At 44.2% G+C, this 266,155-nt stretch overlaps 1 protein-coding gene across 1 annotated transcript; it reads left to right on the forward strand.

Moving 5' to 3' along the window:
• The first annotated feature begins 54,508 nt into the window (after positions 1 to 54,508).
• Positions 54,509 to 230,928, forward strand: LOC131572866 (glutamate receptor ionotropic, NMDA 2B). Its single transcript, XM_058826274.1, has 13 exons — positions 54,509 to 54,545; positions 61,292 to 61,720; positions 111,328 to 111,926; positions 154,048 to 154,162; positions 199,064 to 199,272; positions 199,589 to 199,760; positions 200,440 to 200,593; positions 202,712 to 202,837; positions 205,744 to 205,973; positions 221,907 to 222,067; positions 224,984 to 225,171; positions 226,936 to 227,174; positions 229,012 to 230,928. The coding sequence occupies exons 2-13, from the start codon at positions 61,310 to 61,312 to the stop codon at positions 230,917 to 230,919; spliced, it is 4,512 nt and encodes a 1,503-aa protein (XP_058682257.1). The 5' UTR covers positions 54,509 to 54,545; positions 61,292 to 61,309; the 3' UTR covers positions 230,920 to 230,928.
• The last annotated feature ends 35,227 nt before the right edge of the window (positions 230,929 to 266,155 follow it).

Below are 266,155 nucleotides of genomic sequence, written 5' to 3' on the forward strand. Positions count from 1 at the left end.
AAAAAAAAGGGCATTAAGATCTACTAAACTCATTGACAGAGATGTGATCTTTGGCTCAGGAAACTCTTAGCCACAGATACCTGGCTGCTGGGAGAATACAGTAGGAGAAGGATCACTGTATATTTGCTGTCTTTTCCTAAGACTTTGCTGGTTCTTGCTGTATTCAGGGCACTGGGCTGGGTGGTCCTTTGGGTCCAGTACCACACGTATGCTGTGACAGTCTTAGCAATATTTCTTTAAGAACATTAAAATGACTTGTTTGGAGCCAAGTTAAACATTGGTATTTAACTTCACCAGCAAAGAGGTTTTTTAACTAGCTTGTTAGGAGTTGTTCCTAGATGTGATCAAGGGACAACAACAGCATCTCTAAAGTTAGGACAGTCAATAATCATTTGGAAGAAATGTTAACATAGCTTGATTAAACATTAATGTTGTGAGTCATAGGGAGTTTTTGGAGATTGAGGAGTATGGATAGAAGCCTTAACTCTCAGTGGAACTTAATGAAGGAGCTATGTATTTAAGGTAAGTAACATATCCAGTATGTGTCTGAGAAATACCCAGGACAAGGGTCTTACCTGAGAATCCTTAGTACAAGGACTACATCCTAGCATCTTTAAGCTGGGTGATGCAGAGAGTGAACTTCTGTCAGCTTAACTATAGCAAAAGCCTGTTTTTCTGTCTTTGAGCTTAGCAATTTTATTTTTAATATATAGATAGTAGCAAATACACTAATCTTTAATTTTGTCTTAACCTCTTTGTCTGCTATTAGATGTGCCTTCAGGGAAGGTTGAACTCCAGAATCTCTATTCTGAAGGGAATGTTGAACCATAAACCACTCTCAGGGTTTTCTGGGATGAATTCAAGCTCCCTCATTAAGCTTTCTGGGCTTGTAGGAGATCTGGCAACACAAGATGTCAATTTGAGAAAGATTTTTTTTTCCATCAGAAAGTTTACACAGACTACCATTAGCATGAAATAAAACAGTCAGATGAATTTCTGAACTTTAAGGCTCTTCCATGAGTTTACAAAAGCAGGCCAAGCAGATTTTGAAATGGTTGGAAGCTGCATTGGAGGCAAATCTTGGAGAAAATTAATGCAGCTGGAAGGAAAAAAATGCACTTTTTTGATGCTTTTTAGTTCAGCAAAACCTTATTCTTCCTTACATTTAGCAAAGGCATTTGTTTTGAAGAAATGGTACCAGTACTGGTGTGGAGGAAGGTAGAGGCCTGGTGTAAGTTAAGGCAGATGTTTAACCACTTACGATGTTCCCAATGGCTGTTTAACTTGAGACCTGGAATATGTCATTAAAGAAATGAACATTTCACAGCTTCCAGTGACCTGAGTTTTGATTCATGCTCACAGATGTGCCATGGGAATTCCGAGAACCACGCATACCTTGTGCCCCAGCTTATTGCTTCCCTCTCTGAATTCCTTTCAGCTCTGATCTCTTTTGCCTTTCTCTATGTTTCCCGCCAAAGGGGCTAACCTACCTGACAAGTGGTTGTGTCTGACATGATACCCATCTGCCCTCTCCCTTCCCTTCATTATGCAATATATTCTAAGCAGATTCTCATTATTGTTCTCTGGTAACTAGGCAACCATGAAATGTCAGCTTGGCCTAAATAAATAAAGCATACATACCTTTGTGATATATTTGAACCTACATGCAAGTCGTTATCAATATATGAGGTCATATATTGAGCATGTCTGTACATGTGTGAAATCTGACTAAGCGTGACAATACTTTGCAGTTTCACCCATGATCTTGAAGCTTTTTGCTTAAGCATACTCATGCTGTTGTGATTGAAATATTATCACTACCTCTAAATGACAGGTAAGTAAGTGAATGTTTAAAGAAATAAAGTGACATTTCAAGGTCACAGAAATACCCAGCTGAAAATGCAGGAATAGCTTCTTGAAAAACGTGTGCCTGAATATCCTGTAGCAGGTCCAAATCCTTCACTCCATCACTATTTCCAGAATTGCAAACAGCAGACTGGCATTTCCCTGTCATTTCTCCATGCATCTGCTCCTCTTTTCGTCTCTCATTTTGCTAACTCATTGCATTGGTATTGTTGTTCCCCAGATTTTTCCTGTTGTTCCCCAGTGACTGTTCCCCTTCATCAGACCTTTTACTTCATGTAGACACCCTTTACTTAGACCCTCTCTGGCTTATTGTTCCTCTTTCTGCCACATCTCCTTTCTGCTCTCCAGCTCACTCCAGCCTGCTGTTCTTCCACCCTTCACCCACATATACAGAACTTGGCAAGATGCAGAAAATAGTCATTCCAAGAGAAACTGGTGGCATGTCCTTGGAGCTGGGAGTGGCCATAGGCTGCAAAGAAAAACATTCCCAAATTGGAAGTGGAGAATTTCATTCAATGGGAATGAGCACAAGGATTACCTGGGGAAGAAGAAAGAAAAACCAACGAATTTTGTAGTTCCTCTCCTTTTCAGAAGAGAAGGATTTCAGGAAATTTGTCCCATGTGAAATGCATCTATGCAAATATTTGTTACAAGCCAGACATGAGTTTTTGCCCAGGCAGTGCAGGACTAGCACCTTGGTATTTCAGCACCCACCAAGGAATTTAATGATGTTTACAAAGCCCTTTAAAGAGTTGTGGGTAGTTCTCAACACCCTGCCTACAGGTTAAGGCCGGAGCATCTTTGTGCGCTGACAGTCCTTTGTCGTCATCACAGACCTTTCCCAATATCAGTTCAAAAATAAAGCTCACCTCCCCTGTGAGCGCCTGGGAATTCCCCAGGATCTGTCTGTGTCCTGCTAGTGTGTGTTTCCTAGAGGCTTAACCCATATATGATTTGGATGCTGTTCAAGACCCAGGGCAGAACATAAGGTCTCAGTGGATCTCTTGAGCTCTTCCTTGATTATCTAGAGAAGAATGCAGGTTTCTTAGGCTAAGGATCACTGCACTAAGTTGTTCAGCACTGAGAGAAACCAGAACCGTAGTTAAAAATAAGGAGCAAGGGCTAGAGAGTGAGGTTTTTTTGTCCACGTAATGTGTACCTGCCAAACAATAGCAAGGGGGTACATGTACAGTTGTTTGCTGAATTTTGCTTAGGAATGTGTTTATGCAAGCAAGAGGTTTGCTCTAACATAACTGCAGCTTACCCTGTGCAAATTGAGTGGGCTTAAAAGACAAGTGGGAGGAAAAGAACTGCAGCAGAGCTGGAGGCAAAAAGGGCAGGAACAGCTACCTTAAAGCATGACTACTTAAAATTTCCTGACCCATGTGGGCACGACTGCTCTCCCTTAGCTGAAAACACACATTCAAGGCTGTGCATCTGCACAGATCTTCCGTCACCCACATTCAGCCATGACAATCTTCAGCAGACCCACTGTAAGCCAGAATATAAACCAGGACAGATCCTCAGCTGGCTGCAGACACCAAAGCTGTCCTAGTCCTTTCATGGCTGCAGACAGAGTCCATTGGGCATGGCAGGGCAGCAGCAGGTAGATGGGACTCTGTGGGTGAACACATAAGAGATGCAGTCTTTCCAGGAAGGCAAAATCTCACTGCCTCCAGGTCCCTGCTTCCCCTGAGGTGTGGTGGCTTCTTTCCCATGCACAGTGAATGCTGAGGGAATGGCCTGCCCTCCCATCCCACCCCATTGTTGGTGAACAACAGCAAATGCTGATCTTGGGAGTCTCTGTGAGAACACCGGGCAGAGTCAGGGCATTGGATGTCCTCTGATGATCCCGACCGTCACGCTCTTAGTGCAACACTCAAAACATACTTAGGCTGTGCTGACTTGCAGACAATGCCTGGCTCCTGCTCCTGGACGGCTTCGTCAAGAGAGGTGGTTCCAGGAGATGTGAAGAGGTAGAAGAGGAGGGTAGCTCTAGGGACATGAACCACACTGTGCCACTTGCCTTGAAAATGGGCCCTGGCCCATTTTAGCCTTAGGATTGACTGAGCCCCTTAATTGCTAGTGACAGAGGGCCAGGATATGTATTGAAATATCAGTAGAAAGATCACAAGGGAAGGCAAATGAGCCTCATCCCTGACTCGGCCAGCCAGGCTAGGTCACCCAATGACGTTAAATTGCTAAAAAAGAGAAGTAATGGCTTTTAAACGATGCTTCCAACAGTAATTCCTCTTTTGCCTTCTACAGGGAAATATTAGGGGCAGCTGGTGGTGTAGCTCCATCTACCAGGAAGCAACAAGTCAGGCTCCACTGTCAGTCACAGATGGTGTAATTAATTCTTCTAGGTGGTGTAATTAGTCCATCCTATCAGCTACGTATTTTCTCAGTCAAAATTATGCTAAAGCTAATAACACATAAAACACAGAAAACAAAAAGAAACCCCAGAAAAAGGGGAAGTGATAATGGGAGGAGAAGGGATTAGCACAAAATTTACCAGTGTATAATTTTTTCTTGTTGTACATTTCCTCTTCCCTTCAGCTTCAAACACAATTCAGAACAACTGGTGAATGTAGCGAGCAGAATGAATACAAATTGGCTTGCTTTAAATAGCAGCATGTAGGACTTAGCCAAAGTCTGCTTTCAGATGCTGAGGCGAGATAAGGCACAGATCCTGCAACAAACTCTGGGCGGGCATTGTGTCAGGGCTGGGCTCCTGCGCTGTGCTCTGCAAAAAGTCTGGGGGGTAGGAAGGCAGTGTGTCCACTGCCCATGTGTGCTCCTCTTTGACTGGCATCCCAGCAGGGCAGATCTGATGTCAGGGCTATGTGGAAACCTGGCTTTTTAACTCTCCTGCAACATAATGCGGGGTGCATTGGCTGTCTCTGCTTCTGAGCATAGAAGCAGATTTAGATTTGATTTTAGATCATAGATTTGGAAATTTGTCCCCAAAGCAGAGAAGGGGAGTTACCTGGGACAGAACTCATAGGAGAGGTATCATGTCTGTGCATGGGTGGGGGAACTGTAGCTGAGAAGACCCTTGTAGACTTGTTTCCCTTCTATCTCAGGTGCTAGTGCAGAACATTTATCTTAGATCCCCAAAATGTAAATGCTGGGGTAATTTCCTTGGGTCTCAGATTCAAGGGTTGATCCTAGGGACAGGAATGCCAAAAACTGCTAGATGAAACCTTCCTCCATCATGACATGAATTGTTTGCCCAGAGATTGGGCAGGCATGGGGAGGAGGTGATCACTGGGAGGTTTGCTTACTGGAAAAGGGGCCTGTGGGGCTCTGCAATGAGCTCTGCTCTTGTCATGTCACCCTGACTCCTTCTGAGCTGTTTTGGCTCCCCAGCTTGCCCAAAGCATCCCATGGACTTGCAGTACCCAGAAGGGGAGAGGATGGAGGGTCATTGTAAGGGGGGTCCTGAGATGGTGTAGTGCAGCTGGGGAGGACTTCTTGGTGAGCAGGACATGTATGGCTCTCTTTGGTGGGAAGGAGGGCAGTGAATGATTTTGCAAAGAAAACTGGTGCTGAGAACATGAAGCTATTTTGGGCAAATAAGAAGATTCAAAGCAGACTGCACGAGTCACTCTCAGTAATGAGAGACTTCTGAGCATGGTCAATCTCTGTAATCACTTTTGTGTGAGCTCTCCAGAGCTGGGCAAGCTCACAAAGGTGCTGTGTGGCTCCAGCACAGAGCCCAGCACATGTTGCCTTGGAGCATCCTGTGCTCACAGAGCTCCACACCTGGGGTGGCCCTATGAGCTCGATGCCCCATGGTGCCTGGGTGCTGAGTGACCCCATAGCAAAAGGAGAGGGGGAGCTGGCTGAGTCCCTGTGAGCGCAGAGAGCCTGTTTCCCTGGAGATAGAGCTATCTCTTTCTAAGAGTGGATTTAGCCCAGATGGGAAAAAATTGCTGAGCGGGAACAAAGTCCTTTTTTTAGAGCTTGAGGAGGCACAGCCTTCCCTAGTGCTGACCCTCAAGTCTCTGAAAGCACCCTCTTCTCTGGGAAGAGGTGGTGAAGCAGCCTGGCTATTCTCCCTGATCCTAAGCCTGTCACCAGCAGGAAAGACCGCAGCATGGTGTGTCCTGGGGGAGGGTATGGGGCTCTGGCACTGGATAGGGTCCATGCCCTGGGCAGCTCTTGGTGTCATGCCTTCCAAACCTCCCAGTGGGTTCAGTTCAACCAGCTGAAAGTCAGCTGTGGTAGCGCTCACTTGTCATTCCTCAGTGGGCATGGTGAGAACTGCCTCGTGGCTACCCCTTGACAGAGCACTTTGTGTTGGCTGGTGAGAAGCAGAATCAGGGTAAGCTCATGCACTGCAAATGACAAAGCCTTTGGTCATAGATGAGCTGGTGCAGAGCTTTTGACATGCAGATGAAAGCACAGGAACCCACAGACCTGCAGTGTGGCTCAAGAGAGAGCTGGATGTGTCTCTCACCCCATGAGAGGTGTTCATGCTTTCTCAGGAAGGGAAAGTGCAGAAGGGACTCTGCTACCCATGAACTTTGTCCTTTAGAAGCTCAAGTAGCTTCAGGCACCGCATCTTTCTCTTAATCTCCCTGACAATTTAGTTTCTGTCTTTCTTGTCTCATTTTGCTTCAACATCTCTCCTAACACCCCCCCATCCATCCGTCTGTCTTGTTGCTAGGTGAAAAACTTGGAGCAGCAGCCATGGAAGCTGACTCATGGCCCTGACATGGGGTATGAGTATTGCACGCTGCTGCCAAGCCCCACTGCTCTGGTGGGCTGCAATTGCCCTGAGCACCTCACGTGGAACCCCCACCCATTCACCCTCGCTGCTCCTTGGCCTGGGGATGCCCTCTAGCCTCAGCCTTGCTCTGAGCCTGAGCTGTGCAGTGAGCAGCACTGCTTTGATGGATCTTGTTGTGTTTCCTGGAGTGACCTTGGACTTGATTTGTGGTTGTAAGGTGACTTGCTGTACTGGCTTGTCTCAGGTGCTGTGCCTGTGTTGGTGATGGCGTGGTCCTGCAGTGCCCAGCTTTTCTCTCTTTTGCTTGTGGAACAGCCTGCCCTTTCTGCTCCCTGAGAACCTAAAGGGTCCCGTATCAGGAACCACCCCCAAATGTGGCACTTTTCTCCATCACAAATACTTTTCAAGGCATTATTGAAAAGGGCATTGGTACATTTTTGCTTTCCTTATGCCACTGCAACAGCATTCAAAGTGTGGCTGTAATGAAATGACTGCTTAGCTTCTTCCTAGAGACCAAAAACTCAGTATAGCTGTGAGCCTCATGCTAATTTTCTGGCAATCTATATGTTCTTGCTAATTCTGGGTTGCCATTCTCTGCTAGTGGCCTGGAAACCTTCTGCAGCAACAGGGATGATATTTCACCTTCGACCATGTTTCTCCTACAACAGGCTGGTGCAAGACAGTGAATACAAGGGACCAGGAGGAGTTGGGGCTTGGGAACTGTGATGCTACTGTTTTCTGGGAGAAATATACAAGGTGGAGTGTGTGTGTGGGGGGGTCATAGCCAGTAAAAATGGTATTTAAAACTCTTAGGATTTTTCTTCAGAGTTGAAATTATGCCGCAATTTATCATGTCCATGATGATCTTTGGTCACATTGTTAAAGAAGACCTGATCATCTATTAGCTTTGTATGGCAATGTTTCTTTTTGGTACATAATGACAAGCATTTAGGGTGCTGTGTCTGTTCAGCTTTCACAGATCTCTGGAAGGCTGGTGTGACAACCACCAGCTCTGGAGCTGTCTGCGTAGCTTACACAGGGGCAGGGGAGGAGCACAGAGCTCTCCATTATAGCTTTCCACTCCTACTTCTGATCTCAGCTGAGTACTAAGGGTGCTTCAGCCTCATACTCTTAAGTCTTCCTAGAGTCAAGACCAAAGGCTTGATTCGGAGGCAGGTTAATTTGGCAGAATCATTACTATTCTCAGTATCATGAGAGGAGACAATGATTTATCTGTGTAATTTTTGGGTTTTGTCATAGGTACTCATTGCACAGGATAGGAGCTCATTACATGCCGTTGAAGCAGCCTGGGCAGAGCTTGGGGAAATTTGCATGAAGATCAAAGAATCGCCTGTTTTAGGGTTTTGCCCCATTCTGGGATGAGCAGTGCTAAAGTGACGAGAGTGTATTGGCTCACACTGCGTGGTGACTAGGACAGAGCACCGAGAGTAAGACCAAAGAGGAGGTTGATGAAGGGAGGAAGGGCAGTCCACTGTCAGCATAGCTAGAGATCTCCACTTGGGTGTGTTGCACTGTATGCTCTCTTCTTTCCCTTGTGCAGTTCTCCTATTGGGATCTGTGGTGTGTCCTCACACGTTGACTGTGGCTTTGAAAATGGACCAGACCTTAACTGTTGGTCAGCTCTGTAAATGAGAACAGGATTTGTTCTTTGCTCTGAAAAGGACTTTAATTTGGCTCTTCCATGAGGTGCAGTATCGGGCTGTATTACATTTTACATAATAAAATGAAATCTGTTTCTTCTCTTACTTATGTGTATAGTATGCTGCTTGAACTAGTAGATATTTTTAATGTTTCAATAGCTTTTTATTAAAGGAAAATGGAAATGGAAACCACATTTCTTAAATGAATTTTATCTCCATAGCAGTTCCAGCGATTCAGATCTGTGTCAGTGCCAGTTTATTGCAGTCTATTTTCTCCTCAGTGAGCATCTGCTTAACAGTTCAGTGCAGATACAGACAGATAGGAATATTCTAGCACGCACCTAACTCCACCCTGGGGCATGGTAGAAGTTACTTAGGGTACTAATTCGTCTTTTTAAAGCAAAATCATTCTGGTCAAGCAAGATGTTTTGTCCACTGAACGGGTTCAAATTTTCTTGGAATAACAGAAAATGAGGATTCTGTGCTCTCCCTCCCACTGTTTCCTTAACTTATTTTTCCCTAGAAGCATTATTTAAGCAAGCTGTTGCATAAAATTTATATTAATCTTTGTATGCTTTACCCTGATCTACATATCATTCATTGGTCTTGTCTTGTAATGTAACCTAACTGCTATGACCTATTATGACAAGTTGCAGAGCAGAAAGCCTTGAAGGTCCCCCAACTCATGTTTTTGCCCTTCTTCCTTCTCTCCATTGACTATAGGATTGTGTATTTTTTTTAAGGTTTATGCACTCTCAGGTCAAAAAATGGATCTTATTATCAGGTGGAAAATAAGTACAAGATTGAAAGCAAAGTGCTCTTATCTGTGTTTACGGAATTGTTTAAGAAATAGCATTTTGGTTAAGCAGAGCATAGAAACAGATATAATTATCCATGCTATCTAGACTGGAAAGAGTGCTGCGAGGGAGGAGGAGGAGGAGGAGGAGGAGGAGGAGGAGGAGGAGGAGGAGGAGGAGGAGGATGGCTTCCTGCTCCAGTAAAGGCAGGGCAGTTTCTCACAATGGAAGAACTGTCCTTGCTGTTTAGCAGTGCCCAGTCAGACACAGACTCGTGGAGCAAAATGAGGGTGAGGTTCTTTAAACAGTAAAGCATGAAACAAGAGTCTTCTGTTCTTACCTTTACGCTCCCTAAAGAGATATACTTCTTTTTGAAATGTTTCTCTATCAACAGGCTTTGTTGGAGCAGTGATCATGGAAAGGAAGGATCTGATTTTAAGGGTCCTGCTGCAGGGTTGGGACATTGCTGAAGGGCCCTCCTTGGTCACTGGGCTCAGTCCCACCACTCTGTGGGGTCCTACTTCACACAGGCACACAGGCAGGTACTTGCTGGTGGTGATGATGTTTTTGGCATGCCCATGCATGACTACACTACCTATAGGGGTACTTGCAGAGCTGGAGCCTGTGTATTTAGTGGGGGAACAGGGATGTGTCCAGAGCAAATGGACCCCTTTGCTATCAAACAGACAAGGATTGTTTTGTCAAATAAATAGTTCATACTTCCAACTGGAAAAATGCACGATGAATTATATGTGCTTCAGATAGAAGATTTCAAAGTAATTTTCTGGATTCCTACTGCTATGTCATGATCTCATCTAAGTGAGAGGAGCTGGCTGTTGTCTCTCATGAATGGCCGTTGCAGGGACACAGCATTATACCTGCCAGCAGAAGGTCTGGCTATGGGAGCTGCATGATGGGGCAGGGGAAAATCACATGGGTGGCCTTGGGGCAGTACTTGGCAGCACTAAGAGCAGCCAGATCAAGGTTTTCTGCTGTGCCTTGGTTTTGCTTTTTTACCCCTAAGCCTCATCTTACTTGGTAATTTTTGCTCCTTATACTTGTCACAGCAGGGGGAAGCAACAGGGACTTCATTCAGCTGTGTCTCTTCCTGTCAGACAAGAGAGATACCTATGCCACTGCAGCCCTGACCTTGTGGGGTTCCTTTGAAGTCACGATTCTTTGGCTTCTGATGGAGTATAGCCTTAGCATTGCCCACACTACTGGCTGCAGCTCTAGGCACACAAGAGACCTGGAAAGGCTGCCATAGGTGTGGTACAACTGTCTGCAAGAGCAATTAAGCTGGAAATCCCTCTGGATAGGAGAAGCACTGGTGAAGATAGAGTAGGGTCCCCATGGATGAGGAGGGACCCTTAGGGCATGTGTTTTGAGCATCATGATCCCTCTGGGAACTGGTGGCTGGTTCTCCTCTGTGTGCTACATAAATCTTTGAGGAGAAAAAATAATTTCATCTGCAGAGGCTTTAGATAGCACTCACCCCACACTGACTTGTAGTGGGAGACTGATGTAGGGAGAGGCTCCCATGGGAGGTATGTGGAAACTCAGCCTCCAAGCATCTCCGGCTGCAACTCCCACAACAAGAAGAGTATTTTAGCTCCTCGTGTCCCTGTGACCTTGGTTTGGCACAGAGTGAATACGAAGCAAGGAGCAGCTTAGTGTTCAGAAGTGTAGCTAGCTAACTACAGCTGTCTTAGATCACCCTTCTGCGAGATCTACAGATTGCAAGGCAGGAATGGGGGTGGGGGGAGAGGATTTAGTCAGCCGATGAGCCTGGCTTCTATGTCTCTTTTAAGAAAGCGGATTTATTGGTATTAAACATGTCTCTCTTAATGTGGGTGATTTAAAATGGAAATTGCCTTTGAAAGGGGATTTCCTATTAACTAGCTGAGAAAGAAAAATAGGATAATACCATCATCCCTATACAGGGTCCATAGATGAGATGCTGGAACAGAATTATTTGGTTAACTGCTGCTTCTTCAGAAATTTTAGGGTCTCTGTAAGAGCAAGACTTGCTCAAATTCCTCCATGAGGAATGGTTGTATAGATGCTTCCATAAAGTTATTTTTATGGAAAAAGCAGCAATTTTAATGAGTCCTGTGGGCTTCAGGTAAGAACACAATAAATACCGATTCTGAGGGCATGTTCAGAAGTGTGTCCAGCTCTTGCAAGTGTTATATTTGGGGCCAGATAGAGACAGAGACATTAGAAGACTTACTGAGTATTCACTTTTGTTACCATGCAGTTAATGCCAATCAAAGCTTGGATTAGTTAATGATTTTAGTAAGAAAAATAAAGCCTTGTCTATACCCAAATTTGCACTCATTTAGTTCAGGTTGGCCCAGTTATCAATTTAATTAAGTCTATGCAGCCTCTTTATGTGGGAGGATTGATTTAGTTAATCTGAACCCTTTCAGTTAGCTTTGGATAAAATACATCTTTACAAGGGCATGGCTGTAGAGCCAATGGAGATGGAGTGGATATAGGTAACCTAGGTCTGGACAGACCAAATCCAGAATTCCTCTCAGCCAACTAGTGCACATGGGCTGATTAATGGCATCATTATATGCCACAATTAGGATTTTCTAATGTCAGTGTACTGTATCATGGAGCAGTGTAGACATGCCCTGTCAAATCTAACAATCAATTTGGAAACCAACATCCTTCTCCAAGTCTCTCAGGACAAAAGGCAACATGCATTGCAAAGAAGTGGCTGCTAAGTCTTCTGTCTCTAGATGGTGAACTTGGAGCAAACCATGGAGGTGATCCCAGCCCCTACTGGTGATACACCTGGTAAAAACAGTGTACCCTTTACCTATTGAGGCTGCCCTCATATGGCCACACGTCCCAGGCTGATGGTGTCAGTTCTGCTGAGTGAAGACAGCAGTTGGCTCATCCTGAAATCTCCACCCCCTCTAAACTCAGCTGATTGCAGGCAACAAGGCCAAGCCTTCAGTTTCTCCTGAGTGCCCTGCGTGCCTTCTAAGAGTTTACTGCCTCTCGTTTGCTCACAGTATCTCCTTAAAAACTCCAGGAAAGTGAAGCACAGAAATTATCTTCTGCCTCCATCTCCCTTGTACAGGAAGTTATGTGATTGTGAGATATGGGATTTGGTGTTTGGGAGCCACTAGTGCTGGTCCCAGGAGGTGCTGTAACTGGCGCCTGAAGAATAGCAGAAGAGACAGAATAAAGACCAGCAAATAGTCACTTGTGAATCTTGCTGCTGTGTGTCTCCTGCCATTGTGGTTTACAGCCCCTGAGGAGTTTGTTCCAAAAACAGCCACTGGGGTCTGCCTGCCCCGTGGCTCTGGTGGCTGGTGGAACCACCATCCTCCCCAGGATGATCATGTCATTGCATATGCTGGAGGTTTGCAAGGACAAGGTGCGTTTTCAAAGGCAAATAAAAACATTTTGCTTAGTTTGAAAGATTGGAGTGAGGCTGGAGGAAATACTCTGTGTGTTGCAACAGTCCTGTGGAGCAGAAGGACGACTTAAAAAGCAGGTCGTGGGCACTTGAATCATTTGTCTTGGTCTGATGAGAGGGAGCTGACCTTTATGTTGCACAGAATTATAATTCAGGTTGGAAATGGCAGGAGTGCCTGGGGTGGTGCTCTTGGTTGATGAGGGAAGAGAAGAGGATGGATCTGAGTGGAACTGAGCTATGGCTGGATGGAGGAGATGCTGAAAGACAAAATGGTGTCAGGCCCATAAGCTTTGGAATGGGTTTGCAGCGGGTTGCTGCGATCTGCCATGGTTGGTTGCTTGGAGGATTCATGTTGCTTGGCAACCCTGTTGTCACCATTCAGATGCAATATCCAAGGAGGGGACACTGGTGAATACTCACTGGAAGGAGAAGGGGGAATTGGGGGACAAGGGTGGGTACAATAACCACGGTACAGGTAGGGAGCTGGTGACCATCTTGATGCTGTACAGGGATGTGGGCAGAGCAGGTGATGAGGAGGATGGACACCCTGTCTTGGTACCGATCAGGGTTTTGAAGAGATGCATGGAATGTGAGTGTGTGGGGATTCTGGAGCAGGCCTCCTCATGCCCTTCTGAAGGCGTGCTGGTAAACAAGGGGGCTGTCTGTCCAGCCAACATGGTCTTTCTCAGAATCCTGGGCTCAGAGACCCTGTGGAGCATACTTCTGTGCTTCTGCAGGAATTGACTGAGGACAGGAAGGCAGTGGGACAGACTGCCCACAGAAGCTGTGCAGTCTTCATCCCTGGATATTTTCAAGACTCATCTGGTTAAAGACCTAAGCAACCTGTTCTGGTCTTGCAACTGACCCTGTTTTGAGCAGGAGATTGGACTAGAGCTTCCCGAGGCCCCTTCCAGCCTGAACTATCCTGTGATCCTTTGACAGTCCTGTGGTGAGGACCAGCTGCTGTTACTTTGTCTCTGTGCTGTAAGATACCCACAGATTTCAGGCCAATACAGCACCTCTGCAGTTCCCAACCTTTGCAGCCATCAAGAGAAACTTGAAAACAAAAATGTCACAGATGCAATGGCAATCAGATACGTAGTTAAAACCAGTTGTTCCTATTCACTCCTTGAAGGAGATTATACTTCTTTCATTGCAGCACCCAGAGTCACCAAGCAGAACTCTATCAGATTTTGGAAGAAAGAGCAGATTTTTGAAGAGACAGTCCTTTCTGATGAAAACTCTGAAAGTGGTCTTTTGAGCAGTAACTCCAGGGGACATTTATCATCTGTACATATGCAAGATTCTTGCTATCGTGCAGCTTGGGGCCTATCATTACAACCTGAGATTGTGTAATCAGTTATTTCAGTTCTGTGCAGTAGAGCTACTGGTAGAGAAGAATAATGCAGATACTAGTGACAGTTTGGGAGGATGGGGCTGTCATCAGCCTAGTATTGTTCTTCTTTGTCCCAGGAAGTTAGCCATTATCAGTGATCTCATCATGCTGTTTCCATTAAGCAAAGAAACCATACAACTGGGTTTATTTTTTTGTGAGCTGGTTTATTTACAACTAGTGTGCCCAAGGACTTGTTTCCTGGATTACTGTAGAAGCAGATGATCATAACCAGTTTCCTTGGTCACTGCCTTACCAGTCAGGAGATACCTAACTCTGCTCCATGTCAGCACCGTGTTCAGGTGCACCAGAGCCTCTCAGGTAAGCTGTCCTTTCAGATGACTGGGTTTTGAAACAGTGGTATCCTGTGTGGTGGAGATCTACTCAATACTATCCTGCCTCCAGCATCAGGTGACCAAAATCATCTGCTTGGGTCTAGTGCCCTCTACCAAGTATGGCCATTTCATGGGGATTCCTGCAGCCACTTGCACAGTCCTCCTCACTTCTTCCGGGAAGATTTACATGTTTGGAATAATGACAGTTGAAGTCAGACTTCTCTGCAGCTGTTTGGTCCCCTAGTCTATTTTTAGCAGGCTCAGAAAGGAAAAATTCTCGGTTTACATTTTTGGGAGATAAAATCTGAGGGAGACAGTGGGAATGGCCTGAGGAACATAGAATAGGTTGAACTCAACTGCTAACTTTACGTTACCTGGATGCCTGCACCCAGCCCAAATCCTCTTATCCTACTGTGTGTTTTTTGTCAGGCATCCTATGATGTGGGCTGCTGGCTTTTCTTCTGGTGGGGACTTGGTCTGGGACTAAGGCCTTTTCCAGAATCCTCTCTATTCTCAACTCTGGGACCCAGTATATCTGGGCAGAGACAAAAAACAATTCTGCCCCCCTTGAGGCACTATTTATAGATATTTTTTTCCCCCCAGCTGCAAGTGACTGACCCTGATTCTTACATCTGTGCTGTAGACCATCAGTTATGGGAGACACAGACCAACACTCCACAGGTTCATGATGTTCTCTGCATCTGGTGATGCCAGCAGCCACAGGTACGAGTGCATGCATACATGTGAAGGTCTTCTGAGTTGCTGTGCCATGAATTTTCACACATCCAAGACTGTCAGCATGGAGCCTTTAAGGCCAAGGGTGCAGAGGGATGGCTGTCAGCTTCTGTCGATGGGTAGCAGCCTCAGCTCATCACTGAGGCTCTCACAGGAGAGGTATGCACTGTCATGGTGCTCACCTTTTATCCCTTCTTGATATGCCTCATGTCACCACACATCTTGTAATGTCCCAAAGGGAGTACTAACAGTACTAGTCAAATACATTCTCCAGTTGCTGGGCCCACAGCTCTACAAATTGTCAGCCTGAGGTGATAGCTCACCAAATGCAGAAAAAGGAGTCCTGTGTCATTATAACACAGGGACTAATGGATGGTTGAATAGGATGTTCGACCTTCTTCATTAAGAGAAGGCATTAATGCAGGCAGTGTTGGGCATATGTTGGATGCCTACACAGCCAGAAGTCCTCCTTGTCGTCATGGCCACGTCAGGCTTTTTTCTGCCTGTGGACAGTAACTTCTCTAGCACATAGCCACCAACCTGCATTCTAAATGATGCAGCCTTTCCTAATTCTTGCATTTCTTTCTGGCTATTTCTGGCCTTCATGGATATTGCACTAGGCCTTCAGGTCCTGTTGACTTGTCATAATATGCATGTTCAGTCAGTCACCTGTAACAGCATCCTAGGGTTTCCTGACGTTTGTGTAGCCTGCTCTGGACAGCTCAAGAAAGTGAGGGCAACAAGGAGCCAAATCAACACTGGATTTGCTGAAGTAAAACCTATCTTTGCTCAGCCCAACTCCATCACTAGTATTGGGTGACTCCTGGTAGGTAAAGGTCTCTTTTGGTAATATAAATGTCCATGGCAGAAAGGAAGTGAATGTAATTCACAGTTATAATTGGCCAGTCATAAAATCACAGAACAAGCTGAGTTGGAAGGGACCATCAAATCCAACTGCTGGTCCTGCACAGGACCCAGCAAGAGTCACACCATCTGCTTGAGAGTTTTGTCCATACCCTTCTTGAACTCTGCCAGCTTTGGTGCTGTGACCACTCCCACGGGGAACCTGTTCTAGTGCCCAGACACCCTCTGGATGAAAAATCTTTTCCTAATATGACACCTAAACGACCCCTGACATAAAGTCATAGTTTTGCCAAATACTGATCTCTTCATTACCCTTTCCCAGCATCTCTGTTCTCTCTGCATCCCCTGAGCTGCCACAAGGAACAATACAACTGAGACACAGACCTTCTCTAATGCTTTTGAAGACAAAAATATCTGGGAAAAGTGGCATTAGTGATACCCTCTTCCCTGTGCTTTTACTTCATTAGGTTGTAGACTGTTCCTTTGTTGTCTGTGCCACTGACACAGTGTTCTCTGCAGAGGCTGTGCTACAACAACAAAGCTGTTAGGCAAAGGATGGGGGCCTAAGAAAGTTGAGTCATGGAAGAGACACCAGTCAGTTTATGACAAAAAATGTACAATTCTGTCAGGCAGCATGAAAACACATGGCTGTCCTTGGCCTAGGATAATAACATGACCAACAAGGGCACAATAGCCTGCAGGCACCCTTGTTGTCAGTGTGAGAAAGCCTGGTAGCACATCAAGCCCAGGGCTCTGATTCCTGACTGACATAGGGGCTGGAGTAGAGATGTCCAGCTGCTCTTTTGCCAGGGGAACAAGCCATAACTCCACAGGAGTTTTATGTACTTGCACTTAAAGGGCACAACAAATGACAAATGGCCTTGTAAACCCACAAAAGACAGTCACAGATTTCCCTCTACTCAGGCAAACCTAACTACAAGGGCCAGAGGAAGCCAAGATTTTCACTGTGAGCTGCTTTAAGCTGTCCTTACAATAAATGTTGCCTTGCTATAATGCCCAGCCTCTGTCCTTGGACTGGGAAAGTTGCCAGAGTGTGGCCAAAGCTCTAGGTGGACATTTTCTCAGGATGATGAGGGAAGAGGGACAGAACGTCATGTGCTTTTCTGAATTTGGTGCTTAATAAGGAGTGAGGAAAAGGCCTACCCCATGCACAGGAAGGCTTTGTATTTTACATTTTCCCACTGCCAGGGCATAGAAACACAATCAACATTTGAATCCTGGAAGTAAGATGGCAGGGAGAGGACATACTTAAAGACTTGCTGGAGGATGGAGGCTGGTCAGAAGCTAGCCCTGGCTCTGAGTTCATAATCACCATGAAGGTGAAAGAGAACTTACATTTGAGTAAGGTCTGGTCTTGGGGTCAGGTTTACAGCTGACATATGGAAAAAACAACCAAACAAAAAAAGTCAGTGCATGAGACATTTTGTGGCTAGTGCATGCCATTAAAATGCTGAGGTTTGAGTTTGGATCAGACCTAGCATGAGAGCAAAAATGGGTTGCTGGGATTCAAAGCTGCTGAGACAAATGCCTCCATTTCAATTTGATGGTAGATTAAAAGATGCAGCTGAAGTGTACTAGAGGTGTTTTGCTTATTGCCTCTTCCTAGATATCTAAGTAAAGGAGAAAAGAAGGTGGCAGTTTTCTTTAGAATATAGAGTAATCTGACAGAAATCTTAATGTTTCTTCCAGCCAGAGGGCTGAGTTATTGAGTCAGCTGGCTCACTTGGAAACAGCTCAAGCAAAAGAAATCTATCTCCATTTGCATAAAGTAATTTGCCAAGGGTAGGTCTCATTTTTTTCAGGAAGGTGTGGTGGTGATGGAGCAGCAGGATAACCTCAGCTGCTGTAGGTAGATATTCTCTCCCAGGACTGTGAATATTCAGGCTTATCACATGCTTTTTCATTTTGAATTAATGAGACTACTAAATTAATGGGCAGAAGAGCAGGTGACCCTGGTGCTGCTGGCTCTCAACTGACCATGGACAGTGATTTTCAGAGCTACTTCTAAGCTCCATCTCTTCTCTGTTTGCCCCTGGGCAAAGAGCTATCTTGGGGACCACAGATGCATGCTAACAGAGATAATTTTTCACTTTAAAATTAAAGAAAAAGTTTCACTAAAGAAAACATTTGTCTTCAATTAGATGGTCAATGCAAACGTACAATAAATGCTGTAGTGAGCACCTAACTCAAACCCAGTAAGAACATTTCCAGCTCACAGGCCCTTGGCTTGCTGGGTGAAATAATTCGTACTTCTGTTTCAAGGAAGGCTTTCAGGCCCATATTTCTGTGTTAGAGAAGTGATCCATTTTTCTAACGTCACGCTGCTCCTTTTTCAGAATCCTTGTCAGTATGAATATTATTTTCCTTCTCTACCATTTCTTCCCCTGCACTCTCTTGGTGAGTTATTTGTAATACCATCTGCTTCACCTGAAGGAGTAATGAGATGAACAGAAAGAGGCTTGGTGCTGTTATCAACCCTGAACTTTTCCGAACAAAAGCAGGGGCTGTAAGGATGTTATGAACTAAGGGATTTTCAGAACTGTGCTGACAGGGAGCCCAGCTGGTGACACTAACCAGTGCCTCCTCTTTGCCACATGGACATTAAAGTGAATCCCTTTGCTGGGTATACCCTTTCCATATGTACTTGTGTGTAATAAATGGTGTCAAAAGTTCTGACAGAACTTGCAGGTGTCGGAGGACATAGGATGTGGGTGGGATTTTGTCTTTGCTTTGCGTACATTGTTTCCCTGTGCTAAGGACTGGAAGGAATCCGTAGAGAAAAGATAGGAACTATGTGTTTGGGAAGAAAATAGTAGTGAGGCTTTGGTGACAGTATTTTTATGTCATAAGGTGTTTAAACAAAAAATACATTGTTTAGGAGAAAACCAAATATTTGTGTACACTGCTGCTGTTAGATTTGGCCTCAGTGGCGACATGTGTATTTTTAAGAGCGAAGGATTTTTTTTTTACCCACAGTAACTTAATGTTCCAAGTGAGTTTATAATAGCACTGATTAACTGGTAGCATTTAGTTTGAGTGAAATATCAGCTCTAATGTCTCTCTGTACTCTTTTTTGCTCCAGACACTTTTATCAGTCTTAGAGGTATTTAACTTATTCTTTTCATAGGAGGTGGTTCATGTTTTAGCAATGTCTCATTGAACAAGCATTAAGGATTTGAAGCTCCATAAGTGAAGTTGAGGTATTCTGGGTAGCCTTAAGAAATCTGTGGAATAGCAAGGAAGAACCTAGAAATGTCCCACTGTTTTGTCTAGGAGCCTTTGAAATGGAGTAGGGCTTACCAGCCACCTCAGTAGCATGTAGGCCTTCTGTGTAAGAAAAATAAATGTGCTTATTTATGATAGCACCAATACTGTAGAACTTTGACCCAACTGTAACACACGGAGCAAAGAAGTGGCATGTTATTAACTATTCTATTATCTACAACAAAGCAAGTTAAAAGGTGAAAGCCAAGGAACGTAAGTGACTGAAACTTTTTGCCCTGTATATTTGTAGTAGACAATTTGCCTTTTAATAGTGGGGGCTGGGAAGTTTCTTGGCATGTGACTAGTTGAGCTTTTGCCTTTATATGGATATTGTGTTAAAGATGAGACCATCTAGGTAAAGCGGATCCCTGAGGGTGTTTGCAGCAGCTCTCAGTAGCATGAGCAGTAAACTAGATAATTGGTGTGTTGGTTCTCATCCAATAATAATTTATTTCCTGGGAGCAACTTCAAAGCTTAATCCTAGAATTAAATCCCCTATTCCTCCTTGGGATTTTAATTTAGTTTTGAATGCTCTGATGGATCGTCTGCTAGAACATTAAAGACAGCTTTCAGACATAAGGGTGATTTTTCTGGCTGCTGTATGCCCTGTATGGAGAATAGGTGAATGCAGGTACTTTCCTGAAGAAACTCTTCTTTAGCTTTTCATCACGATAAGCTGGCAAAAGCCACACTTTATCTTTTACTGAAAGCGGTTTTTCAGTTTCCTTTAAACCATGAAGGCAATCTGCCTAATCCATTTTGCAGCTCTTCCAGTGAAGAGAGTAATCACTTGAATCTGGAGAGAACCAATAAGATTTTCATCAACCAGAAAGTTGATTTTAGAAAAAAACAAACCCAGATAATCTGTTTGTCCTGTTAGGGTTGGAACAGGATGGAGATGACTGCCGGGAGGGTTGTGGTTTCCCATTCATTCAAGTGTGTCAGGAAACTGTATCTTGTTAAGTGCAGTGAGATGGGACAAAATCTCCAGCCACTGGAATGATCTTTGCACCCCAGAGGTGGAGAAGAAAGACATCTTCCTCAGAGTGATGCAAGGCAGTGAGTGCTTCAGCCTTTTCCTTTCTGCTTCTGAATGGCAGGGTAAAAGGGGTGGCATCTATGGCTAATGTTTGTGCCATGCTTTGATGAAATACAATACAGCATTTGATGATAATTACTATTTATTATTAGATAGATGTGGTGCTTTTTGACAGATAGGTTCTTCACTCTGGGTGTGCTATAGGTAGAAGAGCTATATATCATCTTAGAAAAGTGACAGTGTCATTTTCAAATCCTGTCTGTACTTCTGTAGTTCAAAAAGAACACATTTCCATTTGAAAGAACAAACTCCACAGTTTCTTAGTTTAATGTGCCTGTATTTCATACATAAATGACCATCCAGGAAAACCAATTTCAGTGAGCCTGATATTCCATACTCAAAAGAATAAAACAAGTCTATAAAGACACAGAGAAAGCTCTTTCTCCTTTAGTCTACTTCACATTGTTTTTGATTCTGCATGACAAAAAACCAGTCTGCTAGTTGTTAGGATTTCTGGGGGCAGGCTGACCATGGCAGAGACAGTAGGGGATGCTGCAATTATTGCAATGTAAAATGATGAGAGCTCAGCTAAGTGTCCTGGTATGACAGCCGAGACAACATGTGTAACACTTCAAAGCAACCGCAACAGTGTTCACAAATCCCGTCTGCTGGGCTGCTGGCAGGATGAGTGTCCTGCGAGTAGCAAACAAAATGATCATTCTCCTTGTGCCCAGGTGTCCTTGCAAAAGACTGATGAGATCTCACCACCCAGTGGCATCTGGCTCTAGCATCTCTTGGTCCTGAACCATGTGCAAAAGAAAGGAAGACAGGTTTCATGCCAAAATTTAGCTGAGTCCTTCAGCCAGGTGGTGGTGCCACTGTCAGGTTTGCATGCTTGTTTCTCCGTTTGCTTTCCCTTTAATTAGCTGATAAAATTTCTTCCATGCTGTTTGTTATGCAACATGACATGGTATCCTTGTTTGTGGACCTTTGTGGCCAATGTTATGGTGTTCTTCTGAAACTGACACAGGCCTGGTATCTGAACACCAGGACATGGGCATAGATGTATTCAGCCACTTTATAATCAGGCTGGCTGAGTAGAGCAGGGCACAGAGCACTGTATAAAAGCAGCTGGAGTCTTGGTTACCATGCTCTGCAGCCCATGTGCAAACACCCAAAGGAACGCTACAATGAAAAACGTTTTTATGGTGTGAATTACCCAGAACAATTGATCCATTTCATTGATTATAAGAAACTGTTTTCCACAGACTTGGCTTTTCTTCTACTAATGCAGGTGTGTCTGTGTTTGAATGGAGGACCTATGAGGTGGCAGTCTTTTCCTTTAGCTGCAGACACCCCATTTATCTAGAGCCCTGGAAATAGGCTCTGATTTGATGAAGTCAACGGGACATTTACTAAGGGTCAAAGCTACTGCAGGGCCTTTGGTCCCTGTCAGTGCTGGCAGAGGCTGCTCTGTTGTGACAGAATGGCTCTGCTGGATTGCATCCTCCCCAACATCATCACCACTGCCACATCCAGCCCTGGTTGCTTTTGATATAAGAACTTCCATTTTCATTATTTTATCTTAGGCAGGACAAAAATAATATAGCCCTTAATTTATAGTAAACATGACCTGTTTAAGATAAATCCCTCAATTTGTCTTACAAATAACATTTAAGTGTTTTTGAATTGAAGAGATGTTTGAGAAACCGTTTCCTATCAGAGATGCTATTTGTTTCATTTTATGCAGTTCATTCATCTTAGTTGATTGGAGAAAAAATAAAAGCCTACCCCAGCTAGTGAGAGCAAACCCTGCCCCAGTACTGTGCTGCTGCAGATTTTGCAACATTTTTTATTTGGAGCCAACCTCTACACACATTATTTACAATAACTATTACATCTTAATATAAAAAAAAAAAATAAAAATTGGGAGTTAGATTGCTGTACAAAATCTTGAGAAGATAATTCTGAAGCAACTGGCATTTTTATGTGCCTGATTTCAAACTTGTAATTGAGCCTGCTTTCTTTGGTCAAGGGGAACGCACCCATTTTGTCTGAAAAAAAGTGTTGAATTGGACACTCATGCCCCTAATCACTGTAGGGAATTTAGCCCTTATGATTTATTTAAGAAAAAATTATAAATATACATATGTATTATGTTTATGTAAGATGTGCATAGACATCTATCAAGTAGAAAGGCAACTAGTCTCTTCCTTAAAAGTAAACAAGGCTTTCATGTAACTGTGGAGTTGTGTAGTTTTATAAAGAAAAATAGCTGATGAATTCCTTCATCTTAAGATCACAGAGAATTATAACCTTAAATATTGCTGACTTGCTTAAAGTTATTGCAGCCTCTTGTCAGAAATTGTTCCTAGAGATACTTCTTAACCCTCCATTTTGTGTTTCTAAGTAATATGCTGGATGAAAACCACTCCCTCTCTTTTTGTCAAGCTCCTTGTCCGCTTGTTTCATCCAGAAGAATGCAGGAGGACTTGCACAGTCATAGTTTATCCCTTCTTGCCATACAGACAGGAAAAAACATCCCTTGGCCAAATCATATCTGCTATTCCTGTATCACTATTATCAGTGAAAGGAATGGCAAAGTCAAATGACTAATCTCTTCAGCTATTAGCAGCTTCTGTATGTAAGTATCACTCTACAGTTCTTTCCTCCAACTGTTCTGAGATAATTTCAGATTACTTTAGGCTTTGGCTAATATGTCTTCCATTTTTACTGAAATTAGAATGAAAAATATCACAGTCATTTTTTTTAAGCATGCCTAAAAATGTTAGGAAAATCTTTCTAACAGAACAGCCCTTACCAGCACCCTTGAGAAGATCCAGGCTGTCAAAATGAAAATACTGGTGTCTGGTTTTGTCAAAGAGCTCAAGCACAGATTGATATTTCTTGTGGTCACTGCAGCTACATGAAAAATATCATTGTACACACACTACACATGGAAACAGAAATTATTTCAAGCTCCAGATGGCATGTTGACATTAATGCATGCAGTGCTACAGTCACATTGCTGTCCATAACCTTCCCTACAGACCAGCACACTCTATTTGGACCATGTGGATCAATTCTGAGATACAAACTGAGACAGGAGGTTAAGAGGTTACAGACTAACAGGGTTAAGAGAGAGTCCACAGCTGCTGTGGTTCTTTTAGGAGGATTTCCTCCCTCAGAAACCTTGGGCATATGCATGTTTTGCCCTGTAAAATACATACCTGCAACAAAGGTCCAGCACTGAGTGCTCGTCTGCTCACTGGAACACAATTCTTTGGCATATGGGATCCAGCTCTCCTTGCCTATCTTTTGAGCAGCATGTTCCTCACTGCTCCTGGACAGAGAGCATGCTAGGAAGGTCCAAGCAACTGTGTATTCCTTGGAGGGTGCTTTCAGTGAGAGGCGTGGAAAGGCTGGACAATGCAGTCTGCAGCGGCACTAAAGCAGAGCATGTGATGTTCGGCCTGGGGTCTGATTTCCTACAGGACAAGTGTAGCTGGCAGGGAAGCATTGGGGAGGGCTTTCCTCAGTGCTCTTGTTTCTAGAGGGTCACCAAGGACCATCTGAGCTCTTCCAAATCTTCTACCAAGACTCATACATTGGCGGGGTGGGTGTTTCAAACCCTAGAGTGGCTGCACGTCCTGAAGGCTGCACTTGACACTTCCACCTGGAAGGGGTCTGCTTTGTTACGCACTCCGGCTTTTCCTGGTAGGGGGCAAGACTTACCCAAGGGCTGTTCTCCGGTGCTGAGGAGGGTAGGTGGGCACACTCTGCTCGGGCCACCCATGGCACAGGAGGGGACAGGGACAGATCTGTGACCACAGAGTGGATCGCAGTGGGGCTGAGAGCACCATGAGCAGCAACGGTGCAGGCATCCATGGGCAGGGCAGGATGAGGATGAAGACACGTGTTCCTTTCTGTTCAGGCTGATTTCACGTTGCTTAGCTTCCAAGGGACTCTGAGAATACCAATTAAAGCACGGGGCTTAATTGTGGAGTATCCAATTTGGATATTAGCGTTATCTCTGCTCTCACTGCTTTCTTTTCGTTCGGATCCAATTCTGCTGCCTGCCTGCTGGCTGGGTGCCTGTTCCTTTCTTCTCATTATTACTATTTTATGGTTATTGTTAATATATGTATTTATTTTAAGCATTCCTTCTCTCGGTTGCTTCCAGACGTGCGGGTCGCAGTCCGAGAGGGCGCTGGATGCGGGGAGCCCGGGTGGTCCCCGCGGGGCTGCGGTGGCGGCGGCGGCTCGGCCCCGGCCCCGGCTCGGCCGGAGGCACAGGTGCCGCCCGGGCACGGGCTCCCCCTTCGCCCCCGCCGGAGGCTGAGACCTGCTTCCTCCGGCAGCGGGCAGGGGGTAGTCTCCCGATGCCCGTACTGTCCTTCCTCCTCGTCTTCTTCCCCCCGTTCCCCTCACTGCTCACTAGCACAGCTTCCCCTCCCCGCCCCTTGATATTTCCCCCTCCCCACCATTTTCCGCGGGTATATTTAATTATTATTAATTATTAAGCTGCTTTATTAATTCACCTTCCCATGCTTTCCCCACCTCCGGGAAGCATTCTCGGAGCTTTTATACTGCAGCGAATTTTTATTTTTTTTTAAATGTATTTTTAGGGTGATGCTCTGAGCACTTCCCCCTCCCATCTCCCACCCGGGCAGTACCAGAGAAGAGAATGAAGAAGTTGAGCATGTCTGAGGCGGATCAGCCTTGCAGGCAGAGAGGGGGGCAGTAGCTACTCAGAGCAGCCCGAGTGCTTGAAGCAGGATTTGCTGGTATGTATGTGGGTCTGGATTTTATGACAGCTCTAAGTGTGAATCTTCTACTGAGTGAGAAAGGAGGGGAAAAGAAATATCTACGGCTTCATTAAATAAATGCCTGCATAGCCTGTAAGCCCTGTCCGGTTGTGCTGGAGGAGGTGGTGGTGGTGGTGGTGGGGACACTCCCAGCCATCCACCCACCCCTAGAAAAAAAAAAAAAAAAAAAGAAAAAAAAAAAAAAAAAAAAAAAAAAGAGCCCAAGCGGAGCCCGGCGAGCCGAGGGTTGTGTTTTGGGGGGGGCGCAGTGCAAGCCGTCCCCGTGGCAGGTGAAGCAGCCCCCCCGCGCCCCCGTGGCGGTGCGTGTGTGTGCGCCCAGCGCGCCCCGCGCTGCCCGTGGAGCCGAGCGCGGCGGGCAGCGGTGCCGGCAGCACTGCAGAGGGGTGGGCACGGCCCTCGCCAGCCCTCGGGGGCTGGGCCCGGGGGTGGGCGAAATGCTGTGCGTGCATGGGGAGGGGGCCGCGGGCGGGGGGGGAGTCGCTTTCTCTCCGCGATTCACATCGCGCCCGCTTTACCGTCTCGTATGCATGCCTATCCCGGGAATGGTGTAGTCAGCCCGTATCTGAATTATTTATAGACTCGTGCCAGCTGTTTTTTTTTTTTTAATTTTTTTTTTTTTTTAAATTCCGCTTGTGTGCACTATTGGGAAATGCGTTTTGCCTTCCTTTTTTCTCAATATATTAATGTCTTTGTTGGGGAGCGTTTTATATCCCCTTCAGATCCCTCTAATACAAAATTGATGCTTATTTTTCCCTTCAGGAAGGGGACGCTTTGAGGATAATCATGCTTCACAGAAGAACGGCACCGACCTCCAGTTGCATTAAACACAACCTCCTCCACTAGGGCTCCAGGAAAAAAAAAAAAAAAAAAAAAAAAAAGAGAGAATAATTATAAGAATAATCATTAAAAAGGCGAAAGGAATGCTTACTCTGGAACCTGCATTTGCCGATCCTCACCACTCGCGCTGAATATCCTCTGAAGTGATTCTCTCCAGCTTTTGAATTTGCACCGCTTCAAGACGCAAGATTGCCACAAAGAAGCCTCTATTTTTTTTACAGCCAAATAGGATTGTTTTTTAACTCATTCCCCCACGTTTGCCCCCGACCCTTATTCTTCTTATGTGGATATGCAAGCAAGAAGAGGAGACTGGACATCCCCAACATGCTCTCTCCCTTGATCTGTCCGTCTAGAGGTTCTGCTTCTACAAACCAAGGTAGGGAAATTCCTGTTTCTGTGGTTTTGCTTGCAGCTCATTTTGGTACACGGGTTTGCTCAGGGAAGATCACTCACGGTAGAACAAAAGGTTTAGAGATGCTGCTTTTAGAAGCAGATAGAGGGGAAAAATCCCCAAGATTCACCAGACATGTTGATTCCCTCTTGGCTCATCAAATAGGACATAAAGAGAAGGCAAAAGGGTTTGAGTTAGGTACCACGTTGTGAACTGGGGGAAAGTCCCTTGTGATTTTTTTTTGGGGGGGGGTGGGGGTGGGCAGGTGGGGTCGGGGGAGACATGGGAGGAGGAACACGGCTTTGGAAAGGGGTGAATATGAAAATAATTTTCATCCATCCACCCGCAAACTGCCTCCTCCTTTTCACTGGTCCAGCGGCTCCTTGCCATGCTTTGATGTGAAAGCAGGGCTCGTCAGGAACAACAGGACGTAGAAACCCGCTTGTTGCCGAGGAGGGTGGTGCATTACTGAAAACCCACGCCGACCTCTCGATCGTGAGCGGCCTAACGCGGGGGCCGGGGCCGGGGCCCGGGGAGTGGCCGGGGCCGCCCCTGGCACCGCGGCAGGAGCCCGCCCAGCACCGGGGCTAGTGCGCCTGCTTGCGTGGAGGTGGAGGGCTATTTTAAGTCCAAGCACGTCAAGCGAGTTAGCCTGAACCTACGAGGCGCTGTATTCAGGCAACTTCACGTGTTTTAATTGATCCCCGTCCCCCTGGTGCTACCGGCGGGCATCGTGGCCCCTCTCCGCCTCGCCCCTTCCCTCCTCCTCCCCATCCACCGCGCCTGGCACCCCGCGGCCCCGCGCCGGCAGCCCCTTCCCCAGCCCGCTCGGGAGGGATGCAAAATGGCTATCGTGCCGCTGGGCTGTAGATACGCGAGAGATAGCGGTGCATCCCGACCGTAATGTGACATGTGAGTCTTTCCGTAAGATGGTGGCAAGACAAAGGCAGCGGAGCCGCCGGGGGGTGCGGGAGCGCCGGGCACAAGGTGTTGAAAGTCTCGGGGTTATTTTAAGCCTCAGCCCGTGCCCGCCGCGCCGCTTCGCCCGTCACGCGTGGGTCTGCGGGAGAGGCGGGGGCAGGGGTGAGCTGCTGCACAGCCCCCCCGGGGGCGGACCCCCAGCACCCTTACCCGCATCGCCAGCCCCCCGCCCAGGCTCCCCCCGAGCCGCCTCTCCCTTCCAGACCCGAAGCCTGGCAGTGGGCGGGGGGCGGCAAGAGGAGCGGGAGGCGCACCCCACAGCAGAGGGAGGAGGACGGCGGGGGTCACCCTCCAGCCCTGCTGCGGGGTGAGGCAGCTTGGAGGCACTCTCAGCCCTTGATGCACCCGGAGCGTGCCGAGGCGGGGGCGCGCCTTTCCTACCACCTCCTTTGCCTGCATCCTTCCAGTAGCTCCTCGCCACATTTCTGAGCGGGTTTTGTCGGCCTATTGTTAAAAACCAGGAGCGGTTCCGCGTGAAGGGGTTGAGAGCCACCTTTCCTGACATATTCTGGCTGTGCTTCTATAAATATCTAAGGCTTCCCAGGGTATCCGCGCCTGGATCCTCCCCGCCTGAGCTCTCCCTCCCTCGCCGCAAGTGGGAGTAGAAAGTTTACCTGTGCGGAGAGGAGGGCGTGTGGGAGCCTTTCCCCCGTTTTCCGAAGGAATTTCTCAGGCCTCGGATCCCCCCGATCTTCCCAGGACCCCAGCCCCGAATCGGTGGGGAATTGTAGCCCTCTTCGTCGACCATCGCTTACCTCTGAGAGCCCCTGAAATGCACAAACCCCGGGGGCGGGGGATGCACGCAAAGGAGAGGGTGGGCTCAGTCCCTGCCCCTGTGCCCCTACTCTGGGTTTTGCAGGCACATCGGACGGCAGTGGGGAAGGTTTTCTCGGGCGCCTGGCCAGGGTGGCAGCCGTGGGTAGCGGGGCCAGGCTGCCTGCTCCCCTAGAGAGCTGCGCCCAGCCCTGTCTGCCCGCTGCCTGCCACAGCCGCCAGCCCCGCCAGCAGGGCACCCGGCCCGAGTGGGTGCCGCATCCCTGCCATAGCCCTGCCACAGCCCTGTCACAGCCCTGCCACAGCCCTGCCACAGCCCTGCCGAGCCATCACCAGGGCCAGGCTCACGCAGAGGTGGAGCAGGGCAGGTGCGACTTGGGGAGGGGTCTTAAAGCTTTGATGCTCAGCCGTGGGAGTCAGGAGCACCGGCCCACATCCTCACTCCTCTTTACTGCCCAGTGTCTCTGGCTGCTTTTACCTGTGATTTTTTTCTCATCTTCTCCGCAAGCTCCAGTATGGGCAAAAGGGGATGCCCAGTAACACTGCCTTCCCCACCATCAAGCACAGCCATCTCAGGCTTTGCAAGCAGTGTATGGTGACAGTTGATCCCTCCTGAGCTGCCCCTTGGGCAGGCAGGAAGGGCTGGGTATGCAACACCCTCAGCTCATGGGGTGCTAGTGCTGTCCCACACCCCAAGGCCTTGGGGAGCAGAGCAGGGACACAGCACCCTGCTCTGTCGGGTGACCTGGTGTGCCCCAGCTGCAGCTCTGTAGAGAGCAGCAGTTTGTTCGTGGGTGCAGGGTGCTCTGCAAGAGGGGAGGTGTGGGCATGGGCAATTTTCAACTGCTCACCCACGCCACTCCAAAGCAGCAGCTCTTGTTGCCTCCATATATCCTGCTTTTCTTAGGTCCCTCACCACACCAGCTTGCCTCCCAGTCCTGGGTGGAGGTCTCAGAGGGGCACGATGGAACAGGTTGAGGGCAGAGTCAGGAAACAGACCAGGGACGGTGAGATCTGCTTCACCTTCCTCTTGGCTCAGCCATTTTTACACAGGGGCATATTTCAGCAGAGAAAAGGAAGGAAGCATGGTCAAAGCCACAGCCCCTCTTCCCAGGGACCCTGGACTCTGACCTGTTGGCACACACCTGCTGCACCAGCCAGTTCAGCCTGTCCTAGTGCCTCTTGTAATCCCTGTGCCAGTGCGACCATTGCTGAGCAAAGGAAGGTGTCAGCAGCAGCACCCAGACATCGTGTTCTGGGCAAGGGTCTCAGGATACCAGCATTGTTGGCTGAGTTCTACATTGCACCTGTGAATGCCAGAACATCATGCAAGAGGTCATGGAGGGGTGGAAAGTACAGAACGGGCAAAATCCCAAGCTGCTGTCCCTATCTAATAGCTGACACTTTGACTTATCCTTGTTTCGGATTACCAACTGTACCTGTAGAAAAAGTCTATCAACCTATGAACCAGCACCTGATCCCCAAACCCTTACCTACAGGGAGAAAAGGTGATAGAATTAATTTATATTTCATGTTGTTGGGGCTGTTTCTTGTGCTTGGTTTGGAAGAGGGCAGGTGGACCTCGCTTCTGGTGTCAGAGCTGTGGAACTGTGCTTGGATTCCCACACTGGACTCACGTTGCCTGGGTTGGCACTAGGAATTGGTCTCTCTTCAGTACCATGTGGGAGGTCTGGATTTGATTCCTGGTGCTGTTTTTTCATTCCCCCAAGCTGGCACAGGGTGGGAGCACTGTACAGATAGCACTGCTTGTATCTGCAATGGGCTCCATTCCACATTCCCATCCTTAGGATGCACAAAAGCTGCCTATGAGGTAGTCCAGACTGAGGACTGGTCTCTAGAGGTTTAATCTACTTGGCCTTTAGAGGGGCCGCAGCTCTACCCTGTCTGTACTCACTCTACTTAGCAGTGTGGTTTGGTGGGCAGTGGCGAAAGACAGCTACCTTGCAGCTGGAGAACATGCAGAGGGTTTTTTTAATTTTTAAAATTTTATTTGTGTATGCTGCAATTAATCACCAAAAAAAAATTGATTAGTTAATAGGAAAGATGGACTAGATGATCTTTCTGAGCAAGATGGCTCAGTGTATTGTGATTGCCTAATCCACCATGGAATGCTCGTGGTACCCACTCTGCCTGACATCAGGGCTCTAGGCCTGCCTGACTCTTCTGCAACCGTGATTAGCTTTCTTTGATATTTATTTATATGTGAGAGAAAAACACAAAGTTCTTGGGGGAGGAAGGCTGATTATTTGCATGCTTAGATCTACCCTGATCTGTCCTCTGTCCACCCGTCCACAAGAACTCTACACCAAAGTGAGTCAACTTATTAATTGTCACTTTGCTGCAGTCAGACAGACTCACTGCTGCCTTGGGTACCTCCCTGCGTAAAATGAAATGGCAGTTTGAAGATCACAACACTGAAATATGTAGAAGGGGAATCAGAGGAAAATAAGCTATTTGAAGCTAAGCATGGCCCACCTGCTAATACTGCCTTGTCCCTTCTGTAGAGTTTTGTGTTTCTGCTTCTGCAAAGTGCCTTGTAATGGGAACTAAAAAATCCATTTCTCCAACCACAAAGGGGGCTCCAGCATCCCTGCCACCTACCTCTCATGCTTGTCTGTTTATCTAAAGATAAGAAAGAAGGGTCCTGGCAGGTATGGACTGGTGCTCACTCTGGCAAAATTAGTGCCATGGTGCTAAGTGCCTGGGAGCTAGGAGATTGACCGGATCAGGTTAGATGTTAAAGCTACCTTTCATGTTGGGGGAAAAAAAAAATCCAAGCAAACCCATCCTTTATTGTTCAGGAGCTCGTTGCTTCCTTAAGCTGCAAACCACAAGCTCCCAGCTAGAATTGTACATCGGAGTGTGAGCTGGTGTGTGTACAAGTTGACCAGGTGCAGGGTGGTGGTCTGTGCAAACCAAGCAGTGTATCTCCCTGTGCCTGAGGTCACTGCAGAGAAAAAAATCCCCTCTCTATGCACTCAGAAACAAATGTGTGGCACAAGGCGGTGTGCAAACTGTGCAAATTCAAATTCAATTCAAACCGTGGCTAATTTGGACCTCTCGAGACAAGGCTGCCTTTTATTCAGTGTTTTCTTGGAAACAGAACAGAACACTGACTCTGGGCAGGAGAAGGGGCAGACTTCCCTTTATAAAATTTTTATGTATACATTGAATATGCTTCATGTGAGAAGAATAAAAATAGTTATTTTTCCATACCCAGGGTCTTCAATAAAGTGAAAAGTGAAAGGGTATGTGTCCTGAGACTCACTGCCAGCTCATTCTTCCCAGTACAGCTGGTATTTTTAGACTGCAAAGTATGCTGGGTGGCTCTCTTCCCTTTCTAACACAAGCAATCGAAGACCATGCTTTATATCAATATATATAATTGGGATATATCAATATAGATGAATTGATTAAACATCAGGAGGCTAAGAAATTTGGAATTAGAGTGGTTACTGGCTTATAATGAAAGGGATACTAGCCTGAGACCTCTGCAGCATTCACTCCCTTTGCTTCAAGCGCTATCCACAAGGAAGGTTTAGAACTGAAGAGTCACCGAAAGTGGCTCAGGTAAAAGATTAGGTCGCTAGCTATGAATATTGAAGATGTTTCTGTATTCCCAAAGCATGTACTTTGTGTTAGTATTACTAACATTGGTGTGCAAAGCTGTGCTGAAACATTTATAGGAAAGAAACACTCTTAAGGGGAAAAATGTGAATTTGATCTTCCTGTTTGGTGGCTTCTCTGTACTGATTGTTCCTCCACTAAAACAGGTGCAGGGCCACCAGGTTATCTGGCCTGAATAATCCATGGGATATTATTCTGTCACTACTGCACATCCCTGGCATGTTGGGGTTGTAGGAGCTCACCTCCAATTAACTGTCTATGTGACAAACTCTTTTAAGTTGTTTCTCAAGGTATCAGTCATCCTACACTACTTTGTCTGTGTGTAGCTATTTAGTTATGGGAACAGTTCTTGCTTACTGTACTTCCAGTCTGGATTTTCAACCACAGATCAAGAAATGAAGCAGTGTAGCTACCACCATCCTCCTCCAAACCCACTGTCCAGCCCACGTGTGAGCTCTGTATACAATCCTCGTTTGTTCAAATAGTGAAATGATTTGTCTAGAACCTATTTACAGATGTGATTTAGCTCTGCTTAGGTAACTATGTTCTGTTTGAGGGCAGCACTTCTAAGAGAGGGAAGAACTGGGGGCAGTGTGCGGGAGTGAACTAAGACAATGATCACAGAGCAGAGAAAACATGACCTGTAAAGAAAGAATGAGAGAGACCCAGGGAAGCTCAGTGTGGAGAAAAGACAACTGTGGGTGGATCCTTAGCTGTCTGCAAATACATGAAAGACTGTTACAGAAAGAGGACAGGGGCCAATTATTCTCATTAGTCACAGAGGACAGATCAGGAAATAAATGACTTTAAGATGAAGCAGAGAGAATACAGATTAAACATCAAATTAAATGTTTACTGCACTAATGTTTTAGTGACAGTAGAAGAGCTGATAAATTTGGCAGATTAGCTGCAACTGATGATATTTAAAGCTAGATGTAGGTGCTGAACTATCAGGATTTTGTATCTAATAAAGTCTGTCTCCAGTGAACCTCAGATCATGATATTTGCATGACTAACTAAACAACTTTGAAATAAAGATAATGAGGTTGATTTGTCCTGTGCACAGGAAGGAGAGGCTGTCCCATTGGAGGAACCTGATTTGGTTTGGCTCTGTGCAGCAAATTTCATATGGTACCTGTAGGAGTCAAAATGATGGTATCGACTGGTGGCACAGCTTGCATGTATCAGGAGCTCCCCAAAGATGCCTGGTTTACAAAACCTCTGGTACGTTGTGACAGCTCATACTGTTCAGGGGACTGGCAAGAGCTGCAGTATAGAAATTGGGCAGAGGAGGTTTACAAACATGTCCTGTGTGAATGATGCTTTAGCATTTGCAAGCACAGTTCTTGAACCCTGGGATAATTTGGGCTGTTTAGATTGGGGCCATGTCTCTTTCATTCAGAATCCTCACCTGTCTGTAGCCACTGCTTTCAAGGCTTTACACTGTCACAGCAGCTGAATAGCTACTGTGCCAAAACCTGATACTGCAAGGGGAGGGAGGTTTACCATCACACACTGAACGATGTGAAAATTCACACCTTGCTATTGCATGATGTCATTCTTTTGTCTTGCAAGATGAGATACAGCTTAAAAATACCTTCTGTTTACTCCTCTTTGCTGCCTCCAGAAGATAAAATGGGATGTGGGCAGCCATGAGCATTGTGGTTTCTGAGGAGCATCGCTTCACTAGCCAGCCTAGTCACATCTCTTTGTGCTCTGAGTTGGAGGAGCTTCCTGTGCCTGCTTGGGATTTGGATAAGCAGCTCTCGCAGTGGGTTCTCTGAGGGATCTTCCTACTTTGGATCAGTAGAGATTCTGCTGCCAGTAGCTGAGATGGCTGAAAGGGCTGTTTTGAAACTGTGAGTTTGACCAGCATCAAGAACATGCTATGTGGCCTAAGGCCTGTGCCAGTGTAAATCCTCCTGTGCATCAGCAGAAATGGTGACTATGGTGAAGCCCTGCTGGGGGATTACACTGTTTTAAAAAAGAGTAACAAGCATGTAATCCTAACCTCTGGTGTTTTTTTGTGGGAACCAGGAATTTTCTATACAGGTGTCCAGGACGCACTCAGACTCAAACGGAGGAAATGACACAATACACTGTCTTAGGATTTCACATTTTTATTTAGCTTCTTCACTTAATATCTTAGTTAGGGTTGCCAGGCACTGTTGGGAGATAATATATACAACTCTCTCATATGGATGTAGTTTCTTGCATGCATGACCTTTGAATAATTTGGAGCTTTTTTCAAAAGGAAACAAATGTAAGACTACTAAACTCACTACTTCAAAACAGACTAGGAGTTGAGACGGCTACTTGAAGCCAGCTGAGGCAGATAAAATCCGGTGTCACCAACCTGATGATAATTTGCTAGTGCAAATACCATGCCCTACATCACAGATGATTGCCTAATGAACAGAAAATTTTTCAGGTGATAGGCATAATAGCCTCATGGTTAGCTTAAGATTGCAGTGGTCCCGTGTTGTTACCTCTGCTTGTGGACCATGAACAGGATACAGTGGGGCACGAGTAGGTTAGAGATCAAAGTCTGTTGTAACAAGGGACCATGATTTCCTTGTGTCACATGAGACTTCTGCTACTCACAGCTGGAAATGAGGTACTGGAGATATATTCCAAACAGTGGCTGTTTGGAATGTGAAAGGTGAACGTATCCTAAACCAATACCACCTGGAAATGAATTGCAGAAGAACTGTTAGGATCCTAAAACCAAGGGCAGTCCCAGCCCTTCACAGCAGTGGTTTTGAAGCCTGTGCAGTGAGAGGAACGGCTCCACTGCTGTATGGAAAGGTATCAGGATGCTTCTACCTGCTCCAGGAGGAGGATGGAGAAAGGGTTGCTGTAAATCTCTTTGTTCCAGGTAAAGCAGGATGTTGTTTAATTTCACACAGCTGGATTGCTGGGGAATTTCTGTCACAAGGCTTTGCTTAGAAATGCATTTGAAGTGCATTGTGGCTGAGGAAATGCACTAGAACGCACTAACTCGCGGCTACTTGCACGTAAGCATACGCTTCCATGGAAAGCACATGGGAAGGATCTGCATATCCCTGCACCCCTCTCTCTCCTCCTCTATAATTCTCTATTATTGCTGGCTGCTGTAGTCAGTGGCCTAAGTATCTCAGGAGAGATTCCCTCCTGTCAGACGTGTGTGTTTCAGCAGAGGCAAGCTGAAACATCAGAGGCTGACAATCCTCAAGGGAAAGTCTAATGAAAGCGACAGAATGACATAATCTGTTCTCACAGTCTCTCCCTTTCAGCTTTCCACGTTTTTTGGTGCAACTTGAAATTACCCTCTAATTTATTACTGAAAAGGTGACTATCATATATAATTGAAATTTTACACAGTGTCCTGAAATGTTGAAAGTCAAAATATAAAATCAGTGTGTATGCGGTCTGCAGTACTGTCTTTCTGGAAGGAAGCTTTTAAGACTCAATCTGAAAGTAACAATGGTAAATGCCATGAAAGTATAAATAGAATCTCAGAAAAGACATTGCAATAATTTCATTAAGTGATGGGGCACCGGTACCCTAAACAGGAGGAGAGAAAAATTAAGTAGCTTAGAAAAATATGATAGCTGTGGGATGGCTGCCTTGAAAGATACGGTGGCTCTTGCAGAAAGCTCTTTGAATCTCTGGTTGGAAAGTTTGTGAACTTTTGAACTAGGGATTCCGAGAGAGAGAGACAAGGATCATGTGTTAACCATTTTTAATTTCCACCGTTTTTGTGTAAAGGGACTCCAAGGTTTTCTGAACTTCAGGACTTAGAAAACTTTGCAGGAACTGAGTGCCTGTACCTTGCAGCTCTCTGAAGCAGCAGCTGGATGTCACAGAGGGTATCATACATGAGGAACCCTTTCTATGCAATGGCCTTTTTTCTTATTGGAGGGCATAATAGCTTTCAGAAACCAGGAGATGCATAGGAGAGGAGTGTTGTTTAAAGACATGCCTTGCTTTAGTAATCTTTTATGTGTTTTTTGTTATGACAGTTTGATTCCCGACTTCAGCTTTTGACATTAGAGAAGATGATTAATGTTTTTGACAGAAGACATTTGGAAATGTGTTAACTGCCCCACAAAAAAAAAAAAAAAAAAAAAAAAAGTAATTCCAGAGGTTTTGCTAGTTCTGCACTGAGCTTAATCAGTGCTGGATGTGTTTTCATGAAAAAGCAGAGAAAAGAATAGCTAGCAGCCTGGTGGGCAGAAAACTAACAGGGTTTTGTGTGACACATCCTTACTCTGCATACTTCGAAGCGGGCACTTGTCCCTGAAGTTGTCCTAGCCAAGATGAGGGCTCAGACTACTGGGTCCTCTGCAGTAATGCTTTCTCTGTTGGAACTTTTCCAGTTGGAATGGTTCTACTTTATGTAAATGCCTATTCATTGTGCTGGAGAGGGAGTGCTCTAACGACTGGGCTGTGGAGGTAGTTTGTTTCTTTGGCCCAATGCAAAATAATTACTTATAAAAAGAGAAATTATTTCAGCATGAAAGAAATGGAGGCACAGGCTCTGTAGCCCAGAGGCAGTGGAGTCCTCTGAGACATGGGAGACACGGGAGCTAATTCTTCCTCCAAATTAGTCAGTGCAGGTTTGTTCTTGTTCTGCTTTGGGTGCATTTGTTTTTTCCCAGTGACATGACAACAAAATGTTTCATTTAGCATTGAGCTCCAGTGCTGATTCCAGGTGGGGAATAAAGTGACAGGAGGAGGTGAATTCCCAGGAAAAAAAAGACCTGATCCTCAAGCAAGTGCTCTTAAACGAAGGATGAGGGATGAGAAGTATGGACTCTGTGACAGGAAACCAGAGTTACTGCTCCAATGAAAATTTTTATCTTTTCCTATAATGTGCAGGTAGCTCTTTACAATTGTCTCCAGATCTTTAAAATCACTTGGGATTTTCATTCCTGCAGTTCATATCCCTCAGTATATCCCCTCTCATCATTCATTATACCTTTGCTTTTATAAGCTTGGTGAGATGTTTGACTTTTATATGGAAAGTGGAGTTTTCCCAGAAGTGAACACTGGCAGTGGGACACTTGTTTCCAGAACTCCAGGGAGTCATTGGAGAAAGACCAGGTTCTTTGAAGGGCAGTGTAGAGCAGGAGCCCCATGGATGTGCTCCAGCTTTCCCTCTAGAAAAGCTAATCCCTCTTGACTGGTAGCCTACATAGATGAGCTTTCTAAAAGCTTTTCATTATCTCTTTTGTTCTGCGTGTATGCATTTTAAGGATGTACTGGTTTGGGAGCTAAAAAAGACAAGAGATGTATTAAATTATTACTCTTTCACCTCCCAGTTTGGAAAACAGGAATGTTCCATGAGGAATCCAAAATCTCCTAATGCCTGGTCTTTTGTCTTCTATTTTTCTTCTGTAAAAAACTGGGTACCTGATAGTCCATCTCTTTTTTGAACATGAAGGCATGGAGATTTCTTAGTCTGTGTCCAATGTAAACCATTTTCAGATGTGATTTGAATTTGCAAATAACACCAATGTCCCATTAAGTGAACTGAGCCACAACTTAGGGATTTCTCAGACCTTGCTTTCAAACCAGAGCGTGGCAAGTTGATGCGTGAGGTCTGTAGACATGAGGAGGTATATGGTTGGTCTGTGGCACCCCACAGAGACCTGTTTCTCTGGATGTTACAGGTGAGATGGACTCTGGATGTTAAGGAGACATGATCAGGGCTTGCTGCTTCTATCACCACTGTGTCCTAGGAGGGAGCTAGTTTAAGAATAACATTTTATCATATGTCTTTGTACATTTTTTCCTGCATTCATTTAGAAGCATTGCCATCTTTATCAAGGCAATAATTTTCTTTCCTAAGAAAATGCTGCTTGCATGATGAAGCATAAAAATCAAATAAAACAGAAAATTAGAGAGGAGGTTTGCCCCAACAGTCCCCTGTGTCCTTTTAAGTGCACAGAGTAATACAGATATTTGTGTGCCCACTGAAGTGACAGTCTTTTGTGATAGTGCAGTTTGGCAACTGTGGCAGGACAAATTGTGATGTGTACCTGTACAAGGGTGCAGCTGCAGCCCAGAGGCTAGCTCCACTGTCCCTTTGAAATGGGGAATCTTGGCATTGGTTGTGGATTCAACATCAGTTGGATGTCTGCTCTGTGGTATGAGATGCAAGCGCTTCCAATATTTATTTGAATCAAATTAATTTTGAAGTATTTTTGTTTATAAACTTGCTTACTTTTGTCACTGGAGGAACATTATAAAGAGCTGTTTAGGTATTGTCAAGGCTGCTCTTTCAGTGCCTGCAATGAGTGCTGCATTAATGCTTCATGTTAATACAAAAGGTGCTATTTTTTTGTCCTTGGGTTTGATGATTTCTTTGTTTCTCGAATGTTAAATAACATGATTATAAGGTTCCAACAGATTCTTAAATGCTTCTTTTCCATGTAAGTTTTCAGGTGTTTTCTTGATCAAGTAATGTATTGCTTTTCCTGCAGTGTGAAACTGGAGTAGGTATAGAATCTAGCTGACATTCAGGTTTGGGATCAGATTAAGTGGTATTGGGTTTACTCCCCCAAATCCTCATGGACTGTGCCTAGGGGAGAAAGCATCCATGCTCTCTGGTAGAACTGCTTAAAATGACTGTATTTGGCATAGCTGAAATTTCCATTTGAACGAAATTTGAGACTTTTAAAGCAAATTAATTGTCTTTTCTCATAATCTGAACTGTATTGAAAGAGTAATATAAAATGGTTTTAAAGTTGGACAAAACTTGATGGAAAAATCATAGGACTTGATTTTACTGTCAGAGATCCAGAGGGAGAGGGGAAAAAAAGCATTCAAGACTTAAATTCCCTTTAAAATTTCTGATTTCCTTATAGGAATGTCTAAATATTTAGTGGCAGAAGACAATATTTGGTCCAATGCTCTTCCTGCATAGGACAGATCTATGTGTGTTATTTAGTTAAAGCCTTGAGGTTTGTAGAATTTGTGTGCAAAAGACTCAGCTTGAGCATTGGCTTTACTGAAATGCCACATTTATTACACCAGCCAAAGAAATACAGAAGTTGGATAAAATCATCTGGAGATTGTATGTTCCGTGAAAGATTAGAATAGCAATGTGGAGAGAAGGTAAGCTTCACTTGGGAGGAGAATGTTAAGCTGTGCCTCTTGTAACTGGCAACAGGATGTGAAACATTCATAGCAGTGAACAGAAGAACATAGTGGGGAATAGCTGTAAAACTTTGACCAGAACTTGTGGTGCTTTGGATGGATGGAGTTCCTGAGTGCAAAACTGAAGGGCTTGGAGAAGATTTAGTTGGGAATCATCTTGTCATGTGCTAGACTGGGGAGGTAAGAGCCACACTAAGCTTTCTCTTGGCCGTAGTCAGCTCCCAGTTAGATGAAGCCAAGCTGATCACCTCCATCCTGCTTGAGCTGGTCTAGTCTATGCTGATCAGCATGTGGTAGAAAGCGGCCATCCTTGGTCTGTGCCTGGAGATACGGTCAGGTGGTCTGGATGGAGCTCCTCTGCTTTAGATATATACATAGCTCTGGTCTTTCTTTTCAGCTAGAAGCACACTGGTCTCCTGCAGGAGGACTCTTGGGCTTTAAGTCAGTGCAGTGTGGGAAAGGTGTATGTGTTCATCTGTGCTGTCTCATGTTTTCTGAACATAGAAAGGACAGACACAGTTTTGTATTTTTATGCAACCCATTGTGTTTTCTCTCTCTGCTGAGATGGATTCTGTTATAAAGGTCTTTGTTGTGTAGCTAAAAACTGTCGTGAATCCAGCCAATTCACGCATGTTATGGCTTTTCAAGTGACTTGAGTTGTGCTAAGCTTCCTTTGTCCCTTCTGGGTCTGGAAAGTTTATCATAAAAACTTCTCTTGATGCTGGTGAGGAGGAAGTGGGCTGGCAGGGGTTATTTGAATAGGTTGTGGCCTGAAGACAGATTTATACACCTTGTTGGACTTTCATTGGCTGTAAATTGCATTCTGGTCCTGCTAAAACCTGGACCGTGAAGGACTGAGAGAGCTGACACGTTTACCCACACTGGCGGTACATACTCAAGAGAGAGGGTGGGAGGGAGTAGCCCTTTATTTTATTTGCTTTAAATTTTATTTGCTTTATTTTTATTTTGCCCTTTGCTTTATTTTGGACTTATTTTCTTTGAAGAGGGAAGGTGATGGTGCAACCCACTTGGTGTGGTAGATATACCCCTTTTATCTGGGTCCTAGAGCAGAAGGCGAGCAGGCACAGTCAGAGGTGCAGTGTCAAGGACCTCCCCCCCCCCCCCCCCCCCAGCTTCATTTAGGCAATGCTGAGCCACAGATAGCCTTGTGGCTATCAGAAGCTGAGCTGGGCTGAGCAGCATCTCCTCCATGGAGCTGAGTAGCCATGGAGGCAATGAATCAGTGCTGCCCAGGGCAGCCTCCTCACTCACTCCCACCTTTCCCTTGTTCTTCCATCTTCTTTTCTCCTCCTACAGTCTGGAAAAGCCCAACTGGACTTCATTCTGTAGGGCACAGCTTTGGGCCAGGGCAGTCCTGCAGGCAGTTAGTGTGGCTGGGGAGGCAAAGCCACTGTGTCTCAGAGCCTTTGAACTACCTTGGGAGCTGTTGGAAGCTCTGGCAACTAGGAGCTGGAGGGGCAGGGGAAGAGTTTTGAAGGAGATTTCAAAAGGAGAAGTTTTGGAGAAGGGAAAGGGTTTTTTTCCTTTTGCATCCTAAAAAATACTGTTTGCATGCAGGTCCTGCTTCTATGACTACTCACTGCTCAGGCAGGATCTGGTGTGCTTTGCACAAATGTGATGTCTTAGAGAAAGGCTTTGAAATAGCCTCCCACCTCCCCCCTCTTTGGAATAAATGCGGAGGGAAGGCTTAGGCACCACTGTTTGAGGAAGCTGATGTTCAGACTATTGGGAAGATGCCATGCCCACTTTGAGGGTGTTCACAGGGAAAGGCAGCACACAGAAATGTACCTTGCAGTACCTTTCTGTATGTCTAAGCAGCACCTGCTTAGTGCTCCCAATTGTCGTCACAGGGCCTTGCCTGGCTCACCAGGGCCCACTGCTTTTTCTGAAAGCAGCAAAGCTGTCACACAGCAGCCCAGCACTGGTCATCACCAAAGCAAACTGAAGCTCTTGAAAACCTTCTGGCAGTTTTTGGTGAGGGGCTGGTGATGGGGACCTGTCTGTGAAGCATCCATATTGTCTTGTGAATTTAGGGATACACCTTGACTTCACTCTGATGACAAACCCCATGCCTTTGCTTTGTGAAAGTATTTCCACTGGAAATCAAAGAGATTTGAGATACATAGCAAGCTAAGCAGTCATACCTCAGAATAGGATTTGGGGATTAACAGAGTGGATAGTAAATTGAATAGCAGGAGTTAAAATCAGACTGTGCTTAGAAAGAAAGCAGAGATGAGAGGTACACCCCTGGAAAGCAGTAATGCTAGAAATGACAGTGAGGTTACACCGGTTAGCAAATGAGACATGCACTCACAGTACAATGCGGCAGCAAAGAGGCTGATGTGATTTCTGGATTGCATAAACAGAACTGTTGTGTCTTGAAGCAAGGAAATATTTTCTGCATGTTTCTAGTCGTGTTTTCTTCATGTGCCTGATCTGAGTGTACCTAGTCTAATTTCTGGAGAACTTAGTGCCCCAAAGATGGCAGCAAATTAGAACAAATTCAGTGGAGCAACAAAAATGATTAAGATGCTGGAGGGATTGATCTAAGAGGGAAGATTAAAGTAACTAATTACATTTAGCTTGGCCAAATGACAATTAAAAGTGATGTGATGACTGCCTTAAAGTGTGTGCTTAAGAATGTAAACAGAGAGGAGAGAGAAATAGAATGAGGGATTGTTTGGTGCTGTCGGAGTGGCTGTTGGTCAGATGCCTGCTCTGCGCTGCTACTGGAGTTGTGTAGGAGCCTAACCAGAGACTGAGAAGTAGCTGTAGCCAAACAATAGCAGCAAATGAACAAAAGAAAGCACTGAATAGACAGCACAGTTCCTGCTGTGAAATGTGGCAGAGGCTAAAGTACTGTTTCCAGGGAAGTGATGGTAGACTCTTGAAGCTTTGCCTGAAGTAGTGCCCACGATTATCTTAGGGAGGAGGAGGAAGAGGGTATGGTAGTCCCACGGAAGTCCTCCCCTTCTGATTTGCAGGACCCATAGATAATTTCCTACCATCCTTTTGTCTGTGTAGTGTTGCATCCATGTCAGGGCATAGTGTTTTAAAAAAGACAGTTTGCAGGATGGAGCAGGAGCAAGCATGGAGATGGGGTAGATGACAGTAGACACTAAACCTTGTAAGAAATGCTGAGAGAGCCAGTGTTGGTTGATGTTCAGTCTAGAGGAAAGATAACTGTGGGTGGAAACCAAACAGCAATTTGGCAAAGGTCTGTTATAAAGAGAGGACAGGGACCAATCATTCCCTGTAGTCACTAAGGGCAGATCTAGAAGAAAGTGGGCCTTTGGCTGAAGCAGGGAAAAGCAGGACCTGTATAAAGAGGAAGCCTGAGTGTTGGGTGACAAGGAGGCCAGGAGGGGTGGGGGAATTGTTATTAATGTAGATGGCCAGGGGTGACATGAGACACTTGTTTATCACACAATGCAGGCATTGGGAAACTGATCTTGATTCAGTAAATTTTCATGTGCTTTTGGAACCTCTAAAATCTTCTTGAGCTTCTGAAAAAGATAGAGCTGTGGTGCTTTTTCTTGCAGGTTTTAAAATCATATTATGTGTACTAACATGTTTACTAATGTTTCTGTTTATCTTTTTTTTGATTATAGATCTGTTTGAATGCTGTCTTTTGCAATGGAGTGACTATGGAGGAAATGTACACTTTGTACAAAAAAATGCAATGAGGATTTAGTTCCAACAAAGTGGGGATTAGCTCGGTTTTTTCCCCCCTTTGGTATGAATGTTTTTTTGAGGAATAAAATAGCCTAATTAGCTGAAAAAAAAAAAAGAAGTGTGCAGTTCTGTATCTCCTCATTTTGACAGGCATGGAAAAATTTGAAGCAAGAACTCTTATCACAGTATTTCTCATCCAGTTGTGCTTAAAAAATTCTGCACTTTTTTCATATAAAGCCCATTTTCACATGCTAGGCTATTTCATACATGGAAGTATTTTATGCCTGAAAATGTTAATTTCCTGATCTGCTTTTAAGACTGAGTGCATTTCCAAGTGAAAGGAAGAGGTGAGGATAAGAAGCAGAGCCATTAGCTGGTGCAGTATCTTACCTGGTGGCTCCAGTCTCTCTGGGTGAATAGCTGTGTCAACTGTGAGGTGAAGAGCATCCTAAACATACTCTTTTGTGGTACCTGTTTGGAGCGCCATTTGTAAAATAAGTGCTTCAGCACAGTTCCCTATAGGACAGTGACTGTGTCCTGGTGTCACAGCTAATTTTAAGAGGATTTTAAGAGAGTGACAGGAGCCCAGCATCAGAGAAATGGGTTCTGGCTGCAAATTTGTAAGGGCACTTTTTAAGGCAAAGGTTGAAGCACTGTGTGCAAGTGTGGGGCTGTGCTGTCCTGGAAGGACAGGGAAGACTCAACATGTGGTAAAGATAGGAGGTAGGTCATCAGGGTCCTCCTATCTGACTTTTCCAGTAATTGGCTTTCATTTAGTTAATCAAGAGCTGTAGTCAGTAGAATCATTTTGTTTCTTTGCCCCAGCAGTTTTTTCCTGCAGCAGTTCGGTGGTCTGGCGAGTCCACTTTCCTTGCTGGTTGAGGACAGCAGGCTGTCAGCCTGGAGTGGCTGAAATGTAGGCACAGGTCTCCTTCTGCCTTGCCAGCTGCCCACAGTACCTTCTCACAAGCCTGGCAAGCTGGGCTTGGACAAGTCTTAAGCAGTAGCAGGATTTGTCAGAGCCCATGAGCAAGTCACTCAGCCTGCTTGTTCTGCTGTGAGCTGGGATGGTGAACACCGTATAGCTGTGTTCAAAAGTCACACTTTCTTTTGTGCTTGTGAGGTGCCACTTTTCAGCTGATGATGCCACAGAATCATACTTACTCTTTACTTGGTCTTAGCTTTCAGAACTCTAGCCTTGGCATTCTTCAGTGGTTTTGGCACTTACTGAAAGAAAGAAAGAAAGCAAAAGCACCATACAGAGCAGAAAAGCACTTCACAAAGCATATTCTGATGAAGTCAGCTCCTTGAACAGCTGCAACAGGGACAGCAAAGCAGCCAGAAATACAGAAAGGGGAATAGGATGAGAGATTTATGCTGGTGAATCTATCAGAAGATCTGCAAGATCTGTGGCTAGAGAAAATCTCAGTGGTTCTCATATGTGAAGCCCTCATCCCAGACATCCAGTGCTCTGCAGCCAGTGTTAGATTTGCAGATGTTTTATGTGATGTGGGGTTTTGGATACAGTAAAATCCCATGACCTCTGAAACTAGTATGGAGCATAATGATTTTTCCCTATCATGGCTTTCCACTTCTTATGTATTTATTTATCTGTTTATTCTTTTTTTTTTTTTGGAAGGTAGCTACTTTGCTCATGGAGTTTATGAGTTGTCAGTGCCAGTGCACTGAATCAACCACATATCTTGTACCTGTACAATTCTTAGGAAGAGCTGTACTCCTGTTGCTGGAGTATTGGATGGTGGTGGGGAACTTGGTCTGAAACTCACTATAGCAGAGCAGAATATTTTTACCTTTGTAAGTTTTGGAAAATCTGAAATGTTATATTATACCTAAATAAACAACCCTCTAAATGCCTTCATTCTAGAAATGAGTGGATTTGAACAATACAAAATGATTGAAAAGGAAGTGTTTTTCTTTCCCCAGACTACCTCTGAGTGGCCAGGTTTGACTCTAAATCAGAATGAAGTTGTACTTTTAAGCTGCAAAAGCTTTGTCTAAACACAGTCCTCCTCCTTTGCAAACCTCCAAGAAGCCACTGTTTGGGAACGTAGACTCAGCTCAGCTGCTGGCTCAGGGACCCCAGGGCCAATATGGACAGCAGTGGCTCTGGGAGTTTTATGGGTAGAGTCAGCAAAGTGGGAGACTGCACTGGGTGTGTAAACATACATGTATGCAAGCCCCTGTGAGCAGGGGGCTGCCCTGTGTCCCCTCCCGACGCTGCTGTGGCAGCTACTCAGGTTTCCTACCCCAAAGGGCTGTATACCTGCCTGTGCCCCAGCTGCCCTGCTGCATTCTTGGTGCTGGCATTAGGACACACGTGTGCAGGACGTTCTGACCTGCTTCATGCTCGACAGACGGTGGAAGCTGATTGCTGGAGGCAGCCTTTGGTCTGCTCACAGATTGGCTTCAGGAATTACATGCAGGGAAGTGTGAGCCAGCAGAACTGCAGCATCAATGTACCGCACTTCTGCGTGACTTTCTAGTGCTTGAGGGACATGAGCTGCATTGTGTGAGATCTTTGCAGCAGCATGTGTGTTCTAATTTCTGAAGAAGACAATTGGCATATCCACCTTCCCCTTTCTCTAGGTTTCAGTGGGAGCCAAAGTCCATGAACAGCACCTTTCCTGTAGCCTGTTTCTAATGTTGCTAATATCCATCGACAACAGTTTTCCCTGCTCAGTACTGCAGGTTGGAAAGACTGGTGGCACTCCCAGTGAATCACTACATGTTGATGTATTTACTGTACCTGTTGCTCTGTAGAAGCTTGAGATCCAGACACTGAGGTTTTAACGGCTCCCTGCCAATCAGATTAAATATTTAGCAGCAATAGGTTCTGGGCATCACGTTTCTGACAGTGTATTTCATGCATCATTTGCTGCTGTAAACACTGGGAGATTTTTAGCTACTGCTTGCAAAGTAACTCCCTCTCCACTTTCTATCCCATTATTATTTCTTCTTTTCACCATCCCTCTCACTTCTTACTTTTCTTCTTGTCCTCCCTTTCTCTGCTCTGCTATTTCCTGTCCCTTAGCTTTTCTTTGTTTTCTCTGATCACTGTTCATGGGTATGTGGGTGTGTGCATTTCACACATCATGGATGTCAGCCTGTGATGGAGTGGAGGAACTGCCTGCACCTTCCTGTGGATGGCCACCTCCTTGGAAAAGCATACATTGCTAGAGGAAGGGTGAGAGCTGATGGGCTTTTTGGGGAGTGGGAAGCACCCAAGGACAAGAAAAAGGCAAAGCCTCTTTGTCATCCCTCTCTCTATGATGCAGCTCTATCTGTAAGAAATATCTGCTTTACTCTTAGCACATCTGCTGGTTTCTCTGAGACTGTGACTATGGAGCAGTCCTTTTCCTTTTAGTCATCTGACATCCTGGTGCTGGGATGAGGCCCATCAAAACCAAAAATTCAGTGAAGGTTATAAAGAAAAGAAAGGGGTATCTCATCTCTAGGTGAGGTTTCAGCATCAGATGGTATTTTCTGTAATGGCAGAGGCTTGTCTCCTGGAACACAGCAAACAACAGGGGAAAGACAAGGACCTTCCTTTATTTCCTTCAGGTGCTGGACAGCACGTATGGGTTTCACAGGTAGAAAGATTTCATATGTACAAAGTACAGTTGTCTGATGATAATTTGAGTTTTCAGGCATGATGTCTAAGGAGATGGACCTTTAGGGGGGCTCTGTGAAACAAAGATTAGAACTGCCACTAGTGGTCATTCTGGGCTGACGCTGGGTTGGGGAGGGTAAAGTCTTCTGGGAAAGTGAGTTCTGTAGGCAGGCTCCTGCCCTGCATGTTTTATGCTGCAGAACCTTCCCTAGCCCTAGACCTTCTTCCATTAAGATTGCTCGTCTTGCTTTGATGCTGCTCATTGTAAGATGTGGTCGGGTGGTTTGACTCGTCATTACCCTGCTCCCTTGACTCTTTGGTACGTGCATCTTTTCCACTGCTCTTGCTCTAAATGTGTTGTCTGCTGAACATGTCAGCAGTCCCAGAGGGAGCCTGTGGTTCTTACTGCCTCCATGTTTACCCTGTGTGACTGCTGCTCCACATTTCCTGTCATCTCACATCTGGTATTCAGCCCCGGCTGCTCCAGCTGTCCTGCACCAGTCCAGGAGATGATGGTTAGTGCCAGGGCTGGGTTTTTCAAGCATGTTTCTCTCCCTGCTGTGACAAGTCTGAAGCCATCTGGTGAAACATCAACCTCTTTTCACATTTCTGTTGGCATGGGACATAGCCTCTCTTCACACCAATGGGCTTGAAGGTGTGAGGAAGACAGGACTAACGTTACCAAAGTGATGCTTGGGAAGATGCCTTGCTTTGAAAGCTGGAATGTGTATGAGATTATTTTTCTTTATGAGAGGACTGGGGGCCTTCTAGGTAGAGGGAAGAAGTGAGGGAACCTGTAGATGACAGTACTTAGAGGAAATGGCTTTTCTTCTCTGATCCAATGGGCAGTAAAGCCTTTCTGGCTGAGAATCTGCTGTGCTGGGGTATGGCAAGCCAGATGGTTTGAAGTAGGTACTGGGACATTTGAGAAACTGCTTCATCAGAGATAGGGAGTTGAAAACACCTGGAAATTTTGTAAAGCAGAATAGTTAGTGATGAACAAACCATACTGCTTAATTTCTTGATTTATTTCTCTCTCTCTCTTTTTTCTCCCTCCCTCCCTCCCCATTGCTCTGGGCCCCTGTAGTCCATTCCCTGCATCTGGTGGCTTATTTCCCTACAGATGTCATCTTGGCAGTAACTCAAACCTGAGTACCTCCCTTAGGGACTTGATGCACTGCCTGAGTGCTTTTTCTTTCCCTAGTGTCTGGGTATCTGATATTTTGGGTCTGAGGTGGTTTTTTTTTTTTCCCCCTCTTTTTTTTTTTTTCTTTTTAAATATGTGCTTTTAGGCAATTTCATTTTATATATAAATAAAAAATTTAGCAGTGAAGGGAAGCTGGAAGGTAGATGGATCTGGAGAGGATGGTTCCTTAGCTGCATGCCAGGCCAGCCTGGGTAGATGAATTACCTGGAAGGGCTGCACAATTTGCCCACCGACTCACCTCAGCTCCAGGGCTGGGAGCTCAGCTGTGGTTTGTTGAGTCCTCTGATCTCTTTAATTAGGAAAGAAGGAATGATAAATGGGTATTGTTTTTTATGTTTTGCTGAAGTAGCCCAGGACTCTGGATGAAAGTGGTGACAGGGCTGAGCTAGGAATGTAGTCAGGGAGGTGGAGACTCCCTAAAGCTTTGCAGGCTCTGAAGAGAAAGTATAAACAAGAGGAAGGGGATCCCAGAGCAACACCAACAGTGTAGTCAGTTGGTAATGCATAAGTGTCTTACTTGTTCCAGCTTTTCCCCTTCTCCCCTGAGACAAATATCACTAGGAGTGTGGCAAGAGGCTTCTCTCTGGATGTATGCTTTGTATGTAGATCATGAACCCTCTCCTGTGGCACACAAGGCCTCACAAAGGTGCTAACACCTGTGCAAAGAAGGTTTAAGATGCTGCTACATCAGATCAAAGGGGCTTTACACCCCTCTGGCACAGTGGTAGTGGAAATGAGTAGTGCAAAGGCCTCTGAGAATTTTAATATTCTTTGGCATCTTCATAAATATAACAACTGACATGGCTGTACGCAGAAATGCCTTCTGGCTTGGAAACAAGGTCCTGCCACAATGTCATCCTGAGCAGGACACCAAGGCAGGGCTGTGTCAGAGAGGTTTTGCAGGAAGCAAGGGTGGTGTCTAAGGGCTGATATTTAAAATCTTTTTTTTATTTGAAACTGGGGACCCCATGGGACTGAAGTTCACTTCACTGTGGCCTGGACCTGGCCTGGAGAAGAATCAAAACTATATTGAGTAGAAGAAATAAGAAAACCCCAAAGTGAGCATAGCCCCAGGAGGTTAGAGGGGATGAGTGCTGTGCTCAAGGCACTTGGAGAGACATTTCATATAGACTACTGGGTTTGCTTTATCTACATCATTTTGGGGATGGGTAATATTTGCAGCATATAATCTTTGGCTGTTCAGGATGTCAATATTGATACTGCTGTATACAAACAAGGGTGAGACCTAGGTAAAGGCTGTTGCTAACTGCTTTCTTGGTGGTCATTTGTCACTGTAACCTCAGAGTTGTATAGAAGTCCTTCAGAAGGCAGAACTGGTACCTCAGTGCTGTTTCAGCAGTGGATGGGCAGTGTTAAGACAGCCCTGACACTATATCCACTGAACCCCCACCCACTGTCTGAGTGGTGCCTCTTCTTCCACCCCAGAAACATCTTTTGGGAGTGAGAACTGGTGCTTTGTGCTGGGTTCTGGCCCCTGGTATAGCAGTAACATTTGGGTTTCTAACTTAGAAGCTGGTTTCCTTCAAGGGCCATCCTAGATGTGAAAGTGATGCAACTTGAATATTGTCTCCACCTTTTATTTTTCTGTCCCAGGACGGTTTTTGAGTTTTCCCTTTTTCAGGAATACATGGATTTAGTGTGTTTGGGAGCTGGTGCCATTTCAGGTCAGACAGCAAAGTGGTAAAGAGCTGCTTCTCTCACCTGTGTTCCACCTTCAGAGAAATGCAGACCTGTCTCCTGGTTCAAGATGAGATGGAGTGCATATGTACCCTCCAAATTTATATAAAAATAAACAATAATAACAAACCTTTTATGATAATATATATACAAATATATACTGTATGTGTGTACATGTAAAAAATACGTACACACCCTTATTTTACCTTGTAATTAATTCTGCAGTGGGAATGCACTAATCCTTTCAACATTGCTCTATGGCAGTGTAACCCAGGAAATGGTGGGAACTGAAAGAAGAAATTGAGTAAGGGTGGACATCTCTTGACTCCAGGACTACTCCAGCTGTCATCATTTGTCCCTGCTCAACAGAAAAATCCCCCAAAGCAGAGCAGTTTCTCTCTGTAAATCTGTCAATGACAACAACTACCCTGTGGATTCCAGAACCCCTCAAAACCCTTTGTGTTCTCCCCAGGTGTCACTCAGGTGCTCAGGCACAGTGCAGTGCAGTTTGTGAAGTCTGACAGAATCACAAGCCTCCAGGGTGCAAGAAGCTCTTCCAGGCGGGGAGAGGCAGAAACATTTTTGTCCAAACTTAATGTCAAAATTCCTTCCCTTTCCCTGTAAATATTGGGATACTGCAAGTTCAGAGGTACCTTTAAGAGTCACTAATTAACTGTACTGAACTTGTCACAGCTGTATTTCTTCCCCTGGCTTCCAGGGCTTCTGGCTGTGGGCTGCTGTAGCTAATGATCTGGTCTAAGGGCATGGGGCCTCAAAATTACACGTGAGAACTTCTCTATGAATCCCAGATTTCTGGCACCTCTGACACTGAAGGCCCAGACAGGACTCTTGGGGTCTCCAGGCTCCTGGATTTTGTCTGGGAATGAACTAGAGCTCCCAAGACTTTTTGTCCATACTGTAGTGCCTGGTGACTCTGGCCTGCGCACCTTCCCCTAGATCAGTTTCAATCCAGGCTCTCCATTTTGGGGACCCATGCCCAGGAGATCTCCTTTTTGAGTTTCTGCAAGTGAATTGAAATGGAGCTGGGCTTTACATTTCCACTGTCCAAGAGCTGCTGGAACCAGACCTCCTGGACCTGTGACAGACCCTCAGGGCAGATCTCTTGATGAAATAGAAGTTTTCTAGGTCTGGCTTGAAGTTGCCTGGAGGATGGGCCCTGGTGCTGAGAAGAGCTACAGCTCCACCCCAAGCACTAAAGGCTGGCTGCCCATTGCAGCTCTGCCTCCCTCGCCAAAGCTCCACATTGCTCTTGCTCTTCCTTGCCAGCAAGGAAGCTGCTTGGGACTAGGTGAAATATGTCATGAGTTTAGATATTTTTGGGAGCATAAGCTTAATAAACCTGCAGTTGCTCACATATTTCATCAAAAACTACAGATAAGCCATGTTTTGCAATTTGAGTCAATGTGGCAAAGTCGATATTGAGTATCAGGAATTAGCTTGGCAGTTACCAAGTATTTGTGGTATTACAGGATTTCCTTTCTCTCTGCTTCTGGCTAAACTAGGATTTATTGTCCTCAAGATCTTGGACATACAGGTTTTAATACGCTCTCTTGGGATCCTGTGAGTAATGTTGGGTATGATCTCACAAGAAGACATTGCTGCCTTCGGGTAAGTGCAATGGAAAGCAATAATAATAATCTCAGCTGTAGCTTCTGTTGCTTGAGAGTCAAAAGTACTTTAAATACTATAAATAATTAAACATTCCAACTCTATGAAGCAGAGAAGATGCATCTCCACCTGTCTGATGAGAGGAATAAGGCAAAGGATGAGAAAGAAAACAATGGCATTTATGCTTTCAAAAAATGCTTATTGGTTTTAGATGGTGATATGAAGTATTAGAACAAGACTTCACTTGTGGTTTGTTTCCTCCATGCTTTTTAGATTTAAACCCAGACAATGAATGGTGTGGATACAAGTGACCTAAGAGGTAACAAGGATGGGCCAAAAATATGACAGAGCATAAAGTGAGAAATGTAGCCATGAAGAACAAAAAATGGATTGGAGAGAAATGATGGATGGAGAAAGCTGAGAAGGGTGTAGGACATACATTGTAGCTTGAAGGAAGTTGATGGGGAATATTGAAATACTGGATTTTATTTTTTTTTTACTAAGCCCTCATACTATTTTAAAACTAAATGATCTTAAAGCATAAGTGAGACAGGGCTACACTTTGTCAATAGTATTGCTTTTTATTTACTTGTATTTAATATTGTGACAGTTGTGTTCTGGTCATGTTATCTCTTACTCTTGCTACTAATGCTTCTTTTTCCTGCTGCAAATGTAAGCTATAGTGACTTTTGTGTAAAGGAGATGTGGTCCAAGGGAGCTGAACTGCACCATGATGAAGTCAGTGGTGGAGCTGGGCTGGGAGTTGACATGGGCTGGTACCTCCTCGCATGCATTCACTGGCATGAATGGGAGTGAACTGTTGAATGAGCTACTGGGAAAGGTGCCTGAAGAAGCCAGCATCAATGAATTTGTGAGGCTGGAGAAAACTAGTAACAGAGAAAAAGAAATGCATGGAAATGGCATTCAGCTGAGCCAAATCTGGTTTGTTTGCACTGGATTGGGTCTTCCCATCCCTGTCCCTGAAGCGTCAACAGCCAGCCATGAGCTGTGGTCCAGACATGGCTTTGCCTGCGTATCTTTCCGTCACTGCATGTCTGTAAATATGACGGAGTGCTGAGCAGAGGGAGAGGTCAGTGGCTGCTGGGCTGGGTCCCCCTCCAAGCGGGAGAGCTTTCTGGACACTGTTGATTGAAGGTCTCGGTAAGATGAATCGGCCCTGACCTGTCATACAGTTGCAGGCACAGCATGGTCTGGTGCACAGCACTAATGTACTGTGAAAGCATATTGTATCCAGCTGCTCGATGGCTGGTCCCTTACTAGTCATTGAGCTCAGAAAGTTAGGGAAAGGAAAGAGAGTTGGGTTGGAAGAAGAAAGAGGGAAAGGAGAACTAAAATGAGACTACCAAAAATTTTTCTGATTTGCAGTTATAAATTCTCCAGTTATCCTGGCTTTAAAGTTTATTATAAGGATAAAAATTAAAAATATAAAAATTATTATAATTTTTTCTAAAGGGATAAGTGTTTTTTGGGATGCTTCTGGATAGGGAGTGTACAGCTCCAAATATCTTGAACGGCACTCTTTTAGATGTCACACATTTGTCTTCCCTTATTATTTCTCCTGGGTAGACTTAGTTTTATTTTTCAATAAATAATGAATGATAACAGAAACATAAAAGTCCTTTACCAAGGATCAGAGTGAGGAGAAGGGAGGGATCAACAGACAAGGCAATTACAAGGAAGGAGACTTAAACCAAAGTTTTCTGGGTACTCACCTGTCATTTCTAGTGGTCTGACCAGGACCTGCCTTTGACTCTTGGCTTCAGTGGCCGTGTCATGACTCTTTCCACATGTTAAACCCATTATCTTGGTCCCTTTCACTTCCAGATAAATTCCCAGTCTTATTTCACAAACAAGGCTGGCACTGTCACAGGGTCCCTTGGTGACCAAACCTCACTTTCCAAAATGCTGCACTGGAGGACAAGAGGCATGAGGCTCCTGAGGGATGCTGGCGGGTTGTGAAATGTGGCCCGTCCACGTCCACGTCCGTAGCACTGTAGCTTTGTCCTGGACCAGCTCACAGGATGCATCTCTCTCTCCACCCCACTATCTCCACTTAGCAGCTCTTTTGTCTTCATCACGTCTTAGTGCTTCAGGCATCAAGTCACCTCCTCTGCCATTTCCGCTGCCTGTAACACCTTCATAAGAGTCTGATCAGGCCTGGTGAGCCGTGGCACTCTGCTTTAGGGCTGCTTCAGGTTTGCTGTAGAGTGCCATCATGAGCAGTGGCGGTACATATTTCCTCCTACTTTGTCCCTGCTGTGTGGGTTCCAAAACTGAAATGTGCACCCACAAAGATCTCTCTTAAGGGATGAGCAGCTTTTTGTTTTAAAACTGTATCCTGTGTCATACATTATATGTGAAAAGATAGACAGCAAACAGGATGACTGTGTCCAAAGTGCAAGTGTAGTTTGAGGCTATCTCCCTCTGGCTCAGGTGCCCTTTCTAGAATTCTCAGACTTGTAGAAGAGGGCATCACTCAATTTTGGCCTAAAAAATGAAATATGTTCTTTCCTGCTTATGGTATTTTTTAAAAAATTATTCTGAATCGGCTTTTGCACTGTTTACATCTGGCATCCAAATAATTTAACACTGTCTTTTGATGTGAGACTTTGAGTAATCAATGGGGATCTTGGCACTGGTGTGGAATTTGGCAGCTGCCTTCAAGAGCCACTGCAGACTCTGTTTACCTGCCCTGTGTTTTCCCTTTAAGGAGATGATACAGGGAATGAGCAGGTACTGAGTGAGGTGCATGAGAGAGTCTGGAAAATGGGAATGTCCTTCCACCCTTAGAAATTAAAATTATCTTTGTTTTTTTCAATTTTGAAATTAATTTTATCAATCTGTCAATGGACAAAATGCATAGCTGATTTAAGGTGAGTAGAAAACGTCAAATTTATACATCAAATAATGTAGGATGTGCTTTTCCAAACTATCCAAGTGAAGTTAAATGTGCATTTCCCATGGTTATGAATGGATTGGAGGTATTTAAATCCCTAGCTTTTGGAAATTGTGGTCTTTAATATCCTCATGTTACTAATGTGCTGTCAATTCCTGCTTGGAAATGAAAACTGGAAGTGGAGAATTAAGAAAGGAAGGAAGGGATTGTCCAATAGATTTTCAAAGGGCTTCAGTTCTATTTAAGAGGCAAACCTGGTGTTGCTCTGCACAGCATTCTGCTGCTTGTTTAAACTGAGTCTTGTGCTTCAGGAGGCAAAGCTGCTTTCAACCATACTGAAATCCTGTGGAGGGGCCCTGCATGTAGCAGCATGTCCCTTGATTTGGATGGTCTCGCTCTGAGCTGAGATTCATTTCTGAGGTGAGGCAGACAACAGTTGCAAGTGGGAAATGGTGTATGCCTCGTAAGCTTTGAAATCCCTTGTTTCAAGTGGAGCATACACATGCATGGAATGACAGCTGTGGCAACTGAACCCTCCAGGTGGTGAGGATATTTCAGTCTCTGGCAGAGAGGACCTGTCTCAACCCTCTAAACTTCTCTAAGTGGGATGCTGGGGGAAGGGTGAGATCCTGGCAGGGGAATAGAGGCTCTTGCCTGGCTCTGCAAGCCAGGCTTGCAGAGAGCGGTGGCTGTGCCAAGCCTCTCTGCTCTGGCATTTAGAAGTTGGCAGTGGGCAATGCCAGACTGACCTGCTGTCTCTCTTAATGGCTTTTGTGACGCTGAGTCCCGCAGCTCTGCACGTGTGTGCCAGTCTGGGTAAGCAGGTCAGACCTGCTCCTTTGCTCCCTCTCCCAGCCATTTACTTCATTCTCCCTCGCTCATCCTGATGAGGATCCAAGGGGACTCGAATTATGAGGAGCAATAAACACAGCTGAACTTTTGCTGCAGCAGAGACAAGTCTCAAGGGGTGATCAGATAACCACCTACAAGCACTTTCACGGTGGAAGTGGTGAGTTGAGAGGGAGAAATTGTTTAGGCTAAATGAAGGAGGTAATATTAAAGTTACAGGATAGCTGAGCAAAGGGAAAATTTAGGCTGAGTTTAGGGATAAGTTTCAAAATGTGAGCCATCTCCTAGTAGTGGTAATCTTGTTGTTTGCGTTGTTTCAGAACAGGTAGTGTGCTGTAGACAGTAATCCTAAAGTGACTGGGTGAAGGGCAAGACTATAAGGAGAGGATTTTAATTTTTGATTTCTATGAATCATTTGGTGTTGGTCTCAACAGAAGGTTGCAGACTGTGGCTGTATAAGCTATCACCCGTGATATGTAAAATATGTGGGTGGGAGGAAGTGGGAAGGACACTGGGAACTTACCCTTGGGCAAACTTAAAATAATGAGACATAGTTCTTCATCTATTGGGAATGATATGGGTCTAATTGATGATCAAAGCATTTTTTTGTACTGCCTTAAGTGCAGGGAGAGAATTTCTCTTTTTCTTTGCATGGGGTAGAGAAGGGGAAGCATTTTTTCACCTTATTCTTGCATACACCTGTTGGGTAGACAGAGGCAAACTACCCTCTGATGTATCTGACACTGACCAAGTCAGGGAGGAGTTTGTACCTGGCTTAATAAAGAAAAAACAGCTCTGAAGAAAATAAATAGAGAATAGAAGTAAACGTATGTGCTATTTTCCACACAGTGTCTATGGAAAGAGAGCTAACAGTGAGATAATGAGGGAACTCCAAGGGCTTTGAATGCTTTGGCTGGAGGTATGTGATACATTCCCCAAAAGAACAAGATAGACTTGGGAGAAATAAGGGAAAATTGGAAACATTTTGTAGATTAGATAGAAATAGATCTGTGGGATGTTACAGGCATGGACAAAGGCACATATTGGAGAGGGAGTGATTGTGAAGAATAGAAAGAGGACCTGTCCAAAAGACCTTGGAGGAATATTTCTACCACTGTTGTAGGAGCATTTATAGCTCAGAATCATAAGTGATGTCCAAAGCTAGTTAAAATAAACTAAACCATATCAGTTTTTATCTGAAATTACTGAAATGCTCTTGGAGGGCTGTTTACTCAGGGTCACCATAATAAACCCTTTTGGGCCGGGCACTGGATTGTTGCATTCACATTTTTCCATTCACTGTGTATGGCACTTTCAATTGTCTCTAGTCTCTTCCATCTTTCTTCTCTGAATATGGAGTTTTTCCTGCAGCATCATTCATTCTCTTTATCAGCACCTGAAGCATGCAGGTGCTTTCAAGATGCATCTATCGTGCCCTAGATCCATCCTCCTCTTCTTTGTGTCTGTTGACAAAATTCCTGGAACAACAGGGCTGTGAGCCAGAAGAAGATTTATGAGCACTTTTGTCACCTACGTGGTAAGCAGTAATACGGGAAACAGCAGCACAAGAGCTGTCAATGTACAAATAGCCTGGACTGAAGGTTATTAGCCTAGGCTAATAGTTACAGCAATGTTAGAAGAAGAGGAATGCCTCTTCAGTGGTATACAAGATGCAGCATGTCTACATTGCAGAGTAACCATGAGATTGGGAGGATGTCCTAAGCTGAAACTGTGTCTCCAAAAATCAGAGAGATGGAAAAACTTGTAGGTGTAAATTGTGGTGTAATTTATAGCTTTAAACCCCAACTCTTAGGAGTAACAGCTGATGAGGTTCCAGTCTGTCCTGCCTCCCATAAGGCAGGTAGTAGACAAAAAGATCAAAATGTCAGTCTCCTGTCATTGGTAAATACAGGAATAGTTTTATCCTTTGATCTGGACATACTTGTGTTTCAAGTGTGACAGCCCAGTAGCCATCAAGTGCAATGCTGACTTCCCTACAGCTTCTTCTACTGTACTTGTTCTCTGGTGGTGTGTTGAATATTAGGCCCAAAGCACCTTTGAGGTTTGTAAAGTATTTCACAGGTGGGATGGATTTCTTCCTACCTCCAACTAGGTCCTGAAATGTAAGGATTGCTTTTGGGTTCATTGTCTGGTACTGCTCAAACTGTCAGAGGAATGAAAGCAGTGTGAATTAAGATGCAGTCCAAGGTGAGCAAATGCCAAAGGATAATGCTGATGTCTCACACTGGGTCTGGCAGGACATCTGTGTTTAGGTAGTAATGGGACTGAGGGTGGTGATAGTGATGAGGCCTGGAACTGTGCTGGTGATGAGAGTAGGGTTGGGAATTAGCACTGCAGTTGGTACAGATAAAAAATTAGCTGTTGGATTCAGATTCTGTGCCTTGAAGTCTAGGCAGTGCTTAGAGCATCAGAGCTCTCAGTGTGCAGAGCCCAAAAACTACTGGGATAGGAACTTCCTTGTGGCCTTTCAGTGAAGCATAGGATGGGGAGGCTGGAGGTAGGCTTTTCATCCCTGTGAAGTTCCCTTTGATGGTGGCTAGGGGCATTGTTCAGCCTCCTGTCCCAAGCATTGTCTTCCTCTTAATTAGGAAATCTGCCTTCAAGACACCTTTTTGTCTGGAACTGCAGCATTACATGACTTCCTTTCCTCATGCAGTCTTGAGCTTACAGATTGGGTTTGGGGAGCCTGCAGACACCCTTCCTAGAAGGTATTTGCAAGGCTGCCTAGAAAGCACCTCCTCAGCAGGAGGAGGTGTGCAGCACACAACAGAATTACCCCTGAAAACCTGTGACCAGCCCTTGTTCTGCCTCAGTTTCTTTACCTGATCTGAAGATGGCCTGGCTTTGCTGTACACTGCTGGAGTAGTAGTCTGTTTACAGTTAGCCTGGTTGAATGCACAGTGACCTATTTGTGTACTTTCTGTATTTTGAAATATCATCCAGAAATATCTCTTAATGCTGAGCTGTATTTTGCCTGTGCAGCCTAATAATTTTCTATTAATACTTATTTTAGGTCTGATCCACGTAAAAGTGCAGTGTCAAGTAAGGTTCTCATGATATTTTTAAGCAATCTAACCTTTGGTCCTGGCTAAATTCCAATTGGAATAATTAGTGTCTGACTACCTACATTCCTCTTGCATTTTCAGTTGGAGAAGTTAGCTTTCACTTCCCATTTTGAAAGTGATTGTGTAACATTGCTCTGCAGTAAGTACACGCTGCATTCCTCTACAATGGTGGATATATTTTATTGGTAGGTAAAATAAGATTATAGAGGTATAATGATTTTACTGGCATGTTTATACCTAAATATAGATATGTCTATAAAACCACTGCATCTAGTGGCCCTACCATATATTATTTTCTAGGGAGTCAGAGACAATATAGTGTGCAGTAACGTGTAAAGGATTTTACGTACCAGTTTGGAGTTTGGGATTTACTAAATTGTTTTGGAGTGCCGTAATCACAGAAAATACTTCAAACACTGTGTTACCCCACACCAGCTCTAAAGGAAAATCCTTCTCATGTAAAATATTTGGTAATAAAATATACTTGCATTTTTTTTATAATCATTCTTGACTGGTAAAATTATACTGTAAAATTATTAAAATTCCTTAAATTTACAAAGGGTAAATGCCCTGTTTTACAGCTGTAGCCTTGTCAGGTGCTTATGAATTTCTTAGTGTGTGAATTTCTTCATCCCCCTTTTTCACTGGAAACAGGAACAAACTTAGAAGGAGGTCCGTGTGCTGCTTCCAGTGCTTTCTTGATTGAGTACCTTTAATATTTGCACTTGAGCACTGTAGAAATTATGGACAAAACTTGTTCTGTACGCAGAAGCACATTTTCACAGTAGTTCTGGGGTCCCCTTAATCTGATAGTAAGTCTGTGGTGGTTCACGCCTGTTTTGTCTCTATTAGCACACATTGAAAAGGGGCCTGCAGTGAGCCAGACCAGAGGAGGAACGTGAGGTGAGGTTGGTGTTGGGATGTCTGCCCCTTTCTCTAACAGCCAGCACACGCATGTGAGCCAATGTGTGAAGAGTGGCTACTGATGTGAGCACAAGTCAGCCCCAAGGAGGGAAGGGATTGTAACACCAGGAGCATCCCTGATGTAGTCTTTGAGCGGCTGACCCCTATGGTACCTTGTGGGAGCTGAATGGTGAGAACCACACTCAGCCCTGGGTTGGTTGTGATTTATTGACGTTCTCCTGCCTTATCACATGCCCAGCTCCCATCCTATGAGGGAGCCCAGCCTGGACCTGGTACCTGCTATTCCCTGCCTGGCACACAGACTGCCCATGGAGCACCTGGAAGACATTGTGAGCATGACAGATGTGTTACATGTGAGACAGAGATGTCTTGGCTGGTGCGACACAGGCTACCTAAGCATTGCTCTGCCTGATCGAGAGAGGGCTTATGGCTGAGGATCCAAACTGGAGATGGCAGGTTGGCTAGTGAGCCACAGACAACATCCTCTTTGAATTAACTTCTTCCTAGCCCTGGCTGCTCCCTGCATATCTGGCGAAAGCCTGAGGATCTGGCACTGTGCAGATAACTCCATCTTGTATTGAATGGAAAAATCTGCACAAGTGGGGCACAGACACCCAGCAGATTGGCACCTATGTGGTCTTCAGGATCTGGGCTCTCTTCTGCTTGGGAGTAGCTGCTAGAGATTTATTTGCTTTGATGCAGGTGAGGAGTAGAGAATGGGTTTCTTGGCTGCCATTTTTCCCACTGGGAGAAGCATGTGCTTGGGCGTGAAGGCTGACAGCTGCCATAATTGCCTGTATAGCTCCTGCTTGAATGCTATCTGAGCCCTGGGTTGGAAGGCCCTGTAAATTACTCCTGGTAGGAAAGGGGCTGGGAAAAACCTACACTCTCCTCCCTGGGCATCACAACTAGCCATTGCCTAACCAAGCGTAATATACTGTATGAGCCGATGCGGAGGGACCGCAGGAGACACATTTTAAGAGAACAAATATAGCATTTAAGTGAGTGAGCAAGAGAGTGAGAGACAGAGAGTGTATAGAGTGCATTAAAGTTAATAAAGCATTGCAGAAATGGGGACTACATTTCACTGTGAAGGAATCTAATTTAGTGACTCGTAATTGGAGGATAACAGTCATACTGGAATGAAGTTAACTGTTCATTTTGCCAAACTCTCAAAGTCTCTTGGTTCTCCTTGTGAGCATCTCTCAGAAAGTGAATCCTTCAGAGAGTTTAGAATCGATTGGTGCTTCACACCCGCAGTCCCTTTCAGCTTCTTAAGTGGATTTGGTATCTCCGGTGCATATTTATTATCTATTTTATTATCTGCTTATTTATCTAGTAATCTCAATGCAGGATACATCCTCTCTGCTTAGCATGGCAATGAGGGAGCAGGTATTGAGCCTGTGTGTTCTCCTGGGCAGGGCAAGATGGGGCCTCTTGAGCCTTTTCCCTGCGGGTGGCTGGTGTCAGCTAGGGTTGTTTTTGGATTTCCTGCTTCCACAGAGTTTTGCCAGCATTGTCCCTGCTGCTGTGGCTTTCTGATAATTTGATAGAGGCATGTGTAGCAATGAACAGTATGGAAGGGTTCCGTTCTTGGACACCCAAGACCAGAGGTGTAGCACGAAGAAGTGCAGGGCTGGTGTATTTATTTCAAGTGTGCCTGGTTGCTGAAGAACAGAATTATGGGTGTGAATAGCTGTGCAGGACCTCTTGTGTTCAGGGAAAGTCGTCTTTAGTTTGAAATGCCTGAAATCTCCTTGGGACATCAGTGTGGCCCTGGGTGGGCACTCCAAGCAGTGTGGTGGGCAGATGTGGGGGATGCTGCTCTGTTGTCTGATATTTACACTGCATGGGTACTGTAAGAATTAGTTCATTAGTGTTTGTAGAGTGCCTTGAGGACGAAAAGCGCTGTGGAAATGTGAACTATTATTAAAGCCCAACTGAAAAAAGAATGAGCGAGGAACAGTCCCGCAGGGAACTGTCCCACTCAGGCAGGGGCTAGAGAGATGACCTCATCAGGTTTTTTCATTTCTACTGTTGTGACTACAAAATAAAATGGACGTGCTCAGGGAGAAGATTGATGTAACATGCCTGACTGTAGTAGCTGAGAGTGGACCATTGTAAGAATAGTTGCCATTTCTACTTCTGTGCAAACACAGTTGTCATGTGGACTTGGGGGATCCTGATCCAGTTTTGGCCATGACCACTGGGAAATTTTGTATTCCTGGCTTTAAAAAAAAAAATTTTAAAAAAATAGAATTCTGTATTGGTGGGAAACATATGGCTGACTGTACTACAAACTGGAGCTGTGTATGTCCTGGTGGTATATGCAGTGGATACACAGATGTATACAACCAGTGACCTTGCTCATTTGTCCTCACTTTCTTCTGGAGGGACTACGCTGAGAAAGGAAAAGGGAGTCCTTATCTGCCTGGTCTCCTCAGTCTCCCTGCCTCTACCTCCAGCACAAGTCCAAACTGATCACAAGCACCAGTTATTCCTTTGTGTTGAGGGTGAACACTCAGACATGGGCTTGACATATGTGATTAATTTCACAAAGACGGCTGATCAGCTGTCAAAGGACAATTCTCTATCACTTTTGACTTGAGTTTCAGAGTGACACAGGACCTGAGAGATGACATGATCCAATCTTCTGCTGACAGCTGTTCTCATAAGTGATGCCAGACTCTGAAGTAGGGGCTGGACTGGTCTGACCCCCCAACTGTAACAGAGCCCTGAATGTAGCCAAAGAGTTAGGCATCAGACTAGAAGGATTGTTGGTAGGAGAGCTAGTGGCTGAGCAAGATCAATGGATCTACATTGAAGTCTGAGTGCATGACTGACTTGCCAATTAATCACTTTGTTTTACTTTCCCCTTTTTCTCTTCCTCTCTCAGGGAGTGTAAGAGCCGAAGATGAGGCCCAGGGTGGAGTGCTACTCTCCAAGGTTTTGGCTGGTGCTGGCAGTCCTCGCAACAACAGGGAGCGGGGCCCATGCCCAGAAAAGCCACCCGAGCATTGGCATTGCGGTCATCCTGGTGGGGACCTCAGACGAAGTGGCCATCAAAGATGCCCACGAGAAAGATGACTTCCACCACCTCTCAGTGGTGCCTCGGGTGGAGCTGGTGGCCATGAATGAGACAGATCCCAAGAGTATCATCACCCGCATCTGTGACCTCATGTCTGACCGGAAAATTCAGGGGGTGGTATTTGCTGATGACACAGACCAGGAAGCCATTGCCCAGATCCTGGACTTCATCTCTGCCCAGACCCTCACTCCCATCCTGGGCATCCATGGAGGCTCCTCTATGATCATGGCAGATAAGGTAAATTTAAATGAGCTTCCTTCTATTGCAGACCTGTGGATCGAAACTTAAAACAAAGAGACGTATCTTACTCTGTGATCCTCAGGTGGTGTCTCCTGGGCCCGAAGGCTTGGGGGATTAGACAGCTTCAGATTCAAAGACAGATTAAAAGAGCTAACTGTGTGTAGCACTACTGGCAAGAGCCTATTAATCATGTGGAATTACCTGCAACAGAGGAAAACTGAGGGAAAGAAGCAGGTAGAAGAGACCCACAAAAGAATCAGCCCTTTTCTTCTTCCTTAAGAAGGGTAAAGAGCCCCTGACAATTGTAGTTTTTTTTTTTAAGGTTTTGTTTTTGCCTGTGTTTTACCTTAGCAGAGCCAAGCTGGGATCATAGCCTGGGTTTTTTTCCTGCGTGTAGCTGGAGGACATTGTGGTATTTTCAGGGATGCTTAATACAGCTCTTACATCTTAATTGGAATATAATTGAATCTTTAATAAAGGCATCCTCTCTATAAAGTGTTCATTAGCTCCTGAAGTTAAATAGGTGTTAGCTAAAGTGACTAACCAGTCTGAACCAGTCCAGCTAAATCTTTCTTTTTTCCACTGCACTATTTTATTCCTTCATGTCACAGACATTTTGTTGTTTTCCTAGGCCCTAGCCAGTCTTTCAAAGAATTACTACACAAACAAGCCATCCTGCTACTGCTTTTGAACAGTGCAAGATGCAGGGAGGGAGTAGCATCTTTGGCCAGCTAATAACTCTTAGTAGAGCCTCCATGGGGTACAGGTGGACCTGATACAAGTCTTCCACCTTTCAGGAGCAGGACATGCAGCAATTCACAGCTGAATGATAGTGTGGCTAACAGTGGCCTCTGTAGATGGGCTACTCTTGGCCGGTGGGAACATGTGAGAGAAGCTGGCTGTCCCTTTCCCTGCAGGCTTGAAGCCAGACAGTCAAAGCCAAGGCTTTTATTGAGAAGACCCTCTTGACTATTCTTTGTGCATCCTAAAGAAGTAAATGAGGACACAAGCTGACAGCCTTTTTCTTTTACAGATGGCTTTTAAGTGAGTCTGAGATATTTAACTAGGCAGAATCAGGCCTAACTGAATGAAGGGTGAGAATTGACCTGGCCACTATGGCAGCTTTTCCTCAGGAAGAGATCTAGTGAGATGAGAAATCCAGACACATTCTGTTTTATTTACCTTGCAAGTAAATAATCCAGTGCAGGCTATTGAAGGTGCTAACAAATTATTTTCTCACTCTTTGACCAACTGTTCAGTTGCCAAATAACACACAGTTAGTATGCGGTGTTATTTTCTTGTATTGGCCTTTGAACTGAAATTGTCACTGAATAATCACTGGCTTTTTTTCTCTCACTCCTTGAATGGTTGCACATGTGCTGAAGTTGCACTGCCCCTTCCACCCACGGTGAAGCTTCTCTGTCTTGGAGGCCAGGCAGGCAGCAGTGCTGCATCCTGATGCTCTCCTGCCTGCTGTGTTGCATGGTTATCTATGTCTGGCCATAAAAAGGTTGGAAGCAATGCTCAAGTGCTGCATTTCACACTTGGGGCAACATCTTACATCTTTGAACAAGTGTAAGAGTTACTGAGAGAAGACCTCCTAAGCACTGGGAAAAGGTCCTTGTGACTTTGAACATGGCAGGCCAAATTCTGATTTCAGATTCCCACAGTGTAAATCCAGCACAACCCCATTGACTTTGGCAGGATTAGATCAGATTTACGCTGCTGTAATTCAAAGAGAAATTTGGCCTATTGAACTTTGAAAAGGTTTTTCTTTCTACATGTCCCTAGTCTCTCCTTGGGAAGGCAGCATCTCCTGCCACTGCCCTGTGTACCCCACTGGCTTGCTTCTAAAGAGTGTTCTGCCAGGCAGGCAGCCCACAGGGAGCTCAAAGGTGGAAGCTTTATGAATGGAGACTTCTTTCTCCATTTTTTTTTTTTTTCTAGTAGTTTTGCAGACAGGAGGTTTGCAGGTTATGCACAAAGATCTGCAGTTTTAAGAAAGGCCTAGGTTTCTTTGACAAGTAATTTGAAAAAGCTGACCTTTACAACTTCTGATCCACGGGTGTGTAATCTTTAATGGATAATATTTATCTGATGAATTGAATTAAAATATGGTAATGCGCTGAAATTCTACTAAAATTACTGAAGTTAGCCTGGTAAATCCTTAAGAAATGTATTTTCCATAGAGGGCCTTGACAGAGGTTTTGCTTTCAGTGACTCTTAGTCATATTCTTTGCAGATGAGTTGTGTGGCTGAGGTTTGATCCTGCAAGCATGGATTGCTTCTTTCAGCATCCCCTCAACGCCCACAGCAGTCAGCTGTGATTGAACTTGCTCAGAATTTCACAGGTTCAGATATGCACTTACAGCTTCATTATGCTGCCCATGTATTTGTGATCAGTAGTGCCAATGAAAACCTAAGGAATGCTAGAAACCACTAATGCCTTGGTGTGACAGATAAGCCCCTCTTCACTGCAGTTTAATGTAAAAAACTCCTGTCAAACCACCTTTTCTGGAGTAGCATGCGAAATTCTGTTTCACCTTCAGTGAGGGTTTAGTAAGTGTTCTGTTAGGAAATGTGGGTCATGTGTAAAAAGGGCTTTCTAATGTACCATGCAACTGGTAAATTGAGACACAAAAGGGCAGGCAAAAAGAAAAAAAAAATTAGATTTCAAGCCCTATTTTTTTTTTCCTGTGTATAAAGACAGAAATATTGTATAATGTGCACTATAAGCTGGCTTTATCTCAGTTAATATTCATCTAGAAGTTTGCTACCCACCAGCTGGAGGTCTAGGCATAAGTGGTAATGGAGGCACCACCTGAGGACAATTCACCCCACCCAATTCAGGGTACTCATGGGACAGTCCTGTGTCTCCCCACTGTTTACTGAAGAAGGCTGTACCTCAATGTGTTCATGATGCCTCAAGTTAAATGCCATGAATCCTGCCCTAGGTGTGACATAGCAGGTGGAGGTATGTTGCTGAAAGTAATAACATCTGTTTTTCCTGATTTTGTTCAAATTCATAGTTTTTAATATTGTATTTGATTAGATTTTGTAAATAATGTTTATATAGTTTGTTTTCCATGTGTTTTGCCTTTTTCCTCTGAAAAATAAGTATACAGGAATTTGTACATTTTTGCTGGTTTTACTCCTTGGCGATCGTGTCTCTAATTCCACCTGTTTACCTGTTACAGAGTGTTACATTTAATTTCTGACTAATCTGGCATAAGAAGAATGTGACCAGATGATCTGTGTGCACACTGTGATCTGGGTTTAGTTCCAGGAAAACGGTGAAGCGGAGACACGTGATGTGCCTCACTCGAGCTCTGGAGAGGCCACTTTGCCAAGTGAGAGTTCTGTCACAGCCAGTTCAGTCCCTTGAGTTTGATAAGCATGCCAGTCCTTTTGTGCAGCAGTCCTTTTGTTGGGGCTGGGTGGCCTGGGAGTGATGGCTAAGGGGGTCCAACAGAGCCCATATTAGTTCCTCCCAGAGGAGCAAGGCCGTAGCTCTGGGACAGGGTAGAACAGTGCTCACACTGTTTCAGCCCTCTAACAAAGCACCTTATTTTGGTGCTGATTCCTTGAAAAGGACTGGGGCAATAGCATCATCTCACCACGACCTGTGGTTAGAAAGGAAATAGCATTGAACACTGGTGATCTGTGTTTAACCCAAAATAGATGAAATGTAGAGAAGAGGAATGTGCACCACCACCAGTGTTAGGTTCCTGTGGTCCAAAACCTTTGCTTGTGGAAGCTTGCTGGTCCCTTTGGTTTGCCTGATGTTGCTGCAATGACCTGACTTTGAACAGCTTTGTGTTTCCTGATTTTAAGCATTAGTTTGTATTGTCTAGAGGAGTGCAATGCACTTTTGACCAGAGAGCATATCTGCTGGATTTCCAGCATTTAAAATAACTTCTTGTTTCTCCCCAGTTGTTTTGAAAGCAGAAATTAAATTGTATGAGGATGCCCTGTGTTAGGAGACTGATGGTGAAAGTAAAGACTTGTCAGGACTTTGTCAAGACTTCAAACCAAGCTTCAGTTCAGATAACCACACCAGACAATATCTAGGGTTGCAGACCTGAAAATGGAAATCTGGGCTAGGCTTTTATTTGTTAGTTTCCTGTATTACCTAAAATCAGTTCTGCCCAGAGCTAGGAGGTAAAGGAGCAGCCACAAAAAAAACCAAAAACATTTACGAATGCATAGATGTATAGGTATCTCAATGAAAGGGTGAATTGTTATTCTTTTTTACAAAACTTATTGTGTTGGAAAAGATTTAGCTTCTTGCCTAAAAAACAACCACACTATTTGGCTGATTGATCCATTTTGTAATGATAGACTATTTATTTGTTTTAACAAAACAGAAAAAGACAACTTGGTGATAATGAATGCAGAAAAGGTAAGAACACGTTATTTTGCCAGAGCTTCTTGTCCTGAGCAGCTTTATAGTAACACAATGGTGCACAGGCAGAAGAGGAAAAAAGTAGTGGAAGAAGAGGATGGTTATGTTTTCCCAGGTGAAAATCAGTCTTCTGTCTCTGCATCCCTTGCTGTTTTCTCCAGGGCTTGCCCACAAAGGGATACACGCAGTATGTATCAGCATGCTGATGGAAATAAAACGGTAGGAAAGAGCGATCTATTACTTGGCTGTGCCTGTAATACAATTTGTATAAAAGCTGCATAAAACTAACCTGAAATTTAAAATTTGTTCTAGTCCAGATTCTCCTTCCTTTTTTCCACACAGCGTGGAGCTGGCTTTTCTCTTACTCCCTCCACTACCTTGTTCTTTTTTTCCATTTATATCAAAGCCACAATGTTTTCTCTGCCTTTTTATCCCCACTTCATAAATCTATTTCCCCTTTATTTTTATTTTCTGTAAAATTTCCAAGATACGTTGTCTCTCTCCTTCAATGCCAAAGGTTGCTGTGGTCACTCTGTGTTTGGGCCATGCTGCTGCAGCAGTAATTTCTTTGGTATTTTGGTGGAAAGCAAGTCTGAAGTTGGACAGTGGGGGGGTAAACACCAGGGAAGGAGAGTAGGTGTTGGCCAGAGTGCAGCAAAGTGATGCTGCAGGTACAGGGAAGCCAAAACTAGTTGGATAAGCTGAGCACCTAGATACACACTGAAACCAGGACAAAGTCAAAGACACTGGGACAGTGCTGCTAAAAGCAGAACATCTGTAATTAAAAGGAAAGCACTTTCACTCTCAGGTTTTCAAAGGTTAAGTAATAGGGATGCACGGGGAATGAAAACCTCATTTTTTGGGTGTAAATCTGTTTCATTTCCATGAGGGATGGCATCTGAAATTTTTCAAGCCCTTGTGTGAAGGAAATTCAGTTAAAAAAAAATTTAAAAAGAGTTAAAGTTCCTTTTGAATGGATTATATGAATTGAAGTAAAATAAATTCCAAACAAAATGCTGGTTAGAAGGGGGGAAAGGGGCACATTTTGATCTGCACACATTGAAAGATTTCTATCCCTTTTTTCCTCCAAAACAAATTTACATGCAGTTCATGTAATTTCACAAAGTGCTTTCATTTCCCTAAAACTGCATTTGATGATATTAATAGTTTAAATGTTTCTTAAACTAATCTAGTGATTAGCAAAGATGAGTTTGGTTTTAAAAAATAAAAAGAAATCAACAGTTTTCCTCCAAGCTCTTAATAATTTTATTAAGGACATGATTAATACACTTCTTTTGCTTTTGGTACTCTGTTTCCTTTCACTATCAAAATAAAGCTCTCTGTAGCTTACAAATAACAAACTGAATATCATGTGTCCTCAAATTACAAGTCTGCTGCAAATGTTGGGGAACGAGAATAAAAGGTAAGTCACAGAGACATAAACAATAAAAGCCAGTATTGTATGCCAGTGTTGTTTTTCCCTTGTATACACACATAATAAAAAGCCAGGTGGGTCTGTAATTTATGTTTACATCTGTGTCTAATCAACCCATACAAAATAACATTTTCTTTTATTCATGTAAAGAAAATGAATATGGGCAGCATATTTTTGGTAGTTTAACACCTGAGAATTTCCCTAGAACTATTTTTATTCCTTTATAAATAAATTACAGCACTTAAAAACCCTCAGATATTAGGAGACCTGGAAATGAACTTTTAAGAGGTTTAAACTCTCCCCAGGGCCATTAAATTCTTAGATGTGAACTCTGATTTTGTAAACAAGAGCTCAAGTACTCTCATTAGTATTATTCCAATGAAAATATGACTTTTCAAAGAAATGTATACTTTCTTTTATTAATTATCCTATTGAAATAGTACTTTTTGTGGTTTTTTATTGTTGGGTTTTAAATTTTTATTTTTGTTTATTTATTTTTATAATATTTTTTCTTTTTATGTCTTTCCTCTAATTCATCTCCAAATTTCTTGGGAGGAACTTCATTTCAAGGCCTTCACTTTTTCTGGGGTATTGTTTTCAAGAATCACAGGAAAAAAATGTGGAGTTGATTCCTTTCTTTTTGGTTTATCACTTAAAAGCAACAAGAAAGCCTCTTTAAAAAAAACAAGGAAAACAAAATTGTTACAGAAGTGTAACTTTCCATGAAATATCCCTATCGCTTTTTCCCTCCTAATAATTTATACTGGATGCACTTTATATTATACTCCCTGAGCCTTGGACACCTGATGCTTGAAGGTGTTACCTGAGTTTGGGTATCACAGAATTGGGAAGGAGAAAACCTGGTACCCTGGTGAGACTTATACCCTGCTAAGGTGCCCTGGGATGCTTTTCTGGGCAGGGGCAGTGCTGAGGGAGAGGATGGTCACACAGAGGTGTGGGTGCCTTCCTTTAGCACAGGTTGTCTCAGGCAACAAATGTCAAGCAAAAGTGAAGCTGATTCCTTTACATCAGCCTTCTGCAGCTATTTATAAACTGTTTTGTTTTGGGTCATAGGATTTTTCCTCCAGGAGTACAGAGTGTTAGTTTTCTTCTGTTGTTATAGTGATGTTTTCTTTTGAGGGACAGAAGACCTTTCCTTCCCTAGCTCTGCACGCAACTTCTGCAACCCACCTGAGGTAAAGAAAAGGTGAATTAACCTTGTCACTACTGTTGCTTAAATGTGATGTTGCCACTGTCTACCTGGAAATAGAACTGTTGAAGTCTCTGTGAGGAAAATGTTGATTTCCACCCAGCTGAGACCTGGGCGTCTGTGAAAAATTCTCTCTTGATTGATTTCTAACTTTGATTTTCACACTATCCATCTCCAAATCTCTACACACTTACCTAAAGAAAATCTGGAAGCTTGATGAGCTCTGACCAATAGTTATGTATAATCTTTATCACAACCCCCTTCTTCAAAACAAAAAACCCAACAAAAAGGTCTTAAATCAATTTGTGCCATCCTCAGCCGGACAAGGAGATTAGTTTCTTCAATCTGGACAGGCAGTCCTTTATTACAACCCCAAGCAGTAACTTGTCTCACAAAATCTAAATTAATTACACTCAAATTTGTCCCTACCCTAAACTGGCCTCAAAATGAAATTGGAAACACAGAGTGTGAAATTGCCCGATGCCGCTGCTTTAGATCCGCATGTCATTCCCCAGTAACCGCAGGACAGAGAGAAACAATTCTTTCCAGGGAATCTCTTAGTCTCTTTGCCTTTTATTTGCCTCATTAGCCAAGTTTGGAGGGGATGGATTATGAAGGAAGCTAAGAGAATTACATCTACAGAGGCTGGAAAAAGCAGGGTAAAGAAGAAGACATAATTGTAGTCTGTGACTTTGTTAATGGTCTGGAAGAGCTGATATACGAAGAAAGAATGAAACTGCTGTATGTGTGTACTGTAGATTGGTTGAACAATGAGTCAGGGTGTGATTTATATACTCAATGAATAGAGGTAGACTAAGATTAGAGAAAAGGAATGCTTAGTGTAGCCAGCAGAAGCAGAAGTAGGAATGACAGGATAAAGTTAGGGAAATATATTAAATGATGTGTTATAACACATTAAATTATAATTTTAATTGATGTGTGCATGTATCAAGAAAAATATTCAGACACTGACTTTTCTTAGGAAGTACTCCAGACTTCTTAGGGAAGAATATGGAAACCATGTTTCTTCTAAGCTGTTTTCAAGCAGGGCTGAACTAAGTTGCTGGAGAGTATATTGTACAGATGAGGCAGAGGAGAAAGAGGATAAAGAAGATGAAAGACAGATAGAAAAACTTCTCCTGAGCCTAGGATCATGGGGAGAAAATTAAGGGAAAAAAGAAGTAAGTTATGAGAGTGAGAAAAAAATACCTTAAAGGCTCTGCTGAAGCAATTTTTCTCTGTGCTCGGCAATAGCTTTTAGTTGTGTATCTGTGAGGTTCCTGATAATAACAATAAATGTAGGTTTCAGAGGAAGGGCTAAGACAGGAATGAAGGATGTGGAGAGTTTAAGGGTGAGCAGGCAAAAAAGTAAAGGAAGCAGGTACATGCAGTGAGGAGAGTTGATCTAAAAGGTGCCAACAGAATCCAGCAGTTCTAATAGACCCGAGTTCTCACTGCAGCTCTGCTATAAAACATGACTTTAAAACACTTGCTTGACTGCTGTCTACAGCAATTTGCCCTTTACAAGAAGACCGTAACAATGTTTTTGTAAAGTTTGAGCTCTACAAAAGGCAAAGGTGACCTAATTACTAGGAAACAATTACTGGATTTTTCTAACTGAAGTAAATACAATGCTTGAGATGAAAATCTGGACTCCAGGAGGAGAAGCTTTAACACCCATTAGAGGTGGTGGCTGAATAGCTGCATCATGCTGGAGAACTCATTTTATGCAGGGCTGATAGTACCATCTCTTGTAAGCTTGGTCAGCATTCCCCATTAAAAAATCGTCTTGGGGGTTTCCTGTAATTTTGCCAGACTATGACTATTTGAACAAAGTTCCCTATGCCAGGTGTATGCCTCAAGCTCGTTGATTTATTTTGCTGTCTGTTTGGAAAGTAAAACATTTCTCTGTGAAAATGTGGCACAGAATGGTTTGTGAATTATCCGTATTGCAAGTGCTGACACGTTTTCCTCCAAGGGTTCTGCCTGACCACCACATGTTCTCAGAGCAAGGACACAGGTCTGAGGCCAGGGGTGTCTTGCAGGGAAGGACTTGTAACCAGAGATGTGCTTTTGCTACCACTTCATAGGATGCTCAAAGTTTGGCCTTGTTACATGTGTAAGAAACTGCAGATGTGCCTGGAGTCTTTTTAGATGTTTGTCACATCTCTTGGAGTGAATTTGTCCTTGCAGACTGTGCTTCAAATCTGCACCTGGCCCTGGGGGCTGCACAGGCTGTGCTGGAGCTGGAGGTCTCCTGTGGGATGCTGGTGGGATCCAGCCAGCAGGAATGAGCTGTGCAGAAGGGAATCTGGGCAGAAATGTGGGTGGGGTGGGGGGCATTCAGGCTATTCTGAGGAGCCAGTACAGAGGGTGAGTATAGGGAAGGCATCCTGATACAAGGAGATGTGCAGGAGGACTGGAGAAAGGTAGGAAGCAGGAGACGGTGGATAGGAAAATGCAGATAGGGAAAGAGAAACCTGCCCAGGTTATGCTTCCTTGCTGGTGGCCGGAGCAAGAGCCAGGGAGCACAGCAGGACTGCTGAGCAAATGGGATGAGGAATGTGAAATGGGAGTGGAAAACCTGTCAGGTGGAAACTGTGTAGTTTAGAAGACCAGACTGGGGCCAGGGCAGGGCACAGGACAGTGGGATTGGGCAGCAATGTTTTCCTAGAGTGCTGCTTCCCTGCAATTTGGCACAAATATTCCCTTCCCATTCTGCCCCGAGCCACAAAGGAAGTCAGAAATGACTGGGTGACTGGGATGCTGGCATTGGGGTTCCCTCCTGGGGCAAGGCCATTGGGTCTTCCAAGGTGTGCCTGGGGCTGGCTCGGCTGTGCACTCCTTGAGCCAGCACGCCCTGTTCCAGGGCCCCAGGCCCCATGAGCAGGGGAAAAAGCTCCTGTGAGGAGGGGGCAAGGCTGTCACAGCCTCCACCAGCTGCCTGGCTTGGGGCCAGCACAATCACCGTCAGGCCTCTGTGCTGGAGGGGATCAGCTCCATGATGGAGCTGCCAGCTCCTCCATGTGTGAGCTCCTGCAGCGCAGCGCTTTGTCCTCGCTCCCGCTTCGGCTCACTGGCTTTCTGCAGAGGCAGAGCTGTGTCCTTGCCCCCCCGGCTTCTGCAGCAGTACCGAGGTGTGCAGTGAAGAGCCAATGGCCCTGCCACGGGACTGGGCTGAGCATACACCAAATCACCAGCCCTGCTGAGTCCCAAATCCTGCTCCATACCTATCCCCATTCCTATCTTCTCGCTTCTGCTTCCCTTCCTTCATGCTCTCCTGTCTGTCACTCTAACCATTTCTTAATTCTTGTTTGCACTGCGCTTTGAAAATGCAGTGTGCTGTATAAATTATTATTATTGTTATTGTTATTATTTCTTCTTTTTAACTTACTTCCCTCACTGTCTCTTCTCTTGCTATTGTGGCTTCCAGAGAGAACGTGTGGGCTTACATTATTTATAGCTGTGTGAGAGTAATTACAGAAATGATTTAATTACTCAGTTAATACCGTTTTCCACATCACCAGCTTGACAAGCTGCTGATCCTCTCACCACAGCCGAACATGCAGACTAGCGTCCATGTCATGGATGAGCGGGTAAGGGGAGGCAATGGGGAATGATTTGTTACAGCCCTGCATGTTGCTGGTTACTCCCCCTGGGCTAAGGGATGAGGCTGCTGATCTCTAAGGGGCTTGGCCAGGGGCAGTGTGTGGTGTCACCTCAGCTGGGACGTAGCTGCCCCCAAGGAAGTGACATGCAGTGATGGTTCATGGCTCCCAGCTGACAGAGGCTACCTCCAACACAAACCTACTCAAGCTGAAGATTCAATATTTGGTGTGCTGCATTAACCAGCTCTTCACATTTATCAAAGGTCAGAGATCTGGCATGGTTTTGTTTTCTTAACTTCTATTTAAGCCTGCCAGATCAGAAGGTAGGGTTCACACACCCTGCATGGGATCAGAGTGTGATATAAAATCACCGTTGCCAGAAGTGTTCTTTCTTGCAGGTGTAGGTCTGACCCTCTTTAAGTAAATGAGCTTCCCTCTGAAGGGGATGGCTTCCTCTTGCTGAGACTCCTGCCATTGGAAATGAAGTGTTTCCATCACTTCTAGTTCACAAAGACTTGTGAAGAGCATGGAATGTCCTCTTTCTGGTGCAGTATGGAAGGAGTTTCAGCAAGGAGAGTACATGCTTTCCTTCAGGGCATGCACTGAGCAGATGGTTACCAATACCTTTTAGTTATCTACCAGAGACAGTTGAAAAAAGCCCCACAAACCACCTCGTGAGCTCAGGAGAAATGTAATGAAAAGGATTCTTTTCTGACAGCACTGTAGATAAAAAGGAGAGGTCAGTGAATTCTTAACAAAGGAGACAGCTGGTTGGGAAGTGGAGAAAGAGGCTTTTGCTGGAAAACGGGGTATTTGTCAGATAACTATGTATGGGGAGAGCATCTCTCAGAAGTGCCTGCTTTCCATGTCTCCAAATTGCCTGGCTCCATTTGGGCTCCTTCATGGCCCGGGCTGTGGGCCAGGTTCAGACTGTTCCTCGACATGGCAGGGCTGGGTGGGCGGCAGGAGGGCTGGGAACAGGTGGCACCGAGGCTGGTGGAGTGGAGTGCCTTTTCCACGCGGCGCTGCCTGCCAAGCTGCAAGGCGCAGGACACCTGGTATCTGAATGGGCTCTGCCCACCTCCCAGGAAGCGATGGCAATCAAAGAAGTAGGCTAGAGTGTTTTAAGTGTGAACAGTGAATATAGGTCTTTTTTTTTTTTTTCAGTATTCAACATGAGACAGGTTAAGGCAGCCTACATTTGAGAAAATGCTGGGCATCTCCATCTTCTGAAACTTGAGTCTTTCATGTTGTATCTCTGAATGGACGCTCAGAGTCCCTCACTCATTGCTTTTGCAATGCACACTAGATGCTTTTATTTATTTCTTTCCCTTATTTGACACATTTGAAAATGAATTTTATGACCTAACATTGGAACAGCTTGTTAAGAAGACAGTGAGTGGAAGGGCAATGGAACAAGTAGTTTTGTCAGCTCCCAAATGAATGAATCCTGTTTTCACCGGATTCACAACTCACAGTTAATTGACTCTTTAACTGAATCATATAATAAGGCTGTAATGTGAACTTAGTCCATGGTAGACACTTGAATGTCCACAGAGGTGAGAACTTAAGCTGGGTGAAGATATTTCAGAAAGGCAGGACTCACCCTTCCCCCAGTGGTAAAGACCAGGGGCATTGAAAGGGTCTCATTTCTTCACCCACTGCCTTGTATCAACTAGAAGATGACCAGTCCAAGTAAGTGTGTGTCTACCCACAGCAGCTTCAATTCTTCAGGACATAGCTACACCTCCTCCCTACAAAAACACCATTCTCCCCAGATCTCCTATTGTTTTTCTCCCAGTTTCCACTGTGCCTTTTATAGTCACTGGCTGGCACAGTATATGAGAGAGCTGTACTGTGGTGGCCCGAGGCTTCTGTGTATAGGGGCTGTCCACTACAGGCATGCTGCCAGGTCAGGATGAAGTCTATTTGATTGCCTAGTGAGCCTGTGATTGTGAGTGGGTGAATCATACACACTGCTGTGGGGTCAGACAAAGGCTTTGGGACTACATGCAGTTGCAGGCTGTATTTTGTACAGCACTGTAAGAATTTAATTCTCCTTGAATCCTCTGCCCCTTTGTCAAATCAGGTGGAAATTGGCCAGCAGGTTCAAGAGTTACTGGGAAGCCTGACTCACGTATGCACAAACACACCCCCCCAGGTTTGCAAGAGCCTTGTTTCCTAAAGGAAACAAGCTAAAAACGCACACAGAAGGTGGGCACAGCCGGAGCATCTCGGGAGCTGTGATTTTGGCACCAGTGACCTGTACGCACACACACAGCACTCACAGCTCGCTGTCCCCGCTGCCGGGCGCTCCCATGGTGTTTCCCTGTCATTCACCCCCGTGCTGTCCCCATCACTGGGCAGTGCTGGCTCTCGGGGCTGGACATTTGTCCACACTCGGCCAGCATACACGTGTGTGCTCTCAGACGTGCGCTGGGTGCTGCAGCAGCAAAGGAGGCATGGTCATGAACACGCACTTGCTCAGCATCTCATGCTCCTATTTGAAGGGGAATATGGCATGAGGCTTGGAGGTTTTAATATTTCTGTCCCACGACAGACCTCCGAGGAAAGAAATTAGCTCGATGACAGCAGCAGTAATTGGATTATTCCGTTAGTATCCTCTGTGGAAGAGAAAGACATGTGCCTTTAACTGTATTCTCAATACAGACTTAAAACTTGCACTTAAATTATGAACTGTGCCTTTTTTTTCTTCATAACTGTCAAGCAGACATCTGTTTTCTGCCCCACTTTTTTTCTGCCTTTTGACTGGCTGAACTTTCTGTCTGGCTTTATTCTTAGCCTTGTGGCAAGCCTAGAGCAAACTGTGGTGGCTTGAGTTCCTCACCTGGCAGCAAAGATCAAGGCGTACTCTAATCACTGGGTGCCTTGGGTGGGCTGAGGAGGGGCCAGCCTGGTGATGAAAATAAGGGAGGATGGATGCCTTGATCTAAATGAGGGAGTGTGCTGAATGGGCTGAAATCCTGGGAAGGGGAAAGTTGGGGAGATCTGAAAGGTATAATGAGAAGAAATGCAGGGCAGGGAAGTGCCCAGCAAACTTTGGCTGTACCTCTGAACAGTCCTACATGGCTCTCTGGGCTAATCTCTGCATCTGCAGTCTGGCCATTGAAATGATCTGTAATCGGACTGATGAAGTTTTGGAATATGTGCATGTCTGCAGGGGACAGCACTGCTGAAGTGGAGGGAGAGAAGGTGGAACTGGACAGAGGATGAACCAGTCAGCCACCTCCTTCTGTTAGTTTTGGTCATCTGAGAGACTCCCCAAACCTATGTGGCCTGCTTCTATTTTATTGTATAACGGTGAGGTTAGTTTTGATGTGTTTTGGGCACATCCAAATGTTTGACACAGCCATTACCTACCCAGAGATTTAATTTTTTTTTGATAGTCAATTGGTTCTTTAATTTGGATTTAATAAGTCACTTAGTGCTCCATTAAATAGGCCTTCATGCAAAATGTTTAATGCCAAAGTGTGCTCGCCTGCAGATGGTGGAACAGCTTCATTTAGGGAATAGCTGGAAACCTCACCAGGCTGTGCTGGTGCCCAAGGTCCATTTTCCCCCAATGAGCCATGCTGCCATTAACCTTTGCTGTCTCCATGTCCTGCTGTGAGACCACAGGGCTCATCTTCACCAGAGCTTGTCCCAACCATTCTTTCTGTTTGATGCCTCTGCCCTTGTCTGGGCACCCTTGGAAGATTTTATGTGCACATGTGGTTTTGAAGTTTCAACTTCTTAATTATTATAAACTGAAGCTGTGGCTGGGAGCTTTCACACCAGAGGCTGGCAAAAAACGTGCTGTGATACTGACAACTGGGAGGAGAAAAAGAGGTTGTGAAGGATATTTGTCTCTTGCTGTGCTTAGGACCATATTTTTGTCTGACAATGTCAGTCACTGGTCACTGTACTGGTCCAGTGGTCTGTTGCGCTATGTCTTGAGGTGTGCCTACAATAACACTCAGTAATACACAGTACAAGCTGTGGGGAAGCATTTTGTGCTGCCAGAGAGCCAGAAGCCAGCCAGCAGCTCATGCTGTTCTGCTGCTACACAATGCACAAATCTCTTGAATCATGCACTGAAGACTTTCTTTGGTAAAGTGAGTTTAGTGGTATAGTGAGTTTAGTTTTTCCATTTTTCCCTCTTCTGGTCTAGTCTAGACTAAAATACTAGGGAGAAGATTATCTTGCTTGGCTTGTTTAGGTTTCTGTGGCCAGGAATGGTTTAGTGTAGAAATGGGTAGCAGCATGTAGAAGACATGCAGCTGTGTCTCTGTGTAACCATGCTTGTGCATGTCATGTCCTCCACACTGCATCACTCTCAGCACTCAAGGAATCCTTTTTTCCAAATTTTTTGTTGCATTTGATGAATAAATTTGACAGGGGAATGAGGTGACATGAGTAGGTTAGACATGAGTGATGAAAGATCTTGCCTTGACAATCAATTTATTGCTTTGCACTTAGGAACCTGTAGGGGATGGTCCTCTGAGAACTTATCCACTGGGATTAGTACCTTCAGTTACAAGGAGGTAGCTTCCAGAAGATAAAATATTTTCCTTGCTGCCCACCTGGTCTTACTATTCTTCATACTGGTCCACCTCCATGTACTAGTAGCCTGTGAGGTGTAGGCCCTGCAGACTTGGTGGGACCTCTCATGAAGACTGAGAAAATGTAACAGAACTGTGCCAGGGGTAAGATAAAAGATCTGCTGAGTAGGGGTGTTTGACAAAAGGCAGCAGTGCAGAGGAAGGATATCCCAAGTGTGAGGGTGAAAGGAGGTGAGGGTATGGGATGAGGAAATTTGATATGATATTCAAAGTAATTCATAAACTAAAGCAGATAGAAAGGACTCAGGGTGAGGTCAGATAATTAATTAACAACTGCAGGGATTCATCTTTCTCTCTCAGCCAGCAGTATGTGCATTGTGTGACTTAGAGTGAGCATATCACTCCTGCTGCTTCTCTCACAGCCCATGGCCAGATGTGCTCAGCAACCCCAGCTCTCTTACAGACATCCCATATGTGCTTTCTCAAGGCTGTACACCAGAGGCTGGAGCTCTTGTATCATGTTGCTGCTTCCTTGGTGACATGTGCTACCACCCTGCAGTGCCGCCATGTGATTTGCCATGTGTTGCCAATTTCTGCCTTGTCCTGGGAGGTCTTGGTAGGTAACTGATGAAAGGAACAGAGGTTCCAGTTGCTTTTCCTCCCTCTCTTGCCCAGTAGGCAGGATCTGACCCCGCTGCTGATGAGCACCAGGCTGGGGAGGGAAGGCAGTAAGGAGTGACTCATTCTCCCCAAACAAGCGAATGCACAAAAATGTGTCTGCACCTAAGGATGGGGGAAAAAATACAACTTAAGACTCAAAAGGTTCACTTCTGTTTCCAGAGTACCCCCAGAGGAAAGCTCTTTGTTGCCAAATACTTTCCCTTCCACAGCCCCATTATTTTTTTCCCCTTAGTATCTTCTCTTAATGGTTGAATCGTTTAACACCACATATAAAGTCGTATCTGGCCGCTCTGGGGCGATTCTGGGTTGCCATGGCAATGAGCCCTGTCTCTCCAAATTAGGACATTTTTCCTGCTGCATTTTCTATGTGAGGCTTTCTCTCATCTCTTTTACTCTCCCTTGATGTCTAAAGTGCTGAGCGCTGCCTCCTCTTTCGCACGCTCCCTGAAAGGGATCAGACTTTACCCGTCTAAATTAATTCCTCTGAAGCCTGTGCCAGCTTGGCGTGGACCAACTTTGTGCTTCACAATGAACCTGCTGCAGGATCAGGATCAGGGCCAGGAGGGGGTAGGAAGGTGTAAAGGTGGTGAGGTTAGCAGGGGACAGCAGTGTGTGTGACCGTGGGGTGCTCATTCCGTGCTTAGTACACCATTGCCTCATCTCTGCCTGGCTGCTGCCAGGGCTGTCTGGAGCTGGGTGCTGAGGTGAGGGCTGCTTAGCTTAAAATATATTTTAGGACTAGAAAAGCTAGTGTAATAAACCTGGGGTGAATGTAAATGTGCTAGCATGCACAAATCTGTCGGGCAGCCTTGGCTCCCCGAAGTCCCATCCTCCATGGGGCAGACACCTGCAGCTGGAGGACCATAGGAGTCATTTGTCTCATTGGGGAATTGTGAGTGCTGGCTCTTGTCCCCTGGATACACTGACCTGTCCCTGGTACATGTCAGTGTGCTGAAGCAGGCAATTGGCTTTATACCACTTCTGTACCTGTATATTCCCCTTACTGGCTTTGAATTTGGCATGAGTCAGACCCACCTCAATTAATTCTGGCTGCTGACAGGCTCCCAGGGCCCCTGTGGCAGCTGGGATTAGTCTGACACATGGATGCCCGCAGCCAAACTCTCTTCCCTGGGCTATGCATCTGACCCAAGGGAGTAGGAAAAGAGTTGGCACAGGCAGCACTAGAAACTTGCAGAAATTGAGGCATGCCCATATTGGGCAGGTCCAGGTGGCTGAGTACTGTCAGGAACTGGGAGCAGATCCACTGTCCCAGAGGAGTGTCATCCTGACAGTGTGAGGTGATATGTGGCAGAGCAATACAATCCAGCATTTTCTACCCATCAGGGCAGAAATGAAAAGGTGATGAGATGAGGCTTCCTTGCTCATTCTTCCGCTGGCCAAATGGACTACTATCCCAAGACCCTGTGGATTATTTTGGGAGTTTTATGTATAGCAGAGGGTAGAAAATCAGGGCAAGATAAAAATGATTCTGAGTATTTGGAGCGGACATGAAGGTATAAATTTTGGTTGAGAAAATGATTGGCCTCAGAGCATGTTCTGTCCTAGCCATGGTACAGCATTGCTGTTTTTCATAAAAGATGCTTGGAAGCTGGGGGCAGTTGGCTGTGAAGTGAAGAGCAAAGCAGAGTGATGTTCCATGGCTGAAATCCTTGGGCTCAAACCCAGGTGCTCTGCATGTTTGGCTGCTGTTGGACAACTGTGATGTTCTGCCTTTTCTCCAGGAAGCCAAAGGCCTTATTTCTGTTTAATGATGCAGTGTTTAAATAAAAAAGTGGGTGAACTTGTGTATTGGTTTGACTGATAGTGGTAGGAACTTTGCTACACTGTCCCAATGGACTTAAAAGTTGTCCAGTAATGTTAAATGTTCTTTTAGAAACTTTTTTGTAATGATGTGTGAACTTGGTTATATAAAAAGGTAATTTAGTCCAGGATTTTGGATCCAACAGCAATTGGATCTGATCCAATTGATAGAGGATCAATTAGAGATACTTCCTCAGAATATTCTCCAAACGTCCCATGAGTTATGACTTGGATGTCTCCAAGATAGTCAGCATGTCTTGGCATTTAGTAGTACTTGATGGGTTTTCTTCCATACCCTTACCAACATGCAAATTCTTGGCATTTGTGGACTCAGGCACATTTTTAGCACCCAGGAGACAAAGGAGTTTCATCACTTAACTGCTCATAGGGTGAAGAAGTTCTTTGTTGGAAACTTGCTCCTTGGTATTCTCATTTTGATATCCCCTCATTCTCTGACAGGAAAAAAAATTAGCCTAACAGTTAGTCCCCTCTTCACCTTCTGTACCCAGCCCCTGACCATAGAAGTCCTTACTGTCACTTTTCTTCAGGAGAATAGTAATTTATTTAGTTGAATATAGGAGGACTTTTCCAGTTGTGTCATCCATCCTCATACCTTTTTTGCCTCTTCTGCATCTCTGTCTGGGAAGGCATTTCATAGAGACTCTCCACTGGAAATGAGAGGATCTACAGGCTGTGGGAATTACTTGCAGTGTCTGAGCTGGCCCTAACACAGACACAGCATGCCCTGTCCTGTGGGACTGTCTGTAGCTCTGCCCTCTGAAATGTGGGTAAGAAGTACAGGTATCCATCCCTGATTGATGGGTAGTTACGAAGATGATGGAGCTAATCTGTGCTTGGTAGTGCCATATAGTGTCATGGAAGGCCATGGGAGGTCGTTGGGCAACAGGAAAAAAAATTTCAGCAGTAAGGTAGTACAGTGTTGGAACAAGGGCCTTGAGGTCACTACAGCTAAGCAGATCCACTGCTGGTGATGGCCTTGTTGTGAGGGGATCCTTCAAGCCCTGTCCTGCCAATGTTTCACTGAGATGCCGTGAAGTGACATTAAGATGTCCCAGAGAGGGGATCCTTCAAGCCCTGTCCTGCCAATGTTTCAGTGGGATGCTGTGAAGTGACATTAAGATGTCCCAGAGATGATACATGAGTGTAAGACACAGAAAATTTCTAGGATTGCCTATATGGTACAAAAAAACCTCTTTGTGACTCTTTTTTTCCCCTCTGATTTCAGTTTACATTGGCATTGATCTATTTGGTATTTGTCCCTTTCCTGCATTCCTCTAGGAAGCACATAGCAAGATTTTGGGCTGCACTGCTGAGCAGGTGTGTTTTTAGCACCCGGGAGCAGTTACCATATCCCTGGGAAGCTGCAGCATGCGGAGTAACTGCTGTGGGAGTGCCCTGGGGTTTCCATCAGCCCGCCTGCCCAGCTGCACAGGGATGCTCAAACAGGCCCTAGCAGCAGAGAACAAAGTGTGGGACAGGGCTTGGACTGAGTTTGGCTTGCTGAGCAGGGCAGCAGCTGGGTCATAGGGATGGATGCAGAAGAGGTCTTGTAGAAACAACTGATGCCTGAATCATTGCATGCCTGGGAGATGGGAAGGCCCAGTAAAACAATTAAAAAAAAAAAAAAAGAACAAAGCTCCTAAGAGTTCCTGTAATTGCAACAGATCTGTCTGAAGCTTCCTCAAATGATGTGCAGGTTTTGGTGGTGTAAGCTGGCAGAAAACAGAAGATGTGTTGAGATGGGAGGCAGGATGCTTCCCAAACAACAATTCTGCTTCCTAAACTTTCGGTACTCTCTTCTAGTTGTTCTAAGATATCCTGAAACTTTTCTTTCTCGTAATGCTATTCTATTATTTCAGGTGCTGGTACTGTCTGATAAATACTTTTGGATTTAAAGGTTGAATCTCTAGTCACTTTTCTTTGTCTGCCCTGACCATACTGTTTCTGGTCACAGCACCTTCACTCTTGTGCTGCTTTTATATAATATTAGGATTGAAAATGAAAAAAAGGAAAAAGAATCCAAAATTAATAAAATAGCAGCAGGGCGTGTATGTGTGTGTGTATCTGGAAGTGGTTACTGTGAAAATAATTTGTTCTGAAATGGAATGGGGCTTGCAGAATGGAGGAGACTTCAAAGGCTTTGTTTAACATTAATAATGCTACATTATACATGTAAATGCCATTATTAAAGGCTTCTGGGTATTTTAGTGAAAAAATAGAAGGAAAACTTTGGGGCAACTGGTGTAAATCAAACCAAATGAATGAGCTGATGGCAAGAATGAATAATTATTCCCTTGCCTCCTAATGCACCCTTGCCTTGATTTCTATGGCATCCTTTCCCCTATTCTAGAATGAACAAATAGCCCCAGAACAAAATAAGAACAAAACAAGAGCACTTGGTGCTCTGAGCATCATCTGGAAAGAGGGAACTGAAGTTCTTTGAGTGTCTGGGAGAAGTATGGGAGGACTAAGCAAAAAAACACACATGAAGAAAGTCTCAGGCCTTCCTAGAAGTGGAAAATAATTTAAATTAGTGCTTGTAAAATACAACAGTGAATAAGACAGGTAGGTAAAATTCTCACATGTAATACTGAAGTACTTGAAGTTTTTGCCAGAGGGGAACATTTTCACCCTCTTGCTTTCCTTGAGAAACAATTCCCTTTAAATTGGATTGAAAAATGCAAGATGACTCTTTATGTGTGGATTACTGCTACAGGATGACTGCCAAAACAGTCAACTACAGTGAACAAAGTAGGAAATACAATTATTGCTGCAATTTCAGATCACAGAGAAAGAATTGTAGCTGCCTCTAGGAAATGTAGCATTTGAAGGAAACAAATTTTTAATTTTTCCTGCCATGGAGTCCTGCAGGAGAGAGCTCATGGGGTTGAGGAGAGCTTTCAAAAAAAGATGAAGTTGTGACTGCAATCCAGTATACACGTGCAATATCTCTGTGTGACAGAAAATGTACAGGGATGGCACACTTTGGTTCTGTGTGCTGATACCATGCCTGTGTCTACAGCTTGTCAGCAGATCCTTATGGGCTCCAGTGAGGCTCTTCACAAGCATGGCAGAAGCTGCTTTGCAGTCAGCCATATGATGAGAGCAAGAATGAAAATTAGAGTCTACCTGTGAGCTTCTCCTGCAAAAGCTTGTGCTGATCATTTGTCGTTTTAACTGTGATCGGCATTTTAAGGGGCATATTCTACCTTTTCTTTAGAGATAGGCACTTAAAGTATCTGGAGATTATAAAATGTGAATAGCATATTAATATATGCCCAACATACTGGTATATAGGAAATGTTTCTAGATATGTAGTAGAACTACCTGGAAAGTTTTCCAGTGGAACAATTTTCTGCTGGAAATTGTTGATTCTGTGGTATGAAAAGTCCGCTGTGAATGTGTCAGGCCTGTCACAACTGTGGATGGAAATGAGGCAGGTTGGTTGGTCTGCAGAGAGTCTGTGCAGCTCTTCCAGATCCCTCGCCTGCCAGCTGAGTAGGTGACAAGCTAAAAATGCTATCTCCCAAACTGGAGTTTTTCAAGTATTTATCTTCTGTAAGTTTTCTCAAATATTTGATTTTTCATACATGTCAGTGGGAGAACTTTCTGCTCTCTGACTCCAAACAGAACAGCAGTTCTGTGTTCTTGCCAGCTCAAGATACGCAGCACAATTATCAGCACCCTTCCAGCTACCAATGCAAGGCACAGCACTGTGAGGGCTGCTAAGGCAAAAATGGACTGTCTCGTTCAGTCAGTCCAGTATTCCCCCTTCAGAAAAAATCCACTTCCGGAATGCCCCTCAAGCTGCTCCGGTGTCTTTCTTACCAGCAAAAGCTCAAAGCATGCAGGTCCTATTGCTATCAAATCTCTCTTTCAGTCCTTCTAGGCTGCAGCCTTATTGGCTGCACCCCCGCATCACCACCCACTGCACAGATGCTTCCCCATCCTGAAGACATATTTAGGTGCAGGGTATAGGGTGGGATGGGGCAAATGAGAAGAGCTACCTCCCTACAGAAAGCATAAAGGATGGAGGAGAGACAAGAAAATTTTATATATGATTCCTCTGCTGCTTCTTTCTCCTCTGGGAGTCCCCTCTGTGGTGTGGGACTCATCCGAGTCATCTCTATCTCCATTGCACCCACTTGCGGAGGACACATGTCCCTTCTGAGTGGCAGTGGTGGCCTGTGGGGTTTGTAGGGGGAGAGGAGGGAGTTGTGACAGTGGGGACTTGTAAGAGCAGCGTGATGCAGTCTGTAACAGCAATACTGAGGAGAGGAAAGGCTGTGTTTATTAGGAACAGTGAGGGGACATCGAGCTGAAGCTGTCAGTAATCTGGGGAAGGCAGATGGGATGGGGGGGCAGGACAGGCTGAGAAGCAAGAGGTTTCCATTCTGAGGACACGCACATGTTATGTGGAGAGGGGCTGTGCTTGGTGCTCAGCGCTGGCTTCTTGAGTAACATCCTATTCTGTTGCGTTAGGTGGGAGCTTGTGCGGGTCCAAGATGTCGTGTCTGCACACTTATACCTGCAAATATATGTCCAGGAAGCTCTAGATAAAAAAAAAAAGAGCTTTTTAACTTTTCTACAACATGCTGCTGTTCAGGGCCTAGTATATCTAAACCACACCTACAAAAGAGTCAGAGCCTTTCCCCATATAGGTCTGTGTTCTCTCCAAGCCCTGGTGGGCAGCACAGTGGGTAGGAGAGGTGCATTGCTCAGACTCTGTACGATGATTGTCCAGGATGCTAATAATTTGCCTTCTGCAATTGGACTAATCTGCAGTTCGTGAGCAGGGTGACCTCTGCAGATCTTCTTGGTTGCCCTGCAAAGCAAAATACACTGCTGTGGATAATATCCATGGATTATTGGAGAAGTGAAAACTCTTTGAGGAGCATGGTTGATAAAATAACTGGGCCAGATATGTCTGTTAGAGCAAGTCCACCCTGGAGCTGGGGCAGACAAAATCTGCCTCCAGTTTGTAATAAGGATGGCCAGTCACTCCCCAATAGCATCCCCTTTTGTTTCTGCATGATCAGAAGTCCTTGAAAAAGAGAGTGATCACCAGACCGTTCCAAGAAAGGTTTGTCCCTCACCAGAAATGTATTCTAAACCAGACTGTATATGGTCAGATCCCACACATAAGGATAATGTTGATTTGCAATGCTGGTTCCTTTTAGTAGGCTTTTTCCTGGTCATTTCTGAGCTGCCTGAGCAAACCCTTGCACAGAGGACACATTCTCCAGTATGCTTTGGCATGATCCAGCTGTAGCCAGCTGTTGTGGTATAGGGATGCTTCCCTAACTCCTGTGAAGCAACCTGTGAATGGATACTGAATGAAGCTGGCTCCTTGACTCTGAGTGAATACTGGAAAATACATAGCACCAGGAGTAAAATGAGATAAGAAAACATGTTCAGTTTTCTGAACAGAGAAGACAAAAGCCTTGCCATAGCTGAGTCTCTTTGGAAGTGGGGGTGATGCAAGGGAACACATGCATGCTAACTGACCCTAAACCTGCAAGCAAAATGAAAGGTGTGGGTAGCTGGAAGCATGGGTTTTTTTGATTGAAAAATTCCATTCATTTGCAATGGGAGTGCATAAATTCAGTGATCCTGAAATCAGTGTAAATTCATCCTGTGGTTTTCAACCAGAGTAAAAGAAAAGAAGACAAAAAACTCAGGAGAGCTTGTGAAAGTGGAAAGGATGAAGTCCTCCCTATCTCACAATTCTGAGATGTTAATCCAGTCCCTGATGGGATGGTGCTAGGAGGCAACATAACTCAGTAAGTGTGACTAGAGAAAGAACCTGAGCACAAGATTTTCTATGGTACCCCTTGGAAAAGTATTCTGAATTTCCTGATGGGAGAAACCACAGAGTCCAGTGAAAGCCTGGGTTTGGTAAGAAACCTGATATGCTGCAAAAGAAGAAATCTGCAAAAAGCTATTTGGCCACCTTCCCTTTTCAAAGTCAGTGTCCACCAAAAATGACACAGAGAACTACTGATGTTGCAGCAAACAGCAATAACCAAGACAGTGCCGACATTTGAGAAAAGGGAATAAGAACTGCAGTGCTGTGCTTTCTTTGCAAAGGCAGTCCCAATATAGTAATGAAGATGCCCTCATCATCATTAAAACTGGGCATCTCTTTGTAGCTGCAAAGAACAGTTTTGCAATAGCAGATGATTTTGTTGTCGGCATCAAAGTGATACTTCTTGAAGTGAACTTGCACAGGAATGTTAGTCTGATGCCAGAAAAATGACATTAGCCTTAAAAGTAAAAATAATGGAAGGAAGTGATAAAGCAGGGAAGTTTAAGATGTATGGGAATGGTTGGTTTTTCAAAGAGAAGTGGCTGAATTGAAAGTATGGTTAAAAGCCCAACAAACTTAAGGAATGGTCTGTAATAGTAAGGATCAAAACCAGCTTGCCCTTCTCTTCAAGGAAGCATTTGAGGATACTTTCCTGGGGTGAGGGAAGCTGCCTAGATATAGGGTAGAGTGGTGGGAGTCAAGTCAGCCCATGGTTCATAACCCTAGAAAATTCCCTTTTGGTTGTAAGTGGAGAGTAAATAAAAGATTTTATTCCTCTGGAAATCATCAGGTGATGAAGTGAAGTGTGTAAAGCTGGACACATACAATCTTAAAGAGTAAATAAATGTTTAAGAATAGATCAGTTCCTGCTACTGTGAGGGGAAGAATTCTGAGACAGTGGGCATGAACATTTAGGTAGTGGAAATTTTGAGCTGCATTTAAACTCCATAAAGCCATTATCAGATCTTTGTGAGGAACTAGTACCAATGAAGTGTAAATTACATACTGTGAAGATTTGTTAATGCAGGTAGATCACAGTGTTGCCAATACTGCCCCAGAGACAAGGGAAAAGTACCACAACTTTGTAAGAAATTTCAGTGCCTCGTTTAGTTCCAACAGCCCAGGTATTGAGAGCACTTCTGTGCAAGATGTCCAGTGAATACAAGATGAGAAACTGAAGATTATATGAAAGTAATTTAGGGATTTAAAAGGAACTTGAGAGGGGCCAGAGAGGTTTTATCCTGAACTCAGAAGAGCAGTGATATTGAAGCGGCTGTCAAAGCTTTTCACACACATACCAAAAATGTAAAATGTAGGCCATGTCAAGTCAAAGTGAAAGAGTTAGTGGTACAAGGAAAAGTGTCCCCTTGCTGCCTGGAAAAAGCAGCAAAACAACCAACACAAAAATAAAACAATTCAGTATGTACTTGTCCTAAGCTATTATTCTCACTTCCTCAAGTTAACCTTAATAGAAGACACTCCAGCTAAGTAGGTGATCATGCATACCAAATTTGTTTTTCCAGACACCATACACCTGACTTACTTAGGAACATCTGACTATAGGCCAGCTTAGTAGGCATGAATTTTAAGTAGTTTGCATGGATTTTGACATGTAACTGCTAGTTTTCTTCATCCATGATTTAACAGATGGGTTGAAAACCTCATTAAAATAATAAAGAGCAGAGTGAAAGGGATGTGGGTTATAGTTTGATCTGTATTAAGCTCTTTTAAATCACAGCATGGCATCAGCAGGGTGAGACACCTCCTGCAGGCTTTTTGTTCAGCAGAAAACTGGAGTCAAAAACTGGGGTCAAAGTGACTTGAGATTTGTGGTTAGTTATATGAAGGGACAAGTAAGGCAAACCAAAAATCTCAAAGCATTTGCTTCATGAAATGATTTTATTCACAAATGTGGGAGAAGAAGAGCTAGAGGTGGGCTTGGCAACACAGGAGAATACTCTGTTGTAGGAGACTGTCAGGTCAGGTCGACACATATGATGGAAGACAGACATTCTGCATGGGAATGCAGGAAATCAGTCATTTTGCTCAGCAAGGCTTCAGATGAGTTATAGCCACAGCAGGTGAGAGATGTGACCCTGGTCACAATGTGACTGATAGACTCAACACTGCCCTGCACATGGAGAAGAGCTGATTCATGTGATAGCACAGGTTGCCTCAGAGAGTAGCTCAATGTACTCATTTGAGTAGGCAGTGGACAGGTTATAAATACGCAAAATCTGGTATTATGTTGATATTTGTTGATACCTGCCATTCTGATACTTGCTTGGGAAAGGAAGAGGTGGGGGTCTGTGCTCTTGATGGTCTCTGACCTAAGCCAGTTAGAACTGATCCTTTTCCTGTCTGGGGGCTTACTTTGCTCCAGGCATGTCAGATGACAACTGCCATTTTTTTACAGTATATAAAGCATCTCTGTATCATTGGTTGTGGGTGATTTCCAACCCACGTGGAACAAATTTTTCTGGCCTATCATGGTAACGCAGTATCTTTTTCCGTAGCTGTACTACAGACCAGGGTGTTGGTAGAGCAGAGAAACTATTTCTCTCTTGCTCTGGCTATGATCCTTCCCTCAGGACCCATGATGGAGGTTAGTAAGAAGAAGTTTTTGCATTTTGCTGCCTGTCAGTTAGATCCTGACTCTCCCTTGCTTCTCTGGTAGTGTCCCTCTGAAATTTAGACTGTTTTCCTGTTCCATTCCTGGGATAGAGGTTCTAAGCACTACAACTCAAACTCATGATTACCAAGCCTGTTAAGGACTGACTTAACAAGGTGCAAGGTGAACCTGTGGTCTTCCAGCCAGTGGAGATGGCTTCTAGCACTGATAGGCTGTATCTCTTTGAGATGCTCAAATACCAGCAGCATGTGTGTTGTAGTGTGCACTTCCTCAGGCACTCGGTGGATGCAGGGAGGAAATAACATGTCTTGCATACATCCATTGTTTGGCTTATCCTCCATTTTATGAAGCCCTTGCCATGAGTATTTTTTAGTATGAACCATGGGATGGGAAGCAAAAAGAAACCCCAAACCAGAGGAGAAGATTAATGGGAGCCTGTTTAACATTCTAATGGTTAATTAAATCCTTCACTTTTGGAAGCTGGTGTTCCTGGCAGACAAAGGAAGATAAAAGAACCCATTGCATGAGATTACAGTGTTTTCACCTTAATATATTACCGAGTGAAATTTTACTGGTGCGATTCAACTTGAATTTTAACTGTAGCTTTTTTTACTTTTATGCATGGAAGAGGGGGAAAGTAGCATGCTTTTAGTATTTTTCTTCAAAGGATACTTTTACACATTAGGAGTCAGTAAGAGGCCAAACACAGGGTCCTGCTTTTCTTGTGTACCACACCCTTTAATCTACCAGAGGCACACAAGGAGGTCTGGGGGCTTGTAGTGTGAAGGTGGGTGCTGGGGAGGAGCAGTGAGATGCTTCAGCCTCAGAGGGGCCTGAAGGCACAGATTCGCAGAGTGCTGTTTCCATGGCAGTGCTATGGAAACCAGGTTCTGCTGCTCACTGCTGCTCAGGGTGGAATTTCAATGCTTCACACAGCCCTGGTACCCAGGAAACTGCAAACCCACAAACAAAACCCCACCAAACCTGTAGATGCCTCATTAGATCATGGTTTCTCATTCAGTCTGTACACCCTACCCGCTGCCCTGGGGGAGGAAAGGACGAGCAAGCACAAATAACCTAAAATTAGAGCTTGTTACACACTTGTACTCCCCACCTTCATCTGGGCCCCTCAGAATAGTTTTGGAGGTTCAAATAAATTTGACCACCTCTAGAATCTTTGATCTGCTGTTATATGTAGGCTGCTGAATGCAGTTTGGAAGCCCCAGACAATGCTACAGTCTGAAAGCAGAATGGCTGGAAAGCAGCCCAGCAGAAAAGGACCTGGGGGTGTTGGTCAACAGCAGGTTGAACATGAGCCAGCATGTGCTCAGGTGGCCAAGAAGGCCAATGGCATGCTGGCTTGTATCAGGATTAGTGTGGCCAGCAGGACAAGGGAAGTGATTGTTCCCCTGTACTTGGCAGTGGTGAGGCTGCATCTCAAGTTCTGTGTTCAGTTCTAGGGCCCTCAATTCAGGAATGACTTTTGACAGAGAAGGGCGGCAAAGCTGGTAAAGGGAGAGAGGGTAAGTCCTATGCAGCATGGCTGAGGGAATTTGGGTTATTTAGCCTGGAGAAAAAGAGGCTCAGGGAGGACCTTATCACTCTCTAAAACTGCCTGAAAGGAAGCTGTAGCCAACTGGGGGTTGGCCTCTTCTCCCAAGCATCCAGTGACAGGATGAGAGGATATAGTCTCCAGTTGTGCTGGGGAGGTTGAGGTTGGACATTGGGAGGAATTTTATTGGGCATTGGAATGGGCTGCCCAGGGAGATGGTGGAGTCACTGTCCCTGGAGATGTTTAAGGAAAGACTGGATGTGCCACTCAGTGCCATGGTCTGGTTCACACGGTGGTGTTTCATAGATTGAACTTGATGATATCAGAGGACTTTTCCAACCTAATTGATTCCGTGATTCTGAGTGTATTGCAAAGCGTGGAGATGCAGAGGGCTGAGGAAGACCCAAACGAAGGAAAGCTCTCTTCCACTCTTGGCTTATCTTCATGACCTTCTCTGAATCACTTTGGTTCTCATGCCTCAGTAGAACAGAGAAGATAATGATACCTCCCCATAGGCTGGGCAAGTTTGACTTCACTGGTCAGTGCAAGCAAGTCCCTGCCAGATTTGGGCTATTGTGAAAGTTGTTTAGCTAATGTTTGGAAAGTAGTTTGAGGCCCCCTGATGAAAGTGGTTAGATAACTGCCAGATTCCTTTCCCCTTCAGATCAATGGCCTGTGAAAAAAAATTATGTAAAGCTTATACAGGCCTCACCCTCTTGTTCCCTCTGATCTGTGTTTCTGCTGCAGGATGGAGCACTGGCACTGTGATTCAGTACATGGAGGCTGCAATACAGCAATTTTAATAGTAATACTGGGATCATTAGGTCTGCAATACCAGAAACATCCCTTGCACAGAAAGGGAAAGAAAGCATAAAGGTTGATCTTTGATTTTACAACCTTTCAGTACTGGCTGACTTTGACCAGTGTAGCTTGAAACCCAGCAATCAGTTTAGCCTACTTAAAATTTGCCAGTAATTTTCCTGGAATGCTGCTGAGTATATTCCTATGCCAGTAACAATGTCCAAAAACCTTTGGTTGCTGGAGGCAGAGTCAGAACAAGCCACGAGAGGCAAACTTCTACCATTTCTCATCCCACTTCTGCACCAGCAGTGCCAGTTTTGGACCCTGGAGCTCCTGGATGTCACCTCCTAGGAGCCTGTATCAATCTTAAATTCCCAGGGAGCTGCAAGAGCATCCATGGGTCACCCCACTGGTCTCTCTGAGCTCTCCCTTCTGCCATCCCAGTCAGTACAGCACACTGGATCAGGTCAGCAAGAGCAGCCCACGCCTACAGTGAGGCACTGGCTTCTGAGCATATGCCCTATGGAGTGGAAAAGCACAAAGCTGCCTGTGACAGCATGGTCATGCAAAGTCACAGCTGTGTGGTTGGCGACACTGCGTGGAGGCGGAGAGGAAGCAGAGATGGAAGTGTGGGTGTTGAAGGTCCCATGTGCAGGTCCACTGCTCCATTGGTTGCCTTGGGGAATGCTCCCCAATGCTCCTTCTGTGTTTCCTTAGCACACTGAGGGAGCCAGACAGGGCGACACAGCACCTCACAACTTTTGGGGGCTCTCAGGATGATGGTAATAACAAGCGATAACTTGCTGCAAGAGCTGTCAGCCTTATAAATACCAAGCCTGTGACAGTAATAACAGGATGGTCCTTAGTCATATGTTGGGGAGAGGATATTGGGGGCCCTGCCTGTGTTGTCATAGCAGCATCCCCTCACTTGTCAGGGATGCAGGCAAAGCTGTGGGCATCTCTTATCCAGAGAGCAGCCTTCCCTTTGGAATCAGCTGCCCCTCTCCCCCTGCAGAGGAATTGCCTTCTGCTTAATAAACGTCTGCTTGTAATATTCTGAAACAAGGAGGCTAATCAAAGGCCCCATTCTGTGGAACAGGGATGCTAAGTGACAAGATTAATTTCAGTAATCAAGCAGCTTAATTTGGACATTTTTTTCCCTTCTTCTGTGTTGCTTATGGAAATTGAGGCAAACCTCATTCTGGAGAGACACTCTTTCCTTGCCTGATACCATCAACCTCCAGTACTGAAAACGCATGTGTAGGGATGGGAGGATGAGGAAGAAAGAAGAGTAGGAAAAGGTCACTTCGGATAGTGCCAGTGAATGTGTGCGGACTGGTATGAGTGATGTTTCTTGAGCATCTTTCCTCTGGAAAGCTCCCAAAGTGTTTTATAGACTGCATCGCAAAGGCTCCAGTCAGTGCTGAAATGCAGTCATCTTGGCTGGATTGCAGCAAGTCTTTGAAAGGACATAGAAATTCAGCTGGCTAGGAGAAGGCAGGCAGGCAGGAGGCTGTGATACCACCAAAGGGAAATCATTAGACGTGAAACTGTGTGATGGTGTGGAACTTGCCTGAAACACACCTGTGGCTCAAAGGTCTCATCCCTGCAATGAAGAATGAATTCGTCTTCATCCTTCAGTGATATGGGGCACTGAGGGCCCCTTTCCTCAGCTTCAGGGCTGGTGCCACCAGCACAGCCTCTTACAGTGCTGTGCATGGGTCTCACTCATCTGCCTGGCCACTGCTGCTGCCATCTCATCTGCCTCATGTCCTCCTTTGGAACCTCACCAGACATGATATCACTCAGCTCTGGTGTCACTGCAATCTGAGAACGTGTGTCAGTGATCACCTGGGGGCCTCAGCCCATTTTGTCCAGTCCCTGATCACAGAAGACAGTGGAGTCACCTGGTGAAAGGGTTGGGGAATAAATCCCAGAAAATGTGATTTATGGTGAGGCAGGAAGAGCTGAGTCCCTGCTCTGGTGTAATGAGGAAGCACTCCTCCTTTATTTGCAAGTTTGGCAGGGGAACACATTTCCAAGTGATGTAGCAGAACTCAGGACTGGGTAAAGCCCTTCGGAGTAGGTAAAAGTGGTGTTTTTCGTGGGGGTAGTTTTATGCTGGCCTAAGGCCGAGGTGTGTGCGTGGGCAGGCAGGCAGAAGTCTAATAATAGCTATTTACTCATTCAAACGCCTGTGATCTGAGGAAGCCTGGACAGGCACCCAGTGGCGTGTGACAGAGCCCTCCAGAGCCAGTGGAGTGGGTTTAAGGGAATGACGTCCTTGCCCGAGGCAGTGAGGTTTCAGGTCTGGCAGCTTTCCATGCCAGTCTTTGCAATCCCCCTGCCGCTGTCAGCGCGCTCCTCCGCTGCTGCCACCTCTCTCGCGTGTCCCCCTCTCCCTTTCACTGCCCGTGGGGGGCATCTTTAACTTGGCTGCACCCCCTGCCATCTTCTGGCAATCAATTTTTCAGGGACAATCCGTGATGTTTTCCTGACCCCCCCCCCCCCCCCCCCCCCCCTTCCCTCTTCTCCTTCCACTCTCTCCCTCCCTCCCGCTGACTTGTTATTATGTACTGCAGCTGCCCGGAGGATTTTAAATAGACCCATAATCGCACAGCAGCTCCTCTTGGAAGTTTAAATATAACCTCCTTGTTAATCTCGCGGGTGGCAGCAGCACAGCACCTGGGGAAGGGAGGAATGGACAAGCACTAACCCATGGTTTTACATCAGAACTGGAAGGGCTTAGTGAAGTTATCAGGAAATTGCCTTGTTCATTTTAACCAGAGTAGTTCTGAGGCTGGTGCAAAGCACCAAACTGATGATTTTTGCAGCACAAAATTATTTTCTTAGTTACTATCCCAAGAGAAGGCTGCCCTGCAGCTGTCCTCCCACTTTCCCTGGCTTGGGCCAGCGTCTTACCTGTGCTCCAGGAAAGTCCCCCAGGAAGCAGTGGGCAGCTGAGACTTCAAACCCTTTGCCTTCCTGCAAGAGCATTTGCTGTTTTTCCTGCAAGAGTTGTGTGTGTGGTACTGAAGGAGGTGTTTCAGTGGGAGACCCTGCATCTTAATTCCCAAATTATTTCGTGGTAAAAGACTGATTTCAGTATCACTTCTGGTTGATGAATTAACTAATTTACCCCTCAGACTGGAGCAGTGTTTGCTTAGCATCATAGTTCGGGGACACTACAGAAGAGATCACAATTAATAATGGATTTTCCCAAAGGACCTGTTCTAAAAGAGCAAATCTAGTGCTCACTAGTCCATTAAATGTAGTGAGACACTTTCAAATAGGAACTGTTGCCTGTTGCTTTAACCTAATAGGATCCCTACTCTTCCTGCATCTCAAATGCAGCCATCGTCTCATACAGAGGGATGAGTGATGTGTGAGGGATCATGTCCCAACTAGTTCTTCTGTTTTAGCTGGAAGGAGGATCTAGCTGGCTAGGTCAGGGATGTGGGTTGTATTTCCTCCAGTCTACTGAGCAGGTGCACAGTGGGAACTGTGACACACACTGACACCAGAAAGTTGTTTCTTTATTTTTCCTCCTTTGTAAAATATATAAATAAACCAAACCAAATCCTGGCCATACCAAACAACACCCCCCTAAATCGACCGAAAAAAACTCAAAAAAAGAAAATTAAACAAAAAAAAATTCTTTTAATTGATGTTGAGCAGTACCCAGAAAATAAAGTAGTACTATTGATGCTAAATTATCCATCAGTTCTAGTAATCCAGCCATAGTAATTGCTGAGCTGGGGGACTAATTCACAACACATAATTTATTCAGTGAATTTAGCTGCTTTTTTCTGCTCATGGAATATCAATTGTGCAGATCATAATTTCCTCAAATTTATTTGAATTTATTTAGTGAACTTCTTGGAAAATATTTACTCTATGGATTGATACAGGCTGCTTTACTTAATTATGGTTGGTCAGAGAGATCTATTTGGTATTGTTTCTATTCCCTTGTTGAATGAGCACACAAGCACTTCTGTCTTGAATACTTGCATATGAACGTGGTAGATGTACACTTCTGCAAGTTTTTGCAAATTTCCATACATGAATATGCAGATAAAACTCCTATATGGGAGCACTGACAGCAAACAAACAGACAAGCTAGGCTTAAGTAATTTTGCATTAAAAAAGTGAATTAATATTTTTAAAGGGCCTAAATTACCAGGACAAAAGTAGTATTTTACTGCAAAGTAACCTAGTCCTCAGTAAACATCATCTTGAATGGCAATAATGGAATGTTGAATCAGAACCTAATAATTTTCCTCTTTGCCTCTTTCTGCTGATCAGTGCAATGATTTTCTGTAGTAAAAGGAAAGCTTGGACATTTATTTTATGAAGACTGTTCCTTTTTTAGCTGGCTGTATTCATGTGACCCTTGCTGTAAAAGTGCTTGTGTCCTTCAGTGGGTAGTGCTTGTCTGAATGGGAGACCTGATTTTCTCACTTCTATTAATTACCTGCTTCTAAACTGTCTCCCTAGCTCCCTCTTTCATCTCAGAAAGGAGATGTAGTGCGGCTAAACTGAAACTTTCTAAAGGACAGAACTGTAAATGTTTCCAAATGTTTGGCTCTGGTTCGTGGTGTAGAAGTGTGAGAGATCATGTTCATAAGGACATTTGTGCACACGTGGGAGTAAGTAGTGTAGTGTGATCAACACGGAGTGTAACAGGGAACAAACAGGAAGAACTGGACATTCTTGAGGACTACAATGTAGAAGTAGGCTGAAATGCACCAGTGTGAAGTCTTGGACCATGTGGATAGTCGTGTAACTACAGTGCATGTTTTGGAGCCCTGGTTTGGGTAGAACCCACACTAGATCTTAAGGACTTGAACAGCTGAAATTGTTTGGAGACTGCAACACTAACATATTTCTGTTTCTTCTAACTGGTCTGGATGACTTTGAACTGTCTACTAGTCTGTGTGGAAAGACTCTTTGTTACTCCTACTAATTGATCCTAGAAACAATAGGATTATCAGTTATAAGCTAATGAAAAAGAGAAAAAGTGGGAGTATTATTTACTGATGTGATAACTGAGTCTTCAATATGAGACATCAGCATAAAAGGCAATTATATTCCTAGGTGCCAGGCAGGATACTCCCTGCCAAGGCAGAGAAGTGTCAGTATCATTGTAAAAGTCTCTACTGTAATTTCCTCTGTGTATAATTCTGTGTGTAATTCCAGTTATTCCAATTAAAGCAAAATGGAGCCAGAAAAGTATCTGGTTGGTAGAGAGAGGGAAGAACACATTTTACAAGATGAGAGTAAGACAGTGTAGCTTACCTAACCTGGCAAAATGCAGTCTGAGAAAACAGAAAAGGCTGCCCTCCACTAAAACAAGAGTGAGGTGAAAATACCCTGGCAGCAGTAGTGCTCTTTAAGGTAAAGAGCTGCTGGTAGAGGTATTGACTGGCTAGGAAAGGGCTTCAGCAGAAAGTCATCAGTATAGCAACTTTCAAATCACATGGGAAAGTGAGAAACCTAACTTTCCTCCAGAGAGAGCATTATTGGTTCCTGAAAAGAGTAATATGGAAAGACTCATTGTGAAACCGGGGCTTGGACATCTCTCCCACACTGCTGTTTCTTAATTATATCAAACCCCATGCAGGCACTCTGTTCTTCAGATTTAAAAGGACCTTAATTCAGTTTAGTTCAATTTTCTTCTAAGGGTTGCTTTAATTTGGAAGAACTGTGTCCATTCAAGGCTAATGTGATTTAATGAATTCATGCTAAACTCACAACTTAAGTTAATTTGGTTTAATTTTCCCAACCATTTCTCTGCAGACTACCCTTAAGACGTAGTACAAAAGGCTAAGAAATCCTGAGCAGTCCTGATTGTGATTCAGTTCTAAACTGGAAAGCAGATTTTCTGTCTGCAGAAGGCCTGAAGAAACATCTGGCCATGTCTAACATGCCTCTCCCTGGAGAGGTGCTGGGAAGGGTGCAAGCTCCCAGGCCCAGTGTCTTGACTGTTTCTGGTGTTTTCCCTCCCTACCATGGGGGCCAAGCAGAGCAGCCTGCTGATATCCGTGTTTGCAAAGAGTGTCAGTGCTGTCCCACGGGAAGGTGGGCTCTGTGGGACGGCCTGTTCCGAAAGGTGGAGCTGAGTGTGCTTTGGGAGTAGCATTTGGGAGTAGATCAAGGGGAGTGTGGGCTGTTTGGCTGTGTGCTACCTGCAGGTAGAAAAAAAGTACCTTATTTTAATTCCCCAAACTGCACTCTGTTGCTTATGCTTGCCAGCTTCTAGGAAAGAAAACACATTTCCCTGTAATGCTGTTCTAAGGGGTTTACAGCTCAGCTGCGATGGGAGGTGTTATTTCTGTCACTGCTATTAGTTGGCGCATCTTTATTTGCCTCTTTCTGGCTGGCACATCGTGGGTGGGAAATCTGTGAGCCCTAATCTTTTGGGCTTTGGAAGGTGCACAAAGGGTCACTGCTGCCAGCCCCGGCTGTGGAGGGCACTCAGGAGGATTTAGTGGTGTCGAGCCCGGAGCACGGCTGCTGCGGGAAGGGACCGTGCTGCCGTGGCTCTGCAAGTTGCCATGGAAACAAAGCTGGATGCTTAATCGGGATGCGTGTGGATGTGAACCCACCGTCTGCTGTCCTTTTGGCCTCACCTCCTGCTGCCCCAGTCCCAGCGTGGTTGTGACTGTCCTGTGCCAAGAGGGTGGGAGGGGAGCTGGTGGTGGAGGGACCCTGTGGAGCTGAGGGTGCAGAAGGCTCCAAGGAGAAAATGTTGAAGTTGTTCCCTGGGTCCTGGGAGTGGCAAACACCTTTGCTGAGGTGGTGGCGGCAAAGGGACCCTGAGGAGCAGGCAGCAAGGGTAAGTCTCCCATGGCAGCTGTGGTGAGAAGCACTCTGAGATTTTGGGGTGCCTAGACACTGCAGGGAGGGAGTGAGTCTTGACATCATGTGTGGACCCTTAGGTAGCACCCAACAGGCTTGCTCGAAAAATGGTACTATTGTATCATCATAAATTTAGCTCAGGGACTATACTGAAACTGCTTTGCAGCTTCAAGGACCCAAGGTAATACTTCTGCAAGGTGTTGCTGTGCCTTATGGTCTTTCTAGGTTGTTTCAGGTTAGCTCTGGCACTTCTGAGGTAAGGATGTAGCATTATACAATATAAGACATGGTTTTGAGAGGTCTGAAAATGTGAGGAGGCTGTTGCTGGGGAATTAAAGCAATTGCATAGTGCACTTAAAACAAGCTTATGCAAAAATGGGTGAGCAAAGAGATCTCACTTAATGTATTCCCTCTGCGCTGTGAGCAGCAGTTGAGAAGAAAAATTTGCTAAGTGAAAATCTTTTCATTTGTAATACCTAGCTCAATCAATATCTAGAGGGGAGCATTTGAGGGAAACCTAGAAGCTGTAGCAAAAGCTCTTGACACCTCAAGAGGCAATAATCTGCCTTCTGAGTTCATAAAGACTGCATGATAACTGATAAACTCTGAGGAGGTGGTTTGGTGCAAGCTGTAGGATGAAAGGTGTTGCCCACTTGCAGTCCTGAAAAATCTCCTACCAAGATTCACCATCAACTGTGGTATGTCCATATCCCAGCAGGAAAGATTATGACCAGCCTGCTTAAAGTCCTCCTGACGCTTCTGTCTGAAATGCTCTTCATATTAAGTTTAGACTGTAAATGTGCACGGCATCACTGTACCCAGTTAAAATGCTGCTGTCAGGGTTCCCAGAGAAGTGAGGACTTCCTTTGTCCAAGTCCAAGATACACAACCGACCTTGTGTGAAGAAGCAAACTGCCCTGAGAAGGACTGAGTCCAAGACTGGGAGGGCTTTAGGATTAATCTCTGTTGGAACAGACATACTGGTGCTTATGGAGTGAAATGAAAATCTTCTGGGAATTCAACAACTGATGCATAGCAATGAAACACACAAATTACCAATGGGCTGTGCAAACCTGCCCTCCCTCCCCCAGGGCCCTGGAATGCAGCTAAAGGGGAATGCACGGTCCTTGATTCAGTGTCCTCAGCTCTTTCTATAGGAATGGCATATGTATATTGTAAGCATACAAATATGTAAAAGTATTGCTTACTTTTTCTTCCTTGGATATTCTAGTTACAGTATAAAGAGAGATTCAGTAGGAAGGCCAGTGAGGGATACTTGGAAAGGCCATGTTTTTCCACTGATGAATAGAGAGGTTTGTCCATAGCCTAGTGCAGAATGCACAGGGAGCCTGACCATATTTTCACTTCCATTTAGAGAGTATGGTAACACTATGAAGTTAGTGGGATTAGCCTGAGGGGCAAAAGCACAGAGATCTACTGTCAGCCTTTAGAAACTGCTGGGTGACATAACAAGAGCAGTTGGACACCAAATGAGCTGTAGAACACAGGCTTGATGTTTTCCATGCAGTGTGCTTCATTCACCGAACTTGCCCAGTCTGCAAGGCTGCATGCCTTGAAGAGCACCGACGCCAAAATAATAAACGTACATTGTTCTTCAACTCTGCTCCTTCTACTCCTAGCACACAGAAGAGGAGAAAGTCCTCTGAGATAAAGGGGGCACAGCTACTGCTGCAGGCTCCTACGCAGTGCAGACAAATGCCTGGTGTGGGAATGTACACACCCTGAAGGCACTGAGATAATGAAAAGGTTGAACTCCTTGCGCTAGCCACCACTCTTGAAAGAAAATTTTTTCATCTCAGTGCCTCTCAGGAGGAGATATTCAGAAGTTTTATATGAAAAAGAGAAAAAACGCTTCCTACTAGGAAAAAAAAATTATCTTGAAGGCAGATGACCAGAGTGATGTCTTTGTATCAGCTTTCAGAATTGCTTAGCTGTACCCTGAAATAAACCTTCTTGTGGCTAAACACTTCCCATAAATATTCCCTCTTATGACACACCTAAAGAAAAGACAATTTTGATTTTGTTTCATTTTTGGTTCTGCTTATTTTTTTTTTTTTAACCCAGATCTTCTTGATGTATATTAATTACATGACTATTTGCCTCCGTGGAAGGTGAGTCCTGAAGGACTGTATTTTGTGAGAAAGAATAAAGTCTGTTAAAACTATGTCTGGAGTGTTTTCACCCATGGTTTGAAGGCATTTATCTTCCTCTGGTCTGTGGCCAGGGCTATATAGTGAAGCAGCCTGTGTAAATCCTGGCTTCTCCCTGAGAACACTAACCAGAGGCTTAACTAGCTCTGAATGTATGTGTGGTGATGCAGACACTGCTCTTCAGTAAGTCTGGGCTGCACCATCACCTGATTTCATAGGGATCATTGTCAGATGCTAATCCACTTCAGGTGCCACCAGCCTGCATCAGGGTGTAGCTGGCATACTGGAAATGAGACACTTTGCCTATCTTTAGACATCCTGCATGTAATTGTCTTTGTGCACATGAACATGTGTATGTCTGCACACACACACACACACACACCTGTGTGCACTGAGAAACCAGGAGCGCAGGAAGACAGAAAATTACTTGGAGTGGTACAAAGTGGAAGGAAAGACAAAACACCACCACAGCCTATGGTTCTTCCCTTGCAGACAGTGCAGTGCTGGACTCAACTTTTTGTTTTCTCCCCTCAAATGGTCATTTGTTCATCCTTTGTCACAGGGCCTGGCCAGGCAGTGTTGAGACTGAATAGCTCATTTCTCCCCTGCTTGCTGTAGCCCCTGCTGATCCTTCAGTCTACTTCCCACTCCCCTATTGTGCCAGAGTGTGTGGTTAAGAAAGAGGACAGGCAGGAGATGCAGGAAAACAAGATGCATCAGCTTTTCCTTTGAGTCAGTCAAAGAGCTATTTCTATACCTAACACATCTCACTCTGGCTTTTATTCTCTTAGATGCTTTTGTTACTCTTATTATTAATGACCAGCAGAGGCAAATTCTTTTGCTGCTCTATCATTCCCTTTCTCTGCTGTGTCGATCCTCGACAGAAATCTCAGTGTCTCATGTGCATGTGTGATTTTGAAAAAGATATGGCAGTTCAGTCAGCCTCGGGTTTTGTTTAAAAAAGTACAAAGCCTAATATAGATAGAAAAATCTGAATTCAAGTACAAAAAGTATCTTATTTATTACGCTGCCACTTTCAAGTTATGTCAAGGGCATATTGAATATATAGATATATATTAATATGCAGGTAAGTATAGAAAGAGCCCAAATTCAATTTTGCGTGCTTCAGAACAGAGTTAAGCTGACTGGAAATGGGCTTCTTGACTTTCACCGTCCAAGCAAAAAATATGCAAAACTGAAACTTGTATCACCTTTATTGCAAAGTCAGAGGGACCAATTCTCACTTCCAGATCCTCTTCATCAAATCCTGAGCAGTATAAATGTTCATGTTCTTAGATCATGGAAGTGGGTAGAATGGTCCTTACAGCACCAATCACTGTTGCAGCCATAAATATTAAGTACTTCAGGAACTGTGGGGAAGATTTCAGACTCTAGCTCTACAAGTCTCCTGTGGTGTCCAGTCTTTTACAAAGAACAACTTCCAATTCCTTGGAGTTCAGAAATGTCTGTTCCATCAGTAGGGAGTTTGCCACAATTTCTGCCTCAGTCTCATAACAACGAGAGCTGTGAAAAACAGCTATTAATCATCAGGGCAAAGAAAAGGAATGGAAGAGCTATGATCCCAAACAAAAATAATAGAAAAAAGATAATGCAGCAGCTGTGGATTTGGCAGAAGATGCTGCATATGTTTGGATGGGCATGTGTGCATGCAGGAGACTTCATGTATTTGTGAGTGTTTTTATCTGTAAAGCTGTAGAAAACCTCCTATTGAGTTTTTGAGACTTAATAGATGGGAGCTCAAGAAGATTTGAGAAGGGAGCTTCTTTCCTGTGTAGGATCTGTGTAAATAACTCCATTGGTCTCAGAGTTTCCAGTGGGGATGAGGAGAATCAATAATCGTTTAAAACTTTGTGAATCAATTCAATAAGCAAGACAGACATGACAGCAGCTTCCCAACAGGGGCACTCCTCACTGGTTGATTAGGAAGGAGAGCTGGGTAGAGAGAATGTAGGTGCAGTTTTCATTCATCCTAGAACGCAAGAGGAAAATAATTATGGGTAAAGCAAGCTTTAATGGGGATTGAGTCTCCAAGCATATTGAAATCCTTGTTGTTTCAGCCACGGACTCTCACAACAGTGTGATATTCAGTGTGATACAGTAGCTTCCAAAGCAGGGACTTAATCCAGAGGCCTGGTCCAATGGGTCAGGAATCCATTTCTCCTCAGATTTGGAGAGCCCCCAGCTAGATAATAAGGTTACCTTAAGGTAACACCAGGATGGTGCAGGCTGGTATTTGAACTAGTTAGCTCTCCTGATTTGGCAACTCTACTGGACACGAGCTGGAGCTTCCACACAGTGCTGATGAACAGATGCCTTAGGGCCAGTGCATGGTTTCTGTGCCTCCTGTTGCCTGGTGCAGACATACATTTCCTGTGCTAATGAGGCAGCTGCTTGCCAGCAGCATGTCCAAACAAAAATGGACCAGGGTACTCTTTCTTCATTTTATGCCCAGATTATTTCATCCTGTTCTGAAAGTATAAGGCAGGGGGTAAAATCCCTCTTAAAATAAAACCACACAGAGCTGCCTTCTTGCCTGGCATACAGAACAACGATTTGACATTCCTCCTGTCCCAGCCCTTGCTGTGAAACACAGGTTGAAGTGAGCTGAGGTGAGTCAGGTTTGGGAAAGTTCAAGGCAAGAAGGAATTGCACTCTGAGCAAGCAGCACCTTCTTTCCAAAGTGATGGAGTCTGATCTGGAGGGTGTGGTGGAGGGAATTGTGGATACTCATAGTCTCAGAAAGCTGTGAGTATGAAATGGCTGAATGCTTCAGGTTCAGGAGGGGAAAAGGTTGGCTCCCTTCTTTCCAAGTGGCCCCTCAGTCCCTCTCCCCTACCCGAGCATCTCTGTGGTCCCAGCAGGCTGTCAGGACATGAGCCCTGCACTGGATTTAGGTAGTGATGTCCAGTGCCAGTCTTTGGAGCTCCTACACTGACAGCCATGCTGTGCTGTGCTGTGCTGTGCCAGGCCTGGCTCTGCTGTGCTGTGCCGGGCCTGGCTGTGCTGTGCCGTGCTGGGCTGTGCCGTGCTGTGCTGTGCCGTGCTGTGCTGTGCTGGGCTGTGCCGTGCTGGGCTGTGCTGTGCTGTGCTGTGCTGTGCCGTGCTGTGCTGGGCTGTGCCGTGCTGTGCTGTGCTGGGCTGTGCCGTGCTGTGCTGTGCTGGGCTGTGCCGTGCTGTGCTGTGCTGGGCTGTGCCGTGCTGTGCTGTGCTGGGCTGGGCTGTGCTGGGCTGTGCCGTGCTGGGCTGGGCTGTGCCGTGCTGTGCTGGGCTGTGCTGTGCCGTGCTGGGCTGGGCTGTGCTGGGCTGTGCCGTGCTGGGCCTGGCTGTGCTGTGCCATGCCATGCTGGGCTGTGCCATGCTGTGCCAGGCCTGGCTGTGCTGTACCATGCTGTACTGTGCCATACCATGCCGGGCAGTGCCGAGCCATGCCGTGCTGTGCCAGGCAGTGCGGTGCAGTGCCGTGTGGTGCCGTGCTGTGCCAGGCTGTGCCATGCCGTGCCGTGCCATGCCATACCGAGCTGTGCTGTGCCAAGCTTTGCCGTGCTGTGCCGTCCTGTGCCAAGCCGTGCCAAGCTGTCAGGATGCTGGTAATCGGGAGCTTGCGGCCTTGGCGGCTTTTCGTGTGCACTGTTGCCAAGGAAACTTCGCTGCTGAACTGGGACCAGGGCGATGGGGCCGAACAAGCTTCCACCTCTCTCTCTCTCTCTCTCTCTTTTCTTTTTTTCTTTTTTTTTTTCCTCCTTTGGGATATATTCAGAATATCAATTATGACTCTCTTAGAGAAGAGGCAGTCAGGTATGAGGTAATGGGAAATCTGGCATCTGTGCAATCTAGTTAGACCTCAGCTCTTGGTTTTGTCCACTTGATAGAGAGCTCTCCTGTTTTAAGTGAGTGTTTTGTTTCTCCTTTGAGTAAGAGAATTGCCCATTTACGCCTGTCCAGGATGGATGAGGCTGAAGCCTTTTATTGCTCCTGCCTTAAGGAAAGAGAGGGCACATCTACACAGACTGTGTGCAGCTGCTCGTTCATTTGTACTCTAAGGCAAGCCAACTCTGATCCAAAAGGTATAAAAATTATATCAACGTGTTAAATATTATCTAAACTGGTTGATAATACCAGCCTGTGAGAAAAGATTAAATCCTGGCACAATATTACTTTAAACTGACTGCCTTACCTCAGATGTAGTCTGTCCATCTCAGAACAGAGACACAGCCAACTTCACTCGGCTCAGAAAGGCTGACTAGAGCTTGGCATCATCAGGACTGCAGGTGCCATCTGTTAGGACAGAGAAAACATCTAACAGCTTAGCCAGCAGAAGGTTAATGATTAAATAAGCAAGGCAGAATTTGAGAGAAAGGGGGTATCACTGTTTTATGAGAGAAGAGGAAGAGAAGCTCTTAACAGACACATTCTGACCTGTCCGCACATGGACCATAGTGAGAAGAGATCTTGAGCTCCTGAGAGGCTCAGGGGAAATTGGATGCAATGCTGAACTTCCAGGACTTACCTAAATTGACTCTGTGAACCTTTGGAGGTTCAGCTTATATGAAGGTTTGCTCTTATTAAGAGACCAAAGGTATACTTGATGAAATGGGCGAGTGGTTAATTTAGAAATAATAAAAAGAAATAGTATTTCACCCAGAATAGTTGACTGGCAAAATTTATTCAATGACATCTTGCCAAATACTGTGACTGGACTTTTTTGAAAGTGCTGGATAGTTTTATGGCTGCTATTGATTAATAAGGCTATACCAATGACATCCCATTCAGCTTACAGTCAAAATTCAGTCCTTAGTCTGGAGGGTAAGACAGCCAGAAAAGAAGAGCCAGGCAAACACCATGATGTAATCAGATGGATGAGTAATGGGGCAGTCTGACTTTCATTTGCTTTGGACTGGCAATGTCAAGATACCGAGCCAACCTAATGGGCTCCTCTGAGTTGGGACAGGGAAACTGGTCCTGGGCTGTCAAAATTGTCCGCATGGTATAACATCACCTGGTGAATCTACTCAGCGTGGCCAGTGGTCTAATCCATCCATGTACTTTCATCAGACAAGGAAATACACACCTACAGAGGTGAAAATGGAAATGTAACAATCCTGGTGGGAAAACTGTTTATCCTGGCAGCTTGCTAACTGCTATTTCTCCTCTGTGGGAAAATGCTGGCATCCATGCCTGGTGCTCTAAGAAGCTGGTACAACATACCATCATATATTAATCTGCTTTTACCAGTCATTGTTTATAAAATTCACAAACTCTACACCCTCTCTTCAGCCAAAAAACTGAATTTCTCTGAATTGTATGTGTCAGACAATGGCCCTGATATGTTTGACTCTTCCATCTTTTTTATTAACTGCATGTGGTATAGAGTAAAACAATACCAAGATCTAGATTACAGAATCTAGGTTATCTTGTGTTTCCTCTGTTGCAAAGTCTTTTGAACAAATTATTTCTGCAGACCCTTAACTGAAAAGTGGAAATCACCTCTTTTCAGCCCTTGAGTCATCTTTAATTGGAGACCTTTTTGTTGCAGCTCTCAGGAGCTCCTTGGTTCTGAAGCACTTGGACTGTTGCCCCTGGGTTAGGGCTCTGCAGTAGATCTGTTTCCACTGCTTCAGAGAGATTAATGTCCAATCCATGACTGAGATCTGTGTATATGATGAAACTTATATGTGTAGGCAATGTCATTATACATGTGAATTTGGTATATTTGTTATATTTGTTATCATTTACCAGAGTAATAATTGAACTGTGCTAACAATTCTAGATTCTTCACTGAAATTAGGAGCCTTCAGAGATTGTGGCTTCCAGAGAAGACCTAGAGAGTCGACAATCATTCTCCTAATTAATTTATCACAGTGTATCCTGTCTGTCTTTCTATCAGTGATGACGTTGAACTGTGTCTCTTGTTATCACTCATCCACAATTTCTGTAACCATCACCTCTGAGCTGTGTACCCTTCTGTCAAATAAGTCTAGTGTGTTCAGTACTTGCAAGAACAAGGGAGGGAACTGATAAATGATATGGTTATATAAACCACATTTTTTCATCTTACAAATTTGAACTTCCCACTGATAGCACGTTCCCAGGGCAGCTTGGAGGATTTTCACTAAGAATGAGCCACTCATCAGTGAATTAGAACATGGGGAAAGGATTGCAAGAGGTCATCTGCTATGCAAGTCAAAATAATTAGTAACACAGGGAACCTATTTCAGTAAAACAAGAAAGTTTTGAAATCCTATTAAATAGTATAAACTAGGCAGAGTCATTAGGAAATGACACAATCCAACGTGCTCCAACTTTTTGTTGAGTAGGTTTTAATGTGAATGTATTTGTGGAAATGTGAGTGTGTAGAAGTGTGTGAGATGCAGAGATTCTGTTTTAGATGCCAATTCCACCAGGAGGACATAATATCAGGTCTGTAGTGTCACCATGTTCTCATAGTCTACTGCAAGCATTCAAGAAAGGACTCACACAGCATGATACAGCATGTAATATAAAAGCCAGAGTTTTATTGTATTGAGTTGTTGAAAACTAAATAAAAAATTAAATTTGGAGAGAAAAAAACAAACAGACAGAGGATCCTGACTGTAGGCTAGCCTGAGGCAGTAATGGATTTGTGGTAAGATAAACAGAAGTAAATGAACACTTAAGCAACAAAGATCCTGATTTCCTGTCAGATATGTTATAACAAACGGGACTCAGATGTATAGGAAACTTAATTATACGATGCTGAAGTGTTGTGGCATTTTCCATCATGAGCAGTAAAACTCCCAGTGAATCAAGGATCCCACCAGGACTGTGACAAATAGGTGCACAGTGGTGTCTCAGTTTTGAAGAAAAAAAATACATAGGAAGGGAAATGGAAGCCTGTGTTTTCCCAGAAGTTATTTGGTGCTTGCTCACTCCTTTTTGCACCTCCCCGCCCCTCCTCCCCCCCAGCCCTCCAAACTGTGTGGTAGACAGGACTTAAATCTAAGCAAGAGGCACCCCTGTGTGATTTGGCTGTTGGTCATAGAGTAATTTTGCAAATCAAGACTGTACTAAAGACACATGAACAGCTTTTCTTCTAAATCAGGAAAATGAGAAGAGGGCTTTGGAAAGTGGCCTGGGTCATTAGGATCTGATAGGATTCCCCCTGTGAGCTGGAAAGGAAGGGCAGACCCCAGTTGTTAAATTATGGTTGTGCAGGAAGCCTAATGAAGCAGCAAATGGGGTTAAATATACAGATGCTCCCAAAAGCCTAATAAAAAGGGGCTACTAGCCTAGCCACACAAACTCTATGTGTCCTGCATCTATGTGGAGGCAGCAGAGTAGGGTATTTTGCAATGACATGGTATATTTCTCAAAATCCTAGAAGCAAACAAGTGCTCTGGACTTGCTCCTTACTCGAATTCCTTGACACAACTTGCCTTCGTGGGGTCTGGCACTTCGACTGAAGCAAAAGGAGCTTGCCACCCCTAGCAAAAATGTGCTCATGGACCAGCCACTAGGGCATGGAGCACAGAACCAGATTACATTCAGGTAGGCTGTGCAGAGGAAACAGAGCATGCTGATCTCCTCACTCACCAAGTCAGCAGTCAATACCATGGCTCTGTGGAAGGCTGGCCAGTTCCTCAGCATAAGTGGTTCACTGCAACGGTTTTTGGGATCTTGCATTCCCCTGCTTTGTGGATGTTCCCCAGCCTGCCCTATGCTGACAAGCAGTTTTGCTCGGGATTGTAAAATACTGTTTGTAAGGCAGTAATTGCATTTGCTTGCCTGGGGAATCTAGAGTGCCTGTTAGGAAGGAACTTGTGAGAAAAGCTCTCTGGGGACCTCTCCTGCCACATCTGAGGTAAATGGCTCATTAAATGGCAGTGATTGGTTTCAAATGGTGCAGCTGGAGGAGGGCTCCTGGGAGAGTCACCTGCAGCCTTGCTAAGGATTCACATCTTCAGTGAGGTGTGGGTCAGACCTGGCCTCTCTGCAAGTCTGAAGAACTTTGAAGCATTGGTGATAGTTCTTGGCTGTTCTGTAAACTTTGTCCTACCTCTGCAAACCCTCTTCCATCCACCTAGGAATTCCCTAGCCACCAGTCTCCAAGAGGAGACTTCATGGCAAGTGTGTTTGTACCTTCACTGTGTGCAATGCAGCCTCCTTATTTGAAGGGTTAAACGTGCAGGAGGAGGAGGAGGAGGCAATACTTGTCCCAGCATTGGTAAACTCCGAGCAGATTTTCTGTGGGAAGCCTTCTGTCAGCTGGGGAGCGGTGCTGTGTCAATTGATCAGCTCCACCTCCAGCTCAGCTCTACAAACTACAGATCCCTCACCTTGTAGGGGGGCAATGGGGGAGTACTGGGATCTCTGGAAGCTTTGAGATCCTGTAATGGAGCCTCTGCTCTTTCAGACTGTGTGGGGGACATCCTGCAGCATCTTGCTGTCGCTTGCAGCAGGTAGCGATGGAAAGCCTGAGCTTGCAGGTGAAAGGGCTGTAGGAGAAAAACAAGCTTTTTTTCTGTAGCCAAGGGATTGTATTTCACCTGGATGATGTGCAGTGTAAGGGACTTTTCATTAAAACTTGACCTATCCCTATCCCAAACTTGATCTGTCTCTCAGTAGCAATGCTGAACCCTGTTTTGGCTGTTTCAAGGTAAAAAAGGAAGATGAAAAGTGGAATGATATTTCTTCAGGAGAAAAACAGAAACTTATAATGTTCTGTAAAAACCTGTAATGTGTGGAAGGGTAAAATACTCCTTTTTGGTTTTAGACTGTAATAAAACAATAATTCTGTAGGGTATATGTGTGTAAAAATGGTAAAACTGCCTTAGATCTATCTCCTAATTTAAAAACTGTCACTGTAACACTACAGTGAGGTCACGTTCGTACTCTGATAGCCCCACTGTTTTGTATCAGTCCAGATCCTTCTCTTTTTTCTTGACTTTTCATCAGTCATGTGCAAAAACAAGGTTAGGAAGAAAATTGTGACTTTTGGACATTTTTCTTAGCTTGCTTTTTGTCCCCCAAAAAGGCTGTGACTGAGATTTCTATCCAACTCTATCAGCAATTCTCCTGATTTATTATGAGAGGGACATTTTCTTCTCTACTATTGTCTGTCCTTCCTTCTTCACCCCTCTCTGACTGCTGAGTTGGTTAGGGAATGAAGAGCATTTGGCTAGCCCAACTATTGGGATGATTAAGTGCCAAGAGACATCTTGGCAAACCAAAATCTGGACTGGCTTGCACCTCCTTAATGCTCTCATTTTGAATATAAGTTGCATCTTCTTGCTGCTTCTGTAATACAAATGCCAACAGTTGCTCAAGAGCAATTATTGCATGCACAGCCAAGTGGCCTGTGATGTTTGATTTAAAGTGGGGTGCTTCCATTTCTCAGTGGAGTGGAATTGTTTTGCTGGGTTGTGATAAAGCTATCTATTTGGTGTATTGATTTTTGATGTTCTGGTACACTCTTGTTAGTGAGGACCTCTGAATTTTCTCCTCAGGTCTTTTGGGGCTGAATTCCGTTCAACAGTTAGGCAGTGCACTCATGTGGAACGAACTGTCAGCAGGCAGTTTAGCTTGACCCTGTTTAAATCACTGGGAGGGCATTACCTCCTGCATCTTACTATTGTGCCTACTAACTCCTGAGAGTGTGTGTATGTAGCCTTGAAATAGTAGTGGATTTACCATCAAGTGTTCCCTATTTGTCACTGAGGAAGCAACCAGGCAAGACTTCCAGACAAAGTCAAATTTGTGTCAAATGTTCCTGTAATTCAATAATCAGGCCCTTCAGATCCTGGACTCTCTGCTAGAAATGGTGAAAAATTGCAGTCAGTTCAGAGGCTCTTATGCATAAGTGTAGAAAGGCTCTTGTTGAACTTAATATAAAAATAAATACTAGTCATCGGTGTAGCTGTCTTGCCTTTTCATGTTGCAGTAAGGCTGAGTCTTCACACTCTAGCATTCGGTTTGCTACAAGTGGCTTTCAAAGGCACTGTGCAATGAAGGGTGTTGGAGATGCTTGTTCAGGATTTTTTCTAATTCTGGCAGATGCTGTGACAATAGTTTATTTCCTCTGTCTTTTCTAATTTTCTGCATAAACTTTAAAGATATAAAATATCTTTTTATTAGAAGAGTAGTTTAGGAGCACAATTCTGAGAGAAGGGGGTGAATTCCAGTGATAAAAAATATGAGATGTTTTCAATGTATTAATGGCTCCAGTTGCTGCTCCTGTTTTTTTGTGGTTTTTTTTAACTTGTCTTCAATTTGTTGTTGAAATTGTGTTGTGTTTGTCTTTTCCTTTTTATTTTTGCATACATTTATTTTTCCACTAAGCAAAGAGCAGCCCTAAGAGAACTTTCACATGTGGGTGGTGAGCTGTACAGAGGAAGTGAACAGAGTTTAATCACCAAACCTCATAAGAGAGGCATGGGGATCTGGGAGCAAGGACTCTTTCATGTGGGATGTGACCCCTAGGGAGCTCAGGAAAGAGAAGCAAGTTTCTTAAGGCTAGGTATGGGATCAGGCCTTTATTTTTTACTTTTTTTTTTCTGGAGTTGCTGAGCTATAGCATATTTTGTCAATATAGAAAATGGCTATAGGTAATCAAAACCATGACTAAAGGATGAATGGGTGATTGATTAACTGCATCCCTGCTGAAAAACAGCTTTACCTGCCAGGAGGTAGGAGACTTAATTTGGTAGAGAGCTGTTCTAAAAGTGACTATCTTGGGCTAATGTCTTGAGGCACAATGAGTTTTCCCAGGTCTCAAACTCCTGAGTACGTCCTTTTGTATCTCTGGTCCAGTTTTCCGGGCTTATTAAAAGAAGGTGGGGCTGTTCTCATTCCTTAAAGTGGTATTTGGATTTGGAGAACTTTCTTATTATAATGTGAATCTCTTCACAGAGAAATATAATTTAATTCTGTGGGGGTTTTTTATTTTTTTTTATGTTATTGGTGTTTTTTGGGATTTTTTTAAAATAATCTAATGCTACTCTACAGAATTCTGCAGGAGTTTGCAATTGATTTTAAAAGACAGAAGATAAATCCCTAAGAGACCATATTGGCAAATACTTTTTTCCATTCCTTTCTTTCATGAATAGAGCAAAAGCAGGGATTTACATTTTTTTGGATCTGTCATAAACTGAAAGCCTGGTATCTGGTGAAATCCAGGGACGAAAAAGATTTACACTGTGCCATAGGAGAACTGAGATCTGTATAAAACTCCCTTGGAGTCTTTGAGCTTGTAAAGTGGTACAAGTTCTGATTTTTGCAAAAATGAACTTAGCATAGTAGAAGGATATGAGAGCAATGCCAAGAGAAATACTGAGCTGACATTTCTCTAAAACAGTGTCAACAAACGTCATCATAGTTTACAAATCTCTATTTTATTTTAATGTATTTTATGTTATTCTGAGACTGAGCCTTCATAGTTGTACTGAGAACTGTACAGAACCCTGCTGCTGCTTTCTTTGAGAGGAGCTAGCAGTAGAGGTTGTCAGAGCTCTTTGTATCCAATGATTTTGCCTACTCTATTTGTACTTTGGTCTGGATACTCAAACCAGACTATCCCAAACTCAGTATCAAAGTGACTGTCCCAAAAATCAGTATCAAAACTGCTGTGTATCCTGTTTATCCTACATATAAGATTATGATAATCCTGTGATTAAAGCTCTTAATTTCATGGAAATATTTTGTACCTATTCTATTTTTCTGTCCTCACTTGTGTACCACTTGTTCTCTGTCTGTTAGAATCAGTCCTAACCATTGAAACCTTTAAGTAATTTTGGCAACCTGCCTTTAAAAATAAAGTAAGGACAGCTGGTCATAAAAAGGATTTTACTTCCTTCTCACTTGCTTCACTTAAATTTTAAAAAGATAAAAATCTTTAAGCTCTGGCCAAAATATGAAATAAGATTCTGACAGTGTGCCTACCCCTTTATGCTCAATGGATTGACCATGAATGATGTTTATTTCCTTTGACCTATTCTTGTTTTCTTTTTTTCTCTCTTCCTCTCTTTGACTTCCTATTCTAGGATGAGTCATCCATGTTCTTCCAGTTTGGCCCATCAATAGAACAGCAAGCTTCTGTCATGCTCAACATCATGGAAGAATACGACTGGTACATCTTCTCCATTGTCACTACTTACTTCCCTGGTTACCAAGACTTTGTGAACAAGATCCGCAGTACCATTGAGCACAGCTTTGTGGGTTGGGAACTGGAGGAAGTCCTTCTGTTGGACATGTCCCTGGATGATGGGGACTCAAAGATCCAGAACCAGCTCAAGAAGCTCCAAAGCCCTGTTATCCTCCTGTACTGCACAAAGGAAGAGGCCACCTACATTTTTGAGGTGGCCAACTCAGTGGGTCTGACAGGCTATGGTTACACGTGGATCGTGCCCAGCCTGGTGGCAGGGGATACAGACACAGTGCCATCTGAGTTCCCCACCGGGCTCATCTCTGTCTCATATGATGAATGGGACTACGGTCTTCCTGCCAGAGTAAGGGATGGAATAGCCATAATCACCACGGCTGCTTCTGATATGCTGTCTGAACACAGCTTCATCCCTGAGCCCAAGAGCAGCTGTTACAACACCCAGGAGAAAAGGATTTACCAGTCCAACATGCTCAACAGGTAAGGGAAAGAGCTAGGCCAGCTGTACAAAAGGGTGGTCAAAGACAACCTCTGATACCAGAATATTTCTGCCAGGGCTTGTGGTGCTTTCAGGCAGCAGATGGTGTTGGCCAGAACCTGGGCAAGGGGAGGGGAGCTGAGGGTGGAACCTATGTTGCTGTGCATTGTGAGTGCCAACATTGTCACCTGCTTAGAAAGCCTTCATACGACACAGAGGGCAAGTCAGCATGAGGAAGAGGAATAATGAAGGCATAGTGCAACAATTTGAATGTGCCCGTCAATGCACAAATTTTTGCCTTTATAACAGCATTGAACTTCTTGGGGTGTCTTTGCATGGCTGGGTCTGCACTCTCCGGTGGGTTCATGCTGCAAGTAATGGGAATGTCTGTGTTGAAATCTAGAAGGCACCAGTTCTGTTCCAGGCACTAGAACTATGTGAACAGGTGTCCCTTATGGGTAATGGTTGTGCAACCTACCTGGAATAGTTTAATGGTAACTGTTGTCTGAACACCAAGTATCCTTCAACTGTTCATTAGCCCTGAAATACTAGATAGAAGGAAGTGCAAAGAGATGTGGAGAACTAGAACTGCAAAAAGAGTTTAGAACTATCAGCTCTGCTCAGCTCCTGCTTCATACTCAAAGCCTTTAAAGACCTTGGATGTCTTAAGAATCTGGTTTACCTCAGAGGAGGGCTTGTGCTGTTCACTCAGCTCTTTGGCACTTCATTGGCCGTTGTCTGCTGGGTGTTTTGGGTACCCTTCTCTCTTGTGTACTTTATGCAGAAAGCCTTGTACCTCAATTAGAACAGTAAGTTTTTCCAGATTGAAAAGACTATTTAAACATATGGAAAACCTGTTTGAATAAACATCTTTTTATCCAGATTCAATTTTTCCTAAGAAACAGTGCTAAGACATCAGTTTATGGGAATAGAGGAAGCTTGTGGTGGAACAGCACTCTGATAACTAAATGTTCCTTTTTGTCCCAGATGGAGTTTTAGCATGTAGCAAAGCAACCCAGATAATTAGACATGGAATCCAGATGTCCCCTGACCTGCTCAGCTGTCATTGTCCAGTGTTTTACATATAAAATCCTTGGACATGTTAGCTCCTTTCTAGTAAGAAAAGGAGAACCCAGGCAGCAGCTGTCAGGCCACACAGAGCTCAGTGTCTTTGTTCATTTGTCATGTTTAATCACTGAGCAGTGCAAATGTGATGGATTGATCTGCATGCTGTGACCCCTCACTGTTAGCTTTACTAGGCAGATAGAGGGACTAAGGGACAAGGGAGCAGATTTTTGCTTTGCCTGAACGTTGGGGACTTTAAGAAAAGGAGAGCTTTATTCTTTGGCCCAATATCTTACCCATATTGCTATTTGTTTTTTGTCTCTATGATCCATTGGCATATTACCAGGTATTATTACTTTTACTTCCTCCTCCCCATGCAGGCCTTGAAACTACCAAAGGTGCCTGAAGCTTTTATCTCTTTCGTTCCCAGCTAGGCTTAGGAGTAAGGGTTTTTTCTGCTGCTCTTTTGAGTCATCACTGAAATGATTAAGCAGGGAAAATATATTTAGTGTATACAAGTGACATCAAGGCAGGCTTTTGTTCTACCTTTCCAAATTAAGAGGGATTTTGGGGGGAGCTCTATTGTGTATTTTCAGCAGTTATCTAGAAAACAAAACGTTCCCTGCTATATGATGCAGTGTTCTGCAGAGACCTTCTGCCAATGAGTTCTGTTGACTCTCTGTTAGCCTATGCATAACATCACACCCATATAGCTATGCTGCTTCAAGGACCCAACATAATCTCTCTGCATAGCACCTTTTTGCATTGTTTAGAAGTCTCCAGCTCAGAGACTCCTGAGTGTAGATGTGACAGCACTGTTGTGCCACATAGATATGCCCTGAAGCCTGAGCACCCCACATGAAAGCAGTTCTTGTCACTTTTGAAGATCCTAGCTTTCTTTTCACCTTTGTGGCCCAAATCATGCTGCTTCTGCTCCCTTGTCTGCTTTAGGTACAGTGCTTGTCGGAATGAGTGCCAATACATGTAGATACACCCAGCTTAGTTTGGGTACTGACATCTCACTGAGAAGCACAGTCAGATTAGTCCTGTTCTGGACTATTCCACGCTCTATTCTGCCACTGTGTAGTCTGCTGCAGGCACCTGAGCTAACTCAGAAATAATTATAATTATTATAATACTTGTGAGTGGAGTGCAAATATTTGCTTTGCCTCACATAGTGCTGGCCTGGGAGGGGGTTCTGACCTTGCCTTCTTTCCCTCCTACCTGCCCATGTTTCCACCCTCTCTGTATTTCCAAGTGAGATGGTTAAAAAGTTTGACTTCAGTGGGTTGGGTACTTAGTTTTAGTCAAATTACTTTCAGTCACCTTTTGAAGTTTAAAAGCTAGTGGTGTCTGAAATAAGCCATTGTTATTACAAATCCAAGGGTTCAATAAAAATTGGAAGCCTCACACCTGAAGACTGTGGAGGAGGAGAGGTAGAGAAGCACAAGGTGTGGAAGGAGGCGATCATGAAGATGTGAGTTCATCTCACTGGACCAAAACCCAGAGATTAATAGCTGTAATCTGTGTTCATACCTTCAAGTTCCATCGAATTTGCTGGAATTTACTATGTGCTAAGCTTTAAACCTCTCATGATATGCTTTGTCTGTCTGGGATAGTACAGATTCTGCAGACCTGGCTACTTCATACTTTCCCTAACCCCTTCCACCTGTTCGGATCCCACAGTACTTGTGCACTGTGCACACCAGGTAGCAGCAATACCTGCGTGTCTGGAACATGGTTTGGCTCATTTTGGACTGGACTGCAGGTTCTGGAAAGCTAATTTTAGCCCTGCTCTGGACCCAGCAATACTATATTCAGCCATCTGCAACTTACAGTTCCCCCTCCACATGCCTACACAGAGTAGGGAAATGCATGTACGTGGGCTTGATGTCTGGGGAGACAAAGTGTATGTGTATGTGACCTCAGATAAAGCATCACCATGTAGCTACTCTTTCAAAAACTCTTGAAGCTGATCCAAAGTGGTCCAATCTACTTCAAATCCATAGCTGGGGAGGCAATGCAATAAAGGAATTCTCCCATTTTATTCTTTGGAGAGTGACACATCCAACTAAAAAAATGTGTAATTTAGTTCAGCTGGGGCACACTATACACTGACTGTGAATTAGTCATTTCCCAAGATCTTCCTTTGAACTCCGAGCATTTCTTACTTTTTTTCCTCTTCTTTCTAAAAGATAAATTCATTTTTCTGAATGCAGCTAAAATCAAATGGTCTTGCTCAACATAGAGTCAGTGGTTGATCTGGGTGTATAATGGAGAAAGGAGAAAATGAACTGAATGTTGTTCAGATTCTCCATGTCTTTCCTCCTTTTTACACTGACACTTGTTCATTTTTGCAAGAACTTGTGCAAACAAAGTTTTATTTGAAGTATGGCTGCAAGCACAAAAAGAAACAAGACAGACTGTTATCTAAATGCCATTTCTTGACAATGTAGGTGTTTGGTCTGAATCTTCTTGTATCACTAATGGTCTCATAGCAACTGTTTCTGTCTGCTTTCAAACTGGTTCGCTTTTGTGTTAGACTGGAAGTGCAGAAGTATGATCACGACCATTGAACATTTTGGATTTTGTCCAGTAAGTGAACCTGCTGATGAGATAACTCCACTAAAGAGTAGTAAAATGATACTTTAAGAGAGTTTTGTTCTACAAGGTTTGTTAGTTATCTTTTTGAATGATTTTTGAGGAATTTTTTCTCTAGTGAGGGATTTATCTCAATTTATGCTGATAATAGGCTTGGGTGGTAATTTGGAGTCTAAATATCCAAATGCTGTTTCCCAGTTCAATTACAGTCTTTAATTCTTTGTTCAGTTTGTAATAATTACCTATTCATTTATTCCTTCATTGTCCCAGAAAAAAATCTGATCTGAATATTTTAGTCTTCCAAGTTTATAGTTATCCCAATATCTGGTCTTCTGGGCACCCAGCAAAAGCACTGTGTGCTCTGCTCTTTTCTACTGGATGAGAAGATCTCAAAGGTTGGGAAGGAAATGCTCAGATGAGGAGTTCTTACCTCTTGGCCCTTCCTAGGAGAGTTGCTAGGCTTCCAGGCATCCTGCAAAGCTCATCTTTTTTCCCTTCACCATGGTTGCTGAGGAGTGAGTGGGCAGAGGTGGATGTGTTTATAGGCAGCCTTCTGCTTATTTCGTTATTTTAATTGATGGGACAGATTTCCTTGAGCTCTGGATTGGTGCTTCTCATTACATTTTAGAAATGGGAAGAAATAACTAAATGACAGGAGTATTCTTAGGAGTGGAATTCAGAGATGAGTCATGAGGAAAAGAATATAATTTCTGGCACATATTTTAGGAATGGAAGCTCAGCTGGTTTGTATGGATATTCACAGTCTTTGGGCTACATAAGCTGTGGTTTTATTGTAGCCTTCAATGAGACCTGGGTTCTTTCTCCTTGTTGTCATGGCTGCTTGTGAATGCTGGGCCATAACTACTAGTTTGTTGTTGTAGGATTTCTAATGAGTTCTCCACTGATTGGCTTTAATAGTCTCTCATTTAACACCAGGCTGCACACAGCAGATTTCATTTTAATAAAAAGTGCAGTGGAGCATTTGCTTTGGAATTAAAATACAAATGTGGAATTATACCACCTTTGCAAAGAAATACTTTTAGAGGGAAACAAAGTTAGGTTCAATTCTGTGCCTCAGATTCTTCCATTAGGGAAACATCTGGCAAGCTTTCTTAGTGCATTGTTTGGACATGACACTTCCACTCTGGAGGAAGTAACATTCATATGTAGTTTTACCTTGCCAAACAGATAAGAAATGCAAAAGAACCTTTGATGAGTGCTTGGAGACTGTTTTCCCTGGAATAACCATGGCAAGCTCTGTTCTCACATGATGTTTCCCTAATAGGAACTAGGAATTGCTGGGGCTCAGATACATGAGCAGTGAGTAGGTGACCAGAGAAAGTTCTTGCAATTGGGTTGTACAAACAAATTGCTTCCCTGGAAACTCAAGAACATATTGGCTATACATATCCCTAAAAAAGTGCAGTACCCCTTCTGGGTATTGTGATACCTGTGAACACCCTGGACCTGTTTTCCCTGGGGAAAACCCTGGACCTGTTTGCTCTTTCTCCATTCACAGGTTTGTTACCCTCATACTAAGAGACAGGAGCCCTGTCTCACTCGTTTGGCAGGGCTACATCTACCTGCTTGGCAGCTGCTGGGAAGCCCTGCTCCAGCTCTTGAATCCAATGGTGCTCCAGCTGTAGGAGGCACAGTGCTGGGACTTGCTTCTTAATGCTGGGGAGATGGTGAGGGAAGGTATAAGTGGCATGTTCCCAAGGATGCAGAAATTGCCCTTTTCAGAAATGTGGAGGGTGAGGGAGCATATGTAACTTTTGACCTTTTGGAGCCTTTAGGCCCATGTCTTGTTAGCAGCTCATTATATTCCCACTGGTTGGTGTGTCCCGCTGCCATCAGGCTGGTGCAGAGTGGCAGCACGTGGCGTGAGTGCTGCTGACAGATTAGACATCTCTGCTGCTGAAATCTGCTTGTTCCTGTCACTGCTCCAGCAGCAGCTGGAGGCTGGGGCTGGCCTGCACCTCCTGCCTCTGTCAGGGTCTCTCTGCCTCCCTACATCCCTTGTTGTACGTCGTCTCACTCTCTGTGTGCACTGCCATCGCTTTCTTCTGTTCCTGTCTTGCATCTCCTATTGCATTTCATTTACCCTGTGTGCATTGCAGTGATGCAGTGCTGGTGAAAGGTGCTGGGTTTCTTGGCTTGGGGCTACTGGTTATTCATGTTGCCTGGTCAGGAAGTGAACAGTTGTGTGCTGCTGCACCTTGGAGGAAGTGTTGGCTTCCTCTAACTCCGTTTTTTTCTGTCACTGGAGTGGAATGCTGAGGGCAGTGTGTAACATGCTCTTGATCCAAACCTCCCCCCATACAGGTGGGCTGCTAAGGGTGCCTAATGCAGAAGAGCAGTCTGTATCTGGCTGTCCTTCTTGCTCTGCCCAGCCCTTAAGCACTGCTTGGGCAGTGGGAAGCACACCTGTCCTGCAGTGGAAGGTCAAACATCAAACTGACTTGTATGCTGGTAGGATGCTGGAGATCCTGGCTTCTCAGTGGGAGTATATGATGGCACAGCAAAAAAGTTTGTTCCTCAGCAGGCAACACAGGATGCCTTTGTCCTGCATAGCTGAGATTTAACAGAGTGGGAGAGGAGGTACTTGCTCTGTATGGAAAGTTTGGTGTTTCAGCCTCTTTGCAATTAAAATAGGATCACAGAATCACAAAATATTCTGAATTGGAAGGGACCCACGAGGATCATCAAGTCTAATTCTTAAGTGAATGGCTTGTACATGGATTGAACCTGCAACCTTGCTGATATTAGCACCTTGCTTCAACCAACTGAGCAAATAGAAGGGTTCAAGTGAAATGATGGGTTTTTGGCAAGGGTTATCTTTTGATTAAAGGACATATCTTTTCATAAACGCCTCCAAAATCCACCAGCTGGGAATGAATTTTGGTATGCACCATCAGTTTCCAGATGGGAAAATGTCCGTGTTCTGCTTCCAGCCCTCTGAGACATCTTCTGCTCTGCAGCCAAGTCCAATTAGTGCTAGTACTGTGGCAACTTCACTTGCTGGTGACAATATGTTTTAATGTGTGCCTCTCCACTCCTCATGGAAAGTGAGTCAAAATCCTCCCTCTGTGGTGGGGCTTTGAAACCACAAACCCAGTCTGGGCTACAGTTCAGCATCAGCTGTGCCATTGCTGATCCTGCTCTGATCACAAAATACATTTAGGGTGCTGTGGGCTTGGAAGCGCCTCAGGGAATTTGAAAAACTACTTTAGCAGAGCAGTGGAGGGAAGGTGAGAAGTACCCTTTTTCTTTCAAGAACTGGCTTGATGGGGCAATGGATAATTTCTGGCTTGCAGACCTGCACACTGATGGCTAGCCATATGTGGTTTCATCACTGGCGCCTATCAGAAACATGTGCATTATTTTCCCTTTCTGGTAAAAACGTAGTTTCTTTCTTTTTTTTTTTCCCCCTCTCTCCTCCCCTCAGAATTAATGTTCTTACTATCTTTCAAGTTTTTAAAAATAGGAACTGCTGTGTTGCTATGGCTCCCTGTGCAACTCTGGAGCAGCTTTTTCTTCTCTTTGATGCAATTTGGGTTCATGATTTGGTTTGACAAGACACCAGTGCTGTTTGCACCTAGTGCTCCCTCCTGGAAGGCGGGATGCGTGTGGGGGGGACACCATGACAGCCTCTGTGTTGTCAGAAATTCACTAAAAAAGGGAAAAAGATTAAGTCAGGTGACCTTTCCTGGAAAAGAGTGGAGGTATTAACCCTGGTGTGTCTGAGATGAGATTTTTTTTTATGTTACGCAGTTCTAACACTGTTCCTGTGGTTTAACTTTCAATGGGGTGTTCTCTTCCCCTTTCTGTCCTAAATGCTTGTGTGATGGAGCTGAGCCCTGTCAAACAGCTGCCTGCTCCCCTGCAGAAGCACCTGCTGCTGTTCAGTGGCTTTTGCCATCTATGCTTTGCCCAAGAGATTGTGCGTGGTTAAGTGCTTTTCCGAATTGAGGCTTAGAGCACTCCTGACTAGATGCTGCTGATGAAATTCCTCTCAAAATCATTGCTTTAAGGGTCACTCGAGTCTTGCATCCACATTTTGGGAAAATGTGGATCTGCATATCTGTGGGGCAGCTGAATACTTATCTGAAAGGGACCCTACCAAATTCTGCACATGTAACAGGTTTTGAGTACCTGTTACCTGTGCAGAATCCAGACCTCCTCCCTCTGCAGTGTACAGACCTCTCCACTGGCCTATTTTCAAGTAGCAATAATTTTTAAAGTACATTTTGTTTTACTTTGCAAATTTTATTTTCATTCACAGTCCAAAGGTGAACATTTTTTGAAAAATCTGAGCAAAAAAAAAAAAAAATCCCTGTTCATCCAATTTTGAGTTAAGAGAGTGTGAAATGAATGAATTTGTTCTGCTTTCAAATAATTAGCCAGCAGTGGGGTTTCTGTTGGTGTAGACAAATAACTCAAAGGTAGCTTCACTTCAAACTTCAGAAGTTGGTTTGCAGTGTTAGACAAGGGATTCCTACTTTGCTGAGGTCAGAAAATGTGATTTTGAATTGAATATAAACATTTGAAGGTTATGTATGTTACCTTAGTGTAACTTTTGTATTGTACCTTCACTGTGCACTATATTTCTTGAAGTATTTGGATGGAATATAATCTAGAAATGAGGTGTTTAAAATGCTTGAATGTGTGTGAAATAATAACAAAGAAAATAGAAATAGCAGAGACCTGTCAGCTTGTTCAGTACACCCTGCTCAATCATTTCTGCAGCATGTTCTCTCCTGATTTAAGTAATAAAAATGTCCCTATTCAAGCCTGCAAGCACCTTAATATAAAAAGAATATTAAAATCTAACCATAGTTGCCCTTGAAATGATCAATCAGACTGAATGCTGCCAGCCATCTTCATACAAAGAAAGCTCTTTTCCACCCCTGTGGAGAGATTTCTGATCTTGTTATATCACACCAAACAGGTGTCTTGATTGAATGAAGATGGTAAGGTGATTTGGCCTCCCCTTTGCAGGAATGTACCATGAGAAATGCTGGAAAAACAGCTTTGGTGTACTCAGTGTTGGCCTTTGTTAAGGATCTGGAGAGACAGCAGATAATCAGATGAAGACTTCACCCTCTTGATGGTATGGTCGTGGTGGAAGAGAGCTGCCACAATGGACTGAAAACTTGTGAATCTCTGTAGCCTGACAGTGGTAAAAAATGCACAAATGCTGACTCGATGCTGACTTTTTTCCTTGATTTTTGAAGCTGTATTAAAATGAGATGGAAATGAGTTTTCAGTGTCTTGCCCAGTGTATTCTTCCCTGTATTATTAGTGTCACAAATGAAATCATTTTTCAGCAAGATGGCTACCTCCAGTAGCAGTGTCAGCATCTTACATTTATTTTATGACAGGCTGTAGCATCTTTTATCTGCAGTTCCAAAGCACTTTACAAAGTAGAAGGACATGGCTTAATTCACCAAAAAACTTCAGCCATCTCTGGGATGAAATAGAACAACTGTTTAACAGAATATAGTACGAAGTGGAGATGAATACTGCACCTCACTGGAGCTGCACCAGGAATTTCAGCTGGCAGAATGAATTTACTAGAGGTGGATTTTCGCCAAGACATTGGGGGTGTTTAATGAGTGCAAGATATTAGCGGCAGTGCCACACATGCCTCTCTTGTGCCTCTGTGAAGCAGGCAGTCAGAAGCGGTTTCACAAAGGAGGTTAGCAGCTTTTCCAGTGTGCAGACTTCAAGAGTGAATTATACCTAATTTCGGTGACCTCCTTCATCCCAAGAGAATGGCATGTTTTGAGCTGATGTATCTAAATTTTACATTGATTATGTGCTTATTTCCCCAGGAGACAGCCCTGGGCTGAGGGAAATGTCCAACAAGGCTGCTGTGGTTACAGACTGGTTACAGACAAGTGATAACCAGAACTGGATGACCAAAGGGGTTGACTGCAATGAAGCTCTGAGAGGATTTAGCCACATGGGTAATAGATGTCATATATAACAGATGGTCCTCCCAAAAGGATACTTTCCTTTGCTTTCTTCCCCCTGAAAATAATGTGTCACTGACAGATTAGGCCCTGTGAGTGACATGAGGTACCTCAAACAGATTGCTGCAAGCAATGCTTTCCACCTTCTTCACAAAGATGCTGATGTTGTCCTTCTGCATCTGAGTGGTGACGTTTGGCATGGTGAGAGCATTCAAGAGCTGGTACTTAAGCCATGACAAAATGCTCTTGAGCATCACCAAGAGACTGTGAGGTGCAAAATACAGATCCTTACAGCCTCTGAATATATCTGAACATCTAGCAACTGCTCTTCAGTATGCCTAGTATGTATTCGTGACAAAAATCTGTCCTACAGGGCAGCATGGGATATTGGGCTTACCAGCATTTGACTTGCCCAGATTCAGGAAGTGCAGCAGAACCATGATTTCAGAGTTCTGCATGCTTTGCTGCCCTTGTCTCAGTTTCCTTTTCCTTTCCTTGCAGGCATGTAGCTGAGATAGTGGGGGGCTTTACTTGCAGACCTATTTTGGTTTTAATGTTGCTTTGAGATGGAGAAGGTCTTGTTTTTTTACAGATGTGAGACTACAGGTCAGATGAATCACAATGGTTTGAGTTGGAAGGGGACCTTGAAGACCATCTAGTTCCAAGCCCCCTGCCACGGGAGAGGACATTTTCAACTAGACCAGATTGTTCAGAGTCCCAGTTGACCTGGCTTTGAACACCCCCCAGGGGTAAGGCATCCACAGCTTCTCTGGACAACCTGTTCCAGTGCCTCACCACCCTCACAGTAAAGAATTTTTTCCTAATACATAATCTAAACTCTCTTTTTGTTTGAACCCATTCCCCTTAGTCCTGTCAGTACATGCTCTTGTAAATAGTCTTGCCTCATCTTTCCTGTAAGTTCCCTTCAGGTACTGGAAGGCCAAAATTAGGTCACCCCAAAGACTTGTCTTTTCCAGATGGAACAATCCCAATTCTCTCTGCCTTTCCTCATAGGCAAGGTACTCCAACAAGTGCCTTGGAGGTGGCACCAAGCCATAGTTTCTCTGGTGGCTGTGGAAAGATGATAGTTCTGGAAAATGCTTCAGTTTGATTGTCTAGAGTGAGAAGTTTACTTATTTTACTGATTTGTATTTTTTTTTTTCTCCAAGCAATTTTTCATGGAAGGCTCAAGTTTGAATTGATGAAGGCACAAGCTTAGCAATGCTGTGAAATTGATTTGGAATAGTTTATTATAGTTCCATGAAATTGCTTAACAAGGAAGTTTGGCAGAGTGAGGGAGCCAGATGAGAAAAGCATGGTGCTCCTAACAGTGGATGGCACTGGAAGTACTGTGTAAGCCAGTATGGAGGGAATGTAGGCATTCAGGGGTAGGATTAGCCACAGGGGAGAGGAGAGCTGCCCAAGTGAGAGGCATCCACAAACCTGCATTGCAGATCAGGCTGGTTTGCATTGCTGCTGGTTTCCTCCCTTTTTGTCACGTTCTTGGTCCTCCCAAAGCCTGCAGAAGGGGTTCTGCCTCTTGGTGCTCAGCTGTGGCAGCACAGAAACATTTGTTGTAGCCATTGGTTGTCAGTGTGGAAGCAGGACCCCAGAGAAGGGCAGTGACAGAAAAGGGAGTGTGGGGAGGTGGTGCAGATGGAGGACCTCTTGGGGAAATATAAAGCATCACTGGGCTTGATTTTAGAGCACTCACTGTGAAGGACATGCAGCTGGTTCTCTAAGTGGGAGGGCTATGGGTGACAGTCATTCCTCTGTGTGGTTTGGAGCTTGGTTTGCTGTTTCAGATGCCACAGGTCATAGCAGCAGTAGTACCCAAAACCAGGCTGTTGTATGAATGCTGTGACTTTGGCTGCGGCCATTCTGCTGAAGCTGAATAGTGGGAACTCCTATGCCAGGAAATCCCTGAACCTGCTCTTGTTGCCTTGAGAAGTCAAGTGAAAGCAGCCATATAAACTTATCACATTTGTGACAGAGGTTCATGCTGAAAGTTCCTTTAAGTATCAAAGAAAGCTGTGTGGTAGCACCTAGTGGTCTCATCTGAAGATGGCTGAGTGACAAACAGTCCTTGGTCCACTCCCCTCACCATTATAGAGGAAAGGAGGTGTTGGGCTGGTCAAGGAGACAAACAAGGTTGTGCCTGTGGCTATTTACTTAATTACTACACCTCTAGGAGGCTGCTGCATAAGACCAAGGGCCTCAGCCAACATTCGGGGTATTGAGGGTGTTCTCAGTATTGCAGTAGTCTGGTGAGGTGCCAAGGAGCTGGCTCGGTACCACCTGGGAGCTGTGGAACAAGTTTTTGTGTAGTGGCACATGCTGGTGGGACTGTGAAAGATGTGGACAAACTGAGAGGTCTGTTTTACAAGAATGGCTCTCTGGTCACACCTCTACTGATGTAGACCTATGTCAAAAACTTGTTTTCCTAATCAAGTCTTTATGCCTTGGTTTTGCAATGTCTGCTATGTATTTCATCACTAAGAATGCTATTTCTTTATCCTTCTTCAGGCCAGGAATCCCTTTTTTCCCCTCCTTTTGTCTTGTCAGCAGGCCTGGGAATGGTGGGCTTGTTCTGGCCAGTGGGTGCAAGAGGAAATTTAGAATGTATTCTTCTGTATTATTCAGAATCTGTTCTTCTGCAGTGCTTCTAAAGAAGGATGTAAATGGTGGGTAGTCAAATAGAGGAACAAGAGAGGATGGAACAAGTACTTAGATGTTTGAACTAACAATTTTTTTACTTCCTCCTCAACCCACTGATCCTAATGGGTTTCCCACTGTTTGCCTGAGAGAGCGCTGAGAGGGGTTGGGAGTGGGACGTTTGTGATCTTGCCAGATCAACAGTAGTCCTTGTTAACTGACATTTTATTAATCTTTTTCAGCAAAATTTTGGGGCAGGCTTGCAGGTTTACATTGTGGAAGGAGAGAACAGGAGGTTGCAGGGGAGGCAATAGCCCACAGTCAAAGACTGTTGTACTGGTGTTTACATGATTCCATGCTCATGATGTTTTGCAAATGCCAAACAGCCAGGGATGAGCCCACTGCTCTTGTTATCAGTCATGCCCCCTTTGTGTCTCTGTGTCCTTCCATCACTCCCATCTTCCACCTTCTTATCCTTCTCTCAATAGGTGATTCTTTTCTATAGAGATATAAAATCTTAGCTTAAAACAGAAGAATCACCCCATTTTTCCTACCCCCTTTCTTTCCTCTCTTTCATCTTTTCTTCCCATGGAAGTGTTTGAAGTAGCACAAGTTCCTGAGAAAGGCGCTTTTTTTTTTTCTCCCTTTGTGCTTTGGCTCTGTGTCCCTTCTTCATTATATCTTCCCTTTGTTATTTTGTTCTGCCTGCCTCCTCTCTCTGTTTTCTCCCCATCCCTCAACCCTTCTTCAAGGCTCTTTCTTCATTAATATGTTAATTTCTAGCCCAGGAATGCTTCTTGCAGCTCACTGTTCACCAGGGAGAGCCGGAGGAGAGAGCCAGGAGAGAGGGAGAAAAGGGAGAGTGAGAGTAAGAAAAAGGAGTGAGTCAGTAACTTACAACAGGACAGGGCAAGGGATGTTAGCAAAGGAGAGTCTTCCACTGACAGGTGTCATGATGACAGGGAGAAGATGATTATCCACAGTTTGGACTGGATTGGTCTTTGTCTATGGTTTTGACACTGTCAACTTCTGAAGCTTAATATTAGTAGGAAAAAAAAACCAACAAACAAACCCTTGGAAGCTAAAGAAGCTCTGAACTCTTTTTTTCAAGTAGATCCTTTTTTGACAATTTCTAAGTTATCTTTCCCTCTGCACAGTTTTGGTTTTTTTTTAACATCAAGTCCTACTCCCACCCTGATATGGTCACTTTGTTTCATTTGATGCAAACTTGTTGTCTGTATGGCTTTGGGCATATTTTGCAGGATGAACAAAACCATACCAGAAATTCCCTGAAAGGGAGTTTTACTCCAGAAGAAGTTTTCAGGTGAGAAGTAGGGAATGTTTAAGCTGCTGTTCAGGTAAAGAGGTACGAATAAAGAGTATAATACTCCAGAAGTTATATAGCAGTGAAAATGTTAGGGAACCTGGGGTTATAAGGAGCATGACAACTGCCATTAGAGACAGGTGTGATGAGTCAAAGTTTTCCTTTCTGCCGCCCACCAGTACAGTTACTGGGTGGAAGGTTGCAGAGAACAAAGAGATGGAGGCAGGCACCTCTGCATCATGGACCAAATCTGGGAAGGATGCAGAATGCCAACACTATTGCAATTTTTGCCCTGAAATTAGGAAACCTCTAGCTATTGTATTTGCTGTTTTATACCTAATGAAGCGAGACCTCTGTCTGTGCTCGTAGTCCTAGGATCGTGATTGCCCAAGCAAATAATTAACAATGCAGCAATGAAAGCTGGTGCCGGGGAGCTGGCAGGGTGGGTGGCTGGAGGTGAGGAAGCAGTTCTGAGGAAGGGCATGTGGTAAAGGAGAGAGACAGGAAAAGACAAGCTCTGATACAGTGCTGCAAAACCGGTATGAGCTGGAAGCAAAATAACTGGGGAGGAAAACTCAGGGGGACTGCTGCAATGTTCTGTGAAGTCCAAGGCCCCCGAGCCAAGAGCCTTTCATATATTACGTACACACAACTGTGTCAGAAGAATATTATTTAGGTTGCAAAGGCAAGCACTTCAAACAGAAGAAAATGCCAGAATTAAGGCTGCAATCTTAATTTGGCGTTCTTGTGTCTGTGCATTATAGAGCAGTGGTTTCAGTACTATCTTTCAAGACAGGACCCCTGCTGCCTTCTGTATGCAGAATGGGTGACATTTCCTGACTGAGCAGTGATTCAGTATTTTGTTTCCTTCTCCTTGTTCAACACATATCTTTAAGCTTTGTATTGTGTCTGCTTTCACAGGCTGCTGAGAATTGAGGATTCTTTGTCTCAAGGTGTTATCTGTGGCATATTAGGCCGGTACTCAGTACATCATGATGAAGTTCATGGATTTTCACCCTGCTCTGATGAGATGAGAGGACACAAGCTACTTTATGTAAATCCATTGTATATGTGGGGAACTGAGGTGCAGCAAGATTAAGGTCAAAAATGTCTATTAATTTTTCATGGCCCATCTGAGACACCTAGAATCTCATTATTCAAAGTACTGATCATTACAGAATCCTTTCAGTGTTCAAAGCAAATTTCTCTTTGTCTTTAACTCAGCAATTCTTCAATTGCCCCCTGCCAAGTCTTACCTAGGACTGAGCACCATTTTTCATTGATTTTTTTATTAACATAGAAATGGAAATCTGGTGACATACAAGTTATATGGGCTGTTTGTTTATATGCCATATAATTGTTTGTTTTGCAGAAATCATCTTGAACCTGGGAGAAAAGCAAAATGGTCTCCAAACCATTTCCCTTTTTTAATTTTAATTTTAATTTGAATTATTTCTTTCAATATATTTGAGATTAAACACTGGATTTTGAATTCAAATTAGTTTATAACTTCAATATGTATCTTCCTTTCCTTTGGAAAAAAAAAAAAAGATGTTTGAAAATGTTCAGATTCAAAAGAAGACAGGCTGAATATATATATATTTTCTTCCAACAAAGTCGAAACTTTATACGTACTGATTTACCAAAATTAGGCTCTCAACGCAGTAGTTATTTTTGTTTGGAGTTGCCACCAGACCAAAAAAGGGGGCCAGAGGATTTGTCCAGCTTTTGTTAAGCATCCAGAAAAATGGGGTGCACAGATTTAGAGATTGCTTGTAAAAAATCTGGTTTAAAAGAGATTTTACTGATCTCTTCTCCCTTGTGTCCAGTAATAGGATGCATGTTAATGGTTTGAAGCTGTGCCATGTGAGGCTTAGACTGGATGTTAGGAAGGTTTTCTTCACTGAGAGGGTGGCCAAACACTGGAACGGGCTTCTTGGAGAGGTGGTCAATGCTCCAAACCTGTTGATGTTTAGGAGACATTTGGACTAGAATATTGTTGTAAGTCCCTTTCAACTGAAATATAGTATTCTGTTCTACCTGTACCACCATAGCCTTGTGCAGAGGTTGGGGCAAATCCAGCCTTGCAGTACACCTTTCAGCTGGCTTAGCAATATCATTTTCCTGTTTGTTCTAGTCATTCTCAACCTCTCACTTGATTACTGCCCACTTTCCAAACAGCTAAGTTTGATTCCCAAATTAATCTACCTAGTGCATTCAATGAGATCAGGGTCCTGCAAGAAAAATTGTTGATTCAGGACTGATTCTTAGTCATTGTGCAAAATGGGATGCATTCAAATTGGTTGAAAAACTATAATGCTGATGTTCTCCCTCTTTTGCAGTGTTTGACTTCGTGTAATGAATAAGTCAACACTTTGCAAAACTGCATGGTTTAGTGGTTACAAACTCGTTAGCTTTTCTTTCCCACCACTGACCTCTTTTAGAGACCTCTGTCTCTACCAGCTTGCCTTGTCTGTTCTGCCCTTTTGGCTTCTTCTCCCAGTCTGGTTCTCACCTAGCAAAGTTAGATTCTACCTTACAGACAAATAATCTAAGCTCCAGAACCTGGATCTACAAAAACACAGCCTCCACTGCTGGACTGTGTCACTTATTTTCATCCATTTCCACTTGTCTCACATTCTGACTTCTTGTCCAGTTTGTCTTCCCCTCCCCTCAGCTCCAAGTCACAGTCTCCTTGTCCAAATAGCCCAGGTGTCACACCTCCCAGTTCTCTTCTCCCATGTAGTGTTTTAGCCCCTTACTTCTTGCAATGTCCCAAGTCAGTGTATCCTGATTACCTTCCTGGCTCTTACTTAATTCCTGCTTTGGAATTAGCCAGCCTCCTTTTCCAGTGATCCCTATGTACAGGGAGCAGGCACAGTCATGGAAAATACAAACCCAAGAGATGTACTTCCCCTTCTTCTGCTTCCCCAGTCCACTGATAGGCCTTATTTGAGCCTTACACTGCAGAAGGTCCAGTGAGGAGAGGAGTTTAAAAAGGATGGGGGTTTTTTTGAAAGCTCTAATAATTTTCCTTGAACAACTGTAAATTGCAGTCTTTCCAAAGGCTTATGACCTGTCTAGGTTTTCACAAGTGTGGGAAAAATCAGCATGAAATGAATGTTTGCTTTCCCCTCTCATCAAAATTCATGTCCCTTGAAAGCAGAGAACTACAGGAGTTTTTTATAAAGGTCACTATCTTTTTCTTAACATTGGTAAAATGACTTTTCCCCCTCTTTCCTGTTTTTGAAAAAGAACGGGCCATTTTAACTTCAATCTTCATCAAATATCAGACATGACATGAACATCTGATATGGAAAATGTCACTCTTAAAGATAAAATTTGGCATAGCTAGAGGAATCTATAAGGAAGGTTTTACCTTGGGAAGACGAGGACATCTTGAAGAGATTGTGATACCAGCTCCAGCAAGCTCTGTCTGTGTTCCTGGAACATTTTTAGGAGGTTAAGGTAGATCTGCTTACTGGTTGAATATGTTCTTGTAGGGTCTTAAATCTGAGTCTCAATCAGTAGCAGAGAAATTTGTTGTTTTATTTCAGTTTGAATTGAAAAGGATGTTTCTTTAAAAATAGAAAAAATGTCTATCTCAGTCTTTTATCACCTTTAATGTTCATTTAAAAACATATGTCATGCAATGAAAGAAAATCGGTGCCAGTCCCCAGCATGGAACCAGAACCAACCATCCAAACAGTTGGGAAAAACAAGTGCAAGAGTGGAAAAAAAATCCAGTCATCCACAGGCTGTCCTTTTCTTTCTTCTCCTCTCCCTCCCTCCTTGCTTCAGCCATGGGTATTCAGCTACAGGGCTGTATTTTGCAGTCCTACCTTCACCAAAACAGATTAACTCATGCAGCTCATGAATCATCCCCAAACATGGGAAGCCTTAGTGGGAAGAAAGCAGTGCCAGAGATACTGTTTTTTCTCAATTTTTTGTAAAATGTTTCTAGGAGCCAAGTGGCATGTTGAGGTTACAAGCTCCAGATGAGAGCGCTGGCTGAGAGCTACAGAGTGTGGCAGGCTGGAAGAGGCAAATTTGGGGTTAGGATGCTGGGAGAGATTTGGCAAAGATTTGGTCAAGCATCTTCTGACACTTGATGTGTCCTCCCTTGGTCTCTTCTTGGAGAAAACGCAGTGAAAAATACTACTTCTTTGGACTCCATGACAGGCATTCTGTGTTCTGGGAAGAGATTTCAGAGAAGGTGGTGCAGCCTTGAACCTCACCACTAGCCTTATCTAAACATTCATAGAATCAAAGTACCATTTAGATTGGAAAAGACCTCAGAGATCATTTAGTCAAGTCATTAACCCAGCACTGCCAAGTCCACCAGTAAACCATGTCCTTAGTGCCTCATCTACACATCTTTTAAATACTTCCAGGGAGAATGGCCATGCCATTTCTCTGGGCAGCCTGTTCCAGTGCTTGACAACCCTCTCAGTGAAAAAATTTTTCATTATGTCCAATCTAAACCTTCCATGGCACAACCTGAAGCTATTTCCTCTCATCCTGTCATGGCCACTTAAGAGCAATGGTGTGGGACTTGTGAGATGAACAAGGTATCTCAGTCTGGTTCAATGCTGATATTATCCCTCTCCTGGGGCTGTCCTCAGATAGTTCTTGTGAACTGTCCACAGCAGAAGGGCTGGGGGTTTGAGTGCTGAATTATGAACTGCCTTCTCATGGCAGGTAAGTAATCCTTCCTGGCTGACATTCAGTAGACAGTGGAGGTAACTTGCCTGGCTGACGCCCACTTTATAACTTTCTTAGGGATAAATAAAAATCTCCAGGGTTATTATGATTCTTTCTCATATGAGCCTGAAAAGTGCTGAGTATAAATTGAAGAAAAAGAAGAAACAGGAAAAAACACCAGCATCGCAAATGATGTGCAAGAGGGCTGGTGCCTGTGGCACTGCATGTATTCAATTTCAGTGTGCTGTATTTACTTCTGTTTCCCTTCTGAAAAGACAACCTCCAGGCACTTCACTAAATGGATTGAAAGGTTTGTCTGGTTTTAATGATGCTTCTGAAAGAGCTTGTGTGTTATTCCTCCACTCAAATACTTCAGAGAGACTTTGCAATGCCTCTTGGTAAATCAGAACATTATGAATACCTTGGCATTTAGGGGGTAGGCAATTATCTGTTCTGGGATTACTTTAGAAGGAGTGACTGGGGTTAATAAGCTAATGTTTTCTAGGAGAGTGTATCCTAATCTGACAGAGTATGGGAACAATCAGTGGATTAATTAAGATGCGTGTAATGGCATGGTATGAGCATTTAACTTTAGCAATCACAGGAATTGGAAGCACAGTTTCAGCCTCAGGTGGGAAGCTGTGCCAGCGCTGCTCAGCAGTAGCCAAAACTAAAACAAAAGGTGTGTTACCAACTCCTTTCTAGATACCAATGCAAAGCACAGCACGGTGAGGGCTGCTGTGGGAAAATGAGCTCCATCTCAGCCAGACCCAATACAAAGCTCTACCCTTAACTATCATGGCAGAAATCTGTAATCTCAGTGTGTTGAAGTGTGCTGCAGAAGAACTGGGCAGCAGAGGAAAACTAAATGGAGTCACAGGGATTTACCTCCATAGCTGAGATAAGGTCCTGCTCTATGGCTTTGGCAGCAGAGGGGAACTCAGTGATCTGGGTGTGGAAGGATGTAGTTCTGGTTCCTTAGCATGATAGTCATGAGGTAGCATCCATGGGGAAAAAATTTGGAGCAGGTTTTTTTTTCTGTTCATGTTCCCAAGTAGCCTTAGCTACATATCAGTGGTGAAGGATGGAAGAGCTTGGGGGAGAAAAAATTAATTTGGTCCCAGTGACCGGTATTATCTGTGCCCACAAGATGTTTGTATTAGGGAAGAAGTCCTACTTGGTACTTCTGTGACCTCAAGAAACAACTGGTCTAGGGGTAGCAGCTGTATTTCATTACCAGTACAGTTAAATCTATCCTTGGCCAAGCTAGGGTTGGCACTATAGCCTGCTGTGATGACACCGTTAGATGCCATAGATTCAGGCTTCAAAGACTCATGGAATCATGGCATCACTAAGATCGGAAAAGACCTCTAAAATCATTGAGTCCAATCATTAGCCTAAACTGTCAGGTCACTGAACCCTGAGGAAGTGTCACACCTCCATCTACCTCCAGGGATGGTGACACCACCACCTCTTTGGGCAGCCTGTTTGCTGGCTCAACTTGAAGCCATTTCATCTTGTTCTATCTCTTGTTACCTGGCAGAAGAGACTGACACCCACCTGTCTGTGACCTCATTCCAGAGTAGTAAGATCCCCCTGAGCCTCCTTTTCTCTAGGCTAGGCACCCTCAGCTCCCTGGGGAGGGTCTAGCCTGGAGGCACCGTGGGGAAGGGGCTCCTCTGCCCAGGATCCTGGGGGTGCTGCCTGGGCCTGGTGGAGGAATCTTTTCATAGATAGGTTTCCCTGCCCTGAAGACAGGTTTCTCACTTTCTGTGCAAGTTGGCTATCATGCAAAGGTCATTTTTTGCACCTTTTTGGAAATGGGTTGAAGAGCTTTGGAAAGCTTGGGTGGTCTTGATCCCCCTCCTACAATCCATATCTGCTTTGTGGCCTCATTCCTGCCCTTACTCTGTACTGTGTTGTGGTATCTCCAGGAAGTACAACAAGGATGTTTGTCTTGGAAAAGTGCCACCCTACTTCCTCATGGCCCCCTCTCCAGCCACTCTTGTTCTTTCCCACGCCATGTTATTGCCAACAATCCTTGATTAGCTCCACAGCCAGGGGCTACAGGGATGCTGTGCAGGTTCAGGGCCAGCTGCTGTCCTGGGGACCCACCTGGTGCAGGCAGTGGAGCGCAGTGCAGGGGCACTAGAATGTCCTGCACAGAGCCCTAAGCCACCTCCTGAAGAGGGAGGGCCATTGCATGAGGACAGCTGTAGGTGAGGGCTTGCATTGCAAACACTCAAACAACTGCTTGTCCTATGCCAGCAAGCTGTCCTCCCAGCAAGTGGCCCCTCTGATAGAATCTGTTTCCCCTAAATCCCTCTTCACATCTTCTCCAATTTGGTAAAAACATTCTTCCTCTCACTCCGTGCCTGTGCCCCTGGCAGATCCAGATCATTGGCTGGGGGTATGTGTAGTTGAAGGTCTGAATGTTCTGCCCATGCAGAGTATTTTTTTACAATATAAAATTACTTCAGAAAAAGGGATTTAGATAACTTCTTCTATCTCAGTATATATGACATCTTCAAATTTAGGGCACCATTCCAGGGAGATTTTGCTTGACGTCCTTATCTGAAGTCAGGCATTTAAGATTTGAGGACCCAGTGTTTAACTACTGGGCTTAGCTAGTGGGCTTTTCTGGAGAGGAAAGGAAGGTCTTGGTGACTGACTAGAGGAGGGCAGTGAAGAGAACAGAGGATATATGCATCCAAAAGATTGAATAATGATGTAGAATAATGGACATGGATTGTAAAAGGCTGTTTCTCTGAAGAGCATCACCTTGTCTTGAGCCCTGAAAAGTATCTGAAAACACTTGCCATCTCACACCTTTGAATTTGAGCCTCGTGTGTGAGCACTAACTTTAAGAATTGATGGGTCAGCAGCTGAGCCTAAATTCCTAGTGTGTCTTACAGTACCATGTGGACATAGAAAAACAGCCAGCAGTAGAGTCCATTGCTTGATTTTCACTCAAGTGAAAGATAGCGATGCAGATAGCAGTGGTTACTCTATTTCTAGGAGGTATCATGTTAAAGAGCTTGTTAATACCCTCCTACCTCCTTCCCATCCCTTAGGCAACCAGCACGGGCAGCAAGTATAAATAAGTAAAGATATGCAAAGGGCGAAATTTCATTCCAGCTCAGGGCATGTTCCGTGATGCAACAAATAAGCACTTAGAGGGAAGGCTGGGATGGAAATCTGCAGTGCTCCTTCCCAGAGCTGGAGATAATTGTTAAAGGCAGACAGAGCTGGGGTGTGGATGGAGCTGAGTGGGACTGCATGAGTGGGAGAAAAACATGCCTGACTGACTCTGGCAATGGTGGGGGGTGCCTATTCTGGCAGCAGGTGGGCGAGTGTGTGGGCTGCAGTGAAAGTGTGGTGAAGATGCATGATTGAATTATTAGTTTGTTATGCACGTGGCTGAGGCAGTTGGGGGAAGGATGGTGGTCAGTGGAGCAGACTTCTCCTGTCTGTCTGGTCATGGTGTGAAGAAAATACTGAGGCCAGCATTTTGATTGGGCTGTGAATCTAGGAGGACTTCCAGTTAGCAACAACTCAGCACTGGATCCACCTTTTCAGCTCCCTGGGACATGACAGCATCCTAATTCTCTCTTGGGCTTTGTGGACCAGTTTTCAGCTGTTGTAAATTGCTGCAGGGCAACAAATCCGTTTACATCTGGGTAATAGAAAATATAAATTTTGTGCCATCTTTCTTGTCTGTCCATCTGTCTTACTTTGCCACCCTTTCTGCTTTGTCTTCATTAGCTCTCCCTGGCTGTCACCTGAAGCTAAAATGAACGTTCTGGTTTCTCCCATTGGTTCTTCCTTTCAGATATGGTTAGCAGTGATCCTGGATTCTGGGCCATGTACAACTATGCAAAGAGCCTGCACCATGCCTTGGGGAGAGGGGAAGGTGGGGCTAGCCAACTTATGATGAGAAGCACCTAGAAACCAGGGTATAAGCCAGCCTGAAAGCAGCGGGGTTAGCTCCAAGCATGCATGCTGGAGCCACAGGACTGTCGGTGACTAGACCTAGAGTACACAGAGGAGACTCTGGGGATTAGGGTCCTCTCCTCACCTGGAGAGGATTCTCCTTTTGGCCCTTGCTGTGGGTGGGGCTGCTGTGCTGGACCATGGGAGCTAAAGGCTGTGCCACCTCAGTCTCTTAAATCACAGAGGTTGTAGTGGGAGAGCCTCTAGCACCAAGAGTGGGAAAGCTGGAAGCTTAGACAGGGAGATGAAGAGAGATAGATGTGGGGAAGATGTGGGTGTTTCCACCCTGTATGTGCATCCTACAGGAATCGTGGCTCCTCTTCAGTTTGCAGTGAGCAGCTGTGTGCTTGCTCAGGGGCTGGAAATGGCTGGCATCAAAAAAGCTGCCCTCATCCCTGGACTTGGAGAGGTTGATGATTTCTGGGCTAAGATCAGTTTTGTTCTCAATTAAGCATTTCTCCCTGCAGAGTTCTTCCCTTTAGTCTATGGTTTGGATATCTACTCCTCTTTCAAACCATGAGAGGATGATGGGGTGTGTGTTTCTGCTGTATGTGATGAAAACACCCCACCCAAATTAGCTTCTGAGCATCAAAAGGCTCTAGGGCAGGAAAAGCGATTTATATTAACCTTGTGCATTCTTTAGCTGTTGGTTTTCTTTTACTGAATGAATATCACATGTCCTTCCTTCCTGCATCATCCCCCCCTCCCCCTGCTCTGGGCTTTACATCAGCCTCCTTAATAAGAAGTGCTCTGTTTTTAGGCTTAAGTGAGCGCCGAGCCTTTGCTGCAAGGCTTACTGTTGCCTAAAGCTCTCATCTGAAATATCAGACTGGTTCTTCAGGCATGCTGCACACCCCTGAAGAGCCAGCCCTACCTGAGCTACCCTGCATTGTGCATGGGGGCTCACAGCCCTCTCCCACCCTACTTCCATTCCTTTTATTCCATATCATCTGCAATGACTGGGAGATAGGAGTAAAAAGCAAACTCACCTGGTTTATGGCTTATAATAAATTTCTTCAGGTAGTCAGCTGCCATACTGACAACGCTAGAAAAACCTCACAAAAAATCATGGCTAAGAGGACCCTGTTATTAAAGGAAATTAGCAAGGATACACCTCTGCTAAGCTTCACTCAGGACTGCCATGAGCCCAGTGGGAAAATGTGTTCCTGTCAGGTGGCACTGACCTGAGCACACACCAAGAGGTGCATCCTTTCTCTCACCTGTGTGCCCTCCACTCCATGGCAATGCCTTTGCAGGGTGGTCTCAGGGCAGTGTTTCTTTCACATGTATTTTCCAGTCTGTCAGCTGCCTCCACCTTTATATTTGAAAATTTGTTGGTATTTCTTCCATCTCAGTACTAATTTCTTGAGACTTCCTCCCTTGACCCTACCATACCTCCTTTGACATTCCAAGAACAAATAGTATTTCCTGAGGTAAAATATGGGAAAGGCAAAAGACTAGAAGGAGGAGACTTAAAAATACAGTATCTAATTAAAATATGGAAATAGCTGGAATATTATGGCAAATAGCTTAAAAAGAAACCATAATGGATTAGCCAGTTTTCTGAATAGGACTAACCCCAGTTATTACACAGGGCTTGATACAAGCAATAAAAGCTCCTGCAATGTATCAATCCTGCAGAGACAGGAAGTTCATTTGGGCAGTGATAGGAGGGAATTGCAGATGTTCTCATATGTCTGTTCCAGGTTGGGAATCCTCAGTCATCACTGTCATTGCTAATGATGAAACCAATGCACAGGGCAGGGCTCTGAGGCGGAGAAAGGTTCATCTTCAGGCAACTCAACCTGGCCCTGTGCTTACCACTCACTCTGAGCCCTTCATCCCTCTGTTTTCTACCGCCTGTCCTGGTGCAAGGAAAGCAACATCAGCTCCCCCTTCAATGTCATCAGCTTTCCTTCACTCTTACAGCTGTGCACTTGAGCCGCTTCTGATACGGGTCCCTCTGCCTGCATGTAGGGCTGCCTCTTGGCTGGAGTGGTCAGAGAGAAATACAGCAGTCAGGGACCCCAGCAGGGAGGTGGCGCCCATTGAGGCTCTGTGGAAAGGAGACTCCAAAAGCAAGGGAAGTTCCCTTCAGTATCTAACACATGGCTGCTTGACTCAATTGCCCATGCACATTGGCTCTGAAGTGCTGAGCTAGAAAACTCAGAAAAGCTAATCCTTGTTCATGAAGTTTTTTATATTTTGCTGTACTTCTATCACAGATCCAAAGTTTCCCCGTGCTGCAACACTCCCCCTCTCCATCCAGCCATTCTACACTCACATTTTTTGCCCTTCACTCTTTCCTCTCTTGCTTGAACCTTCTTCCCACTCTTTACCTGTCATACCTAACTGCAGGATGCTTTAGTGTTTTTGTTCAGTTGTTCTTTATTATGCTATTTGTTAGAGTAACTGAAAAGACCTATTGTTTGTTTTTTGAAGATGGAACTAAGAAACTCTTTGTATATGTGCCATTTGGATGTGTAAGAGTGGGTGACTGTGACACAAAACAATAGGTGACAAGTAAGCTAATGATCATAGTTTGGTGTTTGGTTGCTTCATTGAAAAATGGATGGGGAAAGATTACATAAGCTGGCCCTCTTTTGAGTGGAGGGGTGTGTCAGGTCACCTTGCAGAGGCCATTTCTAACTTTAATTTCTCTGTGACTCTTAAAATCCTGTTTGCTGTAGTGATATTTTCATCCTGAGGTGTGTTTTTATTTGCTTGTCTCAGCGAGTGGCATGGTGGGACTGGACAGTATTGTTGTCTAGGCGCAGAAATCCAATCAAATGTCTCTTCTTTCATGGCCTAAACAAATCTTACTTTGCAGGAGAGCAAAAAATGGCAATTTGAAGAGCTCATCTATAGAAGTGTTTTGCCAATCAAGGACTGCAATAACAAATGGGGTCAAAGCCTTTACAATTTCAGAGAGCTAAATGAGGGCTTGCAGCTGGAAATGGAATTGCAAAGCTGAAACTGGACCTATATGTGAATTTTGCAGTACAGTTCCCCATTTTTTTTCTGTTAAAATGGCTCCCTTTGCAAATCTCTGTGGGCTGCACTGGGTCTTCTTAGTCTCTGGACTGCCCATCATAGCACAGCTATGCCATCATACTGTCAGCTTCTTCCTAGAAACTCATATTTCTCACATGACTTTTCCCATGTCAAAATAAAGTGAATTGAAAGGGGCATGATGGCAGCTTTGGTGTTCCTACTGATTTCATGTTCTCATTCCAAGACACTGTGTTTAGTCACAAGAGCCTTGATTCTGGCTTTCTGTAAAGACTTCGAGAAGGATTTTCAGATATATCAAACAGTTTGATTTTTTTAGGCATTAAGAAAGTGGGGTTAAGAAACTCTGCTTTGAATGACTGGCTACTTGATGTACCATGGCAATTGACCCTCTGGAGGCTCTGCAAGCCTAGCTTGCCTCTGATGTCCCTTCTCAGCTACCCCTGTCAGAACTTCTCCAGAAGGACTGAGTCTAGGATTGACAGATGACATTTGCAAGTTGAGAGGCCAGGGATGCTCAGAACATTATTCCAGGGCCCACTCCACTGAGCTGCGTCCCTGCACAACCTCAGCTGTGTAAACTTCCTCTTTTTCAGTCACTGACGTCTTGGTGGCAATGTTTGTGCACGGGATTCAGGAGTCACGAGGGCCCTACCCCAGCTCTCAGTGTTCTCCTTGACCTGCCCATCAGACCTCAAAGAAACCTGTAGCTTTGCCACCCTCTCTCAAGCTGTTTTCTATCACCATTATCATATGTGGCTGTTTGGATGCCAGCTGAGGCAGCATGTTTTGGAGTGGGTCAGCCTCCCCTCTTTCGCAGGAGCTATTGGAAGAGCTGACTGCAAACAGATTTTCACTGCCCCAATGTGGACTGATGTCAAACAGTGCCCAATGAGAGCTGACAAGCTGACAGACCAAATCCATCAGTGGAGGATGACGGAGGGGGGAGAGAACATCTCTTGCGCACGCCTTCAAGAGACACAGAGCAATTTCACAGATGGGCCAGCAAAGCTCCTGTAAGTGATACAAGTCCATGCTTAATAGCCTATCCATTTCTCTGGAGGCAGGCGCAGGTGCAAGGGATACAGGGATAAAAAATTCAGTGGCAGGCACAAAGTAGCCAATAGGAGTCTGGCTTCCTGGGGCAGGCTCCTGTTTGGTACTGCCACGGAGTTATTTTACTGGTTAATAACTGGGAGTGAGTTGGCTGGGAGCCCCAGCTGAGCTCAGAAGCAGAAGGTCTCTGAAACCAGACTTTGGGCCACAAGAAATAAATCTGTCCCACTTTTGACTTGTGCATCCAGTGTTGCAGAGTATTCCTGAAGAGTAATTGCAATGGTGAGTTCAGAAGAAAACATTCAATATTGGTTCCTTTTATTGGTGCACAGTTAGTTGCTGTATGCACGGTGGGCTCTGGGCTGTGCAGTGTCCTCTCTTCACCTTTGTCTGAGGCTAAGATGCAGCTTTGCTGCCCTTTGGGTAGTGATCACAGTGTTTTCTCATCTAGTGGGACATCATGCCTTTCTCCTGCTTTTAGGGCATGGTACTTTGTCCAGGCTCCAAATCAGACCACATCTCACAAAAATGACCCAAATTTGAACTCATCTGGGCCTACTACCTTTTCCCAATAGCATCTCTTATCTTAGCCCACAGAATGACTCCCAACACCTTATTTCAATGTTTCAGAGGGGCCCAGCCTGAAAAGAAATTCCCCTTCTGAGGTCACCTGCTTGAAATTGGTCCCAAAAGAGCAGACTTTCCAGGGACTTCTCAGTACAGACCGTAGAATCATAGAATGGTTTGTATTGAAAGGGATCTTAAAAATTATATAGTTCTAACCCACCTGCTATGACCAGGGACACCTTCCATTAGACCAGGTTCTCAAAGCCCCATCTAGCCTGGCCTTGAACACTTCCAGGGATGGGGCATCTTACAACTTCTCTGGACAGCCCATGACAGTATCTCACCTCCCTCACAGTGAAGCATTTATTTCTTATATCTAATCTAAACTTACTCTCTTTCCATTTGAAGCCATTTCCCCTTGTACTATCACTCCATGCCCTTGTAAAAATTCCCTCTCCAGCTCCCTTGTAGCACCTTTAGGTACTGGAAGGTGCTATAATGCCTCACTGGAGCCTTCTCTTCCCCAGTCTGAACAACCCCAGCTCAGACTGTCTTCACAAAAGTGGTGCTCTTCCCCTCTGATCACTTTGTGGCTCTCCCCTGGACTTGCTCCAATGGATCTATGCCCTCCTTGTGCTAGGAACCCCAGAGCTGGATGCAGCACTGCAGTTGGGGTCTCACCAGAGCAAAGCAGAGCAGACGGGGAGAATCAACTCCTGCACCCTTCTGGCCACACTGCTTTTGATGCAGCCCAGGATATGGCTGGCTTTCTGTGCTGGAAATGCACATTGCCAGGTCATGTTGAGCTTCTTGTCAGATCTTGTCAGATCTGGAAATCAGCACTGAATTGGATTTGATTTATTGGTTGTTTCACAACCGAAGTCCATGTGAAAAAAACTAATGCCATGCTGACTCCTTTCTGCATTGACTTGTTTACTGCTTAAGCCTGTAGCAGGTCATTTTTATAATTCCCTTTTTCTTCCTCCAAGCTGTTGACTGGTTTTAGGTCCCCTCAAAAGCTGAAGTAAGAGTCTGACCTGTCAGTGATTTTTCACTAATTTTCAGCCTGATGCTGAGATTATGAAGGCATTATTGTAGTATATTTGTATTAGGCACATAAGAAATGATGAAGCTCAGAAGAGTCAGCTGTTCTTCCCTCATCAGAAAAGTTGGGAAAAATTCTGCTGCTGTCTGTGCTCATTTTCTTTATCCCATATAATGTGAGTAGATAATCTTAGAAGTGGTCTGGAGGCCTGGGCTTGGGCTCCAATCTCAGTAGTAAGCAGGGCAGTGCAGATGAATAACTTGGTGGTCTAGCAGAGCTGTGATTGGACTCGGAGCACAGGGGCAAGGATTTTTAGTTCTGTTCCAGCATTATCTGCAGGCTGGTTGCTTTATTTCATCAGTGCAGATCATTTAGAAAGATGAATGATCAGAGCACTTTGGGATCCCCAGCTCTGGAATATATTTGGGAAAACCAAGCTGCTGTTGCAATAGAAGTTAAGCTACTTCATTGGTGTTATACTATCAGAACTAATCCAAACACATAACTTAAAAGCACACAAACCAGGCCCTTTCTCTTTGGTCCGTGTCCTTTTCTGTGATGAGGTGGAAACTGGCATCTCCTTGCTTTATAACTGCCTGATTTGCAATCTCTTTTTCCCTCTCCCCCCACCCTCACAGCAGCCTGTCCTCATACTACTGATTCATTGTGCAATCAGATGGGTGATAACAGATGCTTCAGGAGAAGGGAATCTTCCTCCACAATTTGCTTAGCCAGTTGTGTGGTTGGAGTAGGAGTCAATTCCTTCCTGCCGTCTGCAGCCGTCTGCAGCCTGAAACGACTCATCCATCCCTTACCATGCTAGGGGTACAACTATAAATACTAGCAAGGGTTCATAGAATTTCCCAGCCCTTTTAAAGTTCTTTCTTCAAACTCTGACCATTTCTTACAGCACCAAAAGGCTTCTGACAAAATACAGTGTGCAAAAGGGTGTGAATGGTTGTTCATTTCACTGAGTTGTCTGCCCTCCAAGTGTTGCAGATGAGGGTTAGAAGGCAGAATAAACTCATTTTCACTGTGTATTTCACTTCCATTAACAGAATCTTGTCTAATTTTTGCTTGGCCACAATATTGTGGCATCTGTCATGTTTAGAGGTAGGTTGGGACATGGGACATGGGCTATACTGGGTGGAACAGGCACAGTTGAAGGGGACCTGGCCTTGTACAAATGTGAGCCAAACAACAGCCCTTCTTTCCTCAGTAGCTAAGTTTGCAGGGAAGTAACATTTCCATCTCGATTTCAGTGATTAGGAGTGACATCCTCTTTCTACAGCCATCTGGGGTGTGAAAACAAATACATCTGCGTGGTCCAAATCGATCCAGAAAGGTGGAAAGAAAACCAAGGGCTATCAGAAAAATTATCCCTCTTTGCCTCGCTGCTTTCCGCCCGCTCTGGTTGTTTCATTTGCTGATTTGTATTTCCTCCCACTCTTCAGCTGGGCCAAATTTGGCTCTGTCTGCTGGAGGCAAGGGCAGAAGCAGTGTCAAGGCTGTTGGAAAGGGGGAGAGGAGTGGGACTGGGGTTCTTGGGGTTGAGGTAGCCTCAGGGCTGGCAAGGTGACTCCCCCAGCACCTCCCAGGCCCCACTCCAAGTCCATTTCTAGGATCCTGACTGACTTTGGCAGTTGGCTGCCGATGGAAGAGGGTTTCCATGGCAATGTACCAGTGCTGCTTGCTCCCTCCTCAGCACTCTGCCTCCCATTCTCTCCCTCCCCTCTCCTCACCCCCCTCCCCAGCCCTCCTGTTTCTCAATCCTGTTGCCATGGAAAAGTCATAATCCACAAAGAATTTCAGATCCCCCCACACCCATTGGGGTTTGGGTTTTTGGTTTAGTGTTTTTTCATGTTAAAAGTTTGCTTTTCAGTTTAATGTGTGGGTAGGGAAGGCTGTGTCTGCCTCTTTGAAACCTCGTGCCTGGGCAAGAGGGAGGTCTTTATCTTGGAACTGGAGTTCCTCCTGGAGGGTGGGTGGTATGAAGCTATGGAAGGGAGCTCCAGCTAATGGGCACCCCATCAGGGTTATGGCTTTGAGAAGTGCTTATGTGACATCGGAGTTTATGACCAGCTTTTTGAAAGGACTGTGTCGTTTCGCAATCTGGAGTCTGAATCAATGATGTATAAGCATCCAAGACACGTTGGAAAAAAAGGAGGAGTGAGAGATTTCTGAAAGGTGCCTCCTCTTGAGGCTGCTTTTTCTGAAGTGATTTTAGTGACTGCTGCCAACAGAAGAGGGTGCAGACAACTCATAAGCTGCAACAATATGTGCGTAGCAAGAGCTGTGGGAATGATGCAGCTGAAGGTTCTGAATGAGACCAGAACTAGAGCCCACATTATTCCACCTGGTGCTCATGCTAATTCACAAGCTTTCAGGGTATGTCCACATCTATCAGGACTTGTGTATGAGATTTGTGGGTTATGTTTTAGTTTGTTAGCTTATTACCAATTAAAGGTGAAATTAGTTAAATTTCCAAGAGCTGGTTGAACTGGAGAGAGCTGTGGTATGGCAGCAGATATGGAGCTTGACCCCCTGATGCACTTGCTGTGGAAATGTTCTGGTCTCAGTCCCAGGACACTTGTTTCCATCCATTCTGTGTTCAGATTTCGCACTGTGGACACTGTGGCCTGGAATGCTCAGATGCTTGCTGGAAAAGTGTTTTCACAGTATTTCTAGGACCAAGGAGTCTTGTAAGTCTCCTGAGCAAAGAAATATTCTTGTCAGATTTCTCACTCTGACTTTCAGGAGGGAGAAGGAATAAGGTTCAGATAATATATCCCAAATTTGGACCTTGTACTTATTTCAGACCTCCTGAGAGTCTTTTATTGGATGCAATGTTAGTATCATGCCTGAGGCTTCCTTAAAGTGACCTTTTCTCAGAGAAGAAGCAGAGAAGTAATTCAAGATCAAATACAACTCTAGAATAAAATGGCACATTTATTTCACTGGAGATGAAGCAACATGGGCTGAAGTTGACTCTTTTCTTGCTTCAGGAAACACTGAAGATGCTGTCTCAGTTTCATTTTTATATAAATGACTATGTTCAGGTGGCCTACTGCAGTCTTCTTATCTATTCATCATGGTTACCTCTCTCCACTGTCTGTGTGTACCAGGCATCTGAGTCACTTGCTGCTGACCTGACCCCAGATGCTGTAATAGTCATGGAGTCTAGCCTGGACATGTGGAGTAGGGCATGGAGTGTAACATTAAGTCTTTTCAGACTGTTAGAAAAACTATTGACTTACAAAACCATAAAGTCATAGCGCTAGGTCATTTTAGAGCCTCTTCTTTTGGATTAAACCCTGGAAGGTGATGGATTTCCAACTGCCACAGAATGTGGTCTGCCGCACAGAAAGCAAAAAGCCTGATCTCTCAGCAATGCTTGCAAAAAGCCTGATCTGTCAGCAGAACTCTACCTTTTTCCTTGGCACAATGCCTTTACTCTGTTCTAGACAAACATAATTTCTTCAGTTCCGTGTCCTAGGTTGTTTGTCTATTTTCATCTTCAACCTCTTTTCCAACACTGCTGAGGAAGAAGCCTGAGAAGTTGAAGCAGTGTGTTGGGCAACTATCAAGTGGCCCCCATCTCTGTGTTTCACAGAGGCTCCTGAACACTTAGAAGCAATTGGAAAAGTTATTCAATCACTACCAATCTAGTCTAGGAGTTGAATTATTGACCAGAATGCAAACATTGCCCCCTTTTTGCACCTGTCAGGCCTCAGGGATTGATCCCAAGAGATTTTCCAGAACACTATGTGAGAATGTAGGAGTGCACTGATCGTATCAGCAAACCAGTCACCCTCCTTGTGCTTAGCAAGACCTTGTGTAGCCTCAGTTCTCTCTCTCTCTTTCAGCAAAAGGAAGAGAGAGAGGCATGTAAGTTGATTTAACAGAGCCTGGACTACAAGCTACATCACAAAACACTCCACAAAGTTAATAATACAAGGCACAAGTCGGATATGATATACATGATGTAAATGTGTGAACTCTGAGTAGGACTTTGGCAGTGTTCCCAGCCGTGTTCAAAATGTACCCATGATATTTCTATCTCCCATACTGGGAACCCACAAGAGACAGGCATAAAAGACTTAGGTTGGGTTTATTATCCATATTTATCATTCATTTCAGAATAGCATCTTCCTCCCACACTGATCCATCCTCACGGCACTACATATGCACCCAGCTCAAAGCAGGATTCTTCACACCCTGGCTTTTGGGGCAAGAGTTGAGAATGGTGAGATAGGCTTGAAGTGTGTGTTGGGAAACCCAAAATAGATGGTGCAAGGGAATATGGACTCTGTAGCTATACAGGTGGAATTAGCAGAAACAGTTTGCAGGCTGTCAGGACATGGGACTTTGGGGCAGAAAGGAGGCATGCCTGAGTGTAGAAACCCAGGTGAAAAACTGGAAGGAACTTCTTGGTATTTATCTCTCTTTTATATTTTCCCAGGGTTTGAAAAAGGGGTGATGTTAGTGAAAGAAGAGCACAGAGGTGTTATTGCTGTGACTGGGGTGGGTATAAGCAAAGACTGGAGGCTGAGGAGTTGCAGGGTAATTTCTGACCTGGGACTTGGGGTCCAGGGAGCACCCAAATGGGGACATTTTGACTTTCAGAGCCTTGTTGTCGCAGTCAGAGCAGAGAAAGTACCAGTTGTGCAGCTGAGCCAGATGCAGTGAAGGTGGCAGTGTAACAGCAGTGGCTGTGCTGGAAGTGCTGATCGAAGTGGCGGATGCCAGCAGAGACCCCAAGGGAAGCATGACAGTCATGGCAGATTGTGTGGAGAAGCAGCCACAGAGGGAAGGTGCTGATGGTGAGGAGGCTACTAATTGCACCGAGTGTTGTTGGAGTGCTAACTACAAGTGAGGACAAAGATGACTAATTACAGACAGGATTGTGAAGAGGAAGAGGAGGCAGACTCGAGGAGGAGTGGTGAGGTCTGTGATTATGGCACTTTGTAATGAAGAAGATGCTGATCAGTGTGTGACTACAAGGGTTTGAGCTCTGGTATTAACCAAAGCTGTGTTCTTCACATGTGCCAGCTTGTGGCTTTCTTGCTTGTCCTTCTATTTTACTCTTAATTTTATTTGCTACTGCAGCATTTTCCCTCTTTGCATGTAGTGTGGAGAGAAATTCATTAAGGGTTTCATGTTAGGGAAAAATCTTACTTTAGACACTACCCCACTGGTGATGCATCCTGTGCCCCTTGTCAGACAAATGCAAGCTGGGAGGCCTTCTTGGAAAGAAGGAGGTTTTCCTAATGCTACAGGGAAAAAAAAATCACAAGAAAGCTTAAAGGGAAGGGGGAAAATAATAAAAAAAATGAACCCTAATAGTTCTGAGACTTTCCTCAACCCAAGGAAGGGTTAATGCTTTAAATGCAGTGTAATTTCAGCGGCACTAAAGAACATGTTTCCATGGAAACATCAACCCACAGAGGGAGAGAAAGAGGGAGAAAGGAGAGGGAACAGCAGCAGAGGGAGAGTGGCTCTACTGATGAAGGAAGAACAACCTCCCTTCCCAGTTACAGACAGGAGTGATTATTTGTTTATTTTTTTAATCGATTCCCCCTTGGAGATGTTATAGGGAAGAAAGTGATAGGGTGCTAGCTTGGCCAAACTGCTACAGACACAAGAAAATCCAGTCACTTTTTGGAGTGAGTCTCCTTGCAGGCGTGACTCTGCTCCTGCCAGCACTGTGAATTCATTGCCCCTTACAAATGTGTGAATGCCTTCAACACTTGATAAACTTGAATAACCCCAAAATCACTAATGATTTCTCCTCGAGTCAAAAAAGTTGAGCTAGTTTGCTCTTTCTGAGAATATAATAGAAGGATTTATTTCAGTCTCCAACTGGTTTAGCCTTGCCTGGCTTCTTTCAGTGAGATGGACCTTTCCGGCAGATTTGAGAGGTTTTCCACAAGCAAAATTGTTCTGAAAGCTCTGTAGGAAAACTTCCATGTTCACCTGTTTGCTGGTTTTGACTCCCAGGAGAGAAACTGGAATGAGCTCCTGGTAAATAGTGAGATGTCCTGATGGCTGACTCCACACCAGCATGCTAGCCACCTTCAGAAGACCAAAGAGGTCATTGACATGCACATCTGCTTGGCCAGTTTTGTAAGCCATGGTCCACAGCCATGTGAGAGATTTCAAGGGGATGTACAAAAATTATTAAGAAAAATAAAGCTGCTGTCAGCGGGATTAAATCCACTGCATAGGGACAGTAGTTCAACTGGAATATTTTTTTACAGCTCTTCAAATTGACAGAGCTTGAAAGACATCATCCTGGGTGAAAAATCACTGAAGAGCCTCATTTGACTTCTGTTCTGTGACTGCTTCTCCTATCAATGATTGTATGACTATGCCTTAAGACAGATAAACAGATCTGAAGGACAACTCCTAACCTTTCAGTATTTGCCTTATTCTAGTGGTATGGCTTTCATCAGTGACCTGTTAGTTGGTGCCAAGACATAATTATGACCCATTGTCGGTTGTTCTGACAAATGCAATTTTCCATGCTTTTATTGCCCCATGTATGCTGATTTTTAGTCCTTTCATATGGAAGAAATAACTTGAAAACTATTTTTGCTTTGGAGAAAAGTGATATGTTATCTGTACCTAATGAATAAGGAAGGATGTAAAGGTGTAGCAATAAAAGAATAATACTTTTAAAAAGTAATTGACAGGAATTTAATAACTCTTTAAAGCTTTCTAGCTTGATACAATTTTGGACTGAACATTTAGTTTTTATTTTATCCAGTGACTGTAACAATTTTGACCTTAAAGCTAATTTTCTATTAGCTATTTTCTGTTACTTAAAGGTTTGGTGAGTCAGTTCAGAAGTATATTTGTTTTTATCAAAGCTTTTCTGGCTAAAAAAACCTTTCTGAGAATAGACTGATTTCCTTTGACATTTATAGATATTTCCAGCTTTAACAGACTATGCTCTTAGAACACGCTTCCTTATTTCTGTTTTATTTCCAGTGGGGCCAGAAGATGTAGAGGTATAATCCCTAGCTACTTAGGACTGTGTCATTTTCCCAGAAAAAAAAAAAAAAAATGTCTCCTTCACAAAACTTGAACTAAATCTGCGGTGATATTCCTTCCTCTGTTGAGGTGATGCTGTTCCTTGTAGGATTCTTTCCATGTGGCACGTCACAGATGTGTTTTAATTGGAACTCTTGTCCACAGAAGAAAAGGCGGAAGGTGTCACGCAACAGACCAGACTGTGTGGGAGTGTGATGGTACCAGAAGCTTCATCTTCTGTTCAAATTTACCAGTTTTAAGATCTTATGTTTCTTTTTATTTCTAACAAAATGTTGGCCTCTTCGTGAGAAAATGTTGTGGCCACATTCTTATCCCATTTAAGAAGTAATTTTGCCAGATATTTTTTCATGGCTCTGGCATTTGTGAAAATACATTAGTCAGGATGTCTGTGAGAAAACATTGTCTTTGGTTGAAATTTCAAGATATCGCTGTGACCAGCATAGCACACAGGGCAAAATGAAGATTTATCTTGCTCTTTTTCCCATGAGCAGGTTACCTCATCCTGTTGTATATTTGCGTATCCTACAAATAGTCACACAGTCTGGCTTTGGTACTGTCAGCAGCACTCTGTCAGAGGGAGTGTGAAATGCCACTAGGCCTGAATGGCACCTCTTTCCCCATTAGTACAAAAGACAGTGACTGCATAGGATGAAAAGCAAATGGGAGATCAGGTCCTGGATGACACTAGGTACATGGAGGAGAAATATACTGTGAAAACTCTGAAGCTCACTGAAGCAGCTGGACAAGCACTTAGGTGTGATTGCTGTCATGTCTGCCCCAGCTTGGAGCTGACCCCATGCTTCCTTTTGAGGGGTAATTCAGTGACCCTGTACAATGACTCCCCCACCCTGTCTGCTTCCTGATGGATACCTGTCTGTGAGGCAAAACCCTGTGGTGCAATGATGAGTTTCCCCTTACGTTCTCAGGAGGGAGGCTGGGGGCTTCACACACTGTGGAAAGTGAGATTTGCTTCTCATTCTCAGGAATGGTCCCATCTCATTAAGATCAAGCAATGTGTCTAGGAAAGCAGCCCTGCCATTGCTGTGGCTCCCTGTATCCTCCAAGGATAGATATATCCTCAGTCCCCAGGAGCTGTCATCTCAGAGTCTTTCTGAAATGACAAATTCATGGTAGATAAATAGAAGAAATGGGAAACAAAGTGGAAGTACATTTTTTTTTTTTAAGGTTAAGAGAGGGATTGATGGAAAAGATTTATCCTTTCACTGTACATAATTGGGAAGTCTCAGTACACATACACATTATTTTCAAAGCAACTTTGCTAAATATGTTGGAGAAACAGCAAGGGCAGTTCAGTAAAAATTTGTCTTCCACCAGAAATGGTTATTTCAGAGGTCAGGATCAAACACTAAAAAACTTCACCTTCCTGGAGGTGAGGGGCCGGTCTCAGTGGATTGACCAGTATCACTCCATTGATGTCAGATGAATATCACTGATTTATTGCAGCCCACTAGCTTTCCTCTTGTCTTGTAAAAAGGTGTGGACAGCAGAAACAAACCAAATTAATCTCTTACATCTCTGTTATCTTTTAGCCTGAGGGATATTTCCTAATCTAGATGATCTCCAAATCTTTTTGCTTAATGAAAACAATCTTGAGCTCTAGGCATTTCTCTAAGGCTACTGGCCAGACTGACTCCCAGAAGTAATTTAGGCTGTAGTCTGGGCAGATTTTCTGGTACAGAATGTCTGTACAATTTGGAATTTGGTAGCCCACTTTTCTACACTTTCTTTCTTATAGTGCATCTCACATATTTAATGGTAACACTGACAGTGAAAGAGAAAGAAACAAATGCAGAAGAGTGAGATACCATTCCCTTAAGATTTAATTTTCCTAGTCAATGGTTGCTTGCATTTTTTTTTTTTTCTAACTTGTTTTGGTTTTGTTCTTCATAATAGCCTCGTTACATAAAATCAGCTGCACTCATCCCCTTTGCATGGAATCCTTTCACTCTAAATTGTACCTGACACCAGACAGATGTTGCACAGATACAGCCAGCTGTGCCTGCCTTTCACAACTCCACAAGCCACCAACGGCACAGCAGCGTAAGGGACAGTGCAGGGCGGTGAGCAGTGGGAGAACCTCTGAGAGGTTCAGCCAGGATCAGGATTTTCAGAACAAATTCCATGGTGAAATTTGATCAAAGGCCCAGGCAGAGCCTGTTTTTGCCCTTTTTTGGGGTGAACAATTTGGTTTGATATCCCATGGAGCCTGTCTTACCTCAAGAGACCTCATGTACACACAGCTGGGTCTGGATGGCTCTTGAGTGTGCGTTGGCTGTGCACTGAGGCAGAGGCAGCCACAGAAATTTTGAACAATGGTATAGAGAAATATCTGTATTATTTTAAGCTTTCCATGGGTTTGGAGAATGGAGGTATAAGTCAGAAGTGAAAGGGATGAGTTGCAGCTTTCTCATTAAAAAACAACACTATTTCAGTCACTCAGATGAAGGCATTAACAGCATAGTTAGTGCTGGTTAAGTCTTTTATCTGTCTATCACTTGCCCCTTGAAGGTCAGAATTCCCATTTGTAGATAAATATACTGGTCCTAGACTCCCTTTTCCCTGGACTTTGAGTCCACCCATCCTTTTGTCTGTCCATCCTTGTTCAGGAGCAGGTGTGAGGGCTGGGTAGGACCCTGCTGCAGGGCTGGATTGACGTACTCTGCCCTGGTTGTTTGCATCAGGCAAGGTGGGTTGGTCTTGCTGGTGCTGAGAGAGGGAACATGGTTTAGAGCTGTGGGCACTTCTACTAAAATGCAGTAACATGTTTTTGGTTTTTTGCTCCTTCCTGGGCATGAAGTGGGTCTGTTTCCTGATACCTCTGACTGGTGAGTTTTTAACACTGTCTCTAGGGGGATAAAAAAAGGCTATTTCACCATGCAGATTCTGTGGGGTAAAGGCCTTTCACTGCTTTCATCTCACTGCTGTTATGATTGGCCTCAGTGTTTCCCATTACAGTGAGATTCCAGACAAGATGATGGTGGTCTGCATCCCTATCCCTTTATTCTGCATCACATTCCACCAGCCTTTTACCCTGCAAAGGTAAAAGGTATACCACAGTTTTTCTTTCCCCAGCCTCCACCTACACCCTGTTTTCCCTTTGTGTGCTGGGCTGCTGAGATGACTCCCCAGTGCTGACTGTGGAGAGGCTGTTTTATTTATATGGTCTGTCTTATTCAGGGAAGCGATCGATGTAAGGATAATCATGCCATTTCAGACAGACTGCTTGTCTCAGTGAAGCATAACAAGCTCTGACAGGACACAGGGGAGGGTGTGTGTTTGTGTGTGTGCTGCACACATGTGAGGCAGGGAATGTGACAGAGTGAACCAACACAATGTCCAAATTTGCCCCTCCAGTCAGCAGGCTTAGGAGGGGCTGATTCCAAGCAAGGCACTGGAGGCAGAGGTAGGATTGGCTAGTGCTGATTTCAAATGCATCTCCTTCACACCTGTCTCTGGGGCAGAAAAAAATTTGGTTAGCACCCTTTCTTGTGTTCCCTCAAGCCCCCTGCACCCACCACATCTGTCTCTCCAGGCTTTGTCCTCCACTGGCTGAAACCATTTAAAATGCCGTCATCTCTCTGCGGGTCCTAAATTGGCCATCTGATGTGGTTTTAATGCTCTATTTGCTATGCCTTTAAAACACTCTCCTTTAACTTTCATGGCCAACAGCCTTACATCTAGGATGGGTGATGTTACCTCAGATCCCAGGATGGGGACTTAGGTCTAATTTCATGTCCCTTTGTTCCTGTCTGCTTGTCCATAGCACAGGGCTCACCATGTCAGCATGTTTCCACAGGCTGTGTATGCACCTGTCTGCGTTTGGGCATTGTGTTTGCTGCATTGCCACTGGGCTGGCCAAGGGCTCAAGCCTTCTGTGCTTGCATCACAAGTAGTTCCAGAAATTGCAACATAAGCAAAATCTCTTGCTGAAAGGTGCTTCTAGCAAATTAAATTAAATTGCCTGTGTCAGCCCCCACCATGCCCCCTTTCTCTCCATCTTGGAGTCCCAAACATGCAGGGATTAAGATTTTTACGGGCACAGTTTCCTTCTGGTTTATGTCACCTTCCTGCACGGCCTCATGTTGCCCTCATGTTGTGCCCCATCACAGCTGGTGGCTCAGTTCGGATATGTCAGGGAGTCTCTCAGCCCCCTGCTTGCCTGATTAGGGACTGGAGTGTGTGTGGGCTGTAGAGAGGAGCCCCCTGGCCAGAGCAGGCAGCAGTGGTGCTGGCGTAGCAGGGCAGCAGTGCTGCCGAAGGGAATGGCTACTGCTGTAGTAATGATGGAGGGCAGAGCCACTCGAGTGTGGCTGCCTTGCAGCATGCTGCTGACTCGGCCTGCCTGGGAGTCCTTCAAGCCCTGATGCTTTGTCACATAGGCTCAGTGCACCCAAGCAAGTCCTGTGATTCCCTGTGAGCTGCTCTCACCCCCTCCATCCCTGTGCTAGGTGGCAGGGTAGGTACAGGGGAGCAGGGAAAGCTGGGGGTGGGGGGGGGGAATGCCTCTTCTGCAGTTCTGGAAACTTTTGTAAGTGTATTGCTAATGTGTTGGAGAGAAAACACTCTGAAGAGTTATATTGCCAAATTTGGAGACTAATGTCAGTCATTAAGGTGTGAAGCAAGGGATTTTAGTGCTGCTTTAAGTGTAAATCTCAAGGCAGCTCCAAGGATCGGAGTCATTGATGATCCCACCTTGATTATTATTAGAGGTTCTAATCTTTCCAGTGAAAATGAGCGTAAATGACACCCTCTTGTCTCATATCTGTTGCTGATTTCTGTGAAGTCTCTTGTCAGGCTGTGCAAGGGAGATACCTGTAGTGGAATCGTTCTTGGATGTGAGGAGAAAGAGGGTTGAGAATGGTTTAATATTGGTGTTTGTTAATTAGATGTAGGCATTGCTTACTCATTACTGGCATATAAAGCTGCAACTCCCATCAAGTTAATGATATCCTCATCTTCTTGGAGCCTTTCTTTGTCTTTACTCTGGTGGCAGGTGCAGAGAAGTCATGAAGTTGTCATCTTGGTCCACTGGAAGATTCCTCCCACCACCAGAGCCTTAACTAGGTCTTGTAGGGTGCACATAGCTGGCAATTGCCTGTGCCTGGCATTTCTTAGTACCAGAACAATTCACACGCCTGCGGAAAAAAAAAAAAGACAGAAAAAGGGCATGTGTGGTCCTGACATGGGATGTTTTATGCCTTTACAAACAATTGTGAGGCTAAGATTTTCCAGGTTGAGGATGTTTAGGGGTTCACTCAATGTTTGGGTTCCAAATGGCTTTGGTTTTTGGAAAATAACCAATAGTCTGCCTTTGAAAATTGTCCAGTTGCAGATGTTTCATGCTGGGCTCCCTTATGGCTGTTATTTCCAACACTGAACACATCCCTTGAAGGTCACAACATGGAGCAAGTGTGAAATTTCCTTTAGAAATAAACATAATTGCTGATTGCACTTGGCAATGGGGAATTAGTAGATGAGTTTGGTTGATTAATGGAGTTAGAACAAAAAAAATTTGAAAATGGAAAAAACTAAAATCATGACTTGCTTTTTTATTTGTTTGAAGAAGTTTCCCTGATACAATGGTTTCATTAGATTAGCAGGGATGTCTCTGTGCAGATGGTAGGAAAGCATGAACCCACTGAAAGAGCAGATTTTTTTTCTCTTATTTATTTTCTTGAAATTGGTTCAAATTGAGTTCATAAGGGACAAATTGAAGCTGAATATTAGGAAATGTTTCCTGATGTCATGGTGTAATAAAGCAGAAGAACCTCTCATGTCTATAATAGAAATGTTGCTTGTGTAATTTATAGAACTGTGCAAAGTAGGGGAGTGCAGAGTCCAGGGGCTAGCCCTGCAGGCAGCTTGGTCACCTCTGCCTCTCATGGTGATGTGATGCTACTGGTGCCAGAGCAGATTTACAAAGGTAAAATCTACTTCATGCAACAGGATTGTGAATTGAAGTGAAATATATGAACAGGGTAAACTGTCAGAGTGCCACGGAGATGTCATATAAACCACTGAACTGTGAAATGTGTATTTACCTCCTCTTCCCTACAGTGTATTTCTAGATGGTCTGACAGTTAAGGAAACAATAGACCTGATTCTTATTTACAGCAACGCCCCTTTAACATACTCTCACAATGCAGCAAGGCCTTGAAATGAGTGTAGCTGTAATCTCAGCCCACTTAAAGATCTTCCCTATTGCCAGAGCTGAGTAAGGAGGTTTTAGGATAAATGAGATTGAAGCTCTGACTGTTTACCTGTCCATTTGTTCAGCTGACATGAAATGGCCCAACAGGGAGTTCCTTCTGCAGAAGTGATAGGGCCTTTCCAGACAAAGAGAATCGCTGATGTTGGCTGCAGGGCTGATCACCCTTTAGTTTTATTTTACTGGGAATAAGGCTCGACACTGTCCCTAGGAAAAAAGACTTCCACTGGGCTCTTTCAATATCCTTATTCCTATTCCTAAGCTCCTTCACAGGGTCACTCTGGGCCTCATGAGGTGTGCTGGCTTTGATAGGGATAGAGATTCTTGCAGGTGTGCTGCTCCTTCCTCTGCTTTCCTAGTCACTGCCTTGATATTTGGGCTGGGGGGAGGCTGTTTCCACTGCTTCACCTGTCGCCCATCGCTGTCCTCAAGTGGCATGCAAAATCCCTTTTGGAGAGTGAGCGAAGTGTGGGCTGTGGAGTGTGTTTACACAGCTGATTGCTATGGATCCCTCTGCCCTTTGAGGCAGAGGAAAACCAGGGACTGTGGGCATACATGTGGGTGTGACTCTTAGACTGCTTTTAGGAATTCATTGAGAGCCAACACAGTACATCGCTTCCCTATCCCAGTCACAAAATGGGGGCAATTGCCCTGCCTTTCCTGACTGTCCCAATTTCTGGACTAATTGTCTTGTTTTTCTAACTCCCTTCCTCTTAGATTTTCCATTGTTTGCACTGTGCTTCTGCCCTCCTGATGTGAGCTGAAGAGGGAAGGCAGGGTCTTGTTTTGGGTTTGGTTTCCAAGCATTAATGTTCTTGCTCTCTTCTCTCTCCCACAGGTACCTGATCAATGTCACCTTTGAAGGCAGGAATTTGTCGTTCAGTGAGGACGGATACCAGATGCATCCCAAGCTGGTCATCATCCTTTTGACCAAGGAGAGGAAGTGGGAGAGGGTAGGATATGTTTGGTAATTCTCAAACTGTGTCAGAAGAAGGGGGAAGGCTCCAGGCAAATAATCCTCCCCACCTTTCTGTACTTCCTATCAAGGGCTAGCAATTTGCTTCTTGTATCCCAGATTACTGGTATCTCCAGTGCCCAGGCTGCTGTCTTCTCCATGCAGGATGCCATTACAGTCTTCCATTAGCATGCATAAAAAATTCATCAGCTTCCTCTCTGTAACCTCTGAACATAAGTTTTCCGGCCTTTCAGAGAAGATATCTCCTCTATGCTGTGAGTTTCAATGACTGAGACAGAAAATATTTCTCAGTCAGGCTTGATGGCAGTGAAGTTCTGTATGATAGGTGACTATGATTGAGCTACAGCCATGCTTGGAAATTGATGCCAGTATTAACTGTGCTTGATATATCTGGCCAGTACCCCTTGAAATGGGATGGTGCATTAAGTAGGATGTGAACGTGAGATCATATTGAGTTGTTCAAAGATCCAAATTTGCATATTTTGGAATAATTTTCATGTAACCCAAAACACCATTTTAGAAATGGTGTGAATTTCTGAGTTAGTGGGAAGTTTTGGTTCATTTCACCTCCCACATAAATGTCAGTGGTCCAGGCTCAGAACAAGCATTCCCAAAGTGTTTCAATTGAGGTAGAGGGGGTAGTTTAAGGGCTAAGAAAATGAGATATAAAAAAGTTATGGGTGTGAGAAGTCAGAGTAAAGGAAGGAGAATTCATCAGAACACTTGATAGATATGAAAAAGAGGTTGGTCTGGATGCAATCATGTGCATGGCTTAGAAAAATGCCTCTTTGTCCCACCACACAGAGAAAACTTTCTCTCCTTGCCTGCTTGTTCCCTGCACAGGCTTGCAAGTGGCCTGCTTGGTGTAAGTGAGGAAGAAATTAATGGGGAAATTAAAATGAAATGGGGAGCTGTCTGGAGAAGTGTATTCAGAAGAGAGCTGTAGGAACAACTTGTGGATGAGACAGAAGAGCAGTCACCTTAGTTCCTGGAAGGCACTAGGGTCTCCCAGTAGTCCCAGGAATTTGGGAAGAAGGAGAAAGGCCCCAGCTTGTGCCTGGTTTCCAAGAGGACCTGTCTACCTCATGGTCTTGGCACTGTTCAGACCAGATGAGGGTGTGTGGTCTGGAGAAGAGGTCTCAGGGGGCCAGAAGTGTCAGGAAACAAAGGGCATGGCATAACATGTGTGGACAACTCTTGGACATGGCTGAAGGCAAGCTGTCTATATACTGCACAGGGTGTGGATGTGCAAAGCTCAGGCTGCAGAGACCTCACATCAGGCTCAGTCTGTCACTCAACTTCATTAAAGCTTACCAGGAAAAGTCCAGGAGGATTTGTTCCTAGCTGGCACCAAATTTGTTCTCACGGGGGAAAATTCCATCATCAGAGAAGGAAAATGAAGCAGTAGCAGCATGAATCCTCCTAGGGGTTATTAGCAGGGCTGGCTGTGGGAATCTGTTGCTGGAATGCTTTGCAGTCTCCGGGGAGGCACAGCTAAATACCAGTCCTGTTTTTATCTTGCCTGTCACATGCTTCACATGTCGCACCTTCAGTGAAGGCTTGGTGGCTTCTGTCAGTGGTGAGAAGGGTTGTTCAGTCCCTGAGAGTGTATTTGTGGGCTCTCAGATGAACCAGACAATTAATAGAAGGGATCCTGGTGATCACGAGTGTTGGGATTGGATCTGTGACCTACTTGAGCCTTGCTGTCTGTGGGGACTACTTGGCATCCATTAAATCAAAACAATCTTTCATTTCATAGGAGCTGGGGCTGGACTGAAATGACGCTATCATGAACTATGGTATTAGTGGTAAGAAAAACACGTAGTGCTTCCTGGACACAAATATTTTGTCTTGAAATGGGTGTCTTTCTCAGAGAGGATCAGATTATTATAATCAAACTCCAAACTGGTTTAATTTTCATGCTGGAATTTTCTTCATGGAAGACACTGAAGTAGTCTCCAACATGTTCCAATCATAGACCAAAACCTTTCATACCTGGAACCTCATGCTCTTTTTCCTAATTTTTTTTTTCCCATTCAGTAGAAATGCAAACATAAAAATATAAGTGTGAAACAGAGATCTTTGTGACAAAGATCATAGTTTTGTTCCATGCTTGCAAAGAGGCAACACAAACTATTGGCTCTTAACAACTGCTCACAGGCAATGCTACAATACAATAAATTATTGATAGACTTTTAGCACATAATTCCAATACCTTTATAAGTACCTTGGAACACCATCCAAATTCTCACTAATTTTATGTAAATAGCAAGATGCTTCATCCTGGCAGCTTTTAGGCAAACACTCAGGCAGTAGGAGACATGAGATAAAAGACTGCATGGGAAACACTGATTTGATCCAGTTGCATTCACTGTAGCTCAGTCTTTAACTACACACTTCTATCCATAATCAGATGCTATGCCTGGAAGGAACATTAAGAGGTCATCTAGTGCCTCCCTGAGCCCCGAGAGAGGGTTTAACTAGACTGAAATTATTCCTGACAGATGTTTGTCTCACCTGTTCTGAGAGACCTTCAGTGGTAGAAATCCCAAGTCAATCTCTTCTATGACTTCGTTCTCCTTACTGTGCTAAGTTTTTCTAATGTCTAACCTAGATTTCTCTGGCTGCAATTTAAGCCCATGAATACTTCGTGTCTCCCTAATGGACTTAGGGAACTGTTTACCCTCTACCGCTTCTTATTGTCCCTATGTGGGTTTGAAGTCTTCTATCATGTTGTCTTCCAGTCATCTCTGGTGTAGGTTAAACAAGAATTTGTTCATTTCCTCTTGGTAGGTCATGTTTTCTAGTCTTCTGATCGTTTCTGTTAGTCTCCTCTGGGTTTAGTAACACAGTTTGCAGCTCTGTACAACTTGGTGCATTTGATTCTTGAAAGATGGCAAATGGATTTTGAGGGTATGTCTCATGGAGTAGAGATATATAAAAAGTTATGTTTTAAAATAGGTGTGAAGTCTTCCATTTTCTGAGCAGCAAAGATCCAGACAGTGACTGAACTGTTTCAGGATTTCAGGTCTGTGAAATCTTTGGTGATTTTGATTTTTTTTTTTTCCCCAATTTGAGAATAAATATCTTCACAATATCACCAGTTATTTCAGAACAGGAATTAATTTTCCAGAGGAGCTGTAGCTGCCCCCAGACTCTGATGATGATAAATCTCCTTGTGAGTGCTTCAGACAAACTGAAGCCTTATAGGGCTGACAATCATGAAAGAACAAGAAACTGCTTTCTACAAGGGGACAGTAACTTGAGCTCTCCTGCTTGTCTGAACCATGAGTAATGATTCATAATGATAAGCAAATGCGCTGAATTTCATTCACTTCTCTGTACTCTGCTCCTTGGGGGCAGACGGCTACATGCCTTCCCTCACTACCTTTTCATCAGCTGGTTAGTAAAGCTCTTTGCCTCACTGGCCAGATAGCCTAGGGGTGTTTTGGGTGTCTAGATGCCCCTGTTGTATTTATCCTAGAGATGCAGGTATGCAGATGGAGGTGGTGAAAGATGTCCACTCTTATGCCCCATGAAGGGCCGTGCCTCAGTGCAGTGGTGAGTAGGGGCCAGATGTCTTGCAAAGTGAGCCAGAGGGTCAGTACTACACTAGGTTTTGTGTCAGTGGGTTGTGACATTTTGTGTGGGAAGAATTTTCACCTAGTATTTTTCTTCACTATTTGCCTTTCTCTTCTGCTCTCCTATGATCCCACATATGATGAGAACTTAATTTTGGGTTCATGATCCCTTTGTGAAAGCTAGCAACTGCTGCTATCTCCAGCTCTTGCTCATATTCTCCTTCTCTACTGAGTCCTATCTCACTAGCACCCTGCCAGCAGTCCTGTCTCATTAGCTCCCAGATCCTCCCATCTGCTTCCTCACTTTCCCCTAGCAAACCTGGGGTGACACAAATGTTAGGAACTTTGAGGCCCTCTTCCAGATTCTTTACTTTGATTACTAGTGAGGTTTACATCACTTGTACCACTAGTTTGTGCTCAGCCTCTCCATTTTGCTGATTCTTTTCTTCCTCTTCTCTTAGTTGTGTCACTGGGGATTCAGAGCACTTTTCCATGAGGCTCATGACACCAACTTCTTGTGCCACCCCACAGAGCCCTTTGGTTCACAATCTCCCTCCATCTCTTATCAAGCACACCCCATTCACTCTTCTTCCTGTCTGGACAAGCAAATATCCAGGTGATGGTTTTGGTTGGGGTGCCACTACGAGCCATCTTAGAGGACAGATGGGAAACTTATGCTGAAAGATTCATTCTCCTTGCTGCATGTACTAATCCTCTGCCCCTATCAACCTTCACCCCACTCAGCAGATAAAATGTTTGCCTGCTGCTGGTGCTATAATTATCAGCATTTGACTTTTGAACTCTTCAGCTCCAGCAGGGTCTGTTCTGCTTCCTCTAGCCGTTGCTGTGACCATGACTACAAATTCATGGGCAGGCTGCTCCTAGCCTGTACCCTTACAGCATGGTACACATTAGTGCTCCCTGGGAATGGGGCCATTTGCTGTGACATCCTGTCAGCTGCCTCAGTGACTGTAGACTTCCAGGACTTCCTAATGCTGCAACAAGGTGGAAAATAGTGCCACATGGGCTTTCCAGAGATGTGTTCAGCCTCGATCACAGTCTGCATGAATTTGTGAACTTCTGTGACCCTGTCTCCAGCTTGGGACAGAGCACCATTATGCCTACCCATGCCTGGGAAGGATTCCCCTGGGGTATAGGAGGGAGATACAGAAAGGAAAGAAGGATTTAGAAGAGAAAAAGGAAAAATTAAGCTTTCCCTTATCTAAAAAATAAGGAAAGAGAACATGATAAATTTTTGGACACCTAAATAATTGTTGAAAAAAGGACATACTGATCAGCTGCTTTTCATGCCCCAGTAGGGAGAAAGAAGTTGTCTTGCTAAATTTTCAAGCAGAAAGATTTCAGTTAGTTATGTAGAAAGCTGCCTAATTATTGGCATGGTGAGACATGGTGAGGCTCATTTGCTGGTAGAGGTTCATTTGCTGGAGGACATAGAGAAAAATATCCAGCAGGGCAGGATCTCAATCTGTCTTGTCCTGCCTCTGAGCTGGTGGATGCAGTAAGTGATCTCTTGTGGTTCTCTGCCAGCCTACATTTCTGTGATTAGATGAGCAAGACAGACCTGAAAAGTGTCTCACAAAAACCAGCTTATTTCATAGGAGAGATAACCCGGGTTATGGACAAGCTGATCAGCAGAAATTTCATGCCTGATCTGGTGAGGACATAATTTCTTCAAGCTTCTACCATGAACCTTTTGTACGAGCAGGCAGTTGGCATGTGAAGGCTATTGTGCATGGCTGCAAACAAGAGCTCTTACAGAGGCACTTGTCACCTCCTGAAGTCTGCACCTTTGGGGAGCTGATGAACACCACAGAGCTGCTGAAGAGGCTGTAGCATTTGATGATGATTCAGCCTTCAGGGCTGATCTCAAGTCTTACTGTGCATTAAAAGAAATATTCGCTGTCATCTCTTTGTGTGCTTCAATGTCCCAGTGGCAGAAATAACAGGGAAGAGGACAGAAAATACCGATCAGTATTCTTGGCTTTTAGTAACGGTCCATGTGGCACTGACCACTCCGTGAAGGATCAATATGAATCATGTTATCCTATCTGTTATATTGCTTAGCAGGAGGAAGGACTTCGATTTTCTTCATTTCACTTTCTTAGAGAATAAAAGCCTCCTTAAAGAAGGCTCTTTAAAAATAGGAGAGGAACAAAAATGTAGGGTTGTGAGGTGAAAACTGCAGCTGTGCAAATCCAAGGCCCTCCCCTGCCTTTTGAAAGATGACTAGATTTTTTGAGACGGTTTCTTCCTTGTGTTGTCTGGTGCCCACCTAGCAAGCCTTTCTGATCACTTACACATTGCATCCAGTGTATGCCTGCCTCCATGGAGTAGAAGTTACTGCCTTTGGTTGGGTTCTGCTCTCTGTGTGGACTTCTGGCACCTTGCCTGTGTGTCCACGGAGGAAATTATTTTTTTATTTCACCGACTCCTTTTGCAGTGCGACAAGATTGAATTGTTTTTGCCAATCAGTCTTGTTTTGCTAATTTTGCTGTGTACATGGGGATTTATGACTCATTGTCCCTGGGGAGAAATGGCATAGAAGTTTGTTTAAACCTACTCAGAGTAAGTGACTGATTCTGTTCCCACAGAGCCAGTTTTTAGAAGGATATAGCTTCTCTTAGGGCAGAGGGACTGTTCTGGATTCAAGCACATATGGCTGAAATTAGAATGGGAGTCTGTACGTCCATTTCCCCCCTTATTTTTAAAGTATTCTTTCTGGACATGTCTCTAAGAGACCATAATTTGCTTAATGCCTTACTTCTCATTAGACAGCAGACTTGCATCAAAGAATACATATTTTATGGATATCCCACTCCCAAGTGAGTGTCCCTTAGACACCTGATCTAGGTCACATCTGATGGGTCTGTTTATGACCCTGATTCAATCAGACAAGCAGATGGCTTTATTTGTGCACCTATGCTGCACTCACTGCCAGGATTTGGCCTGACTTCTCACAGTTGTCCAGGATCTAACTGTATGAATTTGTGGCTAATTATGGCCATGTTAATCGTGCACTGACTCCTAAGGAGAAGGGCAGACCCAAGTGCTGAAAAAAAGCCTTCCTTATCAGAGGATAAATGGAAAAATCTTGTTGAAAAAGCCTTCTATGTAAATCTTGCAGACATGCTGGTCAAACTGTGTCTTTGCTGTATTACTGCATCCTGCAATAATAAGCTAGTCTAGCTCTGACCAAAGAGAACATATTGGGTGTCTGTTCCTAACCACTGTTATGTTATGTCATTATAATCTGTCCACTCTCTTTGCCTCTTGCTGAAGCAGTTCCTGACTTTGCTTGAATTTTAGAATGTATTTGTATGATTCATGAGCCTGCAGAAAAATATTCTGGCTCTTCTCCACCAGACCCTACTCCCTTGCTACTGGAGGGAATTCTTACATTGAAACAATGACAGCTTCTTGGAGAGACCTTGTCCTCTTATGCAAATCAGATATTGGAATATCTGGAGATCTTTATTAAACCCAAGCTGTAGTTAGAATGCCTCCTACCATTTCTTTGCTGGTGTAGCTGATGAGGGTGATAGCAGCCATCTGACCTTTACTGAGGTTGCCAACCTAACTCCTTGGACTGGGGATCCTGGAGGATTGTGCTCCCTGTACTAATGTGATAACAACATCCAGCCACAAGAGAAGATTGCCCTCATCTCCATTGTATTCTGGATGAGAACTCTTGTCTGGAGCTTTCTCTCAGCTGACTTGCTCATGCCACACAGTTACAAGTGCCCTTTGCCACGTGTATATATTCTTGCACTTCTGTCCCCAGCACCCAGTTATTGATTTGGGACCCTGCTCTGCAGGGAGCTGAGTGAACATTAGCAAATGAGGTGGCTCCTACCTCAAAGCGTACTTTAATTACAAGACAAAAGGTAGCAGATGGGTACAGATGGACCAACGGGGGAGTACAAGGGAACAATCAGACAACATTAGTCAGCATGGTAGGCAGCAGGCTTTACACACCAATTGCCTAACTTTTACAGACCAATTGCCTAACTTGTGAAGGCTTTGATAGGCAGCAGAGAATTATAACTGGTTTTGTGCAGGTTTATGGGAGCCTTATCAAGAGTGTGAAGGGCAGACAGGGAAAAGCAGTAAAGGTGCTTGGAGAGCTGCAGCTGAGAAGATACAACACCTCAAAAATACCCAGTGCTGCTTGAAAATTTCCAGTCTTCTTAATATCTAAATATCTTAACATCTAAATCCTAACTTTGCAGAGAACCAAAAAACCTCTGGTAAGGCCACATCTTGCAGTGCAGCACAAACTCCCAGTGCAGGACCTATGTGCTAGCTAGTGCCAGAGCCACATTGCCCCTCCTGCTTGCCACATTGCTTCTGGTTGAAACCCCTCCTGCTTGCCAGAAGCTTGGAGATTTCCATGGCATGTCAGATGCTGCTGTGTATCAGTGTTCCTTTAATCATGAGCATTTCATTGATTGTAGGAATGTTTCATCTTAGCCTGTTGAAAATATACATCCATATCTTAATGCAGGAGATAGCTAATTTGCTATGGGAAGATGAGCTTTCAGGTATGGGTACAGTAATTACATATTCCTATCACAGCACAGTATTAAGGAGCCATCCCATCATCATCCCTGATCAGTCCATAACATCCTCAAAAACCCCCAAACAAACAAACAAACAAAAAAACCCACAAAAAAAACAGACCAGGGAGGGTGATTTGATTTTGTCCCTAATTTCAATCTGAACACAAGAATGACTTTTCCCCAAATTCCATGTACAAGTGGACTGACTGAAGTGGCTGGTGTCACTTGGCTTGTTCAGCCTGGAGGAGACTGGGCAGACACCTCATAGCAGTCTCACAGAATTCATGGCTTCACAGAATCACAGAACGTGCTGAATTGGAAGGGACCCACAAGGATCATCAAGTCCAACTCTTCCTCACAAAGGTAAGCGGCCAGGCAGACACTGATCTCTTTTCTCTGTGACCAGTGAGAGGATGCAATGAAATGACATGAAGCTGTGCCAGGGGAAGTTCAAGCTATATATTAGAAACAGGTTCTTCACCCAGTGGGTGGTTGGGCACTGGAACAGGCTCCCCAGGGAAGTGGTCACAGCACCAAGGCTGATGGTTCAAGAAGTGTTTGGACAATTCTGTCAGGTACATGGTATGATTCTTGGGATGGTCCTGTCCAGGGCCAGAAGTTGGATCCTTGTAGGTGATCCTCGTAGGTCCTTTCCAAATGAGGATATTCTAGGATTCTGTGATTCTGTGACTATTTATCACCCCAACAGTAATTACTTCATCTATACTCCCCTCAGGAGTGATGTGAACAGGTTATGTATCCTTCAATACTGGATAGATACACAGCATAGCCACTTTCACTTTCCCTTGCTTTGTGCCCAGTCATCTACTGGAAATTGCTTCAGGGAGTCTGTAGCAGTAACGAACCACACAGGTGCCATTGGAAGAGGAAGTTTATTTCCTGTTGCTTCTGGTGGCCAGACAGTGCCATGAAAAGGCAGCTGAAGAAAGCATGGGAATTTAGGCAGCTTTAAGATTTGAAATGCATGAAGAGATGAGGGCACAGAAAGCTAGCAGCCAACCAAACTGAGTCTGGAGAAATAACTAGCGGAGCTTCAGTTGAAGGAGACTCACTGTGAGTGAACGTGCCCTGAGGATGTCTTTTCATCTGTTCAGTTGCATTTGCTTGAAACTGTCTCATGTCAACGACATCTTTGCTTGGCCTGTGAAACCTTTGCTTTTTCTATTTTTACATGATCTGAATGTTATTAACTGGAGGCTCTGTTTTCCTTCCATGGGGCTTGAGAGAAGGGAAGTGCTGTATATTCATAGGACCCTATGTTTTTCTTTCTTTTGCCTTTTTCTTTCTCTTTCTCTTTCTCTTTCTCCTTCTCTTCTCTATTTGTTTTTTGGTAAGATTTTGGCAGTTCGATTTTCCTGCAGTAAAAGTCTGGCCCCATTTGCTTCTGAATGGATTTCAAGTAATGTTTGCCTAATATGAAATGGCTCAGACATTTTTCAGTAAGAAATAGCTTGTTTGTTGTGTCTTTGGCTTGGTTTGCTTCTCTCCTCTGCTGTTGGTTCCGGCCAGTGTTCCATTGCTTGTTCTCACATGCTCCTTGTTTTGTGTTTGAACCCTGGTTGTATGTGGTTGACTTGGCTTGATGCTGAACTGTACCTTGATGGTACTTTTTACTAGACCAGGACAGTCTTTTCCCTTGTGGTCTTTTCTGCACTGTTACCTGTAAACTTCTCTGCTGTTTTTCAAAGGTGTTAAAGCTGTGGTTATTGGAGCTACTCTGTGCTTGAGTTACTCTCGCTGCTCATGAGCTCTGGCATGCGCTCAGTGCCATCGATTTGAGCATACAATATGTTCAGCATCGTTTGTTTTCCCTGTGCCTGAAGTGTGTTTTCCCCGAGTCTGTAATTTTTCAAGACTGCCTTTGGTAACGTTAGATCCTGGCTCTGACTCTTTCCTTGCCTTGCAGTGGTGTCTGAGTTTCTGTCAGCATCCTTTGGCCTTTCTTCCTTGTGAAAAGACCTGGCATTTACTGACCTGAGTTTAATTCTAAAATGGTCTGGGAATTATGCTGTCTTCTGCTGAGTCAGCAGTTTGACAGTTATTTAATTTCCTTCTGCTGGGCTAGCTGCAATGCTGCAATGTCTCCCACCATGCCAAGCCTGAAAGGCTGTTTGACAGCCGTTTTCTTGTTCCCTTTCAGCTTTCAAATTGGTCTGCATTTTGTGTGGCAGCTTCTGGTGCTTGTTTCCCTTAGGTTTATTTCCTCAGCTCCCGAGGTGACAATAATGACTTACATTTCTATTGTTCCTTCCTTCGAGAAGGATCCTGAGCACTTTGCAAAATTAACATAGAGGCAACATTTCACTCTGAGTAACATTCAGCCGCTCATGTGGTGGAATGGGGTTAGGCTGTTTAATGATGCAAAATAGCGCCACACAGCCATGTAAGGTAAGGAACAGGAGTCTCAGACAGAAGGAGGCGAGGAATTTTTAATTAGATTCTGGCCAACTTTGTCCACAAAATCTGTTTGTGGGGAAAATGACATGCTCATGGATCATTAAATAAGAGGAGTGATAAGGCCTGTGTCATTCCCTTTCCAGATGATACTGCCCAAACTTCAGAAATATGGTGGGAAGAACAAATGAGTCTGTGAAAAAACATAGTTCAGGATCAATGAAAATATTAATTAATTTTGACCAGATATGGAGGATTTATTTTGGGAGTTTTACTGCTGTATATGAAAACTGACATTTTGGTGTTTTCATGTAGACTCACAAAAGCCTTTAGGTACCATTCACAAAGGTGATGTGGAGGAGAAAATGGCAGCATCTTCCCCAGAACCCAGGGCCTCGTTAGGAAAACAGTGAGGACAGACTACTAGGCAGTGGGAAAAGTGTATTCAAATCATTTCAGCCTGACTCAGAATGGAGGCTTAAACTGCAGTCTCTGTCACCTCTTGTGAGAAAGGTCCAGCCTTTGGGATGGGGATTTTATAGTTTATTTTTTTAAATCAATACTTCATTGCTAGTGAGTACATGAAATGTCTCTGCAGATGTGTGTTTCGATCCAAATTTCCATCGCTTTTATTATTCATGTCTGGTAAAGAACATGATTTTTTTACTGTGTTGAATGACTGAGTTTGATTAGTGGAAAATTCTGAAAAGCAGACAAACCTGGGTTTAGTTGGAAGAAACACCTGGATATAGATTGGAGTAATATCTTTAATTTTTAAATTTTTTTTAACATCTTTTTGGTATTGTTCATATCTTGCATGAAAAAGAAAAATCTTTTTTTGCACAACTTCATCAGAACACCATTTTTGTCAGTGGTGGAACATGAAGCTCTTATGTGACTGGAGAAACTGCAGAGTGAAATGTCAGTGCTAACAGGTGTGCACACCTTTTTGTTCTCCCCTTAGATCCATCCTGGTTTATGTAATCATGTGGTTTTTGACAGGAAATAGTCTTTGCTGGCGAATCAACTTATATTGGGTACAGCACTGGACAGCAGGGATGAGCTGCAAGTTTTCCAGTCTAAACAGGGTCATACAACAGTCTCACCATCCAAGCTGGGAGATCTGGAAATAACAGAAAGAGTCAATTCTGCAGTCTGCTGCCGGAGATCAGCTCCAGCACGCTGAGTTAACTGTTTGCTCTAAGCATCATCTGGGTGTTTTAAGAATTCAGGATTGCTCAGGTCACTTCTTTCAGGCGAGTGCTTTACTTTTGTTCTTTTTTAGAAGTGGCAACTATTTGCTTTCCTTCTTAGATGTGTGCTCATTTTCACCGAGGCCAAAGTTCTTTGTATTGCTGCATTAAATTATGTTTGCTTTGTAAAGACTGCTGGGATTATGGCAGTGTCTCATTTCTGTAGCTTTTTTCGCCTTTGACAAGGGGCTACCTGTGGACAGCTGCTTTCCTTGAGCTTGTCCTGTGTGTTGATCAGCCTGCATTTGTAGTTTCCACCAGGTTCATGCCCCGTTCCTTTTCTTTCAGGTTACTGCTGTTTGAGGTCTCAGTTTTTGGAAAGGCTGAGGAACAGACCCATAGAGAACTCCCTGTGTCTCTATTTGAGTATTTGTTCTATCCATGCTCTGTCTCCTATTTGGGTCCAGAATAGTTCTGGGTGTGTATATATTTCCTTGCTCATTTCCCAGACATCTTGCTCCAGCCTGTGACTAATGGAGACACTGTCTTATAAATAAAAAGAGTACAGTCTAGTGAAATTGGCACTAGGAACTTTCTCCACTAAGAGGTCCCCTGCCTCAAATAAACACTGAAGAATTCCCAGGGTTTATTGTGCAATGTTACTTGAACTTTAGTTAAAACCTGTTTTCTCTGGCTCACCTGTGCCTCACTGGACCCTTGCCTGGTTCCAGAGGGTAGATTTTCCCCAAATATATTTTTGCTAGATAGGGAGTATGATAATTTTCTGCAAGTGTTTGAAAGGAATATTCAAAAAGAAAAGGAAGGACTTCTTTAAGACAATCCAAGTGAATGTAATTAAAGAGTAATGGGGAGGCAGGGAGTAGAGTAAAAGTGGATTTAAATGTAGTATTGGGAAAGAGCGGGTTCTTGTAGAAGATACAGAACAGCAGTCTGATGGATGTGCTGGGAGCCTGGTTGCTGTAGCTGCTGACTCTGGGACAGGAGAGACCGCATGGGAGGGAGACAGAGAGGAACTGACAGCAGAGACATCCACCAAATATTTTATTTTCATTGTTCCATGTCTGTCAATGTGTCACTCTAGAGGGAGAGCAGCACAAATCCCCCCATCCAGGAGAAACCCTCCCTCTTCCAGATATGCTCTTCCCCCAGCAGCCCTGCCTGCCTTCCTGTGGGCAGGAATGTAGAAGAAATTTCCTTTGCTTGATGGGAGCAGGCCTAGTTAGTGCCATAACAGAGAGAGGGCTGAGACGCCCCTGATACCCTGAGGAGGTTGGCAGGTCTCTGCACTGCCTGCTTGGTGCCTGCATGGGTGGAATTTTCCAGGATCATCCCCCTCTGCCACCACCATCACTTGGCAAATTCCAAGAAATGCAACTCATGAAAATGCATTCTTAGCACACAGCTGACATGGTCAACATCTGCTTCCCAAAGAGAGTGATGTGAGAGATTTCAAATTGCTGCACTGTGGAAAAAAATTACTTGGGGTAATTATAGATACCTAACAATACTATTTAATTTCTTCTGCTATATCTTTCCTACATAGTGTATCTGGTAATGCTTCAGAAAGCTGAATAATTCTGACAGAGGGCAGTGAAAGGGGTAGGTAAGGGAGGAAAAAAGCTCCCTGTGATTTCAGTTGGGATCTGAAATGAAAGAAATGTGAGCAAAAGATTAGGCTTTTTCAAGTCCTGCTCCGGAAGGGGGACCTTTGCCTTTTTTGTGCAGTTCCTGCAGGAGTAGGGAGAGAATGTCGATGATGAAGGCAGCTGAGGAAAACAGGACCTCCAAGGACAGTCTCGCTGCACAGGGGGAGCTTAGACAAAGCCTGACTGGTACCTGGAGTGCTGCTTGATGCCACTGCTTCTGAGCAGGCTCAGAGCTTGGGATCCCAAGAAAAAGGGAGGTGAAATTTATGAGGTTGGACCTGTGACCAGTCATGAGACTGACTCTTCCAGGTGGCAATTCAAAGTGTCTAAAAGTCAGCCCTGCTGAAAAGCACCTTTGCTTCCTCTGGTAGAGAGAGAGCCTGAAAAGACCAACCTCAAACATGCTCAGGTAGGATGAGTGTGGGTAGTGGCAATGTCTCTCCTCTGCTTCACAGGCGCTGTCACTCTGTTGGCACTGCATTCCAGAGGTCTTGGATAAGCTGTGTGTGTTCACAGTAAAGACTCCTCCTGGCAGCACAGGGCTGGCTGCTGTGATGACCTATCCCCCAAGAAGTGTTCACATTCCCTGAGGTCTGCTGCAGCAGACAGGGCAGACTTCAGAAGAGGCTCAAGGGTCAAATAGGTGGACCTGTGCGATGCTCAGAGGATAGTTTAGGAGAAGCCCTCAAAGACTTAAGTGGCACATACAAAGGGCACAGGGAAAACCATGGAGAGCAGATGTGGGAAGCAGTGGGCAAAACCAGAATTTGGGGATATTAAATGTCAGTTCTGGCATCAGAATGAAGGCACCCAGAAGAGGGGTGCCTTGAGAACTGTTGAACCTTTCTGTGGAGCCAGCAGCAGGAGAAGGGTATTATGGTTGCTGTTTGACTTAGCTTGCTATGCATCCAGGGTCAAAGTGGATAAAGAAGGATGCAAGCTAAAGATTAAGCCCATGTCTCAAGCCCTTGGCATGATATGTGTTTTCTGCCCTTGTGCTGGGTGCTCTGTCCCACCTCAGTTCCTGTCCCTGAGACAAGTACAGATGTGCAAAATTGAAGTGAAAGGCAGTAGAGGTTTTCTAAAGGGATGATAGAATGTCAGGCAGAGACCTCAAGCTGAGGACTTCTCAATTAGTGTGGCTTCTACTGGTAAATAGTCCCGTGAAGGCAAACTGTTAAGTATAATTTCATGTAGAGAAATGCACCAAAAGGGGTATAATGAAGATATTCATGTTATGGAAGTGTGGCTATTATCCTGGAAGATGCCTGGTTTGTCTATCCTGCCCATTAGGGCTTTGCCACAGGGATATGAAGAGCTTTTGATGCTGATTTGTTACAATACTTAAGTGTAGGCCCTGGGAAAGAGGCCTACATATGCAAACACGTGTTTGAGTTACTCCGGCCTAAAGCGACTTGTATTGAATTAACTTGCAGAAAAACTTCTAGAAGTTTTTTTGGTGGAAAATTAGTGTTTCAATTATTTATTTTTTTTATTTGAAGTGCTTATTTTCATTGAGACACGCTAACTTTTTTGAGAAATCTGAAAGATTGAAAAGTGACACTCTCAAGTCTTTTATGGCTACAAATGGGCACATTTTTTTTGGGTTTGTTTTGTTTTTTAGCTCAGATTTTTGACTACTATTCTGAAATTTTCAGCAGCAGAAAGTCAGGGACCTCCTCTCATTTCTATTCAAATGGATATTTTTGTGTGCTTCAGGAAGCCAGAAACATGAACCAGATGATTCTGGTATTAAAAAAAGAACATACTCTTAGCCACTGTACCTCCTTCAGAGGAAATTATCATCTCTCTCTGCTCCAGAAAGTTCTGCAATGATAAATGCAAAGCTGTGCAGATGCTGATGGAATAACCAAAACTTGGTTTCTCAGAAAAAAGCTAGGGATGGAAATCAGTTCAAGGCTGAGATCCTGAAAATATTCAAGGACAGTTGGATAGGGCTTTGAGAAAGCTTGTCTAGTGCAAGGTGTGCCTGCCCATGGCAGGGGGGTTTGGGACTGCAGGATCTTCAAGGTCTCTTCCAACTTAAGCCATTCCCTGATCCTGGACAGATCTGAAGCTGTGAACCCTGTTGAGGGCCTATGAAGAGTATGGTGAACATGGGCGCAGCTGTGTGGCAGGAAGTACACAGAAATTGTTGGAAGGAGGTACAAGAATGAATGACAAATATTTAGGCAGCAACACAACATTGCAAGATGGTTTAATTAAAAATTAAAGCAAAAGAGAGGTGTTCTGTTCTTGAAGGGCCTCTCACAGACCACCCAGACACCATCCTCTATAGTGACATGCAAAGTGTGTGTCTTTTCCTTGCTGCCTTCTACTCTCTCCCACTTCTGTTGCTGCAAACCAGACTATTCTGAGCTACACTGATGCAGTAAAAATGGTACTGCAGTTCCTGACCCAGCCCCTCTTTCTGGGGCACAAGCTCTGTTCACTGGTAGGTTGGAACCGCAGTTTCCTCCTGGTTCTTCATGTGAGATGCACATGCTTAGGAAGTCTTTTCATGTTCTCCCAACATTGTCCCTCCAGACAGTGCTGGACAGGATTGTGTTGGAAAGCTCAGCAAAGTCAGGAAAGGAAGATAGCCAAGAAAAGGGGGAAGAGGTGGGAAGGTTTAAAATAAACGACTCTCATGAGATCTGCGTTGAAAGAAAATTGACTGCATCCTTGATTACAAACATGTATCTTGGGGAAGAGTCTAAGCCAAGGTTATTTCTGCTTGAAATTTTGCAGTTACTGGTCATCTATTTCTGCAGCACTCTGCAGAGCAGTGAACTGCATACTGACTGTCATGTGGCCAGTTAACTCTCTACCTGCAGCATAGCACTGACAGCACTGGAAACTGGAACTGACTTCAAGGATTTTCTGACATCACCATGGCCTCTGTAGAAAGAGGAGACAGGTTACCAGCCTTCTGTGAGAAGCTCTAAGAGATATTGCAAACACCCATCTTCCAAAGGTTATGACCTCTCCCTTTATCTGCCCAACTGTCAGAGGATTTCCTTGCAGGTGAAGGTAGTTTCTGAGTTGCCTGTGCAGAAGTAGATCTGAAAAATCTCTGATTTTCTTCACCTGTTTCAGCTTAGGTTTGGGAACAGGGAAGCTGTGAAGGTTGTAATTACCATGATCCAGCTGCTGAGTCAGACACAAGCTTTTCATTAACACCTCCATTCTGTTCACTTCAGTTTCAGGGTAGTTTGAGGTAATTGCTTATCTCTACAAGGGTGGTTGGTCTGGGGGATAAGACCTCCATGTGACTGTGGGCAGCATCTGGTTTTTGCAGTTTTCAAGGCTCAGATTTGACTAGAAGAAGCCACAAGAACTCAGAAACGCACTAGACAGTATTCCAATTTGCCTATGAAATGAGACTGGATGGCTGATCTCCTGGTACTGAAGAGTCCCATCTATTTTGTGTTGGACATGCAGACAAGAAATAGCACCACAGCTGTTTTAAAAAAAATTGTTTTGATTTTACTTGTTGTGTTTTGTTCCCTTCATTATCCCTCTTGCTACTGGGTGTATAGGGGTCATAGTGTGGTTAGAGATACTTAATTGAATAGTGCTCATACACTGATCCTACAGTACATATCTTTTTCAGGGGTAGATCTACCTTGTCTTGTGTTTCTGGTGCAACTGAAGGTACTGAATCTGTTCTTCAGAACCCTCTGTGGCTTTGCATCCTTGGCATTTTATAGGTTTATCTTTGAGCCTGGATTGAAATCAGGTTTGTGCATGTAGCTTACAGGTGGTGTGGTATTCACACAGGGTGCTAGACACTGATACTTTCTTCTGTGCTCTTGGTAAAACATAGGCAAAAGGCTGATGACCTCTGTGACAAGTTGCACTGCCTGCCTGCTTGCTGAGGCTGTTTCTGAGATGTTTTTCTTCTTTATGGGCAGTGGAGGTCTCTAATGTAATTTTTCTGACCTTGTGTTAATTGGAAGTGTTTCCATGGATGTTTTTCAATTTTATTGCTATTGCACTTGGAGAGATTGAAATAATACACAATATAGAATAGGAAATAAATAAACCTAATGATCTTATGAGGTTTGGCAAATCATGGCTGTGGTGCCTGGAGTATCCTCGTTGGCTAATAAACTACTTGTCCTTCTTTTTCTGCCTTCTCTTCTGGAGAAAGTGTTCTCATAGGGTCTCTCTCTTGCACACAGTGAGTCCCAGGATTGTTAAAGAATGGGAGGGAGGGCAGGGAACAAGGGCAACACACTTCAGCGAGAGCAGATGCAGTGTAGTACGGAACTGTGAAATGTGGAATGTATGAAGTGACATATCAAAGTGGAAGTTTACTCCTTTGTTCATCAAGAATTCAAAACAAGGAATCAATCAGACAAAGTGGCCTTTGCCTGGGTTAGAACAATTCCTTAGCTAATTTCCTTAGCAAGAGGACTGATGGGTTGTGATCAGCCTGCCGGAAGAAGTCCCAGGAAATGGGACTTGGTCAATAAGTGGGGAGCAGCCCAGCAGCCTGGCAAGTTCCCCCAAGCCCACTGCAACGTGCATGAGGCGAAGCTTCCTCTTTCTGTTGGTGCACTGCAGAAAGAGAAGCTTTCTGGCTTGTGGATAGACTGACCTACAGAGACTGCTTTCGTTAGCACTTGTTGAGAGGGGAGCCTCATGCTGTGGAGGCAATACTTTTCTTCCTGCTTATGTTATGGTCATTTGGACTACTTGTAGTTGTGTGGCCATGGCTATGAAAGAAGTGTTCAGACCAAAGCTCACAATGATGTCCCTTACCTCTTGCAGTTTCCCACATTCAGAGGAAACCCCTGAAGGGTTGTGCTGCAGCTCACTAAAACTGCTTGTGATGATCTCTTTTCTAAATCCCCCTGAAGAAGACACAATTTTATTTGCTTTTATTTCCATCCTTAGTCTTTTGACAATATAGTTTACAAAAGGACATATTTCTGGGATAAATTGGTTCAGTATTTATTGTCCCAGAATGAGAATTTCCTCTGTACCACCATTCCCAACAAATTAGTTTACTAGAGATAAGAAAAATTTTGACATCTTGTAGTTCTGTCCTGAAGTCACATTGATTACCAATGATCTTCTGGCCTGTGGCTGTGGGCAAATGTTCTTTTCTTATTGCCTGTTTTACAGCAGCAGTTTTAATGCAACACTGTAAGGTGCAGTTGCCTCTGAAAGGGTGATAATTGATTGTTCTAGGTCCTTCCTGTAGTACCCCAGCAGCCTGTGATGGATGGCATGTGGTATAGACTAATTCATTCTTAAAACTGTGCACAAACTCCCCAGGAGAAGCCAAGGGAGGAGAGGTGGAGCTGTCCTTGTGACAATTTTCCCTCCCTCCCCTGAACCCAGGAGCCAATTTTCCTGGCTGCTGAGGAAGGTGTGTTTTGAGAAATGGCAGCTGAAATTAAACTGTGGCAAGAGGAAGAGGTGGTAGAGAGAAGTACTTTTTGAAAGAACATGTTAAATCCTAAACATCTCCTTCAGTCCAATGCTTCTGCCACTTAACTTCATGGTGAAGACAGATCAAGGGACTCTCACTGGTAATCAGAAATAGTGGGGTTTCTTTCAGCAGCTGCTATGAAACCTCTGCTCTGTACCACAGGTTTTTCTGCCCATGGCTAGAAGCATAACATCTCCACAGCAGGACAATAAATGATGTGGAGACTTGAGAGTGGCTCAAGACATAATGTCCCATTTTCTCAGTAGCAAGGCAGGACTGCTTCTGCTTTCTGGAGAGCTGAGTGAGTTGCATCTTTAGGCTGTCCTTCCAGGCTCCTCCACAGATGCTGAGAACTGTTAAAAAGGCCAGTGGACTAATTTAAGTGTCCAGTGATTTGGACTTCATGTATAAAGCTTTGTGCCTTGGATATTTTAAGTGTGTGGTCCCCTGGAGCCCAGGAAAAGAAATAAAACTGTTCTAGGAAAAAGCATTTTCTGGTATAAGTCTGTGTTCAAAGCTATGGTCTTTCAGAGTTTCCCATAGGCCAGGACAGTCAGCAGGGGTAGATTTACTTGTGGAATGGCTTAAACATAATTGAATGGGCTAGACTTCCCATCAGTGTTATATCTTCAGAGAAAATAGTCTAAGTTTTTAGTTTTGGGGTGATGTTTTTCCTATCCTCTTCATTAATCTTATTTTGGCTGCAGTCTGGGACTTCTGTTCAATGGCCAAAAATCTCAGGCAACCAAAATGCTAGGTGTGAAAGTCTGATACAGAAATGTTGTGTTCTGCTTTACACTTATCATCCAGGCTAGCTTCTGGCTTTTGTCTGTTTCTGCACCCAGTACACCAAATTTGTTTCTAAGCCTGGAAACAAACCTCAGCATGGCTGTGAACAAACAGTGGTTGGTACTGGGTGTGAGTCACCATTTTCCTAGTGTTTCCAGGAGATGACATTTCCATGAAGTGCTGTAGGGCAGACAAAACTTTGCATGTCACTCTTTCAGGGGCACAGGTGAGTGGTGTTTGATGTCTGCAGGAAGATGTAGATCTGTATATGGATAGTTGGGCTTAACAGGGTAGGTATGGAAGTGTACTGGTCCTGTGTGTGTTTCTGTGTGTGAGTTAAGAGATATTGGTCCTAACAGTGTGTGTGGAGCACTGCCTTGTTATGTGTGTGTGTGTGGGGCCTAAAGCCACTGTCACTTCTTTCAGTCTTGATTGACCACAAGAGTTTTTACCACTCCTATAAACACAAGTTTCTTTGTCTTTGCTTCTTTCTGATCATTGCCATTGCAACTTTGGGAGTGTTTTCTAAACTAGGAGTGCTCAGTCCTTTCTTCAGCATCAAGCCCTGTTCCCTGCTGTTGTGCTATGACAGTAAGTTCCATAACCTTATGCTCTTGTTTGTCGAGAAGTATATCATAGGTCCCAAAAGCATGTATGTGTGATCCTAAATGAAGGACAGTAATAGAAATAAATTTGAACAAATTTGTAGCCACTTTTTAAAGACTCCAGATTCAAAACATAAGACTTTCTTTCTTTTCCAGATTGTAAGCAATTTGATTCTGGTGTGGTCTTCTCTAATAGTATCTAGTCTTCTACAATCTCCTAGTTTAGAAAGCTCTGCCATTTGGGGATCATGGTGATCCAAAATATCCTTATTCTGTATGTACTTGACCCAACATTTCTTTAAAAATCCAAAATTGTAACAAAAATCTTGAAAAAAAAAGCATTTAAAATTTGACTTTACTAAGTATCTTTCAAATTCTATTACTGTGAAGAAAAAAAATACCTCCTTCTATTAAAGACACACTTTTTAGTGCTAGTATAATTCTGTGGTTGGTTAAATTTTAGCTTCATACTTGTTATGTGGCTTGAGTGACGTTTCACATCCAAGGAAGTCTAGTTCACAAATAGAAACATTCTGAGTGATTGTGAGTGAATGTTCCTTGAGATTGCAGCTGTTCCTTGAGATTTCTTCTCATTTTCTCTTTTTGAAAGCACATCAGCTGTGGATCTCCTGAGAGAGCTGCACCTAGACATGCGATCTTCTGGAGAGTTGTGCTTCATATCCAAAACAATGGTGAAGATTAAATGCTGGTTATAGCCAATTGTCATGGTGAAGTGCAGTGGATGCATGGACTTATGCTGTTAGGAGAGAGTCTTCTATCACATCCCCATGTGAAAATGTGTTTTGATAGATGTGGTGGGAGTTGAGGGGTTAGCAGCTCATTCGGGGTAAGGGCTGTCTGTGCTTTTCCCTAGGTGGCCTTTGACACAAAGGAGCATCAGATGTTTCATAGTTCACTGAGCTGTGCCATAGTCTGTGGCAGCTCTTTGTGAAGCTGTGAAGTCCATTGAGGTCTGGAGCAGTGCAGTGGTCAGGGTGTGGTAACAGTGCTGCTGGGGCAAGGATGGGTCCTTGGCTTTACCTGACTCCAGTCCAAGGTCTGCTCTGCAGTCCTGGAGCTGGCCTCAGAGGGTATGGGCTGCATCCTGAGGAAAAGAGGAATTGATCTGGAAGGAAAAGGGTTATACTACATGGGTGATACTATGGGGTATCAAGGAGGCCTTTTCTGCACCATGCATGATTTTCTTTGGCAAGGGGAAGGCTCTTCCCTCTTCTGTCTCTCTTCTTACTTCCTTCTCTCCCCCCACCTCCACCTTTCTCCTTCCTTCTCACAAGCTGGGTCGCTAAGAGCAGCCCAGTTGGGACTGAGGTAGAACTGCAGTCTAGCCTCTTGTGCAGTTCTCCTAAATGCCTTTTCAAGCAAGCTCAATAATTGATGGGCACCTGAGTCCTTGTCTGCACTGAAGAGTGCACACGGTATTTAGTACATGGAAAAGCTATTTTGCCCATCACAGCTCATTGCTGGAACAGCACTATTTCCCCACTACATCAGTTAATTGATCTTTCAGTAGTTACAGAGAAACTTCCTTTCTCCAGTTGTCTCAACTGTTTCACTTCTTCCAGCATAGAACTTGTGCCTGCTATTGACCTCCACTTGTCACAGAGCATGGTTCAGTTGCCTTCTTCCTCCAGTGGGTTATTCCCTGACCACCCCTGTCCAGCCTGTCCTCTGCTGTAATTGGAACGAGTATAGCAGACCTCAGATCATCTCCTGGGTTTCCACAGCTTTGGTTTTCACACTGAAACATTTCAGAACTTGTTGCCTGCCCAGGATTAGCTGCTTTTATTGAGATGAAAGATGCACTGACACAGCTGCGGGTGCAGGAGAGAGCAGGAAGTCAGGCTTGAAATGTCTCAGAAGAGATAGAGAAGGAGAAGGAAGAGTGAGTGTTGTGGTTTAATGCCAAGCCAACTATGTACCAAGCAGTCCCTTGCTAACCTCTGCCAGTGGGATAAGGAAGAGAATTGGAAAAAGTAAGACTTTTATATTGAGATGAAAGCAGTTTAATAATTGAAATAAAATAAAATACAAAAATAATAGTAATAAGAAGGAATATGACAAAGAGAGGAATAAAACCCAAGAGAAACAAGTGATGCACAATACAATTTTTCAATGCCTGCTGACCAATGCCCAGCCTATCCCTGAACAGCAACTGATGACTGCCAAACAACTCCTCCCAGTTTATATACCAGGCATGACATTCTATGGTATGGAATATCCCCTTGGCTTGTTCAGCTCAGCTGTCCTGGCCATGCTGTCCCCCATCTTCTTGTGCACCTGCTTGCTGGCAGAGCACGGGAAATGGAAAGCCCTTCACTTAGAGTAAGCACAACTTAGCAATAGCCAAAACATCAGTGTGTTATCAACAGTATTCTCATGTTAAATCCAAAACACAGCGCTGTACCAGCTAATAGCAAGAAAATTAAGTCTATCCCAGCTGAAACCAGGACAGTGGGTGACAGCTACTGTCATATCAGGGAAGGTGCAAGCCATCAGCTTAACATCAGTCCCTGCTGAGCCCACAGGATAGGGTAAGCAGGACAGAGTAGCTGGGGATGCTGCTGAGCAGGACAGAGGCATATTGACAAAACTGAGTGTGGAGTGGGAGGAAGGACTGAAATAGTTGAGGTGCTGCAGATGGGGTCATAGATATACTGACTAAACTGCTAGTAACAACCTCCTTTCTCCTGTTGCAGCAACGCATTACATACCCAACCTGCTCCATTTTCAAGGCAAACTTAGAGAAAGGGCATTCACTGAAGGCACTGCATTGAATCTGTATGTGTAAAGCTGACCCAGCTGGTATTTGCCAGTTACTGGAGAAACATCAATGCCTGTCTTTAAGAAAGATCAGAGGGAGCAGAAGGGAAAGGATCTCGGGAATTGTAGATTTATGGCATCACTTGCTTAACCCTGATTCTAAGGAAGCATATGAAATGAATTATCAACTAAACTCCATCAGCACCTGAACAATGGCATGGAAATGTGTAGAAGTCCACCAGGATTTGTTAAGAACAAGTCATGTCAGACCAGTCTCTTATATTTCTGTAACAGGGTAGCAGACAATTTGGACAGAGGTGAAACTTGAAGTGTCATCTACTTGGACTCCAGTAATGTTTTTTAATCTCTTTTATCATACTTTGCTAGCAATCTAGAGGAACAAGGTCTTGAGGACAGTGAATAACAAATGCATGCAAAATTAATTAGAATGCCAAAAGGAAGGGAGAATGGACTGGAGTTCTGTGAATATCTGTCCTGTGCTCAGTTCAGTTTTCTTTAATAGCTTCCGTGGTGGATGTAGAATTTGCATATTAAATTTGAAGATGACAGAAAGTTGGGGGGACTGTGAATTTGTTGGAGAACACAGTTAGAATTTGTAATGCTTTTGACAAACTGGAGGTACACTGAAAAAGTGTGATGTAATTCAATAGAGACAAGTGCAAACTATTGTACCTTGGCAGGAACAATAGACTACATAAATACAGTGCACAGAAAGATCAACTAGATCACAGTTCTGCAGAAAAGCATTGGGAGAAAGGATAAAAGAGGATCACAAGCTGAACATGGTTGTGTATTGTTGAGAGAGAGGCAAATGCTGTACTTGGACATATAAATAGAAGTTTAGCCTGCAAGGCGTATGATGTAATCTCTATGCTTTGCTGGGTGATGGTAAGGCTTAAAATCTCTCAGCATTTCTGTTGATAGCACTTCACAAAGGCTCTGGACAAACTAGAATGACACTGAGGGAAGCAGCGACAGTAAATCAGGGATGAAGAAAATAAGTCTTATGAGCAATGATTTAATGAATTGGCATTGTTTACTTGTAATTTTGAGAACTGAGGAGAAAGGGGGAGACACTGCACAACAGGCAATGGACTCTGAACCTCAGAGTTCCCCCATTTGCAGCAATCCCTTTGGCAGCACTAAGTGACAGCAACAGTGACAGTGTCAGCACTTTTACCTGGACCCCAATGGAGGAAGCATTTCTGTGATGTGGTTTGTATGGTTAGAGGTTCAGGTGGTTCCTGTGTGTTGGAACAGTTCCTTTGGGCTGACACGGTGGTACTGGGGGCTGTCACAGGAAAGAAGAGGGGCAAGGGAGCAGGGCTCATGAGGATTCTCTCCCACTTGAAACAAGTGGGTGCATCTAGGCCAAGGGTCTGCTTGGGCCCAAGAGCTGTTGCAGTCAGTCACTGTCTGTGCTGTGTGCCTGCTGATGTCTTCAAGGTGAGGTTGGAAGGTTGGCAGGTCATCTTCTGCACAGCATCCGTACCCCTGGAAGAAGGATAAAGGTTGCATATTGTCTCTTTGATTTTTTTTCTTTAAGCCAGGCTTTCCTCTTTATTGCCTTACTTGACCTTATATTTGGGTTTTTTTCCTTCATCTCTATCTTCTGTGTGTATAGGTCAGTCTGTCTGTCTATCTTCCTAGCTATCACCACTATATATCCGCAGTGATTTAACTGCCTCAACTTCCACTCTTCTGGACTTCTTGTATGTCTCTTCTGGGTTACTGTAATTCCCTAGGACTTTCATATTACAACTCTCCCATCTTTAATGTCATTATTATAGTGTCTTGTATTATGCACCACAAAAACACCTTCCAGAGGTCAGTCTCTCAAAGTGTTGAAAGGAGATATTGCACACTACAAGTAGATAAATTAAACATACACATGGAGAGAGTAGGAGATCTTGGGTGCAATGAGGAAATTAAATACCTATATTAGAACATAATGAATGGGGTTTAGAACTTGCTGTCTGAATATCTCCTGCAGACATGCAAGCTGAAGAGAGTTTGAAGGCCGAATGTCACAGCGTTGAAAATGATGTCTAGATTTCACTGGATGCTAGAGTGCCAAATTCTGTCTTTTCAAAGGAACTGGGAAACAAATTTAGTCCGCCATACATGAAACTGTATCCCATTAATTTATATTTTTTAAATTTCAAATGTATTCACCACATACTGCCTTAACACCCTTTTCTTTTTTGGGGAGGTAGTGGTGATGGTGATATAATATTCATAGACAGTTATCATCTGCATTACTTCTAATATATATTCTAATATATATTATGGGTCTGAGGCCCTATGAACTCTTTGACCAGCCCTATCTGGCAATATTTAAGAGCTATATAAAACAACCTTGAAATGCGGAGGCAATATTTGGGCATGGAAGGACAGGTGTTCTCAGTCTTTTGAGAAGATCTAAAGGCTATAGCTGAAGATAAAAGGGACAGGCAAGAAAGCTCCTAGGAAGGCAGAAAACAGAAACACAGCATTTTTATGGATGAATGAGCTTTTATGAAGTTGCTTTTAAAAGGCAAAATTATATGGCCATTTGCACTGCCTCTTGATTGCTCAGTGCACGAGCTATTCTTTATGCTGCATGCCATTTTCTGCCTTGTATTTAACTTCACAAAATATTCTGGGATGCAGCTTTCATAAAGAGGCCTGTATTAACACATCTGTACTGTTTCATACTGTTAGATGGGGTAGGATTTCCTCCAGGGGTGCTCATTAACTTCCAGTATTTCTTGGCCTTATTTTATGCCGTAGCTGAGCTCTAGGCTGAGCTGAGTTAGCTGAGCTCTAGACTTGAGTATGACAGATGGCTATTCTATTGCAGCCTTTTTTGGCCCTTTTTCTCTTCCACTCACCCTATAGCCGCAACATAAACTTTGAAGGCTCATTATCTAAATCATGGCATAGAAAAGTCCTTTGGGAGCCAAATTCACCTCTGGCATAAGCACTGCAATTCCATTGACTTCAGAGTAGGTTCAATGCTTGACGTCAGGAGAAAATTTTTGCAATGTAGATACCAAAATGAACAGGTCTAAGACATAATGAACTGCTTTCTCTCCCCAAAATGACCCATTCACAGGCTTGGTTTGGCTTCTTGTCCATGCTGCACTCCACCTTTGCATATTGAGAACCCCTTTTCTGTTTGCTTCTGTCCTGGGACTTTTCTGCTCCATGTCGTATCCTCCCAAATGCCTTCAGATCTGCTTGTCTGCAATCTCACGCTTTCTCTCCTCACTCTTTGGAGATGGTTGTGCCGAGTCCTTGCAGCAGGCATTGTTGAGACAAAGCTGAAACAGCTTTCCCAGGATCATCATTGCCACTAGGTCTTAGGAGATTGTGGAAGATGTAGACCAAAGTCCATAAAGGCTGCCTCATAGCTACTGCAGGCCAGGACACAAAGGGAGCAAAGACAGGGAGGACCCCTGGAAGCCTGGTGTACATTCATCTTACAAACCTGAGGTATTTTCAGCAGCCAATACACAACTCCTGGTGGTGTTTACAGCCTTGCAACCACCCTGGAAGGGACAAGTTGTGTCAGCAGCCCTTGGGACGGGGGAGGACAGTAGAAGTGCAGGCTGGCAAAGGCTGAACTGATTGACTCTTATTGGCAACGAACTATTTTTGGGAGCCAATGATGAGAACAGCCAGTACTGCTGCAAGTTTGACTCTGCCTTGCAAGGTTATTATCTGTGAGTTTAATCAGAGTCTGTCACATGCATGGAGTGAGTAGCTGGTGTTTCAAAGGGTGTGTTTCATGCTGGGATAGGTGGAATGAGAGATGGGGGAAGGGGAGAGAAGCTTTTGAGGTATGAATGGAAAAAAATAGACACTTCTTGAATTTCTGCTGTTTTTTCAAGTGCCATTAAATGCATGTAAATTACTTACATAAATTCATGACAGACTTCCTAGATACTTATGAACTTGTTGTGGTCAGGCAAAGGCAAATCGTTGATCTCAGACCTCTTACGTTCCCTGAGCCTGGGGGGTCTCTGAGCTCTCTGAATGAACTCTGTTCACAGAGGTTGCTTTGCCCTCTGTAGAGACGTAACTGTGCTTTCTTGGGATGAGATGTGGCAACCGTTCATCAGGGCAAAACCCTTCTAACCGGCCGTTAGGAAATATGTGAAAATGGAGGGGTAATTAGGGAAACAGGCGCTGTAATGAATAGCACTAGGGCTGCAGTACGCCTATCATTCTCTGTCATGCAAAAGACCAGCCCTGGTTAGTTTGATTTATGAACTGTGCAGAAGACGCTTATGGTTATTTTGATTATCTGTGTTACTCTAGTCACTGGAAAAGCCTGCCAATAACCAGTGCCCTGTTGTGCTGCAAGCTGCACACAGAGACCCAGATGATGGCTGCAGCCACTAAATACTTAGCGGGTAAATATCAGCTGAGAAAACATGGTCACACAGACAGCTGGGAGAGCTAGTGCACAGCAAATGCAGGCAAGTTAAGAACAGTAGTAAATACCCACAATTTTATTACTCAGAATACTCTGGGGAAAGTCTGTAAAGAGATGACATATTTTATCCACTGATGGCAGTGAATATTTTTGCATTGACCTGCTAGGGAAATATGAATTGTAAATGGGTGAGAATTTTAAGTTTTGTGGACTATAAGCTTAACATAGCAGCAGCCTGACTGTTGCAAATTATCTGCAGCTTTCTGTGCTAAAGTGACACTTATGGTAGGGTAAGACAAAAAGCAAAGACAGAAGTTCACTGATGTTCATGGGACATCCCTCAAGAAGAAGGCCAAAACTGAAGAAAACTATGTGGGTCTCTGAAAAGCTCCTGAAGAAAGTGCAACAGGTCTTGTTACTGACTGAGGGGTTAGAGGCATAAAGTGTCTTGGAAAGGAGGCACTTGATACAACTGGGAAGGGAGGCAAAGGAAGACTGAAAAGACAGGGGAAAAGTTATATCAGGCAAATAATGTCTTAAACAACCTTTAGAATGGATGTGCAGGGATGGGGGACTGAGAGGCATTTGCCACAGCCAAAGTGAAAACATGGTAGAGAAAGGAAGGGAGAAGAACCATTAATGTCTATGAGGGTCAACAGACCTGGGTCTTAATCCCAAACTTCAGACCTGCATCTTTGAGGACAAAATGGGGTCAGGAGCCTGGCTGTGTTCCCCTCCATAAAACAGTCTGTCCAGAAGCATGGCTTGCCTTTTTGTACCCAGGAGTTTGAGCATGGAACTCTCCTTCACTCAGTCCTGCTGTGCTGCTTGCTGTATGTCATCAGACTTCTGTTTTTTGGAGATATCTTGTCCAGCTCTCGTGAGACCTGATTTTTCCTAATCTATAAGATTACAGGCACCTCTAACAACAGCTTTACAATGGCACAGCTGCAGAAGGGCAATAACCTCCTGCAGGAAGCAACAAAAGTTCTTAAGTGTAGGTAAATCAATGGATAGTGAATGGAGCCCATGAGCCTGTCAAAATTTCCTGTTTGTTCTCTGTATTAGTGTCTGTTCTGTTTGGGAAGTCTGCATTTTTTAGGCAAGAGAGTTCTGTGAAATGAAAAATGAGAGACCCTGGAATAGACACGTATTTACTGCATTGCTGACAGGCAGGGGTAATCACAGACAGGGGAGGTGATGGGTGAAAAGGGCGTGATGCCACACAGAAAGCAAACTGCAAGAAACCTGACAATGCAGCATTGACTTTGGGGAATCATCAGCTGTGATAGCTGCAAAAAATCCCAAGGGATCCCAAGTGCGCAAATGCAGTTATGATTTGACATCTGGACGACTGGATTGACATCTTGGGAAGGATGTTTTCCTTAATTTTCCACTCTGCTTATAGAGAAGTGGGAATGGATGGAAGGAATGGGCAGAATTCTCATGTTCAGTGGTATGCACCCCACTGACAGGGCACCTCCATCTACTGCTCAGGTGGATACTGCTGGCTCTTCTCACTCTTCAGATTGCTGGGGGACAGGGTTCTTCTCCCTTTAATGGAAGAAGATTGCCTAGAGAAGGAGGTACATGTCTCTGTACTTATTGCACAGAGTTCAGGTAAAGAAACCTACCCTCTCCCATTCCTCTTGAACACCCCGGGTTGCATATGTGTAAGGGCTGGTTTTTTTCATTTCTTTATGCAGTTTGGGTATATTATTTTTTTACTATCAATAACAAGCTTTCAACCCAAATTGTCTTCCTTTCCTAAAGAACACTGATGTAGAACAGGGTAAAAAAGTGATAAAAACCCATCCTGCTGAGGCAGGAAGAAAAGCTGCAGAAATTGCTGAAAAAGAGGGAAGAAGTGACTTTGGCTGATTGCATTCACTTTGGGCCCAAAGCTCTTGCTGTTGTCTTGCTTCTTACCACAACTCAAATAGCAGCCAGAATCTTTGTACCTGGAGGAGAAAATAGTACTAGTGAACCTGAAAGGGGGCCTTCCTTGACCTTTCCAGCCCTCTGGGGAAGTGAAAAATCTGGGACATACTCCTGAAGGAAAGTTCTCCAAATCTCTCTGAAATGTCACCCTCCAACAGCTGTGTGCCAGTGCACAAAAAATGCCCTCCTCTGATCATACAAGTGGTCCTTCAAGTCTGCTGGTGCCTGCTGTGGGCTCTATGTTTTTTGCTAGAGTGTGCTCTGCAAAAAAACTCCCTTGACTGATTTTCTGAGAGCTTTTTAGCTCTTCTAGGTATGTTGGGTAGCATACAAATAGTACGTGGTTTCCTAGGGTGTAACATATTTTACATGGCTATTACCCTTCAAACTGCTGTCTTACATGTGTGACATAAGTGGCCACATGTATGCCCTATTCCCTATAATACCCATTTTCAGAAGAGTGTTTCTCAAGGAATCTAGAAAAGATACAAATGTTATTTGATATCTCATAGAGACTTGTGAAATCTGTAGTACTATGGCACTATGCATAGGCATAAGTAATTCTGTGTGATGTAGGATCCCTAAGCTGGTGAGCCTGGAAGGAACTCTCAGAGGACCCTCCTGGTACCCAGCTGAGAGGGCAGAGGAGCAACCAGGTCTGGGTCTCATGCCCGGCCTCTCTCTGTGACAGACCCAACCAGTCCTCAGAGATGAGCCTCCAAACTTCTCCTGGGTATTCAAGACCTCTTTCTGGATTATGACAACAAACTAGGAGAACAAGGGAGCAGTTAAACAAAAAAAGACTCGGCATTAGTCGTAAGATTAATTAGCTGTGTCTGTGATGGTTCAGTTAAAGGTTCTTTCCTCTACCAGCCTCCCAGTATGGCACATTCTTGGCTTTTGGATTTATGCAGCTGTACTAACACAGACCTGTATTTTATGAGCTCTGGTCTCAGGGTGAAAACCAACCCACTGTGCTGGTTGGGTCAGAGAAGAGAAGGGGATGGTTGTGTTTCCAGTTCAAACCCTCATCACTTGTCTGCTCCCAACCCTCCAAGCCATGCCTCTGTTCTTTCTCCTTTGTGCCCTGAATACTGCAGACAAGTCCCTCACTTGCTTTTCTGTATCTTCTGTAGTTTACTGGTGACTTAAATATTTATTTATGTAGAATTTGCCCCTAGGGATTGTCTTATGAATGCAGAGGAGGGGTATTGTGAGAGAAGGAGGGAATGAGCAGTCCCTAGAGGGCTCAGTGTTGTCTATTGCTGAGAGGCAGAAACTGCACGAACAGGCTTGTCCTGAAAAAGATAAATGTGTGAAAGAACAAGCACACACCTGAGCACACAAACACACACTTACACATGTATAAACACAAACAGAAAACTGGCAACTGAACGCTAAGAGAAGGAAAGCATTTGCATGAGTCAAGTGATTAGAGTCAGTCTGATCTGTTCAGTCATGGAATTTGGTCTCTTTTGATCCATAGGACACAAGCATTTTTGCAGACCTGCCATCCAGAAAATGCTGCAGAAAGATATATAACATATCAGGGATGGCCTGAGATGCTGCTTTCAAGAGCAGGCTACCATAAGCTGAAGGACAGGCTGTATATCATGGAAAAGATGAGTTTCCTGAGGATTGCAAACACACTTGAATTTGCCCGTTGATTTAAGTGTTAACAATCTCTTTGTAGATAGCACATAGGAAACTCTGGAATCTTTTTTGCTGTTATGATTGATATTGCTTGAACTTTAATCATATGCAAGAGGCAGCTCAGCTTGTTGAATTCATTAATTGCTAAGGCGTAACATATTCACTTAATTGGATTCTCTGCTAGATAGAGATGTATTTATATGTATTTGTATATGTGGTTAGTGTATATATTTAGCTCCACAAAAGATGATATTAATGGAACGTTCAGGTTGCCTGGTGAAATAATCAGCAGACTGGAAGGGATAAATGTTCAGTCATAAGCACGTTCTTTTCTACTGCGAAAAAGGGTAAGGCCTGGATTACTGGATGTTCTTGGCACAGCAGTAAAGCAGCCAGGCCTACAAAGTTGGCACTGAGGAAGATTTGTACTTGTATGTTCCTTGGGCTGCCAATGGAGCTCTGTCCCACCACAGCGCCTGCCTTGTCACTGAGGACTGCTGGTCAGTCTTTCTCCAAGACTGCTTCTCCTGCCCTGGTCTCAGAGACTCCCTCCATTCCCTTGTGGAAGACAGCACTGTGTTGGTGAGCCAACAGCTCTCAGCCACAGCTGAGGACCATCCTTGGAGGTGGGCTGTGAGTAGCGCAGGACAGAAGCACTGTCGCCATCTGAGGAGGCTGCAGCCTCCTTCCCACCCACATCTCACCTCAGTGTGTGAAGAACTACTGTGTGGGACCTGGATGGCACAGTGCCTGCTTCAGAGCCATGAGGGAGAGCTGTGGCCTCAGCTGATAGAGCTTTATGTTGAGTACAGGAGATGAGATGCATCTGCTTCCTGGAGACTGGAAGGGGCAGGGCTGAGTACCACTGCATCAGCCTGAGCATTGCTGTGCTCCCTTTTCCAGGAAAGGTATTTTCAGAGAGCGAGGAATGACAGCTGCCTGGTCACTTGTGTCACTTCAGCTTCCAGAGCAGGTGGAGAAAACTCAAGAATGTTCTCTTGAGTTTTAGTTAATCTCCTGCATCAAAACTTGTCCTTAGCAAGTACCATATAAAATCCTGCTGTTCCATTTAAAGCCGTTGCTCCACATGCCTGACTTGCGGTACTGCTGCTCTGTCATTAATCAGCACGATTCCCACTGCTGCCTGCCGTTATGCCCAGCTGCTCTACACTAACCACCACTTCTATGGCAGAGGCCCTTCCTCTGATGTGGGGCGTGAAGGTGGTGTAGGTGCAGCCCTGAGCTGCATAGCTCCTCTGGAATGGATGAGTTGAGGCATCTCCTTACTGTACTGACCCTTGTCATTGCTCCCAGCTGTCAGATCCTTGTTCATGCCCCTTGCAACATGAGACTGATTATTCAGAGCCTTTAACAGAGGGAGAGCTGAGCTTCAGGAAGCTTCAGTGGCTTGCTTAAGGTTACAGGACAAGTTAACAGCCAGCACTTGGGTCCCTTCACTCCTGGGCATCTGAGGAGAAAGTGTCTGCTCTCTGCACAGCTGCTGCACAGCTGCTTGGGGCAAGTTTGCCCTGTGAAGCACAGCTACGTGTTGCCTGTGCTGGCATATGCTTGCGATGGTAACTCCATACGGTGCAGAGCAGTGCCACGGGGGTGCATCAGCACAGCATGGTGCAAGGCAGCTGCCTGAGCCTGGCAAGCTGCCTCGGCTCTCACCTTGGCCTTGCTGGGCTAACATGGCTGCATGGCACCACAAGGACTGTAACCGTGCCCATTGCATCCACCCCTACCGTGGTGCTTCTGCTGTGAGCTTACACAGACCAGACCAGCTTGGTCCTGTCCTCACCTTCCATGCAGGACAGTCCTCAAACCTCTCTTAGTCTCTTAGGAACGTATTGCTGTGACACGAGAAACCCGTCTGCAGCATGATCTGCCTGATTAGTGCCTTCCTTTTGTCTCACCTTCTGGGCATCATGACAATGAGGGACCTGCCAGCTTCACCCTCTTCCACCTTTCTCCAATGCACCTTTTCCAATTTGGCTTCTGCTTTCTTTGCCTCATTCAACCTCTTGGCAAGGTCAGTGATGCTTTTTTCATCATAAAACAGGATTGCATAATCTCTACATTGGTTGATTTTCTTGCTGTCCATTGCTGTTTCTTTATTCCTCTCTCCTCTGCCAGGGCTTGGAGATTCATGGATAGCTCTTTCTCCATCTTCACTAATACTTTCTTAGCCCATTTATTGGTTTTGTAATAGCTCGTGCACATTCAAGCCGTAGAAGCAATTACATACAGAAAATAAAACAACAGTGATTCAATTTTTAACTTGTGAAGTCAAGCTAGGAAATGCCAGTCTTGTTTCCCAGGCCACCTTAATTCTACTTCTTCAAGTTTCTTTGAAGTACAGGGGTTGAGGGAGGGACTCCATGGAGAGAGCTGCATGCACTCATTAATTAAAATTTGAATTGAAATGTCCACACACGTGGGATGGAAGAAACGCTGAAAAGGAAACTGTAAACCTGCCATTTTCTAATACTTCAGCCTAAATAAATTACCCTTAATATCGTTTATTTTATGGTATGGTGGTGGGTTTTTCATATGTGCTGTGTTTTAATTTGTTCCTTAAGAGGAAACCCCAAAATCTTTTCAGCAAAATTAATTGTTCATTTTCATGTATGCTGAGCTTTCAGCACTGACTGTTCAGTCCAGTGACTAACCTCTACTTGTTTCACAGACATTCATGAAAGCTCAAAGTGGTTTGCCTTTCTCCTGCATTCTGAGCAGCGGAGTGCAGGTGACCTTGAGGCACATTTAAACAGCTAGAAAAGAACCTGGATGATTTGTCCACATTTTGTGTGTAGCCTAATTGCACCTTTGCCTTTCTCCTGCTCTGCCAAAGCTGAGGTGTTGTACTTACTGTGGTACTGGTGGAGAGTCCACTGGGTTAGCTCGTAAAACATTTATGCTCAGATGCTGTTTGGACTGTCTGCCAGGATTTCTGCAAGAAAGTGACAGAAAAGAAATTGTGATTATTCAACAGTTTATAATGCAGCTAAGACAGAATAAAATTTGATAGGCCAGAGTAAAAATCATGTCCTTAGCCTCAGGGTTTTTGCCCTGCTGACTTTGAAATGCCTGTTGCAAAACATGGAGATGTTGGTTTTTCTCAGGGAACTGGCCTGAAGACTCTTGTAATGGAAAATGTCAGAGAATTTAATTACAGGCTTACTGCTTATCCCCTTATAACAGAGGTAGCTACGCAGTACACACACATTTAAATACACAAAGTCATCCACCTACTTCTAGACTGACAGAAATAATTCCATGTGTGGACTTATATGTCCTCACAAAAGATATCCTGCAACCTGCTGAGGGCCTTAGCTTCATTTTATGTCTCCAAGACTGCCTCTGTCATGCCTGTTCTCCTACTTTTAGGCTGAAGAAATGGCACAATATCTGTTTTGTGTTGACATGTTTATCCCAAAAATGACACACATATCTTTGATAAATAAGTGTTTCATAGGTCCATCAGGTCTGAGAGAAGGGAAGAATTTTATTTCTTTAAGGCCACGCTCCCAAGAAAAGAGTTCTCGGCTTAACTCTTCTTTGCTAGTTGGGTTGGCAAATACACAGCTTCCTCTCTCCTTTCCAAATCACTGATTTCAAGGTTACCTCTCAGTCCCTCCACATTCATGTCTCACTGTGCTCCTTTTGCATAGAGATGCCTTGCAGCCCAGATGGCCTCAGCTGGGCCCTTGGCAATTCTGCTTGGACTCCAAGCTTGGATGGGCTTAAGGTAACTGCTGCTGGGGGGTACCTCTGTGTGTGAGTAACTGTGTATGGGAAAGGAGAAAAAAATCTTTAGCAGAATCACTCCCTGATGCTCACAGAGCTACAACCAGTGTGGCAATAATGCACGTGTGCCATGAACCAGCTGTCCTGCTGGTGGGCTCCATCCTGGTTGGGCCTTCTCTGTAAGGTGTAGGTAGAGCTGGCATTAGGTCTTGTCTAATGCTCCACCCAAACTTGGCAGAATGCTGTGGTTTTCAAGCAAAGCCCAGCACTTGGCTGTAGCAGTGGGTCAGGTGGGGGATCCTGAAACTCATGTGGATTCTCTTTCTGGAGTTCTCATCCATCAGGAAGTCTGTAGCTTGAGCTCCTTAGGCAGGAGTCTCCAGCTGGGGAGTGCAGCCCACACTAGCTCCTGGGAAGCCCCATCTGGCCTGGCAGTCTCACAGAGAGGTTGATCTGCAGCTGCACAGGCAGAAGTACCCTGGTAAGTGCCACTGCTGGTGGAGATGTACAATGCTCACACTGCTGTTGCTTGGGCCAGCAGTTCATTTCAGGACAGAGGTGGACACTGCTGGGATGCAGAAAAGCCAGTCTATATCTAAGTCAGTGGGAACTGAGATAGGGGGAAATCACACTGCAAGTTACTCCCCCATCCCTGCAGGTTTCTTGACCTTTGACTGGTCCTGGCACAGGGGAACCAGACTAAAGACATGGCGGAGGCAGTGGTTAGGACACAGGTCTGTGCAGTGAGGACTGTGTCCATGGTGCACAGCAGTGACAGGAGGCAGGACCATGGGTGGGTGAGTGGGAGGTAGGGTGCTGATGAGCCAGGGCATGAGGGACCACCGTCCATTTCTGCTTACACAGGTGAGATAGAGGCTGTCTGCTGCTTTTCCCCACTCCCTGTCCCATGTGTTTATTGGGGAGCACCTGAGTGGATAAAAGAAAGAAGGGGGAGAAACTGAGTCAGGGCATGAGGATATTTACATGCCTTCTGCATAAAGGCAAATGATGGAGACTGTGGATAAGAAAAGGTGCAAAAATGCAGTGAGCAGCCTCTTTAACCATCCATGGGATAGAGGGGAAGCAGCAAGGGTGTCCCTGGTTGCTCCTATCTCACAGCTTTGCTTCCCATCCTGTCTCTTTGCAAAGCCAGGAAAAGAGACCTGGCAGAGAACCAGCATGCAGAACAGACCTGTTGTTTCAACTCAGTTTGGGGATCTGGTGGCAACTTGGAGGAGTGTTTCAGTTGGCTAGCCCTAGGGATGGCCCTGGTGCACTACACAAGACTTCCTGCCATGTTCCAGGTTAAGGGGGGGCTGCAAACTGGCACCCTGAAGATTTGTAGGTAGTGGGGCTGGCTGTGGCTATGCCAGTGTGAATCCAGACCCAGAATCCAGACAAAGGGTGTTCTGCAGATGAAGACAGCATTTGCACTCAGCAGCCCAGTGCTGTCAGTGGTGGGAGAAGAAAGAAACAGGGACTTGTGGCTTTGAAATTCGTTTCCCTGGAATCTGGCTCCCAACATGTGCAGTAATTCCTCTGAAAGAGGTTTGATCCTCCCCTTTCCAGCAGTGAGAGGAGAGCCGAGCACCCTGCGTCTCTCTGCCAGAGGGGTGTGCGTACAGCCATGCCAGTGCTGCTCTTGGCAGGCGTGCACCACTGCACAGGGGCAATGTGGGGCTGCCAGGCAGGGGCTCTGGCTGTGGGGTGGGGAAGTGTTTCACCCACTGTGACACCCCCCACTGAAAGGTGAAGGATCTCTCTCTCTGGTATTCTCAGAGATGCTTTTCAAGCAGTGCCTTCAGTCTTGCTTGCACAGCACAGGAAACAGTGAGATTTAGGTAACTCACCCCCTCTCTCTTTATGTTTTCTCTTCTCCTAACCCTTCTGGGGCTGGCTTCAACATTTAGCTTTTCTCAGCACAAGGAAATGGCTTTGGCCTTCTTCTGCATCTGCATTTTTGAGCATTTCTTCAGCTTCAGATCCCAAGAGATTCTGGGAAAGATATTCAATCAGTGTAAAGAGTAGGTGTCACTGCACACATGTCAGGGTTTTGTACACCATTCTACCGGACCCCTGTAGCAGCCAAAACTCTAAACTGTCTCCTAGACTGCAGAGTGAATTAGCAAGCATCCCTCCCTCTGTGTAACATGCTTTAGGGGGGGGAAAAAATTCTGAGTGAAAGAAATGAAAGCTCAGCAAAATGAAACTCAAACCCAGAACTCAACAGGGAAAGCCAAGGGGAAAAATCATTAGATAGGGCATTACATGCATGGACACGTACTGGATGCAGACACACACCTGCACAATGCGGATGCACTCCTAGAGACTGCAAAATGCTTACATAAAGCATTTAGATGCCTATACGTGCACATAAAAATACATTTTCTTTAAAACCTTTGTGGCTCCTGAACCACCTGGGACACAAAACATGCAATCTTACCAGTACCCCTGCCTCACAGTTCTGCAAAGGAGAGCACTAGCGATGCTTAAGGTGAAACCTTCTTTCACCTTAGATGAACAATGATGGAGACAGTATAAGCTCCCTGACTTTAGATTTTATTTACTGAACCAGAATCAGAAAATACTGTTCTTGGTGGAATTTGGGACGTTTATTGAGCTTCCCTGTCCTCACACAGTCATTTCAGAAGGGCATGATGGCTCTAAGTATGCAACACTCTTAAGTAAGAGTCTGAGTCAGGTGCTGTCACTGCCTGTTAGCTGAAGGTGGGTTATGTTGGATGGTAGTCAGTTTTCAGTATTTGTTAAGATATAAATTTTGTTCTAATTCTTCTTCCCAAATCCTAACACCTGATTTGCCCCTGCTAGAAGCTTAGAGTTACATTCTCCAGCCTACTCAGATCATAGCCCCCGCTACCATTAACAGCTTCCTCTCTCCTCATGTCTCCTATTTATGCCTGTGCTGATTGCAGTCTGCATTTCCATAAATCATGGCTATGTATGCATCAAGTAGCACTAAGGTCCTTGAATAACTGTGTCCCCCTGGCATCCCTGCTGCTCCAGCTTGAGCCAGCCTTGCCTGGATGAACCACTTTCTGGGATAGAGCACCATCATCTCCCAGAGGGGCTGGTTTTATACCTCTATTGAATTCTTGGTGCCTTCTAGTTTGGAGGAATGATTTAGCAAGGTAAACTCTTTGGCATTCTCACAGCTCTGATCTTTTCATGACACCAGTGGAGCCCCATAGTTCACGGACTTTGCAGAAGTCAGAAGTGCTCAAAGTACACCTCATTAACCTTCTCTGGCTAATCATGGCAGGGGACAGGACCTTAGCAACTGCAAAAGGCATATAAATGCACCAGGAAATAAATGTTTCAGCAAAAATGGCAAGAGTTGTGTAAATGCCAGATCTCAGTGAGATGGAAGACGGTGTTTCTGCAAAGAGCTTTTATTCCCAGAATGAGTTGTAAAGCAGGAGCAAGTACCTCACCCTGTCTGTATTCTAAGCTCAGCCTCTCTCCTTCTGGCATATGCTAGGTGCTGTATAAATATAGAGGGGAGAAAATCACACCATCTCCTGCAGCCTACATTTTTAATTGAAAGGCTATTAGAAGCAATTCCTGCTTTTGCAGGTGCAGTCAAGAAAGCATCCTTCCCCAGGTGGTTGTGGAAGGTGAACTTGAGGTTCAGGAAGGAGTGTTGTTTTTGTGTTAATTAATTTTGCGTGTGGAGCATTCACAACCATTTCTTGTCTGCTTTGGCTGATGTGGCTAATTAATCACCTTAAAGTGTCTGTAAACAGGGGATTTTTGCTCTTTGTGGCATCTCTTTTCCACCTGCTGTAGACCAGCCTATGTGAGGATACAGATCTGTAGTGTCGCAGGAATTTTGGTAGTGGGTGTGATGTCAGCACTGTGAGAGTCATAACTTAACCAGCTTGGGTGAAGGCTAAGAGGAATGTTTCATTCTCAGGGCACTAGAGAAGGTATTGCTGCTGAATGAGGGAAGTAGGAGCAAAGGAGTTGGAGGTATCATTAGCATGAGTGTTTGTGTTCATGTGGGTTAGCTGGAGGACAGAGATACGATGATTAAGACTGAATTTTGACATCTGCAGACTGAAAAATTGAGGGGAAAAGGCTTTTCACAGTGGAATTCCTCCTCTTACTTCTGCTTACTTATAGTCACTGGACTGGAAAGGCTCATCTGGTCCCATCCCTCTGCTCTAGGCAGCAAAATCATATAGCCCTATACAATCCAGTTGTGCTTCTTCTTGACCCCATTTTAGTTGTTTTCACAGCTACTTTTGGGCAGCTGATTCAGAACTTCCCCCTCTGTGGTTAAAATCTATCTTATTTTCAAGGGAAATTTCCTTACAATCAGTTGGTCTTTTTACTGGCATTGTTTTTCCTGCTTAAAAATCTCCTTTCTCCCTTGTGTTTCTGTCCCCCCTTTATTTATACAGAGCAGTCATATCCCCTCTTGGCTTTCATTTATCTAGGTTAGACAAGCTTTTTAATCTCCTTCTTTAGGACCGGCTCTTGGTTCTCCTAATCACTCAGTCCAAGGTTATTTCTGATAACTAGCTTTTTTGTAAGGTTCCTTGTTGCTTTGCCCAAACTGAGTGTAAAGCATCACGACCTATTGCCTGTTGAGTAATTTTGGGCTAAAGAAATATGCCACCTATCAGATCCAGAAAAAGAAACATCAGGGTGCTGCTGTGAAAATTTGCATTTGTTCTCCATCTAATCTCTGTGAAGCTAAAGACTCCCATAATAACTTAGTTCCTGATAAAATTTCTCTTTAGAAACAGTAATGACATCTCTATCCAGACTGAAAGCCAAGCCTGTGGAGCTGTAGATCTCTGTAGTTTGGTCCTCATGGAATATCTTGCACCAGCCTTCCAAAATCTATTTCAATCCAAAATGATTCTACTTTATTTATGCATGATTTATTTCTTCACAGTGTACTGCAGCATTAAGGTTACAACGTTACAGCATCCCTTAAGTCCACCTTTATTTTATGTACCCTGAGTAATGCCTACTTCCATTGGCAGTGTCCCAGTTATAACTGCTATTTCTATGGTGCTTCTAGAGTAGCCCTTTTCAAGTCCTGCCCAGTTGTTCTGGTTTTCACATGTCCTCATTCAGCATCTGTACCAATTCTACCGACAAGAACCTTATTTCTCCTTGGACTTGTCCTTCTTCCCAGAGGGCTTAGGTATGCTTCTCCATCAGCTATATTACCAATAACAGTCCTGTTTTCTTCCTCTTGTCCAGAATACTACCTTTACCTTTTCTATATTTGATCTTTCATTTTTCATGTATTTAAATCAGGTGTAAAAGTTATGTAAGATTTTTCCAAAGATAAAAGACAGGAAGTTTTCACATTTATACAGTTATACACATTTATACATTTCATGTGTATACCATTAATAGATACATGCTGTGTGTGTTCCCTTGTCTAGCTCTAGCCACACGTGTATGTCTCTTCTCACTTCCACAGTATCTGTGAACCTCGTGGCCTCTTCTGTGTTTATCTTCCCACTGTACCCCAGATGTAAAAACATGCCATTATCTCAGTTTTACACAATGTGGAGCCACAAGGGTGCAGATCGGATTACAGGGATTCTTGGTGGAATAGGGAATTTCTGCCTCCTAATTCATGCTCTCTGTTGTTGCTTTAGTGCTTCCCCACTGGAATGAATAAACTCCTCAGCTCTTGGGAAAAAAGAAATAAAAGAACCAATAATAAGGGAGGAAACATTGAGCTTTTGGGAAAATGCAAAAAGCAGTTCAAGTCCTAAGTGGGTTTGGAATGGTCCTTTTTTTTTATTATTCTGCAGATGAAACCGAATCCCTTTTGTTCCTTTTGCATTTCTTCTATAGCGGGGTGGGGAGAGCAGGAATTGAGATAACGTTGTAAATGAAAAGAGAATGGTGCAAGGCATGGTGCAAATAGGAGTCTGAATAAAATAATAACTATCAGGAGACTTCGCCTAGCTAGTTTTCCTGAAGCCTGTTGAAAAAAGAGCACCGGAAGGTTCAGGCTCTCTCCTGAACCTTCACCCTAAATACCCAATGCAATGTTGCCTAAGAACTGTATCTGAACATTTCTGATTTAGTTCAGAACTGTATTCTCCTGCCTAGCCCTTGAAAACCAAATTTCTAGGAGGTTTTAGTTTTCCATCTGTTGACACTAGTTATAGGTCTCTCCAGATGCTCTTGTGTTTTGAAGTCCTACCATGCCATATTAGGAGGAACTCGGGGATTTACTTCTGCCTTTGTTGGAACAAATGATTTTGGAAATCCATGGGAGTAGATTGTACTTGTCCATACTACCCATCTGGGTAAGGATTTTGTAAATTGTGAGACTGGATGCTTGTCATTTGAATAGGTGGCTGCTTTTGCCAATGTAGCTTATAAGATAGACACTGAATGAGACTATCAGCTCTTCTCTGTTAAAAATATCTTACTGACCTGATAACACTGGAAAGAGCACATGTAGGAGAATAAGGAAATACACTCTTCTGATATAAATTGCAGCCAGAAGATTTAGGTTAGACATCAGGAGAAAAACCTCACTTTTTTAATGGGAAGGATAGCTAAGCCCTGGAATAGATTGCTTGCGGAGACCATGGACTCTCTGTCAGTGTAAAGACAGGTTGGAGAAACATCCACCACAAATGGCTGTTACAAGCCTTAGCTTCCCTTGGGAGGAGAGAAAAGCCTCTGTGAAGAATTAGTTTCAAGGAGCTAATGTGATGCACCTTTCATTAAAGATGCGTATTAACATACTGCAGAACTCTTTTATTCTGGCTGCATTATACCGCGGTTAAGGCAATTTGCCAGCTGGCTCTAAGGCTTTCAGAAGGCTCCCACTTGTTTTCCCCTTGCATAGGCAATCTTGCCTTTTGTCTGCATGGGATAACTTATATGCTTAGATGAACAAATAGCATATGTGATTAACTTTCTGGTTTACAATAATTCTCCCTTTCTTTCTTTGCAAATGTCTTGGACTTCTACTTCCAGTCTTGTTATCTAAAATAGGATCTTATATTTAAGGTAAAGGTTAGCTACTCCCCTCCCTCAACACCTCCAAATTCATCCCCAAACCAAACTGACTACTTTCTGAGCAAGATCAGATAGAGCAAGGGACAGTTAAGGTGAAATTCTGCCAGGAGCTGTGTCCTGGCATAAAGTAACATTACATAGGGATTGGAGAATATTATTAGAAAGGAGTTTCTATAGATCCCTAGTATCTTTACTTTTACTGATTCTGTGACCCTTCAGGGCTCCTAATGGGAGTCTGGATGACTAGGCTGATTGGAGAACACCCAACGGGTCATTAAACTGCAGGGTGACAAATACTAAGGATGCCTGGGATAGTTTATTTTTCCTATTTTTGCTAGTTTATTTTTCCTATTTTTGCTGAGGCAAGCACTCATCAAAATCCAAGTAATAACAGTTCATAGGCTGTTAATACAAAGTACCTGAGACTTCAGAAATGCCTTGCTCCTCTCTGCACAGCTTGGTAGGTTATATTCTTTAGGAGTAGGCATCTTTACCTAACCAAATCTGTGACTTTTAATTCTGCTAACTTCTGTCCCTACAATGAATTGCTCCTTCCCTCTCATGGCAGATTATCTAGCATATGATACACATTTGTGTATACTTTATCTTGTACTGTCTCCATCCTCTGCACATGTGGTGTTTCTTATTGCCCACACGTTGCTTATGCCCATCCTTCTTTATGTGCATATACATTTGACCTTTGCTTGCATGTAAAGAAGTCTGACCTCTTTTAATTCACTATGACTTTCTGACTTTTCTTATTCATATCTGTACATGCATGGAGTTAAATGGCATGTCTGATTGTTCAGGTTAGCAATAAAATGTAACATTTGCACATATTTTTGAGACTATCCATAGCTGATTTGGAGATTTAGGTCAGAACATTTACTTACATCCTGTTTTTCTTCCTCTTTGGACAATTTAGAATGATTTTATTGGGATAATAAGGAATGGATGTGTATTACTCTATTTGCAGGTGAGATGATTTAGTGCACAGAAGGCTATGGCAGTGCTGTCATTGTTATCCTAATTTCATAATGTTTCTGTGTAGTACAACACTGTGAGACGTGCCTGGCACACAGCCTTATGAACTCCCCTTTCTGTCCCAGAGAACTGGGTAATTATGGGTTGGGTTTGCCTATCTGATCTAATTTATCACTTAGGGGGTTATATCATGCCTGTTACTGAGATATCTAAGTGCTGCTGAGATTCTGTGAGATGTCTCTTTCATCAGCCACTTATTTCTATGATAAGTTAATGTTACTGAGCTGAAAACTGGGCTGTTCCTGTGCAGCATCTTAATCACTGGTCCCTGCTGAGCCCCGTGTGGCAGTTACTACTTTTGGGGATTTGAGCTCAGTTACTTGAGAGCTCAAGTAGCACTGCAGAAATCTCTGGCTCAGATGATGATAAATTGACCTGCTTGGTGAATGAGTGGGAAGTCTAGGGCTGAGCAGACCCTGGATAAGCATGCGAGTCTATGCTCTTTTTTCCCTTAGAAATTCACTTTCCACATCCAGGGTTAGAAGCATGAGTACAGACCATCTCCATGGGTGGAGGGGGCATTAAGGGCAAACTCTTCTTGGCATGCTTCGCCTTTGGGAAGGCAAGACCTGCTGCCCAGACACTGTGCCCATCCTTTTACAACCCCCCCTGCCTTGTGCTCACTGGTGTGTTGTGTTCACCCTGCACAGGGATACGGGATGGATATAGAAACTGCTGTCTCTAGGTGATTTCTTCTGCCTCTCTTCTCCCCCAAGAAGCCCTCAGAGTGGATTTTTCTTTCCTGGCCAGATGAAGTGTTTGTTTGTTTTGAAGGTGACAAGTGTTTTATGTGAATTCTGGATACTCTCAAATGCCAAACCCCAGCTGGGCTTTGAATTTCACAGATTAACCACTGACACCTAATGAGCCTTTAATAAGTGTTCCTCCCTCCCATTCTGTCATTTAAATAAATAAATGACTGAAATTTGGGGGTGGTGGGAGGGGTGTTGGGTTGGAATGGAATGAAGCTTTTCTGTTTACCCGCCAAGCAGGTACACCGCTAAGAGCAGTCATGCAAGCTTCCCACACACCCACACTGCCTCTGCCATCAAGTCATCATGTCTCAGTCCTGGCTTGGAGGACTGGCTTTGAGGATCATGCAGGACACCTTCTTCTAAGGCCCAGTTTGCTTCACCCTCTCAGCTTTGGTTGCCAGCCAAGGTGCTAATTACTGTCAACTGTGATGGTGGGAGGGGGAATTGAGAACAAAGGCAAGACTTTGATAGTTGAAAGTACAGTTGATGTTCAAGTTTTCTCTTTTCCTGGATTTTTTTTCTTTTTTTTTTTTTTTTTTGCAAGAAATGGTTTTCCTGGGCAGTGGGTGAGCTTACATGTATTGTCTCTTTAAGGACTGCAGAGGCTTCTAAAGAAGCTTTCATTCTTAGCAGCAGGTATAAGATAATTGAGTCCCACCCCCTTTTTGACTACTGAAGATATGATCTCTATTCACTTAGGAAACAGAAAATTAAGTGTTCTAAAATTGCAATAGAAATTTATGGAAGTTATGAGAATTAGGGAAAAATAGCAAGATATAAAAACCACCATAGATACTCTTTGGTATTAATTTTCATCAGTCAGAAACATAAAACAATTCCTCATTTCCAGCTAAGGTATGTAACCAAGTCATTGTGTTCCTCTTGTTTGGCTGAAAAAGGTGAAGGACAGAGGTCTGCTTGACCATAGTTACAGTATTCCTGTGGTTATCCACTCACTCTCTCAGAAGGTGAGACATTGCAGAGATGAGAGAGCTCAGAGATCTTTCTTGTTCTGCACTTCCCTCTTGTTTGAATCCACTTACTCAGAGCTTTCTCCCCAGAAATGTCCCCATCTTACATGAGTCATGAGTATGGGTACTCCAGAATGGTCCTCTTACCCAGTCCTGCAGTAGCTGTGGCTGATGCAAAGGGATGGCACAATTTTAGAAGTCTGTCTTCTGTGGTTTGTGTCTCTCCAGGTGGGGAAATGGAAGGAAAAAAAGTTGCAGATGAAGTATTACGTGTGGCCACGCTTTGAGCTGTATCCTGACTCTGAGGAACGTGAGGATGATCACCTGAGTATCGTGACCTTGGAAGAGGCGCCATTTGTCATTGTGGAGAACGTGGACCCCCTAAGTGGCACCTGCATGAGGAACACGGTCCCTTGCCAAAAACGCATAGTGACTGAGTATGCACCCCTGTGTTTTTCTGCTCATCTTGGGCTCTCCATTCTCAGCAGAATGTAAAGTGTCTGTTGGGCCAATACCATAATAATCTATAATCATTTTTAGAAAATCACCTCCATTTTCCCAGCCTGTCCCACGTCCATTCACGATGGGCCCCTTTGGGCAAATCATTGCAGTGCCCCCTTCACCCTCTTGCACAGATAGGACAATATAAATTGTCCCCATTATGTAGTGGGAGGGGGAATTCAAACTGACAACAGAGGGGAATTACAGGAGTTTCTTCTCGTCTTTTAACCCATTATTATTGTGATGGTTCAGGAACAAAACTGATGAAGAGCCAGATTACATGAAGAAATGTTGCAAGGGGTTCTGCATAGACATCCTCAAGAAAATCTCAAAGTCTGTCAAGTTCACCTATGACCTCTACTTGGTGACTAATGGCAAGCATGGAAAAAAGATCAATGGGACGTGGAATGGAATGATTGGAGAGGTCAGCAGCAGAGGGAGGGCATGGTGGGCTTCAACTCTGGGCTCAGTGATGTAGGTCAGGTCTAGCCTCCCATCATTATTGGGTCCACTTCTGAGGCAGGGACAGAAATGGAAGAGACTCTGGAAATGACTGGCCTGCATTCTCTCTTGCCACTGAGTGAATTAATCTGCTCTGACACTCTGACCATGACAACCTTTCTTGTCTGACCATTAATTATTATTCTCTATGGTCTCACAAATTTGGCCTACACAGTCTTAGAAAGAGGCTGATATCCATTCACCACGGTTGCTGCAACCTAGATTATGCTTAGGTTGTATATAAGGTGAATAAAGAATGAAATAAGACTTTGCAGTGTTAGAGGGAGGATAAAGCAAGGACAGAAAAATGAGATAAGACGTCTTCTCCGTGGATGATGTGTTTATCCTAAGACCTCTGTGGATTTATTTTTTGTACACATACCAGCTTTGAGGGGAAGATTAATGTCTATAGGTTTTCTGAAAGAAGAAGGTGTCCTGATGAAAGATTAGAAAGGAGAGATGTTACAAACAATATAGGGAATGGGATTACAGGAGTAAAAGGATTGTGTTGAAAGGCAAGAGGATGAGAAAGGGCTTGACTGTGGTGCTTGAGGGCTGCCTTGTATCTATGTGTGATCTCTTTCTTTCTTTCCTTCCTCCAGGTTGTCACCAAACGGGCCTATATGGCTGTGGGATCCCTCACCATTAATGAAGAACGTTCAGAAGTAGTGGATTTCTCTGTGCCCTTCATTGAGACGGGAATCAGTGTCATGGTGTCACGTAGCAATGGAACTGTCTCACCTTCTGCCTTCTTAGGTACTGTTTCAGTCTAAAATTAAAACTTCAGCCAGTGGTCATAAAAAAAAAATAGGTGAAGGTTGCTGGTGATTCTTAGCCTGAAAGCTCTTTTTTGGGAGTACCTGTGGGACAGGTGTATAAAAATACACTGTGATGCTTTAGAACTGAATCCCAGGCAAGTAAAATCCAGGCAAATGCAAGTGCAAATAGGCACTGCCTATGAGTTCCAAGCCAAGGCATTTTTCAGCAATTGTATGCCTAATCCTAGAAAAACTGGGCTTGCTCATGAGACAGAGAACATATATGGCTATGAAAATTCAGAATTTTAGAAACTTATAATGTGGTGGAGGGGAAATAGAACACAGCAGAAAGAATTTGTAACAGAATGTATAGTAATTTAGTTGCTAGGTAAAAACCATTAAGATTGTCTATACTGTGAAAACTCATCAAAGCAAGACTTAGGTTTTGTGGAAACCTGACAAAGCAGAAACTGTGGCTCCAGAAACCAGCCAGGCACAGGTGGTTTTTGGTCCAGGCAGGCTGACGTTGGAGAGAGCCAAACCTCCACTGTGCCTGCCCAGAAGTGAAGGTCAAACAGCGAACACCGAGGTCGACTTTCGGCCTTCCTCCCCAAGCCCCCAGCCCATGACCCCCAGGAGGCATAGCAGCTAATACGAAGCAAGAGAAGGCAAAGTGGGCAGGCAGGGAGGCATGGGCTTGTGGGATCAGTGTGTATTCATACCTGGAACTGTCTTGACCAGGTACGCATGGTTTGGAGGAGCTATCCCCTCATGTGTCCCAGCTGGAAATAAAGAATACCACTTTACAATTTCGGTTGAAAAGTCCTTATTCTGAAAATCACTCAGAGCTGTCACATACACTGCAGCACGTGGTTTCCCAGTGACTCAACTAATAGTATGTTCAAGGAGTGTAGGCCAGAAGAAAATTGATTCAAACCTTATAGCTGGGACACTGTAATGCTTGGTGATAGCAATTGGCAATAAATAACTGCAAATTGAGAGACATTATTTGTAAACGCGTTGTTAACTTGACCCTCCCTTGACACCTAGTAGAAGTCAGACAACTAACAGACCTTTTCAAGAACAGTTGAGCCGTCGGTATTGTGCTGACACTGTGTCTTACAATAAAGGCATTTCTAATGTCCTTCAGCAATGGAAGGTGATCAGAGAATACAGAAATGATACTGCATTTCCCCAAGACATTCATGTCTTCCTAGTGTCTACTATTTGACTTTATAAAATACTTTATGATGTTACAAACACAGTAGATAAGTGATATAGTTATTGTCTGCTCTCTGCCAGAATCCTGAGCATGTTCACAAACAGAAATACTTTTATATGGATAATGATGTTTTCCCAGACCTTTTTAAATGTGAGTTTCATGACCACTAACTCTTCAGGACGTTTTCCCTTAGCAAGTCCACCAATATTGCTGGGGTATGTAGGAGCAATGTTAAAGTTACCTCCAGAATTTTAAACTGCAATTTAACTGAAGTTGCAATATTGGCTATACTCTGGAGCAAACTTCTTTCTTTCTTTGATCTGGTTCAGTCCTATCTTTTTCTGTTCAGGCTGGGAGAAGGGGAAAACCTGGCAGAGATCAAATACTTGCAGAACATGAACACTAACATTTCTAGAATGAGCCAGTGTTCCCATTGCTAGAGGGATGGAATACTAAAAATCCTACTGTCATTATGGCTGAACCTTAGAATTTTGGAGATGCTCTTTGGCTCGATCCATCTTGAAAGTTGGATGCTTGTCTGACACTCTGCCAGTTCTGCCTGATTTTCCCCACTCTCTCCAGATGGTGCTGGAGAACTTCCTGGGAACAATCTTTTATCAATGCGTTTTATTTTATCAATGCATGCCACAATGGCTGTGTGTGGTTCCAGATGGAGCCATATGTCACAAATGTAACAGTACGATGGAATGCAGTCATTACAGAGACAGAAACTGCAGTTTTCCCATTTCAAGAAGTTTTTCAGAATCAGGCTGAAGACTTTGTTCTAACTTCTGCTTTTCCCCAACCCAGTTTGCCCCACACTGGGCTTCTGTGGAGAGCAGAGGAGGTGAGGTGTTATCAGGTCTTTCACCATGGTTTTCTCTTCCTCTCCAGAACCTTTCAGTGCTGATGTATGGGTGATGATGTTTGTGATGCTGCTTATCATCTCTGCGGTGGCTGTCTTCGTCTTTGAGTACTTCAGCCCTGTGGGCTATAATCGGTGCCTTGCTGATGGCAGAGGTAAGGGGAGCTGTTTCTTGCTATGGTACCCTCTGGTTTCCAGTCTTCATTTGTTCATTGGGGCGTTCCTTTGCCTTGAACAGAGTATGGATCTAGCCCACTCTGAGCTCTGCATTCAGACTAAAGAGGATATGGATGGAGGGGGAAAAAAGGCTCTGAAGAGACCAGATGTATAATGGATAATTTGCTTGGCGTGAGAGACGGAGCTGTGTCGCCTTTCATGTCTAAAGCACATACCAGCTCCAACTTGTTTCTCATTGAAGGAGAATGGGCCCTGGTAGCCAGTGCTGGCAGGGCCTGCTATGCTGCACTCTCTGAGACAATCACAGGGCTCAGCACTGTCAATCCATCCTTCAGTGCTATATCTCCCTGGAGAGCAAGCCACTCTGCTGGCCTCCCAGCATAGTGCTATGTCCTCCAGAATCCACATCTGTCACCTGGTCAGGTCCTTCCCCTACTTGCCTTTCTGGCTTCCTAAGACCAACTGAGAGAATGGCAAACTCATTTCCTTGGGAGTGGGTAAAGAATTATTTTTCAAGGGCAGCAGGAAAGTTGGGAACAAGCAAGTGATCCATCTCTGTGGTTCTGATCTTCAGAAGGCAGCCAGATTAATTAAAGAAAGGCTGTCTGTCCTTCCTAAGATACAGCCTTTTTTCCTTTTATTGACATGAAAACAGTTAGCAAGTTGAGGCTTCTGTCACCTGCATATCTTCACCCCCTGGTGAATCAGCCCTTCAAACCTTTCTGGATTTATTGGTTCATACAGAATAGTGGGAGAGAGACAGTTACTGGAAAATGCACTCATTTACTCCCAAGTCTAGTGCTTTGAGTAAATTTATGCCATGAAATTAAAGAGGAGTGAAAATAAAATGTGTTAATGAGAATGCAGACAGAACCACATACATGGGGAAGTGGAGAACTTGTCTCTTAATGTGGAGCTGTGCAGGGCCTTTATGGGACCTGATCCTAACCCCATGGGTCTGTGGACACAAGTACTGAGAAACCCGAGGAGGTATGAATACAGATGTAGAACTGGAAGCAGTTTTTAATATGGGTGTGCAGTTGTGCAGTTGTTAAGTTAGCCGAACTGCAGCTACAAGTATCAATATTTCTGGGTAATTACGAAGATTATGGCATGATCAGACAGATATTATCCCTGTGAGATGAAATATGAAGATACAGAAAGCTGCTGCAGAGACTGCAGTGCTGATTTTGGTAATGAGAACCCTGGCTAATGTTACTTTGGCTGCATTTGAACTATGACAGTATGCCCCTGACGGTATGTCTCAAACACCTGCATTTTCTCTTTATGGACAGCAAGACTTTTGGATTGGAATCTCCCATTACAAACTTGGTTAGTGTCTGACAAAGTAATTTTGGAAGCACCTGGGGTGATCAGTGGAGAGAGGAAGGCTTTTAGAAGGGAACTTCTCAAGATTTCCTTCTACCTTACAGTCCCCACTGATGTTTTTCAGGCCATTCACCTTGTCCTAGTTTAGGGGTCACCCCAGGACACACCTGTATATCTTAGGGCACATTATTAGGTAGAGAGGGATATAAAAATACCACTCCAGCATGTAAAAAGACAAAGACTACCAAACCATGTTTCTCTTAGGAACTTCATCTCCCTGGAATTTAAAGGCACCAGTTTTTCCAGGTGATAATTCTGCTCTGAACTTGGTGTGCAGTTCCCTAGGTAAAAAATGAGCCCCTTGCATGGTTCAGTTGTATTTAGGGTAACACTTTACCTAACTAAATTTAGGTTTAGTGTTTCCAGATGATCTATGCTATTTGCTGCTCAGAGGTTTGGAGAGGCATGTCAAAACTTACTTCCCTTTTGCTGTTTTGCTGGAGTCAGTCTTAACAGGCAGCAGCACTAGGATACAATCAGCCTGCCTGAGGAGAGAAAGCATGGGATGCCGATCAGGTTGGCACCATTGGAGAAAGAACAAGATGCTTGAACTGTGCCATTCATCCTAAGAGGATCTTCTCAGTGTCCCAAGAGTGATCACATCTGTGTTCTTCCTCTCAGCTCTTCTTGTGCTCAAGTTGAGGAAATTCTGGGTTAGGTTCCCACTAATGGAACCAGCATGTGCTGGGGATACAAAATTGCTGGGAGACATGTGCCATTTCACATGTTTTCAGATCTAGTGCTTTATTAGCACACATGGCTTCTGGGGTATGAGTGAGCTTCCACACTGAAAAGTGAATGATGGGAAAATAGGAGCTTTTAAAACACTGGATCTGCTCCTGGACTATCTGGGGCAGACTTGCAGATTTTCTTAAGGTGGAACAAGTATATGTCACTGTCATATACCTTAGACACAAAATAGGGGAAGAGGGAGCTGTGTTCTTCTCTGGTCCGTGGATCTTTAACAGACTGAGTAATGAAACACTTGTGCAGCAGTATTTGTAGAGCCCTGTTATTTCAGATGGTGCTCTTCCTTGTACCTTTAGATATACAGTAAGAGCTATGTTTTACACAGGTGTAAGCTGGGAGTTTGAGAACATGACTCTTGAACAGCTGGAAATGAAGAATAGAATATTTCTGAGCAAATTCTATTTCTGGGGACAACACTTCAACCAAAATTAAATGTTTGGGCTTCTAGATACTTCAATCAAATGAAAAAAAAAAAAAGCCTTAATATAAGGCTTCAGTGGAAATCAATCACTGAGATAGAAAAAATATGGAAACCTGAGGACATTTTTAAGAAATAATTTTTCAGGTTGTACTTTGCTGAGATATGGTAGCATGAACTTAGGGGAGTGCAGCTGCAGGTATTCACCTCACAAAAAGGAATAAATTCTGCTCTTAACTCTTGAAATCAAGATGTGTATGTGACTGGAAATGCAGACCACTTACTCTCAGATGCTCACTGTGGGATCATGTTTCTCAATCACTCTAGAACCAGGAGGTCCCTCTTTCACCATTGGCAAAGCTATCTGGCTGCTGTGGGGGCTGGTGTTCAACAACTCTGTGCCAGTACAGAATCCCAAGGGTACCACTAGCAAGATCATGGTGTCAGTGTGGGCCTTCTTCGCTGTCATCTTTCTGGCCAGCTACACTGCCAACCTGGCTGCCTTCATGATCCAAGAGGAATACGTGGACCAGGTGTCTGGCTTGAGCGACAAAAAGGTAATGTGTCCACCCAAACCCTCAAAGCAGCCTTTTCCACAGAAGATGTTGCTTTAGCCTCTCTTCTTGCCTTTCATAAGGCAAGTGGGCAGGTGTTTTCAGAGTCACATCATAGCTTTAGACCCTAGTTTAAATAGCACAACTGTTCTTCATTGGTATTCAGTTGTACTTTTGCATGCATTAAGCACTTCAGGAATAAATTGTAAACAGAATTGAATTGTGCTTGCTTGCACGATCTCAAACCACACCTTGAATGTCAGCAAGAAACAAATCAATGGAGCTTTGGAGACAATGTGTATAATGGCCGCAACCTGTTTTTTCAGGATTAAATAATTTATCTTGGGTAGGAATGCTGGCCATTAGGCTAGCAAATATGATCTGTTCATTTATTCTGAAAACAAGTTCTGTCCATGGGGGTAAATCACTGTGGCTTTGATGATTTACTATTGCTTGCATTTGAAGTTATACTGTCATTTTTTCAAGGTGTTTGGAAGCTTACCACAAGAAATCATTTCTGTTCAGACTGCATTTCAATGCCTTGTTTATCTGCACAACATTTTGTCCATGCAGAGCATTTACTTTTGCTGGACTCTGAACACTTGAGGATTTTGAGAAGATTGCTGATACATGCAGAGTAGCGCTTTCTGGCTTGTGAGGGTGTAATGCTTTGCACACTGCTTTGTTTTTGTTTTGTGGTGAGGCTGCTCACAAGGAATTGAGTATTGTGAGGCTTGATTGCCCATGCTGAGCTTGTTACTCAGTCACTGCGGCTGCTTGAGGGGTCATGCCACTGCGGGGCAGCCAAATAGCAACGGGTTGCACACATTGCTGTCGGGGACAGCAGCAAGAGGAGGGCTGCAAGTGTCAGTTGCGGCTGCTGGGTTGGTTATAGTTACTGACTTTGTGTCCCTGATGACAGTCCAGAAATAATTTGTGGCCAGGCCTCCTGTGTGTAATGCATCCTGTTCAGCAGGATGGAAATTCTGTGATGGATTAATCATAGGAGTTTTTCTCACTTTTTTTTTTTTTTCCCCCCCCGGAATGAAACATGGCACAGAATAATACAACCCGTGCAGAAGTGCTCCTGTTATTTGTTTTAATTTTGACCTCAATCTGTTTCATACTGTCTCCTCATTTTCAATGTAGTGTGTTGAGGATGGGGTGGAGGGAAGGATGCTTTCCTGTGAGGTGGGGATTGTTGCAGAGACTCCTTAGAAGCTGTGAGCTCCTTCAGATTGAAAGATGATGTTCAAAACCAGCCAGCCCTATCAGAGGTAACATTAGTTTGTCATCAGTGGGTTTTCAACTGTCTGAGCTAAATGGGATAGTTTGTACCTGTGATCTAGTGTTTCAGGCTGTGCCTAGGCTCATGGAAAGAACATGCTTTCATTTTCACGTTTTTCAAGATATTCTTCATACCTGCAGAGCTATGTGCATGAAATATCATTTGAAAGCAGTGACTCCTGGAGCTTCATAGAGCCTTTGGATACAAATTTCTAGGCCTGTTTTAGTTGATTTCACCATAGGGCCACCTGTGTGTATTGGATTGAGGCCATTTTCTTCTACTTTTCTCTGCCAATGTACCTGTATTTACTTTTGCTATGCTAAAGCATATGTGCTTTTTTCCTTGGGGAAGAGAAAGGCCATAGCACACAGAGAATTGTGGTATACCTCAAACATAGCTGCTGGTGCAAGTACAATATTTGGGTAAGATTACAATCTACCAGCGCATCTGGAATCAAATGAAAATTGGCTGGTGAAACTGAAGGCCAACAGCTGCCTTTGGGCAATAAAGGCAGGTGGGACTAACTCCATCCAAAATAAGTGCGTGAATGAGCTTGGTCTACTGGGCTCGTGGATTTTACTCTCTGAAAATGCAAAGGGCCCTGTAGGATCACTCTTCTGAATCTCATCTTTCTCCTTTTCCAAAGGCTGCACAGTGCTTGCAACTCACTCACCTTCTCAATGCACTTCTTGGCCAGGATGAAGGGTACAGCCACATCCATGGAGGTACACTGTGTTCTACCTCATTTCTCTTGCCTGCTTAAAGGCAGTTCAGATTTTCAAAGGAGGCAGTCACTATTCAAAGCCAGGTGGGAAAGACCATTTTCCAAGAGGAAAGACTGTCGCTTCCAATCTGTTTTATCCCCAACGTATGACCGGGCGTCCACAGCAAAAGTCAGGCAGATTAGCCTCCTGGCCTTCTCCATCAGCTGGTAGGGGCACCTGTGTCCAGCAGAAGAACTCAGTGGAGGATGTACTCCAAGCCAATAGGCAAAGTGGAAATAACAAAAGGATATTGTTTCTACTTGCCTGGACCCATATTTGCTTGCAGATGTCTCTGTAGTTCAACAGTACCTGGGGAAGGTGTCCCACTGACACTGTAGAGCAGCCAAAATGCCAGATGCACTCACAAAATCCAATACTGCACCTGTCTGGGGTGCACTTGTCAAGGTCAGGCTGGCTGTACTCTGCAACAGCAACCCTGAGGGTCTCCTTGGACCCTCTTCCTTAGGTCTTGCCTGGGAAGAACCACTCCAAGAGGTGCCTACAGCTGCCGGCATGCCACTTCCCCAGAAAAGCAGACTGAAATGCTTCAGGTGTCTTAGGACTTGGATGATGTCTTGGTTGTGCCCCAGCATTTACTTCCTAATGGCATGCAAGACAATGACTATAGTCATGCTCCCACTGTGCTCCTGTGGAAGTTTGAGCTCATCTGTCTGAGATGGACTGGAGTGGATGCCTCTGTCCCAGGGTACCAGGTTGAATCATCTGGAGACCCCTGTATGAACTTAGGGACCTCTGCCACTCTCTCTCTGTCCCAGGTGATGCTCACCCTTTGGGCATCAACCTTTGCTGAATGCCACCCTTTGAGCATAGCTGGCTCAAAACAGGTGCCAGAGCTGATGCAGGAACCCACCTCATGATGGCTGTTAGTTCCCCCATGTTAACCTTGGGAGCTGCTAAATCATACATCAAGCTTTAGCTCTTAACTCTGGGCAGTTTGTGAGAGGAGAAACCTGCTCCTGCCTGAGGGCAGCACTGACCACATGAGTTCTGCAGGAAAAGTCCTGATCTTGACAGCCTCTCCTTTCCAGCTCCCTGTGCTTGTGGTGTGATGAACCACTTTCCTCCTGGTAAAGCAGCACCTTCCCCCTCCACCTTGTGCAGCAGAAGGGGTGGAGGTGGTCCTAGCAGGGGCAGTGCCAGCTCCCAGCAAGCCCAGCTGGACCATCTTTGCATGCTCTGCTGGGCTGTATCCATCCAGGATGCATGTGGGGGGGCTGCTGCTGCCCTGACCTCTGGGAAAGCCCCAGTGGTAAGAGGGCCTGTCGCAGAATACTGCAGTCAGCTCCTGGGTCTGGATTTCATCTGAGTGTAATCAGAAGATATAACCCAATTTCCATTAGCGGGAGAGCTTCAGACACATTAGAGAAACAAGCGCCTGCGGTATTTCAGTCTAACGAAGGCAATAAATACAGGAAAGATTATATAAAATGAACTAATGTGTGAAGTAATCTAATAGCTATACGTAATTTCCATTCATATACAGCAGTAATAGAATAAAATCAAATGTGGACAGCCAGCAGGGCATTTAAATAACATGATTTAGGAGGCAGTAGGTTAATAATAATAAAAAAATAGTATCCTTTCCTATAAATTAGTTTGAAATGCCAAAGAAGCTAATAAAGTATCAAAATGGTAATTTTGTAATTGACATGAAAAGGAAATAAATGGATTTATGCATGCCTGCAAATTAATATAGATGGCTGAAATTTCACATGTATTTGACTTATTTGCTTTTTAAGACGTTAATGAAATGTTGAGACAAATGCAGTGTAGGTCAGTTATTTTTTTAATAGATACGAGTTTGTTTCTTTTTTTTTAAAGGTAGGTTTTGAAGTTAAAACTGGCCACTATTTTTACTGAAAAAACACTTGAGGAGAGTGTAAGAAGGCAGAAGGAATTCCTGATATTCTCTAAAATAGTTCATTTTAGTGTACTTTATGCAAAATACTTTGTTATTTCTGACATGTATTTTGACATGTCACTTTCTAAAGGCACTACTCATAAAATTGACCTACATTTAAGAGGAAAAAAGGTGGATTTTTTTTTTTTTTTTCTATAACAAAGGAAGGGGACAGACTGAGATAATTGGAAGGCAAAACAACATAGGTAGATCTGAGGTGAATGGAACATTTCAGGTTGATACAAAACCTACACGGAAAAACACTGAAAAACCTACAGAAATAAAAGGATCTGTTCTTTTCTGGAAGTAGTAGATGCTTGGCTATGAAACTGAAAAATGAATTATTTCCCACATTGTACTTTGCAGCACATTAAATCGAAATTATACAAGGATCCCAGATATGCAGAACACTTAAGCGTGTGCTTAACTTTGTGCTCATGAGTGGTGACATTAAAGTCAATGGGCTATTATTCACATGATTGAATTTAAATGCTTCCCTGAGCTTGCAGCTTTTGTACAACAAATACCTGCTCTGGAGAAGTCCAGGGAAAATGCAGAGCAGCTAGACATTTTTCAAGTGGACTAAAAGTGAGGGTCAGTCTTGTGCCTTGTGAGCTCTGTAAGAGGAAGATTGTCTAACTGGATGGCTTGGAGGCGGTACAGATCCTCCACGGGATTAAACATTTAGTGTTAGCTGACATTTGTGGTACTTCCACACATTTCGTCAGGACACAAAGGAAGTTTTATGTGGTGGTGTCCAAAGGCAGAAAGTACGCAATCTTTCAATAGCAGTATGATTTTTATTATCAGGACACCTTTGTGGAGTTATGAATTAGGCAGACGGAAGAAGGTCCATGCCACTTCCAATCCTGTTGTCTTGTGATAAGTCATAACCTGTTCCAAAATGCATAAATCTGGTGCACCTTACTTGACAAAAGAAACTTCCCCAAAATAAAGAGGTTCTTGAATCTCCAGATCTTATGTTGTGGGGTGGAGTTGAATTCCTTTCCACAGTGCTTTCCTAGAGGTACATCTCCCTCTAAATGAGTTGGACTATGCCTTTAGCTTAAATATGACCCTTATCAATAAGAGTGATATCATCTAGTGCTTAATACAAGAAACGCTGGTTCATAGTGAAGTGTAGAAAACTCAGAACTCTGATAGGCTGAAATTTTATGGCTTAAAATCTGATTATTTCTCTGCATCTCCTTGTAAATTATCAAGTGCTATAGTATTAAGTACTTAAAAATACCATATAGTGTAACTATATATTATGTGTAAACATACATAATGCATGTGTATTGTGTGTCACTATGTATTATGTTAAAATTTTCTTATTAATAAATAGTTTTTAAATAGCTACAGTATATCATATGTTAGTAATAGATCTTTCTGATTTGTGACTTACATTTATTGTACACATAAATATAATCTCAGACAAATCTTTGCAGTCACAGATGGGTCTGTTTATCATAGATTTAGACATTCTGCAGTCTTTGTAGTGGGATAATTTTTAGGCTTTCTGAGCTCTTTGGAACAAACCTCTGTGCCTGTGTGCTAAAATGTGATTCAGTTATTTTTAAGACTATAAATGTTTAAAGTCAGTGGGTTTTCAAGCATGTTTTGTTTCCCCCCTGCTTCAGTCTTAGTTTCTTTGTCATTCTCCTGTTTTTCTTCAGCTCAGCACTGTACAGTGTGGAGCAGCAAGGAGGCTGCAGTGTGCTTTAGCCTTCACTTGATCTCTCATGATTCTCTCTTTTTCTATTCATCTGGAGGGACTTCCCTAGTATCAAAAAAGACTGGGGCAAGAGCAGCTTTGCCAAGAAGGACTTGGGAGTGCAGGTGGACAAGAGGCTGGATATGACCCAGCAATGTGCACTCACAGCCCAGAAAACCAACTGTATCCTGGGCTGCATCCAAAGCAGCGTGGGCAGCAGGATGAAGGAGGGGATTCTGCCCCTCTGCTCTGCTCTGCTCTGCTCTGCTCTGCTCTGCTCTGCTCTGGTGAGACCCCACCTGCAGTGCTGCATGCAGCTATGGGGTTGCTGTCTTCTGGACAAAAAGAACATGTACCTGCTAGAGTGAGTCCAGAGGAGGCCACCAAAATGATTAAAGGGATGGAGCACCTCTCCTTACAAGGAAACACTGAGAGAACTGGGATTGTTCAGCCTGGAAAAGAGAAGGCTTAAGGGTGACCTAACTGTGGCCTTCCAGTACCTGAAGGGAAACCTACAAGAAAGATGGAGAGAGACTTCTTTAACAAGAGCATGTAATGACAGGACAAGGGGTGAAAGCTTCAAACTGAAAGAGAGTAGGTTTAAATTAGGTATTAGGAGAAAATTATTTGCCGTGATGGTGGTGATTCACTGGAAGCGGTGCCCAAGAGAAGCTGTGGATGCCTCATCCCCAGAACTGTTCAATGCCAGTTTGGATGGGGCTCTGAGCAACTGGGCTAGTGAAAGGTGTCCTTGCCCACAGCATGAGGATTGGGATTAGATGATCTCTAAGGTCCCTTCCACCCCATTGTACAATTTAATGACAGTAAAAACCTCTAATGGGGCTATTCAGGATTATTGACAGTTAAAATGCAGTTTAGTTGGGAACTTAAGCAGGTAAGGTGCAAGGGGAGGGGATACTCAAAGTCAGACTGTAGGCTTAATTCATTCTTGCTGGAAAAGAAGAAATGCAAACCCCTGGGCTTTGTTGAAGATACACATGAAAGCTGCTGGATGAGGGACTTTGGTGATGGGGCTGTGGTGTAGTCCTTAGCTTGCAGCTTTTGCGTTCCCCCTCCATAGCACCCTGGCCTTTCCCAGGCCTTGGTCAACACTGACCTTTCCTTTTCATCTTCCTTTTCACCAGCACTTGGAGCTATCCCCCTTTGGAGGTAGTGGTTAAATTTGGTTGCTTCTGTGCTAATTGCTTGGCAGTCTGGAAAAAGCTGTCTTTGGAGAGTTACATAAGGGAGAGAGGGAAGCAAAGGATTGTCCTGCTTCTCACATCAGTATAAGTCAGCGGAGAGGGAAACAATGAATATTTTTATTTATTATTTATATGGTGCCATAAATGTACTTGGCACTTTGCAGTCAAATAAAAGACAATGGGCCTGTCACCAAAATTTGGCAGCCTGAGAGATGAGAGCTGGCCTCCTTCAACTGAATGATCAGGGCTGAATTACTGGTGGGGAAGGGATGGGAATATGAGATCTGCAGGATTAAAAAAAAAAAGGAATAGAACAGCTGTACTCCCACACTTTCATTCCTGATGCCCAGTGACCGTGACATTTAGAGTTATATGTACATACATATACTTGATAAATATTTGGCAGGCTGTATCTTTCCAGGCATTTTTACTTCACTGCATGGAAAGAAGCCCTGCTTCTCCCAGGTATTGGCTACTCAAGGTCAAAATTCCTCTAAATCTCCATGGCCTGGTAGACTTGTTTACTTCAGGTGTAGTTCAGTGCCCCAGGACTCACATGGGAGTGATATGGCTTTCATTTCTCCATCTTTCACTTCCAGGTAGGAGGCAGCTTTCATCAGAAGGTTAAAGGAAGGCATTATCTCCCAGCTCTGAGAAGGTGCTGCCCTGTCTGAGGTGACCTGCTCTTTTGCTTTGCCATCCTCCCCTACAGATGTGCTTAAGAAATTGCACTAGAGTGATTACTAAGCTTTTAAAATTTCTTGGATGAAAATTCTGGTCCCTGTGAAGTCTTTTGGAGGTTTGCCAGGCTTGTGCAAGGTTTTACCCTGCTGCCCAGTGGGTAGTACCCACACAATAGTAGGTTGGCTACTGTTAGTACTCGGAAGACAGGAGGATCTTACCTTTCTTTGTTAGTGAAAATGGCTGAAAAATGGAATTGCTCCCCTATCAAACTATATCCTCTGAATTTCTCAGAGTGTTTCATAATTTGTTAACCAGCTGTCTCATGTGCAAACAAAGCAGGTTTCAAATTCCTCTGTACTTAGCTGTCACCTCTCCTCTCAAGGTCTTTCTAATCAGTTAATTTTCTTCCTCTGAATGAACATCTACTCTCCTAATGATATTAACATGAGTGTAGTAAGTGGCATCTTTCTGCCTCAGGAATTTATCTTTTGTGTTTGCCTGGGATTATTCAGTAGATACCTTTTGTCCTGCTGTGTTTAGCTTCCAAGAAAGCTTAACTTTCAAGAATTAAATACATGGCATGATTGATGCTGGATAAACAGGTGATCTCCATCCTCTACATTCACTCAACCAAAAGTTAAGTGTACTGTAGCTATGATTTCATAGCACCCTTCATTGCAACAGATATGACTGTGGTGTTCAGATATTATACATACTACCACTTGAGCTGTGCAAGCAGCTTTTGGCTCTGACTGGTGAAGCTCAGTGACTCCACTGCAGACTTCTGGTCAAGCTTGAGGGATGCCTAACAGTGACTTGAAGCCTATAAACTGGCAGATGTGTCCTGAGGAATATTTAAGGCTTTAGTATTACCTGTTGGGTGGAGAAACTGCCCCGGATCTGTACAATGTTGATTCACTTGGCTGACCCAGCAGACTCCTGGTGTGCTGGAGGTGGGTGGACTCTGTTTGTACGTGGTGGTCAGATCCTGAAGAGGTCCCCTCAGACCTGGTGCATCTGAAGTTGTTAACCTTAGCAGAAAGGCAGTGTGGTGGCAGCAAGCACAAGTAGGGAATGGAAGAGGTGGGATCTCCGACATGTGGTCTGTTTGGGGTGACACTGCACTGCCCAAGGTTTTCAGTCTCCAGCTCTGTGCAGAAGAGGCACAGAGCAGGTCTGTACACAGCAATCCAGCTTGCAGAGAGGCTGCACAATCCTCTGTGTGCACTGCTCTGGCAATAACCGCATGTGATGGAAACTCCTTCCACCAATTGGATCTTTGCTTTCATCTCAGTTATTTTGCAAGGACAACTATTTTTAAAGTTGCTATATTTGAACTCTTTTCTTTTGCTTTCACCTGCCCTGCCTCACCCCTGCATTGTCACTAGGTTGCTCTGTTCCCTTTCCTGACCTGCACGTGTCCATATTTCACCAACAGACATTCATAGATATTTTTCTTTCTTGTTTGTGGGTCTGACCCACACTATGTCTTTCTTCAAAAGGGACTTTAATAAAATTCTTTCCCAACTTCACTGCAGTCAGCTGCACTAACTGATAACTCCTTTCTTGGACTTATCTAGAGCAATTCATGGGTGAAAGCGCTATGCAAAGCAAGACAGAGAATTTGAAACATCACTGGGTACTGAATAATAAGATAAACCACAAAGTCAAAGTCTGAGGGAGTACAATGTAATTTTATGTCCTCCCAAAATCGACATAATGGATTTGGTGCTGTTCAGTCCCCCTTATTTTAGCTTCCTTTTTTTGTTTGATTACAAATCAAGACGTGTTGTTTTACTAGTGAAGACAAGAAACTGGGGTTTCAAGAAAAGTTGATGTGGCAGCTGGATTCAGAGCTGTGAGGAGTCCCAGCCACTGCTGAGGAGGCAGAGAATGTTATTGTGAGGGAATGCAGGAGGGAACTAAAAAGAGCTAGGGTAAAAGGATGATCTGAAAACTTAGTCACTTAGAAATGGCTGAGAGTTCCACCTTAGAAATAAAAAACGTCTGTAGTGTCAAAATTACATGACTGTGCAGAGGGGAGAGGAACGCTTTAGGAATGAATCTCAAGAAGTATCTGTACAAGAGAGTCATTAATAATAGAGAATGAGCAGCACAGTTGCTTTAGTCTGCTCTCCTCACAGGCCTGTACCAGTGCTAAAATTTAGGTTTGCACTGTGATTTTCTCCTATACTGTTGGGCTGACACAGCTGGCACACTCCTAGCTGGGATGCAATTTTGTCGATTTTAAAGTGTCTACAGCACCATGTCATCAACAATAGAAAGTTCTGTGCTCAAAATCTGTATAACACCTCCTCTCCAGGACAGGTGTGTGTGCGTGCGTGTGCCTGTGTGTGCAATCCAAGCTGCATGAAGAAAAGAATACAGTAAAAACCCTGAATATGGTGCTGGCAATGATGATTGACATTTCAGAAACAAACTGATCACTACCTGAATGGAGATTGGGATCGGGGCAGAGTTGCAGCTTTGAAGAACTTGCAAGCTGAAAATGAAGAACAGACAAAACATGATATATCACAGAGAGGCCCTGAGAAGAGTAATTATGAGCATGGAGTTTCACTAGCATTATTTGTGTTGCCTTACTGCAAGCTTTTTTACTGTAATATTCCCTCAGTATCTTTGGGTCTTGATCAGTTTGTTCTTGATATGGTGGAGAGTGTGTTCACCAACCAAAGATAAGTCAAGGAAAGACCTATAGGATACAGCAAAAGGATGCAAGAATGGTTGCAGGTCCATATAATACAGCTTGCAAAGAAAGACTGAAGATTAAACTGGGCTTCTTTAGCTGCAGTAAAAGAACATGGAGAAGGAGCAGCAGTGGTTTTCAAAAACATAAAATGCACCTTCAGAGAAGAAACTATTTGTATTTCCCTGCCCATGGATAACAGAAAACATTGCAGTTGTATTTGCAGCTGGAAGGCTTTAGTTCAAACACTTAGAAGAACTTTCCAGTAGTAAAGCTCTGATGGGCATTGTCCAGGGAATGGAGGAGTCTCCAGCATCAGCCATCTTCCACAGTGGGCTGGATTAAGAGCTGTCAGGAATGGTGATGTCCAGGAGAGAGTCACCAGAGAGATAGAGGTGGAAAAGCCATCTTCTCAGAGTCAAATCCAGGTTTGTGATTCTGTGGCATTGTTCGTGGTGCAGCTTGGGGACAAAAATTATATATTTTGGGAATAAGAAAAAAAACAAGCTTTTTATCTTTGATTAGCTGTGAAGGAATTAATTTCCTGGCTGAAACAGAGGACACAGAGGGCAGCTAGGGCAAGACATGCTGCTGTGGACATGTGTAGCCTATCAGGACTTAAGTACAGGCATAGAGCTACCTCAGAGTTATACCTGAAAACCACTAACCCACTCTTCAGTTTTTAAGGTTCTAAAGGAAGCTCCTGTGCAAACAGCCTGGTTGGATTTTCAGGCAATGAAGAAAGGTGCAAGCTGGCTGCAGTGACATGCAGCTGAACCAGAACAAGAGGAGAGAATCAAGGACATTTGGGCAATGCAAAGAGGTTATACATCAGGAGGGTGGTGGGCACTTCAGGCTTCTTGCTACCCATAGTGGTTGGCTCTCTGTGCTTTTGATGGGAGAAGATATCCTGAGGACTGAATGGCTCAGTGGCTAGATTCGTCTGGGCCAATGTAGATGTCTTGAGCTATTTTAGGTGTACTGGAGTGTCCAAACTACCCTCAGGTGGTGGGAAAATTTGACACAGGGGCTATGAGAGACCTGTTCCCAGGATGAAATTCCCTAGGCATCTCAGCTTGGCACTTACTTTTGGGTAAATGAAGTGAGCTCAAAGTATCTAACATGGACTTAAGTTCTTTAGGACTTGCAGGTAGCAGAGGAGCTGAATTTGTGTCTCTTTAATTGGTCAGAGCTTCCTGTGGTAGAAAACTTTAACTGGTTGTCTGGGCCTTAAAAAGTGTGAGGAGCCATCCCAGAGGAGCTGTATAAGGGTAAAACACTACACCCATGCACCCACCCTTGCACCACGTTCTACCAGCTGATTATGTTATTCAGCAGTGTATTGATTTGGGGTTTTTTAAGCAGTGTAAAAGTAGATCGGCTGATAAAAAAGAGCCTTTTTGTTGCAAGAGCTTGCTGAGTTTGGGAAACTGCTTTCAATGCTATTGGCAAACACTTTACAGTGTAAACAGGGCCTACATCAGGCAGATAAATAAGTGCAGATGTGCTTTTCTGTAGGATCCATTTGGTGATAGACAATATATTGAAAAAAATATTCTCATCAAATTAATTGTGGCCAATTAGACATAACCCCTTCCCCTCATCTCTAAATCCTCTCCAATTGCTGCTGCATGAATGGGAAGAGCTCCTATCACCTGTTTCATTATGCAGATTGATATCCGAACATCTGAGAACAATGCTGCTTTCTGCACGGCATGGCTCCAAATTGCTAATGAAACAGCTCTGCCAGCCGAGTCACTTAAACCCGCTTTCACTGCTGCTGTCAACAGCTCTCATGGCGAGATGTGGAGGGGAGTGGCAAAGGAGCTCTCCCCCCCAAATGTGCTAACAGCTCCCAGCCTGTGTGTTTATTGCTCTCCAGAGAAGGAAGATTTCTGCTCTCTGGCTCTGAGAGGTTACTTTTCCAAAGCCAGGGTCTGCTTTGCACTTAATGCTCCTTGATTTCAGTTTGTGGAGTGAGGAGTTGAAGAGGCAGGCAGCCACTGGGCTCTGAGCTCAGATATCTCATATCGCAGAGCCACTCCAGGCATCCTCGGTGTCTGCTTTCTGCCCCCATCTCTAGCATCCACCTTCACAATTGATGTGAAGCAAGTGGGGCTTCTTTCACGGGTGAGAGGATGTGCACATCACCTTGGGTACATAAAAGGGGAGCATCTCACAACAGACGTTCCATGGTGAATAAGTGGGAGGATGCAAGTAGGGTACATCACTGCCTGGGGCTCTTTGGGTACAGGACTGTGGCTGAGCCCTGCTGGTTCCCTCACAGGCAGTCACCCCTTGAGGTAGGTAGAGCTGGGCAACAGGAAAGGACTCCTGCTACAGGCAAGTGTAATGTGGGCTCCTACAACTGTAGACCCTGTACAGCTGGGTTTTCTCAGCAACTGATGTAGTTGCTTATTTTCCCTTCCCCTATTACCACCATGTTTTTTTTTGTCAGAACCTCACAGGACTCCACAGATGCCTGGAGTGGAGTAGATGTGACTTAGGGCTCTGACAGGAGAAATATTTGCATTAAATAATGGGACAGTTCTCTCATTAATCTACATTCTGACCATTTGTGTCCATATCTGTGGTTAATTCCTTTGTCACTGTTCACTGCAGCATTGAGATTACCTCTGCACAGGCTTCCTCCATGTAATGGCCCCTGCATTGTGCATCAGCTCCTCCCTCATGTCTCAGACTCCTCATAGACCCATCTGTCTGTGCCAAAGAGTGCTGCTTCCCTGGGAACGATACTTATGATCCAGGCCCATGATCTCAGCCCCTGGGAGCAATCAAGCAAGTGGCTTTTCTTACTGAACTCTTTGACAATCTGTCAATTAACTTTCCTCCTTATGGATCACCTCCAGTTTCTCCACACATTCCTCTACAGTGTTGGCAGAAGAGGACACGCTCCTTCCCCATCTGTCCCATGAACTTTTGGGGAAGGCTCACATGTCTTCTTTTTCCCTCAGGATGAGCTGTGTGGGACAGAAGTAAGTGAAGAATGATGCTATAGTTTTTGACTCTGGAGAGCTCACTGGAGATCACTTCAGCCCTGGGCTGAGCTGTGCCCACTTACTGCCAAGAAACACACATGGGGATTTTTGAACTGCTATCACCTATCAGAAAGCTGCATGCATGTTTTACTATTACTTCTCAGATATGAAGGAGTAGCTCTTTATCTCTGGCTGCATTGACTGTGGAGTCAGCTGGACATTGGTTACTTTCCGCTTTGGAAACATTAAGCTAGGTTAACTGGGGATCTGTGTTCCTCTTGGGTACTCAAGTTAAAATTGTCTGGTGTGGGCCCCATATGGATCCTTTCATATTGTTTCCTGTCTTGCTGTTCACCAAGCTATTGCTGAAGTGTGTGTGCATGTTGGTGTCTGGAGAGTAATTTGCATTTGAAGATCTGTTCTGATTAAGGAATGAGCAGAAGGTAAGGATTGGTGAGTGAATGAATATTATGTGAATTTGAAGAAGTCATCAACCTGACTTCTTTCTCTAGGAATGTGCTTTTCCAGTTGCCAGAAACAGTAATTTCTTACAAAAGAAATGTTTCCATTTATTTATTGGTTGCCCAGGAGCTTAAAAATGAAATCTGGAGCCTTTCACCTGTGGCTGCTATTATGGGCTCTGGAACAGAGTGGGGACAAAAGATAGTTCAGAGCTGGGATTATATTCCTTATCACAGGGAAATGCCTGACTTCGTAATCCTTCTTACTCCAGTTTGTAGGCATCATGATGGAAGCAGACAAAAGTAGAGATTGTGTCACTGGGAATGGAGGGTGGAGGTATAAAATGGCCAAAACTCAGTCACACAAATGTTGGTCGAGTCTGCCTGATGCTTCTCCTGTTGACTGTTCTCTGTTGGAGGGCTCTGTGGGAATGGGAATGCCCTGTATGCCTTCACAGTGGGGTTCTGCAGCCTCTGGAAAAGCAAGTTGCCCACACTGCAATCTCCTGGTTTAGCATGTCAGGGGAGAGACTGTTTCTTTGTGTCTGGCGTGGCAGTGCCCTCCTTGTGATGGGTCCCCTAGGCTGCTGCTTTAATCAGCTTAGTAAAAAAGAATAATTTTAGCATGCTGCAGTGATTTTTCTCCCATCAAAGTTTGCTTTCATTACAGTCTTTGATAGCTGTGAGTTTGTCTTCCTCCCTAGAGGGTGTGACAAAGTTCTGAGAGACACCTTACTGTCTGTTTTATGCTATATGAAACTTCTGTTTTGTTGGTGATGCACTAACCTGAGTTCAGAAAAACAGCCCCAATGTTTTTTATTGGCTTAAAGCAATAGGATATATGTTCTCTCTCACACACTCAAATGCATATACAAGTTAGCCCATGTTAGCCATCCAAACTGGAGAGGTGAGTTGACTGGTACACAGAAACAGGTGAACAGTGTGTTCATCTATCCACAGACCCAGCTTCTGGCTGTCCTCATGGCTGAGGTGTTGTGAGCGGAGTACACTGCTTTAGGGGCTCTGACCTCCTCAGCTGAGTTGACCAAGTTACAAAATGGCTTTAAGCAGAGCTCAAGAGCAAGGCTCATCTGCATGTGTTTTAAGCTAGAACTATCTGTGGATTGCAGCCCTGTAGAAGGTGGCAGTGAATGACAGCATGTATTCGTGTACCAGGTGCACTCTTGCTGTTAAATGGTTTTGGTCTGACCATTAGAATGTGGCTTCTCAGGATCACAGAAATACACAGTCACAGTTGGGAGTCAAGAAATAACACCAGACAAGCTACTGCTTGATATAGCCAGAGAGGAGGAGGCTTCCTTCCATTTAACCTACCTTTGCATCTTTTTCTTTACTGCTTATTCTGTTCCTGGTTTATAGTTCTGTGCTCCTTCTCATCTGCTGGTTCTAGGGGTTTTAAGCAGTCTTGATAATTGACGGTCTAAATTTTACTCCTCATAAAATCCCAGAGAGCTTTGATTATGACTTGAGTTAAGCAAGTGGCATATAAAATCTCACAGGCTTGCAGCCGTGGGGGAATGTTATGATGAATGTATTTCTTCTGAGCAGCAAAAGCTTTGGAGTGTTCTGCCAGCTCTGTTCTGGGCATCAAATGTTACCAGTGACTCGCAGCCGCTAACAGCATTTTTATTTGGGACATTTGCCCAAAACTTTGAAAGCTGATCATTTGTTTGGTGAAGTGGGTGTGAGGTGTGCTGAGAGGCATCTTTTCTCATTAATTACTTTTCTACCTCTGTCAGAACCAGGAAGTGTAAAGGCATCCACAGTGCTGAAAAAGATACTTCTTAGGAACTAAATGACAGTTTGTGGATAAAAAGCACATCACATAGACTTTAATGGAAACTGTTTCTTGACTGTGTTCCAGCACCACTGTTACATTTTCCCTTTCCTCTTTCATTTTATCTAACCTATTTAATCTCTGATCACTGACTATTTAATGCACTTAATTCAGAGTGAAGAAAAAGAACAGCTTGCTCAGATTTATTTCTTGTTTCTTAGGCATTAACAGGAGACATTCATGTTTGAAAACAGTGAAATAGGATATCTTCTCAATTATGTTTTCTACCTGATAGTAAAATAAAATCAGATCAACCTTCCGGTATTCTCCCAACCAGATGACTGCTTCAATCTAAAAGACTGTGAGAAATATTCCTTTTTTTGTCTCTTCAGTTCCAGAAACCAAATGACTTCTCACCCCCTTTCCGCTTCGGGACAGTTCCCAACGGCAGCACGGAAAGGAACATTCGCAACAACTACCCTGAAATGCACAGTTACATGGTGAAGTTCAATCAGAGGGGGGTGGACGATGCACTGTTCTCGCTGAAGACTGGGTGAGGCTTTCTTGCATGCTTACTCACTGCAGAAACCTGACTTTTTGCATGCTTGTCTGGAATATTTACTTTTTAGGGTTTGAAAAATAAGCTTATATTATCATTCCATGGTTGAAAGTATAGCAAGAACACACATAGCACAGTAACACAGGAGAGTGACTCTGTGGTTCTTTTTGCCAGGTTTTTCTATTGACATGTGCATAAGAGTGTCTGGTTTTGCTGTGTTTATAAGAATTAACAAAAAAAAAAAAAAAAAGGAAAAAAGGATCTAGTGTATCCCTGTGTACATAATCCATGTGTGTATTGGTCCCAAAGACCTTGCTTCATCAAGATGTTTCATGCTGATGGCTTTTTACACATACAGAAGAAAAGCTTACAGGTCTCTGTGGACAAAGGTTTTTCTCAGATCATTTATATTGTCATCTGGAAATTCCTTTGTTTTCCCTCCTTCTGTGTATAAAAGATTATGTTAATCAGGAAGCTGTCAGACTAATCCCACCCCAGTGTATCACCAGCTAATATAATGTAATGGAAGGTAGGTTTGAAGCAAATAGTTTGGAAGTAGCCTGCTCTCTGGAATGTTTTAGTATCAAGGGCTAAACAAAACATTATTTGAATAATATGAAAGTATAAAAAATCTAAGCATTTCCTTGGGTAATTTTGGAGACATGGGAAAAATCGTTAGCAAAAAGCATGGTTGAATAGCTCATCCTGTTTTAATAACAGTGAACCTGCAAAGGACCTAACTCAAAATGACATTTTGCAAGCCTTTGTCCTTTGTAATTAAAGACCTCCTCTCAGAACTGACCATTTTGGTTATCAGAGCCCAGCCCCAGTGAACAAAAACCATTTTTGCTTAACACTCATATTGCACTCTTATGAGAAAGTTCGTTCCAAAGCACAAATTCAGATGTTTAGCCAATTTAATTACTAGATTGACTGAATATTCCTAAACCTGATTGCCAGGTTCAGAGGCCCACAGCCCATTACAAATGGTTGTACCATTGTTGGATATCATCCTGGGAAGGTACATTTGCCAGGATAGTCATCATTCAGGAAATACATATGCACTGTCCTGGAAATATATGGATGAAATAGAGCTCCTCACTTTTGATAGATGTCAACCTGGCTTCATATTCACCCTTGGACAGACTTCCTCACAGATAAGCACTTGAACTGAGATAATCACCGTACTGTAAATATATGTGCAGGAGGTGTATTGTAAACATAATATGTGAGAGAGGATGTGCAACTGGAAGGTCTTAGGTCATTTATCAGAAAATATTTCATTTCAGGTCTAGTGGGAGGATTTACTCATCATCTTTGTGTTTGTGGGAGATGCAGCCTCAGGAGACTGCCCCCCAGATCCAAATCAATTTGTTGCTGCTTGAAAAGGCTCTCATCAGGCTCTTGTGCTCTCTGCAGAGCCCATAGTGGGGATTTCTGTGTGCTGAAACAGAATTTTTATTGTGATTTTCAGCTCAATATTCTCTAACAATAACCAATTCAGCATGGTAAACCTTAAAGCTGCTGTTGTGGCCAGCTGACATTGGTAAAGATCTGGTAGTATTTTTCACAGTAACTGAGGGGTCAAACATAATGTCCTGACTGTATTTGACTTGAAAAAAAATTCATTTTTCTCAGCTAAGTCATGCCAGCACTTGAATTGGAGAAAATATTTTCCTTACTTCAAGACCTACTTTGCTATCTAATACTGATGCATTTTATAAGGCATTTTAGATTCTTTTGAGATGTCAGTACAGAAATATAAGCTATTCTTAAGCATATAGATCCGCTTGACTTCCTCTTCATTTATCTTGTTGTATGTTTGTATTCCAAATTTTCTTTAAGATCAGAAATTACGATTACCAAATAGTCAGAAAGAAATAGATGATCCTCATTCATAACCCAGATTCACCTCTAAGACAGCTTTAGGCTTAGATTTTATTCAACTACGGTGAAGGTGAAGATGACGCCTGAAGGTTGGGTACAACATCCAGAGGGACTTGGAGAGGGTCAAGAAGTGGGCACATGGGAATTTAATGAGATTTAACAAGACCAAGTGCAAGGTGCTGCACTGGGGTCAGAGCAATCCCTGATATGAACACTGGCTGGGGGATGAAGGGATCAAGAGCAGCTTTGCCAAGAAGGACTTGGGAGTGCAGGTGGACAAGAGGCTGGATACAACCCAGAAATGTGTATTCACTGAAAGCAAATTGTTTCCTGGGCTGCATCCAAGGCAGGGTGGGCAGCAGGATGAGGGAGGGGATTCTACCCCTCTGCTCTGGTGGGACCCCACCTGCAGTGCTGCATCTAGCTCTGGGGTCCCCAGCACAGGAAGGACACGGACCTGTAAGAGCATGTCCAGAGGAGGACACCAAGATGATTAAAAGAGTGGAGCACCTCTCCCACAAGGAAAGGCTGAGAGAACTGGGATTGCTCAGAAGAGAAGGGTTTAGGGTGACCTAACTGTGACCTTCCTGAGGGGAACCTACAAGACACCTGGAGAGAAACTTTTTATAAATGCATTTAGTGACAGGACAAAGGGGAATGGTTTCTCTGAAAGATTAGATAGATTAGATATTAGGAAAAAAAAAGATTTTGCATGATGGTGGTGAGGCATTTTACTGTGTGGTGATGAAGTTGTGGTGGCCCCATCCCTAGGAGTGAGGCCAGGCTGGACAGGGCCCTGAGCAACCTGGTCTTGTGGAAGGTGTTCTCACCCATGTCATGGTGAGTGGAACTAGATGGTCTTTAAGATCCTTTCCAACACAAACCTTTCTATGATTCTACATAACATATTACAGTCCATCTGAAAGAGGTTAATTTCTTCCTTAGCTGACTAAAGCCACCTTTGATTTCATAGAGATTTTATGTTTTCTGTACTCTACCTTCTTGTTTCTTGCATCTGTGCAGGAAGTTGGATGCTTTCATTTATGATGCAGCAGTGCTAAACTACATGGCTGGCAGAGATGAAGGCTGCAAGCTGGTGACGATTGGGAGTGGGAAAGTGTTTGCCTCCACTGGCTATGGCATTGCCATCCAAAAGGACTCAGGCTGGAAGCGCCAGGTTGATCTTGCGATTCTACAGCTTTTTGGAGATGGTAAGTGACAAGAAAAAGAAGTGCTGAAATTTTCCTAAGAAATACCGAGTTTTGCGTGCAAGAAATGGAAGTTTCTAGCTCTGGTGCTTCAGATGTGAGTTGAAAATGTGGAATTATTAATGGGGCTTTTTTAGAGGCAACACACCAAAAATGCGAGGATGTCACTTCTTTCATGTTGTTGATGCAGGGTAGCGGTATCATCAAAAGCAGTGCCAAAAGCACTAAAGTTTTCATAGAACAAGCTCAGCTGTGTGTTTGAAAAATGTCTTATGTGAAGAATGTCTTGTAAAAGCAAGATTTCTGGTGTGAATTTTTCACTAGCTTTGAGGTTTTGCCATGACCAAACCCACTAATTATATCAGACTGTCTGTGGTTATTCTGTACTTTATAGCTCTAGACAGGACCAATCCATGCAGAGTTTACAGAATTAAAGGATAAATATTTTTGGATGAAAGAGCTAGATCAAATTTCCCAAAACCTAAAAAAAACCCAAAACAAAACAAAAAACCCCAAGGAAGAATTTGAGACTCAGAAGCATATTTTGGAATGAGATTTTAATTAGAACATTATAGTAACTCAGTTCACATCTTAATTTACAGAGAAATTGCTATTAACAAAAATTGTCCATGGGAAAAAAAATTTATTAGGAAGTATTTTCCTGTTTTTCCATTTCACATAAAATCTTCCCTTTTTATGAATAAATAAAATTCACAGGTTATTTTATTTATAAGTATTCTTTTTCTCTCCTGAAATCTGGAAATAACATATGGTATTATAAATATGGAAAGAACATAACTTGGACATACTTCAGAAAACTGGCCACCTGACAGATAGGTTGTTCTGTTTCTTAAAAAGCCTAGTATGTATTATTTCAGAGAAGGACATAAGTTCTCCACAAAGCTTCAAAAACTCCGTTATGGAACTACTTAAATATATGGATTTTTTTCCCTTGCCAGTGGACTGGAATTGAAAATGTGAAAAACTAACTTTCCTAACAACATGAAACAATTTGTCATCCTGCAAAATTTGTTCTGAATGTCCCAGTATGTGCGTGCATGTGTGTTTACCTCTCTCTCACCCCTCATGAAAGTACCATAATGGTAGTAAGTGGTGTATGAAATTAGAGTACAGAACATTTGCTCCTAGCTGACACAAATTAGTAAAATTTTTGATTGGCCAAAGCTGTGTGAAGTGTTGAATACGGACAAAATTGAAGGGAGGAAAAACAAGTAAAAATACTTAAATATTTTTGGAACATTGCACCTAGTTTTAATGAGCTATGGATATGATGGTAAAAAAAATTGATTGAAAACAATCAATATTTTGATTTCGAGTTGGAAACATACAGTGTTTTCATCTAGAAGTGATTAATTTTTGTCTATCACTATCAGTCACTAATTTTTCCCTTCATTGACTTAATGAAAGTGGAAGTTTGTGAGGCCAGGTCTTCAGTCATTTGGTGGACAACTGTTTCAGTATCTCAGTGCAGACATCCAGCAAGTGTCATAGCTGTCCTCTGGTACAGCTTGTTATGGCTAATATCAGGCTGTGAAAAAATCCTGTTTACTTTCCTGTGACAAATGGCACTTGCCCTGGTCAGAAGGGCAGTCAAGATATTTTATGGATGTTGCAGATGTGGAAAAAGAACGTGGAGACTGGAAATTACGTTAGATCAGCTTCTTGCTTTCAGTCTGCCCCTGTTTGAGCTCTTCAGCCATTGCAGTATTATCTAACCTGTTTCTTTCCTCCTATCTGTCATTCTAGGGGAGATGGAGGAGCTGGAAGCTCTCTGGCTCACTGGCATTTGTCACAATGAGAAGAATGAGGTCATGAGCAGTCAGCTGGATATAGATAACATGGCAGGTGTCTTCTACATGTTGGGAGCAGCCATGGCCCTCAGTCTCATCACCTTCATCTGTGAGCATCTCTTCTACTGGCAATTCCGCCACTGCTTCATGGGCGTCTGCTCTGGCAAGCCTGGTGTGGTCTTCTCCATCAGCAGGGTGAGTGCCATTAGCTGTCAGGGACAAACAGACAGTCCTAGCTACTGGAGATGGAAATATCCACCAAGACTGTCTAATACACAGGTGGCAGTCTGCACAGTGTCATCTTTGCACAGCTTTGTTAATGTTGAAAAAAACATGTTAATTTTTTCTGTGACATCTCTGGTCTCTGATGGATTATAGTTAAGGAAATGGAAATTGCACATGGAAATGAAAACACAGGAAAGGACAAGTTAACTGTTACTGCTTGCTACCCCAAAGCAAGTTGTGAAGAGGCCAAATTTGGGGACCCCCTAAATGTAATCAAGTAATGATGGATAATATGATTAGGAATTTGGGAGTTTTACATTGTCCTCTAAATTGCAGCTTTTCAGCTGACCTTTTGTTAACTAGAAGTGTGCCTTCATTGACAGTGAGAAGTCCTTAACTGAAAGCTATGCCCTGAACTATGCAGAAATCTTTCCATGGAGGATGACCACATAAACTTAGCAATTGCTTTATGCAAATCTGCCTTAGGGTACAACATTTACATTTAAAGTAGATTCTAGCCATTTCTGAGTCATCTTCTACTATTAGGGTTGCTAGCAGTATCCCATTTGGAGCTTTATTTTCCTTCTTTGAAGCCACTGCTTCTTTCTCCTGATCCATTCTGAAGTGAGGTCAAATCTTGGCATTTTTTAGTTCAGCATCTGTAGCAGAATTTCCTTTGATTGTACAAGGAGTATATAATTGCTGCATAACATATTGAAGAGAAATGACAAAGCCTTTTGAATGCAAGGGCACAGACTCTCTTCTATATTGTTAGTTTCTAATGTGGTTTGGTCTGTAGATGAGATGGGGCATTGTGTTTGGTGACCCTTAGCTACGAACAGATTCTTTTATTCTGTGTTTATCTGTTCGACCTGGGCCAGGTTGGTGAAAGGTCTGAAAAGTGTTAATCATCTGCTAGCTGCTGAGAAACCATGATGACATGATGTGATGGTGTCCATTTCACAGTTGACATTAATCATCGGGCACCATTTGTCAGGTCAGGGGATAAAGGAGACGCTTTTGTTCTGTTCCTGGGGATTAGCCCTCACAAACAGTCATGGGTAAAATGAGCTTGTGGAGAACGTGAAGGAATTGGGCCCTTCTGTTGTCTGATTTGAGGTTGAATAGAGGACTTCTGCTTTTGGGGGTGTCAATTTGGAGCCTTTTATCACTGTTAAATTTAACAGAATGCAATTAAAAATTTTATTGTACCTCAGTCAATAGTCAGATGCAAAATACCTAAATACCTATTCAAGAGCTCTGCTCCTTCTCTGTTTCCTTTTCTAATCTGCGCTGGTGATAAATGTAGCTAAGTTTCTGACAAATGAAGCTGTTCCCTTTTTAAGATAGCTCCTGTCTTGTTGATTCACTGATGCCCAGATGATTTTCAAGGGCCGAAACTGACTTTCATCCTCTTGTCCACACAGAATCATTTGTCTTGATTCTTTTATTCCCAAGGATATTATTGTCCCCATTTGCAATTCTGTGTTATATCTACTAGATTTGACTAACTCTTACAGATGCAAGCAGGCATTCCTGCATCCTGGAGATACAACTTGAAACAAAGCAGAGGAAGAGAAATGGAGGGAAAAGAAAAATGTGAGGGTCAAGAAGGAGAGTCAGAACAGCAAGGGTTGGTAGAGCAGATCTGATTCCATTTGATTTGATTGTGCTTCCTGATGGAAGGCTGATAGGCCCTACTATCCTACAGGAACACACTCTTGATGCACCGGGTGCTTCCCAGTTCAGCTCCCCCTCTGTGTATTCTTTGCAGGACCACTCACCTCCTTGCTTTCTCTCATTTCAGGGTATCTACAGCTGCATCCATGGCGTGGCCATTGAAGAACGCCAGTCAGCAATGAACTCCCCCACAGCAACTATGAACAACACCCATTCCAACATCCTCCGCCTGCTTCGGACAGCCAAGAACATGGCCAACCTGTCAGGGGTCAATGGCTCACCACAGAGTGCCCTGGACTTTATCCGCCGCGAGTCATCTGTCTATGATATCTCTGAGCACCGCCGCAGCTTCACCCACTCAGACTGCAAATCCTACAACAACCCCCCCTGCGAGGAGAACCTCTTTAGTGACTATATTAGCGAGGTGGAAAGGACCTTTGGCAATCTCCAGCTGAAGGACAGCAATGTGTATCAGGACCACTACCACCACCACCACCGCCCCCATAGCATTGGCAGCACCAGCTCCATTGACGGGCTCTATGACTGTGACAACCCGCCCTTCAATGCCCAGTCACGCTCCATCGGGAAGAAGCCCTTGGACTTGGGGTTACCCCCTGCCAAGCACAGCCAGCTGGGTGACCTTTATGGCAAGTTCTCCTTCAAGAGTGACCGTTACGGGGGCAGTGGGACCCACGATGACCTGATCCGCTCAGATGTCTCTGACATTTCCACTCACACGGTCACCTATGGCAACATTGAGGGCAATGCAGCCAAGAGGCGGAAGCAGCAGTACAAGGACAGCCTGAAGAAGCGTCCAGCCTCCGCCAAGTCCCGGAGGGAATTCGATGAGATAGAGCTGGCCTACCGCCGGCGCCCGCCCCGCTCGCCTGACCACAAGCGCTACTTCAGGGACAAGGAAGGGCTACGGGACTTCTACCTTGATCAGTTTCGGACCAAGGAGAACTCACCGCACTGGGAACACGTGGACCTGACAGATATCTACAAAGAACGGGGAGATGAGTTTAAGCGCGACACGGGAGGAGGAGGGGGTGGATCCTGTACTAACAGGGCCCATCACAAGCATGGCTCAGGCGAGTTTGGTGGAGGCAATGAGCACAAGCATGGTGTTGTGAGTGGGGTCCCAGCGCCATGGGAGAAGAACCTGACCAATCTAGACTGGGAAGACCGGACCGGGGCTAATTTCTGCCGCAGTTGCCCTTCTAAGCTGCACAACTACACACCATCAACGGTGGGGCAGAACTCCACCCGCCAGGCCTGCATCCGCTGTGAGGCTTGCAAGAAAGCGGGCAACCTGTATGACATCAGTGAGGACAACTCTCTCCAAGAGCTGGACCAGCCGCCTGCCCCTGTGCCCGTGGCCACCAGTGCCACCTCCTCCTCCAAATATCCTCAGAGCCCTTCCAACTCTGCCTCTAAGGTGCAGAAGAAGAACCGCAACAAACTCCGCCGGCAGCACTCCTATGACACCTTTGTGGATCTGCAGAAGGATGACTCAGCCCTGGCCCCCCGCAGCGTCAGCCTCAAGGACAAGGGCCGCTTTTTGGAGGGGAGCCCCTACGCCCACATGTTTGAGATGCCAGCCAGTGAGACCACCTTTGCCAACAACAAGTCCTCAGTGCCCGCCACCAGCTACCACCACCACAACAACCCCGGCAGCAGTGGGGGCTACATGCTCAGCAAGTCGCTCTACCCCGACCGGGTCACCCAAAACCCTTTCATCCCCACTTTTGGGGATGACCAATGCTTGCTCCACGGCAGTAAATCTTATTTCTTCAGGCAGCCTGTGGTGGCAGGAGGGCCCAAAGCCAGGCCAGACTTCCGAGCCATTGTCACCACCAACAAGCCGGTGGTCTCAGCCCTTCATGGGGCTGTGCCAGCCCGTTTCCAGAAGGACATCTGTATAGGGAACCAGTCCAACCCCTGTGTGCCTAACAACAAAAACCCCAGGGCTTTCAATGGCTCCAGCAACGGGCATGTTTATGAGAAACTCTCCAGTATTGAGTCTGATGTTTGAGTGAGAGGGGAAGAGCGCGGGGAGGGACTGGGGATGTATGTGGAGCATGGGAGGGTGGGGTGGGATCAATCCCATCAGCTACTCTCCTGAGTCGTCCTTAGTTTGTGGGATACTGGAGTTGTGAGTAGTGCAGCACTGGTGACAAGTGCCACCTCTTTGGTTTCCCCTCTTCCTCCTCCTTACCTAAGCCTCCCATTTTATCTCTTTTTCCATGTTCTTGCTCCTCCCATTCTCCTCCATTCCTGGCCATTGCACTTTACAGTGATGTCAGAGTTGGATATCCTTACTCGTGGTTTCAGGAAGCAGAGAAAAAGGCAGGGAAGGGGTGGGCTGAGGAGGAGCAGCAGTGACTTTAGTGTTGACTTCTGCTGGCTCCCAGCAGGGAAAGGCATGTGTGCACACATCTATGTGTGTGTGGCGGGAGGAGGCAGCAGCAGCAGTGTAATGGACATGCAGGAAAATATGCTTGCTCAGGCAACTCTTCCTAAAACTGCCTAGAAAAGGGTAGTATTGGACGTGGAGAAAGTGAAGGGAGAATAACAAGACTAACTTGATGATGCACTTATATGTTAGCTATATTGAGGTTCTTGTTACATTATTTTGTGAAGACTATGGGGGTTTAGGGCTGAAATATATATATATATATATATATATATAATATATACATATATATATATGCGTATATGCTGAGAAATTTTACACTAAAATTTTGAATTGTCTGCTGGGGGGGTGTCGAGGGAGGGAGAGAAGATTTGTCTGCAGGTCAGGCTAGTGGTTTCAGTATGGCTGTTACAGCCATTGAATCTGAGGCAGACCAGTGGGAGAGAGAGAAAAGAAGTGGAGTCTGAGTTTGAGAAAGCTGATCAGCAGCCTCCCTGACTCCCGGGTTGGTTTCCCAAACTCAGACAAAAGATGCTGGTTTGCACTGAAATAAGGATTTGAGGAAAGAGAAATAGGGTTGGTTCATTAGCTGTGAGCTGCTCACTAGTTCTGACATTCTTCAAGGGTGGGAGCAGTGTATAGTATGGGTTTGCCTATATGTGAGTATATACGATAACTTTATACTTGAAATGTCTGTGAAGAAAGCAAAATAAACCCACTATCCTATGAGATTTCTGGAGAACAAACAGAGTAGAAAAGAGCTTAAGAGTAGGGAAAGGTAGGGAGTTTTTTCACTGTCACTTCAGGGGACACCAAACCCATTTTGGCATATCCTTTCAGCAAGGATGGGAGAGAAACAAGGAGGTTAATCCTTCTGCTCTCTCTATGCTTGGCCATCAGGTTGCAACAAAATGAAGCGGGTGGCCTCTGCCAATGCTGGAAAGGAAAAAAGAAATGCCATAGAAGGGTGCATGTGGTGGCGGTGGTGCTGGTGGACTGTTTCAATGCCTCCTTGCACATGTGGAAATGGGAGGAGGGTGTATGCACCCATGGGAAATACATATGTATATTTACTATTGAATGTACAGAGGAAGTACATAGCTTGTCTTCCTAGGAAGGGATGTGCTTGAATAAATGCCAGAGAGCACAGAAACTTGTGCTGAAGACTGAAGATGTGCAAAGCTGAGATGTGCGTGTACATGTGCGTGTGCCTCTGTGTGAAAGAGAGATACTAGCACAGGTGTAAAGCTGGAATAGCCTAGGGTTTCCCATCCCTGCAGTTGTAGTGACAGCTTTCCTGGTGCACTTAGTATCAATAAGAGTATTTTTTCTTTCCATTGTATCATTTTAGATGCAAGTTAAATTAAAGGAAAAGGAGAAATGGTAGGAGTGAGAAGCTGAACACACCTTTCATATGTCATCTGTCTCCTGAGGTGGGGGTGTGGACCGAGCTCTCCCATCCTGAGAGATATGGCAAAGTCTCTACAGCTTATCCTGGGTCTGTCCCAGTGTCTCAATCACCATGGCTCACCAGGTGAAGGGTTGAGAGAGTCCTGTGCTGAGGGCATGGGGACACTGAAGACTGGGAATTCTGAAGATTGACTCTGGAGGGAGATGGCAGCCCCGTCTTTATAAGCCACATTTCTTGGAGCTGAAAGCCACCTCTCTCACATTCCTCACCAAACCATGGTTGATTTTATCTTATTGTTCTCTTTTTAAGCCAACAGAAGGCCTTTTATTTATTTACTTATTTATTTTATTTATTTTTTAAGCTGAGGCAGGGGGGAGGGTGGGTTTTACCTTTAAAGTCAAAGTGTGTGAGGAGAGGGTGGGCAGGTTTGGTGAGGGGAATATTTTCTTATATTTCACTGAAGAAATTATGGAGGAAAGAGGGGAAGAGTCTTTGTGATGCCACCCCCCAGTCTTTGGGGTAAGGGAACTTCTTACTCTTTCCCTCTTCTCTCATTACAAGGACAAAAGGAAAAGAAAAGAGAAAAAAAAGAAACCAAACAAATTAACAGAGCGATCTGCAATCCAGAACACATGGCAGCTTGTCAGACACCTCTGATAGCAGCCACCAAGAAGGCGTTCCTTTCATTTGTAAATATTTCTTTTTTATTGCGTTTTTGTATAAATTGGTGTTTCTCTTCTCGTGAATATTCAGGTCGTGGGGTGGGAGGGAGGGGAAGTTTGTTTCCGTTCTGTTTGTTTTTTATGACTTTTCAGGCTGCATTTTTGGAAGCGGTTTACGCAGGTCGAGGCCGTATGAATGAGGAAAAAAAAAAAAGGAGAGAGAGAGAGAGAGAGAGAGAGAAACCCATGTGTGTTGTGTTCCCCCGAGGCCCCCTGTATTGCCCTGTCACCTTTATCTTCATGAATGGAAGACGCCGGAACGTCACTTCAAGCCTTGCCAGCAGGGTTTCATGTTTTGATGGGAACACCCCCAATTCCTTTTTGCATATAAACTCTCTGTACCAGCATCTCTCTGTGGAGTTTGGGCCTCAAGGCACTACATTGTCTTGATAGTGGTGGGGTGAACCATCAAGTTGGCCACTCAGGTTGGACCATCACTTTGACATTAAGAGACTTCTCCAATGCTACTTTGGTTTAGAAATCTTGGACCTGGGAAAGCTCGTGATAATTTCTGGTATTTCCTAAGGGCTTGGGGTTGGGATGCTTGACAGCTGACGAGGGCAGCTAATCTCTTTGGTGGTTATCTCGGTACTTTTCCGTCCCTCCCCACCTGGAACGAGGAAACCTGGAGGGTGGCTCTGCAGGGAAATTAAGCTGAAAACAAACCAAAAAGAAGTTAATGGAACTTTTTTCAAATCTCTTCTTAAAGGTTCTGATTTTTGTGTTCCGGGTTGAAAGTTGGTTCGTATTTTCTCCGAACTGGTCTGTCCCTTGTTCCACTGATCGGCAAATGATAGTTTGCCAAAATCATTATCTAGTATTCTTACTGTTGTAGCACTGTTAACACTCTGAGTGCTCTGCAAATATTAACTGTGCCACAAACCACTCAAATGAATGCTCTAGGGCAACCAGAAAAGAAGAACTGGAAATTCTGGACTGAACCACTGGTCTAACCACAGGAGTCTGGTATTTTGCCTTCTCCCATAATAGGCCACGTGTCCATCAGGTTAATCCTTTCTCCTATAAGTGATCTTTTCTGGTTGCTTTGTTTATTTTAGTTCTGACAGGTCAACAAGTTTTGGGACACAGATGAAGGGGAAGGGGTGGGAGGGGGGAGGGTGTAATTCATAATCAAGAAAATAAATCAATGATGTTATTAAACTCTGATTATATATTTAGAATTTTAGATTTGGTGTATTTTCATTGTAAGTATTCAAGTGAATCAAACAGGTAATATTAGCAACAGGTGTTGTCTATACTAGAAAACCACCCATGTGCTGTTTATTACCTGTCCAGAAAATAATGGGATTTCATACCAGAGTCTGACAAAACTCCACATCCCCTGCCTTACCATTTCTCTCTCTCTGCTGTAGAAACACCAGTATTTTCTGGGGCAGTGACTGGGAACATTTCTTCTCTCTGAAGTTTTCTGCACATAAGAATACTGAGCAAAAACCATTGTGTCCTCTACAGTTGGTGACCTCTACTGAATATTTGCAGACAGCCTCCCAGGAAAGATTAGGCACCTTTGGCAATGTTTCTGACATTTACCTCCTCACTTCTAGCTGGAGGCATGGCTCTCTGAGAGGTATTTTCATGAGCCATGTTCTTCTGAAGTGGTACTGGAGTGTATGTACTCAGCTGAAGGAGGATGTCTATGAAGGAGATGGAGGAAATATGCAAAAAAATGTGCCATACACAGTGGAAAGTGGAAAAGCAACTGGCAGGTAGAACTTGCAGCCATGGATCTCCACATCATAAACCTTGTTGGAGTATTCACACAGGCTTTTTACTGTAGTGCGACACAACACAGGCTGGTATCGTAGTTCTCTGTCTCCCATCACATCTCCCAGTGAGGGCAGTATCAGAACTTGCAATGTCACATCCTAAGTAGGCAAGAAAAGCTGCAGTCAGAACTTGTTGTCAGTTGAGACAATGAAGCACACCGTCCCCACCTCAACAACAGCAACAACGAAAATCCCATTCTCTCTGAAAATCCAGCATGCGTTGTCAGAACTCTCCAGGTGAGAACCCCAGTGGGTTCAAAATGCTCAGCAATATCAAAGTATGAACTTTGCCTGTAGGGAACTGATACTTCAATTTCCAGCATATGGGGGGAGGAAGGTTCCTTTGTGATGTTGCAAAGGATCTGATGGAGGGGTTGAGAGTTGCCAGGATGGCCTCTTCTTCAGCAGTGTCTGCTGATGTTGAGCTCCTCACTCCAAGAAGACGCTAGCATCCATCTGGAATAGTGCCCCTTCGTACATTCAGATCAGGCTGTTGCTCACAGCAAAATTGCCAGCAAAAGAGAGAGGGGGAGATAAATAATGAATATGATGGTGGTGACAGATTGGAGTGATCAGAGATACCTCAGGGATCTTCATAGGCAAGTCTTTGCTTTAGAGCTTTCTATCAAATATGGCATATCCTCCCACCTCCATTGCTTATCAACAGATGGAAGCAAGCCTGGGAACACAGCCAATGATCAGACTTAGGCCTTTCACACATCCTCCACTCCAGTCAAGCAACCTTTGATGAGCCCTTCTCATGGAGAAGGGTGGGAGGTTGCACTTCCCCACGCATTTTTGGTTGCCAAAAAGAAAGGGAAAATGGAAGTGGATAAAGATCAGGAGTGTTGATGAAAGGATTTTGTTCTGACCCTCTGTGCCCTTTCTCTACGTAATTACACTTCACCCTTTCTTCTCAGTCCAAGCTGGCAAAGGGTAGGGCCCAGTTATGCTTCTTTTCTGTGGCATATGCCTGGTCACCACAGGAGCCCCTTGGAGCCGTGTGTGAGAAAGAAACCAAATTGCTGGCAACAAATGGGGACAGACTCCAAGCCACGATCCCTATCTGCACCCACTCTTTCCCATAAGTGCTTCCCTGCTGCTGAACACACCTGGCGTGTCCACCTGGAACACACCTACCATGCTGCTGGATGCTGCAGGTAGTTACACTGAGATAGTAACTAGTGGGACCTGAGTGTTGTCCCCACAAGGGCTTATTTTCAATTTGCAGCCAAATATACTTCCAAGCCATAGACCCTCGCTGCATTCACCAACACTTCCCTGTGGCTTCCTCTCTCCTCCCCCATCAAAGGCAAACTGGGGTGCCGAGTGTCTCACTGGCAATACAAATACTATTGCTTCATCTTCATCATGGGCCCTCTGGACCTCCCTGGGGCTGACTGCAGCCAAACCTGGGTGTCTGCCACTAGAACGGCAACAATGAAAACCACTTTGCAATTGGCTTTCAGTTTTTTTCTCCATTTCTTGAGATTCCCCAAATTCCTCTCCTAGCCATGCCATTTGAGTGAATTCTGGCACCCTTCTGCCATTGCTGACAACAAAACTGACACAGCATAAACTTGCTTGTGTATAGAAAAAGACAGTGAAACCATATTGCAGAGAGCAGGACTCATGTCTGCCAATGTCAAGGGTACAGTCCCCTGAGTGCTGAGGTAAAGAAGGATCTCTGTGAAGTGTTAGTAGTTCAGATCCCTTAACCTGCTGGCTTCCTGCCATTAAAGGTTCACAGCAAGCACTGGTATACACTCCAACAGGTCAGAAAATAATTCCATGCTGTGGAACAGGGGTTCCTCTGGGCACGCACACACATACAAGACATACTGGGGAAGTGAGACATACATGAACAAATCTGAGACAGCAGGAAGCTGTGAGGTTTGTGTGCCTGTATGTACACACACAAACACACACACACACACACACACACACACACACACACACAGAGTACATTGCAGTACACTTAATGACTCTGTCCCACAACACATTTTTGCCAAGTAGGAACAGCGTGACCTTTCCTAATGTTCTGCTGGTAGTTATTTAATTTATGTATTCACTTTGTGACTTTTACATCATCTGCTTTCCTGACTGCAGCATTACTGTGTAAATATGTGTGTATATATGTACAGAAACTAGCTCAAGCAATTATATTCAGGTTGGGAAAAGGGTGGGTTTTATATCTGTACAGTATTTCCTTATTAAATAATGGCATGGGGGGGGTTGGGAAAGTTAACTTCTAAATTGTGGTTTTATTGGTCTGTGGTGTTTGAAGTTGTTTCAGTGGTTGCTTTTGCTGGTTCAGAAAGTTTATCTGGATGTTATATGTGTGTGCCAAGAAAGGGTCCCCAGAGAGGGGAGGTTTGGGCTTGGTAAGGGGTGGTGGGTAGCAGAGGGTGTTAATAATTTCCTGTAATAAAAGCCGTGTTGATTGCTAGGGACTGTTTGTGTGAGGCACAAGGCTGTTTCCTTCTCTATGTGCTTTGCTCTTTGATTACTTCCTCTTCCCTAGTCCCCATTGTCTTCTCCCTGGGATGCCAGCAGGGTACATTTGTTGCTGTGGATTACAGGGCTCTCCCTATGGGCCTTCCTCTCCTGGCCAACTCTTCTTTCTCCCTCTTTTTGCAGTCTTTCCAGTACCAGTGAAAGGGGAAGTGGCATGGTCTCAGACCCACTAAGCCATTCCTGACCACTTTATTTCCTCTGCTCTTTGTCCTTTCTCTTAGCAGAACCTCATTTTCAGGTGTTTTGATCTCTCCAGCAGCTTACTGCTTCATCTCCCTGGCCTCTTATCCACTTTCCCATCTTACGCCGATTCTTCAATTTCATCTTGATGCCTCTTCCCTCAGAATTACTTATGTTGGCTGTTTGCCCACTCTCCTTCTCTTATTTCTCTCTTGTTGTTCTGTTGTCTTCATCAGCCTGTGCAATGCTGTGTAGAAGATGAGTGAAGGGCAAGCATTCACTTCTTCTCTCCTGGAAAATTCTAGCCATGACCAGACTTTTAGAAGATGATATTTAGTAGCTATTTTTGACTTCTCTGTCATGTTCACTGAGGTAGTGTTCTGCTCTTGCACACTCAAGAAATAAGGAATCATCAGTATGGCAAATTTGCCCATGCAAGGGAGCAGTGAAATTGTATTTTCTGAGAAAGCCCAGAAAGAGAACATAATTTCTGTCCTTGATGGCTGACTGATACATTTGTAGCAGGGACAGATAGTTTTTATCCACTCCCATATCAGGATCAGTAAGGTTTCTCTGCTTTTACTCTATGTGAATAAAACAAGGCTGCTGGAGAGAAGTATGCTATCTTTTAAAAGCACAGGGCACTTCCTTTATTGCCTAGAGGCTTCTAAAGACCTGTGTGAAGTTCTGCTGTGTTGCAGACCTGGGAGTGAATGCCTGGTAGTATTTGGTCCCTTTCTGTCTGACAAGTCACTATAAGCTGGTACTTGGCATTATCTGCTAAGGTTTGTCGTCTGATGACATAGCAGTAAGGACTGATAGGATGGTGAATAAGCATGGAGAGAGCCAATGTGAGACTGGTAGAGACTAGGCAGATGCCAAGACATCTCCTTCCTTCCCTTTTTGACAACTTGCATTGTTCCTTAATGAAGGTCCATCAGCCCACTGTTCTTAATGTCCCTGGCACTGGTTGCTTATCCCTGAAGACACAAGCATCTGCTGGCCACAGTCTGAGAAAGGACCGGTCAGTCTCTGTGTGTGTTGTGTAGTTGTATGGAAGTACGTGGGCAGCACAGGGAGCAATGCAAAAGGTCAGCATGGCCAGAGGTTATTCAGAGGAGCAGTCTTCTCCCAGCTGCAGCTAACCCTTGCTCAACCTGCCATTCCATAGCAAGCTTGTGTTTCTGATTTCTGGGTGAGAAAAACCACCAGAGACACCTGGGAATGGATCTCTGCTCACAGGTGTGAGGAGGGTAGTCAGGCTTCTGATGTACCCTTGCTATGATGTTGGCATACCTGTCCCAGCATGGTCCACAGAGGTCTGTGTACCTGTGAATACATGGCTACAAATACTTGTAAGTCTGGCAGGAGGTGTATGTTTGTACATTTGAGTGACTCCTGGCAGAACTCTAAAACATAAGTGGAGGTGGAAATGCTGGCCCATTTAGTGCTACCGCAATGATGCAGGTAGGTATCTCCTTGGGAGTACATCCCATAGATTAATTTCTGGTCATATAGTGAGTTGCCTTTCTGAACATCACGAGGCCCTTTGCTTATTCCATGTGCCAAAAGTACAACATAATGGCAACATTTGCAGGGTGTCCAGAGAGAATGCATCTGTTACATGAGACTTCTCTCTACGCCCTTGGGCACTGGCTGGTAAGTCCCATGTCAACCAGAAAAAGGTTATACCTGTCCCTGAATAGACAAAAATCTGTCAAGGGGATGAGGTTCAAGTTTTGTGCTTTCTCCCTCTGCTTTCCTTCCAGGCCTTGGAGCCAGATCCATCTTCACGGGCAGCTAAACTCCTGTGAAATTCAAGTAGCTTTTGGAATAGTTACTTAGGGGTTTAGATGCCTGGAATGGCTTTTTTGGATTCCCTTCCTTGTGTGGGCCTCTTCCTGCAGTGTATTTTGCCAGGATTCATCTCCCAGGAACCTACCATGCTTGAACATAGCTTAGAGGGGTTCCCTCTGCTTGGGATCACCATGTGTATGTTGCATGCCTGTTGCTACTTGTCTGTATTTCTTGCACGTGTCTACTTGTGGGGGGCAGGGGTGGGTTCATGTTGGTATGTGTATTTATGCAGCCTGCACACATTTGTATGTGTGGTGCCACTGTGCGTGTGCTTAGGTGTTTGTACGCATGTGTTTGAGCTGAGACAAAAGTGATGGGAGCCGTATGCTGCTACAGCCAGATGATGGGTACCTGCAGGTAAATTGGCAACCCTCTTGTTCCTTCCTGGTACACCCTGGCATGGTTGCTTTTTTGAATTCCGGGGGACCAGCTCTGAATCAGTGATGAGGCTGGGATGCAGACCCCTGTAGAGGGTTTGACTACAGCACCAGAAACCCATTCCATGTGTTCATCCGCTTCTGTGCTTCATCCAGCTGTGCCACATTTCCAAATCATTGTGCCACACTCATTACCTACTTTAGCCTTAATGTGTAGGTGGAGCAGGAAGACAATCACACACTGACTGGTAAGGTCTTTTGGGAGAGAGCTGGTCAAGCTGATCTGTGACTGTAAGACTGTAACAAGAGACTCCCTTGCTATTCATTTTGCTGCCTCCTAGGGCAGTGCAAGCACTGAAATTCCACTTGCAAGAAAACACTAGCCTGTCCTTTCTTACTCTTGTGTCAGGCACAGGAAAAAAACTGAGCTGAGGTGATTTGGTCTCTCATCCCATTACTTGGAAGAACATCACTTTTGCTGGTTGGAGATGAGTAGGGAGCTTGCAAATCCCACACTCTGAAAGGGTTGCATTTCTCCAGAGGGGACAGTGAAAAGGGAGAGTAGAAAGGAGTAAACTTTTCTGCAGCCATCCCCATTCATTTCCAGGAGAGATCACAACACTGCTAGCACCAGAGAGGATGGCCTGCTGGGAGGGCCCTACAGTGCCAAACGGCACAGCACTTTAACTGGCCAAACTGCTGAACGAGACATTGCTGTCCTCTGTCAGCAGCCAGAAAAGACAATCAGGACCCCATGAAGAGATGCCATGATTAGTTAGACAAGGAAGGAGCAACATTTAGGGGCTAGGGCTCTCATCATTTAGCCTATCTTAAGTCTGCTTAACCAGCCCTTTAGTGCTGGTGTCACTGGGCCTCTTTGATGGTTTCTTTTTCTTTACATATATGAAATGTAAGAGAATAATCTGTGGTCTCCAATGACTCATTCTATCAGACCACTTCCATTCACCTCCTCTGCTTTCTTCCATGTCCAGCTGCTCTTTCCTCTCCATCAAATTGTATCCTGTGCTCTGCCAGGTTTGTCTTTTATGGAAGAGAAGATATATGTGTGTGAATGCTTGTACAAGTGCGTGTGTGTATTTTAGATATTATTGCTATTATCAACATGCTATACACCTAAAAGCTCCTAGCAAGCTGGAGCCTTCAAGAGGTGCTGTAGGAAATGACCTTCCCACTGGGCAGCAGTCAGTGTGGAGGTTAGCACAGTAAGCTGCTAGCTTTGGAGGCCTCTTTGCCTGTCTGGTTGCTTTTCCTATCTTTGGAGCAGGCTGTCTCTCACCTGTGGTCAGAAACACAGCAAACTGCTCTTTTTAGCTTTGCATTTTCAAAATTTCTAACATGGGTGGGGAAAAAGGTTTATTGTTTAGCTGTTGATTTATTTTGTATGTTTGTTTGTTTGTTTACACAGTCCTTTTAGTGGGCGCAGGGAGGTGTTTTCAGCAATACAACTTTCCAAGACCTCAGTTCTGTGCAGTTATTGTTTGTATGGTTCAGCTGTATTTGGGGTCTTTCCTTTGTACATGTTTTTCCTGAATGGCAGGGCTATCTTGAAACGTCTCTTTGCCAGTGACCAAAGCACCATCTGTAATTGGAGGTGAGGGCTGGTATATAGTGGAGGCAGCAGCCTTTCAGGAAGTAGCTTTTCATTGACTTCCCTGTGGAGTCACAGAAGACAAAATATTTAATTGTTGCACAAGTGGGCTTTGGAGATTTTTGTTGTAGTTGTGGGGGTTGTTTTGTTTTGTTTTTGTACTCCCTCTCTTTTCTTCCTTTTAAAACTTTTTTCTTTTTTTCCCTTAAAAAATGTTAAAATGTTTCTCCAGTGAGCTTTGGCCATTGCACCAAAGGCTGCTGCAAGGCAGGGAGCCTGTCTGACCCTTGGGTCCTGCCCTTCTGAAGCCATGCAAGATTGTCCAGATGAGGATGGAATTGGTAGTTTCCATGGCCATTTCTTGGGACAAGACCCCTGTAGCAGGGGGGCCTGACCCAAAGGGAATGGTCATCCACAGCAGATCATCCTCTAGTATGTGTGGGTTGTGGATCAGGCTGGAGGGCAGGCAGGGGAAGATGGTTCACTGACCCCTGCACGGTCCTTCCCACACTGGAGCAGGAGCCAGGCATGTAGGTCTGCAACAGGGACAAATTAATGACCCTGAACGGGCCAGAGGTGTTTAGCCTTGCCTCTCCTGACCTATTTGCAAGTGGGTAGGAATGACTCTCAACTTGGACAACATCGTTCAAGGTTAAGCAGTCTCACAGACCATGAAGTAGGAATTAAAGGTGGTGCATGGGAAGCTGGCCAGCTCTCAATATCATGACACCTAAGGGAAAATCCAGCACCTTCATCTTTTGGCGCTTGGAAGTGGCTGAGGACAGCAGTGAAGGACTGTTGTGTCTACTAGGGTTGGGGCAGGTAGCGTCTCTAGACCTGGCACAGGTCAACTTCAGCTGTATTTGCTTTCTAACTAATGAACATTTACTTTGGAGAGCACCTCTGATAAGCTCAGTCTATCAACCAAAAGAAAAGAAATACTCACCTCTAGTCTAAGTCTTCTACTGCCCAACACTGCTACCTCCTCTTCTCTTGAGCTGTTGGTACCTTGGGGTGCACCTGGCCACCCATCAGGCTGTCGAACACAGCAGATATATCCTATCCGCTTCTGAGACCATCTTTGCCTAAATTTTGCCTCCTCTTCATACCCTTTATGCATGCTTATGTGTGTGCACACACACACACACACACACACAGACGCCCACCTCCAGCCACTTCACTGGTGAAAATCAGAGCCACAGAGACATGAGTGCCAAATGACTTTTTATTTCTCAAGTAAATGATATAAAAAGTTTTGTTATTTTTCTTCTTTTTTTTTTTTTTTTACATATGCAAATGTAAAAGGGAACCGACAGTGAATTGGTGGTGGCGAGAGGAAATGGGATGTTTTGTAACCCTAGCTGCAGTAAAAAAAAAGAAAAAAAAAAAGAAATAAAAATACATTAAAAATATATAAAAAACACAAAAAGGAAAAAAAAAACTTGAACTATTTTGGAAATATTGTGAATAATTTTTTGATATAAAAACTAATTTTTATGTAGCATGAAAACCACCAAAATAAAATGATCAAGAATAAAAGCTGTGCAAAGGGTGTTTTTGTTTAGTTACTGAGGGAAAATAAGGAAGAGAGAAGCAGTGGTGTATGAGAGAGGGACACTGCAGTTATGGGTTTTGCTGTGAGATTCACAATACATAATGTTTTTCTTCAGTCTTGGTATTCAATCTTGGTAACTGGAATCTTGTGATTATGTAAAAAAAAAAAAAAGGAAAAACACAACTCATTTTATATAAAAAGATATTTTTTATCTCTGAATGCTGGGGAGAAAACCTTGAAAATAAGAACAGAATGAATCCCAAGGAATCAAAAAACCAAAAGGCAAATAGAAAATGGCAATGAATTGCTTTTGAGTGTTGCATTCATCATGACTTTTTCTTCTTGATTTATAATTTTTGAGTAGTTGAGGTATCAATAGTGGGAGGCAGGTACAAAGGAGATAATTCATTAATGAAGGACTGAAAAAATTCTGCTTTTTTTTTTTTTTTTTGTAATGTGAATCATAGGTGTTCAACCAGAGGCTCTTCACATTTCCTTCTCAGTAAGAGAATAAGGTAGTGTCCTTTTGCAGGATATATTGGTGCCATTCTTCACTCCTTAAAAAAAATTTACTCCTCCCCCAGGTTCATTAAAGGAAGCAGACTGCCTCTCCAAATTCTAGACAGAACAGTATGTCGTCTCAGCATTCCAGACCCTCTTAGAAAGGATGGCTGTGATTCTCTGCTCTCCTGAAGGTGAAGGCATCAGTGCTCTTCATCTCCTCTGGGGGCTCTGATTCCAGGTGCTGGAGCAGTACACTGCCTTTGAGGAGGTGCTAGAACTCACCCCCCCCTGCTGTGGATCAAGGTGGTTCCTCAGCACATGCTGTGAATCCTTCTTGCTTGGAAGACAGGAGATGCTGGTTTCTGGAATGGTCCAGGAAAGTTGGTAGGTTGCCTGGAAGGTATTCCATGTGCCTGAGTGAATCAGATCTCCCGCATATGAATTTCAGCTTCACTCCCTCATGCTCCCATCCTCCACACAATCATTAAAACACTGCCCCACCAGCTAGCAGGGGGCCTTCTCTGTTGCTCCTGTCCTTTTTGCTGGGGTGTCTTCTACACTGTAAGCTGGAAGGGAAGAGGCAAATAGTGTACTATATAGATTAAAACAAGCTATTAAGTAAATTGTGTTCAGCACTGACTGAGAAGTCTGAAAAATTGCAAAGTCTCAGTATCAACCTAGGCCACATCTCTAGCAGTGTGCAGAAGAAGAATCCTGGATAAAAATCTTGTCTTGTGCTCAAGTCAATGTAGACTTGGGCGAAGTAGACAGGGAGGACCTGGAAGCAATGATGGTGTTGACCAGCTAGATACTCGGTTCTTGAATTCTGAGCCAGGTATGAAAGGGGATCCAAGGGAACATTACTTCTTGGTGGAAAATAGAGGGGAGAGTCCTGTTAGCATAAAAAGACCAAATCCTGAAGCATCTTCTTGGCCTCTGTGTGTCCTAGTTAGCCTGCCTCTCCCTGTTGCCAATGCCTATGCCATGCACTATCTGTGGTTTTTTTTTGACTCCTATGGGGAAGAAGAGACTTTGTCTGCTTTATCAAGCTTTTCTCATTATTAGTTACAAATCTAGGCTGTTCCTCCAGTGAGTATCTGGCTATTTACCATTCTTCCCACTTGTTCTGTCTATTAGTCCCATCCTTTTTGCCCTTGTGACCTCTTGCCCTTGCATGTCAAGAAAAAGGGCCCTCACTCCTTTATGGAACACTGCTTGTGTCCTTCAGTGATTTATGAGGGAAGAGAAGTCATTACACACAGCTTAGGAGTATTGTTTATCTTACTTTCCTCCAGTACCTCGAAGGTTCCAGTTGCTTCCGTATGAAGAATATGCTATCTTCCACCTGTGACCATTTTGCATTAGCTCTGTATTTGTTATTGGTGGACCTATGAAGTGGAACAGAGTTAAAGCAGAAGCTTGGTGGATGCTCTGAAGATTCAGATTTCCAAGCATAATGTCTCAGAGTCTGGATTCAGGGCTCTGGCAATGTGTTTTGCTGGACATTCAGCCAAGGGCCATTCTACTCCAGACTCTGTGCTTGCTCACCTTCCCTTCCCTGGAGTGAAGCAGCAGGCTCATCTTCCCTCAGACCCACAGGGCCTAAATGACAAAGTGGAACAGCTTTCATTCTGCTCACCTTGTCTCTGCACCAAAATGCTCAGATATCAGGTCTTTCAGGTAGACATTCAACCATGTCAGAGCGAGGACAGAACTCCTTCCAGTACATACAGACAGCAAAGGCAGGGGTCTGAAGGTCTAGAGCACACAAGTCTTGGATACTCTTGAAATGTCTCTGTTAACGAGCACTACTGGGTTTGTTTGCCCTCATAGATTATTTGTGTGACCATCAGGAAGCCAAGATTACGTCAGTGAGAAACAGCTATTCAGTGTGTCTTTTTTACATTTGAACAAGGGCCTAGGATTGTAGTTACAGAAAAGGCAGCTGCAAAGGGGTATTTCCCACACCTGGGGAAGATTATTTTATGTTCTTTACTTATTGAGGCAAACAATTTCAGGGCTTCTCTTAGGCCTTTCACAAGTCAATGAAGGCACTTCTGCAGGCTCTAGACCTTTCCTGCACATAGATACTCCTTTTTCAGCTCTGGAGGTTGAACCTTGCTAGGCTAAGCTACAGCTTAGCATACAGCATCCTATTTGGGATGAAAATGAGCTAGTTGTAATGAACCAGCCACTTCTTCTAGCTTTGCAGATTCACATTGCTTAGGAACTAACTGTTCAGATGTTTTCCCTCCTCAGGCCACTTTGGGGTTCTCTCTGTGCTGCAGTGGCAACAGAGTTGGCTGTGTCTGCTGACCTTCCCCATTTTACATGCAGGGAGTAAGGGCCACTTTCTTATCTGAGGCATTGGATTAAAACTGGAGAAGCATGATGCTTTTGGACCTGTTTCTGTGGCTCTTTGATTAGTTATCCCTGCTGAGGAGGCAAGACACAGAGGTCTGCCAGCTGCAAGGTGAAGCTTTGGGTAGCTGCTTGCCCTTTGGCAGCGGACACGCACTGGAATGCTAAGTGACTTACACCGTGTGCTCAACACTCCTTCAAGGCTAGTGTGTAGACTTGCAATGAAGCAGAAAAGAAGGAATTGGTTTCTTCCTTCTCTATTTCCCCAGCTCCCAAGGGAAAATTTCCTGGAAGGGAGAAAGGGAAGGTTCTTCCCTCACTTGGAAACTCAGACTGTTGTCTCTCCATGTAGAGTATTGTTTTGCAGTGGTAGAATAAGGTAGATCTTTGACTCGTGCTCAAACACAGCCCCTGGCCTCTGGGTTTTTTTGAGGGAATAGAATAGTTCCTGCCATAGAGGACAGGGTCGATTTCTCTGCCACCTTGGTCTCAAGGCATGAGCTCTAAGTCCAGAATCTCAATCACTTAGCATTTGCTTGGCTCTGTTCAAGTCCCCCTACTACACATCCTGGACGTAGAGCACCCCAGGCACCCCCAGATGTGAGCCATCAGCACTGCGTGTTGGGAAGAAATAAACAGTTAATCCTTTTGCCATGTTTGCATCATGTAGTGAAGGATTTTTAGATGCACACAAGAAATTCATTAGACCAAGACTCATCTTATTGAAAGCCGATAATGCTTAGATGCTCAGATGTCTTTAGAAATCTCCATTGCAGAAGCTAGAAATGTTTATTCTTTTTAAAAATCTCTTTATGAAGAGGCTGGAGTATTTAACACTCTGGTAAACTAACTGAGTTTCCTTGAGCTTAAAATATTGTGATATTAATCTCAACTACCAACTAATCCTGGAAGTTACCCTGGGATGAGCTAAGGATATGAAGATACCTTGAGAAGATGCAAAAATTCCCTCCTCAGTAGCACCTGGAGCTGAGGGGGAAGTAGGTAGCATGTTGGGAAGGATTTCATCCGAAAGGTATGCTTGGGGATGCACATCAAATGCAAGCAGTGACTGGTGGCTTCAGGGGTAATTTTGTGTTGATCAAAATGACTCCACCTCTCCTAACAACACTATTGCTGTGGTGTTGGACCGTATCAGTACCAGTCATTAATTTGGGAAGCAGCAAGTAAAGAGAAATGCTGTGCCAGCAGGGTGAAACCCTGACATAAAATTGATCAAAACCATTTAGGTCCTGTTTTCAGACAAGATTTGTCCGTTTGATGCTTCACTCTGCCACAGTCCTTACTTCAAAGAGTTTGCGATTTTGATGCTAAACTGAAATATGTTAATATTAGCATTTACATTAACAAGTAAATTGACAGATGCCATAGTTTACATATATTATGCAAATATTCTGAAATCTTGCATGCATTTGCATCTAATTTTCTTGAGGTTAAATGAGACATACATTTTGTAGGGGAAATAATTGAGGCATCCAGATGTGATAAGCCAGGTGACTTGGTACAACTTGTATGAACAGGGGTAAAGACTAGGAGCAGAGGAAAGGACATTTGGCATTTTCAGTTGGAAAAGTACTATGTTCATGGTTTCTGTTTCGAGAAAGCAGTGTAGTAACTTCCTGGGGTGCAGTCAGAAGTAGTGCAGGAAGTTTTTGCTGGGAGAGGCTTGATTTTGGATGTTGACAGACCTCAACCTGAAGGGTCAGTCAGGCTCTCAGCCTGTTGTTTTTCTGTTTATTTTCAAGATTTGGAAGAGATACACTCGTCTCTTTGCAGCACTGTGCACATAACACCCAACTGAGATTTCCCCCATGCTCTAAAGTGATTAGGTTTTCCTAAACAGGCAGGGGAACAGTGAGGAGGTGAATCTGTGATCCACTCAAAGCAGGCCACAGGATCCCAGAGTCGCCACTTCAGTACCCAGAAGGATGTTTTCTTATGCTTATGGAAATCACAAAGGGATGACAGCATGCCCAGAGCAATCAACTTCTGCTTCAGGTGAGTTTGGTGAGAAATCTTGCTATTCTAGCAGTGCTCTTGTTTTTCAGCTTCATTTAACTTCTTCAGTTGGGCAAAGCCTTGAGGATGCTGTAACTTATCCCAGCCTTGGACAAAGAGAACCTGAACCACAAATTGTGGTATCTCTGTGCATTTTCAATTAGTTCTACTTTTACAAGTAGCATGGGAAAATGAATGTATGGACCTAACCCAGAGAAGTGCTGGGGTGTAAATGCTCTCTGAGGATGTGTGCAGTGCACAGGGCTCAGCCTCTGCTGCCAGCTTGACCTAATTTCTCTCAGCTGAAGCTTGACTAGGATTCAAAATACAACTCATTTCCCTTCTTTGGAAACTTGCACATCAAGGTCTTACTATGCTCCTCACAAGTAGTCTTGAGCATCCCTTTGCTGCTTTTGTCAGGCTGCTACAATCTTTCAGCATTTACAGGAAGACTGTCAAAATATTGTATAGAAAATAATTCCCTTTTTTTTGGTTCCACCAGTGTGCAGTAACACCTCAGACTGACACATTGGAGAAGCTTCATCAAGAACCTCTTTGTATCATGCAAAGTGCTCATTCAGCTTGGCAAATCTCGATGAATTTCATCCAAGACATCCTAGTCTGTTCGAATAGTGACTGAACTTTCTGGTCAGCTTCTTCTCGGGCATTGCTTTCAAACCTTAAAGGATGGTTTGAAGTGCAAACAAACATTCAACTGGACAGAGGTTGACCCAGCTTCTTTTTGTTTTTTTCAAAAGTCTAGGATGATACAGCCAGCTTTCCTAGGGTTACAGGGGTCAGCTTAGTTCAATTTCCAGCCTAATTAATTGCTCCAAAATTTTAGGTCTGTCTTGCCAGAACCCCTCTAAATTATGCATACTCCTACTTACACAGTCACTGCCACTCTTCAAATATTCAAGGGTTCCTTACATTTAATTTTGGATGGTTTACTCTCTCCAGAGAGGAGGCAGTGTTTTAAAAAGAAATTGCTGACGGATAAAGTAGAGCTTACATGACTTGCAGCAAACAGCAATTGGAGTTCTCAAGAACATGCATTTCTTGGACATGTAAATTTTATTCATTTCCATTTAAAGGACACATGTGACATAGAACATTGCTTTCTCATCCAGTAATATTATTATCTAGTGACATTAACTTAACGATTAATGTCAAGTTTTTATTAACATTTACAAGCACATTGGGAGATTAATTTGTTTACTTGCATTATGCAAAACTGATTTAAGATCGTGGTCTGCATTTACACACATTTACATAGTGTTTCCTGATTAATACATTATAATACACACAAATCATGTAGAAATTGCAGGCTCACATCTGCAACATAAACTTCTCTTTCTGCAGTGTAAAATTTGACTTATCTGACAGAACTTTTCCAGCAGGTTGCAGTTGAAGTCAGGATATCGTAAGGAGGGAAGGAAGAATGGGGATCAGAGGTGGATTTTCTGTGAAGTCTTTCCATAGCACCTGTTACTTGCCAATACCCTGCAGTCATGAGACAGATGGAGAGGGTGCCAAGGTTAGCTGGCAGCAGGATGAGTTTCATCAAATGGAACCTATGGAGCTGGAGTTAATCTCCTGTGAACACACAGCTTAGTTGAGTACTCAGTGACTTTAGATGGGGAATGAAATGGGTGAGCAGCAAAAGGAGCCAGTGGGAGGGAAAGGGGCGGCAAACATTGCTGCCAGCCATGGATCCATGTGAAGGGGCTCAGCTGGGTGCAGCAGAGACCCTCGAGGGAGCCACTCCCTCTGCTCCTTGTAATACCTGGAGATCCCCAGGGCTGACTGGCTGGCATGGGAAGACCAAGGGAGGCTGTGGGGAGAAGGGCAGCGATGAACACCGAGCACCTGGTGTGGGGCTGAGACAGGATCCAGAAAGGCAGCACCCTTGCACTGAACATGGGGGCAAGGGGACACTGGGGACACTTCCTCAGTGTAGCGTCTTCCTAAGGGAAAGCGCAGTCAAACTCAGGCTTGCCTCACCTCTCCGAGGCCCTAATCTTACTCCTTTCTTCACTCGTCACAACCTCATCCTCCTCTTTCCTACACCCTCACCCCCCTCCGGTTCTTCTTTCTGTAAATAACTCTTTCTGATTTTGGACAAGCAGGGATCAACAGGTTCTGGAGGGGGGTGGGGAAGACACTTGTTTTGGGTTTTTTTTTTCCCTTTCTCTCTTGAATTTTGGGTGTTTGAACTTGAAAAATATTATCTATAAATATAAAAATATATGTATTTAAGCAAATGTATTTCCTGGAGAGCTATGAAAGGAGTTAATTTTTTTCCCCTTTGATTTCACTTGTTTCTCATTGGGGTTTGTTTTCTGGGGAAGAGGGTTTTTGTGAACTGTTGAGATTTCCAGTTCAGCATTGTTTAAAGGATGTGGAGAAAAAAAAAAAAAAGAAGAAAAATCAACTAAAACATTAAAACCTTTGTGATGTACAAAACCTGTAAATAGTCAAAGATACTTTCTCTTTTCTAACAACAAATTATTTCTGTCACTTTATATTCAAAAATAAAGAAATGTACCACAGAATATCAGGGTTAAAAAAAATTGGAACCCGTAATCAGAATATTTTCTTCGTTGTCTTCGTTCATTTTGTTCTTAATTTGGAGAGTGCCTGGGAATTTTGCTGCATGAGTGATGTTTTAAAAACCTGAAATGGGGATGAGTTGAAATTAGGACGACACTGTTACTTGAGAGGGGCCCTTGCCCTGGTGTTCACTATTAGCTGTGGGTTGAGGCTTACACTCTTGGAGTTAGATGATGAGAGGGAGTGGATGAAGGAGCCTGATCATGTTCATGAAACACAAACAATACTGAGGCAGAGACAGGAATAGGAGATTGTCTCAATGGGTTTAATCTCCCTTTATACTGCCTGAAAATGCTTCTAGGGGTTGCACGATGAAAGCCACCACAAAGTTGCTGATTTCACTGCTAACCAACCTGTAAGACTTTGGAGATATCTTGAACCCCTCCTGTCAGCCACCAAGTGTCAAGGCTTTGGCACATTGTTTACATAAAACAAAGCCCAGATTGAGACTACTGAGGAGTGGCAAAGACAGGGGTGGCAAAGATGGCAGGAAAGTCTTCAGTGATGTAACCTTATCTTGGCACCAGCCATTAATCACAACCCCCAAGACTACAGGAAATTTGAGGGAAGGAGTTGATTTTTGTAGAGGTTACCCTGGTCCAAACAATGGAAAAGGCTCAAGAGGTTATTTTTAAAGAAATGCTAAGAACTGACATGTTTTGGAAATGCAGAGCCGTGCATCACCTTTAATGGCGAGAGGGCAGTCAGTTATTTTTAGGGGAGCTAAAAATAAAGAAAATGGACTAGCTGAGCTAGTCAGAGGATGCTAGACTACCTGTGGGGTGCAATTAAAAGTGTGGAACATAGCAGAAGCACTCAGATGCACCAAGTCAGATTCAGAACAGGAAGTGCAGTGTTCAGCCAAGAAGCTTATAGCAGCTGACACAAATTAAATGTTAGTAAATGAAGATAATTCATAAGGTGAGCAAAACTGTGAACCAGGGAAAGAAAATCTCCAGCTAGTAAACATAAAGGTAAATAGGATTATATATACACAAGCCCATGCTTAATGAAAATCCTGAAAATGGATGTTAAGTACTAATGATGAGAGATAAGTCAATAATAGCACAGGAGAGACTGAAAGGCTCAATACTCAGTTTTTATATGAAGCTGGAGAGACAAATGGGTCATTATCCATGCCTGCACTGCTGCTCATCACCAAAGAAAGTGGGATATTATCTCAGACCCAATGAGGGGTGCAGCTCCAGGTCTCCACTGTCACAGCTTCACCCCTTGATATACCTGCCCCATTCCCTTCCCCCAATAAGTCTCTGGGCTTGCTGCAGTGAAATGACTCAGCTGCTGCTTGTGTGGATAGCCTTGTGACAGTGGTTCTTCCCAGTCTCAAAATCCACTGGTGCACTAGTGACCTTAATGATACCAGAAGACAAAAAAAAAGGCAAATATTGGGGTTTTAGTTTTCAGTCTCAAGCCATGTGCTAATGTAAGGTACTCATCCTTATATTTCTGAGTTCCAACAACACCATTTTGATGGGTAATAATTACGTTTTTGAGAGTGGCTTAATGCAAAAATGAAATGTGATTTTTGGGCCAATTCTGCCAGGACCTGATATTTTTTGCTAAGAAAACAAAATTCTGTTTTCCAGGTCTGGAGTGGATCTGCATTAATTCCCACTCAAATGCAGGATACTGTCATCAAAATTGGTTAACTTCCAACACTTAGCTGAAATATCGTATAGTTTATTCAAACTTTAGCTCTTTGCCTGGGTTCATGTGCCAGAGGCAGGCAGGCATTTCACTAGATTTCACTTGCTAGCCAGAACAAAGTCTTGGCTGGTGTTGCAGGGGAAATGAATGGTTTGAAATTTTCAGTGTTTTAAGGTTTTATCTTTTCAAAATAGAAAGATTTTATACCTTTTCAATACCACTCTGAGGATTTATTCTTTTTTTCATTACTGAAATTTTTAATTGACAGGTTCTGTTTTGGAGATAGAAATGTTGGCAAATTCAATTTCAGGTTTGAAAATACTCACCTTTTGGCCAAGCTGCACACTTGAAAACTCCTAGAAGACTGTAGGTAATCCAAACAGGAAAATAAATTAAGTGTGTGAGAAAAAAGTAAAGACAATCATGAAAAGGGATTGAAGAAGTATTAGAACAGTAGAAAAGTATTTCTCAGGGTTTTTTTACTTCTCTAAATTTCACTGAAATAAAATCCAACCACAAGTTTTTAAATGGCTCGACTGACAGTCCTAAGCTGAAGCAAGTGATTTTTAAGAGGTCTGGAGATGCTATCAGTGAATGGGATAGCAACAGAAAAATCAGATTCCCTCTCTGAATCTCCCAGACGGACAACAATGTGATGAAACTGGGAAGAGATCGATTAACTTTCCTCTACAGATTTTCTTCTTACTTTCACCTCAGCCACAATCTGGTGACCTGGGACTAGGTATGAAAAAAGTCAGGGACGAAAATGGAGGGAAATAATCACATTATCACTGGTCTTATGATATTCAAGTTTGACAAGTATAGGTTTATTCTGATGCCACCAGCACTTACTGACCCCTTTGGTTCTTTGAAGAGCCAAGGTTTATAGAGAAGCTTTTAAACACAACCCAGGAGCACAATGATAGAAAAGAGCTATTCACAGCTCCTTCCAGGGTCTGCTACCCTCACCACATTGGTGGGGATGCATCTCCCTAACAGGGACACCCTAACCAGTGTCTAGCAGGGGATGTCTCCAGGCAGTAAGCATTTCTCAAACACACGCTATGCTGGCCCAAGGCTAGCATGGGAGACACAACTGCCCTTGGAAGAGCATTTCTTTTATAATTGTTCAGATGATTGGCATTGGAGTGTGTGCATGTGCATATGTGCGTGTGCGTGTGTGTTTAGGGGCTCACTTAAGCTTTAGGGGTTCAAACCTCAGCTACATGCTTGGGTTTTTGCTGGCATCTAGACTCTGCCCAGTCAATGGACTATAGTATTTATGTACTCTCCAAAGAGATATGTCTTTTGGCTCAGAGAAAACTCCCACCAGTCATTGTCCGGGAAACACCTGCTAGGAGTTTGGACCCATGGACATCTTCAGTAGAAGACAACTAAGGACAGATCAACCAAAGCCCACTGCTTGTGTTTAACTGAAGATGGCAGACATTACTGGGGGGTAAATGGCTCCCTTACAGGTGAGTTGCAGTGAGCAACAGGCCCTGAGGACAGAGATGGGATTGGAATTCCCTTCTGGCCACGTTCTTTGCTGCAAGGTAGCTGAAAATGTCAGGCACAGAGGAGGGGAGGGCTGAGTGATGTAAAATGGGAGCACAATGAACTGTAATGAACTCTATTGTCTGAGGCATCTCTTGGCAGCCTGTACTCAATGGCAGATCAATAAGCAGCAAAAGGAGTCAGAAAATAATGCATGTCTTTGGGGAAAAATTGCAGCTGAAATCAAAGGTACTTATGATTGCAATGGCTGACATTGTCTTCAGTACAGCAAGAGTCCCCACATGTCTGTCCCAGAACACGGCCACTCTGCCATCCTGCAGGACATAATCCAAAGTTACTGAGTGCTGTGTACTCCACTGTGCAGCTGTAGTTGAGAAGGACCTTTGCTCCTGCACTTGCCTTGGGGACCAGTTCTCCTCTGCTGGGTGCATCACATCTTGTGGGTGTCCCTCAGAAAGTGCTGGCAAATGGACTCAACCGGTCAGGAGCAGGCAGGTTGTCCAACACCTCTTGTGTTGTGTGTACTGCCTTCTGTCTTCCTATTTGTGTCTTTCTGACGTGAATCCCAAGGTATGCAGAAATATGGTTGCCCCAGTAAAGGTCCTGTGCCAGCTGCCACATCCTCCTGTGAAGGGTGAGGGGGATGAAATCACTCCATCATGTGCCGGCAGTGAAATTAAGGGAACAAAGAGGGCCCCTTTCTGTACCAGACAAACAAGCAAAAGTTTAGCAAGCAATTAAAATGTATTAGTGTCCTCCCCAACCTCTACTATCCTGGGCTGCCCTCTTCCTTGACTGGCCTGAGGGATGTGAACCCTTCAGTCTTCATTATTCTCAGATTAGGAAGGCTTATTAGAGGACCCTAAAGCAAAAGTCATCACTGCGGTGCCTTGCATAGGATAAAGCCTCATTTGGCGAGGCAAACTAGGATCCTGCAGGAAGATCGATTAGTTTAAGAAGTAGTCACTGCTTTCAGTCAGGAGTGAAAAAGAAGAATGAGGTTGTCAGTCAGCTGCAATGTTGTGTTTCCTTTCTTGTCCCCCCATTTTCTGCCACGTGAATTGTAAATAAAGCAGTGTACGAGTAGACAGCTTACAGGTCCCTGTGAATCACTCTGTGGTGTCAGCTGCACAGGAGTGTTTTCTGTATCTAAATCCTGGTGAGCCCTCTTCTCAGCTGGTGTAATGTTAGCACAAATGGCTACAAGAGCATGAAGGACAGTGGTGCCTTGTGCTTGAATGCTGTGCTCAGTCAGAGATTGGATCCTGACTGATTTAACAGGGCCCTAGAAAAATTGCATTCAAAAGCATGATGTCCCATGACAATAAGACCAGGGTGACCCGGAGGGGGCTGTGCTGGCTTGTTCCTGCTCTCAGAGGAAAGTTGTGCTCAGCTTTGTGTCCTGTGACTCAATTTGCTACAAGCATGTTCAAACATGATAACGTTGTGTAGTGCCGAAAAGGACAGTGTCCTGGCCCAGTTCCAGCTTGTATAATTAATTTCTTCTTATCTAAAAATTCTACCTGTAATTTTAAATGAGTGTGGATGTATTTTTTCATCTTTTCCCAGCTACAGGTTCAAACCACTAACTTCTTTTTTTTTTCTCCTGTGCATTCTTAAATATCTTATGTCTCCTTTATATACATGTATGCATGCGTATTTATATCCCTCTTTTTATCTTTTGTGTTGTTCTGCCAACAAAAGCTGTAATTCACTTTGTTTAAATTATTGCATGATAGTGTGATGGTGCTATATGGGGCTACATGCAATAATATCCTGCCAAGAAAACAAAAAAGATTGAGCATCCATATATTGGAAACGCCCTGAACTATCCAAATCTCCCAAAGAATGACTGCTTATTACTGCATAGTGTTCCTTGCACCAGCTGTCTGAATGCTGCTCTTTATTCAGTAATCAGACATATACTCAGCGCTACATATGCATTTGGATATGTCTGAGCTCAGGAGACGCAATCAGAAAAAGATTATTCTGTGAGATGATACCTATTCTTTGCAGAATTATTCTTTAGTTAACAATGTGGAGGAAAATGACTGTGCCAAAATTACCAAAAAATCCTCAGTTTAGTGCCTGACTGAAGGGCTGTTGTGCATATTTTCTTGCTTGAACCCTGCCGTGGGGAACTGCCTACTTTAACCCATTCCTGAGAGCTGGGGAATGCTCGGGCATGGCAAAGGTGCTCTGCCCCACTCTCTTCAGCAACGTGCGATGTAGTTAATGTAGCCAACACTGAAACTGCTTACATTAACATTATTTGCTGTGTGAATGATAGTGTTAAATGTTTTCCAGTGAGGAGATGCTTTGTTTGACTGCAAATGAGACACGCCCAGAAAGTGGTGTTTGCTTGAGCTGTCAGGGCGCTCTCCTAAAGCACTTCTATGTGTCCTTCTGTACATCCTTCTCTTCACCTCTCATGTCAGGTTGTGACAACCTCAGTACCTGGGCAGCAACGACTGTGGGAAGTGGTTGTATGTTAGTGGTAAAATGGCTCCTGCATGCATGTCCCCTTGCACAGGATATCAGTTTGAGCTGGCAGAATTGCCACTGACCCTTTTGGAAGCCCAGTAAGTACTTAGACTTGATATTCAGCTTGTGGAGGGTGTTATCAACAGCACAGCAGATCCCACCACTGGGCAGGCGCGTGAGGGAGGGTTATTCAGTATGGCTGAAGGGTAAAGAAATAGTGTCCATGGCTGGCTTCCTTAGCCTGTGGAGAGTGTTGAGAACAAGTCTGACAGTGATGTCACTATGGGTGCTGGGAACAAACAACTTCAAGCATCTCTCCCAAGCCCGGTCTCCTTCTCTGTGTGCATCACATAGGGAAGGAAGCTGTAGCTTTTCTCTTCACCTGCCCAATGCTTCTGCTGCTCTGCTCACACCCACACAGATGTGTGGTGGTGATGTTTGTGGCCAGACAGACCTCTCCCCTCCTGCAGCTCAGTCAAAATGTGAATGTGTGCTGTACTAGGTGACTGAATGTCTGAGCCAATTCCTCAGTCAGCAGCGCCTGTGTAACTAACATGGCATTTTGACGGCCCTTCAGCCCTCACCAACTAAGCTGTTTCAACACCCCGTCATCATGTGTTGCCAGGTGGTTGTAAAACAAGCAGAGGTGTGCTGATACCAACAGAAGAATAAACATAGGAGGGAAGGAAGGAATGGTGTAATTAATGAGGAGTGCAGAAATCATAGAGGTCCAGTGAAGGGCAATTCAAATGATCCAAAGCAAGAGGGGCTGGGGAGCTGTCAGGGGATGAGCAAGGAGCTGATGCATGGTGAGACTGGGGATGCTGGAGACCGAAGTGTAGGTAATAAACAGGTGCATGATGAATGATCAAGAACAGGCCAACAGACACTCCAAGCCATCCTGGTACAAGAGAGAAAGTCATAAAGGCTACATGCTTTTCCTTTCTATAGATTAAAGGTGCTCACATTTCTCACCCTGCAATTAATCAGTCCCTTGGATTTGTTCTTTTTGCATACATCAAATATATATAATGTAACAGATTTTGTGGAAAGCCAGGCAGGTATTTATTAACAGCAAGGCTCCTGGGCAATGCCCTTAGAGAGACTTGCAGCTGTTTTCCACATCAGTCCAGCTGGCTGGAGTTCTCATGGCTCAAAACACCCTGCAGAGAGGAACAAATTCATCAATTCCCACCTGTCCAGACCCAAACCACTGTCACAGTACAGCACAAGGAATAGTAAATTTGCAGATTGGGCATTATTGTAGGAATGTTGTGCCTCAACAAGAACCTGGCTGAAATTTACCAAGAGCAAAATTAAAAGCACAAATTAATCTCTAGTAGAGAGAGGAAGACATTAGAGGATTATCCAATTACAGATCGTGTAAAGCTCAGGTAGGGAAGAAAAACTACTGCCTCTCCTGTTGGTGTGTCTTAGGCCACAGGAAAGACAAGCTGCAGAAGAAGGAGGGTCTCCTCTCTGAGGGATCACTCAGGTGCATTGAGGTGAGGAGGATGAATCTAAATCAGCCACCTAAAGCCTGCTGACTGCTGATTCCTGCATGTAACATGAATGGCACCCGTGTTACTGCTTCTCCACCATAAATCCTTGAATGGGGACAGTTCACGACTGAGATGTGGTTCTGTCACTGCTGACATTAACAAGAGGTTGCTGTAGGTACCCTTTGGTGCTGGACCACCCAACACCATGGTTATGTAAGCCATGAAGAGGGAGGAAAGGTAGCTGGAGCAGAAGCATGTGTCTGCTCTTTCTTCCCTCCATCTTACTCTAGGGTCTCTCTAGGCTCAGACTTCTCTTTCTGTGATAGTTAAAGAAATCCTTGAGAAGGGCTAGGCAGTGGATATGTCATAACCACAGATTATCCTACTGCTGAGTGGTCAGGAAAGCAGAACAGCTGCCAGGTGCAAGGCTTGAGAAGGGGACCTCCACTCTGGGTCCCTGTGTTGGCTCTCCTGCCTCTTCCCCAGCTGATGGGCTATGCCTCCTCTGGCAGACTTGCTGTGCCAGCAGCTTCTCACCTTGTCTGGTGTGCAGGACTCATACAGGAGTCTGTGTTCATGCAGCAGCTAGCAGGTGGGACTTCACTATGTGCTAAGTTGTCTCCAAAGGTGTGCAACAGTACAAACAGAGTGTGAGCTTCTTGAAATAAAACAATATGTTTTAGCCACCTACATTATATTTGTAAGTACTTCAGTGGGTACTTGGTCCCTTGTGAGGCTTTTATCTTCCAGTGAAAGAAAAGCAGAACTCAAAAGGGTAGGCTAAATGTTTTTAGAAACAAACAGCCAAACAAAACCACATGTGCACTCTTGAAAATTAATCCCAAAACAAAAGCAAACTCACGGAGTGGGTTAGCAGCTAGAGGCAGCTCTGCATGGGAATTCCTTGCTCTTGGGAGTAACATGGGATGTATCCTCCTGGCAGGATAAATATGTGACTAGCTGGTAAGTGTTAGAACTGTTTTTCCTGTTTGGATGGATTTAGACACTTTGCTTGCACTCCTGTACTGCCCTTACTTCAGCTGCTTGGTTTTTTAAATGCTGAGGGGTCCTGAATGGAAACACTGGAAGGGAAGAATATTCCAAAGGGAACTGACACATGGCATGAAGTCCCCCTGGCACTGTTCTTCTTGTGACACAGAAAAAACATGAGCCAGTTCCATGCTCTCCTGTGTCCTTGTGGCTGCAAGGATGGGGAAGCAGGCTTGTATGTCTGCTCAAGGAGAGCTGCAGCAGGGACAGTGCAAACAGACCTGGCCTGATGACCACTTGTATCTGCCATGTACACAGCTGATCCAGTCAGTCAGCTATAAAAGTGAGGGGGCTATGGATGTGCAGAAGGCAGAACTGATAGGGGGAGAAGTCTTAGCTTTTCTTAATCCTGTAGGAGTGCAAAGGGGCCTTGAGACATACAAGCCTTTCAACCTTGCTCCTTTCAAACACAATGAAATACCTGTATGCCTGAAAAATCTCTCTGATTTCACACTGTAATATGGGAGTGTAAGTGCCTCCTCAATGATACACATTCTAGTTCCTCTTTGTTAATGCAACATTCTGTTATTTTATTAAAACACCTAAGAGCATATCAAGCCTGTAATCAGAAATACTAGTAGAGATAATTTCAGTCCAGCCAACAAAAGTCAGACAGTGGGAAAAGGGCATTATTCTGACCAGAAAACCATTCCTGGTTTACCAGACTTGTCCTCTCTGGGCACTTTGGCCACTGGCTAGTTTCCAGTAGGTGGAGAACCTCATTTCATGCCATCAAGGACTGAGTTAGTTCTGCAGATACAGAGCAGCATTCCTGACATTGTATGAGTCCTGGAAAAGTAGGTGAAATCTTCTGTTTCCTTCAGGAGGTACCTCTGAGGGACATCTCAGACATGCAACCTGGATGTGGGTGGCAGAGGTGTTCTACCAGTCAGCCTTTTCCATTTCTTTCAAAATGTATTTGCCCTACCCTTGGACCTTTGATCATGCTGTGATTTCATCAGTGGCAGGGTGTGTTTTAAACTAGACTCATGCACAGGCTTCTATTTCAAACTCTGTTGATGTAATTTGTCTTTATACAAACATGTCATGGTCACTTTTGCCACATGGTCTCATTTAGTGGTTATGACACATCTAATTCTTTCTCATTTCTCTAGCAAGTAACAGTTTGACCCTCTTTTTAGAGAGGTCTGCTGTGTCTTCTGGCACATAGGTTTATTTTGTAGCAGCTTCAGTATTAATTAACCTTGGATCCAAAAACTTTTTAGACTATGGCAGAATTCCTCTTCGAGAGTCTCTGAAATGGTGAATGTCATAATGTGCTGTCAGATATTTTGTTCAGTGCTAAGACAGATCACTTGAATCCAATAGGACTTCATCTAGTCAGCACTCTTGTCATTTGTATAGATTTCTCGTTTACCCTATTTGACTCTGCATTGATGGTGTGCTTGGAATGACACATCAAAGAGGAACACACAAATGAATCACTACTTATTAGGAATGCACCCAAAACTTGGTACAAAACCCCCGCAATTTTTTTACTTCTATTAACTCTCATTCCTTGTTGTGCAAAGCTTGCTTCATAGAAATGAGAGTAGTTTTTTTACCATTTCATTCAATCTGAACAGTGCCTGAACCATGGACAATCACTAACCTCTAGGAACATCACGGATCCTTTCCCAATTTGTTTTTAGGATTTTTGTTGATGCCATATATTGACAACCTTTCCAACAGCCCCTTCTCTGTGATCTCACACTAGCTAACACCTTGGACTGTCAATCTTCCAAGAGTAATCTTTGGCATCTTCTTTTACTTCTCCAAGTAAGCTTCTTTTCCTCTTGCCAGTTAAGTTCACAGAAGCACAGAATGTCCAAGGTAGGAAGGGGCCCCAGATGTCATTTTGCCCACCCTCACTGATTGAGCAGCACCAAGGACCACCTCAAGCCAGTTGTTCTGGATCATACCCAGATGGCTTTTGCGTGTCTTCACGGATGGAGATGCTGCAGCCTCTCTGGGAAACCTGTGCCAATGCTCAGTTGCCCTCAAGGTGAAGAAGTGTTTCCTGGTGTTCAGAGGAAGCTGCCTGTGTTTCAGTTCATGCCCATTGCCTCTGGTCAATGTTCACCACTGAAAAGAGACAGGCTCCAACTTCTTTGCACTCCCCTTTCATCCTTTTGTGTGCATTGACAAGATGGCCCTGAGCTTTCTCTTCTCCAGGGTGAACAGGTACCCTGAAAAGAAGCATTCTCAGCATTTCCTTATATGAGGAGTTCAGTTGCAGCAACTCAGCTGCAACAAAGCAGAAAGACGTCATGTAAGTATTACTTTACCCATTATTTAATGTCCTGCATTTTAGCAGATTTTTTTCCCCCCATTACTAACGACTTTCTGGGATTTTTAACTGCTTTTTTTCACAGCAGTTCTTTTTAAATAATCTTATTCATTTGTTTGTTTATGCTCCATTAAACAGTCTTATCTTGGCATGCAGCAGAGAAAAATGCATAAAGTTCTGTTGATGAGAAAAACAAAAAGGGAAAGAAGGAATTTTAAGAAAATGCAGTCATAATCCTTTTGGTGGGTGCCAAAGGGAGCTCTATTTCTCTGTGTAACATCCCAGGTCAGGCAGTAACATCTTCACTGGAACCTCATTCTGTAAACTACACCCAGGTGAGGCTGCCTACTACAAACTCTGCTTCTATAATTTGTCTTGGTAAAGGCAAAGATGTTAGGCTTAGTTTTGCTCCATGGACCCCCTGGGAGGTCATTTCAGAAAATTATTTTTATCAAAAGAAGCGCTTGCTGTGATGTAGATGTGCTTGGCTTGATCTGTCATGTTTCCTTTGCCTCTTTGTTCCTTTCTTTCTGTCAATCACAAAGCAGTTTGTGATAAAGGCTGGTTTCAAAACAGCTATTTAAATCATCAGCAGGGCTTTGTCCTTCAGAGACATTTAGTTAACTCATTTTACATTTCTTTCTGCTGAGAAAAACATTTCTCTCCAATGGTTTTCTAGCATGCACGACGCAGAGCCATTGTGCCTGGACGCTGTTCTGCTGTGCTGAGGTTGTCTCTGCTTTGGTGCAAGGCAGTCTAGCCACCGCTGTGTCCCTGCCCTATTTACCACAGCTATTTTAATTAGGTGTGTATCTGTTCCTGCAGAGTTAGCTTGTGCTTCAGTCTGGGCAGTAAGTAACCTTAAGCAGTTGTCAGCTAGGGTGTTAAAACATTTATTTTTCACAAGTGCTGTGCTGTTGTGGCCACTGCCAGAGACGCATCTCAGCTGAGAGTTAATATTATAAAGCAAGCCTGCTCAGGCCCAGCAGTCATCGGATTGTGCCTGCCAGAAGCACAGTCCTCACTGCCGTTACAAGTACTCATGCTGATTCCAAGGTCAAGAGGTCAAGTCCTCTTCTGCTATTTTTGAGCATGAATTCTATTTCAGATAGCTACTTTTTCAAATTTTAAAATACTTCAGATTTGTATAATGCTGTTTTATTTCCTTACTACATTTTCTAAAGGGATCATCAATGTTGTAGTCTGCTAGCTAGCTTACGGCAGAAACAGGGCACCTTTCCCATGTGGCATTCTCATCCAGAGCACAAAATCCTCAACAACTTCTGCCTTGCTGTTTGCACTCACTGCTGAATGGCAATCCTGCTGACATATACACCCTGGCATTGATATCTAGCTTGCAGTGTTTTTCAGTGCCTATGCATTTTCAGGCAAGATCTGTATTGCAGGCCTCCACTGCCTCTCAAGCTGTGAGATCTCACCTCTGTCCATGTACCTGTACACGCCATCTCCGTGACACAAATGGGACAACTTTTCTGTCATGACCAACCCTGCAAGGATCAGATGCAAGCCCTACACCGTGGCTTTCATGAGCTAGAGGGTTGCCATGGGCTTATTACGTGGTGCCCTCTACACAGTGGCACCTATCTGGTGTTCTGACTGGATCCCTAGTTTGACAGAGGTTTATGCCATCTTCTCCACCTATTCCCTTTTCCAGGAAGAGAAATTTCTGTGACCTGTCCTCCATGTGGCACTGCAATGATGAGAGCTCCTCTGTGTCACAGTCTGCACATGTTGAAATGGTCCCCGTTGTGTGGTGGAAATTGGGAATACAAATGTGTAAACTCCATTTGCAAGAACAGAGATCACTTTCATTTTTTGGCAACTTCACACATCCCTTGCTGAACATCGATTTATTTTATGTTACAGTCCAAGATCTCATATCACTGACATGCCTGCTGAGTACCTTGAGCAAGCTTTAGTCACCTGAAACACAACTGCAAATTTTCAAGGCACAGGATCATTATAAATCTCTGTGTCTGACTTTTCACAAGGAAATTAATGTTTGTGACAGGGGCAGAAGACAATGACCTACCTCTCCCTCTCCGTCTCCCTGTCTGGGAGATGGGGAATCACTCACCACTCTCTTCCTAGGTCAAATGAAAGCTCTGCTGTATGGCTTGTGGAGCACAGTGAATGACTGGCTATGTTGAGAGCTGGACCTACCCCTGCACACACAGTCTCTGCACCTTCTCTCTTCCCTCCCTACACCTCACAAGCATCTGGAATTCCCCATGTGCACACTTCAATTCTTTCTCTTTTTGCCTCACTGCTGTCTGTCTCACAGGCTGTGACCTGGCTCTGCATCCAGCTGACACACTGCTATTGCTGCTGCCAAATCATCACCCCCACAGAGTTCAAACCATCCAAAAGCACAACCCTTTCCTGGCCACCAGTGACCTTGCCAACTTCAGAGCCCTTCAGTACCTGCGTGGACCCACCTTCTCCTCAGAGATGAGCGTATTTCCCCTTTCTGTAGGTGGTTTGGGGGCTGTATCTTCAGTTGGCCCAGGACCCAGAGATAGGGAATGCAAGATCTAATTATCCGCTTGCCAAAAAGGCTGCTATAGCTGCAACATGACACTGATCTCCTCTGCTGCTAGATTTCACAGCTGCAAAGCATCAAGTAAGGGCAGCTCTGCTGTCTGCAGCTTTGCACGCTGCAGTGGCGTGAACAAGTTTGGGACACGGCTGCTGTGCTGTGTCACAGCGCTCAGCTCTATCAGCAGCAGTGTGAGCAAGCACCAGAGGCTTGGGGAACCAGGGCAGCTGATCTCTCAGCAAGGTGAACAGTGTGAGAAAAAATGCAGTCTCAAAAGGATCAAGTCCCTAGGTGACCTACTTCCTTGTATTATTATATATGTTGGCATGTGGCAGCATGGCTTCGGTGCTGGTGGAGGTGGTGCGGGGCTGGAGAGGCTCATATTAAGGCTGGACTGATTGCAGGAAAACTTAAACCTCAGGTTCCTTTTGTACCGTGGTTGCCTCGTCCCTGCAAGGGAGGGCTGGTCCTACTGAGCAGGTCAGTGCTACTTGCAGGATAGAGTTTCTGCTGTTGTGGTGAAGAAAGCAGAAAAGGGACAACCCCCCATCCCATACACAACAGAAAAAGAGAGCTCATATGTTAGGAAGGAGAAAAAATGCATGGTCTCTCAGCAGGGAGGGGAATGCTGGCAAGGTGAACAGAGAAAATCCCAGGCAGGATGAATCATCTGTGTAGGGGCTGAAGAGCAAAGTGTATATAGTGGTCAGACATTCCTGGAGCCTTTACCCCAACACCACAGTGCTTGGGCTTTCCTAGCCACTGTGGTGCCACCATCCCTCTACTGCCACCTCAGTGCCTGTGCTGTCTTCATCAACAGAGTTCTTTGAACAGAAGGCTTTTGAGGATGGACATCCTCCTGGCCTCTGGAAGTCATGCCTTTACAGGTATGATCTAGTGGCTTTTGCAGCCCTCCCTTGCCCACACAATCTGAAGAGCTGGACTTTACTTCACTCATCTTACTCTGCTGCTGCTGCTGTAGAATGATGTCACAGCAGTGAGTATGAGGCATATATTCAAGGGACTAAGCTGTGGAAGAACCATGTAAGGCAGACCTATAACTTTGACCCTAGCCTCCTGCCTGCTGCAGCACCCAGGGTTTTCTGTACAATCTCCCCTCTGAGCCCCAATGCAATTTTTCCTGCTTTCTCTGGAGGTTTGATAAGGTGACAACCCAAGGGCAAAGGGCTTCAGCACACATTCTTCTGGCACAACTGCTTCAAAGCTGCCTCAAAGGCTTCCTCATTAAAAACAAAATGTGCTACATAGGTATTGGGGGTTAGGTGTCCTTTTTTTTTTTTTTTTTTTGTTCTGACTTGCCCGTGGAATATTTACCCATTAGTTGCAGAGACAACCTAACTGTGGGTACTTAGTGGGTGCTCGACAAAAGACAAAGAGTGGCCCGGCCCAGGGGGGGAAGGGGACAGGAAAGGAAGGCGGGGACAGTTTTAGTGGGCTTTCTTCGCCTTCAGCTTGGGCTTCGGAGAAAGACATTCTTTTTTCTGGGGCGCGGAGCTGCTGCGGTAGAGAGAAGGGAATTTCGCCATCACCCAGATGGAGCTGCTGCTTCTTCTCCTTCTTCCCTCTTTGTTGGTGGCCTCGCACCCCCTGTCCTGCTGGGACGTGTGGCAGTGCCAGGCACCGCTGTGGAGCTGCTGATACACCTCAGCTGCTAGCCCAGGATCTCTGCTCATTCCTGCTGTTCCAGCTGAGTGTTCCTCGGAGCCCTGCAGGAGCACCGGGACTGACTGCCCGAGGGGGTTTGTGAAACAAAGCCTCTCCTCCATCCCATCTCAGCCAAGAAGGCTGTCCCGGGGCCCCTGGTTCTGTGTTCTTGTTAATGCTGTAGTTATTGTTGTTTGTTTGCCTGGTTATACTAGTAAAGAACTGTTATTCCTATCCCCAGATCTCTGCCTAAAGGCCCCTTGATTTCAAAATTATAATAATTCGGAGGGAAGAGGTCTACATTCTTTCGTTCCAAGGGGGGCTCCTGCCCTCCCTAGCAGACACCTGTCTTCTAGAACCAAGACAGATTTTGGCGCCCAACGTGGGGCACTGAGAGAAAAAGGACAAAAAAGGAATAACAGTTCTTAAATAACCTAACTTTTGTATGCTGGATTTAGAAACCTTGTTAGGTAGAACCATGTTGTTTAGCTTACCCAGGTTCGGGGGGCATGTGGTCACAGCTATATTTCTCCCATTTGCTGCACCTTACCTAAATATGGGTCCTATAACTAAAGCTACTGTGGCTATTATCCAGTTTGTTTTGTGGGT

This window comes from Poecile atricapillus, chromosome Z (assembly GCF_030490865.1).
Source record: "Poecile atricapillus isolate bPoeAtr1 chromosome Z, bPoeAtr1.hap1, whole genome shotgun sequence".
Lineage (NCBI taxonomy): Eukaryota > Metazoa > Chordata > Aves > Passeriformes > Paridae > Poecile > Poecile atricapillus.

Coding starts and splice junctions, on each gene's coding strand:
- LOC131572866 (XM_058826274.1), top strand. CDS start 61,310: ATGAGGCCCAGGGTGGAGTGCTACTCTCCAAGGTTTTGGCTGGTGCTG. Junction 111,927..154,047: donor CAGTCCAACATGCTCAACAG/GTAAGGGAAAGA, acceptor TCTCTCCCACAG/GTACCTGATCAATGTCACCT. Junction 227,175..229,011: donor TGGTCTTCTCCATCAGCAGG/GTGAGTGCCATT, acceptor CTCTCATTTCAG/GGTATCTACAGCTGCATCCA.